This window comes from Aegilops tauschii, chromosome 2 (assembly GCF_002575655.3).
Source record: "Aegilops tauschii subsp. strangulata cultivar AL8/78 chromosome 2, Aet v6.0, whole genome shotgun sequence".
Classification (NCBI taxonomy): domain Eukaryota; kingdom Viridiplantae; phylum Streptophyta; class Magnoliopsida; order Poales; family Poaceae; genus Aegilops; species Aegilops tauschii.
Genome location: NC_053036.3, coordinates 510473517 through 510761874, shown reverse-complemented (window position 1 = coordinate 510761874; position 288358 = coordinate 510473517). Strand labels below are relative to the sequence as shown.

The window sequence follows — 288358 nt, the reverse complement described above, 5'->3', positions numbered from 1 at the left end:
GAGATTTCTGCTGATCCTCAAATAGATATGGGTACTCTTCCTTAAGAAAATCTTCCCTTTCCCATGTAGCTTCATCCTCAGTGTGGTTGCTCCACTGAACTCTGAAAAACTTTGTCGTTTTCTGACGGGTCCTTCGTTCAGACACTTCCAGTATCTTTACTGGTCGCTCTCTGTAGGAGAGATCTGTTTGCACATCAATGCTCTCGTGAGATACATGCTTCTCCGGGTTACTCACACATTTTCTTAATTGGGAGACGTGGAATACTTCATGGACGTCTGACAGCTCCTTGGGTAAGTCTAGTTTGTAGGCCACTGTGCCTCTTCGTGCCTTTACACAAAATGGTCCGATAAATCTCGGGGCTAGCTTTCCCTTAATCTTGAACCGTTGCAGGCTCCTCATAGGAGACACTCGTAGGTATACGGAATTACCGGGTTCAAAGCTGACCTCACGATATTTTTGATCGTAGTAGCTCTTTTGTCGGCTCTGCGCTGTCTTCAGTCTGTCCCTGATCTGCTTAACTTTCTCCTCGGCCTCTTTAAGCATGTCTGGGCCGAAGATACGGTTGTCACCTGTTTCTGACCAATTCAGTGGGGTACGGCACCTCCGTCCGTACAATGCTTCAAAGGGTGCCATTTGCAAGCTGGCTTGGTAACTGTTGTTGTAAGCAAACTCGGCATACGGTAAACTCTCTTCCCAACTGGATCCATAGGTGAGCACACAGGCTCTCAGCATATCCTCCAGGATTTGGTTTACATGTTCCGTTTGTCCATCAGTCTGAGGGTGGTACGCTGTACTGAAAGCTAGCTGCGTGCCCAGAGCTTGTTGCAGGTGATCCCAAAATTTGGAGACAAACTGTGTGCCTCGGTCGGATATTATAGTCTTTGGGACTCCATGTAAACAAACTATACGGGAGAGATAAAGTTTGGCCAGTCTTTGTGTGGAGTAGGTAGTCTTCACGGGAATGAAATGAGCAACCTTGGTTAGTCGGTCTGTGATGACCCATATGGTGTCATTTCCGCGTTGTGATCGAGGTAATCCGACAATGAAGTCCATTCCTATTTCATCCCATTTCCACTCCGGTATCCTGTTTGGTTGGAGTAGCCCTGCTGGCTTTTGATGCTCGACCTTGATGCGCTGACATGAATCGCAACAAGCAATAAATGTGGCTATATCTCTTTTCATACCGTGCCACCAAAATCTTTCCTGAATGTCCTTGTACATTTTGGTTCCTCCAGGGTGGATCGAGTATGGAGCGGTGTGGCTTTCGGTTAAGATTTGTTGCTTGAGCTCCTCAATGTTAGGTACGCAAAGTTTGTCTCTGTACCATAATATTCCTTCACTGTCTGTGACGAACTCAGAAGCCTTACCAAGGTTCATTTTCTTCTTTATTCCTTCGATGCTGGGATGTCCCTGTTGAGCCTTCTTAATTTGTTCCACTAGGGTGGGTTGTATCTCCAGATTTGTTATGGTGCCCTCAGAGACTAACACCATGTTGAGCCTAGCGAACTCTTGCTGAAACTCGGGCCTCAAGTTTTGCGGACCGTCGCTGTCCGGGCTGGGGTTTCGACTAAGGGCATCAGCCACTACATTTGCTTTCCCTGGATGGTACTGAATGCCGACATCATAGTCCTTGACCAATTCCAACCAGCGTCGTTGGCGTAAGTTTAGCTCCGGTTGAGTGAAAATATACTTGAGGCTCTTATGGTCCGTATATATTTCACAGCGATTTCCCAACAGAAAGTGTCTCCACTCCTTGAGTGCGTGTATGACTGCTGCTAGCTCCAAGTCATGTGTTGGGTAATTTTCCTCATGTTTTCGCAGCTGCCTGGAGGCATACGCGACAACTTTGCCATCCTGCATTAGTACACATCCGAGGCCTTTTCGGGACACGTCACAATATACTTCAAAACTCCTGTGTATGTCTGGCACAGTTAAGACCGGTGTGGTTGTCAGCTTCTTCTTAAGTTCTTGGAAGCTTTTCTCGCATGCTTCCGTCCATACAAATTTCTTATCCTTCTTGAGCAACAGTGTTATTGGCTTTGCCACAGTGGAGAATCCTTCAATAAATCTTCTGTAATATCCGGCCATTCCCAGGAAACTCCGCACATCTGTAACGTTGGCGGGTGGCTTCCAGTCAAGTATGGCTTTGACTTTTTCTGGGTCTACGGCCACGCCTTCTTGGTTCAATATATGGCCTAGGAAACTAACTTGCCTTAGCCAAAATTCGCACTTGCTAAATTTGGCGTACAACTGATGTTTCCTTAATTCTCCCAAAACAATTCTGAGATGCTCAGCATGCTCTTCTGGTGTCCTTGAGTAGACCAGAATATCGTCAATGAATACCACAACAAATTTGTCCATGAATTTTATAAACACTTTGTTCATGAGGTGGACGAAATATGCGGGGGCGTTCGTTAATCCAAAAGGCATCACTGTGAACTCATATAACCCATATCTGGAAGTGAATGCGGTCTTGGGGATATCCTCTGTCCGTACTTTCAATTGGTGATATCCCGATCTCAAATCAATTTTTGAGAACACCTTGGCTTGTGCGAGCTGGTCAAACAAATCATTTATCCGTGGCATCGGATATTTGTTTTCGATGGTGACCATATTGAGAGCTCGATAGTCTATACACAGTCTCAGTGTCCCATCCTTTTTCTTGGCGAACAACACTGGCGAACCCCATGGTGAGGAGCTGGCTCGAATAAATCCTTTGTCCAATAATTCCTTTATCTGCTTCTTCAACTCCACCAATTCTGAGGGTGCCATTCTATAAGGCTTCTTATAGATGGGAGCAGTGCCAGGTGCTAGTTCGATGCTGAATTCTATCTCTCGGTCTGGTGGCATGCCTGGTAGTTCTTCAGGAAACACGTCAGGAAACTCACATACCACTGGAACATTTCTCAGTTCTGAAATGTCCACTTTGTTTAGTTTTGGTTGCCGTGACCGTGGCCTTTCTTGAGCGGTAACCTTTATTGTTTTGCCATGATGGTGAGTGAGAATCATGGTCCGATTGAAACAGTCGATGAATCCTTTGTTGGTGGTTAACCAGTCCATCCCTAAAATGACATCCAGTCCTTTATTCTCCAACACGATGAGATTTGCTTGGAACTGTAGTCCTTCAAACTCAATGACCACTCCTTGGCAGTAACTCTGCGCGATTTGCTTATTTCCGAGGGACTTGATGATCATAGATTTTTCCAAGGGAAGTATCGGAAAACCATGTTGCAAAACAAAACTCTTCGAAATGAACGAATGGGAAGCTCCAGAATCAAACAAAACCGTGGCAGGTACTGTGTTGACAGGGAACGTACCGAGCACGATGTCTGGGGCATTCTGCGCTTCTTCCCTAGTCACATGGTTCAGGTGACCCTTCCTGTGGTTGTTGTTGGGATTGAAATTGTTGCGCTTGGGTGCTGGATTGTTCCCACCATTGTTTGGCTTGGGGGCCGCATTCCTTGGCTTTGGGCATTGTTTAGCATAGTGCCCTTCTTCACCGCAAGCATAGCAGGTGACCCCTGGATGGTACGTGAACTCTTTGTCCCTGGCATGAAACTGCCTGACGGGCCTTGGATCAGTAGTCGTGGATCTCCTTGCTTCTGTCCTTGGAACCTCAGTCTTGCTTCGGTTGTTGCGAGCAAGCGTCGTCTTGTCCCTCTTTCGCTTACGGATATCTTCCAGACTACGGCGCTCATTCTCCAAGGTAATGGCCTTGTCCACCAGAGTTTGAAAATCCGGAAAGGTGTGTACAATCAGTTGGCATCTTAGTGCTGGTGCCAGGCCGTCCAGGAATTTTTCCATCTTCTTGTTTTCTGTCATGTGCTCGTCGTAGGCATAACGAGATAGTTGGGTAAACTGACCATTGTATTCTGTCACTGACATGCCTCGCTACTTCAGGTCATCAAATTCTCTCTTCTTGATTTTTATGATGCTCCTGGGGATGTGTGCCCCACGGAAGCCTTCCTTGAATTCCTCCCAGGTGATGTTGTGTTCACTGGGATGCATGTGTAGGAAGTTTTCCCACCATGCTGCAGCTGCTCCAGTAAGGTGGTGTGGTGCATAAAGCACCTTCTCATGATCTGAACATTGAGAAATAATCAGTTTCCTTTCAATGTCACGGAGCCAATCATCGGCTTCTAGCGGCCTATCGGTGTGAGCAAACGTTGAAGGGCGAGTCTTCTGTAACTCAGATAACTTGGAATGTGGCTGATAGGATTCACGGTGGTTTCCCATATTGATGACGTGTCTCATCATCTCTTGGTGCTGTTGCTGGCTTTGTTCGAAGAGTCGGCATACTTGAGACAGGGCTGCTTCGCTGTCCTGTTGACTGGACTGACCCTGAGTGAAATTGTTGCTAGTCTGTGTCCCATAAACCTCTTCTGGCTAATTGGGCATGGAGCGAGTCCACGGGCGAGACATTTTTCCAGTCTGGGGGTATTATTTAGCAAAAACTCATAAGAAGAACTGTGTGGCAGAAGGAAAATCTTGCAAGGGCAACAATTTAAAAGACCTCAAGGTTTTCAAGAAAAACATAAACGATTTTGCATGGAGAAAAGACTGCTTAACACAAATCTTACACGCGAAATACAAACACATGGTACAACACTCAGGATGTGCGTACACAATCCTGACATGTTATTCAAACTAGCATACTCCTCCGGAAAGCAGCGAATAAACTAATGCAAACTAGCGTACAGAGAAAACACATCATACAAGCAGACATAACGCGCGGCTACTTGGCGCTCTCAGTCGGAGATGGTGACGATGTCCTTTCCCTTGCCGAGGGCAAGACTCAGCGGTCCAGGAGAATCAACCTCCACGTCCTCTCTAGCTGGCTCCTGGCGCGTAGCACTGCGCTGCGGTGATGGTGCGGGGGCGACAGGTGGCAGAGCGGGTGCGGCAGGCGGTCTAGCTCTGACTGGAATAGGAGCGATGACTCGGTCGAACCCCTCAGTTGTAGGCAGACGGCGAGCAGTGGCCAAAACGGCCAGTGCATAAGAGGCTGAAGACGAGACGAATGTCACAGGCGGTGCCGTGTGGAGAAGCTCCTTCCTGCTGGCAGGACCGCCCCGGACTAAGTCCATGCGGGCAGCCACAAGATCGTCTACAAGGTTGTCGAAAGACTCCTCCAGAGCCTTGAGCTACTCAACAACCATCTTGATGGCTTCATCTCGTTCTCCCCGATGGCAGGCGAATGCATAGTGACTGGTGTATGGCACATGGCATGGGAGGTAGCGGTAGCGGCGAGTCTTCATCGTAGGAAGGATGTCCCGCTGACGAGCTATCGCCTCACGGGCAGCCATCTGCATGGCATGCCTTTCCGTAGGCATGGCCCTTCCCACAAAACGGAAGTGGTGAGATGCAGAACGTCCTCCCTTGAATTGCACCACGGCTTGGTGCATAGACACGTCGTCGCTGAGCTTGTGCTGATAAAGCGTGAACTCCGGATGAGTCGCTGGCCCGATCGCGAGCTTGGTGATGGAGACGAGGAGCTTGACAAACCCCTCGGGCACGTTTGTGAACACTCGATTCTCACAGCTACTGCCAGCCATCTACAAAAGTAGGCAAAAATTCTGAGTAGTCATCTCATAAATTTATGATGACCAACAGAAAATAGCTACAATTGCAAAATAATGAAAAAACACAAAAGACGCTAATAACCGATTAGCGATCGCACCTAGTGGCTTCCTACAGTCAGCCTGGCTCTGATACCAAGCTTGTCACGACCGGTTTTTCAATAAAATAATTATTGAGAGACCAATCCCTTTTACGGACCAGTAAAGAAGAATCCCTTCCCACTGGTAGACAATATCTTGGTCACAGAAGAAAAATACCAGGAGTACTGAATATAATACAAGGTTGAGCGGGGACTGCTCAACAATTTATTACATGCACCCCGATAAAACATAACGGCTGATAGGGTGGCATAACTACTAACTCACGATAACGACGATGGTGGAAAAATCACAGCGGAGTGGGTGATATGACTCCTGAAAATTACAGCTCTTCGAGCGTCGGAGTGAGGCTCGAGGAGACTTATTGCGGGTGGCGGAAGCGTATATAATACAAGTGACCAAAATCCAAGATCGCACAGGACTGACTGGGACTCCTCTAGGCGTCGGACGCGCTATCAAACTCTTCATCCAAGAGATCGCCTTCGTCAACATCTGGCCAAATCAACAAGCCAGGTGAGTACTGTGAAAGTACTCGCAAGACAGTTCGGACATAAGATATAACAAATGTAAACATGAAGCATATGTACAGATTAACCAGTGCGTTCAGACATAGAGATAATAAGTACTGGGTGCCAAACGAGGGTCTGAATGACTCCTCGAGAGGAAACTGCACGCATAGTAATACTGGTGCCAAACGAGGGTCTGAAGGACTCCTCGAGAGGAAACTGCAAGAATAATAATACCGGTGCCAAACGAGGGTCTGAATGACTCCTCGAGAGGAAACTGCACGAATAGTAATACTGGTGCCAAACGAGGGTCTGAATGACTCCTCGAGAGGAAACTGCAAGAATAATAATACCGGTGCCAAACGAGTATCTGAATGACTCCTCGAGAGGAAACTGCAAGAACAGTAATGCCGCAGTCGGGCGTCAGGGTGACACCACATAAAGGGCTTATAACAGAAATAAAAGACAAACATGCCACAGTCGGACGTCTGAGCGACATCACAGAAAGGGCTTATATTGTAGCTCAATAATTCAGTAGCTTGAGAACATAAATTATTACAAGTACGAGACAACATAAGGTTAGTCCATCAGGAATAACAATTAAACTGGGTTTACCACAAGAGCTTGTTCACCGGGGATAAATTTCCACGAGGATAGATATGGATATACTGATCAACCTACTTGATCATGGATACGATAACTTAGAAGGATTTGACTCTGCAGAGTTGTACTTAACCACAACCAACGGATTTCAGTAGTCACGGGGACTAGTTCCGTTTACGGTGTTTAGGAAGAAACACGACTAACCAGTACACACCCATTCAACATTCCGAAGCCAGGGATCACCCTCGGCAACGTTCAAGAAAAACCTTGAGACGGGGAGGCTACAACCTCGCGTAGCATGGGATCAAATTTCTATACGCGCGCTCTAAGGGGGTGCCCCCCCTCTCGGTCCCAACCGGAAACACCCATGCCCCCTGACCGGATGACTGGCTTTAATCCTGGGCCAAGGAACCATCATCCCGGCCCCTCTGTTTGGTGTGTACACGGAAAGAGGTTACCGACTTACTAAACCGCATCCTGGCAAAGAAACATGTGGTAGCACGGAAGGGAAAAGAACGATAACGTGACTCTGTCCACGTTAACGTCGGAATTTGTTGGATGACGCAACACTGGTATGCTACAACAGTACCACCTTGCTGCCCTTCATGTCACCACATGATTAGGCCATCTCTCACCAGAGATCATCACAACTTTCGAACATGCGGGTAGTTGCCTCACAAGCGACGAATTACACACTGACACTCATATGCCACGCACAAACTTACACGCAAACATGCAAAACACCTATCATATCAAAGGTTCAAACATGCTTTCCTGGTTCGGAGAAGTCGGAGTCTAGCTCGGCGAAGTTCGCGGCTCCGTCACCTCTCCCGAAACCTACGGCATAGCGAAAACGGGCACTACGTGAAAACCAACGCGTGCATAAGAACTTCACCAAAAAATTTCCAAATAAATCTCATAAAAAACTAGACAAAATCTTAAGACTGTCAGAAAAAGAATCACTCAAAAATCACTTTTTATTTGAAAGTTATAAAGGTTTCTGTCCAGGGACCCATCTGTAATGAAATAGAAAAGTTCCAGGGTTTTAACTGAGAAAACAGAAAACGGTTCGATTAGAAATGCGCAAGCTCAAAGGGAAAACGTATTTGCCCGAAGGCGCCAACAGAAAACGTTTCGCGAGGGGAAACAGAAGAGAGGCTGACAGGGGGGTCCCACATGTCAGGTTTAAACCTCGCCGGCGCCCGAAGGCTGCGGTGGTCGCCGGCGTCAAACCACGGCGAGACAGGGAGATCGGAGTGTACCAAGAGCTTCAGCGTGTCCTTCCACGTCGGTGGGTGGTGGACTCGACCGTCGGAGAGCACCACGTCGACGGCGACACTTTCTCCGGCGGACGGCGGCTCGGGTGATGGTGGAGAACTCCGGTGGGTGCTGCAAACTTCGAATTGAAGCGCGGGTCAGAAGGAGGGATGCACTAGTGGGCTACTGGCAAGAAAAGGGAGACAGAGGTGCACGCACGGGAGCGAATCGAGCTGGATCCCGTGGCGGGTCGCGGCGGCCGGAGTTGAGGAAGGAGACCTCCTCGGGGCTCTTCTAGTGGCTAGGCAGGGTCTTGGTGGAGTGCAGAGGTGGTGTGGGTTCGGTTGAAGCTCGGGGCCTCTATTTATAGACGGATCGAGGGGGTGGCCGTGAACGGAGAATCTCCGGCGAGCAATTACGGTGATGTCGTGGATTGGCAGGGGGTTTAGGCGGTCAGGCAGCAACAGTGGAAGTTACTGGTGTCGTTCCCCTGCTAATCCTGGGTGGTCTTGGCGTAATGGCGCCGGACCACAGTGGGGTGGCCGCACGGGCACGACGGCGGCAGAGAGCGCGCTCCGCGCCTAGCGGTTCACGACGAGAGTGGCAGCGCGTTCTGGGGAGTGGAAGGCCACGCGGCGATCTTCGGTGGCTTGGGCGGCGCTGGGTGGCGCCGTCTGCGCCGCGCCTCTCTCTGGCGGCCGCAAAGCCGCCGCTGGCGTCGGTCACGGGGCGGCGCACCTCTTCCAGCACGTCGCCGACGTCCGCAAGGCTCCAGGCGCTCATGCGGTGCAGAGGACAAGGGGGAGGGGACAGGGAACACGGCGACACAGCGGCACTGGCGAGATCGACGTCGGGTTCTGAAGAAAACGACAGTGGTTCAGCCACTGTTAACTGAACTTGACTGTATTTGATTTTGACAATGCCCTGCAGGTGTTCGACAGAATGATTAGGCAAGCAGAAAAAATTTCCTGGGGTTGGGACTTGGTGAGGTGACCACTCAATGCACCCAGAGGCTGCCTGATTTTATTCAGAATTTTTGGAGAAGGATTTGAATGAATTTCAACAAATTTGACAAATCTGGTCCAAACTTGCAGCAAGTGTAGTTTGAAAAATTTGAACTGAAGACCAGTGGATCTTCATGGATCTTGGTTGAGGGTTCAAAGGACTAGGGAGGGTATTGGTTTGGGGGCAAAAATCAAAACAGAAATGGTAGCTCCTTTGTAAAACTCCAAGGGCTAGAATAGAGGACAGAAATTGTTTTGATAGGACTTAAATGGAAAATAAACATATGGGAAGGTTCAACTTGCTGGATTTGATGCAAATCATGTTACAAAGATGAGGGAAGGTTTAGGAGAGTGGATTTGCACTAAGGCCATGGCAAGAGGGATTTGTTGAAAGTGGTAAAGGATTATTCCAAAAGCCATAGTGCAATTTCAAAGAGATTTTCAAAAGGCATTTTCCCCAAGTGAAAAGCATTTTGGTTTGAGCCTAAGACGGCGTCACCACCAGAGCTTTTCGCAGACGAAGACCGCTTTTGTCAGGATAGCTTGTACTAGCTCTCCCCCTTCAAATTTGCCCACCGTTGTTGGCTCCCTTCCCGCTCGATATTTGGGAAGAGGACCAGGGCCTATATAAGTAGAGCTAGCCACCATAGTAGGGGCATCAAATCATCGCCCACTCAAGTTCAACAAGCACACGAACACCTCAACCTCAGGAGGCTATTCTTCCTTTGTACTGTTCTTCATCAGCCCAAGAGGCAATCCACCACCACCACACTAGAGTAGGGTATTACACCACAACGGTGGCCCGAACCAGTATAAACCTCGTGTCTCTCTATGTTGCGAGTTCGTCGAGTTCATCCGCGAGATCTTTGCGAGCTAGGGCGTAGATCGGTAGGGGGGAAAGACTTCGCGCGCACCCCTGTGTTCGAACCTCAAGGGTTTGCCGGAACCCCACATCCAACATTTGGCGCGCCAGGTAGGGGTGCGCCGTAGCTTCCCTTCCATCAGTTCGTCGCTCCATCGTCTCCATGGCGGACGCTCGCCGCGCTCGAGCTGAGCGTCGGGCTGCCCTCACCGCCCGCGTCGCTCAAACGGCTCCCGTTGGCGGGCCACCTCGTCGTTCTCCGTCTCCCGCCGCCAACGCTGCCACCGGCCCGGCGGGGAACGAGCAGCAGGCATCCTCGCTGCATCATTCGGTGCGGCAGGACGGCCGCACCGCTACTCCGTCACTAACCCCTTCCGGTTCTTCGTCCCACGCGAACCGCGCTCCTCACAGCGAACGAGCTCATGCGTTACCGCCCCGTCGATGACCTCTACGAGGAGTGGCACGATCGCGTCGCCGAGCTCATCTACGCCACAGGGGGCTCTCCGGCGCCGTCCCACTCTCTGCCCCCCCCCCTCAACCAGCCGCGGGCGACGGGGCTCATGGCATGCCTCCACCACCTCAGCCCCAACACGGCGCCTTGGAACCAAGGCGCGCGGCTCCGCGGCATGATCCACCGCGCCCGGCGCCCGCGCGCGAAGAGAGAAGCTGCCATGATATCCCGCGGCCGTGAGAACCTGCACCTGCGCTCCCCGCGCAACCTCGTCAAGACCGCGCGCCGCCCGCATCGGCGCAGTGCGGACCCCGCCAAGATCAAGCTCCACCTCCGAAGCGGGCCCCGGCAACCATGGCTAGCTGCCGTGCCTTCACCCGAGCTACGCAGCGTCGCCTGGCCTCGCAAATTCAAGCCGGATCTACATCCTCGCTACGACGGCACCGCTGACCCCACGGAGTTCCTGCAGCTCTATGAGCTGAGCATCGAAGTGGCCAACGGCGACGAGAAAGTCATGGTGAACTTGTTTCCCATGGCTCTCAAGGATGGAGCCCGCTCCTGGCTCCTGAACCTGCAGCACGGCTCGATCTCTTCCTGGGACGAGATGCGCGACCGCTTCGTCGCCAACTTCCAGGGCTCTCGCGACCGCCCGCCGACCGTGGGTGATCTACGCTGCATCAAGCAACAACCAGCAGAGACCCTCCAGAAGTACATCCAGCGCTTCAACAACACCCGCCTCAAGATCCCCAAGGTCACGAACGAGGCCATCATCTCCGCGTTTTCCGACGGCGTCCGTGACGTCAAGATGAAGGAAGAGCTCACCATCCACGAGGAGCTCTGCACCTCTCAGGAGCTGTTCAACCTGGCGACCAAGTGCGCAAGAGCCGAGGAGGGGCGCCTTTCTCTCCCCGAGCTGCCAGCCGCAGGAGCGGAGGAGAAGAAGGCCAAGGCCAAGGACGTGAAGCGCAAGGAGGCGGTCGTGCTCGCAGTGGAGCCCGACACCAAGCGGGGCAGAGATCATCCCGAGTCATCCAAGAACGGCTGACCGTTCTGCGCCTTCCACAACCTGAACATCCACAACACCAGCGACTGCCAAGAGCTCAGAGCCATACGGGAAGGATGCTACGGTCGACGCCCCGAGTGCAACGACCGGGGCTACGGCCGCGGAGGAGGACGTGGAGGCGGACATTGGGACGGCCATGGCCCGCGCCAGGATTGGCATGACTGGCTTCGTGAGGACCGCTGGCAGAACCAACCTCGCGAGAGTGCCTGGAGGGATCCGCCTCGTGAGGATCGCCCCAGGGCAACACCGGTCTTCCCCCGCTGCCGCCACCAAGGAGGAATGACGATCACCACCAGGACGAGGGGGCTGGGGGCTTCCAGGAGCCACGTGCGATCGCCTGCATCTTGGGCGGTGCCCAGGCCCCGGCCTCTCAGCGCATCTTCAAACAGTTCGCTCGCGAGGTGAACGCGCTGCTCCCCAAGCTCGAAGCCACGCGCCCGCTCAGGTGGTCCCAATGCGCCATCACTTTCAACTCGGCGGATCAGCTCAAGTGCGCAGCCACCGCTGGCACCCTCCCTATGCTGTGCTCCCCAGTCATCAGCAATGTGCAGGTCACCAAGACCCTCATCGACGGCGGCGCAGGGCTCAACGTTCTGTCCGTCGACATGTTCGACAACCTCCAAGTGCCATATGAATAGCTCGAGCCCACCAAGCCTTTCTCAGGTGGGACCGACGGTTCCACCACACCGATAGGGCAGGTCCGCCTGCCTGTCACCTTTGGGGAGCGCAAGAACTACCGCACTTCGACGTCGCGCACATCCGCCTGCCGTACAATGCCATCCTCGGGTATCCAGCCCTGGCCAAGTTCATGGCAGTCACTCATCACCGCTACATCGTTCTCAAGATGCCAGGAAGTGGAGGAATCATCACGGTCTCGTGTGAAGAGAGGGATGCGGTGTGCTCCCTCGAGCGCGCCTTTCAAGCTGCAGCAATCGACGACCCCGACAGCAGAAATGAAGGCCCTCCGGAGGCCATCCCCAAGAAGAAGCAGCCGCGCCGTGCAGGACCTCAGGAGGATGGTGCCTTGGCAGGAGCCTCGTCAGGATCATTGCCCGCTCCAGGGGTGCCTCCCTCCATCGCATAGGAAGGCGTGCCCGGCGCCCTCCTCAGGCAGGGCTCGGGCGCTCTCTTCTGGAGGGCCTCAGACCTTGCCAACCTCATGAGGGAGGCGCTTGGGCACCACTTGGAGGCGTGCTTCGCGGCACATGTCCCTCAGGAGAGCATAGGGCAAGGAGTGCCCACCACCCAGGAGTTCATCACCAAGACCACTCAGGAACTGCAAGATGCAAGGGCCATGCGCCGCGACCGCCGCTCATGAGGCGCAGCTCCGCATCCTGGCTAGGATGTTGGGCTGCGTGTCTGCATCGACATCCCCGGGCTCAACAGGGCCGCATCTCAGGAGCGCTTCTGGCCATCGCGTGTGGGCCGCTGCGAAGGACCACCACACAGCTACGTTCGCATGCCCTTCGTCTTGCGGAGCGTGGCGTCGACCTATCAGCTCAACATGCGGCGAGTCCTGGAGGCTCAGGAGGCCAGGTACCACGCCGTCCTGGAGGAGATGGAGACGGTCTTCAGGGAAAATCCCGAGCCCCCAGAGCCTCCCGAGGCTCAGGGTCCCGGTGGCTCATGAGGGGTCCTTTCTTCAGCGCACGCCTTCAGCTGCACCAACTCTACTTCGTCTACAGAACCAGGTGACATCTTCCAAGCTCGTTTAGCTGGGAGCGCCCCTCGGGCTGCATTATTCCCAGGCCACGTGGGTCCGTCCCTGTGGCATGTATCCCTTTTGCTTATGTCTTTAGCTTACCTTGCTGGGGGCGCCCCTCGGGCTGCATCATGTCCAAGCCGCTCGGGCCGGACCCAGTGGCATGTATCTTCCTGCATTTACCTAAGCTGATCTTCTCTCCATGCTTAGCCTGCCAACTGCTACCACCTGTCTGATCATCGCATCCCCCGGGGCCTTCACACAGGCACGGCGCTGAACCATGGGTCCGTCCCTGTCACGTCGACAAACCTGAGCGGTCGAGCTCTTGCTCACGGCGCGCCCTGCGCACGTCACCTCACCAGGCCCTCAGTGCCTTCATCCCGTCCAGAGCAACCAGCGGAAGGCTCACAGCTGTAGCGGCAAACCGTGTTTCTTCTTGTGCAAGTTCACAGGGATCCCGTGAGAAGGATAGCAGGCGGCACTGCGAGTCTCCTTTTCTCTCGTGCAATTCGCTTACACGTTAAAAGGGGGGCTCCTGAGCATCGCGACTCAGGAGCTCTTACTGGCTCTCCACGGCATCGCGACCTGGCATACCAGCGGCGTCTGAGCTCGCTCGAGGGTCGGGACCTGAGGACGTAGAGCAATAAGGAGAGCATGAGGGGAGGGAACTCGTATGGGCCAGTCTAGCTATGCCATGCAAGTAGGTGCGCCGCCCTGGCGCAACATCAGGAGTCGCCACGAAAACCAACAAGATAGGTCCCGCACTCGGATCGGCTAAATGGTTGGGCCTAATGGTCGCTCACGCCTTGCCGCAACCCCGTTGCGGCCACGTCGACTCCCTTTCTCGCCTCACCATGGCTGCTTGAGCGCTAAGGGCTCCTGAGCATCGCGCCTCAGGGGCTCTTACTAGACCTCGGGCCGCACACCTCCTGGCCTTGACCACGGCACGCGACCTGGCATACCTGCGACGGCTATAGCCTTCCTGGGAACCGGGACCTGTCAGCGTAGAGCAACAAGCTATCGCGAGGAAAGAAAGGGGGGACCGAGCCTTAACGGGACATGCGCTCACCAAGTTTTCATAACAAGGAAGATAAGCACAAAAGACATTACGGATCCTTACATGCCCCCACGGGGTGATTCATGGTTCTTCGCAGGAAGCAAAAGCTTACACTAAGGGGAATCCTATCTACATCCGTCTGTGGCGGACGCCATCATCAACAGTGGGCCACGGGAGGCCGGCGCCAACCCCATCCAGATCAGCGGCGGCGACGGCAGGACGCCCCAGCTCTGCTCCGGGCGCAACGAGAGCTCGGGGGCACATAGCTATCGTCGCTCGTCTCCGGAGTCTCGTAAAGCTCAGGAGAGTTTCTGGACTCCCGGGGGCTGCTCCTGCTAGAGTAGCCGTGAGCGGAGCGTGCATCAGTTTGGCGCTCCTCTCCGGGGCAGCACTCCAGGTGGCGGCCCTCGGTGTCGAAGACCTTGAAGACGAGCGTGGAAGCGCCGTCGTACTTGAAGTGGATCGCGAGGGCGCCCCTCGCGCGGCAGACACGTGCGATCTCCCCCCAGCTACGGGTCATGAAGATCTTGCTGGCGGGAACCGCTTCGATCTCCGCTCTGGTCGCCGGAGCGCTACAGTCGGTGTGCTGCAGCCAGAGCTCAAGAGCCCCCTCGGCGGCATCACGTCGGAGAAGAACCGCGGGAAGCGGTTCCAGGAGCATGGAGGCACCGGCGCCCACAGCACCAACTCGCGCGAGGAGTCCACGACATGGACCCCAGGGGCGGCGGCGCGCGTCGTCGCAGCGCGGCGGCTCCGTACACGGCGTGGGGGCGCTGCTCGTCGCTTCGTCCTCCCGAGCCCTCGGCTCGGGCGTACAAGGGTAGCGGGTACCCCGGAGGAGGCCACTCGCACCAAGGCCTCAACACCACCTGCATCGCCGCTTCATCACGGCGATGAATCGACCTCTTCTTCAGCGGAAGAGGCCCCGGATCATTACGGGGAGCCTTTCCTTTCTCTTTAGTAGAAAACCTTCTGATGGGCGCCATTGTTGTGAGCAGACGAGCAAGGAGGAAGAAGCAACCGAGCGAGGAAGAGATGGGCAGCGGGGGCTCCGCCCCACTCCCCATTTATAGCAAGAGAAGGCCAACCGGCGTCTCCCACGATCGCAGGTAATGATGGTTTTCCTTGCATGTCGCAGGGACTTGTCAAGTCGTGCAGTCGCCGAGGCAGCGTGGGGAAGCGGAGACGCCCACGTCCAATCAACTGCCACGCGTCAACCAAGGCCGCAGGCTTTTGGGGCCCGCGGTGCTCCGAACTTGACCCTTGGCTTCGCCGCGAAGCCAAGCCCGAGCGCACCTTGGGCCCGGGGGCTACTGTCGGCGTTCTGGGAATGGGGGTCCCCAGACTTTCCTGCATGCGGCCCACGGCATGGCTAAGGCAGCAGGCCGTACGACCCATCTTCATCAACAAGGCATCCAAGACCCTCGCGAGGGTCCAAGCTTCGCGAGGCGGACGACGCAAGACGTCCTCTGGAGTAGCCTAACTAGGCAGGCTCGCGAGGAGCGGAGATATCAAGGCAGGGCAAAACCTCACGAGGCCCTCGTGACGTGAGCCATGACGGACGGCACCAGGCGGGCGCCAACGCGCGCAGCGTCTTTATTTCCTCTTTGGTGCTAAGGAGGCCAGCGCAGTCGAAGAGTACCGAGGCATTAGGAAAAGGTTGCTATATTGGTGCAACGAGGCCAAGACCAGAAGCACGACAAGACGGAGGTCATCGTGGAGCCCAAGCTGGCGTCACCACCAGAGCTTTTCGCAGGCGAAGACCGCTTTTGTCAGGATAGCTTGTACTAGCTGTCCCCCTTCAAATTTGCCCGCCGTTGTTGGCTCCCTTCCCGCTCGATATTTGGGAAGAGGACCACGGCCTATATAAGTAGAGCTAGCCACCATAGTAGGGGCATCGAATCCTCGCCCGCTCAAGTTCGACAAGCACAAGAACACCTCAACCTCAGGAGGCTGTTCTTCCTTTGTATTGTTCTTTATCAGCCCAAGAGGCAATTCACCACCACCACACTGGAGTATGGTATTACACCACAACGGTGGCCCAAACCAGTATAAACCTCGTGTCTCTCTGTCTTGCGAGTTCGTCGAGTTCGTCCGCGAGATCTTTGCGGCGTAGATTGGTAGGGGGGAAAGACTTCGCGCGCACCCCAGTGTTCGAACCTCAAGGGTTCGCCGGAAGCCCACATCCGACACTTACCTATCGAGACTAGCCTTTGAGTATTGCCGGCAACGTGACTTGTGCACATTAGTGATCATATACCCATAGCATACATACCATATCATCGTGGTGCATATCTTGGTATCATCTCTTGTGTCACAAAGTTGTCATCGCATACACAATTGCTATCTTGCTTCGTCAAGCATTGCATGAGAAAAGAGCTCAAACAACAAAGAGACAAACAACCTTTTAAGCAAAAGGGAAAGATAAGCAAAGAGCTTATAAGCAAGAACCATAGCATCATACAACATTAAGATTGTAATACTCGATCATCTTGGATCATATCATCGAAATACCATACACATAGCATACTTGGGATAGAAGTCGTTGCACTTTTGCTTAGTAGGTTGTGCACATGTTCGTATCTGCCTATTGTGCAATCGTGCTAGCGTCTCTCTAGTGTTGTGCAACAAGAGCATCTTCGTGGCTTCCACATTTTGGCTCACCCTTGGTTGCACGACCCCATTTATCTAATTGCGTGTGTGTTTCCGTGTACGTTATTTTTGCTATTGGTCTACTTGTTGCATTTGCAAATTTGTGAATCTTTTCCAACATTATTGAGTCTCACTAACAATTGCATCAAATTTTGTGCCACCATCCTAACCAAGCTCAACCATAAGATTTTACTTGTATAGGTGTGAGCAACCGACAAGAATTGGTACCAATTGTGCTATTTCCTTGTTACACATTGGAGTGATCTTTGATCCATCTTCAACATCGGCCAAGGTACATTTGGTATTGGTTCTTCACTTTCTCCCACTCACATATATTTGTTTGGAATGATGGATAGACCAAGTACTTCTACCAACCCACTCTTCTTGGAGCAAGACGACGACATGTCATCCTACGTCACCAAGAGCCACCTCTTTGGTGCACAACGAGCTTTGCATCAAGAGCAACAAGCAATGAGCGACCGCATCGACAACCTCGCCACCGACTTGCGACTCTCCGAGCAACATACAAGAGTCTACTTTGACAACAAGCTCGGTGAACACAAACAAGAGAATGATGCAAGAATGGACGAGATTCGTGCTTTGTTGGTCAACCTCTCTTCTACCACTTCGTCCTACTCAAGATGGAGCCGCTCGAGTCGACACTCCAATGACACTATCTCCGGCTCAAGTACCCCGACATCGAACACTCTTCGTCGTGCCGCGCGTCAAGATCGTCAAGCAAACCGCAATCCTCTACACAACACCGACTCTCAAGAGCATCGACACCGTCAAACCCAAGCTGCATTCATGCAAGCACAAGAACGGCAACGCCAACGACAACAAGGACAAGAGGAGCGTGCGCGACAACATCAAGATGCACAAGACGCCGAGGCACAACGTCAAGAACAACAACTACGTGAAGCTCAAGCACTTGAGGCCCAACGTGCCCTTCACGAATCAAGTCGAGCTGTAGCCAACCGAGGACGTCAAGCTCATGAACATCAAGAAGCACTTCGCGATGAAGTTCACGAAAGGATTTTTCAAGCACGTGTGCATCGTCAAGTTCCTCGTCAAGATCGACAAGCGCCTCCTCAAGCGAGACCAGAACATCAAGTCCATCGAGAGGATGAAGACAATGGAAATCTTCCAGGACAAGAGCAACATGAGGTCGAGAACCCTCCTCGCCAAGTGCAACATGAGATTCTCAATCCTCACCGACATGGGCGTCATCATCCCTAACCCCAACACAATGAAGAGCAACGATACGACAAGCTAAAGTTCACCATGCCCAAGTTCACCGGAAGCAATGACCCCGAAGAGTACATCTCATGGGCATTGAAGGTTGACAAAATCTTCCGCTTGCACAACTACGAAGAAGAACAGAAGATAGCGATGGCATCCCTTGAATTCCAAGACTACGTCCTCATTTGGTGGGAACAAGTCATTGAGCACTAAGAGGCAAGAGGTGAACCACCCATCACTACTTGGGCACAAATGAAGGATGTCATGAGAGAACGATTCGTGCCTACCTACTACAACCGCGACCTCTTCAAGAAACTCCAACTCCTCAAGCAAGGAACCAAGAGCGTTAAAGAGTACTACAAGGAAATGGGGATTGCCATGATACGAGCCAATGTCACGGAAGATGATGAGAAAACTATGCCACGTTTCTTGAATGGACTCAATCACCCTATCAAGAAGATTGCCGACTTCTAACCATACACGAACCTCATCGAGCTAGTGCATCAAGCTACCAAAGCAGAACGTCAAGTGCAAGATGACTTCAAGTATGCCAAGTTCTCATCCAAGTCCTATGCCTTCTCCAATACCCAAGCTTCAACGACTCCAACAACTTCTACTTCAACCAAGCCATCTACAAGCAACGGCGACAAGTCAAGTTACAAGAAAACTTCGACAACCTCAAGTCATCCTCCTACAACAAGCAACTTCAAGCCGAGAGCTTCATCATCATCTACCCCAACCGATGAGACCATCAAGAGAAGTTCCTTCAAATGCTTCACATGCGGCGGCCGAGGCCACAAGTCATTCGAGTGCAGAAACAAGCGCACCATGATCCTCAACAACGACGGAACCTATGACTCAATGAGTGAAGGAGAAATGGAAGCCCTTGAGCAAGTGGCCATGCACCGGCAAGTGAACAACAAATATGAAGATGATCAAGTCGTTTGTGATGAAGATTCAAGTTCCGCTCTCGTTGTCTCGAAGGTTTTGACTCTTCAACATCAACAAGAAGACGACCAAAGATGCCATATCTTCCACACCAATGCCGGCATCAATGGAAGGTCCGTCAAGGTCATCATCGATGGAGGGAGTTGCCATAACTTAGCAAGTGAAGAACTATGCTCCAAGCTCAACTTGGTCAAGATGAAGCACCCGCACCCTTACAAAGTTCAATGGCTAAGCGACAACGGCACCATCCAAGTCGAGCATAGGGTACAAGTCTCTTTCAAGATCGGAGCTTACGAAGACACTTTGGAGTGTGATGTCCTTTCGATGACCGTTTGCCACCTCCTTCTTGGACGGCCATGGCAATTTGACCGAGGTGTCATCCACAACGGACGCACAAACCACTATAGCTTCAAGATGAAAGGAAGGGAGTACGTGCTACGACCCATGTCTCCAAGCCAAGTGATCGCCGACAAGCAAGCCACCCATCGTGGAGAGAATAGTGAGAGAGTGAACCACCAAAAAGAGAGTGAGCGCCACAAGCCAAAATCGACTGCCTCCACGATGAGCGACAAGAAAAACTTAGTTCTATTCGCCACCAAACGTGAGATGAGAGAAGTGTGTGAGAACCCATCAAGTGTCCTACACTATGTCCTTTTGTGCAAGGACGAGGCACCAAAAGCTAACACCTCTCACAATCTACCTTTGGTGCTATCTTCCCTATTGCAGGAATTCCAAGATGTTCCCCCGACGAGCTACCTTCGGGTCTACCTCCACTATGAGGCATCGAGCACCGCATCGACCTCATGAGTCAACCCCGAAGAAACCAAAGAAATACAAAGGCAAGTAAAGCATCTCATAGACCATGGACATGTGCATGAAAGTTTGAGTCCTTGTGCCGTACCGGTCATTCTTGTGCCAAAAAGATACGGTAGCTTTCGCATGTGTTCCGATTGTAGACCTATCAATGCTATCACCGTTTGCTATAGGTACCCCATTCCACGCCTTGACGATATGCTAGATGAACTTAGCGGTGCCACTATCTTTTCCAAAATTGATCTTAAAAGTGTTTACTATCAAATACGCATACAAGAGGGTGATGAATGGAAAACCGCTTTCAAAACAAAGTTTGGTTTGTATGAGTGGTTAGTCATGCCTATGGGTTTATCGAAAGCACCCGGTACTTTCATGCGTCTTATGCATTATGTGTTTCGCCCTTATATTGGTGAATTTGTTGTTGTCTACTTTGACGATATCCTTGTGTTTAGCAAATCTCTCAAAGAACATCTCACCCACCTTCGAACCGTGCTACAAACTCTTCGAAAAGAGCGTCTCTATGCTAATATGGAAAAATGTCTCTTTGGTGTTGATAAGCTTGTTTTCTTGGGTTTTGTAGTATCTTCTAAGGGTGTTCATGTTGATGAATCTAAGATCAACGCTATTAAAACTTGGCCCCAACCAACCAATTTGCAACAAGTGCGTAGTTTCCTTGGTTTAGCTGGTTTCTATCGTAGATTTGTGAAGGATTTTAGCACCATTGCTTCACCTTTACATGCTTTGAGCAAGAAGAATGCACCCCTTGTTTAGGGACCATCTCAAGATAGCGCATTCAATGAGCTTAAGAATTTGCTTACTCATGCTCCCGTGCTTGCATTACCCAACTTTGACAAACCTTTTGAAATTCATTGCGATGCTAGTGGTAATGGCATAGGAGGTGTGTTAACGCAAGAGAAGCGTCCCATAGCATACTTTAGCGAAAAACTTTCCGGAGCACAACTCAATTATCCCATCTATGACAAAGAGCTATATGCTTTAGTGTGAGTTTTGCGTGAATGCGAACATTATCTCCGTCCCCATGAATTTATCATCCATACCGATCATGAAACACTTAATTACCTTAAGGGTCAAACTAAGTTGAACAAGCTCATGCTAAATGGAGTGAATTTATAGTCTTTTCCTTATGTCATCAAGTATATTAAAGGTAAGGAAAATGTTGTGGTGGATGCGCTTTGTCGTATATGCATGCTTGTTACTTAACTTGAATTGAATGTCATTGGCTTTGAGCACATTAAAGACTTATATGCACATGACCCTACTTTTGCTATTCCTTATGCAAAGTGTTTGACGCATCCATCTTGGGAACGATATTACATCAAGGATGGTTATCTTATGAGAGCTAACAAACTTTGCATCCCCGAGTCTTCTCTTCGTTTATTGCTTTTGCAATAATCTCATGGAGGAGACTAATGCGACAAGACACTTGCTACGCTCTCCAAGAACTATTTTTGGCCAAAGATGTTTCGTGACGTCAACCGCTTCACCAACCGATGCTCTACATGTCGCAAAGCTAAGTCTAAAGCTCAATCTCATGGCCTTTACATGCCACTTCCAATTCCATATCAACCATGGGAAGACATTAGCATGGATTTTGCGCTTGGTTTGCCTAGAACTAGAAATGGCAAGGATTCCGCTTTTGTTGTTGTGGACCGATTCTCCAAAATGGCTCATTTCATTCCTTGCTACAAGATAGACGATGCTTCACATGTTGCCAATCTCTTTTGTAGGCAAATCTTGAGACTTCTTGGAGTGCCAAGGACGATTGTCTCGGACCGCAACGTCAAGTTCTTGAGTTACTTTTGGAAGACCTTATGAGCCAAGCTCGGAATCAAGCTACTATTCTCCACGGCATACCATCCACAAACCGACGGCCAAACGAAGGTGACGAACCGTACACTCTCCACTCTACTACGCGTGTTGATAAATAAGAACATCAAGGAGTGGGAGGAGTGCTTACCTATCGCCGAGTACGCCTACAACCATGCAAGACATTCGACTACTGGCAAGTCCCCTTTCGAGGTCGTCTACGGTTTCAACCCGTTGTCCCCATTGGACATTCTTCCTCTACCACTACAAGAGCGCATCAACATGGACGCAAGCGCCCGAGTCAACTACCTCAAGAAGATGCATGAACATACAAGGCACACCATCGAGAGCCAAGTACAACGACTCGCGACCGAGCTCAACGTCAACAAACAACCCATGATATTCAACATTGGAGATCTTGTGTGGCTACTGCTTCGCAAGGACCACTTCCCCAACGAACACAAGTCCAAACTTCTACCACGAGCCAATGGAATCTTCAAGGTGCTAGCACGCTACAACAACAACACTTACAAGATCGACCTCCCGCGCGACAAGTACAACGTGAGCGACGTCTTCAACATCAAGGATCTTTCGCCCTACCATGGTGATGAAGATTTCGATCCGAGGTCAGATCTTTCCCAAGGGAGGGGAGATGATGCGGAGCATCCCACAGTCATCCCCATGGACGCATCTACATCTCCTACGACTCCACTTGGACCAATGACAAGAGCCCGAGCAAAGGCTATCAAAGATAAGGTGAACTCACTCCTTTCCGAACTACCACTTTCTATGCATGAGACATGGCTGCTACCTCAAGCGGAAACACTATGTGTGATCAAGTACTCGGAGGAAAGCCACGGAACGTCTACAAACAACGGACAAGATGGCGAGGACACCAAGCGCGAAGGTCAAGAAGAAGGGCTACCATGGAAGCTACAGGCTCCGGACGACCGGCCCAGCCCGGACGTACGACCCCCCGAGGTCACAACAGCCCAAGGAACTCAGGCCTGCAAACGCTACAGCGACCGGACGACCGTCCAGGACCGGACGTCCGACACCTTCCACGCTCCGGACGACCGAACGCCCCCGGACGACAGACGCTATGCCAACAGAAGGAAATTAGCGGATGTCCGAGGAAGACCGCATGACCGTCGACCGAATGACCAGACACCTACGGACGTCCGAGACCGTGGCAAACAACCTAAATTATGGATTTCCGAAGAACTACGGACGTCTGGACCCCCGCGAGCCTCCGGACGACCGGCGCCTCACGGACGTCCGGACCCTGGCTGCATCCAGTTTCGGGCCGAAGCCCATGTACCCCTCCACTTCGCCCCTCTTTTGCACTAAGAATATAAATAGACCTCTCCCTCCTCCTAGTTAGGGTTAGCAAAGGATTAGATCATGTTTGTGTGAGAGCTTTGCTCATCCACTTGGTTACCTTCTCCTCGGAGAACGCGCCTCCTCGGTGAAGATCCTTCCAAGCGGATTCAAAACCCCCTCTTGGGTGGCCACATCAAGACCTCCTCACGGAGAAGAACTGGTTACCTATGTATCATCCCTTGTTGACTTTGGATCGTGTATCTCCCTTTATGTTCATGGAACTAGCGCATGTGTGATCTATTCTTGTCGGTTGAGTGATTTCTCTCGTGTTTCCCTCGTGATTCCCTTGTGTTTTCCCCCTCATGTTCTTCATGTTCATCGCGGGATCCGCTCCTTTCATGAAAGATCGGCCATATAGGGTTCCACCCTACATCACGTGATTGACATGACCCATCCGTTAGCTTAGCACTATTATCGTTTAGTTTGTTGCTACTGCTTTCTTCATGACTTATACATGTTCCTATGACTATGAGATTATGCAACTCCCGAATACCGGAGGAACACTTAGTGTGCTATCAAACGTCACAAAGTAACTAGGTTATTATAGATGCTCTATAGGTGTCTCCGATGTCGTTTGTTGGGTTGGCATAGATCGAGATTAGGATTTGTCACTCCGTGTTTCGGAGGGGTATCTCTGGGCCCTCTCGGCAATGCACATCACTATAAGCCTTGCAAGCAATGTGACTAATGAGTTAGTTGTGGCATGATGCATTACGGAATGAGTAAAGAGACTTGCTGGTAACGAGATTGAACTAGGTATTGAGATACCGACGATCGAATCTCGGGCAAGTAACATACCGATGACAAAGGGAACAACGTATATTGTTATGCGGTTTGACCGATAAAGATCTTCGTAGAATATGTACGAACCAATATGACCATCCAGGTTCCGCTATTGGTTATTGACCAGAAATGAGTCTAGATCATGTCTACATAGTTCTCGAACCTGTAGGGTCCGCACGCTTAACGTTCGATGACAATCGGTATTATGAGTTTATGTGTTTTGATGTACCGAAGGTTGTTCAGAGTCCCGGATGTGATCACGGACATGACGAGGAGTCTTGAAATGGTCAAGACATAAAGATTGATATATTGGAAGGCTATGTTTGGACACCGGAAAGGTTCCGAGTGGTTTGGGCATTTTTCCGGAGTACTGGGGGGTTACCGGAACCCCCCGGGGAGTTAATGGGCCTTAATTGGCCATGGTGGAAGAGAGGAGGAGGCGGCCAAGGTGGGGGCTGTCGGTGTCAAAACCGGCGGATCTCGGGTAGGGGGTCCCGAACTGTGCCTCTAGGATCGATGGTAAGAGGAGACGGGGGACACGATGTTTACCCAGGTTCGGGCCCTCTCTATGGAGGTAATACCCTACATCTTGCTTGATTAATCTTGATGAATATGAGTATTACAAGAGTTGATCTACCACGAGATCGTAATGGCTAAACCCTAGAAGTCTAGCCTATGTGAATATGGTAATGAGTATATACTATCCGGACTATGCTCTCCGGTTTATATAGACACCGGAGAGATCTAGGGGTACATGGAGTCGGTTACATAAGAAGGAATCTTCACAGCTGGTCGCCTAGCTTGCCTTCCACGCGAAGGAAAGTCCAATCCGGACACGGGTATAGTCTTCGGCCTTCATATCTTCATAGCCCATCAGTCCGGCCCAATGAAATACAGGCCGGACGCCCGAGGACCCCTTAGTCCAGGACTCCCTCAGGCCCCCCCCAAGCCCAATCCGAATTGGGAAGGGGGTCGGCCCCCCTTTCCTTCTCTCGCTCTCCCTCTTCCTTCTTCTCCTACTCCAACTAGGGAAGGGGGAAACCTACTCCTACTGGGAATAGGACTCCCCCCTAGGCGCGCCATAGAGACGGCCTCCCCTCCCCTCCTCCACTCCTTTATATACGGGGGAGGGGCACCCCATAGACACACAAGTTGATTGTTTAGCCGTGTGCGGTGCCCTCCTCCACAGATTTCCACCTCGGTCATATCGTTGTAGTGCTTAGGCGAAGCCCTGTGTGGGTAACTTCATCAACACCGTCATCACGCCGTCGTGCTGACGAAACTCTCCCTCGACATCAGCTGGATCTAGAGTTCGTGGGATGTCACCGAGCTGAACGTGTGCAGATGGCGGATGTGTCGTACGTTCTGTGCTAGGATCGGTCGGATCGTGAAGACGTACGACTACAACAACTGCATTGTCATAACGCTTCCGCTTTCGGTCTATGAGGGTACATAGACAACACTCTCCCCTCTCGTTGATATGCATCACCTAGATAGATCTTGCGTGTTCGTAGGAATTTTTTTGAAATTACTGCGTTCCCTAACAGTCCAATATCCCGTTCATGAAGAAAGATGAACTTGGGTCGGATTCGTATTCATGTAGAAAATAGATTCGAAAATAGATTCTCTCATGGAAAGTTTCCCGGAGTTTGAACGGTCGAATCGAGCTGAAATTTTGAGCGATCGTCAATGTAGGAATTCTGCAGCAGATGAACGGTTGGATCTTACAAACAATGTCTGAGCTAGATGCTGGACTCACCACCCTAAGCTCGTCCAGATGCCCATCAAGATTTGACAGGGCTCTGGTATATCGGAGATCGCCAGAGGTTCCTCCATTGTTACGCGACGAAATTTTTTAGGGTTGTTGTAGACTCAATTATGCATAATTCCAATGAGCAATCGTCAAAGCAACGTTCGAGGAGGCGGTAGCGGCGGATACAAGTTTGTTGTCCCAAAAAATAGCACGGTCGCTCGAGGGCAATGTTGACGTTGAGCCCCCGAGCTCCATGGATGATTCCTCCATGATCTTGATAGAGATCGGAGTTGACATTGATGAAAGGCCCTCGTATGAACATGACAATCTGAGGCAGAGCATAGTTCTCGGTCGAGCCAAGGTGACTAGTCAAGCCGGCGACGAAGATGCCGATGTCGCAGTTGATCTGCACGCGTGCCATCGATCTTTCGATGATCTCACATCGGAACTCTCAATGAAAGCACCTATGCGGTTCTATATCTGGCATATCTCGTAGTAGGGGACCCAAACTATGGATCTTGGATTGATGGTAACACGGACACAGGATTTTACCTAGGTTTGGGCTCTCTCGAAGAGATAATACCCTACGTCCTGCTTTTGATTGTATTCATATGGGGTGTAGTACAGAGTACATGTATCTACCATGAGATTGTTCTAATGAATATGAGTTGATCTATTCACTACCCTGGCCTAAGCTTATATAATACACCGGAGGCCTAGGATTTAGGAGAGTCCTCGTCTTCTACGCCAAGTCTTGTGGAGTCTTCCTTGTATGCGTCATGGACTGCCCGAAGTGGCCCATGAGTGAACCGCCATGGGGGTCCTCGGCTCAAGCCACCTGTTCGGGAGACGATGTGATGAGTAACCCCTAGTCCAGGACACCGTCACGCGCGGCGACAGTGGATCTCCTCCTGGTGGGCGCGGCCGCTCACCGGGACCGGCGGGATAGGCACCCGATCCGCAGAGAGGTGCCAGTTGTTGGGGAGGCGCATGTCGCCCCACCGCAACAGCGTGCGCGTCTCCCAGTACCTTTTGCATACCATCGCCTTCACGTACGACCATTGGCAAGATGGGGCGCCTTCCGATGAGATATGGAATGCGGGCGGTGGAGGTGGAGGTGGAGTGGGGGGAGCGGCGACGCCGGCCGGGCGACGACCCCGCCTTGTGGTCGTGCCTCATCTTGCGACCGGTGAACCAGCGGCCCACCATTGTCGCCGTTGGGGAGGTGGAGGAGTGGTGGGCTAGGGTGCTCTCGGGCTATGAGGAGGCACGCGTCACCGGAGTGGGGAAGTGGAAGTGTGGACTCCCACCGGTTCACGGCTTCCACATTAAAAAGGACGACGGCCGCTCGGCCGGGGTGGCTGCCAAGTGGGGTCACCCGTGCGTGCGCCATAAATGTGGGTAGTGGGTGGTAGGTGGGTGCTCCTTCTTGAGCTTGCGCTGGTTTTTCCCTTGAAGAGGAAAGGGTGATGCAACAAAGTAGATATAAGTATTTCCCTCAGTTAAGAACCAATGTATCAACCCAGTAGGAGGAACAAACATGTCCCCAATAATAATACATATAAAACATCCAAGATGGATAATATAATAGCATGGAACAACCACAAATTGTAGATACGTTGGAGACATATCAAGCATCCCAAGCTTAACTCCTGCTCGTCCTCGAGTAGGTAAATGATAAAAACAAATTTTTTTGATGTAGAATGCTACGTAACATGTTTATCAAGTAAGCTTTTTTATGTGGCATGAATATTCAGATCCATAAGATTCAAAATAAAAGTTTAATATTGACATAAAAACAATAATACTTCAAGCATACTAAAAACCAATCATGTCCTTTCAAAATATCATGGCTAAAGAAAGTTATCCCTGCGAAATCATATAGTCTTGTCATGATCCATCTTCTTAACACAGAGTATTTATCATGCACAACCCCGATGACAAGCCAAGCAATTGGTTCATACTTTTTCACATGCTTAAGCTTTTTCAACTCTCACGCAATACATGAGCATGAGCCGTGGATATAACAGTATGGGTGGAATAGACGGTGGTAGTAGACAAAAAGGAGAAAGAAATTCTCACACCAACTAGGCAAATTAATAGGCTATGGAGATACCCATCAATTGATATCGATGTGAGTGAGTAGGGATTGCCATGCAACGGATGCGCTAGAGCTACAAGTGTATGAAAGCTGAAATGAAAACTAAGATGGTGTGCATCCAACTTGCTTGCTCACGAAGACCTTAGGCATTTGAGGAAGCCCATCAGTGGAATATAAAAGCCAAATTCTATAATGAAAAATTCCCACTAGTCATATATGAGTGACAACCTGTGAGACTCCTATCATGAAGAACATGGTGCTACTTTGAAGCACAAGTGTGAAAAAAGATAGTAACATTATCCCTTCTCTCCTTTTCTCTCATTTTTTCATTTTTTCAGCTTTTTCTTTTGTTGGGCACTTTGGCTTCTTTTTTGTTGGGCTCTTTTGGTCTCTTTTCTTATCACATGGGACAATGTTCTAATAATGAGGACCATCACACTTTTATTTACTTACAACTCAAAACTAGAACAAAGATATGACTCTATATGAATGCCTTCGGCGGTGTACATAAAATAATATGAACGGTGGCGAAGCCACAAATACTATCCAACTACATTATCATGCAAAGCAATATGACAATGATGGTATGTGTCATAATAAAATGGTACGGAGGAAGTTGCATGGCAATATATCTCAAAATGGCTATGGAAATGCCATAATAGGAAGGTATGGTGGCTCTTTTGAGGAAGGGTATAACGAGGGTTTAATGCACTGGAAAGAGTTGCGCGGTACTAGAGTGGCTAGCAAAGGTGGAAGGGTGAGAGTGCGTATAATCCATGGACTCAACATTAGTCATAAAGAACTCACATACTTATTGCAAAAGTTTATTAGTTCTCGAAGTAAAGTACTACTACACATGCTCCTAGGGGGATAGATTGGTAGGAAAAGACCATCGCTCGTCCCCCACAGCCACTCATAAGGAAGACAATCAATAATAAATCATGCTCCGATTTGATCGCACAATGAGAGACCATACTGACGTGGCTTGAAACTATGTCGGTATTTCCCCAACGAGGAAGGGATGATGCAGCACAGCTACGGTAAGTATTTGCCTCGGTTATGAAACCAAGGTATTAATCCAGTAGGAGAACCAAGCAACACTATGTAAACGGTACCTGCAAACAAAGAACAAAAAGTTGCAACCTGACGCGTAGGAGAGGTTGTCTATCTCTCCATGGTAAAAGATAGATTGGTTTGTGTAAGATTGGATGAATAGATCGCTCAAGAACACAAAATGAAAGATGCAAATAAAAAGTGCAGCAAGGTATTTTTGAGTTTTTGGAATAATAGATCTGAAAATAAATGCGGCAAAAGGTAGATCAGAAAGCAATATTATAAAAGATAGACCCGGGGGCCATAGATTTCACTAGTGGCTTCTCTCGAGAAAATAGCACATGGTGGGTAAACAAATTACTATTGGGCAATTGATAGAAGAACAAATAATTATAATGATATCCAAGGAGATGATCAATATATAGGCATCACGTCCAAGATTAGTAGACCGAAACGATTCTGCATCTACTACTATTACTCCACACATCGACCGCTATCCAGCATGCATCTAGTGTATTAAGTTCATGGAGAAATGGAGTAATGCAATAAGAACGATGACATGATGTAGACAAGATCTATTCATGTAGGAATAGACCCCATCGTGTTATCCTTAATAGCAACGATACATATGTGCCTCGCTACCGCTTCTAGCACTGGTGAGGACACTGTAAGATCGAACCCATCACAAAGAACCTCTTCCCATGGCAAGAAAATCGATCTAATTGGCCTAACTAAACCAAAGATTTGAAGAAGAAATACGAGTCTATAAATAATCATGCATATAAGATATCAAAAGAAGACTCAAACAATATTCATGGATATAGATCTTATCATAAACTCGAAGTTCATCGGATCACAACAAACACACCACAAAAAGAGTTACATCAAATAGATCTCCAAGAGACCATTGTATTGAGAATCAAAAGAGAGAGAGAGAGGAAGCCATGTAGCTACTGCCTATGGACCCGTAGGTCTATGGTGGACTACTCACGCATCATCGGAGAGGCACCAATGAGGATGATGAACCCCTCCGTGATGGTGCTAGGTTGGATCTCGTGGTTTTGGAACTTGCGGCAACTGGAATTGTGTTTTATCTGCTCCCCTAGCGGTTTCTGAAATATTTCGGAATTTATAGGGCGAAGAGGCGGTGCAGGAGACCCCCATGGGTCCCACAAACCACCAGGGCGCGCCTAGGCTCCTAGGCGCGCCCTGGTGTCTTGTGGTCCCCACGGGTTCCCCTCTAGTCCTTACATGGCCCACAACAAAATCTCCAAAAAAATCGCTGCGTTTGGACTTCGTTTGATAGGGATATTCTGCGAAGTAAAAAACAAGCAAAAAACAGCAACCGGCACTGGGCACTATGTCAATAGGTTAGTCCCAAAAAATGATATAAAGTTGCTATAAAATGATTGTAAAACATCCAAGAATGATAATATAATAGCATGGAACAATAAAAAAATTATAGGTAAGTTGGAGACGTATCAACATCCTCAAGCTTAATTCCTGCTTGTCCTCGAGTAGGTAAATGATAAAAATAGAATGTTTGATGTGGAATGTTGCCTAACATGTTCATCACAAATTCTTTTCTTTTGTAGCATGGACATTTGGACTTTTAGATGGTTCAAAGCAATAGTCTAGTTTTGACATGAAGACTTCAATACTCAAGCATACCAACAAGCAACCATGTCTTTCAAAATATCAACGCTAAAGAGAGTTATCCCTAGCCTATCATGCTCAATCATTGATCCATTCATGAAACACACTCGAATATTAGCTACATCCAATGCTCAGGTACGATCATAATGATCCCTAGTTGGTGCTTTATAAGAGAAGATGAGACCCAAATAAAAATAAGAATTGCATAAAGTAAATAGATAGACCCTTCGCAGAGGGAAGTAGAGATTTGTAGAGGTGCCACAACTCAAAGCTTAAATTGAGTGATAAAAATATTTTTAGAGGCATGTTTTTCCCGTCAACGAAAACGAGCGAGTAGTTCCCAACACTTTTCATCCTAGATATATCATATATAGGCGGTTCCCAAACATAAAATAAAGTTTATTCCTTTTCCACCATACTTTCACACTCCAGGCTAGCTGTATCCACGGGTACTGTCCATACCATCACTTTCCAATGAATTTATTATTTGAAAACATAAAGTAAAGTTCTTTTTCATTTCAGGACAGGGCATCCCTATTACCGCCACACTCTCGTGCAATGACAAGTGAATAAATACTCATTGAGAATAACACATCTTGCATGGAAAATATTGGCCACCCCCTGCCGCTTCATGAGCGGTACGGGCACACGAAAAGGACATTCATTTTGAAAATTAGAGATGGCACATACAAATTTAGTTAGAAGGGCACGGAAATTACGCATATAGGTAGGTATGGTGGACTCATATGGCAAAACTAGGTTTAAGGATTTTGGATGCACAGGTAGTATTTCTACTTAGTACAAGTGGAGGCTAGCAAAAGATTGAGAAGCAACCAACCAAGAAATCAAAATTTCTCATAAACGAGCACTAAGCATAACTAACACTGAATAATGCACCACAAGTAGGATGTAATTTCATTGCATAACCATTGACTTTTGTGCTGGCATAGGGAATCACAAACCTTAACACCAATATTCTTACTAAAGCATAATTACTAACCAACATGTCTCACATTTTACTATCATCATGTCTCAAAACTATTACAAGGAATCAAGTTTAATTTGTCCAATGATCTTCATGAAAATTATATTATATCCCTCTTGAATATCTATCACTTTGGGACTAATTCATATATTGCAATTGCTTCTAACAAGATCAAACAAATTTAAGTGAAGAACATCAGCATAAAGATTTTCTTCTCTCAAAATAATATAAGTGAAGCATGAGATAATTTCTACAAAAATATTAAAGCACACCGTGCTAAAAAAGAAATAAGTGAAGCACTAGAGCAATTCCATAGCTCAAAAAATTTAAGTGAAGCATAAAGAGCAATTCTAACAAATCATAGTATAATTTTGGCTTTCTCAAATAGGTGTGTCCAGCAAGGATACTTGTGACAAGCTAAAAAGAAAAACAAGCAAAGACTCATATAATACAAGACGTTCCAAGCAAAACTCATGATATGTGATGAATAAAAATATAGCTCCAAGTAAAATACCGATGGTCGTTAGAAGAAACACGGGATGCCTTCTGGGGCATCCCCAAGCTTAGTTGTGTGTTTCTCCTTGAATATTAACTTGGGGTGCCATGGGCATCCCCAAGCTTATTCTTATTCCACTCCTTATTCCTTCATCCATTGTGATCTCACCCAAAACATGAAAACTTCAATCACACAAAACTTAACAAAACCTTCATGAGATCCGTTAGTACAATAAGGAAAATCATCACTTTAAGTACTGTTGCAAACCCATTCATATTTAATTATTGTGTTATACCTACTGTATTCCAAATTTATCATGGCTTATACCCTTCAATAAAATCCATAGATTCATCAAAATAAGCACACAATGCAACGAAAACAAAATCTGTCAAAACAGAACAGTCTGTAGTAATCTGGAGTTTGACCATACTTCTGTAACTCTAAAAATTCTGAAAACTAAGGACAACGTGGGCAATTTGCATATCGATCTTGTGTAAAAAAATCAGAAACTCTCGTCACTTATGTGATTTTTGAAAATTGTTTTACAGGATAGATACATTTCTGTTTTCCAACAAGATGAAATCAACTATCACCCAACATGATCCCAAAGGCTGTACTTGGCACAAACACTAATTAAAACATAAAAAACACAATCATAACTGTAGCATACTTGTGTAAACTCTTGAGAATAGAAAGAAAAAGGCAAGAATGATTTTTATTAATTAGGTTGCCTCCCAACAAACGCTATCGTTTTATGCCCCTAGCTAGGCATAATTCATATATTCAAGTGTTGTCATCTTTAGTTTTATTTTCCATAGAAGTATTTTTGACGTGAGTTTTTTCAAACATAACTTGAAACACATTATCCATGGTAATTTTGGCATTATCAAGTTGTCCGTTTGCATAACCCCTTTGATTGCCGGCTACAATCCAAGAATATTATTGATTAACATCATTAAAGACTTGTTGAATCATATACAAAACAGGGATTTCTTTTTTAAGATTCTCAAAAAAGATTTGATTATTGCCAAGTAAATTGTCTTAGAACATAGTCACTATTGTAGAGAATCTCACCTATCACCGGGTTTTCACCGTTCATGCCATAAAAATCTAAGATCTCCCTAGCTTCCCATACTTTATGATTAAATTCATTCATAAGGACAAGGGTGGCTACCTTTTTAGCTCTAGGATCTTTTATAACATGTAGCTCATAAAACAATCTTTGCAAGGTAGGATGAGTTTGAATAAATCTATGCTCAAGTTTTAGAACTAGTGCTAAAATAGTTTCCACATAAGTTTTTGTTATTTTAAGTATAGGAGCATCATCACAAGTCAGAGATCCCACACAGTTAAAGAAATCTTAGATGGTGCTTGCAGGTGAACAAGCCACACCAACGGCCGTGGACCTCAGGACGACGGCCCCGCCGCAAGCGGGCGGAATGCACTGGGAGCTGCGCGGGGGGAGCCAGGCGTCAGCGCCTCCCCTGCGACGCGTGGAACAGGGTGCCGCCACGACGGCAGCGCACGCAGCGCGAAGGTAGATCCTCCGCCGGGGAAGGCGCCGGCGAGCCCTTCCCCCTGGCGGAGGGCCTGCGATCACTGGGGCACCGTCAGCGTCCTCCTTTCCCCTTGGTCTCGTTCTGGTTTCCGGACGCCCCAACGGTGGTCGGGGAGGCGCAGGGTGGGGCCCTCATCAGGCGCCAGGGACGCCCGTGAAGGTATCCGCTCGTGACACTCTCACATAATAATGAGTTGGGGCTGTACACACCCCGGAGTCCCCTGAGTGCCACCCTCGGGCCTCACGGGGGCTCCCACCCACGTCCAAGAGGAAGCACCATGCTCCGCGCTAGCCGTCGACACTGTCTGTCGGCGTTCTGGGAACGGGGGTCCCCAGACTTGTCTGCCTGCGGCCCACGGTGTGGCTCCACCAGTGGGCCTGTGCGGCCCATTGAGGGAGTCCTGGGCTAAGGGGTCCTCGGGCGTCCGGTCTGTTAGCCATGGGCCGAACTGATGGGCTGTGAAGATACGAAGACCGAAGACTACGCCCGTGTCCGGATAGGACTCTTCTTGGCGTGGAAGGCAAGCTTGGCGACCAAATATGTAGATTCTTTTCCTTTGTAACCAACCGTGTGTAACCCTAGATCTCCCCGGTGTCTATATAAACCGGAGGACTTAGTCCGGAAGGAGAGACTCATTTACCATAGTCATATAGGCTAGACTTCTAGGTTTAGCCATTACGATCTTGTGGTAGATCAACTCTTGTAACACTCATATTCATCAAGATCAATCAAGCAGGAAGTAGGGTATTACCTCCATAGAGAGGGCCCGAACCTGGGTAAACATCGTGTCCCCTGTCTCCTGTTACCATCGACCTTAGACGCATAGTTCGGGACCCCCTACTCGAGATCCGCCGGTTTTGACACCGACACACATCTTCACCAGCAAGCATCCAAGACCCTCGCGAGGGGCCAAGCCTCGCGAGGCGGACGACACAAGACCTCCTCAGGGGCGGCCTCATCAGGCTGGCTCGTGAGGGGCGGAGAGATCAAGGCCAGGGACACCTCGTGAAGTTCCTTTGACGCAATCCATGACGACCACAACCAGGCGGGCGCCCGCGCGCAGTGTCCTTGTTTCCTCTTGGGTGCTAAAGGGGCTAGCGTAGACAAGGAGTCCCGAGGCATCAGGCAAAGGTTTCCATGTCGGTGCAACAAGACCAAGACCAGCAGGACGGTAGGGCGGAGGTCACCGTGGAGCCCGAGACGGTGTCACCACCAGAGCCTTTGGCAGGCAAAGACTACTTTTGTCAGGATAAGCTATACTAGCTGTCCCCCTTCAAACTTGGCCGTTGTGGGATCCCTTCCCGCTCAATATTTGGGAAGAGGACCCGGGCCTCTATAAATAGGACTAACCACCTCCATAGCAGGGGGATCGAAACCTTCACCAGCTCACCAAGCACAAGAACACCTCACCACAGGAGGCTGTTCTTCCCTTGTAACTATTCATCCTCAGCCCGGGAGGCAATCCACCACACCACACTGGTGTAGGGTATTACACCACATTGGTGGCCCGAACCAGTATAAATCTTGTGTCCCTCTGTTCTTTGAGTTTGTCGAGCTAGGCCGTGAGATCCTCGAGCGAGTGAGCCATCGAGGGAGAGAGAGATCTTCGTGCGCACCCCAGTGTTCGAACCTTGAGGGTTTCGCCGGAACCCGTAATCCGACATTTGGCGCGCCAGGTGGGGTGCGCCGATGCTTTCTTTCCATCGATCCACGCTCCATCGTCCCACCAGTTCCATGGCCGACGCTCGCCGGGCTCGCGCTGAACGCCGGGCCGCCCTTGCTGCCCGCGTTGCCCAGACGGCTCCCGTTGGCGGACCTCCCCGTCGTTCGCCGTCACCTGCTGCCAACACCGCCACCGGCCGGGCAGCACCCGAGCAGCAAGCTTCATCGCTGCATCCCTCCGTGAGGCGGGACGGCTGCACCGCCACCCCGTCGTTGACTCCGGCAGGCTCGTCGTCTGACGCTCGTCGCGGGCCCGTGGACGCGCAGTCCGCGCTACTCAGGCGCGTGAGTTCTAGCTCTACCGCCCAGTCGACGACCTCTACAAGGAGTGGCTGGACCGCATCGCCGAGCTCGTTAGTGCCGCTGGGGGCTCTCCTGCGCCGTCATTCTCGCTGCCTCATCCACCCCCGGCCGCGGGCAACGTGGCCCACGGGGCGCCTCCGCCGCCTCCACGTCAAGACGTCGCCCTCGCGCCAAGACACGAGGTCCCACGGCGCGATCCGCCGTGCAGGGTTCCTGCGCATGAAGAAGGAAGTTGCCATGAGGTCCCTCGGCCATAGCAGGGCGCCCCTGCACTGCCCGCACCACCATGTCAAGACCGTGCACCGCTCGTGGCGGCTGTGCACGGATATCAAGACCAGCCTCCGCCTCCGCAGCAAGCTCCAGCAACCACAGCAGGCTATCGCGCCTTCACCCCCAAGCTGCGCAGCGTCATCTGGCCCGGGAAGTTCAAGCCCGACCTGCCGCCGCGTTACGACGGCACACCTGATCCTGCGGAGTTCTTCCAGCTCTACGAGCTAAGCATCGAGGCAGCCAACAGTGAAGAAAAAATCATCGCGAACTGGTTCCCCATGGCTCTCAAGGACGGCGCCCGCTCGTGGCTCCTGAACCTGCCCACGAGATCCATCTCCTCCTAGGGCGAGATGCGCGACCGCTTCATCGCCAACTTTCAGGGCACTCGTGACCGCTGTCGGTGTCAAAACCGGCGGATCTCGGGTACGGGGTCCTGAACTGTGCGTCTGAGGACGATGGTAACAGGAGACAGGGGACACGATGTTTACCCGGGTTCGGGCCCTCTCTATGGAGGTAATACCCTACTTCCTGCTTGATTGATCTTGATGAATATGAGTATTACAAGAGTTGATCTACCACGAGATCGTAATGGCTAAACCCTAGAAGTCTAGCATGTATGACTATGGTCATGAGTCTCTCCCCCTTCGGACTAAGTCCTCCGGTTTAAATAGACACCAGGAGGATCTAGGGTTACACAAGGTCGGTTACAAAGAAAGGAATCTACATATTTGGTCGCAAAGCTTGCCTTCCACGCCAAGGAGAGTCCCAACCGGACACGGGTGCAGTCTTCGGTCTTCGTATCTTCACAGCCCATCAGTCCGGCCCATGGCTAACAAGCCGGACACCCGAGGACCCCTTAGTCTAGGACTCCCTCCGTAGCCCCCGAACCAGTCTTCAATGACAAGGTGTTCGGCTCATAGATTGTCTTCGGCACTGAAAGGCGGGTTCTTCCTCCGTTGACCTTTAAGTAATGTATTCGGCCTCCCATTCAATGTCGCCCTCCTCGGCTTCCGTGGATCAATGACTTCAGCTTCCTCGTGTCGAACGAATGCGGAACGTCAGGGTATTTTTTGCAAATAACACCCCGACCATAAAGAGTGTCTATTTAAGAGATTGGATCTCAGATCCATTCGGCACCACGCGGAGAAAATCCTCAGAGACTGCTAGGAAAGACCATTCTATCATGGCTAGCATTCCCAGCCCCTCCTCCCGTTCCGACCCAGAGAAAGGCGAGTGGAAGAGGTGCTCTGTGTCCCACAGTCAATTGCTGAAGTTGCAAATGCAGGGATTTCTTCCCCTGCGGATCTGGTCCCTGTTCGAGCAGGGCTGGCCTCCTTTAATGGCGGACCCAGGCGGAGGACTTCCCCAATCCATCCGGGGGGAGCGAGTGTGTTTCGTCCCCTATCTGCTAAGGGGTATTGGATTTCCAATCCATCCGTTCCTCCGGGGGCTTTCGGAATACTATGGCCTCCAGTTGCACAAATTCACTCCCGCCTCCGTCCTCCACATTGCGGGCTATGTCGCTTTATGCGAACTATTTCTGGGCGTCGAGGCCCATTTTGAACGGTGGAGAAAGTTGTTTTGCCTTGTCCCACGTAACCACGAGGGGTCAATATTTGAAGTGGGCGGACCCGAAGTGTGGCGCATCGCCAATACCGGATATCTGCCCGGCACACCAAGGAAGGCATCTGAAGAATGGCCTTCTGAATGGTTCTATATTGAGGACGTCGCACTCCCTGACCCAGTTCGAAAGGGTCTTCCCGAATTTTCCAGTGTTTCGCTGAAGAAACGCCACAGGTGGCGTCCCTGAAGTCTTGAAGAGGACGATAGTGCGGAAGTTCGTCAGCTCATGGGGAAGGTAAAGGCGCTCGCCCAGTCCGGATTAACAATGGTTGAGGTAATGGCAACCTCCATAGCGTGAGGGGTTCAGCCACTTCAATATAGAGGGCTCCCAATGTGGCACTACAACGGGGAGGATGACACCTCCCACTGTGGTCGGAAAGGTCCGTATACCCCCGCAGCTCTGGCCAAGATACTGGCCGAGCTGTTCAAAGGGGAGGAGGAGGAATTTCTTCGCATCAAACGCAGAGATGGGTACTCCATGTATAACCCTCCCAGCTGGGTAAGTCCTAACCCCTCTACTTTTACTCATTCCGCTCTCCAAGTCACCTTTAATGAATTCTTAGTCCGTCTGTTTATAACAACACTGGCGAAAGATCACCAAGGGGCTCCACAGCCCCGCCCCATAGCCAGAGAACCACGACCGGGAGCTGGATCCTGGGTTCGAAGAGGACCCGGATATATTCATGGTACTTGCGGAAGGGGTGTTTTACCAGGCAAGTTACGATGGCACAGAAGTGGCCATTATCGCAGATTATCCTGGTCTTCTTCCTGCTTCCCACGTAAGTCATCAGGAGAAACCCCCCTGAAAGAGTTTCCTCGCACTGCCTCACCCACCGCACTGTCTCATGCTCCAAAGGGGAGGCATTCAGCACGTCATGTACCCCGGGGGTGACTCCGAAGAGAGCGGCTCCCGCACCGAGCAAGGCCTCCAGAAGGAGGGCCGATGAAGACACAACCGGGCCTTCGTCAAATAGGTACGGATTTGAAAGTATTCTTTAGTAGTCACATCCAACTGTGATCGTTATGTTTGTCCTATATCAGGAAAAAGGTTCGCCGAACTATGTCCGGGAATTCGGCCAGTCGTACTTCGAACAGCCAGAGTGCGGACCTTGCCAGAGAGACAGGGGCCAAGACGGGAATGACACCAGACAGCCTTCGGCCAAGGGCTCGGAAGATATGTCCGTTACCAACTCGAAAGTAGAGAGCACCATGAATCATCGGCGACGGAGGGCTGTTTTACGGGACCCTGGCTTCTCAAAAGAGGTGTTTGATGCCTTCAGCTCGGCTGACGCATACATCCGAGCTGCTCGAGATGGGCTTGGCAAAGCCATGAAGCAGCATTTAACGGATGTGCGGGTAGGGTTTATTTTGTCCGAAAAGGATAACCACATGCTAGTAGCCCCCGAGACTGAAAGCAGTTGGCACAAGTGATTTAAGGATCGATGTGTAACCAGGTTCTGACGGAGAAGAACAACCTGCTAGATCAAGTGCTGGAGTAGTGTCGGACACAGCTAAATGCTGCTACCGCCGAACTGAAAAAGTCCAAGAAGGCATCTTCTGGTAATGATCCCCTCCATCGATGAATAACAATTATATAGTAGTTGTGCTAATATTGTTGCTTATCTCATAATAGGATCATCAGATCAACTGGAAGAGAAGTTGAAAACCGCTCAAGCGAGAGAGAAAGAGGCAAAAAGACTGCACGCCGTAGACGAGCGTGTCCTGACCTGAGTCAGAGAGGAGAAAAACAAACTCCAGGACTCAAGCACCAAACTGGGCGAAGAACTGAAAGAGAGGAGAAAAACAAACTCCAGGACTCAAGCACCAAACTAGGCGAAGAACTGAAAGATGTGCGGGCCCAGCTAGCCGACTTCGTGAAGGAGAATAAAAAGCTGCGATGCGGCATATTCAGTACGTGGCCGGATTTTACCTTATAATAGTTTGGAGGTAAAAGTAGCTGATATAGCTATGATTGCAGGTATGTTGACGGGACGTCCCAAAGAGGAGGTGTCCGAATCATCAAGTGATCTTCTGCTGGGGATGTCGCAATTGCACGAGCAAGCTCGGCAGGCAATGAGGAGTGTAGCCAAGGCCTTATGGCCATCCGCCTCCCCTCCAGGGAGTATGGAGGAGCTTGTAGAGCTGTTCAAGGGAGCGCAGCGGCGTATCCGACTATGGAAGAGATCAGCCTGCCGAGAGGGTGTGCGAGAGGCCTGGGCCATGGTGAAAACACGGTATACCAAGCCGGATCCAAATCACATGGCCCAGGTCAGACCACTAGGGTCAAATGTGGAAGAAATTCCCGTCAGCTTAGTATATGACCAAGTAACAGTAGCTGCCAAGTATTCCCAGCAGGATTGTAAGTTAGATAGCCTGCTGGACGGCTTAGAGGAGGATGTTTTTAAGTCCTAAGCGACTATGTACTTTCCTTTGCATACGCAACTCTAGCTGGATTATAAAATGATTGTCATGGCAGACCTTTTCGCTTCGACCTCTAGACCCGAAGGTGCGGAGTATTTCCGAATACCAGAGCGGCCGAGTAGACCGGGTATGCATGGAAACCAGGCGTAGGGGTCATAGTTGCTTGAACAGATAATTATCCGGCTAGTTATGTTATATTACATTGAGAGTGTAAGAAACATCTTCTAGAGAGAATAGTTCCGTTAAGGGTTCCTTTCCCTGGGTGTGCATGCATCGATGTGCATGTCCGGACTGTGATGAATACATCACAATGTGTATAGCTTCTGGGGGTTCATGATGGGACGAATGCGAAAACATCTTTAGTTCACCGACCGAATATTCCCTTAAGAACGCTAGCTTTCGGCTTCACCCAGTCTGAGGTACACATCCGGATGACCCGGCAGTAACAATCGCAGAGGTGCTCCCTTTATGCCCTAGCCGAAAAAACAGGAACGTAGGGCATAAGCACAGGAGCCAGGCAACCCAGCTTGGCCAAAACTTAAGTCATATCAATGCATATAATAGCGAAGAAAAGGTACATATGGGGAAAACACACATATGTGATGAGCTTGATGCTCGGAAAATAATAATAGAAAGCTTTTGTCCAAGAAGCCCCCAGGTATAATGGACGTACGTTTTTGAGGATGTGTATGTCACAGGTGCACGGTTTAACCGCACGAAAAGCTTTAAGGCTAAAAGGGAAAAAGCGTAAAGAGAGGAAAACGTAATGGAAACAATAGGGAGAAGGAAACAAACAAAGAGTTCGGTGCTAGGCATAGAATCTTCGTAGTCTGGCGGCGTTCTAGGGGTTCAGCTCTAGGCCATTGTCTGATGCATCACGTAGGTGGTACGCTCCTCCAGTGAGAACTTCGTCAATGATGCAGGGACCCTCCCACTTGGGCTTGAGTTTGTCCTTTTTCTTCTCCGGCAGGCGTAGAACGAGTTCGCCGACGTCATATATTTTGGCCCGCACTTCTCTGCTTTGATAACTGTGAGCCAGCTGTTGATAAAATGCGAAACGGGCTTTTGCGATGTCGCGCTCCTCCTCCGGGGCATCTAGGCTGTCCTGCCGATCGAGCTCGGCCTCTCTCTCTCCGTACATGCGCACTCGAGGAGTCAGGAATAATGTCGCAGGGTAGCACTGCCTCTGCGTCGTACACCATGAAGAAAGGTGTGTATCCGGTAGTGCGATTGGGCGTGGTCCGCAGCCCCCAGAGTACGGAGTCAAACTCCTCAACCCAGTGCTTGTCTGATTCTTTCAAAGACCGCACTAGTCTGGGCTTAATGCCGCTCATAATAAGACCATTCACTCTTTCGACTTGACCATTTGTTTGTGGATGATATACAGAGGCGTAATCGAGCTTGATGCCCAGATTAGCGCACCAGGTTTTCACTTTGTCCGCTGTGAAGTTGGAGCCGTTATCGGTGATGATACTGTGTGGAACACCATAACGGTGTACGACGCCAGATATGAATTCTATCACCGGCCCGGACTTCGGCCGTTTTAACTGGTTTGGCCTCTATCCACTTAGTGAATTTATCCACCATGACCAGCAGATATTTTTTCTTATGGCTTCCTCCTTTAAGGGGTCCAACCATATCCACTCCCCAGACCGCAAAAGGCCAAGTGATGGGGATTGTTTGTAGGGCAGTGGGAGGATATGGCTTTGGTTGGCGAAGAGTTGGCATCCGATGCAACGTTGGACAAGGTCCTGTGTATCTGCTCGGGCCGTCGGCCAGTAGAATCCTGTACGGAAGGCCTTGCTAACAAGGGCCCGAGCTGCGGCGTGGTGCCCGCCGAGACCGGCATGAATCTCAGCCAGGAGCTGCCGCCCCTCCTCCTCGGAGATACACCTTTGAAGGACTCCGGTGGCGCTTTTCTTATAGAGCTCTCCGTCGTGGACCTTGTAGGCCTTCGAACGCCGGACAATGCGGCGGGCCTCATTATGATCCTCATGGAGTTCTTTCCTATTAAGGTAGGCTAGGAAAGGTTCGGTCCATGGGGCGATGACTGCCATAATGAGATGGGCCGACGGTGTTATTTCGGTGGCTGAGCCGCCGATGATATCTGTGTGTTCGGAATCTGGGTTTGTGTTTGGATCCGGACTAGTGTTGCTGCTTTCCCCCTTCCACACCACAGATGGCTTAAAAAGCCTTTCCACAAATATATTAGGTGGGACGAGGTCGCGCTTGGCGCCGATACGAGCAAGAACGTCCGCCGCTTGATTACTTTCTCGGGCCATGTGATGGAACTCAAGCCCCTTGAACCGAGCCGACATTTTTAGGACGGCATTACGATAAGCTGCCATCTTCGGATCTTTGGCATCAAAGTCTCCATTTATTTGAGATATTGCAAGGTTTGAGTCCCCGCGCACTTCCAGGCGATGTATGCCCATGGAGACAGCCATCCGGAGACCATGCAATAAGGCTTCATATTCGGCTGCGTCATTGGAGTCTGTGTATAGTATGTGGAGTATGTACTGAACGACGTCTCTAGTGGGGGACGTTAAAACGACGCCCGCTCCTAGCCCTCTCAGCATTTTGGAGCCATCGAAATACATAACCCAATTGGAATATGTGCCGTACTCTTTAGGGAGTTCGGCCTCTGTCCATTCGGCGATGAAGTTAGCCAGTACTTGGGATTTAATAGCTCATCGTGGTTTGTATGTAATATCAAATGGAAGGAGCTCAATGGCCCATTTGGCAATCCGGTCGGTGGCATCGCGTTTGTTTATTATGTCGTTGAGTGGTACTTCGGAAGCCACCGTGATCGAGCACTCCTGGAAGTAGTGTCGTAGCTTTCAGGATGCCATGAAGACCGCGTATGCTATCTTTTGATACTGGGGGTACCGGGATTTGCATGGTGTAAGGACAGTGGATACGTAGTATACTGGCTTCTGAAGCGGGAATTTGTGTCCGTCCTGTTCTCGTTCAACGACGGGTACGGCGCTCACCACCTGATGTCTTGCCGATATGTATAGTAACATGGGTTCGCCGACGTTTGGCGCGGCCAGGATTGGGTTGCTCGCTAGAAGGGTTTTTATTTCTTCCAGTCCAGCTGTTGCCGCGTCCGTCCACTCGAAGTGATCGGTTCGCCATAGAAGGCGATAGAGTGGCAGTGCTTTTTCTCCCAATCTGGAGATAAAGCGGCTTAAAGCTGACATGCAACCTGCGAGTTTTTGGACTTGTTTAAGGTCTGTTGGTGTAGCCAATTGTGACAGAGCTCGGATTTTGGCTGGATTTGCTTCAATTCGTCTATTGGAAACAATGAAGCCCAGCAGTTTTCCAACGGGGACACTGAAAACACACTTTTCCGAATTGAGCTTAATGTCATATGCGCGGAGGTTGTCGAATGTGAGACGAAAATCGTCTATTAGTGTTCCAACGTGCCTAGTTTTGATGACCACGTCGTCCACATAAGCTTCAACTGTCTTGTCGATCTGTTTCTCCAGGCATGTTTGAATCATGCGTTGATATGTGGCGCTGGCGTTCTTGAGCCCGAAGGGCATGGTGTTGAAGCAGAATGGCCCATATGGGGTAATGAATGCTGTTGCAGCTTGATCGAACTCCTTTGTTTTGATTTGATGGTATCCGGAATATGCGTCGAGAAAACATAGCGAGTCATGTCCTGCGGTAGCGTCAATGATTTGGTCAATGCCGGGGATGGGAAAGGGATCCTTAGGGCAAGCCTTATTGAGGTCTTTGAAATCGACGCACAGGCGCCAGGATTTATCCTTCTTTGGTACCATCATAAGGTTTGCCAGCCAGTCCGGATGTTTTATTTCTCTAATGAATCCGGCCTCGATTAACTTGGCTAGCTCCTCTCCCATGGCTTGGCGTTTGGGCTCGGAAAAGCGCCGCAGTGTTTGTTTGACTGGTTTATATCCCTTTAATATGTTGAGGCTGTGTTCGGCCAGCTTGCGCGGGATTCCTGGCATATCAGAAGGGTGCCAGGCGAATATATCCCAGTTTTCACGAAGAAAATCCCGTAGCGCGGTGTCGACCGTTGCATCTAGTTGCGCCCCAATAGATGCTGTCTTTTTGGGGTCCGTTGGATGAACCTGGAATTTGACTATCTCTTCTGCTGGCTTGAAGGAGGTGGATTTGGGGCATTTCTCTAGGATCACATCGTCCCGGTCCACTGTGGAGCGCAGTGCGGTTAACTCTTCGGCCGCGAGGGCTTCAGATAATGCCTCAAGAGCCAGGGATGCGGTTTTATTTTCGGCGCGGAGTGCTATGTCCGGATCACTGGTGAGAGTGATTATGCCGTTGGGCCCGGGCATCTTAAGCTTCATGTATCCGTAATGGGGTACAGCTTGGAAGCGTGTAAATGCCTCTCGCCCCAAGAGGGCGTGATATCCGCTGTTGAAAGGGGCCACTTGGAAAGTTATTTCTTCGGACCGATAATTCTCCGGCGTGTCGAATACCACGTCAAGTGTGATTTTTCCCACACACCGCGCCTCCCGACTGGGAATGATTCCCCAGAAGGCCGTGCTGCTTTGCTCGATGCGGCTTCTGTCTATTTCCATATTGTGGAGTGTATCCTCATAGATGAGGTTTAGTCCGCTGCCGCCGTCCATGAGGACCTTGGTGAGTCAAAAGCCGTCCACGATGGGACTGAGGACTAATGCGGGTGGTGCTCGGACTGTTCTGTATTTTGGTTCGTCACCGGCATTAAAGGTTATAGCCGTGTCGTTCCAAGGGTTTATCGCGACGATTTGACAGACTTCGGTGAGGTCGCGGAGTGCCCTTTTGCGCTTATTGTTCGAAGCGAATGTCTAGAAGACCGTCAATACTCTAGGGCCGTCGTCTTCTGGAGGGTGCTGCTCTGGGGTGTTTTTGGTGAGGATGTCCTCGCCGCTCTTGGCTACCTGCCGGAGTATCCAACATGCTCTAAGGCTATGGGTTGGTATGGTATCTGGTGTTGTGTGTATTTTGCATGGGCCGTCGAGCCATCCCTCCAGAACGGCTCTGTGCCGCGTAATGGCTTTATATTTCTTGGATATTGGATTGGGCGTGTCACGGGGATGCGCCCTTTTCGCCTGGGCGAGCGGTTGAGTTGGGATCGATGGCTCCCAGCAAGCTGCCTGATCTTTCCAGACGCTTTCCATTGCGTTGTACTTCTGTACGATAGTTGCCAAGTCCGCGAAGTGTAGTATACGTCAGCAATTAATGGCGTTGAGGATTCCTTCGTCCATGCAATTGTTGCAGAACGCAGATATCGCGTCCTCGTCGCGGCAATCTTTAACCTTGTCCTTGACAAGGAGGAATCTGGCCCAGAAGTGGTGGACCGTTTCCTGAGACTGCTGTTGTATGCTCATTAGAACACTTACGTCTGGGTGGGTTGGTGGAATTGAATCCGGACCCTGACCCGATCGATGATCCGGAGTCTCAGGGTTTCCCAGACTTAACAGTCCGGACTCCGGAGTATCTTCAGATTGCTTATGCCCACCGTCCGATTCTATGTTCGGAAGGCTGGTCATATCCTTTCGCTGGTGGGTATCCGGCTCTGCCGGGTCGGCGATCCGAACATAGTCCGTCTTCAGCATAGGGGAAGAGTCGTCGTATTTCTCCTCGACAACCGCTATCTGGTGGGTGACCGGTGGAGATTTAATTTCTCTTTAGTCGGGTTTTAGCCCGATCCGATCATAATCTGTGGCAATTCCCAGGGCGGTGATGCGATCCAGGAGCTCGTTTAAAGACGAGAACTCCGCAAAATCCATCTGCTTGGAGTGTTTGGAGTCGATACGAAGGGGATTTTCAATGGCCCGAGAGGTCATCGTCGGCTTAACGGCCGAACGGGCGGTCATGGTAAAGCCGCCCAACCGGAGGGTTTGGCCTGGGGCCAGTTCTCCTCCGGTGGTGATATTGTCTTTAAGGACGAGGCGAGTCATCAATCCTGTCGTCGACGGCATAGTGGAACTCTCAATGAAAGCATCAATGTCGGTGTGAAAACCGGCGATCTCGGGTAGGGGGTCCCGAACTGTGCGTCTAAGGTCGATGGTAACAGGAGACATGGGACATGATGTTTACCCAGGTTCGGGCCCTCTCTATGGAGGTAATACCCTACTTCCTGCTTGATTGATCTTGATGAATATTAGTATTACAAGAGTTGATCTACCACGAGATCGTAATTGCTAAACCCTAGAAGTCTAGCCTGTATGACTATGGTCATGAGTCTCTCCCCCTTCGGACTAAGTCCTCCAGTTTATATAGACACCGGGAGGATCTAGGGTTACACAAGGTTGGTTACAAAGAAAGGAATCAACATATTCGGTCGCCAAGCTTGCCTTCCACGCCAAGGAGAGTCCCATCCGGACACGGGTGCAGTCTTCGGTCTTCGTATCTTCACAGCCCATCAGTCCGGCCCATGGCTAACAGGCCGGACGCCCGAGGACCCCTTAGTCTAGGACTCCCTCAACCACCCTCCGGCCGCGGGTGAACTACGTCGCATCAAGTAGCAACCCGGAGAAACCCTGCAGAAATACATCCAGCACTTCAACTGCGCCTGCCTCAAGATCCCCAAGGTGATGGACGAGGCCATCATCTCCGCGTTTTCCGACGGCGTCCGCGACGTCAAGATGAAGGAGGAGCTCGCTATCCATGAAGACCTGTGCACGGCTTTGGAGCTGTTCAACCTGGCGACCAAGTGTGCGAGAGCCGAGGAAGGGCGTCTCTCCCTCGTCGAGCTCCCGGCGGCAGAACCAGAAGACAAGAAGGCCAAGGTCAAGGACGTGAAACGCAAGGGCGCAGCGGTGCTCGCGGCCGAGCCGGAGGTGAAGCACGGCCGCGACCACCCAGAGTCGTCCAGGAGCAGCCGTCCGTTCTGCGCCTTCCACAACGTGCACAGCCACAACACCAGCGACTGTCAAGAGCTCAGGGCCATTCGAGATGGATGCTTCAGTCGATACCCCGAGCGCAATGACCGGGGCTACGGCCGAGGTGGAGGACGCTGGGACGACCGCGTCCCGCACTAGGAGTGGCGCGACCAGCCTCGCGAGGACTGCTGGCACGACCAACCTCGCGAGGGCATTTGGAGGGATCAGCCTCGTGAGGACCGCCCTCAGGGCAAGGCTGGCCTTCCTCCTCTACCGCCACCACCAAGAAGGAACGAAGACCAGGACGAGGGGGCTGGGGGCTTCCAAGAGCCTCGCGCCATTGCCTGCATCTTGGGCGGTGCGCAGGCCCCAGCCTCTCAGCGCCTCTTCAAGCAGTTTGCTCGCGAGGTGAACGCGGCCCTCCCCAGGCTCGAAGCCACGCGCCCACTCAGGTGGTCCAAATGCGCCATCACCTTTAGCTCAGCTGACCAGCTCAAGTGCGCGGCAACTGTCGGCGCCCTCCCGATGCTCTGTACGCCCGTCATCAGCAATGTTCAAGTCACGAAGACTCTCATCGACGGCGGCGCAGGACTCAATGTCCTATCCGTCGAGACATTCGACAGTTTCCAAATACCATACGATCAGCTACAGCCTACCAAGCCTTTCTCAGTTGTGACTGACGGCTCCACCACCCCAATCGGGCAGATTCGCCTTCCGGACACCTTCGGCCAACGCAACAACTACCGCACCGAGCTCATCGACTTCGATGTCGCGCACATTCGTCTTCCTTACAACGCCATCCTTGTGTATCCAGCCCTGGCCAAGTTCATGCCGGTAACCCATCATGGATACAATGCCCTCAAGATGCCAGGAAGCGGTGGAATCATCACAGTCCCCTGCGAAGAGAAGGATGTGGTGTGCTCACTTGAGCGCGCTTACCAAGCCGCGGCGGTCGAGGACCCAGACAACAAAGGAATCCAGTACTCTCCTGAGGCCGTCCCAGGAAGAAGAAGCAGCTGCTCCATGCAGGGCCTCAGGAGAGCGGCGTCTCCAGCAGCACCACCTCAGGACCAGCACCCACGGATGGGGCGCCTCCCTCTCGCGCATAGGAAGGCGCGCCTGGCGCCCTCCTCGGGCAAGGCTCTGGGGCTCTCTTCTGGAGGGCCTCAGACCTCGTCAACGTCACGAGGGAGGCGCTTGGGCACCACGTGGAGGCGTGCTTTGCGGCACGATTCCCTTAGGAGGGCACCAGGCAAGGAGTGCCCGGTGCTCAGGAGTTCATCAACAAGACCACTCAGGAGCTGCATGATGCAAGGGCCATGCGCGGCGATCGCCACCCACCTGGCGCGGCCCCCCATCCAGGAGAGGATGGTGGGCTGCGCGTCTCCATCGACATCCCAGGGCTCAACCGGGCTGCATCTCAGGAGCTCTTCTGGCCTTCGCGCGTGGGACGCTGCAAGGGCCCACCTCACAGCTATGTTCGCATGCCGTTTGGCCTGCCGAGCATGGCGGCCGCCTTCCAGCGCAGTCTGCGGAGCATCCTGGCGGCTCAGGAGGCCAGGCACCATGTAGTCCTGGCGGAGATGGAAACGGTCCTCAAGGAACCGCCTGGACCCCCAGGGCCTCCCGAGGCTCAGGGTCCCGAAGGCTCATGAGGGACGACCCCTTCACTATGCATCTTCAGCTGCCCCAACATCTCTTCGACAACTAAACCAGGTGACATTTTCCAAGTTCATTTAGCTGGGAGCGCCCCTCGGGCTGCATCATTCCCAGGCCGCATGGGCCAGTCCCTGCGGCATGTATCCTTTTGCGTCTTTAGCTTACTCTACTGGGAGCGCCCCTCGGGTTGCATCATTCCCAGGCCGCTCGGGTCCGACCCAGTGGCATGTATCATTCCTGCATTTACCTAAGCTACTTCACTTTTCATGCATGATCTATCTATGATTATCACTTGCTTGATTATCACCCACCACCGGAGCTGCTCATGTTGGCACGACGCTTGTGCTCGGGTCCGTCCCTGCAACGTCGACAAATCTGAGTTGTCGAGCTCTGACTCACGGCATGCCGCGCGCACGTCACCTCACCAGGCCCTCAGTGCCCTCACCTTCTTGCGGTGCAACCAGCGATGGACCGGCAATCACAGGGGCAATCTGTGTCCCTCCTCACGCTAACCTGCAGGAACCTCCCGAGGAGAACAATAGGCGGTGCCACGGCCCTGTCTTCTCCCGTGCAATTCGCTTGCGCGTTAAAAGGGGGGCTCCTGACCATCGCGGCTCAGGAGCTCCTACTGGCATCGCGACCTGGCATACCAGCGGCGGGTGAGCTCGCTCGAGGGCTGGGACCTGAGGACGTAGAGCACATAGAAGAGCGGGGAGAAGAGGGAGAGGCTTGTGCGGGCCTAACCTGGCTATGCAACGGCTGTCGATGCGCGAGACATGCGCAGCGCAAGGAATCGAACCAAGATCACCGAGATAAGTCATATATTCGAGTCAAGCCCAGCGCTATTACACAGGATGTTTAGCTTTCGTCGCCTTGTTCCGGCAGCGCAACCCCTCTTTTTCGGCCTCAAGGAACTGTTTGCACGCCAAGGGGGACCTCTCGAGCATCGCGCCTTGGGAGCCCTCACCGGGCCTCGGGCCGCTCACCTCCTGGCCTTGACCACATCGCGACCTGGCATACCAGCGATGGCTGAAGCCTGCCTGGGGACTGGGACCCGCCGGCGTAGAGCGCTAAGTTGCCGCGAGAATGAAAAGGAGGGAGAACGAGGTCGAAGCAAGGCGCGCCGCTGCGGATCTCGCCACCTTCACTAACGCGCTTCCTCTCTGGCAACCTCGCCCCCTTTCGGCCTTTGGGTAGCTTCTTGCACGCTAAAGGGGACCCCCCGAGCATTGCGCCTAGGGGGCTCTCACCGGACCTCGGGCTGCTCACCACCTATCCTTGACCACGGCATCGCGACCTGGCATACCAGCGACGGCTACAGCCTGCCTGGGGACTAGGACCTGTCAGCGTAGAGTGCGAGGCTACCGCGAGGGGCGCAAAGGGTCGACTAGCTCAAGCGGGATACATGACCACAACACTGGACAAAAGGCTATATTGCATTAGGCCAAAAGCGTTACAAGTTCTTTACACACCCCCACGGGGCTCGTCTTGATTCCTCGCAGGGAACAAAAGGGAAAAGAAGCCCTAGCTATGGCCGCCGACGCCATCATCAACAGTGGGCCACCGGAGGCCGGCGCCAACCCCATCCAGATCAACGACGGCGGCGGCTAGACGCTGTGGCCCTGCTCCGAGCACGGCGAGAGCTCGGGGGCACGTAGCTGTCGTCGCTTGTCTCCAGGGTCTCGTAAGGCTCGGGAGAGTCGCTGGACTCCCAAGCGCCGCCACTGCTGCTGGAGGAGCTGCAGGCAGGACCAAGAGCAGGTTTAGCGCTGGCTGCTTCACCACCCTGGCGACCCAAGGGCAGCACTCCAAGCGGCGGCCTTCCTCGTCAAAGACCTTGAAGAACATGGTGGAGGCGCCATCATACTCAAAGTGGATGGCAAGGGCGCCCTCTGAACGGCAGGCTCGGGCAACCTCACCCCAGCTACGGGTCATGAAGATCTTGCTCGGGGAGACGGCTTCAACCTCCGCTCCAGTCGCCGGGGCATCGCAGTCGGCGTGCTGCAGCCAAAGCTCGAGGGGGCCCCTTGGCGGTATCTCGGTGGAGAAGAACTGCGGGAAGCGAATCCAAGTGCGCGGGGGCATCGCCGCCCACATCACGAACTCGCGGGAGGAGTCCATGGTGTGGACTCCTGGGGCGACAATGTGCATCACCGCGGCACGGCGTCCACGGCCGCACCATGGGCGGCGCCGCTCGTCGTCTCTTCCTCCGGAGCACTCTGCGTAGGCGTACAGGGGCAGCGGATACCCGGGAGGTGGCCGCTCGCACCAAGGCCTCGACACCTCTGGCCTCACGACCGCGCCACGGCGATGAGCCAGCCTCTTCTTCGGCGGAAGGGGCCCGGGCTCGTCGAGGGGTGTCTTTCCCTTGTCTGCAGACGAGAACCTCCGAATCGGCGCCATGGGTGTCGCTGCTAAAAATGAAGCAAGGAAGGAGAAGCGAGCGGAACGGGAAGAGATGGGCAACGGGGGCTCCGCCCCTCCCCCCTTTATAGCCAGAGGGAGGCCAACCACCGGCCTCCACGATCGCAGGTAATGATAACCCTTTTTGCATGCAGTAGGGACTCGTCAAGTCGCGCAGTTGTCGAGGTAGCGTGGGGAAGGGGAGACGCCCACGTCCAGTCAATCGCCACGCGTCAAGCAGGCCCGCAGGTTGTTGGGGCTCGCGGCGCTCCGCGCTTGCCCTTTGGCTTCGCCTCGAAGCCAAGCCCGAGCACGCCTTGGGCCCGAGGGCTACTGTCGGCGTTCTGGGAACAGGGGTCCCCAGACTTGCATGCCTGCGGCCCACGGCGTCGCTCCACCAGCGGGCCCGTGCGGCCCATCTTCGCCGGCAAGCACCCAAGACCCTCGCGAGGGGCCAAGCCTCGCGGGGCAGACGACACAAGACCTCCTTAGGGGCGGCCTCATCAGGCTGGCTCGTGAGGGGCAGATAGATCAAGGCCAGGGACACCTCGCGAGGTTCCTGTGATGCAAGCCATGACGACCACAACCAGGTGGGCGCCCGCACGCGCAGTGTCCTTGTTTCCTCTTTGGTGCTAAAGGGGCAAGCGCAGACGAGGAGTCCTGAGGCATCAGGCAAAGGTTTTCATATCGGTGCAACAAGACCAAGACCAGCAGGACGGCAGGGCGGAGGTCACCGTGGAGCCCGAGACGGCGTCACCACCAGAGCCTTTGGCAGGCGAAGATTACTTTTGTCAGGATAAGCTGTACTAGATGTCCCCCTTCAAACTTGGCCGTTGTGGGATCCCTTCCCGCTCAATATTTGGGAAGAGGACCCGGGCCTCTATAAATAGGACTGGCCACCTCCATAGCAGGGGGATCGAAACCTTCACCAGCTCACCAAGCATAAGAACACCTCACCTCAGGAGGCTATTCTTCCCTTGTAACTATTCATCCTCAGCGAGAGAGGCAAGCCACCACACCACACTGGAGTAGGGTATTACACCACATTGGTCGCCCGAACCAGTATAAATCTTGTGTCCCTCTGTTCTTTGAGTTCGTCGAGCTAGGCCGTGAGATCCTCGAGCGAGTGAGCCATCGAGGGAGAGAGAGATCTTCGTGCGCACCCCAGTGTTTGAACCTTGAGGGTTTTGCCGGAACCCGTGATCCGACACTGTCCCCCAATGACTATGCCCACGCCAAGTGGCAGCACTTAGCTCCGCACTGGTGAGAAGACTAGTCTAGGCGCCGGACACGGCTGTTGGTTTTTGCCTTCTTTCTGTACCCCAGCTTGCCCTCTTTTGGAATGATATTTGGAGTTTTGTGCGCTTGTCAAAGAAAAAATGGGGGCAATTTTTCTTGGTTCGCTGTGATTTCTTGCCCTTTGGTTTCTGTTTAAGAGCAAGGCTCATGCCTGTTGCCCCTCTGTGAGCGCCCCGCGAGCGGGGGCTGGGTGTGGTATGCATGCTATGAGCGCACTCGGGCTAGCCCGAGCGGCGCCGAGGCCCCCTCGGGGTCAGCAACGCACCTGCCGCAGGATCACTGCGCGCACACCTTGCCGTGGTCCAGCAATCGGCTCCTCGTCAAGCACTCTCGAACGGTCCAGCAGGCCCCCCGGGAGGCTTAAACCCTTGTGATCCCCTAGAGGGCCCGCCTCAGGAGAAGAGTGCCTCTGCAATGCAAGAACCTGTCCAAGACCGTCAGCACCAAAGATAAGTCACGACAACTACTCTAGTCGAGAGCCTCTTGGCTCATGGCGGCACGCCCTAGGATCTATCTCAAAGGCATATCATCATTTCATACTTTATAAGGGAACAACCCTCCAAAGAGGCTCTCACGCCCCGCAGGGCAAAATCTTTGCATACAGGTCAGGACTGGGGAGGAGACGCTGCCTAGCGGGATGCGCTGCCGGCGGAGTCACCGTCTTCATCATCACCATCCGCGCCGCCCTCTTCGGTCGCAAGCACACCCACGCCGTCTCCAGGGGCAAACTCCGCGATCAGATCATCTACATGGTCATCCACCCAGTTCGCCACATTGCCCTGGATGACCATAGGCACATGGGCTATCGCAGCATTGAAGTCAAAGTTGGTGTCAAGGCTAAGGAGGTGGCTAAAGATGCATGAGAACGTGTAAGGAGGCCCCAGCTCCTCTCTTCGACAAGCTGACGAGCCCTCGTGGCCCGGTCTTCCAATCGGGTCACGACTTGAGTGAAGATGTGGAGGTGGCCAGCGTCATCATCTTCGTGCGGGCGGGAGACGCTCTCTTCGCAGATGGTACCTAAGGCCTGGTTGGACCTGGCCCTGAGGTCCTCAAGCATCTAGGAATGCTCGCGCTGCATTGTCCGACGGTGGCACGCTTTCTTTGTAGCCTTCTCCACAAGAGACGTGACACCCGCAACCTGCTGCTGGAGCGAGGACAGGTCAGCTTGAGCGGAGGCCAAGTCGGCTTGGGCGGAGGCCTGAGCCTCCTTGACGGTCCTGCCCTCGAGCTCGACCTGCAGCTATTGGAACCGGGTCTCCCGGAGCCTCAACTCCAGGAGGTATTCATCAGCAAGAGCCCCGCGGATCTTCGCCATCCTTTGGTCAACCTTCTACTCGACCCTAACCTCCCAGGTGGCAAGGGCGTCCTCGGCCGTGGCTGCCTAGCGTTTCCTCACCTCCAGCCGCTCGAGCTCCAGGTTATGCTCCAAGACCGCGAGCGCCAGCGCGTCCTCACGCTCCTTGATCCCCTTCTCATCGGAGGGGGCCACGTCCGGCGGTGCAGCCAGGGCAACCCTACGCGCTCGGACCTGCCGCTCAAGGGCGGTGTTCGAACCTGGAGCTCCCTCTCCCGCTCCTCGGCCGCCTCACGGCGGCGGTCAGCAGCGCTGGCCTCCTCCATAGCGCGGGCGCAGGCCTCGCGGGAAGCCGCGAGGGACACCGCGGCATCCGCCCGGGCGTGCTCATGCTGCAGATGCCCAAGGTTCATGGCGACCTTCAGCGGATGCCACTCGCGCGCTAGGCAGAGGCCCTCCGCTTCGAGGCGTGCATGGACTTCGAGAAGTTCTCCTCCAAGCCGACCCAGCGCGCTCATGGCTTCCCGGAAAAGGTCATGGCGGACGGAGCTGCGCCCGCGCACAAGCTCCAGCGTGCGGCCGCCCCTCCCTCCACACCAGGGGCTGCTGGGGAGGCGCGGGACGGCTCGCTCGTTTTCGACCTGCGCTCCTTCAACCAATTCCCGGGCCTTGGCGGAGCCGCTACGCAGCTCGACCTCACCACTCTAGGATGACGCCGATGCTAGGGCTACCCAGCCACCAACAAGCATCAACGGAGGAGCCCTTGGCACGCCCCTGCACCAGAGAGAAGGCCGCAGAGGAAGGGCCCTGGAATTACACGCTCATGGCCTTCCAGCGGTGCCTCCGCCTCGCGGGCTGGACCCATGCCCCACGCGGATGCTTGGTGCGAGGGGTCTGGAATAACGAGCGCACCAAGGGCCTCCGGAGGTCGCTCCCTAGGAGGTTTCACCACCGCAACCTAAGAGATCCTGAGGAGCCAGGGTCAGGAAAGGATGTGGCACGCAAAGAATCACGAAGATAAGGTACTTACTCATCCACAGCTATGTATTTCCTCTGCTTCAGGGGTCGGGGGGCATCACCACTGCAGCTCCAGAGCTCTCTCCTCTTGCAAAGTTCCCCAAAGTTTAGACGAGGTGCGCCGAGGGTTGGGGCATGGCCCTTTGTGGTTGGCCCGCGTACCACCACCTGAGGAGCGGCCACATCAAGAGCGCTTGCTGGAGCTTCAGGAGCAGTCGCCTGAGGAGCACTCACCGAAGTTTCAGGAGCAGTTGCCTCAGGAGCATCGGGCGACGCTTGCTCCCCCAGCAGTCTCCTCGGAGCGCTTGGCGGCACCTACCCCCAAGTGGTCGCCTCGAGAGCACTCGGCAGCGCTCCCCCCCCCCCCCCCGCCCCCGCAACCACCTCAGGGGCGCGCGCCGCAGGATCGACAAGTACGGGAGCCACCAAGATGGGATTCTCGTGGGGCCCCACAAGGCCCTGTGGACACAACCCCCACATGTCGAAGCAAGGCATCTACTTCGCGAAGGCCTCACCGTTCGAGCAGTTGTACAAGAGGCACCTGTCTGCTGGGAGCACGGCGGGCGTTGGGTCACCCATCAGAAGTTGAACCACCGCCTGCAGCATCATGGAGGGAAGCGAGGGCACCTGAAGCCTCATGGGGTCTTGGGGGCCGGTAAAGGCCCACATCGGGCGAGAGTGGCGCTGGAGCGGGGCGATGCACCGCCGGATGAACTCCCTCACCACCATCGGTGCAGTCACCCCTACCTCCTTCAGCTTGGCCAATCTGGACCACACGCAGGCAAGCCTTCGGTCGATGAGCTTCGCATGCCCCCAGCCGGAGCTCGGTTTCGCCGGCGCCCGCGGGAGATGGAGTAGGGGGCTACGTGTGGTGGCATCCATGTACACCCACTGCTCCCGGAATCCCGTCACATCCGGGCGAAGCGTGAAGTCGTTGCCAGAGACATGCGTCACCGCTGGCACCTGGAATGACACCCACCCCGAGCATCGCCTGCTGTCGACCAGATTAAGCGAGAACAAATGGCGGAACATGGCTACAGAAGGGGCGACACCCACGATGGCCTCGCATAGGAAGGCGATGGCGACAAGGAGCATGATGGACCCGGGGTCCAGATGCAGCGCGTGGATCTGATAATGCGAAAGAACGGCATTGAAGAAATCAAAGAAAGGGGGGACCAGGCCAGCTAGAAGAGCGTGAAGATGATCGGGGATCTCTGTGGCCGCCATGTCGATCTGGGCCCGCGAGGCGGGCCAGACTATCATCACCCTCCACTTGATCGAATCGGCAGCAAGCGCCTGTCGGATCACGGGTTCCGGCAAAACCCTCAAGGTTCGAACACTGGGGTGCGCACGAAGATCTCCACCTACCGATCCACGTCCTAGCTTCTCTAAGATCTCAAGGGCTAACTCGACGAACTCGCAACACAAGGGACACAAGATTTATACTGGTTTGGGCCACCGTTGTGGTGTAATACCCTACTCCAGTGTGGTGGTGGTGGATTGCCTCTTGGGCTGAGGATGAACAGTACAAAGGAAAGAACAGCCTCCTGAGGCGAGGTGTTCTTGTGCTTGGTGTGTGGCTAAGGATCGGCTCACCATCTTATCCCTACTGTGGTGGCTAGTCCTATTTATAGAGGCCCTGGTCCTCTCCCCAAATATTGAGCGGGAAGGGAGCCAACAACGACCAATTTGAAAGGGGACAGCTAGTACAGCTTATCCTGACAAAAGCAGTCTTCGCCTGCAAAAGGCTCTGGTGGTGACGCCGCCTTGGGCTCGATGGTGACCTCCGTCTTGCCGTCCTACTAGTCGTGGTCTTGTTGCACTGGTATGGAAACCTTTGCTTGACGCCTCGGTACTCTGCGCCTGTGCTTGCTTCCTTAGCACCAAAGAGGAAACAAGGACACTGCGTGCGCTGGCACCCGCCTTGCGCCCGCCTGGTCTTGATCGTCATGGCTCACGTCACGAGAACCTTGCTAGGTTTGCCTTGCCTTGATCTCTCCACCCCTCGCGAGCCAACCTAGTGAGGATGCTCCTGAGGAGGTCTTGTGTCGTCCGCCTCGCGAGGCTTGGCCCCTCGCGAGGCTCTTGAATGCCCGTTGGTGCAGATGGGCCGTACGGCTCCACTCGCAGAGCCACACCGTGGGCCGCAGGCAGGCAAGTCTGGGGACCCCCGTTCCCAGAATGCCGACAGTAGCCCCCGGGCCCAAGGTGCACTCGGGCTTGGCTTCGAGGCGAAGCCAAAGGTCAAGTGCGGAGCACCGCGGGCCCCAATAGCCTGCGGCCTTGGTCGACGCGTGGCGGTTGATTGGATGTGGGCTTCTCCGCTTCCCCACGCTGCTTCGGCAACTGCCCAACTTGACAAGTCCCTACGACATGCAAGGAAAAACCATCATTACTTGTGATCGTGGGGGGCGCTGGTGGGCCTTCTCCTGCTATAAATGGGGAGGGGTGCAGAGCCCCCGTCGCCCATCTCTTCCCATTCCGCTTGCTTCTCCTCCTGTGCTCCATTGCCGGCACCAATGGCTCCCATCTGAAGGTTTTCCGCTACGGAGAAAGGGAAGACTCCCCTCTATGGGCCGGTGCCGCTCCCGCCGAAGAAGAGGCCGGTCCACCACCGCGACGCGGCGACGATGCAGGTAGTGACGAGGCCTTGGTGTGTGCGGCCTCCTCCTGGGTATCCGTTACCCCTGTACGCCCAAGCTGGGGGTTCAGGAGGGAGAGGCGACAAGCGTCGGCGCGCGCCGTGGCCATGGTCGCCGTGCTGCGGTGGCGCGCGTTGCCGCCCCTGGAGTCCACGCCATGGACTCCTCGCACGAGCTCGTGCTGTGGGCGGCGATGCCCCCGAGCACTTGGATCCGCTTCCATTCCTTCTTCTCTGCTGAGATGCCGCCGAGGGGGCCTCTTGAGCTTTGGCTGCAGCATGCCGACTGCGACACGCCGGTGACTGGAGCGGAGGTTGAGACCGTCTCCTCGGGGAAGATCTTCATGACCCGAGGCTGGGGTGAGGTTGCCTGAGTGTGTCGCGTGGAGGGCGCCCTCATGATCCATTTCGTGTATGACGGCGCCTCCACGCTGTTCTTCAAGGTCTTCGACGCAGAAGGCCGCCGTCTTGAATGTTGCCCAGGTGGAGTCATCAGGCTGGTGCTGCGGCTGGGGCAGGGTCTGCTGCCTGCGTCGTCAGCGGCTCCTCTGGAAGCCGCAGCAACACTTGGGAGTCCGGCGATCCTCCCGAGCTCTACGAGACCCCGGAGACGAGTGACGACAGCTACGTGCCCCCCAAGATCTCGCCGAGCCCGGAGCAGGGCTGCAGCGTCTGGCCACCGCCGCCGATCTGGATGAGGTTGGCGCCGGCCTCTGGTGGCCCACTGTTGATGATGGCGTTATCCACAGGGGCGCGTGTACATAGAACTCCCTAGGTTCTTGCCTTTTGTTCCCTGCGAGGAATCAAGAAGTGCCCCGTGGGGTGTGTAAAGGGTTTGTAATGTCTCTTGTCAATAATGTCCTTTTTTGAACTTGCGCGAGCGCGAGCCCTTCTTCAGCTCGGTCTCCCTTTCCGACGTCGCGACGACTTGGTGCTCTGCGCTGACAGGTCCCGGTCCCCAGGCAGGCTGCAGCCGTCGCTGGTATGCCAGGTCGCATGCCGTGGTCAAGGCCAGGAGGTGACCGGCCCGAGGTCCAGTAAGAGTTCCTGAGGCGCGATGCCCAGGAGGTACCCTTTAGCACTCAAGCAACCGTCGAGAGGTAAGAAAGGGGGGTGACATTGCTGTAGCACGGCTGCGGTTAGTTTGGTTCATAATCCTTAGCGGTTTAGCCAACCCGGGCTCGGGACTTATCTTGACGGTCCGGGGTCGATTCCTCATGATGCGCCAGATTCGTGTATAGGCGTCCGAAGCACAGCTAAGCCAGGTCCATGCGAGCCTCCCCCCTTCTCCACACTCTCCTTCGTGCTCTACGTCCTCAGGTCCCGGCCCTCGAGCGAGCTCAGCGGCCGCTCGTATGCCAGGTCATGTGCCGTGGTCAAGGGCAGGGGGTGAGGGCTGGAGAGCCAGTAGGAGCTCCTAAGTCGTGATGCTCAGGAGCCCCCCTTTTAATGCGCAAGCGGATTGCATGGGAGAAGAGGGAGCTCACGGTTCCGCCTGCCGGCATCTCCAGGAGATTCCTGTGAGCCAGCACAAGGAGAGACACAGTTTGCCATTATGGTCGCTGGTCTGCCGCCGGTTGCTCCGCGAAGAGATGAAGGCACTGAGGGCTTGGTGAGGCGACATGCGCGGGGCGTGCCGCGAGTCTAAGCTCGACCGCTCAGATTTGTCGACGTTGCAGGGACGGACCCGAGCACAAGCGTCGTGCCAGCGTGAGTAACCCCCGTGGCAGGTGAGAATCAAGCAGGTGATAGTCATAGGTAGGTTAAGAATGGAAAGCATACTGAGTTAAGTAAATGCAGGGAAGATTCATGCCACTGGGCCAGGCCCGAGCGGCTTGGGGATGATGCAGCCCGAGGGGCGCCCCCAGCAAGGTAGGCTGAAGACATGAAAAGAGATACATGCCACAGGGACGGACCCACGTGGCCTGTGAATGATGCAGCCCGAGGGGCGCTCCCAGCTAAATAAACTTGGAAAATTTCACCTGGTTTTGTTGATGAAGGGATGTTGGGGCGGCTGAAGGTATGCGGCGAAGGGGTCGCTCCTCATGAGCCACCGGGGTCCTCAGCCTCGGGAGGCTCTTGGGGTCCAGTCGGTTCCTTGAGGACCGTCACCATCTTCGTCAGGACGGTGTGGTGCCTGGCCTCCTGAGTCGCCAGGGTGCACCGCAAGTTGCGCTGATAGGCGGACGCCACGCTCGGCAGGCCAAAAGGCATGCGAATGTAGCTGTGCGGTGGGCCCTCACAGCATCCCACGTGCGAAGGCCAGAAGAGCTCCTGAGATGCGGCCCTGTTGAGCCCGGGGACGTCGATGCAGACGCGCAGCCCGGCATCCTCGCCTGGATGGGGGGCTGCGCCTGGTGAACGGCGATTGCCGCGCATGGCCCTCGCATCTTGTAGTTCCTGGGTGGTCTTGGTGATGAACTCCTGAGCGGTGGGCGCTCCCCGTCTTGTATCCTCCTGAGGAAAACGTGCCGCGAAGCACGCCTCCAAGTGGTGCCCGAGCGCCTCCCTCATGATGTTGGCAAGGTCTGAGGCCCTCCAGAAGAGAGCCCCCGAGCCCTGCCCGAGAAGGGCGCCGGGCGTGCTTTCCTATGCGATGGAGGGAGGCGCCCCAGGCACGGGCGCCGATCCAGACGCGGCGCCGCTTGCCTGAGGCCCTGCGCGGAGCACCTGCTTCTTCTTCTTGGGGGTGGCCTCAGGTGGGCACTCGCCCTTGCTGTCGGTGTCATTGATTGCTGCAGCTTGGAAGGCACGCTCGAGGGAGCACACCGCGTCTCTTTCTTCGCACGGGACTGTGATGATTCCGCCGCTTCCTGGCATCTTGAGGACATTGTAGCAGTGATGGGTCACCGCCATGAACTTCGCCAGGGCTGGATACCCGAGGATGGCATTGTATGGCGAATGTGGGCGACGTCAAAGTCGATGAGCTCGGCGCGGTAGTTGTTGCTTTCTCCGAAGTTGACGGGAAGGCAGACCTGCCCGATCGGGGTAGTAGAGCCGTCGGTCACTCCTGAGAAAGGCTTGGCGGGCTGAAGCTGGTCATACGGCACTTGGAGGTTGTCGAACGTGTCGACGGACAGGACATTGACCCCTGCGCTGCCATCGATGAGAGTCTTGGTGACTTGCATGTTGCTGATGACTGGTGAACAAAGCATCGGGACGGTGCCAGCAGTAGCCGCGCACTTGAGCTGATCTGCCGAGCTAAATGTGATGGCCCACTTGGACCATCTGAGCGGGCGCGTGGCCTCGAGCTTGGGGACGTCTGCACTCACTTCACGAGCAAACTTGTAATGCCCCGGATGTAACTTTCCATATTTGTAACTCCAACTCTTACCATTTTCGGCTATGTGTTATGATATTCCCTTCATGGTCGGATTTGTTTTTCGTTTTTGCATTTTGTTCATGCCATGCATCTCATATCATGTCATCATGTGCATCTCATTTGCATACGTGTTCGTCTCTTGCATCCGAGCATTTTCCCCGTTGTCCGTTTTGCAATCCGACACTCCCACGTGCACCGGCACACCCCTCTTGTTTCTTCTCGTGAGCGGGTGTTAAACGTTCTCGGAATGGACCGAGCTTTGTCAAGTGGCCTCGGTATACCACCGGTAGACCACCTGTCAAGTTTCGTTCCATTTGGATGTCGTTTGATGCTCCAACGGTTAACCGGGTAACCGCAAAGTCCTTTTGTGTGTTGCAGCAAACCCCCCTCCAAACAGCCCAATAACCTCTCTAAGTCACCTCCATGCTCTCGGTCGTTCGGTCACGATCGTGTGGGCGAAAACCGTGCCTCATTTGGACTCTCCTAGCTCCCTATGCCTATATAAACACCTCCACCTCCGAAATTCGGGCCCAAACCCTAGCCACGCTCCCTCCGCGCGTCGGACACGTCCGCCCGACGCCGGACGAACCAGCCGCCGCCGCCCGCCGCCAGTCAGGGGCCAACATGTGGCGCCCCCGCCGCCCGTACGCCGCCGGCCCGCGAGGGCCCGCATCCGGCCCCCGCGGCCCGAGCCGCCACCACCCCCGCGCGCGCCTCCTTCCTGAGCGCCGCCCCGCGCCAAGCCCGCCGCCGCGCCGCTCCGCCCGGCGTTGCCGATCCCGCCGGTCGCCGCCGCCGTCCTCGTCCCCGCCGCCTCGCGCCCGCGCCCGTCCCCGGCGACCGCGCCTCGCCCTCCTCTCCATCTCCGGCCGGCGCCCTCCTCCTTCCCCAACTCCGGCGAGATCCGCCGCCCGCCTCGGTTCGCGTGTGCGCCGGATCTGGATCCAGTGAGGTTGACCCCGAACATCCCCCGTCCCGTATATTTCACATTGTGTGCTCATGTTCATTGCATCATATCTCATCGCATACTGCTCCGTTTCGTGCGTGTAATATGTAGAAATGTTCGTCTCGAGATGCTCTTCATTTTGTTCCGGTGTGCCATGCTCATTTAAGTTCATCTTGATGCCCAAATCTCTGGTGCAAGAGTTCTATATGATGTTTACTGCTGTCTGTTAACAGAACTTGGTGTTTTGTTATTTTTGTTGCATTTAATGTGTGCATCTTATGAGTATGAGCTCTACATGTGTTTTGATCTATGCCATGCCATCTTTACAGAGGTGTATGCCATGTATTTTTGTGATCTATGTGGTGACTAGCACAAGCATGCAAACTAGGCTTCGTGATGTTTCTGTTTCCAGGTACTTAGAATTTTGTTGTCTGTTACTGCTGTTATTTTGTTGCTATGTATCCTTGTGGCTACAGTGAGATCCATGCTTCTTCTGTGCATGTTCAGTAAGGATGTTTTGTAGATATAGTTGTGCTCTATCCATCCATGCCCCTGTTTGCAATTATGGATTGCCCTAGCATGTCTGAATCTTGCTCTACTTTTGCTATAAAATATTTCTGGCAGAATGTTAACATGATATTCAATTTTGCCAAGGTTGTTGTAGTTGATCCATACATGCTATGTACTTGCTCTTGCCATGGTTAGCTTCATAAACATGCCATCTTGCCGTAGGTATGATTTTTTTGTCATGCATTGCTTTGTGGTGAGTGAATCAAGCTCACCAACATGCCTTCACAACTCTGTTAATGCCATGCTCTGTTTTTCTGCTAAGTCTGAAACCTGTTAACGAAACTTGCTATGTTTACATGAGTGCCATCATATCTTCTGATCCTTTTTGGCTCATGGTCAGTAAGGGACTTTTGTTCTATGCATTTAGTAGATTGATGCCATACCTTGTTCTGCTATATTAAGTTCCTGTAGCATATTGATTGCTTGCTCTGAACATTGCTACCTGATGCTGTTTCAGCCATGTTCAGTATTTTCACTAAGCCTGTGAAACTGATATCTTTTGCACTTTTGCCATGTTTGTTTGAACCTGTTATGGTGTGATCTAGCCGTAGCACAGTGTTTATCTTTTGTCAAGAATCTCCTGTAGATCACTGACATATATTTTGTTGCTATGTTGGGGTGCTGTAGCATAGCTACTTGTTGCATTCTAAGTGCTATCATGCTGTTAATCGCAGAATCGTGTCATTCTTGTTTTCCTTGTCATTTGCAAACCGTGCATCCGTTTCCGGTGATCTTTATATAGATTTCGACCGAAATCATCTCATATTTCCAGTGGCATACTTGGTTTGCCAATTTACTGCCTTGTTCATCCTTTTTCTTCCGGAGCACGCATACGCATCGCATATCATATCTCGCATATCATGCATGTATTGCATCGTGTTGTTTGTGCATTTCCCGTGATTGATTGTGGTTCCATTGCTTGTGTTCTTGCTGCGGTTAGAGCCGGGAGACGAGTTCGTGAACAAGGAACCTGTTGAGTACGCTTACGAGGATCAAGCTTTCAACAACTCTGGGAACCTTGCAGGCAAGATGACCATACCCTTGAAATCACTTCTCTCTTTGCTTTGCTAGTTGTCCGCTCTATTGCTATGCTGCGCTACCTACTGATGGGGAACGTAGTAATTTCAAAAAAAAATCCTACGCACACACAAGATCATGGTGATGCATAGCAACGAGAGGGGAAAGTGTTGTCCACGTACTCTCGTAGACCGACAGCGGAAGCGTTATCAAAACGCGGTTGATGTAGTCGTACGTCTTCACGATCCGACCGATCAAGTACCGAACGTATGGCACCTCCAAGTTCTACACATGTTCAGCTCGATGACGTCCCTCGAACTCCGATCCAGCCGAGTGTTGAGGTAGAGTTTCGTCAGCACGACGGCGTGGTGACGATGATGATGTTCCACCGACGCAGGGCTTCGCCTAAGCTCCGCAACAGTATTATCGAGGTGTAATATGGTGGAGGGGGGCACCGCACACGGCTAAAATATCGTATATCAAGTGTGTAGAGAGGTACCCCCCTGCCCCCGTATATAAAGGAGCAAGGGGGAGGCCGGCTGCCTATGGGCGCGCCAACCCAACAAGTACCTTTGGAGACACCTGTAGAGCACCTTTATAATCACCCATTTACCTTGTGACGATTGGTAGCACACAAAGTGTTCCTCTGGTAACCGGGAGTTGCATAATCTCATAGTTATTGGAACATGCATAAGTCATGAAGAAAGCAATAGCAACATACTAAACGATCGGGTGCTAAGCTAACGGATTGGGTCATGTCAATCACGTCATTCTCCTAATGAGGTGATCCCGTTAATCAAATGACAACTCATGTCTATGGCTAGGAAACATAACCATCTTTGATTAATGAGCTAGTCAAGTAGAGGCATACTAGTGACACTCTGTTTGTCTATGTATTCACACATGTATTATGTTTCCGGTTAATACAATTCTAGCATGAATAATAAACATTTATCATGATATAAGGAAATAAATAATACTTTATTATTGCCTCTAGGGCATATTTCCTTCAGTCTCCCACTTGCACTAGAGTCAATAATCTAGATTACACAGTAATGATTCTCACACCCATGGAGTCTTGGTGCTGATCATGTTTTGCTCGTGGAAGAGGCTTAGTCAGCGGATCTGCAACATTCAGATCCGTATGTATCTTGCAAATTTCTATGTCTCCCACCTGGACTAAATCTCGGATGGAATTGAACCGTCTTCTGATGTGCTTGGTCCTCTTGTGAAATCTGGATTCCTTTGCTAAGGCAATTGCACCAGTATTGTCACAAAAGATTTTCATTGGTCCCGATGTACTAGGTATGACACCTAGATCGGATATGAACTCCTTCATCCAGACTCCTTCATTTGCTGCTTCCGAAGCAGCTATGTATTCCGCTTCACACGTAGATCCCGCCACGACACTTTGCTTAGAATTGCACCAACTGACAGCTCCACCGTTCAATGTAAATACGTATCCGGTTTGCGATTTCGAATCGTCCGGATCAGTGTGAAAGCTTGCATGAACGTAACCTCTTACGATGAGCTCTTTGTCACCTCCATAAACGAGAAACATATCCTTAGTCCTTTTCAGGTATTTCAGGATGTTCTTGACCGTTGTCCAGTGATCCACTCCTGGATTACTTTGGTACCTCCCTGCTAAACTTATAGCAAGGGACACATCAGGTCTGGTACACAGCATTGCATACATGATAGAGCCTATGGCTGAAGCATAGGGAACATCTTTCATCTTCTCTCTATCTTCTGCAGTGGTCGGGCATTGAGTCTTACTCAATCTCGCACCTTGTAATACAGGCAAGAACCCTTTCTTTGCTTGATCCATTTGAACTTCTTCAAAACTTTGTCAAGGTATGTGCTTTGTGAAAGTCCAATTAAGCGTCTTGATCTATCTCTATAGATCTTTATGCCTAATATATATGTAGCTTCACCGAGGTCTTTCATTGAAAAACTCTTATTCAAGTATCTCTTTATGCTATCCAGAAATTCTATATCATTTCCAATCAGTAATATGTCATCCACATATAATATCAGAAATGCTATCGAGCTCCCACTCACTTTCTTGTAAATACAGGCTTCTCCAAAAGTCTGTATAAAACCAAATTCTTTGATCACACTATCAAAGCGTTTATTCCAACTCCGAGAGGCTTGCACCAGTCCATAAATGGATCGCTGGAGCTTGCACACTTTGTTAGCTCCCTTTGGATTGACAAAACCTTCCGGTTGCATCATATACAACTCTTCTTCCAGAAATCCATTCAGGAATGCAGTTTTGACATCCATTTGCCAAATTTCATAATCATAAAATGTGGCAATTGCTAACATGATTCGGACAGACTTAAGCATCGCTACGGGTGAGAAGGTCTCATCGTAGGCAATCCCTTGAACTTGTCGAAAACCTTTCGCAACAAGTCGAGCTTTATAGACAGTAACATTACCATCAGCGTCAGTCTTCTTCTTGAAGATCCATTTGTTTTCAATGGCTTGCCGACCATCGGGCAAGTCAACCAAAGTCCATACTTTGTTCTCATACATGGATCCCATCTCGGATTTCATGGCTTCAAGCCATTTTGCGGAATCTGGGCTCACCATCGCTTCTTCATAGTTCGTAGGTTCACCATGGACTAGTAACATGACCTCCAGAACAGGATTACCGTACCACTCTGGTGCAGATCTTGATCTAGTTGACCTACGAAGTTCAGTAATAACTTGATCTGAAGTTTCATGATCATTATCATTAACTTCCTCACTAATTGGTGTAGGTGTCGCAGAAACTGATTTCTGCGATGATCTACTTTCCAATAAGGGAGCAGGTATAGTTACCTCATCAAGTTCTACTTTCCTCCCACTCACATCTTTTGAGAGAAACTCCTTCTCTAGAAAGGATTCATTTTTAGCAACGAATATCTTGCCTTCGGATCTGTGATAGAAGGTGTACCCAACAGTCTCCTTTGGGTATCCTATGAAGACACATTTCTCCGATTTAGGTTCGAGCTTATCAGGTTGAAGTTTCTTCACATAAGCATCGCAACCCCAAACTTTAAGATACGACAACTTTGCTTTCTTGCCAAACCATAGTTCAAAAGGTGTCGTCTCAACGGATTTCGATGGTGTCCTATTTAGAGTGAATGCAGCCGTCTCTAAAGCATAACCCCAAAACGATAGCGGTAAATCAGTAAGAGACATCATAGATCGCACCATATCTAATAAAGTACGATTACGACGTTCAGACACACCATTACGCTGTGGTGTTCCGGGTGGCGTGAGTTGCGAAACTATTCCGCATTGTTTCAAATGTAAGCCAAACTCGTAACTCAAATATTCTCCTCCACGATCAGATGAATTTTATTTTCTTGTTACGATGATTTTCAACTTCACTCTGAAATTCTTTGCACTTTTCAAATGTTTCAGACTTATGTTTCATTAAGTAGATATACCCATATCTGCTCAAATCATCTGTGAAGGTGAGAAAATAACGATATCCGCCACGAGCCTCAATATTCATCGAACCACATACATCTGTATGTATGATTTCCAACAAATCTGTTGCTCTCTCCATAGTTCTGGAGAACGGTGTTTTGGTCATCTTGCCCATGAGGCATGGTTCGCAAGTACCAAGTGATTCAAAATCAAGTGATTCCAAAATTCCATCAGTATGGAGTTTCTTCATGCGCTTTACACCGATATGACCCAAACGGCAGTGCCACAAATAAGTTGCACTATCATTATTAACTCTGCATCTTTTGGCTTCGACATTATGAATATGCGTATCACTACTATCGAGATTCATTAAAAATAGACCACTCTTCAAGGGTGCATGACCATAAAAGATATTATTCATATAAATAGAACAACCATTATTCTCTGATTTAAATGAATAACCCTCTCGCATTAAACAAGATCCAGATATAATGTTCATGCTCAACGCTGGCACCAAATAACAATTATTTAGGTCTAAAACTCATCCCGAAGGTAGATGTAGAGGTAGCGTGCCAACGGCGATCACATCGACTTTGGAACCATTTCCCACGCGCATCGTCACCTCATCCTTAGCCAATCTTCTCTTAATCCGTAGCCCCTGTTACGAGTTGCAAATATTAGCAACAGAACCAGTATCAAATACCCAGGTGCTACTGCGAGTATTAGTAAGGTACACATGTATATCACATATACCTTTGTTAACCTTGCCATCCTTCTTATCCGCCAAATACTTGGGGCAGTTCCGCTTCCAGTGACCAGTCTGCTTACAGTAGAAGCACTCAGTTTCAGGCTTAGGTCCAGATTTGGATTTCTTCTCCTGAACAGCAACTTGCTTGCTGTTCTTCTTGAAGTTCCTTTTCTTCTTCCCTTTGCCCTTTTTCTTGAAACTAGTGGTTTTATTGACCATCAACACTTGATGCTCCTTTTTGATTTCTACCTCCGCTGCCTTTAGAATTGCGAAGAGTTCATCACGAAGCTCTTGTAGCTTGGTGGCAGTGATTGAAGAATTCTGTCAATGACGCAATCATCCGGAAGTTGAACTCCCAGTTGAATCAAGTGATTATTATACCCAGACATTCTGAGTATATGCTCACTGACGGAACTATTCTCTTCCATCTTGCAGCTATAGAACTTATTGGAGACTTCATATCTCTCAATCCGGGCATTTGCTTGAAATATTAACTTCAACTCCTGGAACATCTCATATGCTCCATGACGTTCAAAACGTCGTTGAAGGCCCGGTTCTTAGCCGTAAAGCATGGCACACTGAACTATTGAGTAGTCATCAGCTTTGCTCTGCCAGACGTTCATAACTTCTGGCGTAGCTCTTGCAGGAGGCCTGGCACCTAGCGGTGCTTCCAGGACGTAATTCTTCTGTGCAGCAATGAGGATAATCCTCAAGTTACGGACCCAGTCCGTGTAATTGCTACCATCATCTTTCAACTTAGCTTTCTCAAGGAACGCATCAAAATTCAACGGAACAACAGCACGGGCCATTTATCTACAATTAACATAGACAAGCAAGATACTATCAGGTACTAAGTTCATGATAAATTTAAGTTCAATTAATCATATTACTTAAGAACTCCCACTTAGATAGATATCCCTCTAATCATCTAAGTGATTACGTGATCCAAATCAACTAAACCATGTCCGATCATCACGTGAGATGGAGTAGTTTCAATGGTGAACATCACTATGTTGATCATATCTACTATATGATTCACGCTCGACCTTTTGGTTTCTGTGTTCCGAGGCCATATCTGCATATGCTAGGCTCGTCAAGTTTAACCTGAGTATTCCACGTGTGCAACTGTTTTACACCCGTTGTATTTGAACGTAGAGCCTATCACACCCGATCATCACGTGGTGTCTCAGCACGAAGAACTTTCACAACGGTGCATACTCAGGGAGAACACTTTTATCTTGAAATTTTAGTGAGAGATCATCTTATAATGCTACCGTCAATCAAAGCAAGATAAGATGCATAAAGGATTAACATCACATGCAATCAATATAAGTGATATGATATGGCCATCATCATCTTGTGCTTGTGATCTCCATCTCCGAAGCACCGTGCTTGTGATCTCCATCTTCGAAGCACCGTTATGATCACCATCGTTACCGGCACACCGTCTTCGTGATCTCCATCTCCGAAGCACCGTGTTCGTGATCTCCATCTCCGAAGCACCGTCATGATCACCATCATCACCGGCGCGACACCTTGATCTCCATCGTAGTATCGTTGTCGTCTCGCCAACTCATTGCTTTTACGACTATCGCTACCGCTTAGTGATAAAGTAAAACTATTACATGGCGATTGCATCTCATACAATAAAGCGACAACCATATGGCTCCTGCCAGTTGCTGATAACTCGGTTACAAAACATGATCATCTCATACAACAAATTATATCACATCATGTCTTGACCATATCACATCACAACATGCCCTGCAAAAACAAGTTAGACGTCCTCTACTTTGTTGTTGCAAGTTTTACGTGGCTGCTACGGGCCTAGCAAGAACCGTTCTTACCTACGCATCAAAACCACAACGATAGTTTGTCAAGTTGGTGTTGTTTTAACCTTCGCAAGGACCGGGCGCAGCCACACTCGGTTCAACTACAGTGAGAGAGACAGACACCCGTCAGTCACCTTTAAGCAACGAGTGCTTCGAACGGTGAAACCAGTCTCGCGTAAGCATACGCGTAATGTCGGTCTGGGCCGCTTCATCTCACAATACCGCTGAACCAAAGTATGACATGCTGGTAAGCAGTATGACTTATATCGTCCACAACTCACTTGTGTTCTACTCGTGCATAGCATCAACGCATAAAACCAGGCTCGGATACCACTGATGGGGAACGTAGTAATTTCAAAAAAATTCCTACGCACACACAAGATCATGGTGATGCATAGCAACGAGAGGGGAAAGTGTTGTCCACGTACCCTCGTAGACCGACAGCGGAAGCTTTATCACAACGCGGTTGATGTAGTCGTACGTCTTCACGATCCAACCGATCAAGTACCGAACGTACGTCACCTCCAAGTTCTACACACGTTCAGCTCGATGACGTCCCTCGAACTCCGATCCAGCCGAGTGTTGAGGGAGAGTTTCGTCAGCACGACGGCATGGTGACGATGATGATGTTCCACCGACGCAGGGCTTCGCCTAAGCTCCGCAACGGTATTATCGAGGTGAAATATGGTGGAGGGGGGCACCGCACACGGCTAAAATATCGTATATCAAGTGTGTAGAGAGGTGCCCCCCTGCCCCCGTATATAAAGGAGCAAGGGGGAGGCCGGCTGCCTATGGGCGCGCCAAGGAGAGGGGGGGAGTCCTCCTCCTAGTAGGAGTAGGACTCCCCTTTCCTAGTCCTACTAGGAAAAGAAGGGGGGAAGGAAAGAGAGGGAGAGGGAGAGGGAAAGGGGCTGCGCCCCCCTCTCCTAGTCCGACTAGGACTCCTCCTGGAAGGGGGCACGCCACCTCCTGGCTGCTGCCCTCTCTCTCCCCTCAAGGCCCACTAAGGCCCAATACTTCCCCGGGGGGTTCCGGTAACCCTCCGGCACTCCGGTTTAATCCGAAACTTCTCCGGAACACTTCCGGTGTCCGAATATAGTCGTCCAATATATCAATTTTTATGTCTCGACCATTTCGAGACTCCTCGTCATGTCCGTGATCACATCCAGGACTCCAAACAACCTTCGGTACATCAAAACATATAAACTCATAACATAACTGTCATCGTAACTTTAAGCGTGCGGACCCTTCGGGTTCAAGAACTATGTAGACATGACCGAGACACCTCTCCGGTCAATAACCAATAGCGGGACCTGGATGCCCATATTAGCTCCCACATATTCTATGAAGATCTTTATCGGTCAGACCGCATAACAACATACGTTGTTCCCTTTGTCATCGGTATGTTACTTGCCCGAGATTCGATCGTCGGTATCTCGATACCTAGTTCAATCTCGTTACCGGCAAGTCTCTTTACTCGTTCCGTAATACATCATCCTACAACTAACTCATTAGTCACAATGCTTGCAAGGCTTATAATGATGTGCATTACCGAGTGGGCCCAGAGATACCTCTCCGACAATCGGAGTGACAAATCCTAATCTCGAAATACGCCAACCCAACAAGTACCTTTGGAGACACCTGTAGAGCACCTTTATAATCACCCATTTACGTTGTGACGTTTTGTAGCACACAAAGTGTTCCTCCGGTAACAGGGAGTTGCATAATCTCATAGTTATAGGAACATGCATAAGTCATGAAGAAAGCAAGAGCAACATACTAAACGATCGGGTGCTAAGCTAACGGATTGGGTCATGTCAATCACGTCATTCTCCTAATGAGGTGATCCCGTTAATCAAATGACAACTCATGTCTATGGCTAGGAAACATAACCATCTTTGATTAACGAGCTAGTCAAGTAGAGGCATACTAGTGACACTCTGTTTGTCTATGTATTCACACATGTATTATGTTTCCAGTTAATACAATTCTAGCATGAATAATAGACATTTATCATGATATAAGGAAATAAATACTACTTTATTATTGCCTCCAGGGCATTTTTCCTTCACCTACCACTTGCTATATCATGCCTCCCATATTGCCATGTCAAGCCCCTAACCCACCTTTCCTAGCAAACCGTTGTTTGGCTAAGTTACCGCTTTTGCTCAGCCCTCTTATAGCGTTGCTAGTTGCAGGTGAAGTTGAAGTTGGTTCCATGTTGGAACATGGATATTTTGGCATATCACAATATCTCTTATTTAATTAATGCATCTATATATTTGGTAAAGGGTGGAAGGCTCGACCTTATGCCTGGTGTTTTGCTCCACTCTTGCCTCCCTAGTTTCCGTCATACCGATGTTATGTTCCTTGATTTTGCATTCCTTACGCGGTTGGGTGATTTATGGGACCCCCTTGACAGTTCGCTTTGTATAGAACTCCTCCAGCAAGGCCCAACCATGGTTTTACCATTTGACCACCTACCACCTATACTTTTCCCTTGGGTTTTCGCGAGCCCGAGGGTCATCTTTATTTTAGACCCCCCCCTGGGCCAGTGCTCCTTCGAGTGTTGGTCCGAACCGAGCTGCGTGCGGGGCCACCTTGGGGAAACTTGAGGGCTGGTTTTACTCGTAGCTAGTCTCATCCGGTGTTGCCCTGAGAACGAGATATGTGCAGCTCCTATCGAGATTTGTCGCCACATCTGGCGGCTTTGCTGGTCTTGTTTTACCATTGTCGAAATGTCTTGTAAACCAGGATTCCGAGACTGATCGGGTCTTCCCGGGAGAAGGTTTATCCTTCGTTGACCGTGAGAGCTTATAATGGGCTAAGTTGGGACACCCCTGCAGGGTATTATCTTTCGAAAGCCGTGCCCACGGTTATGAGGCAGATGGGAATTTGTTAATGTCCGGTTGTAGAGAACTTGACACTTGACTTAATTAAAATACATCAACTGTGTGTGTAGCCGTGATGGTCTCTTCTAGGCGGAGTCTGGGAAGTGAACATGGTTTGAGTTATGCATGAACGTAAGTAGTTTCAGGATCACTTCTTGATCATTCTAGCTTCGCGACCGTTGTGTTGCTTCTCTTCTCGCTCTCATTTGCGTATGTTAGCCACCATATATGCTTAGTGCCTGTTGCAGCTCCACCTCATTACACCATCCTTTCCTATAAGCTTAAATAGTCTTGATCTTGCGGGTGTGAGATTGCTGAGTCCTCGTGACTCACAGAATTCTACCAAAACAGTTGCAGGTGCCGACGATGCCAGTGCAGATGACGCAACCGAGCTCAAGTGGGAGTTCGACGAGGAACATGGTCGTTACTATGTTTCTTTTCCTGATGATCAGTAGTGGAGCCCAGTTGGGACGATCGGGGATCTAGCTTTTGGGGTTATCTTATTTTCATTTGGATTTTGACTGTAGTCAGTCTATGTGTGGATTTTGGATGATGTATGAATTAATTTATGTATTGTGTGAAGTGGCGATTGTAAGCCAACTCTCGTTATCCCATTCTTGTTCATTACATGGGATTGTGTGAAGATGACCCTTCTTGCGACAAAACCACAATGCGGTTATGCCTCTAAGTCATGCCTCGACACGTGGGAGATATAGCCGCATCATGGGCGTTACAAAACTGTTTGAAGATACGCTGTGAGGCTGGGGCTTGAGCTCCGCCCAAGATGCAGGCGATAGCACGCGGCTCCTGGAAGCCCCCAGCCCCCTCGTCTTGATGGTGGTCGTCATTCCTTCTTGGTGGTGGTGGTAGTAGAGGAAGACCGGCGTTGCCCTGAGGACGATCCTCACGAGGCTGATCCCTCCAGGTGCCCTCGCGAGGCTGATCCTGCCAGCGGTCCTCATGAGGCCGGTCGCGCCATTCCTAGCGTGGGCCACGGTCATCCAAGCGTCCGCCACCACATCCTCCTCCTCGGCCATAGCCCCGGTCGTTGTGCTCGGGGCGTCGACCGAAGCGGCCTTCTCGAATGGCTCTGAGCTCTTGACAGTCGCTAGTGTTGTGGCTATGCAGGTTATGGAAGGCGCAGAACGGTCGGCTGCTCTTGGATGACTCGGGCTGGTCTCTGCCGCGCTTGGTGTCTAGCTCCGCTGCAAGCACGGCTGCTCCCTTGCGCTTCACGTCCTTGGCCTTGGCTTTCTTCTCCTACGGGTCCGCAGCCGGGGGCTCGAGGAGGGAGAGGCGCCCCTCCTCAGCTCTTGCGCACTTTGTCGCCAGGTTGAAAGCTCTAGAGACATGCACAGCTCCTCGTGGATGGCGAGCTCCTCCTTCATCTTGACGTCGCGGATGCCATCAGAGAACGTGGAGATGATGGCCTCGTCCGTCACCTTGGGGATCAAGGCGAACATTGTTGAAGCACTTGATGTTCTTCTGGAGGGTCTCTCCTAGTTGTTGCTTGACGCGGCGCAGGTCACCTGCGGCCGGTGGGCGGTCGTGAGTGCCCTGGAAGTTGGCGATGAAACGGTCTTGCATCTCGTTCCAAGAGGAGATCGAGCCTGGAGGCAGGTTCAGGAGCCAGGAGCGGGCACCATCCGTGAGAGCCATGGGGAACCAGTTCACCATGACTTTCTCGTCACCGTTGGCCGCCTCGATGCTCAGTTCGTAGAGCTGCAGGAACTCCATGGGGTCGGGGGTGCCATCGTAGTGAGGAGCCAGATCCGGCTTGAACTTGCCCGGCCAGGCGACGCTACGCAGCTTAGGGGTGAAGGCGCGGCAGCCTGCTGTGGTCACCGGGACTCTACACTGGTGGGGAACTTGTCCTTGATGGGGTCCGCGCACCGCCACCATGGGCGGCATGCGGTCTTGCCGTGGTGGCGCAGGGAGCGCGGGGGAGTTTTCTCGTGGCCGAGGGACTTCTTGGCAGCTTCTTTCTTCTTGCGCGGGCGCCGGACGCGGCAGGTCGCGCCGTGGGGCCGCGCGCCTTGGAGCCAAGACTCCGTCTTGGGGCAGAGGTGGTGGAGGCGCTCCATGGGCTACGCTGCCCATGGCTGGTGGGGGGCGAGGTAGCGAGAGGGACGGCGCAGGGGAGCCCCCTGCGGCGCTGACAAGCTCGGCGATGCGGTCGAGCCCGTCCTCGTAGAGGTCGTCAATGGGGTGGTAGCGCAGGAGCTCGCGCGCCACGGAAGCGCGACGAGCGTGGGATGACGAACCGGCCGGGGTCAGCGATGGAGTGGCGGTGCGGCCGTCCCGCCGCACCGAGGGGTGCAGCGAGGATACTTGCTGCTCGTTCCCCACCGGGCCGATGGTGGCGTTGGCGGCAGGCGACGGAGAACGACGGGGTGGCCCGCCGGCGGGAGCCGTCTGAGCAACGCGGGCGGCGAGGGCAGCCCGACACTCAGCGCGAGCGCGGCGCGCGTCCGCCATGGAGACGATGAAGCAACGAGATGCAGAGCGACGGAAGGGAAGCTTCGGCGCACCCCTACCTGGCGCGCCAAATGTCGGATCACGGGTTCCGGCAAAACCCTCAAGGTTCGAACACTGGGATGCGCACGAAGATCTCCCCCTACCGATCCACGTCCTAGCTTCTCTAAGATCTCAAGGGCTAACTCGACGAACTCGCAATACAAGGGACACAAGATTTATACTCTTTCGGGCCACCGTTGTGGTGTAATATCCTACGCCGCCTTTGGCTCCATGGTGACCTCCGTCTTGCCGTCCTGCTGGTCTTGGTCTCGTTGCACTGATATGGAAACCTTTGCTTGACGCCTCGATACTCCGCGCCTGCGCTTGCTTCCTTAGCACCAAAGAGGAAACAAGGACACTGCGCGCTGGCACCCGCCTAGCGCCCGCCTGGTCTTGATCGTCATGGCTCACGTCACGAGAACCTCGCGAGGTTTGCCTTGCCTTGATCTCTCCACCCCTCGTGAGCCAAACTGGTGAGGATGCTCCTGAGGAGGTCTTGTGCCGTCTGCCTCGCGAGGCTTGGCCCCTCGCGAGGGTCTTGAGTGCTTGTTGGTGAAGATGGGCTGTACGGGCCCGCTCGCAGAGCCACGCCATGGGCAGCAGGCAGGCAAGTGTTGGGACCCCCGTTCCCAGAACGCCGACAGCGCCGGCCGGACCTTGTCCAATCCCTCCTGGTTGATCACTGTCGATCGACCAAGCGCCGGCTCCAACCCAGGCGGAGATTCTGCGGGCGCACATGCCTTCCCTTTCTTCTTTGCCCTCGCAGCCATGGCGGTAGAAGTGAATGGATGCTGGCGTGGAATCTAGGGGAGAAGGTACGAGCTCGTGGAGAAGGGGAGAAGCGGAGGACAGGCGAGACGGGCAACGATGGCTGAGCCACACTTGCAACGGTCTGCCGTTAAGTCTAGCGGTTGTCGAGGCTGCGTGGGGAGGTGGAGGCGCCCACGTCCCGTCATGCGCCACGTGTCGAGCAGGCACGCAGGCGGTTGGGGCCTGCGGCACTTCGCCCTTGCCCTTTGGCTTCGCCTCAAAGCCAAGTCCGAGCGCGCCTTGGGCCCCGGGGCTACTGTCGGCGTTCTAGGAACCAGGGTACCCAGACTTGCCTGCTTGTGGCCCACGGTGTGGCTCCATCAGCGGCCTGGTACGGCCCACCTTCGGCATCAACAACAGAAGACCCTCGCGAGGCGGACGACGCCAAGGCCTCCGGAAGGAGCGGCCACCTTAGCCCGGCTCCTGAGGAGCAGAGATTTCTATGCTGGCGCCCACCTCATGAGGTTAAGGTGACGCAAGCCATGACGACCAAGGCCAGGCGGGCGCCATCGGGCGCAGTACAGTAGGTTTCCTCTTTGATGCTAAAGAGGCAAGTGCAGACGCGGAGTCCCTAGGAATCAGCCAAAGGTTTCCATTTCCGTGCTACAAGACCAAGACCGTCAGGACGGCAGGACGGAGGTCATCGCCAGGCTCACCACGATGTCACGACCAGAAGCTTTGCAGGTGAAGACCATCTTTCATCAGGATAAGATGTACTAGTTGTCTTCCTTCAAACTTGTCCATTGTGGGATTCCTTCCCGCCTTCATTTTTTGGCGGAAGAGCACCAAGGCCACAATAAATATAGCCTAGCCACCACCAGGAGTGGGGATCGACATCCACCCTTCCTCACCATCTCACAACAACACAAGAACATACCTCCTCAGGTTGTTCTTCCCCTGTACTAGTTCATCCTCAGCCACCTTCAAGCTAATCCACCACAAAGCAGGAGTAGGGTATTACACTGCAAGGTGGCCCGAACCTAGGTAAAATGTTGTGTCCCCTTTCATTCCAGTCCAACGAGCTAGGCCGTGGGATCAACGAGTTGGCAGACTGGGGAGATTGACTTCTTCGCACGCACCCCAGAGTTCGAATCTATCTAGGGTCTGTGGAGCCCCGAATCCGACAAATACCAACTATACCATGCTCAATTAAAATAAACTATGTCCAAACTGCTTTATGTGACTTAGCAGCCGGTGTTAGTGTTATGCCTTTCTCCTTATATGAAAAGACTTGGTTTGAATAAAATCACACCTACTGAAAATTCATTGTAAATGGCTAACAAATCAACTGCCACTTCTATTGGTGTATGTGTGGATGTGCCCGTTGTACTTGCAAATGTTATTATCTTAACAACAGACTTTGCTATACTTGATATGCCCGAGGACGACAACATGCACTACAAAAAAAAAAGACACATCCGTAACGTTTTGGGCCGAACGAAAAAAAATATGTCATGGTTATGACACTTCTATGACGATAATTGTGACAAAATCCAGTATCATCATAGATGTGGTGGGATCCTACTTCTATGACAAAAAATCATGGCAGAAAATGGGCTTTTCGTCTTGGGTGGGCCGGAGACACAGCTGCATGACATTCTTTGGGCTGTCCATGATGGAAAAAAACATGGTAGAAGCGAGGGCGACGAAAATTTTGAGGAGTTCCCGGTTACGGTGGGTGGTCGGGGGCCGAGCGATGCGCGTTTCTCTCGTACACGTACGCGCGTGGGTGTGAGGCGTTGGGCTCTAACTGAACCCGAGCGAGGCATTCGCCTACTAAACCCGAGCGAGTGCACTACAGGCTATGCGTTACTGAACCCGAGCGATCGATCAATCTGGCTGTTGATTGAACCCGATCGAGCAATTCCTTCGCTACTGCTGCTAACTGAAGCCGATCGAACTTGTTGCCTCCTTCCCTTGATGAACAGTGAGCGTTGTTGGGGGGTTGGATGAACAGGACCCCATGGTGTTGCCGCTAGATGAACAGGACCCCGATCGATCGAGCCGGTTGGGGTGGATGAACAGGGCCCCGTGGAGGGCTGGACGAACAGGACGACCCCGTGGAGGGCTGGTTGAGCAGTAGCCGGTGAAGGGCTGGATGAACATAAGCCCGTGGAGGGTGGTTGAACAGGACCCCGTGGAGAGGGTTGGTTGAACAGCAGCCGGTGGAGGAGCGGTGGAGGCTGGATGAACAGGAGCCCGTGGATGAAAAGTGGCTGGTGGAGGCAGGAGGGGAGACGTCGTGGATTAACAGTCGCAGGTGGAGGCTAGAGGAGGTCGATGGTGGATGAACAGTAGCCCGTGCAGGCTGGAGGAGGTCGACGGTGGAGATGAACAGTAGCCCGTTGTCGGCGTCCTGGGAATGGGGGTGCCCAGACTTGCCTGCCTGCAGCCCGTGGTGTGGCTACGTCAACGGCCCGGTACGACCCAGCTTCAGCAGCAGTGACTCAAGACCCTCGCTAGGGGCCAGGCCTCGTGAGGCGGACGACACCAAGACCTCCCCGGGGGCGGCCTCACTAGGCTGGATCCCGAGGAGCAAAGATATCTATGCAAGGTGCACCTCGCGAGGCTCACATGACGTGAGCCATGACGACCAAGGCCAGGCGGGCGCCAGCGGGCGCAGTGTACCAGTTTCCTCTTTGGCGCTAAGGAGGCAAGCGCAGGCGCGGAGTCCTGAGGAATCAAGCGAAGGTTTCCATTTCGGTGCAACAAGACCAAGACCGCCAGGACAGCAGGATGGAGGTCATCGCGAAGCCCACCGCTGCGTCATCACCAGAGCCCTTGGTAGGCGAAGACTACTTTTGTCAGGATAGCTTGTACTAGTTGTCGCCCTTCAAATTTGGCCGTTGTGGGATCCCTTCCCGCCTACATCTGGGAAGAGGACCAAGGCCACTATAAATAGGACTTAGCCACCACCATAGTCCGGGGGGTGGAGAGGGGGCATCGGAGCCATTCCACCCTCACCAGCTCATCAAGCCCGAGAACACCTCACCTCCTGAGGTTGTTCCACCACTGTATTAGTTCATCCTCAGCCCCTTGAGGCAATCTACCACAAAGCTGGAGTAGGGTATTACACCGCAAGGTGTCCCGAACCAGGATAAATCTCTATGTCTCTCGTTCTTTGGGTTCGTCGAGCTAGGCCGTGGGATCGTTGAGCGAGCGAGCTGGGGAGAGAGTGTTCTTCGTGTGCACCCCAAAGTTCGAAACTCTCAAGGGTCTGCGGAACTCGTAATCCGACATTTGGCGCGCCAGGTAGGGGTGCGCCGAAGCCTCTTTTTCCTCGACGGACGCACTGCCGCTCCACCGCTTCCATGGCTGATGCTCGTCGGGCCCGTGCTGAGCGCCAAGCCGCTCTCAATGCTCAAATCGCCCAGACGGCGCCCGTCGGTGGGCCTCCCCGCCGCTCTCCATCACCCGCTGCCAACGCTGCCACCGGCCCGATGGGGCATGAGCACCAAGCTTCATCGCTGCACCCCTCCCTGCGGCATGATGGACGCACCGCCACCCCGTCGCTGACTCCGGCCGGCTCGTCGTCCCACGCTCGCCGCAGACGCGTGGGCTGCGCTGCTCATGGTGCGCGAGCTTGTGCGCTACCGCCCCGTCGACGACTTCTACGAGGACTGGCTGGACCGCATCGCCGAGCTCGTCAGTGCCGTTGGGGGCTCTCCTGCACCATCCCTCTCGCTGCCTCGTCCGCCCCCTACTGCGGGCGACGTAGCCCATGGAGCACCTCCACCACCTCCCCGTCAAGATGTCATCCTCAGACCGAGACGTGCGGCCCCACGGCGTGACCCGCCGCGCAGGGCGCCCACGCGTGAAGAAGAAAGTTGCCAGGAGGTCCAGCGACCGCAAGAGGATGCTCCTGCACTCCCGGCACCACCATGTCAAGACCGCTCGCTGCCTGCGGCGGCGGCGCGTGGATATCAAGACCAAGCTCCACCTCCAGGACGGGCTCCAGTGAGCACCGCGGGCTGCCGCACCTTCACCCCCGAGCTGCGCAGCGTTGTGTGGCCCGGCAAGTTCAAGCCTGACCTGCCTCCACGCTATGATGGCACCCCCGACCCTGCTGAGTTCTTGTAGCTCTACGAGCTGAGCATCGAGGCAGGCAATGGCGATGAAAAGGTCATGGCGAATTGGTTTCCCATGGCTCTCAAGAACGGCGCACGCTCATGGCTCCTGAACCTGCCCGCGGGATCGATCTCCTCCTGGGGTGAGATGCGCGAGTGTTTCGTTGCCAACTTCTAGGGCACTCGCGACCGGTCGCCTGCCGCAGGTGACCTTCGACGCATCAAGGAGCAGCTAGGGGAAACCCAGCAGAAGTACATCCATCGCTTCAACAGCATTCGCCTCAAGATTCCCAAGGTGACGGACGAGGCCATCATCTCAGCATTCTCTGATGGCGGCCGTGATATCAAGATGAAGGAGGAGCTCGCCATACACGAGGACCTGTGCACGGCTCTGGAGATGTTCAACATGGCGACTAAGTGCGCGAGAGCTGAGGAGGGACGCCTCTCCCTCCTCGAGATTCCAGCTGCCGACCCAGAAGACAAGAAGGCCAAGACCAAGGACGTGAAGCGCAAGGGGGCGGCCGTGCTCGCGGCTGAACCAGAGATGAAGCGTGGATGCGACCACCCCGAGTCATCCAAGGGCAGCCGCCCGTTCTGCGCCTTCCACAACGTACACAGCCACAACACCAATGACTGTCAGGAGCTCAGGTCCATCCGCGACGGGTGCCTCGGTCGATGCCCCGAGCGCAACGACTGAGGCTACGACCGGGGAGAAGGTAGAAGTGGAGGACGCTGGGACGACCGCGGCCCCCGCCAGGAGTGGCACGACCAGCCTCGCGAGGACCACTGGCAAGACTAGTCTCGCGAGGGCGCCTGGAGGGACCAGCCTTGGGAGACCGTCCTCAGGGCAAGGCCGGGCTCCCTCCGCTGCCGCCACCACCGAGGAGGAACGACGACCATCACCAGGACAAGGGGGATGGGGGCTTCCAGGAACCTCGCGCCATCGCCTGCATCTTCGGTGGCGCTCAGGCCCCAGCCTCCCAGCGCATCTTCAAGCAATTTGCTCGCGAGGTGAACGGGGCCCTCCCCAGGCTTGAGGCCACCTGCCCGCTCAGGTGGTCCAAGTGCACCATCACCTTCAGCTCGCCGACCAGCTCAAGTGAGCGGCAACCGCCGGTGCCCTGCCAATGCTCTGCTCGCCCATCATCAGCAATGTCCTTGTCACCAAGACCCTCATCGATGGCGGTGCGGGACTCAATGTTCTTTCCATTGAGACGTTCGACCACCTCCAAGTGCCATATGATCAGCTACAGCCCACCAAGCACTTCTCAGGAGTGACCGACGGCTCCACCACCCTGATAGGGCAGATTCGCCTCCCTATCACCTTCGGCCAGCGCGACAACTACCGCACCGAGCTCATCGACTTTGACGTCGCCCACATCCGCCTGCCGTACAATGCCATCCTTGGATATCCGGCCCTGGCCAAGTTCATGGCGGTGACCCACCACGGCTACAACGTCCTCAAGATGCCAGGGAACCGCGACATCATCATGATCGCTTGCGAGGAGAAGGACGCGGTGTGCTTCCTCGAGTGCGCCTACCAAGCTGCAGCAATTGAAGACCCAAACAACGAAGGCGCCATCTACCCTCCTGAGGCAGTCCCCAAGAAGAAGAAGCAGCTGCTCCGCCAAGAGCCTTGGCAGAGTGGTGTCTCCAGCGGCACCACCTCAGGACCTGCGCCCGCGGATGGGGTGCCTCCCTCTCTTGCATAGGAAGGCGCGCCCGGCGCCCTCCTTGGGCTGGGCTCAAGGGCTCTCTTTTGGAGAGCCTCTGACTTAGCCAATGTCACGAGGGAGGCGCTCGGGCACCACATGGAGGCCTGCTTCATCGCACGCTTCCCTCATGAGGGCACAAGGCGGGGAGTGCCTGGTGCTCAGGAGTTCAACACCAAAGCGACCGAGAAGCTGCAAGAGGCACGAGCCGTGCACGGCGACCGCCGCCCATCACCTGGCGCAGCTCCTTGTCCTGGCGAGGACGACGAGCTGTGCGTCTGCGTCAACATCCCAGGGCTCAACAGGGCCGCATCCCAGGAGCACTTCTGGCCTTCGCGCGTTGGTCGGTGCAAGGGTCCACCTCACAGCTATGTTTGCATGCCATTCGGCTTGCGGAACGTAGCTGTTACCTTCCAGCGCCACCTGTGGAGCGTTCTGGCGGCTCAGGAGGCCAGGCATCACGCGGTCCTGGCGGAGATAACCACGGTTCTTCATGAGCCTCCCGAGCCCCCAGAGCCTCCCGAGGCTCAGGACCCAGGCGGCTCGTGAGGAGCGGCTTCTTCAAGACGCGTCTTCGGCTGCTCCGACCTCTCTCCAGCAACAGTGCCAGGTGACTCTTTTCGGTTTATTCAGTTGGGGGCGCCCCTCGGGCTGCATTATCCCCAGCTCGCATGGGCCTGTCCCAGCGACATGTATCCTTTTACGTCTTTAACTTACTCTGTTGGGGGCGCCCCTCGGGCTGCATCATCCCCAGGCCGCATGGGTCCGTCCCTGCGGCATGTATTGCTCTTGCATTTATTTGGACTAGTGTTATCTCCTTCTCCAAGATGGTTTATGATTATCGCCTACTTGCCTATTGCCCTTCGCGGCCTCCTGCTCATCCCACAACGGGGGCTACACCTGCTGGCACGCCACTTGTGCTCGGGTCCGTCCCTGCAACGCTGACAAACCTAAGTGATCGAGCTCTGGCTCGCGGCCCGCCCCGCACACGTCACCTCACCAGATCCTTAGTGCCTTCATCTTCTTGCGGAAATATCAGCGGCACAACAGCAAACACGATTATAAGCCATATCTTCCTCTCGAACTAACCCACAGGAATCTCCGGAGCTTCCCTACGGGTGGCCTCACCAGCTTCCCTCCTTTCGCGTGATTCGCTTGCGCGTTAAAGGGGGGCTCCTGAGCATCGCGCCTCAGGAGCTCCTACTAACTCTCCAGCCCTCACCCCCTGGCCTTGACCAGGGCATCGCGACCTGGCATACCAGCGGCGGCTGAGCTTCGCTCGAGGGTCGGGACCCGAGGACGCAGAGCATTTAGATGAGCAAGGAAGGGGAAGCCGGCGTGAGCCTCACCTAGTAACACCGCCGCTGAAGTGCAAATCAGACGCTGTAAAGGGAATCACCTCGGGCTCAATAAGATAAGTCACATGTTCATGTTAGCGCGACGCCGCAGTTGGGAATTTTCGACTCTCGCAGCCTTGCACCAGCAATGCTGCCTTCCTTTTCAGCCTTTCGGAAGCTACATGCACGCCAAATGAGACCTCTTGAGCATCGCGCCTCAGGAGCTCTTACCGGACCTTGGGCCGCTCACCTCCTGGCCTTGACCACGGCATCGCGACCTGGCATACCAGTGATGACTAAAGCTTGCCTGGGGACTGGGACCTGCCGGCGTAGAGCGCTAAGCTACCGCGAGGATGAAAAGGGGGGATAGTGCCGAAGCAAGACATGCAACCACAACCTTATAGTAGGAATAATAAACATCGGAGCAAAAGCATTACAGGTTCTTTACACACCCCCATCGGGTTCGTCTCGATTCCGCGCAGGGAACAAAAGAAGAAGAAAACCTCAAGGAGCCCTGACTACGGTCGTCGTTGCCTACGCCATCATCAATAGTGGGCCACGAGGGGCCGACGCCAACCCCATCAGGTCATCAACGACGACGGGCGGATGCCGCTGTCGCACTTCGGGCGCGACGAGAGCTCGGTGGCGCGTGTCGTCGCTCGTCTCCGGAGACTCGCTAGGCCCGGGAGAGTCGCTGGACTCCCAGGAGTCGTCGCTGCTGCTAGAGGAGCTAACGGCAGGACCAGGGGTAGTCTCGGCACCTGCTGTCGTGCCCTCTCGGCGGTTTCCTCCAGGCACTAGAAGCTCCCTCAGCGCCCCGAGCATGTGTGTCTTTTGCTCTCGCCTTCTCTTCAAAATCAAGAGTGCTAATGAGATCCGAAACGGAAAACTCATGTCTCTTGTTTTCCAGAGAAGTAGCAAAATTGTTCCACGAAGGTGGAAGCTTGGCAATGTGGTCCCAGCAACAAATTTGTCTGGCAACACACACTTAAAGTACTCAAGTTCCTTAGCGAGTGACTATATCTCATGAGGCTGCTGAACAACAGCGCGCTCATCAGTCATCTTGTAGTCACAGAATTGCTCCATGACGTACAACTCGTTGCCAGCGCCCGAGGCCCCAAACGTGGCCTCGAGCGCAGCCCACATGTCTTTGCCGCTGTCAAACGACATATATGAACACTCAGCAGGGCGGCTTTGAAGAGGGTATCCATGTTCTCAAAAGCTTCCTGCTGTGCAGGATTAAGATCGCCCTCGGGCTTACCCTTAGTGGTGTCATAGCAGTACATGATCTGAAACCAATATACTGCTCTTGTGCGCCACCTTTTATATTGCACCCCCTTAAAGGTAGGCGACTTCAAAAGCGCAGCAAAACCACTCGGAGTAAATTGCCTATAATCAGGTTTTTGGATTGGATTGTTCAATATATGAGCAATTTACTATGAGATTTAATTCGAATCAATAGTAAATAGATCATGACGACAATTGCAAAGATCAAAGTAATGATGCGGACTAAACCAGGAGGACAGAATCACATACTGCAGAGCAAGAGTAGAACCGCAGTGGTTGATGTTGTCACTCATGTCGTTGATGAAGAGGTTACCGAGGTCGGGGAAGAAGGTTGTCGTTGAGGAAGTCGTCGCTGGCAGCAGTCGCAGGAGTGTGCTCCCCAAAAACCTGATCGCCCCTCTCCCGTACATGATCACGAAAGGCATGGTTCGGAGGATTGTTGTCCCTTCTCGTGGTGCATGCCGGAAGGAGGGATGGAGAAGACTTGCGTAGCGGCGCTATGATCTGCAACGGTGCGAAACCATATGATACAGCGGCGGCTAGGGTAGAGCCTGTCAGGTCGGTCGTGCGAGTAAGAGCAAGTATAATACAGTAGTAGGCCTTTGGACGAAACCCCACGTCCAAGTCAATAGTAGCCCCACTATCCAAAAGAATCAGAAACGGCTGAGTAATTAAGGCGTCCGTTAATTATCCGACCAACAAAAATATAGACCACGTGCATAGCTTTTGTCCTTGGACAGGCTCATTCCCGAAGAGCGCGCATGTAGGTTTCCTATTATCATGCTCATGCAAATGCTAGAATTGATCACATTATAAAGTGGTGCAACTCACACTCACCTAGCAGTATGGGACTAAACTTTAGTCCCCCTCACACCACACTTAGAGCATGGTTAATAGTATAGCCAACATCCGGCTATATGAAGTTGACACATCATCTAGAGCCAACCTAATAGCCTGCTAGTACAATAGTTAGTCCCTTTAGTATAATATTATATCATTAATACATGGGGCCTGTTTGGTTTATAGCCTAAGGTTGGCATGACTAACCTTAGTCGTGCCACAACATCTTAGGCATGTGTTTCATTCATTCCCACACTTGTGGCTTCCCATACTTTTCTAGCAACATGGTCCACATGTCATAAGCTCAAACTTTTGCCAAATCTTGCCACTTGTGGTGGTCATTTTGTTAGCCACACTTTTTGTGGCAGCCACACTTTGCCTAAGCTTAGTTGTGGCAAAGTTAGTCATGAACCAAACAGGCCCATGGCCCCACCTTTTGTTTCACAAAGTATGTTGGAGCTCGTGCTACAACCGGCTACAAGTTTACAGCCCGCTTCTCTTTTCTCTCCTCTTCTCTCTCCTTCAACTAAGCACAAATACTATATTTAAATCCTTATAGCCTGCTTATTGTAGTACTTGCTCCTCCACTATGAGTAGTCTGAAATACCGAGCGTGCAGCGGGCCGTGCCCTTGGTCGACATGCCGCTTCAACGGCGGAAGAAGTGAGATGTCGCGTCGCCCTGACTTGCCATCAATGTCGAGCGGCAGGCTCAGCTGGTGCCGGGAGGGAAGCGCGCGCGGGAGGGGGGAGGGGTTTTTGGTGGGCTAGGAAGGTGAGAAGCCAACATGGGATCGGTCCGGACGGGGAAATATCAGGTGCTCCCAGACTCCAACTCATAATACAATAAGTGTGGGCTATGTGGAGGGCGTAGTAAGCAAGCTTCTCGTCGTTCTGCGAGTTGACAGGACACATCAAAGTAGTAGTTTTTTTAAAACGTACATCAAAGTACCAGTGTAGTAGTCTCCAAAAAGGGCCAACCATGTCCATGGCTACCATCCCATCCCGTGCTCCTTCATTGAGTATGTGCACGATTCACGTGTCATTCAAGAAAAAACTGCGTACATTCCATTGAAGAAAAAACATTAAAAACAAACGCGCCACCGCATCATGGTCGAACTTTGATTCGTCCACGCATGGTTCCTGACCCTCCACTAAGTGAACAACTACCAAACGCATCAAATTATCACGTGAGCTGCCTCTTCATCCAGAAATGAGCTCCACCGTGTACCTGCACGCGTGTGTTAGGGAATGAGGCACAGAGTACGTGCGTCCGTGCGTGCAATTTTTCTCTTCGTGCACGTGCTCCTTTTTTGTGGGTGATTCGTGCACGTACTCGGCCTACATTGGTGACCGTTGGTGAGTCTCACTTATCTCTACATCTCAACATGTACATCTACATCTACGTCTACACTACATCTACATCTACCTCAACTATAGTACAGCAAGTTTTAAACATGAGACCAGCCATTTTCTTGCATGACACGACCAGCCGTATCGCTTCTTGCTCCTCGTCTCTCTCAAAGTGCGTCCGGCAGGCGATTTTGCCGTCGATTGAGGTCGGTTCGCTCACACTCGGTCCCACATGTTATAAATCTAGAAAGAATACTCTGACCAGCGGGCCATTGAAAGAAGTATATTTTTCACCCTCAAATGTAAGTTGATGGACAAATAACCCCCCAAGTCAATTTTGGTACGATTTTTACCCTCAAATCTCTAAAACCGGGTATATCACCCCCTTGAGCGATTTTAGTGTTCACATGTTAGAGTTTAGGCAGTTTTGATTATTGACTAGGAAATGACTAATTATTTACACTAATGAAATGGCAACGACGCGGTCGGAAGCCACGGATGTCGTCGGAGATGTACCCAATGGACCCCGACCTTCCCTACGAGGAGAGGAGATCATGCGGGTGCCTTTCAAGCTCAAGGGGTCGTCAGGCTACCTCGTTGGCTCGTCGCCCGCGTACCACTGGTCCTCCCAGAGCCTCTATCATTGTCACGCAGCTCATGGTGGCGCTCATTTGCAGGTGGGCGCTGCTATCTAGGAGACATAGTTGAGTTAATCGAGCCCTACTTGAAAATCAATTGTTTCCTTGGCCTAAGCTCTGCAACTACTAGAAGAAAACTCCTGCAGCGGAGGTCGATGAGAGGCAGCACTGTGCTACCTACATTGGTCGTTTGATTCATAGGATAGAATGCTATAAGGTTTTTTTTCCCGTGTAATCATGTGTTAATTGGCAATCTAGCATCCACCCAACTTTTTTTCACTTCCTTTGTTTTCCCTGTGTCAAACACTCTGTTTTTAGGGGAACACTGTGTTAATGCTATGGGATTCAAGTGGACATGCCACTCCAATCCTTTATTTTCTTCATGAAGAGAGTACTTGCTGCTGCAAGAGCACTGTGTTAATGATGTGCCGCTGCAAGAGCCGCCTATATTAATTAACCATGCTCTAAAAAGGTGGACCAGCTTTGGCTATAATAGTAGTACTAGGTTAGTTGGTGACCTTGTGCTTGGCTCTTCTCCTCTTCCGGAAGTCGAACAATAATGATGGTACTATAGTAGTACTTCTGGCAATCTGATAGCAAATGAACTGCTGCATGTCCACCGCTTGTAAGCAAAAGTTTCTCCTCGTGCTGCGAGCCACCGCGCACGTGTTAGCGAGGGATCTCGTCGTTCTGCGAGTTGACGGGACACGTCAAAGTTATTTAGTACTCTCTCCAAAAAGGGACGCCCATGTCCATGGCTACAATCCCGTGCTCCATCATTCAGTACGTGCACTATTCACATGCCATCGAGGAGGAAATATTGCGTAGTACTAGGTGCCATCGAAGTGCACAACTCACTTACGCACTGCTTATCTCCATTTTCTTGCATGACACGTGCACCTTGATGCTAGATGTCCCGCGTGTTGGCAAAAGGATGAACAAAGCTCATGTAAAAAAAGAGTGGAAGACATAGATTCCCGACGACCGAGAAGGAGCAAGGAACCTCGTGGTGGAGCGTCTGCACTAATAATATTTTATATTATTCAGCGATATAAAATCAACCAATCATCTCCATAGTAGACCGGAAGAGTACGAAACACGGCAGCCCAGTGTAGTTACATCATACTGTACATGGCCAACCCACGCTATCACCATATTTCTTGGCCTCCGTGCGAGACCTAGCTCTAGTAATCAAACAGCCCATATTGCTTCTCGCTCCTCGTCTCTCTCAAAGTGCGGCGGGCTGGCGTTTTTACCATCTATTGAGGTCGGTTAACTCATCACATGTTAGCGACATGCCAAGAGCATTCTAAAATAAATTACTGTACTCTATTGTTATGCCAAGAAGAAGAAGCGCTTTGACCGATGGACCAAACGAGACAGGCGTGCCGTGCCGTGAGTGGGTCCAGCTTCTCGTTTTGAACTTGTGTGGTGTAGTAGTAACACTTGGTTTTGACTATTGATAAGATTTTATATAGGGCCTAATATATTCTTCGAGGATGCCTTTAACTATTGATAAAATTTTATATAATTTGAAAATTATATCATTCGAAGATCCTTTCACGTTCCATTTAAAAAAAAGATCCTTTCACGTACGAATTTGACTATATGCTTTGAGCAACTTGCATGTCCTATATTGCTCCTGTTTGGATACTCTAACTTAGCTAGAGGTTAGACTAACTCATGACTAACCCTGAACAAACTGTAGCCAAAGAGGTGTCTGGATGATAGGGTTAGATTGACAATAAATGTACTTGATGGAGAGAGAAAAGTGATTTTTCAGTGGGCCCAATGAGAACTATCTCCAATTAGCACCTCTTGGGTGGGATAGTTTTTTTGTGGGTTCGGTGCAACTTGCTCCAATTTAACCCTCATGTTTGGATACTTTAGGGCTATTTGAGCCCCAACTAGCTCAAACTAACTCTAACCCATGGATCCAAACAGGGCCAAAGTTAGTCTCGGAAAACGCATTAAGCCCTATATACATGGACAGACGGAGGACATGATACTAGCAAATGCTCACCATTAGTAGTAGTTCATTGGTTGGTTTCGATTTTAGATTCAGTTGCTCTGCTGCTACCGTCCAATATTCGCGTGTGCTTGTTTCTAGAATAAAAAAAGGAGGTACTCCCTCCGTCTAGGTGTGTAAGTCACCTAAGGTGGAGCAGCGTGACCTAGGTGGCTGCGGATTAGAAGAGGCCAAAGAATCAGACCGATAATTCTTCCAATCACCACGCCACTTTTTTACTCCTAAACCAAGTGGAGATTAGCAATGAATCCCTAATTAATAGGGCTACCGTTTCAGCCAACCTATGCAGGCGCATTGACGTGCATGCAAACTAGGGTCAATCCCTCCTCTAGTCAACGTGTTCCTTCTCTGCATGCATAGGTCGCTCATTCTCTCCCGCATTAACTTCCTCCCCCGCCTGGTTCAGCCAAAAAATTTGCTCGCTGATGAACGAGGCAGCGAGGGGAACGAGGACGAAATTTAATGCATTGCGCCTAAGTGTTTTGGGAATATCTGATTTTTGTAAGGTGACTTGCACACCTAGACGGAGGAAGTAGTACTTATTGTGGGAAAGGTGAAGTGATGGTTGCTTCGCCCCAGCAACTTATTACTCTGGGAATATGGGAGTACCAGCGGATTCAACGAATAGAGAAATGATGGTTGCATCGTCCGAGCAACTTACTATGGCAAAGGTGGGGCTCTGTGATTTGACTGCTCACTAGTCATTACTACTGTGGCGCAATGACCGGGGTGAATCTTTCCCTGCAGTTGTGCACTAAATATTGCTGCATGGCAGGTGGAGCCGGATGAAGGATGTCCCACATGTCAACGAAACAAAGTTGAATTGTTTCTGGCATTGCTATCAATCCTTCAGGATTTGTTTATATGTACGCATAATTTTAATGAAATTGTATTGTGATGCTAGGAGGGTTTCAACTTTGGTTCCCGCAGGAAAAAAAGGTTTCAACTTAGGATTCATGTGTCCTCTTGCCTCAAGATTATCTCGTTACAACATTCCATCAAATACAAATGAAACTACCATGGCTGCTAATGCATCTCAATGGTTCGCAGATCAGCGCCAATATTCACATCACAACTGAAGACAAAGTTGTGAGAAGGTGTACAAATAAAGAAAAATATATAATTGACCGATGATGTTCGTAGGCATGGCTCCTTTTCCTAGGCACAGTTTTCATTGGTTGGCAGCTAGTTTCACCCAGCTCTATAGCCAAAAAAGAGGAGTGTGGAGGACATCACAATCCGATCATTTTCTGCAGCTCCTCTAAAATCGAGCTGACCATCCCTGTTTGCAAAGATATCCAGTCAGTGTGTGTAACGCCCACGATGCGGCTATATCTCCCACGTGTCGAGGCACGACTTAGAGGCATAACCGCATAGTGGTTTTGTCGCAAGAAGGGTCATCTTCACACAATCCCATGTAATGAACAAGAATGGGATAAAGAGTTGGCTTACAATCGCCACTTCACACAATACATAAATATCATCATACATCATCCAAACTACAAACATATACACCGACTACGGTCAAAATCCAGATGAAAATAAGACAACCCCAAATGCTAGATCCCCGATCGTCCCAACTGGGCACCACTACTGATCATCAGGAAAAGACACATAGTAACGACCACGTTCCTCGTCGAACTCCCACTTGAGATCGACGCCATCATCTGCACTGGCATCGTCGGCACCGGCAACTGTTTTGGTAGTATCTGTAAGTCATGGGGACTCAGCAATCTCACACCCGCGAGATCAAGACTATTTAAGCTTGTAGAAAAGGATGGTGCAAAGAGGTGGAGCTGTAGCGGCAAAAGCATATATGGTGGCTAACTTGCGCAAATGAGAGCGAGAAGAGAAGCAATGGAACGGACGTCATCTAGCAATGACCAAGAAGTGATCCTGAACACCTACTTACGTCATACATAACACAGACCGTGTTCACTTCCCGGACTCCGCCGAGAAGAGACCATCACGGCTACACACGCGATTGATGTATTTTAATTGGGTCAAGTGACAAGTTATCTACAACCGGACATTAACAAATTCCCATGTGCCTCATAACCGCGGGCACGGCTTTCGAAAGATAATACCCTGCAGGGGTGTCCCAACTTAGCCCATCATAAGCTCTCATGGTCAATGAAGGATAAACCTTCTCCCGGAAAGACCCGATCAGTCTCGGAATCCCGGTTTACAAGACATCTCGACAATGGTAAAACAAGACCAGCAAAGCCCCCGAATGTGCCGACAAATCCCGATAGGAGCTGCACATATCTCGTTCTCAGGGCACAACGGATGAGCCAGACATCGGGTTGGCATAGACCCTGGTTGCCCAGGGGGCGCCGGACATCGCTCGGTTTGGGCCAGCACTCGAAGGAGCACTGGTCCGGGGGTTTAAAATAAAGATGACCCTCGGGCTCGCGAAAACCCGGGGGAAAAGGCTTATGTAGCAAATGGTAAAACCAAGGTTGGGCCTTGCTGGAGGAGTTTTATTCAAGGCGAACTGTCAAGGGGGTCCCATAAATCACCCGACCGCGTAAGGAACGCAAACTCAAGGAACATAATCCCGGTATAACAGTAACTAGGGCGGCAAGAGTGAAACAAAACACCAGGCATAACGCCGAGCCTTCCACCCTTTACCAAATATATATGGATGCATTAATTAAATAAGAGATATTTTGATATCCCAACATATCCATGTTCCGACATGGAACAAACTTCAACTTCACCTGCAACTAGCAACGCTATAAGAGGGGCTGAGCAAAAGCGGTAACATAGCCAAACAACGGTTTGCTAGGAAAGGATGGTTAGGGGCTGGCATGGCTGAAATAGGAGACATGATATAGCAAGTGATAGGTAGCGGAGCATGGCAATAGAGCGAACAACTAGCATAGCAAAGATAGAAGTGATTTCGAGGGGTGGTCATCTTGCCTGCAAGGTTCTCAGAGTTGTCGAAAGCTTGATCCTCGTAAGCGTACTCGACAGGTTCCTCGTTCACGAACTCGTCTCCCGGCTCTACCCAAGACAAGAACACAAACAAACGGAACCACAATCAACAACGAGGAATGCACAAGCAACATGATGCAAAACATGTATGATATGCGAGATATGATATGCGATGCATATGCGTGCTCCGGAAGGAAAAATGATGAACATGGCAGTAACTTGGAAAACCAAGCATGCCACTGGAAAGATGAGGTGATTTCGGTCGAAATCGATATAAAGATCACCGGAATCGGATGCACGGTTTGCAAATGGCAAGCAAAACAAGAATGACACTAAACTGCGATTAACAGCAAGATAGCACTTAAAATACAACAAGTAACAATACTACAGCACCCCAACATAGCAACAAAGCACATGGTAGTAATCTACAGGAGATGCTTGACAAAAGATGAACACTGAGCTACGGCTAGTTCACAACATATCAAGCTCAAACAAGCATGGCAAAAGTGCAAAAGATTACAGGTTCACGGACTTGGTGAAAAACTGGACATGGTAGAAAACAGCATCAGGTAGCAATGTTCAGAGCATGAAATCAACATGCTACAGGCACTTAACATAGCAAAGCAAGGCATGGTAGTATTCTACTAAAAGCACATGAAAAAAGTCCCTTACTGACCATAAGCCAAAAAGGACCAGAAGATATGATGGCAAGCATGTAAACATAGCAAGTTTCGTTATCAGGTTTAAGACTTAGCAGAAAACAGAGCATGGCAGAAATATTAATATGTAGGCCTCTTTGTGAGCTTGATGCTCTCACTACTGAGAACTGCACTGCAAACGAAGCACACCTACAGAAAGATGGCATGTTTATGAAGCTAACCATGGCAAGAACAATTACATAGCATGTATGTATCAACTACAATAAGCTTGGCAAAAATGCAACTCATGTTAAGAATCTGCCAGAAATATTTTATAGCAAAAGTAGAGCAAGATTGAGTCATGCTATGGCACTCCATAATTGCAAACAATTGCAGGAATGGATCAATTACAACTATAGCTACAAAACATCCTTACTGAAAGTTTGACACACGCACACGAAAGAAAACTAGAAGGGTGCACCGGAGGAGATAGGAGCGCCGGATTGGAAAACGGACAACGGGGAAAATGCTCGGATGCATGAGACGAACACGTATGCGAATGCAATGCACATGATGACATGATATGAAAATGCATGACATGACAAAATACAGAACGAAAGACAAAAACCCGACAACAGAGGGAAAAACATATCACATAGCCGAAAATGGCAAGAGTCGGAGTTACAAATATGGCAAGTTACATGCGGGGTGTTACAGTGTGATTACAATAATAGTGGAACTAGATGATGAAACATAATACACACAAATAGAAGCCGATCACCTCTGCAATCTCTCTTTAGGACTAACTACTTGTTGGAGAAGATTAGGCACGGAGTTGGATGAGGAGGATAGCAAAACCAATCTCCCTTTCTGCAGTCCCACGAAAATGTAAAAATGTTACCCGTGTGACATTTTGGCGGAACTGCACAAAACACTCTTAAGAAAAAAAGTGATTTCTGCAGTTCACAAAAAAGTCGCAATAGCAATGAGGTGAAATGGATATCCCTATTTGCAAAAGGAGGTAGAAAGGAAACAATTACTGCCCAATAACAGGAGTTGAAGACACATATGCCGACAAAAAAGAAGCATATTCCATGTAATAAGGGAAAGATAGCAGCATGGTGGTTTATCAAAAATGGTTTGAGGACGAGATTGCAAGATGGAAAGTATGCCGGCCGAGATAAGTTTTAAGCAAACAACTAAAGAAGATCCACATGCAGGATTTTCCACATTCGGCTACGTGGTAAGATGGGCAGTGGAGCAAGGCCGGAGGAAGCTGTACCTGAGAGTCGTCGGGATGTTACTAGGAGGGTGCCAGCGGCCGGGATCTGCCCATACTACGGCAGCGAGCAAGTGGCGAAGGCCCTACCACGTTGCAGCTTGGTTAGAGAGAACGGCGGGTACCGCGAATTGGGACGTGCTGCCTCAATGCCGTCGAACGGAGAAACGATGCACATCCTACCTTTCCGCCGGCGGACGGGATGCGGCCGGATCACTGACCAACGGTGAGAGAGAGACCACCGCCGCCTTGTGTGAGATGGTGTGACGAGAGACAAACCCCGGCAGGCAGGCACCGTTGTATATAGTGGAGCGGATTTTTCCATTTTCCCCACGACAATCGTTTTATATTCTGTACGTGCCATTGAGGAATATAACTTTATTTAGGGGTTGTTTGATTTGTGACTATGGTTGCCACATGTTGCCACACCTAAGGTTAGACAACTTTGACCAACTTAGGAGGGTGTTTGGTTCAAGCCTTACCTTAGGCAATATACTTTTTGCCACACTAGGGCCCCACATGACATACACTTAAAAAGTGTGGCAAGATTCCATTTGGCTTGCCAACTTGTGGCTCTCATTTTGAAGAACTAAGCTTAGGCAAATGTGGCAAGAAATGTGTGGCAAAATGTGCCATTCCTAGGCCTACAACCAAACAGCCCCTTAATACTAACGCGTTAAGTCGAACTTTGTTTCGTCTACGCGTGGTACACCACCCTCCTTTGAGTAAACAACCGCTACATGCGTCTTATCACGTGGGCTGCCTTTTCGTACAGAAACGAACTCCACCGTGTACCCACACGGGTGTGGCTGGGAACGAGACGTGAGTACGTGCGTCCTGCGTGCACCTCTTCTTTAGGTGCAGGTACGTACGTGGCTGGGTGTGAGAGATATGGTTTGTGCGAAACAAAGGCAATGTGTCGATGATATCTCAAACAAAAAAACGTAACATATGCAATGCGTGTGAAACAGAGTCATGGATGTATCATATATAGAGGGAGCGATCCACGAGAAGCGAGTGGAGGGATCATCGGTGTGAGATATTGATAGAATCGAAAACAGGGATAAAGTGTGTGGATGCGCGATCGATAAAGAGTGCCATCGAATTTGTGTTTGCCCACGTCAAAGATACAGGGCGGCGGGCCTATTGGAATTTGAGAGGGCAGAGGTGCAGTTTTTCTCTGTGGCATGGATACCTACCTACAATGTTCGACTATCGGTGTGTGGGGGGGAGGGGGGCAGAGACCTAACTATAGAGAGGTAGATCGACTAGTATATGTGTAGAGAAGGAGAGAGACCTAGCTATGTATTGAGGGAGATCGATCGGCATCCATGCATATGAGTAGCAGAGGAATAAGGTTGGGAGAAAGACAAAGGTAGAGTGTCGGAGGGTTGGTGGTGGAGTGGCTTCACACAAATGGTGGGAGAGGCCTGCTAGACAAACGGAGGGTACGAGTGCAATATCAATAAGAGAGGGCCGAGGATGTATGTCTGTCTATGCACGTGCGTGTGAGAGACGGGTCGGGAGGTATGCAAGGATGATGAGGGGAGACGATATGTTTGTGGTAAGCATACGTAACTACATAGGAAGATCAAGCGTCGTGTGTCCGAGAAAGGGACAGACATAACTAGTGAGTTAAGTCTATCGGTGCGTGGGGAAAAAGAATTATAGTCGACCTAGCTATATGTAGGGAGATCGGTACGTATACATGCATGCATGTGTTAGAAGCAAATAAGGTCCAGAGAGACAGACAGGGGGAGAGGGGTGCGGCTAGGAGGTGGTGCAAGAGGCCTACTATGTCGAGGGGGAGGAGTGTATGAGTATGAGATCGATGAAAAGAAGGGCGGGAGTGTGCACCTGCATGGAACCGTATCGGACATAGGGGGCATGGACGGTGAGACGAGAAGAGGGGAAGTATGTGTTTGTGGTAGGCACACTTGGCTAGAGAGGTATATGTTGGGGAACGTAGTATTTCAAAAAAAAATCTAACGATCACGCAAGATCTATCTAGGAGAAGCATCGCAACGAGCGGGGAGAGTGTGTCCACGTACCCTCATAGACCGAAAGCGGAAGCGTTTAGTAACGCGGTTGATGTAGTCGAACGTCTTCGCGATTCAACCGATCCAAGTACCGAACGCACGGCCCTCTGTGATCTGCACACGTTCAGCTCAGTGACGTCCCTCGAACTCTTGATCCAGTTGAGGCCGAGGGGGAGTTCCGTCAGCACGACGGCGTGGTGACGGTGATGATGAAGTTACCGGCGCAGGGCTTCGCCTAAGCACTACGACGATATGACCGAGGTGTAAAACTGTGGAGGGGGGCACCGCACACGGTTAAAGATCAACTTGTGTGTCTATGGGGTGCCCCCCTCCCCCGTATATAAAGGAGGGAGGGAGGAGGCAGGCCGGCCGGCCCTAGAGGGCGCGCCCAAGGGGGGAGTCCTACTCCAAGTAGGACCCCCCCCCTTCCTAGTCCAAGTAGGAGAAGAAGGGGAAAGAGGAGAGAAGAGAAGGAAGGAGGGGGGCGCCGCCCCCTCCCCTTGTCCTATTTGGACTGGGCAAGGGGAGCGCGCGCCACCTCTGGCCGCCCCCCCCCCTCTTCTCCACTAAGGCCCATTGTGGCCCATTAATCCCCCGGGGGGTTCCAGTAACCCCCTGGTACTCCGAAAAATACCTGATACACATCGGAACCATTCCGGTGTCTGAATATAACCTTACAATATATCAATCTTTATGTCTCAACCATTTCGAGACTCCTTGTCATGTCCGTGATCTCATCCGGGACTCCGAACAACCTTCGGTACATCAAATCACATAAACTCATAATACGAATCGTCATCGAACGTTAAGCGTGCGGACCCTACGGGTTCGAGAACTATGTAGACATGACCAAGACACCTCTCCGGTCAATAACCAATAGCGGAACCTGGATGCTCATATTGGCTCCTACATATTCTACGAAGATCTTTATCGGTCAAACCGCATAACAACATACGTTGTTCCCTTTGTCATTAGTATGTTACTTGCCCGAGATTCGATCGTTGGTATCACCATACCTAGTTCAATCTCGTTACCAGCAAGTCCCTTTACTCGTTCCGTAATGCATCATCGCGCAACTAACTCATTAGTCACATTGCTTGCAAGGCTTATAGTGATGTGCATTACCGAGAGGGCCCAGAGATACCTCTCCGACAATCAGAGTGACAAATCCTAATCTCGATCTATGCCAACTGAACAAATACCATCGGAGACACCTGTAGAGCATCTTTATAATCACCCAGTTACGTTGTGACGTTTGATAGCACACTAAGTGTTCCTCCGGTATTCGGGAGTTGCATAATCTCATAGTCAGAGGAACATGTATAAGTCATGAAGAAAGTAATAACAACAAACTAAACGATCATAGTGCTAAGCTAACGGATGGGTCTTGTCCATCGCATCATTCTCTAATGATGTGATCCCGTTCATCAAATGACAACTCATGTCTATGGCTAGGAAACATAACCATCTTTGATAAACGAGCTAGTCAAGTAGAGGCATGCTAGGGACACTCTGTTTGTCTATGTATTCACACATGTAATAAGCTTCCGGTTAATACAATTCTAGCATGAATAATAAACATTTATTATGATATAAGGAAATATAAATAATAACCTTATTATTGCCTCTAGGGCATATTTCCTTCAGTCTCCCACTTGCACTAGAGTCAGTAATCTATATTACATAGTAATTATTCTAACACCCATGGAGTCTTGGTGCTGATCATGTTTTGCTCGTGAGAGAGGCTTAGTCAATGGGTCTGTAAAATTCAGATCCGTATGTATCTTGCAAATCTCTATGTCCCCTTCCGACACTTGATGACGGATGGAATTGAAGCGTCTTCTGATGTGCTTGGTTTTCTTGTGAAATCTGGATTCCTTTGCCAAGGCAATTGCACCAGTATTGTCACAAAAAAATTCATTGGACCCGATGCACTAGGTATGACACCTAGATCGGATATGAACTCCTTCATCCAGACTCCTTCATTCACTGTTTCCGAAGCAGCTATGTACTCCGCTTCACACATAGATCCCGCCACGACGCTCTGTTTCGAACTGCACCAACTGACAGCTCCACCATTCAATATAAATACGTATCCGGTTTGTGACTTAGAGTCATCCGGATCAGTGTCAAAGCTTGCATCGACGTAACCATTTACGATGAGCTCTTTGTCACCTCCATAAATGAAAAACATATCCTTAGTCCTTTTCAGGTATTTCAGGATGTTCTTGACCGTTGTCCAATGATCCACTCCTGGATTACTTTGGTACCTCCCTACTATACTTATAGCAAGGCACACATCAGGTCTGGTACACAACATTGCATACATGATAGAACCTATGGCTGAGGCATAGGGAATGACTTTCATTTTCTCTCTATCTTCTGTCGTGGTCGGGCATTGAGTCTCTCTCAACTTCACACCTTGTAACACAGGCAAGAACCCTTTCTTTGACTGATCCATTTTGAACTTCTTCAAAATCTTATCAAGGTATGTGCTTTGTGAAAGTCCAATTAAGCGTCTTGATCTATCTCTATAGATCTTGATGCCCAATACGTAAGCAGCTTCACCGAGGTCTTTCATAGAAAAACTCTTATTCAAGTATCCTTTTATGCTATCCAGAAATTCTATATCATTTCCAATCAGCAATATGTCATCCAGATATAATATTAGAAATGCTACAGAGCTCCCACTCACTTTCTTGTAAATACAGGCTTCTCCAAAAGTCTGTATAAAACCATATGCTTTGAACACACTATCAAAACGTTTATTCCAACTCTGAGAGGCTTGCACCGGTCCATAAATGGATCGCTGGAGCTTGCAAACTTTGTTACCACCCTTTGGATCGACAAAACCTTCTGGTTGCATCATATACAACTCTTCTTCTAGAAATCCATTCAAGAATGCAGTTTTGATGTCCATTTGCCAAATTTCATAATCATAAAAATGCGGCAATTGCTAACATGATTCGGACAGACTTAAGCATCGCTACGGGTGAGAAAGTCTCATCATAGTCAACTCCTTGAACTTGTCGAAAACCTTTTGCAACAAATCGAGCTTTGTAGACAGTAACATTACCGTCAGCGTCGGTCTTCTTCTTGAAGATCCATTTATTTTCTATGGCTTACCGATCATCGGGCAAGTTAACCAAAGTCCACACTTTGTTCTCATACATGGATCCCATCTCAGATTACATGGCCTCAAGCCATTTCGCGGAATCTGGGCTCATCATCGCTTCCTCATAGTTCGTAGGTTCGTCATGGTCAAGTAACATGACGTCCAGAACAGGATTATTACCGTACCACTCTAGTGCAGATCTTACTCTGGTTGACCTACGAGGTTCGGTAGTAACTTGATCAGAAGCTTCATGATCATGATCATTAGCTTCTCACTAATTGGTGTAGGAATCACTGGAACTGATTTATGTGATGAACTACTTGCCAATAAGGGAGTAGGTACAATTACCTCATCAAGTTCTACTTTCCTCCCACTCACTTCTTTCGAGAGAAACTCCTTCTCTAGAAAGGATCCATTCTTAGCAACGAATATTTTGCCTTCAGATCTGTGATAGAAGGTGTACCCAACAGTGTCCTTTGGGTATCCTATGAAGACACATTTCTCCGATTTGGGTTCGAGCTTATTAGGTTGAAGCTTTTTCACATAAGCATCGCAGCCCCAAACTTTAAGAAACGACAACTTGGGTTTCTTGCCAAACCACAATTCATATGGTGTCGTCTCAACGGATTTAGATGGTGCCCTATTTAACGTGAATGCAGTTGTCTCTAAAGCATGACCCCAAAATGATAGCGGTAAATCTGTAAGAGACATCACAGATCGCACCATATCTAATAAAGTGCGGTTACGACGTTCGGACACACCATTACTGAAAGATCGTGGATGTCGCCTAGAGGGGGTGAATAGGCGCTTTAAAATATTACGGTTTAGGCTGGAACAAATGCGGAATAAAAATAGCGGTTAATTTGTCAAGCACAAAACCTACAACAACTAGGCTCACCTATGTGCACCAACAACTTATGCTAAGCAAGATAAACTACTAGGTGATAGCAAGATATATGACAAGAAACAATATGGCTATCACAAAGTAAAGTGCATAAGTAAAGAGCTCGGGTAAGAGATAACCGAGGCACGCGGAGACGACGATGTATCCCGAAGTTCACACCCTTGCGGATCCTAATCTCCGTTTGGAGCGGTGTGGAGGCACAATGCTCCCCAAGAAGCCACTAGGGCCACCGTAATCTCCTCACGCCCTCGCACAATGCAAGATGCCGTGATTCCACTAAGGGACGCTTGAGGGCGGTCACCGAACCCGTACAAACGGCAACCCTTGGGTGCGGTCACCGAACCCGTACACTATGGCAACCCTTGGGGGCGGTCACCGGTACCCGTCAAATTGCTTGGGGCGATCTCCACAACCTAATTGGAGACCCCGACGCTTTCCCGGAGCTTTACACCACAATGATTGAGCTCCGAACACCACCAACCGTCTAGGGCGCCCAAGCACCCAAGAGGAACAAGCTCAAGGGTACCAAGCACCCAAGAGTAATAAGCTTCTCAACTTGTAACTTCCATGTATCACCATGGAAAACTCAAACCGATGCACCAAATGCAATGGCAAGGCCACACGGAGTGCCCAAGTCCTTCTCTCTCAAATCCCACTGAAGCAACTAATGCTAGGGAGGAAAATGAGAAGAAGAACACCAAGATCTAGATCCAAGGGGTTCCCCTCACATAGAGGAGAAAGTGATTGGTGGAAATGTGGATCTAGATCTCCTCTCTCTTTTCCCTCAAAAACTAGCAAGAATCCATGGAGGGATTGAGAGTTAGCAAGCTCGAAGAAGATCAACAATGGGGGAAGAACACGAGCTCAAAGGATTGGGTTCATTGGGGAAGACGACCCCCTTTTATAGGAGGGGGAAAATCCAACCGTTATGCTCACGGCCCGCATAGAACGGTACTACCGCTAGGATGGCAGAAGCCCAATGAAACAACACTGCAAAGGGGCAACATGGCGGTAGTACTGCAGGAGCGGTACTACCGCCTGCCCTTACGGTACTACTGCACGACCACGGATGAAAAAAATAACGGCCGCGCCTACAACCGCTGGAGCTAGCTACGAGAAAAAGTCGGCACGGTACTACCGCTCACAGGGAGCGGTACTACCGCACAAGGGCGGATGTAAAAAATTACATCTGCGCCTACTACCGCACGCAACAGCGCTAGGACACGAGGCAGCGGTACTACCGCGTAGGGCGCGGAAATAAAAAATTACTTCCGCGCCTACTTCCGTGCGCGCCAGCGTTCTGGGCTAGAGGCAGCGGTACTACCGCTCACCAGGAGCGGTACTACCGCTAGCCCCTGCGGTACTACCGCTCCCTTGAGCAGTACTACCGCACGCCACAGAGGCTTTAGCACTTGGATGCCTTCAAAACGCAGCTAGAGACAATAGACGGATCCAATAAAACCAGAACTACCATAACTTCTGCAAATGAGCTCCGAATTGAGCAAACTCAAGCTTGTTGGATACAAGACAAGGAGTAGCATCAAAACAGCGAAGGTATGCCTAACAAATAGAGGAGTGAAACCTCCAACAGAGAAGAACCGGTGTAACCTCCAACATCGAAAACATCATAGAAGATGCATGTGAACTCCGTTTTCGATGAACTCGAGCTTGTCATCAAGCTGACCATAAGCTCTAAGACTCACAAAGAGAACCAAATAAGATCCAAGAAAGGTGATGCAAGGATGCAATGGTTTGAGCTCTCTATGAATGATACGATCAAGCTACTCATCGAGAGCCCCCCTTGATAGTACGGCAATCGATCCTATAACCCGGTCTCCCAACTACCACCATGAGACCGGTAAAATAGAAAACCTATCAAGGGAAAACCTTTGCCTTGCACATGGTCCACTTGAGCCAGATGATGACGATCTTGACTCCCTCAAGTTTGACTACCTTTCTTGATTGCGTTGGCTCGATGAAGACTAGATGATTGCTCCCCCGTAGTCCACTATGGGTGAGCCACTCTTCGGCACATCTTCACAAGTACATTGTCACCACAATGGACGGCAAGCTTCAAGCACTTGATCTTTTCATGATGCATCACTTGAACTTGCACACCGCAACCTAACCCCACAAATAACTCTCACGAAGACCACGGGTTAGTACACAAAGCGTAATTGACAATGCTTACCATACCATGGGATCACTTGATCCCTCTTGGTACATCTTCTACGCTTTGTGTGTTGATCAACTTGATTCACTATTTGACTTAGTCTTGATCAACCTCTCACAAGACCAATCTTTAGGTAATTCCTTGAATAGCACCTTGGTCGACACAAACTCTCCTTGAAACCAACACATGTACTCCAAGAAAAGCCAATGGACAAAACCTTCAAATATAACTCAAGGCAACCATTAGTCCATAGAGATTGTCATCAATTAACAAAACCAAACATGGGGGCACCACATGTTCTTTCAATTACGCTGTGGTGTTCCGGGTAGCGTGAGTTGCGAAACTATTCCGCATTGTTTCAAATGAAGACCAAACTCATAACTCAAATATTCACCTCCACGATCAGATTGTAGAAACTTTATTTTCTTGTTACGATGATTTTCCACTTCACTCTGAAATTCTTTGAACTTTTCAAATGTTTCAGACTTATGTTTTGTCGGAGTAATTAGCCACAGGTAGCCTCATCAGCTCCCCATGGCGTTTCAAGACATCGGGGCCGGCTGCACCCCTCAAGAATCAAAGACCAAAGAGCCGCCTCCTCGCAGCCGGCTGGTCCAAGCGGCCGGCTACCAGAAGACGGCCTCAAAGTGGACCGACTCCTAGCAGGCGGCCTCCAGAGAGGTCGGCTCCTAGCAGGCGGCCCTAGGCATCCTCGAAGTCTACACCCACATAAATACGATGAGACGGGGCATGGCTACAGCACGCCCTGCCACCCCCGAATCCATGGCCAAGCGTGGCCACAGTGCGTCGTACCAGATGGAGATCTCTCGCCCGGCGCGGCACTGTTACCACGCTGACATCACCCCTGTCAGAGGGAGCCATACTCCCATGACAGGCTGTCGGTACGGCCCGCAGGCGGCGGGCCATACCTATCAGCAAGGAGCTAGAAGGCTGCGAGCCCTGACCAGTCGGCTTGAGGAGAGGCCGGCCCCTGACCAGGCGGCCCTCCTCTCCTTGGAGTTTGTGCGCCATTAAAATAGAAGAGACGGGGAGTGGCTACAGTGAACGCCCGCCAGGCGGTGGTACTATCGCCACTCCTCCCCGACAAAGCATGCGTCATTAGCAGCACGGCTACAGTGCTGAGCAGCCGGCATGACCCGCAAGCGGCGGGTGCGGCCTGTCGGCCAAGTACGAGACAGCCAACAGGGCCCACCAGGCGGTGGGCCCCAGCGGTCGGCGGAGAATCCGGCGACCGTCGACACTGACAGTCGGGTCCTACACCCGGCCATATTACCGTTGTACCCCTGGGGGTAGGCCTATATAAACCCCCCAGGACACCCATGCAAAGGGTTCAGACCCTAGTTCATCCACACACAGATATAGAGAGAGGAAGCTAGGGCTAGCCTTGTTCTTCTTCCCCCTCTAGAGAAACAGCTCAACGAGCAAGCGTGTAGCCACCATTGTTGCTTGAGTGATCATGCGGGGACCCCGCAGAGCAGGAGTAGGGGTGTTATCTCCTAGGAGATCCCCGAACCTGGGTAAGATTCGCCAGCATGCATGTTTGCGCCTCATCCCGTTTCCTGGCACCAGCGACGTATTATTAGCCCCCTCCATGATAAGCCATCCTTTGGCATATGTCGCACAACACCCCCGGTATTTGGCGCCCACCATGGGGCTAGGTGCACCATCGTCCGGAGATCTGTTCTGGACGGGAACCCTCTTCCTCGCCAGCGAGCGCAGCCAGCCCAGCACGCCCGATGGCGTTAGCGCCGACGCGCTGTGTGGCGCAAAGCTTGCCTGCGCAGCGGCTGGCCTCGCTAACCTTGTTGGCGAAATCCGCCTCTCCGACGAGTCCGCACCAAGCGCGGGCACAGCCAGCTCTAAGAGCTACCTCGTCGATCTCCTTGGCAAGCTCCACATCGCCAACGAGCCGGCCTCCGACCTGGAGTCGATTAGCTCCACCGACCCGATGCTTGTCGACTCTGACACGGCATCGCTCGACGCCTTCCGCACCAACGTGGTGGTCATCGATGACCCTCTCCCTCGCGCCGATAGCAGCGGCAGCACCGTCACGGAGGTGCTCGTCATCAGCCACGATGGAGCCTCCGGTGGCGGCGCCCATGACCCGATCGAGGCGGCACTACGAGACTTGTCTACACCCATCGCAGAAGATGCTGACGCCGAGACGCTGGAAGCCCGCCGCGTCTTGCTTGTCGAAAGCGCCAAGAAGTTGGCCACCATGAGACGCCTCTCAGAGGCCTACCAGCGCGAGTTCGACCGCGCTATTGGTGGCACGCCGGATGCCGGTGGGCCTAGCCGCGTTGGCACGGTCCGGCAGCATGGCGCTGCCATCGCCAGCATGTTCGGGGCAGACCGCCCTGTCTATGCCACGCCCACGGAGAACATATGAGCTGCCCAGGCGGCAGCAGACGAGCTGGATCGCCTTGAGGGTGACGAGTGTTGCTACATGAGGAGCGCGTTCAGCAGCTCATTGACGCGGCTGCCGCGCCGCAAGAAGCCGGCTGCCGCACAGAAGGACCCGGCCAGCGGGTTGAGAACCCGCCCCCTCGCCGAGATCAAGGAGCGACCTCCCGGACGCCAACGGGCGGTGTCCGCGACAGACAAGACAAAGAGCCGGCTGCCAGCCGCAGCCGCACACACCTCACCATCGAGCGCGACCAAGACGGCCGCCCACGAGCAATGGAACGACGAGACGACTGTCCGCCTCCTCCCGCTCGCAGGGAGAGGCGTGCTTCCCCGACGCCTGTAGTGCACCCGACACTCGGCGACCGGCTGGGCCGGCGAGAAGGAGTCGGAGAGAACAACGCACGCCACCGGATCGACCGCCTTGCTCGATCCCAGACGCTAGAAGAAGAAGACGCGTTTCGGCCCCCGCATCCGTGACGAGCCCTTTCCCAAAGCGTTCATGCTTCCACGAGATACGCCAAAGTACAACGGCTCTATGAAGCCGGAAGACTGGCTGGTCGACTACTCCATGGCCGTCAGCATAGCAAATGGCAACAAGCGCGTTGCCATAAAGTACGTTCCGCTCATGCTCCAGGGCATGGCCCGGACATGGCTGAACAGCCTGAAGCCCCGCAGCATCAACAGCTGGGTAGATTTCACTGATGTCTTCGTCCGCAACTTCACCAACACCTACAAGCGGCCACCCAAGCCTCGCCAGCTCTCGCTGTGCGTCCAAGGCCCCAACGAGTCCACCCGTGACTACCTAACGCGGTGGGCTGAACTGCGCAACTCCTGCAAAGGGGTGCACGAGGTCCAAGCAATCAAGTACTTCACCGCCGGGTGCCGAGAGGGCAGCTTACTCAAGCACCGACTCCTCTGCGACGAGCCGGCCATGCTCGACGAGCTGTTGATCATAGCAGACAAGTATGCCACTGCCGACTCTTCCATGAAGTTGGAGCTTCGAGTGGATACCTCTGGGAAGGTGCTCCCTCTGGCTCCTCGAACGCCGGCAGGAGACAATAGTCAGCGCCAGCAGCCAAACGACAACAAGCGCAAAGCCCCCAGTCGGCTTCCACCAGCCGGCAGGTGGCAACCATTGAGGACCAGCAACCTGAAGGACAACCCCTCCCCAAGCGCCAGAAAGGTGGCAAGCCGACTTGGTTACCTTCTTTCTCCTTTCAGTAGACCCTCGATGCCCCTTGCAAATTTCACAGCGGTGCGAAGCCGTCCAACCATACGACTCGGAAGTGCCACTGGCTCGTCCGCATCGCCAAGGGAGAAGGACTGCCCCCTCCGCCTGCTGGCCCGCCAGCTACGCCTCCTCAACAGCCGGCCGCCCGTCCAGCAGTCGGCGCAATGCAAGATGATTATCCTAAAGAGCATGGCCCATACGTTGTCTTCACCAGCATGGCCAATGACAGACACAGCCGGCGTCAGCAGCACCGTGAAGTGAACGCCGTTGCTACGGCAGCCCTAGAGTTCATGCACTGGTCTGAGAGGCCTATCAGCTGGAGCCAAGCTGACCACCCGGAAGTGATGCCTTCTCCAGGTTCCTATGCCCTCGTGTTGGATGCTACCCTTGCAACAGAGAGGCGAGCTACTTGTTTCTCCCGGATCCTAATAGATGGCGGTAGCAGCATCAACATCCTTTACCGCGACACCATGGAGAAGTTGAAAATCAAAGAGAAGCAGCTGCTGCCCAGTCGGACTGTGTTTCATGGCATTGTGCCCGGCTTGTCCTGCTCACCAATCGGCAAAGTCAAGATAGACATCCTCTTCGGAGACAAGGATCATTTCCGCCGAGAAGCGATTTGGTTTGAGGTGGTTGACCTGGAGAGTCCTTACCATGTGCTCCTAGGCCGGCCTGCTCTAGCCAAGTTTATGGAGGTGCCTCATTATGCCTACCTCAAGATGAAGATGCCAGGAACCAAGGGAATTATCACGATCAATGGAGACTATGAGAAATGCTCCGCCTGTGCTGCAGCCAGTAGCCGGCTGGCCGAGTCCCTCGTGATTGCTGCTGAGAAGAAGCTCCTGGACCGGGTGGTGGCCATGGCCGGCAAGCAGCCGGACTTGTCACCAGAACCAAAGAGTCAGAGACTGAGGGCTCCTTCAAGCCGGCCAAAGAAACAAAGAAGATCCCCTTGGAACCTGAGCACTCGGAGAGGCACGCTATCATAGGTGCCAACCTTGACATCAAATAGGAAAGCGAGCTCGTCGATTTCCTCCGTGAGAATCGGGATATCTTTGCATGGTCTCCCAAAGACATGCCGGGTGTTCCGACCGATTTCGCTGAGCACAAGCTACACGTCAGAGCAGACGCTAAACCAGTCAAACAGCCCCTCCGCCGACTGTCGGGGGAGAAGAGAAGAATTGTTGGTGAAGAGACCGCCCGCCTGTTGGCAGCCGGCTTCATTATGCAAGTTTTCTTCCCAGAATGGCTTGCCAACCCAGTCCTTGTACTGAAGAAGAAGAACAACAAGTGGCGCATGTGCATTGATTACACCAGTCTCAACAAAGCCTGCCCCAAGGATCCGTTTGCCTTGCCACGGATCGACCAAGTGATAGACTCCACAGCCGGATGCGAGCTGCTGAGCTTCTTGGATGCCTACTCTGGCTACCATCAGATAAAGTTGAACCCAGCAGACTGCCTGAAGACCGCCTTCATCACACCATTCAGAGCTTTTTGCTACCTGACCATGACATTCAGCTTGAGAAATGCCGGTGCCACGTTCCAGCGTTGCATGCAGAAGTGTCTTCTCAAGCAGCTCGGCAGAAATGCCCACGTCTATGTAGACGATATTGTGGTGAAGACGGAGAAGCGCGGTACCCTCTTGGAAGATCTCAAGGAAACCTTTGAGAATTTGCGCCGGTTTCAAATCAAGCTCACCCCAGAGAAGTGCGTGTTCGGAGTACCAGCCGGCCAACTCCTTGGCTTCCTGGTCTCAGAGCGTGGCATCGAGTGCAACCCTGTGAAGATCAAGGCCATCGAGAGGATGGAGAAGCCCACCCAAGTGAGAGACGTCTAAAAGTTCACCGGCTATTTGGCATCCATCAGCCGCTTCATCAGTCGACTAGGCGAGAAGGCTCTTCCCCTGTACCAGCTCATGAAGAAGACCACTCATTTCGAGTGGAATGACAAGGCGGATGAAGCTTTCCTCCAATTGAAGAAGATGTTGACCACGCCGCCTGTCCTGGCGGCTCCGACTGCTAAAGAGCCCATGTACCTCTACATCGCCGCCACCAGCCGGGTGGTTAGCACTGTCATAGTAGTGGAGCGCCCAGAGGACGGCAAAGCACTGCCGGTCCAGAGGCCTGTGTACTACTTAAGCGAGGTGCTGTCAGCCTCAAAGCAGAACTACCCTCACTACCAGAAGATGTGCTACGGCATGCACTTTGCTGCCAAGAAGCTGAAGCCGTACTTTCAAGAGCACCCAATCACGGTTGTCTACACTGCTCCGCTTGCTGAGATCATCGGAAGCCGAGATGCATCTGGCCGGGTGGCCAAGTGGGCCATCGAGTTGGCCCCCTACACCATCTTCTACCAGCCCCGCACCGCCATCAAGTCCCAAGCACTGGCCGACTTCCTCGTCGACTGGGCCGAGACCCAGTACCTGCGGCCAGCTCCAGACTCCACTCATTGGCGGATGCACTTCGATGGCTCAAAGATGCGGATCAGTTTGGGAGCCGGCATCGTCCTCACCTCTCTCAAAGGTGACAAGCTCAGATATACATTGCAAATCCACTTTGCTGCCTCCAACAACGTGGCCGAGTATGAGGTGCTCGTACATGGGCTCCGGCTAGCCAAAGAACTCGGCATCCGCCGGATCCTGTGCTACAGTGACTCAGACTTGGTGGTCCAACAGTCGTCTGGCGACTGGGATGCCAAGGATGCAAACATGGCGAGCTACCGTTTCCTCGTCCAGCAGCTCAGCGGATACTTTGAAGGGTGTGAGTTCCTTCACGTGCCACGGAACGACAACGAGCAAGCTGATGCCCTGGCACGGATCGGCTCCACCCGTCAAGCAATACCAGCTGGCGTCTCCCTTCAGTGCCTCCGCAAGCCGTCAATCAAGCCTTCTCCAGAATCTGAGTCCATCTTTGTGCCGGCTCCTCCCGAAGCAGTCGGATCCAACTCGGGGGCTGCAGCAGCCGGCCCGGGGACTTCAGCATGCGGCGCGGGGACTACGGCAGTCGCACCCGGCCCGGGGACTTCACAACCCGGCCCGGGGGCTGCTGCAGTCGGCCTAGGGACTTCACCAAGCGGCTCGGGGACTGCAGCAGTCGCACCCGGCCCGGGGGCTGCAGCAGTCGGCCCGGGGACTTCAGCAACGCAGCAAGCGGCAATCGATTCCAACCCGCCGCCTCCCAACCCAACCACCCTCGTACAAGTGGCCGTAGTGGCAGTAGAAGAAATTCAAGCACCTTCATGGGCATTGCCCATCCTCAAGTTTCTGGTAAACAGAGAGCTGCCGACCGATGAGATCTCGGCCCGGCAAGTGCAGCGCCGAGCAGGAGCCTACACAATAGTAAACAGAGAGCTTGTCAGGTGCAGCGTGACTGGAGTCTTCCAGCACTGCGTAGAATCGGAGAAAGGCCAAGCAATCCTCAAAGATATCCACCAAGGCGAGTGCGGCCACCACGCGGCCTCCAAATCACTTGTTGCCAAGGCTTTCCGCCATGGTTTCTTCTGGCCGACAGCATTGGAGGACGCCAAGGAATTGGTCAAGCATTGCAAAGGGTGTCAGAAGTTCAGCTCCCAGCAACATCTACCGGCTTCTGCACTCAAGACCATCCCCCTGGCTTGGCCCTTTGCCGTCTGGGGGTTGGACATGGTGGGACCATTCAAGACAGCACGCGGCTGCATGACCCATCTGCTCGTTGCCGTGGACAAGTTCACCAAGTGGATTGAAGCAAAGCCAATCAAGAAGTTGAATGGTCCGACTGCTGCGACCTTCGTTGCAGACATCACCACCCGGTATGGAGTACCACACAACATCATCATCGACAATGGCACAAACTTTGCCAAGGGAGCCTTGGCCCATTTCTGCAGGACCCAGGGCATCCGACTGGACTTAGCGTCTGTTGCCCATCCGCAGTCAAACAGCCAAGTCGAGCGAGCAAACGGCCTCATCCTCTCCGGCATCAAGCCTCGACTGGTCGAGCCACTGGAGCGGTCGGCCGGCTGTTGGATCGACGAGCTACCGGCCGTCCTCTGGAGCCTCCGCACCACTCCGAACAAATCAACCAGCTTCACTCCATTCTTCCTCGTGTACGGTGCCAAAGCCGTCATCCCAACTGACATTGAGTTTGACTCACCTCGCGTCACCATGTACACGGAGGCGGAGGCGAAAGAGGCGCGAGAAGACGACATTGATCTGCTGGAAGAGGGCCGGCTGTTGGCACTCAGCCGGTCCGCCATCTACCAGCAGAGTCTACGGCGCTACCACAGTCGGAAAGTCAAGCCAAGATCCTTCCAAGAGGGAGACCTTGTGCTCCGGCTGATCCAGCAAACAGCCGGCCAGCAGAAGCTCTCGGCCCCTTGGGAAGGCCCCTTGATCATCAGCAAGGCATTGGGCAATGGCTCCTACTACCTCATCGACGCGCAGAAGCCCAGAGCACGCAAGAAAGACGATTCGGGCAAGGAATCGGAGCGCCCATGGAACGCAAATCTCCTCTGAAGATTTTACAGTTGATTCAGTATGTGCCACGCTACCTTTTGTATTAAGCACTAAGACATAGGAGCCCTCGAGGAGCACTCGGGGGCTACCCTTTTTATCTATATGATAAGTTCTATGCCTATGAATGTGTTATTTCATTATTCTGCCTGGCACCGGGTTCGACCAGTCGGCCCGGGGGCTTGCCGCCTTGTACTATGTAAATGCTACCTGCAGTCGGACAAGTAGTGTGCCGGCACCAAAGCCCTCTCTTGCCACAAGCATCAGCTTGCAGAGCGACTGTCCGGCTGGCAAGAGTTGAAGGCAGGAAACGGTGCCCACACGAAAAATGGCTAAGGACTAAAGCATTTGCATAAGCCGAGTCGGCTCCTCACCTCGCCGACCGGCTGCTGAGCAGCCGGCCGGCCGGTTTCTAACTTAATTTGCTACACTCTACCCACGCCTAAAGTACTTGCCTTCCCAAAAACGGCCAAGTACTTGACCCAGCCACAGACCACAGAGCGGCTGTCCGGCTGGCAAGACAGCAACTAAGGGAAGGCGGCAAAGGAAAAAGCCAAAGGAGTAGAAAAGCAAGACAAGTCAGAAATCGGCAAAGACAATTTACACAGCAAAAGGCCCTCGGCCAGCATTCAACGGAGTTTGAATACACCCCAGCAGGTGGAACTGCGCGAACTTAACAATTTTTGTTCAAGAAGTTACAAAACAGGAAAAGTAAAGATAACCCGGCTGCCTAGGCCAGAGGAGCAGCAGCCGGATCGGAGGGGTCGGCGGAGGTTGAGGCTCCGGGTGGTGGAACAGCCGCCTGGTGGGTCTTGGCCTGGTCAGCATCGGTAGCAGTCGGCTCGCCGGTGTGCTGGCCGTTGGTCGAGACTAGGTCAGGCTGAGGCCGTCCGTCATCGTCACCATCCGGTGCGTCATCTTCGCCGTCCTCATCCTCCTCCTCCTCGCCCTCATCGCTGGAGGCTATCTCCTCCACTGAGTCCTTGCCGCCTTCTGGGTTCAGCCCGAACCAGTTGGGCGGCACCTCGGCACCCGCTTCATCTAGCTCGGGGAGGAAGACGCCGGTGTCCATGTACACGGCAATCGCCGCGGCGCGATGATAGAGCTGGGGCACCACCGCCTCCAACTCCTTGTCGGCTTCAGCACGGAGAGTGGCCAGCTGGTCCAAGTTCAGCCCAGGGTACCACCCCTTAGCGAACTCCAGGGCTCGCCCTACACCTGCCCGGGCGGAAGAGCCTTTCCACGCCTCGATGCGGCCAATGGCCGCCTCCAGCCAGTCGGAGGTTCGGTTGACGGTGCATAGAAAGGGAGTACCCGGCAGAGGGCGGTGACCACCTGGGCTCCGGCGCGCTGAAGACGGTGGAGAGCCCGATGCGCCGGCTAGAGACAAGCTTGGATGGCAAGCAGCTACCCGGCAAGGGTCTATGGGGCGTTGGGCGCGATCGTGGCACCAGCCTGCCTCCGCTCATCACGACGAGCCTCGACGGCTTGGCTGGCGGCGACAGAGTAACCAGGGAAATACTCTACATAAGAAGAAAAAAGAAATATGAAGCCAGAAGTCGGCTCATATGACAAGTCGGGAGGCGGAAGAAAGAGAATGACAACTCATCATCGAGCAGGTCCTCGATTTCGCCGTAGCCGTCTGGCAAGGCCTTCTCCTTCTCGACCCAGTTCGAGCGCTGAGTCTCGAACTCGGCCTGAAGGGCCTCTTCCGCGTCCTTGAGCTTCTGCAGCTCTGCCTTGTGCTTGTCCTCCTGGTCAGCCAGCTGCTTGGCCAATCGGTCTCGCTCTTGCTCCACCTTGAGGCGCTCCTCCTCCTTGGCATGCAGCGCGGTTTGAGCTTCGCCCATTTGCTGCCGCAAGGTGGCATTGGCTCCTGCAGAAGACAAGAGAGAGAAGAGATCAGCAAACCAACAAAGAAAGAAGTAGTTGCCGGAAGATCCGACCCGACTGCGCAGCAGTCGGCCCGAATCTCGGGGGCTACACCCCACGGGTAGCCTCATCAGCTCCCCATGGCGTTTCAAGACATCGGGGTCGGCTGTGCCCCTCAAGAATCAAAGACCAAAAAGCCGCCTTCTCGCAGCCGGCTGGTCCAAGCGGCCGGCTGCCAAAAGACGGCCTCAAAGTGGACCGACTCCTAGCAGGCGGCCTCCAGAGAGGCCGGCTCCTAGCAGGTGGCCCTAGGCATCCTCGAAGTCTACACCCACATAAATACGATGAGACGGGGCGTGGCTACAGCACGCCCTGCCACCCCCGAATCCAGGGCCAAGAGTGGCCACGGTGCGTCGTACCAGACGGAGATCTCCCGCCGAGCGCGGCACTGTTACCACGCTGACATCACCCCTGTCAGAGGGAGCCATACTCCCACGACGGGCTGTCGGTACGGCCCGCAGGCGGCGGGCCCTACCTATCAGCAAGGAGCCATAAGGCGGCGAGCCCTGACCAGTCGGCTTGAGGAGAGGCCGGCCCCTGACCAGGCGGCCCTCCTCTCCTTGGAGTTTGTGCGCCATTAAACCAGAAAAGACGGGGAGTGGCTACAGTCGCCAGGCGGCGGTACTGTAGCCACGCCTCCCCCGACAAAGCATGTGTCATTAGCAACACGGCTACAGTGCTGAGCAGCCGGCATGACCCACAAGCGGCGGGTGCGGCCTATCGGCCAAGTACGAGATAGCCAACAGGGCCCACCAGGCGGCGGGCCCGGGCGGTCGGTGGACAAGCCGGCGACCGTAGACACTGACAGCCGGGTCCGACACCCGGCCTTATTACCTTTGTACCCCTAGGGGGTAGGCCTATGTAAACCCCCCAAGACACCCATGCAAAGGGTTCGGACCCTAGTTCATCGACACACACATATAGAGAGAGGAAGCTAGGGCTAGCCTTGTTCTTCTTCCCCCTCTAGAGAAACAGCTCAAGGAGCAAGCGTGTAGCCACCATTGTTGCTTGAGTGATCATGCGGGGACCCCGCAGAGCAGGAGTAGGGGTGTTATCTCCTAGGAGAGCCCCAAACCTGGGTAAGATTCGTCGGCGTGCATGTTTGCGCCTCATCCCGTTTCCTGGCACCGGCGACGTATTATTAGCCCCCTCCATGATAAGCTATCCTTTGGGATATGTCGCACGACACCCCCAACATGTTTCATCAAGTAGATATACCCATATCTGCTCAAATCATCTGTGAAGGTCAGAAAAAACGATACCCGCCGCGAGCCTCAACACTCATCGGGCCGCATACATCAGTATGTATTATTTCCAACAAGTCTGTTGCTCGCTCCATTGTTCCGGAGAACGGAGTCTTAGTCATCTTGCCCATGAGGCATGGTTCGCAAGCATCAAGTGATTCATAATCAAGTGATTCCAAAAGCCCATTAGCATGGAGTTTCTTCATGCGCTTTACACTAATATGACCTAAACGGCAGTTCCACAAATAAGTTGCACTATCATTATTAAACTTATATCTTTTGGCTTCAACACTATGAATATGTGTATCACTACTATCGAGATTCAATAAAAATAGACCACTCATCAAGGGTGCATGACCATACAAGATATTACTCATATAAATAAAACAACCATTATTCTCTGATGTAAATGAATAACCGTCTCGCATCAAACAAGATCCAGATATAATGTTTATGCTTAACGCTGGCACCAAATGACAATTATTCAGGTCTAAAACTAATCCCGAAGGTAGATGTAGAGGTATTGTACCGACGGCGATCACATCAACTTTGGAACCATTTCCCACGCGCATTGTCACCTCGTCCTTAGTCAATCTTCGCTTAATCTGTAGCCCCTGTTTCGAGTTGCAAATATGACGAGTATCAAATACCCAGCGCTACTACGAGCATTAGTAAGGTACACATCAATAACATGTATATCAAATATACCTTTCACTTTGCCATCTTTCTTATCCGCCAAATACTTGGGGCAGTTCCGCTTCCAGTGACCAGTACCTTTGCAGTAGAAGCACTCAGTCTCAGGCTTAGGTCCAGACTTGGGCTTCTTCACTTGAGCAGCAACTTGCTTGCCGTTCTTCTTGAAGTTCCCCTTCTTCCCTTTGCCCTTTTTCTTGAAACTAGTGGTCTTGTTAACCATCAACACTTGATGCACCTTCTTGATTTCTACCTCCGCAGCCTGTAGCGGGTCTTGCACCTAGGGGTGCTTCTAGGACGTAATTCTTCTGTGCAGCAATGACAATAATCCGCAAGTTACGGACCCAGTCCATGTAGTTGCTACCATCATCTTTCAACTTAGCTTTCTCTAGGAACACATTAAAATTCAACGAAACAGTAGCACGGGCCATTTATCTACAACAACATAGACATGCAAAATACTATCAGGTACTAAGTTCATGATAAATTAAAGTTCAATTAATCATATTACTTAAGAACTCCCACTTAGATAGACATCCCTCTAATCATCTAAGTGATCACGTAATCCATATCAACTAAACCATGTCCGATCATCACGTGAGATGGAGTAGTTTTCAATGGTGAACATCACTATGTTGATCATATCTACTATATGATTCATGCTCGACCTTTCGGTCTCAGTGTTCCGAGGCCATATCTGCATATGCTAGGCTTGCCAAGTTTAACCAGAGTATTCTGCGTGTGCAAAACTGGCTTGCACCCGTTGTATGTGAATGTAGAGCTTATCACACCCGATCATCACGTGGTGTCTCGGCACAACGAACTGTCACAATGGTGCATACTCAGGGAGAACACTTGTACCTTGAAATTTAGTGAGAGATCATCTTATAATGCTACCGCCGAACTAAGCAAAATATGATGCATAAAGGATAAACATCACATGCAATCAATATAAGTGATATGATATGGTCATCATCATCTTGTGCCTTTGATATCCATCTCCAAAGCACTGTCATGATCACCATCGTCACCGGCTTGACACCTTGATCTCCATCGAAGCATCGTTGTTGTCTCGCCAACTATTGCTTCTATGACTATCGCTAACGCTTAGTGATAAAGTAAAGCAATTACAGGGCGATTGCATTTCATACAATAAAGCGACAACCATATGGCTCTTGCCAGTTGCCGATAACTCTTACAAAACATGATCATCTCATACAACAATTTATATATCATCACGTCTTGACCATATCACATCACAGCAAGCCCTGCAAAAAACAAGTTAGACGTCCTCTACTTTGTTGTTGCAAGTTTTACGTGGCTGCTATGGGCTTAGCAAGAATCGTTCTTAGCTACGCATCAAAACCACAACGATTTTTCGTCAAGTGTGATGTTTTAACAATCAACAAGGACCGGGCGTAGTCACACTCGATTCAACTAAAGTTGGAGAAACAGACACCCACTAGCTACCTGTGTGCGAAGCACGGCGGTAGAACCAGTCTCATGAACGCGGTCATGTAATGTCGGTCTGAGCCGCTTCATCCAACAATACCGCCAAATCAAAGTATGACATGCTGGTAAGCAGTATGACTATTATCACCCACAACTCTTTCTGTTCTACTCGTGCATATAACATCTACGCATAGACCTGGCTCTGATACCACTGTTGGGGAATGTAGTATTTCAAAAAAAATTCCTACGATCACGCAAGATCTACATAGGAGAAGCATAGCAACGAGCGGGGAGAGTGTGTCCACGTACCCTCGTAGACCAAAAGTGGAAGCGTCTAGTAACGCGGTTGATGTAGTCAAACGTCTTCGCGATTCAACCGATCCAAGTACCGAATGCACGGCACCTGCGTGATCTGCACATGTTCAGCTCGGTGACGTCCCTCGAACTCTTGATCCAGTTGAGACCGAGGGAGAGTTCACGACATCGTGGTGACGGTGATGATGAAGTTATCGGCGCGGGGCTTTGCCTAAGCACTACGATGATATGACCGAGGTGTAAAACTGTGGAGGGGGCACCGCACACTGTTAAAGATCAACTTGTGTGTCTATGGGGTGCCCCCTCCCCCGTATATAAAGTAGGGAGGGAGGAGGCCGGCTGGCCCTAGAGGGCGCGCCCAAGGGGGGAGTCCTACTCCAAGTAGGAACCCCCCCTTTCCTAGTCCAAGTAGGAGACGAAGGGGAAAGAGGAGAGAAGAGAAGGAAGGAGGGGGGCGCCGCCCCCTCCCCTTGTCCTATTCGTACTGGGCAAGGGGGGCGTGCGCCACCTCTGGCCTGCCCTCTCTCTTCTCCACTAAGGCCCATTGTGGCCCATTAATCCCCCGGGGGGTTCCAGTAACCCCCTGGTACTCCGAAAAATACCTGATACACATCGGAACCATTCCGGTGTCTGAATATAACCTTACAATATATCAATCTTTATGTCTCAACCATTTCGAGACTCCTTGTCATGTCCGTGATCTCATCCGGGACTCCGAACAACCTTCGGTACATCAAATCACATAAACTCATAATACGAATCGTCATCGAACGTTAAGCGTGCGGACCCTACGGGTTCGAGAACTATGTAGACATGACCAAGACACCTCTCCGGTCAATAACCAATAGCGGAACCTGGATGCTCATATTGGCTCCTACATATTCTACGAAGATCTTTATCGGTCAAACCGCATAACAACATACGTTGTTCCCTTTGTCATTAGTATGTTACTTGCCCGAGATTCGATCGTTGGTATCACCATACCTAGTTCAATCTCGTTACCAGCAAGTCCCTTTACTCGTTCCGTAATGCATCATCGCGCAACTAACTCATTAGTCACATTGCTTGCAAGGCTTATAGTGATGTGCATTACCGAGAGGGCCCAGAGATACCTCTCCGACAATCAGAGTGACAAATCCTAATCTCGATCTATGCCAACTCAACAAATACCATCGGAAACACCTGTAGAGCATCTTTATAATCACCCAGTTATGTTGTGAAGTTTGATAGTGTTGGAAATATGCCCTAGAGGCAATAATAAAATGGTTATTATTGTATTTCCTTGTTCATGATGATTATCTATTGTTCATGCTATAATTGTATTAACTGGAAACCGTAATACATGTGTGAATACATAGACCACAACATGTCCCTAGTGAGCCTCTAGTTGACTAGCTCGTTGATCAACAGATAGTCATGGTTTCCTGACTATGGACATTGGATGTCATTGATAACGGGATCACATCATTAGGAGAATGATGTGATGGACAAGACCCAATCCTAAGCATAGCACAAGATCGTGTAGTTCGTTTGCTAGAGCTTTTCCAAATGTCAAGTATCATTTCCTTAGGCCATGAGATTGTGCAACTCCCAGATACCATAGGAGTGCTTTGGGTGTGCCAAATGTCACAACGTAACTGGGTGGCTATAAAGGTGCACTACGGGTATCTCCGAAAGTGTCTGTTGGGTTGGCACGAATCGAGACTGGGATTTGTCACTCCGTATGACGGAGAGGTATCTCTGGGCCCACTCGGTAATGCATTATCATAATGAGCTCAATGTGACCAAGTGTTTGGTCACGGGATCATGCATTACGGAACGAGTAAAGTGACTTGCCGGTAACGAGATTGAACAAGGTATTGGGATACCGATGATCGAATCTCGGGCAAGTAACGTACCGATTGACAAAGGGAATTGTATATGGGATTGATTGAATCCTCGACATCGTGGTTCATCCGATGAGATCATCGTGGAGCATGTGGGAGCCAACATGGGTATCCAGATCCCGCTGTTGGTTATTGACCGGAGAAATGTCTCGGTCATGTCTACATGTCTCCCGAACCCGTAGGGTCTACACACTTAAGGTTCGGTGACGCTAGAGTTGTAGAGATATTAGTATGCGGTTAACCGAAAGTTGTTCGGAGTCCCGGATGAGATTTCGGACGTCACGAGGAGTTCCGGAATGGTCCAGAGGTAAAGATTTATATATGGGAAGTCCTATTTTGGCCACCGGAAAATGTTCGGGATTTTTCGGTATTGTACCGGGAAGGTTCTAGAAGGTTCCGAAGTGGGGCCCATCTGCATGGGGGGACCCACATGAACGTGGGTAGTGGGGGCAAGGCCCCACACCCCTGGTCAAGGCGCACCAAGATCCCACCTTAGAAGGAATAAGATCATATCCCGAAGGGATAAGATCAAGATCCCTAAAAAAGGGGGATAACAATCGGTGGGGAAGGGAAATGATGGCATTTCTTTCCCCCACCTTTGCCAACGCCCCAATGGACTTGGAGGGCAAGAAACCAGCCCCCTCCACCCCTATATATAGTGGGGAGGCGCATGGGAGCAGCACCCCAAGCCCTGGCGCCTCCCTCCCGTGACACCTCTTCCTCCCCGCTTGCGCTTGGCGAAGCCCTGCCGGGATCCCGCTACTTCCACCACCACGCCGTCGTGCTGCTGGATCTCCATCAACTTCTCCTCCCCCTTGCTGGATCAAGAAGGAGGAGACGTCCCCGCTCCGTACGTGTATTGAACGCGGAGGTGCCGTCCGTTCGGCGCTAGGATCATCGGTGATTTGGATCACGACGAGTACGACTCCATCAACCCCGTTCACTTGAACGCTTCCGCTCGCGATCTACAAGGGTATGTAGATGCACTCCTCCCCTCTCGCTGCTAGCATCTCCTAGATTGATCTTGGTGACACGTAGGAAAATTTTGAATTTCTGCTACGTTCCCCACAGTGGCATCATGAGCCAGGTCTATGCGTAGATTCTATGCACGAGTAGAACACAAAGTAGTTGTGGGCGATGATTTGTTCAATTTGCTTACCGTTACTAGTCTTATCTTGATTCGGCGGCATTGTGGGATGAAGCGGCCCGGACCGACCTTACACGTACTCTTACGTGAGACAGGTTCCACCGACTGACATGCACTTGATGCATAAGGTGGCTAGCGGGTGTCTGTCTCACCCACTTTAGTTGGATCGGATTCGATGAAAAGGGTCCTTATGAAGGGTAAATAGAAATTGGCATATCACCGTTGTGGCTTTTGCGTAGGTAAGAAACGTTCTTGCTAGAAACCCATAGCAGCCACGTAAAACATGCAACAACAATTAGAGGACGTCTAACTTGTTTTTGCAGGGTATGCTATGTGATGTGATATGGCCAAAAGGATGTGATGAATTATATATGTGATGTATGAGATTGATCATGTTCTTGTAATAGGAATCGCGACTTGCATGTCGATGAGTATGACAACCGGCAGGAGCCATAGGAGTTGTCTTAATTTATTGTATGACCTGCGTGTCAATGAAAACGCCATGTAATTACTTTACTTTATTGCTAACCATTAGCCATAGTAGTAGAAGTAATAGTTGGCGAGACAACTTCATGAAGACACGATGATGGAGATCATGACGATGGAGATCATGGTGTCATGCCGGTGACGAAGGTGATCATGCCGCGCCTCGAAGATGGAGATCAAAGGCGCAAGATGATATTGGCCATATCATGTCACTTTATGATTTGCATGTGATGTTTGTCATGTTTACATCTTATTTTCTTAGAACGACGGTAGCATAAATAAGATGATCCCTCACTAAAATTTCAAGAGATGTGTTCCCCCTAACTGTGCACCGTTGCGAAGGTTCGTTGTTTCGAAGCACCACGTGATGATCGGGTGTGATAGATTCTAACGTTCACATACAACGGGTGTTGACGAGCCTAGCATGTACAGACATGGCCTCGGAACACAAGCAAAACACTTAGGTTGACTTGACGAGCCTAGCATGTACAGACATGGCCCCGGAACACAAGAGACCGAAAGGTCGAACATGAGTCGTATAGTAGATACGATCAACATGGAGATGTTCACCGATGATGACTAGTCCGTCTCACGTGATGATCGGACACGGCCTAGTCGATTCGGATCATGTATCACTTAGATGACTAGAGGGATGTCTATCTATGTGGGAGTTCATTAAATAATCAGATGAACTTAATTATCATGAACATAGTCAAAAGGTCTTTGCAAATAATGTCGTAGCTTACGCTTTAGTTCTACTAAGATATGTTCCTAGAGAAAATTTAGTTGAAAGTTGATAGTAGCAATTATGCGGACTGGGTCCGTAAACTGAGGATTGTCCTCATTGCTGCACAGAAGACTTATGTCCTTAATGCACCGCTCGGTGTGCTGAACCTCGAGCGTCGTCTGTAGATGTTGTGAAACATCTGACATACACGTTTTGATGACTACGTGATAGTTCAGTGTGTGATGCTAACGGTTTAAAATTGTGGCACCAAAGACGGTTTTGAAACGTCGCAGAACATATGAGATGTTCCAAAGACTGAAATTGGGATTTCAGACTAGTGCCCACGTCAAGAGGTATGAGACCTCTGACAAGTTTCCTAAGCCTGCAAACTAAGGGAGAAAAGCTCAATCGTTGAGCATGTGCTCAGATTGTCTGAGTACTACAATCACTTGAATCGAGTGGGAGTTAATCTTCCAGATGAGATAGTGATGGTTCTCCATAGTCACTGCCTCCAAGCTATTAGAGCTTCGTGATGAAGTATAACAAATCAGGGATAGATATGATGATCCTTGAGCTATTTGTGATGTTTGACACCACGAAAGTAGAAATCAAGTAGGAGCATCAATTGTTGATGGTTAGTAAAACCACCAGTTTCAAGAAGGGCAAGGGAAAGAAGGGATACTTCATGAAACGGCAAATCAGTTGCTGCTCTAGTGAAGAAACCCAAGGTTGAACCCAAACCCGAGACTAAATGCTTCTATAATGAGGGGAACGGTCACTAAAGCAGAACTACCCTAGATACTTGGTAGATGAGAAGCTAGGCAAGGTCGACAGAAGTATATTGGATATACATTATATTAATGTGTACTTTACTAGTACTCCTAGTAGCACCAGGGTATTAGATACCGGTTCGGTTGCTAAGTGTTGGTAACTCGAAATAAAAGGCTACGGAATAAACGGAGACTAGCTAAAGGTGAGATGACGATATGTGTTGGAAGTGTTTCCAAGGTTGATGTGATCAAGCATCGCATGCTCCCTCTACCATCGAGATTGGTGTTAAACCTAAATAATTGTTATTTGGTGTTTGCGTTGAGCATAGACATGATTGGATCATGTTTATAGCAATACGGTTATTCATTAAAGGAGAATAATGGTTACTCTGTCTATTTGAATAATACCTTCAATGGTCTTGCACCTAAAATGAATGGTTTATTGAATCTCGATCGTAGTGATACACATGTTCATGCCAAAAGATATAAGATAGTAATGATAGTACCACATACTTGTGGCACTGCCACTTGAGTCATATTGGTATAAAACGCATGAAGAAGCTCCATGTTGATGGATCTTTGGACTCACTCATTTTTGAAAAGATTGAGACATGCGAACCATGTCTATTAGTATATATGCATGAAGAAAGTCCATGCAGATGGATCATTTGGACTCACTTGATTTTGAATCACTTGAGACATGCAAATCATACCACATGGGCAAGATGACTGAAAGGCCTCGTTTTCAGTAAGATGGAACAAGAGAGCAACTTGTTGGAAGTAATACATTTGATGTGTGCAGTCCAATGAGTGCTGAGGCACGCAGTGGATATCGTTATGTTCTTACTTCACAGATGATTTGAGTAGATGCTGAGAATATTTACTTGATGAAACACAAGTCTGAATTATTGAAAGGTTCAAGTAATTTCAGAGTGAAGTTGAAGATTGTCGTGACAAGAGGATAAAATGTCTGTGATATGATCATAGAGATGAATATCTGAGTTACGAGTTTGGCACACAATTAAGAAATTGTGGAAATTGTTTCACGACTAATACCGCCTGGAACACCATATTGTGATGGTGTGTCCGAACATCATAACTGCACCCTATTGGATATGGTGCATACCATGATGTCTCTTATCGAATTACAACTATTGTTTATGGGTTAGGCATTAGAGACAACCGCATTCACTTTAAATAGGGCACTACGCAATTCCGTTGAGACGACACCGTATGAACTATGGTTTAGAGAAACCTAAGCTGTCGTTTCTTAAAAGTTTGGGGCTGCGACACTTATGTGGAAAAGTTTCAGGCTAATAAGCTCGAACCCAAAGCGGATAAATGCATCTTCTTAGAATACCCAAAACAGTTGGGTATACCTCCTATTTCAGATCTGGAAGCAAAAGTGATTGTTTCTAGAAACGGGTCCTTTCTCGAGGAAAAGTTTCTCTCGAAAGAATTGAGTGGGAGGATGGTGGAGACTTGATGAGGTCATTGAACCGTCACTTCAACTAATGTGTAGCAGGGCACAGGAAGTTGTTCCTGTGGCACCTACACCAATTGAAGTGGAAGCTTATGATAGTGATCATGAAACTTCAGATCAAGTCACTACCAAACCTCATAGGACGACAAGGATGCGTACTACTTCAGAGTGGTACGTAATCCTGTCTTGGAAGTCATGTTGTTGGACAACGATGAACCTATGAGCTGTGGAGAAGCGATGGTGGGCCCGGATTCCGACGAATGGCTCGAGGCCATAAAATCCGAGAGAGGATCCATGTATAAAAACAAAGTGTAGACTTTGGAAGAACTACTTGATGGTCGTAAGGCTGTTGGGTGCAGATGGATTTTAAAAGGAAGACAGACAATGATGGTAAGTGTCACCATTAAGAAAGCTCGACTTGTCGTTAAGATGTTTTCCGGCAAGTTCAAGGAGTTGACTGCGATGAGACTTTCTCACTCGTAGCGATGCTAACAGTCTGTTGGAATTATATTTAGCAGTTACTGCATTATTTATGAAATCTTGCAGATAGGATGTCAAAACATTGTTTCCTCGACGATTTTCTTGAGGAAAGGTTGTATGTGATACAACCAGAAGGTTTTGTCAATCCTGAAAGATGCTAACAAGTATGCAAAGCTCCAGCAATCCTTCTAAGGATTGGAGTAAGCATCTCGGAGTTGGAATGTACGCTTTGATGAGATGATCAAAGATTTTGGGTTTTTACAAAGTTTATGAGAAACTTGTATTTCCAAAGAAGTGAGTGGGAGCACTATAGAATTTTTGATGAGTATATGTTGTTGACATATTGTTGATCGGAAATGATGTAGAATTTCTGGAAAGCATCCAGGGTTATTTGAAAAGTGTTTTTCAATGGAAAACCTGGATTAAGCTACTTGAACATTGAGCATCAAGATCTATAAGGATAGATCAAAACGCTTAATAGTACTTTCAAATGAATGCATACCGTGACAGGGAAGGAGTTCAAAATAGATCAGCAAAGAAGGAGTTCTTGGTTGTGTTACAAGGTGTGAGTATTGAGTGAGACTCAAGACCTGACCACGGCAGAAGAGAGAGAGCAAGGACGAAGGTCGTCCCCTATGCTTTAGACGTAGGCTCTACAGTATGCTATGTTGTGTACCGCACCTGAAGTGTGCCTTGCCATGAATTAGTCAAGGGGTACAAGAGTGATCCAGGAATGGATCACATGACAGCGGTCGAACTTATCCTTAGTATATAGTGGACTAAGGAATTTTCTCGATTATGGAGGTGGTAAAAGAGTTCGTCGTAAAGGGTTACGTCGATGCAAACTTTGACACTAATCCGGATGACTCTGAGTAATAAACCGGATTCGTATAGTAGAGCAGTTATTTGGAATAGCTCCAAGTAGCGCGTGGTAGGTACATCTACAAGATGACATAGAGATTTGTAAAGCACACACGGATCTGAAAGGTTCAGACCCGTTGACTAATAACCTCTCTCACAAGCGAGATATGAACAAACCCCATGGGTGTTGGATTCATTACAATCACATAGTGATGTGAACTAGATTATTGACTCTAGTGCAAGTGGGAGACTGTTGGAAATATGCCCTAGAGGCAATAATAAAATGGTTATTATTGTATTTCCTTGTTCATGATGATTGTCTATTGTTCATGCTATAATTGTATTAACTGGAAACCGTAATACATGTGTGAATACATAGACCACAACATGTCCCTAGTGAGCCTCTAGTTGACTAGCTCGTTGATCAACAGATAGTCATGGTTTCCTGACTATGGACATTGGATGTCATTGATAACGGGATCACATCATTAGGAGAATGATGTAATGGACAAGACCCAATCCTAAGCATAGCACAAGATCGTGTAGTTCGTTTGCTAGAGCTTTTCCAAATGTCAAGTATCATTTCCTTAGACCATCAGATTGTGCAACTCCCGGATACCATAGGAGTGCTTTGGGTGTGCCAAACGTCACAACGTAACTGGGTGGCTATAAAGGTGCACTACGGGTATCTCCGAAAGTGTCTATTGGGTTGGCACGAATCGAGACTGGGATTTGTCACTCCATATGACGGAGAGGTATCTCTGGGCCCACTCGGTAATGCATCATCATAATGAGCTCAATGTGACCAAGTGTTTGGTCATGGGATCATGCATTACGGTATGAGTAAAGTGACTTGCCGGTAACGAGATTGAACGAGGTATTGGGATACCGACGATCGAATCTCGGGCAAGTAACATACCGATTGACAAAGGGAATTGTATACGGGATTGATTGAATCCTCGACATCGTGGTTCATCCGATGAGATCATCATGGAGCATGTGGGAGCCAACATGGGTATCCAGATCCCGCTGTTGGTTATTGACCGGAGAAATGTCTCGGTCATGTCTACATGTCTCCCGAACCCGTAGGGTCTACACACTTAAGGTTCGGTGACGCTAGAGTTGTAGATATATTAGTATGCGGTTAACCGAAAGTTGTTCAGAGTCCCGGATGAGATCCTGGACGTCACGAGGAGTTCCGGAATGGTTCGGAGGTAAAGATTTATATATGAGAAGTCCTATTTTGGCCACCGAAAAATGTTCGGGATTTTTCGGTATTGTACCGGGAAGGTTCTAGAAGGTTCCGAAGTGGGGCCCATCTGCATGGGGGACCCACATGAACGTGGGTAGTGGGGCCAAGGCCCCACACCCCTGGTCAAGGCGCACCAAGATCCCACCTTAGAAGGAATAAGATCATATCCCGAAGGGATAAGATCAAGATCCCTAAAAAGGGGGATAACAATCGGTGGGGAAGGGAAATGATGGGATTTCTTTCCCCCACCTTTGCCAATGCCCCAATGGACTTGGAGGGCAAGAAACCAGCCCCCTCCACCCCTATATATAGTGGGGAGGCGCATGGGAGCAGCACCCCAAGCCCTGGCGCCTCCCTCCCTCGCGTGACACCTCTTCCTCCCCGCTTGCGCTTGGCGAAGCCCTGCCGGGATCCCGCTACTTCCACCACCACGCCGTCGTGCTGCTGGATCTCCATCAACTTCTCCTCCCCCCTTGCTGGATCAAGAAGGAGGAGACGTCCCCGCTCCCTACGTGTGTTGAACGCGGAGGTGCCGTCCGTTCGGCGCTAGGATCATCGGTGATTTGGATCACGACGAGTACGACTCCATCAGCCCCGTTCTCTTGAACGCTTCCGCTCGCGATCTACAAGGGTATGTAGATGCACTCCTCCCCTCTCGCTGCTAGCATCTCCTAGATGGATCTTGGTGACACATAGGAAAAATTTGAATTTCTGCTACGTTCCCCACAGATAGCATACTAAGTTTTCCTCCGGTATTCGGGAGTTGCATAATCTCATAGTCAGAGGAACATGTATAAGTCATGAAGAAAGCAATAGCAACAAACTAAACGATCATAGTGCTAAGCTAACGGATGGGTCTTGTCCATCACATTGTTCTCTAATGATGTAATCCCGTTCATCAAATAACAACACATGTCTATGGCTAGAAAACATAACCATCTTTGATAAACGAGCTAGTCAAGTAGAGGCATACTAGGGACAGTCTGTTTGTCTACGTATTCACACATGTACTAAGTTTCCGGTTAATACAATTCTAGCATGAATAATAAACATTTGTCATGATATAAGGAAATATAAATAACAACTTTATTATTGCCTCTAGGGCATATTTCCTTCAGTATATCGACTGGTGTGTGCCGGAAAGAAGGAGCCGGGGGGCCTACACACACCGCGGGTGAACGACCTAAAGAAAAATAACAAACGTGCGCGATGGAGGGGACGCTGAGGGAGGGTGAGAGGGGGGCGGGCGTGTGCATGCACGATAGAAAGTTAGCGCTAGCTAGCTACAAAGAGAAGAGGATCGTGAAGGTGTAAAAGACGAACAGAGATCATAATTCATTATAAAAAGTGGATACGGATACGTGAAGAAGATATCATAATGTAGAACATTGATTATAATTTGGGCTAATGTGTGGCTTTTGCAGCTCAGGGCTAATTACTTGTCATAATGTAGGGGGCGGGCACTATACTTTGTGTGATAAACACGGTGTACGTATGGAACATGATTTAGATTATGAATATCTAGTTAGTACATCAAATGTACTATTATTTGGAATCAACATCAAGTGTATTCAAAAAATTGAACTTGAGTTCATATAGTACACATAGTTCATATCTACTCTATAGTAATCATGTGGTGTGTTGTTAAGGTAATGCACGAATGATGGTTGAAGTTGGCAACAATCATGATTGTAGATTCTTATTCAAATCGAGAAACGAATTCAAATTTAGTTCGAATTGCAGCGGTAGTATAGACATTTGGAATACACTAAAATGTTGGTATGAGTAGGTTACATGCATTATACAGCCAGCGAAAAATTTTAATTGGACATAACATGGATTCATAGCTTTGAATAGCATTTGTATAGTAAGACGGGACAAGACTCTCTCTTTGTGTGGTGTGAATAGTTTTAGTTTTTTCGTTTTTTCATTGAGGGAAGTGCGAATTGATTTGGTACGTACAACTACAATATTACACGTTAGACTTGTCCCTAAAATTCAACCCGCGCCTTGTTATATCCCGAAAATTCAGATATCGTGCTCCCAAAACTCGCGCCTTCACAACCCGCGCCTTGCTATCCCGAAATTACAACGCGCGCGAAAACTCCCTCCAGCTGCGAAATCCCGACAGGCGAAATCCCCCTTCTAACCCTGAGCCGAAAGGGCCGCTAGTTCAAATCAGTGGGGGTACTTTTGTAACACACCCTACATTTTGAACAAGCGCGTCCCTAAGTCATGGTTCCCCCCTCCCATCGCCTCCTTTTCGCCATTCGAAATCCCAGGCCGCCATAACCTCTCCGTTCCAGCCGCAAAAACCCACCCTCCTCCATCCACCACCTCACCACTGCCCAGCCGGAGCCTCTTCCCCGACGACGTCGTCCACCGCAACAGCTCGACGTCTCTCATCCACCTCCCGGATGAGGATCCGTTGTCCATCTCGTCGTCCCGCCGGTTCAGCCGCCCCGTCCTCCACCTCCAAGGAGCACCACCTTAACCTGCTCCACCGGAACCGCAGCATCCTCACCGACTCCTCGTACGAAGACGAGGCCTACTCGGCGCCACCAAAGAGGTTGTACACTCATCGCATCGCACCTTCTCCTTAACTCGACCTCCCGGCGCCAACGGTGCTCCATCACGCACCCCCATGGCGCAGCTACGTCGAAGCCGGCGCCGCAGGCGACATCTCCACGGCGGCTCTCCCCTAGTGTGAGGCCCCTTCGGCGGCGGCATCCATACCAGCCGGTTCAGCTGCTGCTGCTCCGGCTCTCGCTCGCTCGCGCTGCTGCTCCGGCTCTCGCTCTCGCTGCTGCTGCTCTCCCCCTCGCTCGTGCTGCTGCTCTGCTCTGATTTAGCTACACTTCAGTCGACTGAACCGGCTTTTGGGTCAGTTAATTTTTAGGGGGTGGGGGGCTCGCCGGACTTAAGGAAGAACCACCCGCAGCGGGAAGGGGGGCTCGCCAGAGAGGTACCCAACTATCTATCTTAGGGTTCAGGGTGGGGCGGCGGTCGCCGACGGTGGGGGGCACGGTGGTGGGGCGGTGGCGTGGGGATCGCCGGAGAAAAAGCTCGATGCGGGGGGGCCTAGAGGGCTGGCCGGGGCGGCGGCCGACCAGCGGTGGGGAGTTGTTTCGGGGCAGCGAGGCGGCGCGGGAGCGCCGCCGGCCGCGAGCGGCGGGGCCGGCGGTTCGGCTGGTGGTGGCTGGCGGCTCAGGGGGTGCAGGTTGAAGATGAACTGCAGGCCCTCCCTAAACTACATGTGAAGTGCCTCTCTGCTACCATTGCGTTCAGTTTCAACAGTAACATTCAGATTCCACAGTAAATTTCAGTTTCAACAGTTATGTTCAGAGTCAACAGTTTTTACCTCATCTGTTGTAGTCAGGTGGTTTTTGGTGATGTAAATTTTTCATCTATCACTTTTTGGTAATGTATTTTACACCATCTATTGGAGATGCTATTAGAATCCCACTTGAGATTAACAATGTATGTCTTGTGCTGCTTCAGCCTCGACGTCTTACGGCTCACCGGAGCTGCACCAACGACGGAACAACCCATCACAACAGAGCAGTGCCCTCGACGCCGTCTACAGATTCCTCAGATCTTCCTCCACACCTCCGACAGCCACCTCTGCCTCAACTTCTTCAGCGACCAACCCAATGATGTTGAGGTCGACACGGCCATGGCAAAGAGGTTGTACACTTGTCGCATCACTTATTACTCTACATTCATGTCGATCCATTAGGGCTATTTTGGTCAACGGAAAAACATAGCAATAGGAAATTTTCCTATGGCACTCTACTATTCAATTATTCATGCATTTTGTTGAAAGGAATGGAGCAAAACATCCACCTAGACCTACTTTTCAAAATCCTATGCATGAAAACAAGACCAAGTGCATTAGTGGCAGAATAACATTCTAACTATACACGCTTTCATATGGCTTCACTTTATTTTGGCCATGTTTCTTTGCATTCCTCTGCTCTTCCAATTCCTGTGAACCAAACACCCAAGTTGACAGAAATCCTGTGTTTACAAATGCTCTGTTTACCATGTGCATTCCTATCCTATTTCAGTGTTTTTCCTATCCCTGCGTTTTTAGAATCATGCAAGCCAAATAAGCCCTTACAGAATTACTTTAGTTACAGGTAGGTGTCGAGGTAAAACTTTGTGTGGTTTGTCCTGCTCCTGCCGCGACGTCGTCCACCTCACCTGAGCTGCTCCATCGACAGAAGCATCCACCAAACCAGACATCACGACTCCTGACTGTCTTTCGCCGCCTCAGATCTCCTTCCCTGCCGCCGGCACCCACCGCAACGACATCACCATCATCGACTCAGCACATGAACCTGAGGAGTACACGGGTCCACAAGAGAGGTCGCACTCTTTTGTTTCTGCTTATGTTATGCAGTGCTTAAAATTACCTGCTACTTTATCGTCCTGTTCACCTCTTAGACTCCAAGTCAGGTCCAAATTAATATTCAAACTTGAGTTCTAAATTAGTTGTGGGGCACATATCGAGGCAGCAATGAATAGTATCTCTGTCTAATATCTGGTTCACCTAGGGTATGCCTATGTTGTTCATCTTGGGTGGGAAACAAATAGTAAAGCAATCATCATATGTCTTTTTATTAAATTAAAGCAATCATCACCTGCTATCATTATTTTTGGATCCATCCACTGGTTGTTACCATCACTCTAGATTTCTGCATACTCTCCTTACGTATTCTCACCATATTTTTTTCGTATGCATGTCAGATATTATACACAGTCATGCTGAACATGTAGAGAAAAAGAGAAGAGTTTTGTGTGGCAATACAATGTCATGCAGACATCGCTCCATGGTGGGTTCAATGGCAAACCCTCCCCGCCCCCTCTCCAGATTGTAATCCAGAGGAAGATATCTGTTCTGAGGGGGATTCAGACGCAGCACCAATCCTATTTACACCCAAGGTGTTTGCTCTACCTTGGCATGATGATGCTAGTAATATCATGCATATGTTGCCTTGCAGTGCCTGCTTTCGACATCATATATGTCATCTGCTTAGTTTAGACATGTTCTGTAATGCCACCTGTTTAGTTTCTATATCATATATGGGAATTATGCAGTCTCATGTCTTTTAGCCAGCCATAATATATGTGAAATGTGCAATGTCATCCTGTTTAACCAGGCATCATATATTTGAATGATATCTTGCCCATCATTTTCTTCATTACATTTCTATTTGTCGACAATGTTTGTACATTAAACTACTCTTCTTGTGAATCAGCCATTTGAGTGGGAGATGGAAAAATCTAGAGTGAAAACAAGGCCTTCGGAGCAGACAATGCTACATGTCGAAGCAGATCTCTTGTTGGGTCCCGATAGCTCCTCGGAGATGGATTCGGAGACAGATGACCAGTCCTATTCCCCCACCGAGTTGTATGCTCTAATTTGGCACGGTTATACTGATCATATCATGCATATGGTGTCTTGCATTGCATAGTTTAGACATCATATACACAATATTCAACACCATGTTCTTAGTTCAGACATTATATATGTGAATACCGTCTGCTTAGCATATAAATCACATTGGTGAATTAAATCATGCGATCCTGATTACTTAGATAACATGTATGTGAATTATGTCATGCGATCTTGTTTAGTTATTCATCATATCTTTGAATTATGTTATGCTATGCTATCCAGTTTAGATAGACATCATATATGTGAAATTATGTCATGCTATCCGTTTTAGTTAAACAATATACATGTCAACTATTTCATGCCCTCTTTTTTTACACTATCTATTGCATCTGTCTCTCATACAATGTCTGTACATTCAACTCTGTTTTCTGTTTATCAGCCATTTGAATTGGAGCGGGTGATGCCAGTATCTAGCGGAGTAAAAACACGGTCTTCAAATAAAACAGTGTTATATCTTACGCAGCTAGCTGGTTTGGTTCAACCATTCTGGCTCGTGGTAACGCCTGGTTCGTGCTGGTGCACGGTGCAGTTGTGCACCGTGAGGTAGTGGTGGTGACACTAACCTACAAAATCGCATTTCTAGATGAGGAAGTGGCTATTGGTTCCTCAAAGGAGTTTAATCTTTGGCTATATCTATATTATGATACCGAGGACCGGGGTAATAAAAGCTTCCATTTTCTAAGAAAAGAAAAAGGGAACATAAGCTTGAGCTCATATTCAAAATCCTCCAAAAAATAGTACCAAAAACATACTATATGAATGTGCATACTTTAATAGAATTTTTTTATAGGATTTCAATTCCAAGAGATTCTTCCGAGACACCACCTTTCTCCATACAATTTACTAACGTGTGCCCTCCCTCAAGGTCAGTTTGGGGTTACGTACGCAGGCACGGTTCCCGTCGGAACAAACCCTCTGATATCTCCTCCCCTGTTGCGTCCGTGGGGAGCAAGAGGGTGGTGTCATGCACGGACCTGGCTCAGGGGAGCAGCTGCTGGCAGTTGGGCAACAGATCCCTCTCTCTCCCTCCCATCACTCCCTTGGTATGCCCATGCAGCGATGATGCGCGGGGGCGAGGCAGGGATTCTCTGGAGCACCAACCCTAGAGCAGATAGATGCCTGCTCCCGAGCTGGAATCATCTCAAATATGCATCGCCATAAAGGAAGGGTCCTTGAGCTTATCCAGCTGCTCGATCGACCGATCATCACGGACCGGGACCGGGCCCGGGACCCTTGGCTCGAGCTGGATTCGGTCCTCCCACCCACTCGCGCACTGCCTGGACTAGACACGCAACAAGTTGTAGCAAAAACGACAGTCGGTACAGTGCAGTGCCCGTTTCGATCGCTGTCAAGCCTCTCTAGCCCGCTAGGCTCCGGCCACTTTATCTAACTGTGGCGTGCAATCCGTAACAGTCCCGTTCCCCCCAGCCCGCTGGCTAGGCTAGGGCTAGCCAGCCAACCAATTATCCTCTTTACAGTCAGATCGCAATGGAAAATATAATTGCGCCCGTTGGCCAGTGGCCTGTACCCATGGATCGACGCCGATCCAGACATGTCCCTACCCCGGCCAATAACCCAGGGAAGCCTCTCGAGTCGCCTGCAGAGGCAGATCGAGCGGGCGGGCTTTGGTTTTTCCTTGACCACCGCTCGCGGCGTGACGTGCCGACGACATGGGCACGGTGCTGCGCATGTCGGCATGGTCACCGTGGGCGACCGCGGACGTCGTCCCGTCGGAATCCCATGCTCACTACCACGCTACAACGGATCGATCAGCCGACGGAGTCGTCGTCGCCGGGGAGATCCCTATTCCGACGTAGGAGACACGGTGGATCGGCGCCCCGCTAGCTGTGTGGCACGAGTACGTGGTGACGGTGCAACTTGTTGCGCGAATCGAGCGCCCCGAAAGCAACATGCTTTGACATAATGCATGCCGGTCGAGAGGGCGGTGCTTGTTTTTCCCGGGTCAATGAAAATGGGTGCTCGCCTCAATGGGTCTAGACTTTCAAACCTTGACTCAACAATGAACATGCCACTGCTAGCTAGCTTGCAAACTGCATGACTGCCTGTCCGGAAAAACAACGATTTCTTCTGCGGCCCATGATCATTCGAGAGAGGAAAACCCGGAAATCTGAGCGTTGGTCGTGCATGCATGAGGGTTACGCTGGCTGGCGCTGAACGCCACAGTGCCCACACGCACACATCCAGTGGTACGCATACGCCCGACCCTGCAGTGCAGCACAGCAGGGAGGGCCACTATAGCCATCGAGCCAGCCAGCCAGCCCGGCCGGCCATGTTGTTGGCGACGAGATGCATGGACGGCAGGCTACGTCGCATCATTCACTCTGGGCCTCCCCTTTACCTGCACTGCATAGCACTGTTGCGGAGAGTGCATGCAAATCCCTGCCCTGCATGCTCACCCGGAGCGGAGCCGAGCCCGTCCGATCGACCATGCACACCAGGCAGCGGTGCCTCGCGCGAACGACGGGTCGACACGTATGTCCGCCGCTGGCCCCGCGCACAGGAAGACCAAGCGTGAAGCAAGCCCTGCCGCTGCAACAACCAGCACAACGGATGAGATTGGACCACCGGGCGGGCTGGCCGGTACAGAGGCAGCGGCAGGGCAAATATCCACCGCTCGTGAGCGAAAGACAGGGAGGCGCCCGCCGGGGAGCGTCAGATTCCGGTGCCCCGTGCCAGCGCTCGTCGTCATCATCACGGTGGTGCTGCCTCCAACGACTTCGGCAACGAGCCAGCGTCATCCATCATTGCCGCCAAAAATGCATTCAAGGCGCATTACCAGTTCGGTCAAAACACGGCGGCTGAGATCAGGCCATGCTCCGCTTCAGTGGGCAACAACTAATCCAGGTCCAGCCATGTCCGTGCATTAATCGTCACGTTTCCATATAGGCTCTCTTGGTGTAAGCGCGTTGCAAGCTTGACAGAAGGCAGATTGTGGAGCACGATAACTACAGGCGACCGTGAAATCCTACGTCATGGGATGTACTTTTTCTTCTTAAAAAAACGAGACCAACCCGGGCTAGACTAGCCTCTTGGCATTTTTTTAGGCCAATTCGATCGCGCGACCCCAAACGGACGTCCGTTTTGCCCGGATTCTGTCCGTTTGGGTAGGGCAATGAGGTCGTGTCCGGGCCGTTTCTGGGATACGGTGGCCGTGCGCAACGCGTGGACGCATCCCGGCCGCATCCTGTTCGCGTGCTTTTTTCTTTGCAAGCCCTTAAACTTTTTTTATCATTCATTCTTAGTACATCGGAATACATCACCAAATTTTGACTAGAAAAGCAAGACCAAAGAAAACAAGAATCACAAGAATACATTTTAGAAGATATCCAACTTACATAACTCCTCCTGTAAGTTGGATTAGTGTCTTCTCGATGCATTCATTGTTGATCTGCGGAGGAGCCGCCTCCGTCTTGCGTGTTTCTTTCTTCTTCGAGTCTAAAGAAGTAGAGGTTGCTTCCTCGCATCTAGTCTCGTGTCTAGCCTCTAATCTAGCAACAAGTGCACTTGTCTCATCTACAGCCTCTATGCTAGCTAAAAGTGCACGAACATCTACTAAATTGAGCTATATCAATATATCGATGTACTCTTCTTCCCAATACCAAAACTTGCATCCATTCTACACAACAAATTTTGAAGTTAGCACAACTAGTCAAATCTAGAGCACAAACCGAAGCTAAAAAGAACACATACCCCATCGTTTAAGCACTTGATGAACACCCATCCGGGATGTTCCGGCGTTGTAGACACGCGGCGCACGACCTTCTTTGGGCAGTGGTCGCACTTAATGAGCGGCAACGGTGCGCCGACGAGCTTTTGGGCTAGCACCGAGCCCGGCCGACCGCCATTCATGTATCTGCCGGCGGACCACCGACGGTGTAGATCCAAGCGGCTACAGGAGGAGCCACTACCTGCATGTGGCCTTGCGGCCCTGCCAGGGCCTTCCGGCCCGGTGCCCGGCCAGTCGATGGCACGGGGCGGCCTCCCACAGCCGGGCAAGCTCAAGACCGACCGGATCCGCCTCAAATCCGGCCTGCGGGTGCGCAAATCAGGTGGCCGTCGTTGGGTAGCTCGGGGGCGCTGAGGGGAAGGGGCTGGGCGAGCGCGCGTCCGAGCTGCACAGCTACAATGGCAGCGGCGGCGGCGAGGGAAGAGTGAGGAAGAGTGGAGAAAAATGGAGGCCGTGCGGCCGGAGGGAGGGGGGGCGGATAGAAAAAGGCGCCCCTGTGCCACCGAAGGGGGGGGGGGGCAGGGGAGGACACGCGCAGACGGCCCGCGTGTCCGCGTGCTGTTTGTTTCACCCCAAAAGCGACGCAAACTTGGACCGGGGATGGGTCGAAAGCGGACAGAAAACAGAGAAAAGTCCGTTTGCGCCCGCGCGCTGGGCCGTCTGGTTCGTCCGTTTTATCCCAAACGGACGCCCGTGGACAGGATGGGGTCGCGCGGTGAAGTTGGCCTTATAGAATGAAACTCCGTGAGCACCAAAAACATTCCGTGAGCACCAAACGCACGAGCCGAGATTCGAACTCTGATGGGCTGGCTGCGAACTCCCGCGCCTTACCACGTGCTTTCAGTGAAGACACGAGTTGCGGTGATCATGTAAATTGTGAAAGCCGTGTGCTTTTAGTGGCTAGCTCGCATAGTGAGTACTGCTATGAGCTGCGAGTCCATGACTGTACCAAGAGTTGAAAACTTTGACATCTTAGGCTACTGTTTTGACACTGAAGCTTCAAAGTTCGAACGTCTTGTTGCCGGAGCTTTTCGTTCTCTTCCTTCGTGCTGAGCTGCTTGCAGAGCTGAGCCCTCACGAAAACAGAGACACATGATCGGTGTGGAAAGAAAGTCAAGACCCGTTCCGTTTGCCTTTACCACAGTCCTTAGCCTGATAGTCATATTTACACATTTACAACAACGTAGGATAACTTCGAAGTGAAAAAAGGAGGGTCACAAAAAAGGTACGGTGACAGGTTTTTTTTAAACACAGTACAGATGCAGACACTCATATATACACAAATATACTCATTCTTATAAACACACGCACGCACACCCTATCCCTATGAGCACCTCCAAGAGACTGAGCCACATCATCTTGGTATTGACAAATAGCCACAAACGCCTTCATAGTCGACGGGAACGTCTCCTTTCACTGAACACACATCGTCTCGCACCAATGTAAGTTTGAGACTTGAACTCCAGTAGGCAGGGGATACCACTGTCCTCCCAACCATCCAACCACAGGGTTCCTTGACGTGTAGTAATACTCATGGGGCAAAATAATTACCAAATGCAGACCATATTATATTCACAAGAAAGCGGAACTATTTTTTTTCTTCTGAATACGCTAAGATAGCGTATCATTCTATTGATAGGTAAAAGGGGAGAGGTTTAAAGGGGGGGGGGGCGTCTTTCGTTGCCGTACACACGCATGGCGGCTTCGAAAGCGCGAGAGTCAAGCAGAGAAGGTTGCTCAGCCTTTACAAGGGGTTGGTTTAGATTACATGGATAACTTTGTCTAGCCCTTTGGCGCCGGCTCTAGCCTAAAGCGCGGCTTCTAGCTTGATGTCGTCGATGAGCTTAGTGGAAGAGGGCGTGGCGGCGTCGAAGAGCGCCGCGTTCCGGTGCTTCCAGATAGCCCAGGCCGTGAGGATGGCGAGGGTGTGGAGGCCTTTGCGCAAACATGTCGGAGTGGCACTTGCTGCCATCGTCCACCACTCGAAGAAGTCAAGAGTGCCGTCCGGGGGTTGCACGGTCATGCGGCTCCAAGCCAGGATCTCGTGCCAGATGATGCGAGAGAAGACGCATCCCACAAGCAGGCGGTGAAGGGTTTCGTGCTCTTGGTCGCAAAGCTTGCATGTGGGGTCGTGGGGTAGATTGTGTCGCGCCCGGCGCTCGGCAGTCCAGCAGCGGTCAAGGGAGGCCAGCCAAAGGAAAATCTTGGCATTAGTGGGGGCCCAAGATTTCCAGATGATGCGCCAATGTGGTGAGGTGGTGGCTCCGATGAATTGGGCCCTGTAGGCGGAGTTCGCAGTGTACGTACCATGAGCAGTCCACCTCCAAGAAAGCGGAACTATGCAGACAGTTCATAACAGTACGTCTTTAGCCATTGGAGCGCTACACCCCGCGCTTGGCTGGCGGGAGCCCATCTCAGCTCGCACTCAAAGCCTCGAGAAATCTCACTAACTTGCTTTTGCATACCAGAAAAATAGAAGCCGGTTCCAGTGATGGGCTCATTGCCTAGGTACTCTGCGGCTGCGGGAGCCATATCCCTCATGTAGGTATTGGGCCTGTCTGATTTTTATTTTTTGTTTCGTTCGCTGGCTCCTACATGAGGGAGCGTCTTGGGTCGAAACCCTGTTTCTTTCTCAGTTTTTATTTGTTTTCTTCATTTTTCTCTGGTATTTGTATGATTCTCGGTTTTCTTCTTTTCTTTTTTCCTTTTCCTTTTTTGCACTGGTTTTTCTCCAGTTTACTTGCTTTCTTCTCTTTTTCTTTTTTTCCTTTTTCCCTTTTGTCTTCTTTGTTTCTTTATTTGGTTTTCTTAGTTCTTTTTTTTAACACATGTCTATATATTTTTTTCCGCATTGTAAATTTTTTGTATATGGCAAGAACATTTTTTAATACACATTTAATATCTTTCAAAAACATGATTAATACTCTTCAAATATATGCTTTAATGTCTATTATTTTCATACACATTGCACATTTTAGGTATACATGTAACATAATTTTTATACAGGTTTAACATTTCTCATACACATGATTTTTTTTTCAAATATATGTTTTTGTGTCTATTTTTCGTACACAACATACATTTTCCTTATACATCTAAAGCATTTTTTAATACATACTTAACTTTTTTAATACACATCTAGCATTTTTCAAATACATGATTAATATTTTTTACATATATGTTTTGATCTCTACTGTTTCCATATGCATTGTACATTTTTGGTATACATCTACAATAATTTTATACAGGTTTAAATTTTTCACGTACATCATTAACATTTATTCATATGTTTTGATTTTTAATTTTTTGTACACATCGTACATTTTTGCATAAATGTTTAACATCTTTTTACAATTACAGTGGCATTTTTGTACATTGTATAAGCACCTTTTGAAATTTCATGTACATGTTTTTGAAACAAATGAACATTTTTTAAATGTCCAAAAATTGTTTTGAAACTATCAACTTTTTAAAGTTATGCTAACAAACAAAAAATACTGCATTGACATTTCAAGTTCTTGATTTTAATTTTTCATGAAATAAATAATTGCTCGATTATATGTATTTACAATATATTCTAAAATCTATACAAAAGTGAAAAAACGAAAGAATGATGAAACGTTAAAAAGGAAACTGACCTAATAGTTGGGCCGGCCCACGGGTGCATCCTTGACGCGAGCGTATGATAGGTCTCGCCATAAGAGAGATATAGTCGCGCTCTTCTGCGGCTCCGCGCACCTCCTACACATATATGGGCCAGGCATGACAAGTTTTTCCCGTGTCTCTTTCTTTTTTATTTTTATTTTGTTTTTTCTCGTTCTCTTCTCTTCATTTTTAAATATTATTTTCACCTTTTATTCTTTTTTCTTTCCTTTTTGTCAATTTTTTTTCCTTTTTTCCACTTTATATTTAGCTGTTTCTTGTGTGCAAATACATGAGCACTTTTTCAACATGCATATACCTTTTCTCAACGTCCATGAACATACATTATAACATGCATGAACAACACTTTTCAAACACATGAATATTTCAATTTTTATTATTATAAAACTAAATCTACGAATTTGCATTTTGTGTATGGTTCAAGAAACATTTCTCATGGCAAGCATGCACACTTTAATCAAAAAATGAGAAAATAACACAAACTACATGAAGATCTTTTTCCCAATATTTATGTTCATTTATATTTTGTGTTTCTTTCTTTTTACTTTTCTATTTTGTCTTTCCGTTTAACTCTTTTCATCACCAGCACCCCCCCCCCCCCCCCAACATTGTTTTTCACTTCTGTTCTTGCTCTCTCTCTCTCTCTTTGAGCAAATGTATGAACATTTTTCTGAATTAAATGAACATATCTTTTAACATTCACGAACCACTCTTTCAAATAGACCTCGCAAAAAAAAACTCTTTTCAAATACGTGTACACTATTAGTGAAAGTAAACATGTATGTTTCCATTTGATAATAGTTTTACCTATTGCATGCACTCTTTTTTATTTTATGGGACAAACATGAACACTCCGCAAATAGAGTCCATGTACTCGAGGACTTGTGACAACGTGCATAAGGACTAATTATTTTTCCATAGTTTGCTTGCAAGCATGATAGTACTATACCTTTGCATTGTACTCCCTCCGTTCTTAAATATTTGTCTTTCTAGAGATTTCAACAAATGACTATATACGGAGCAAAATGAATGAATCTACACTCTAAAATATGTCTATATACATCCGTATGTGGTAGTTCATTTGAAATCTCTAAAAAGACAAATATTTAGGAACGGAGGGAGTAATAAATAGTTCTTCATTCACATTGTTCATAATGCTTCTTGTGTTGGGAGAGTGATGATGGAAACTTGCTGTCGGATTCAGGGCTCCGCAAACCCAAGAAAGGTTCGAACTCTTGGATGCGTGCGAAGAACTCGACCTCCCCAGTTTACCAACTCGCCGCTCTCACAGCCTAGCTCAAGGAACGGGAAAGGAAAGAGACACGGCCGTTTACCCAGGTTCGGGCCACCTTGCGGTGTAAGACCCTACTCCTGCTTTGGGGTGAATTGGCCTCGCGATGGGCTGAGGATGAACTAGTACAGAGAAGAACAACCTCAGGAGGTCAGTTCTTGTGTTGGTGTGAGCTAGTGGGAGTTTGGGTTCGGGTTCTGGATCGGATCCCCTCCTATGGTGGTGGCTAAGCTATATTTATAGTGACCTCGGTCCTCTTCCTTCAAAACAAAGGCGGGAAGGGATTCCACATCAGCCAAGTTTGAAGGGAGACAAGTAGTACATCTTATCCCGACGAAAGATGGTCTTCGCCTCCAATGCTTCTGGTCATGACGCCGTGGTGGGCTCGGTGATGACATCCGTCCAGCCGCCCTGGCGGTCTTGGTCTTGTAGCACGGGAACGAAAACCTTTGGCTGATTCCTCGGGACTCCGCGCCTACGCTCGCCTCCTTAGCACCAAAGAGGAAACCTACTGCTCTGCGCCCGCTGAGGGAGTCCCGGATTAGGGGGTCCTCGGACAGCCGGACTATATCCTTTGGCCGGACTGTTGGACTATGAAGATACAAGATTGAAGACTTCGTCCCGTGTCCGGACAGAACTCTCCTTGGCGTGTAAGGCAAGCTTGGCAATACGGATATGTAGATCTCCTCCCTTGTAACCGACTCTGTGTAACCCTAGCCCCCTCCGGTGTCTATAAACCGAAGGGTTTAGTCCGTAGGACAACAACAATCATATCATAGGCTAGCTTCTAGGGTTTAGCCTCTATGATCTCGTGGTAGATCAACTCTTGTAATACTCATATCATCAAGATCAATCAAGCAGGAAGTAGGGTATTACCTCCATCGAGAGGGCCCGAACCTGGGTAAACATTGTGTCCCCCGCCTCCTGTTACCATCCGCCTTAGACGCATAGTTCGGGACCCCCTACCCGAGATCCGCCGGTTTTGACACCAACATTGGTGCTTTCATTGAGAGTTCCACTATGCCGTCATCATAAGGCTGGATGGCTCGCCTCGTTGTCAAGGACAACATCACCTCTGGGGGGGGGGGCCCTGGCTATAGGCCAAACTCTCCGACTAGGCGGTTTCGTCATGACCGCCTGTTCGGCCGCTGCGCCAACGATGACTTCTCGGGTCATCCAAAACAGCCTCCACGTCGGCTCGGGACTCGCCGAGCAGTTGGATCCAATAGAGCTCTATTCCCTGAACGAGCTCTTGGATCGCATCGCCGCCTTGGGAGTCGCTATAGACTATGATCAGATCGGGCTTAAACCCGACCAAAGGGAGATTCACTCCCCGCCGGTCACCCATCAGATAGCGGTGGTGGAGGAGCAATGCGGCGATTCTTCCTCTATCTTGAGGACAAACTATGTCCGGATTCCCTAGCTCTCCGAGCCGGATACCCGTCTACGGGAGGACATCGCCCAAACCCTGAACCTAGAATCAGGTAGCGGGCCAGACCTATTGGGCAACATCCCGGAGCCCGAACTTCCAAGATCGAAAACTCCTCCGCCCCTGGGTCTCAGATCGGGTCAAGGTTCGGACTTAAATCCACCCACCCACCCAGATATAAATGATCTTTCCCACATTAAACAAGAGCCCCAGGAGACAGTACACCACTATTGGGCCAGATTCCTCCTTTTAATGAACAAGGTCAAGGACTGTCGCGAGGAAGACGCAATTTCATTCTTTTGCAATAATTGCACGGACAAGGGAATCCTCAACGCCATAAGTCGCCGTGACATAGCACACTTCGCTGACTTGGCAGCCATAGTACGGAAGTACTGTGCGATGGAAAGCGCCTGGAAAACCCAAACAAAATTTTGGGATCCTCCGGCTCTGACAAGACCCCCAGTCCAAACTAAAAGGGTGCACTCTCATAAGTCGCCCGACCCAATTACAAAGAAGCAAAAGCCCACTACAGGGCGCGGAACCGTATTGGAGGGATGGCTTAATGGGCCATGCAAAATTCACAGTACAACGGATACCATACCAACACACAGCCTTAGAGCATGTTGGGTACTCCGGCAGGTGGCCAAGAGCGGTGAGGATCTCCTCATTAACAATACCGCAGAACACCATACCGTGGAGAACAACAATACAGTATTGACAGTCTTCGAGACCTTTGCCTCAAATAATAGGTGTAAGCGAGCACTCCGCAGCCTTGCTGAAGTCTGCCACGTGGCAGCAATAAACCCATGGAGTGATACGGCTATCACCTTCAATGCCAGTGACGAACCTAAATTCCGAACAGCCCGAGCACCAGCCGCCTTGGTCCTTAGTCTAATTGTGGACGGCTTCCGGCTTACTAAAGTGCTCATGGACGGCGGCGGCGGATTAAACCTCATCTATGAGGAGACTCTTCAAAAAATGGAAATAGACAGAAGCCGCATTGAGCAAAGCAGCACGACCTTCAGAGGAATCATCCCTAGTTGGGAGGCACGATGTGCTGGGAAAATCACACTAGATGTGGTATTCGGCACACCGGAGAAGTATAGGTCCGAAGAAATCACATTCCAAGTGGCCCCGTTCAATAGCGGATACCACGCCCTTCTAGGGCAGGAGGCATTCACGATCTTCCAAGCTATACCCCATTACGGGTACATGAAGCTCAAAATGCCCGGGCCCAATGGAATCATCACTCTAGCTAGTGATCCGGACATAGCACTCCGCGCCGAAAACAAAACAGCCGCACTGGCCCTCGAGGCGTTATCCGAAGCCCTCGCGGCCGAGGAATTAACTGCGCTGCGCTCCATAGTGGACAGGGACGACGTGATACTCGACAAAAGATCCAAGTCCACCTCTTTTAAACCAGCGGATGAAATAGTCAAATTCCAAGTCCACCCAACGGACCCTACAAAAACAGCATCCATCGGGGCACAGTTAAACCCAGCTGTAGACGCCGCACTACGGGAGTTCCTGCGCGAGAATTGGGACATATTCACCTGGCATCCTTCAGACATGCCAGGAATCCCACGCAGGCTGGCCGAGCATAGCCTTAACATTCTAAAGGGATTCAAGCCGGTCAAGCAGACTCTTCGGCGTTTCTCTGAACCTAAGCAACAAGCCATGGGAGAGGAGCTAGCCAAGTTACTGGAGGCTGGATTCATTAGAGAAATAAAACACCCGGACTGGCTAGCAAACCTGGTGATGGTACCAAAGAAGGATAAATCCTGGCGCCTATGCGTCGATTTCAAGGACCTCAACAAGGCTTGCCCCAAGGATCCCTTCCCCCTCCCCCGCATCGATCAAATTATCGACGCTACCGCAGGACACGACTCATTGTGTTTCCTCGACGCATACCCCGGATACCATCAAATCAAGATGGCGGAGTCCGACCAAGCCGCAACGGCATTTATCACCCCATACGGCCCCTTCTGTTTTAACACCATGCCTTTCGGGCTTAAAAATGCCGGTGCAACCTATCAACGCATGATTCAGACATGCCTGGAAACACAGATCCGCAAAACAGTGGAGGCATACGTAGACGATGTGGTCGTTAAAACCAGACACGTCGAATCCTTAATAGACGACTTGAGGCTCACGTTCGACAATCTCCGAACATACGACATCAAGCTCAATCCGAAAAAATGCGTTTTCCGCGTGCCCGCCGGAAAGCTCCTGGGATTCATCGTCTCCAGTAGAGGAATCGAAGCAAATCCGGCTAAAATCCGAGCTCTGTCACAGTTGGCTATCCCAACAGACCTCAAGCAAATTCAGAAACTAACTGGATGCGTGGCGGCCTTAAGCCGCTTTATATCCCGATTAGGAGAAAAGGCACTACCCCTTTATCGCCTTCTTCAGTGCACCGAACACTTCAAGTGGACGGATGCGGCCACGGCCGGATTGGAAGAAATAAAAGCCATCCTGGCCACCAACCCAATCTTGGCCGCGCCAAATGTCGGCGAACCAATGCTGCTGTATATAGCGGCAACACACCAAGTTGTAAGCGCAGTGCTCGTCGTCGAACGAGAGATGGACGGACATAAGTTCCCGCTTCAAAAGCCGGTATACTATGTATCCACTGTCCTCACTCCATGCAAATCACGGTACCCACATTATCAAAAGATAGCATACCTGTCTTCATGGCATCCCGGAAGCTACGACACTACTTTCAAGAATGTTCAATCACGGTGACCTCCGAAGTACCACTCAACGACATAATAAATAACCACGATGCCACGGGCCAGATTGCTAAATGGGCTATCGAGCTCCTCCCGTTCGACATAACATACAAACCACGACGAGCCATTAAGTCGCAAGTACTGGCCGATTTCGTCGCCGAATGGACGGAAGCCAAACTCCCTAAAGAGTACGGCGCGTACTCCAATTGGATCATGCACTTTGACGGTTCAAAGATGCTGGCAGGTCTGGGGGCAGGCGTCGTCCTGACATCCCCCACCGAAGATACAGTCCAGTATGTACTCCAAATATTATACACAGACTCCAACAATGCGGCAAAATATGAGGCCCTGTTACACGGTCTCCGGATGGCAGTCTCCATGGGCATTCAATGCCTGGAGGTGCGTGGGGACTCGAACCTCGCAATATCTCAGATAAATGGAGACTTTGACGCCAAGGATCCAAAAATGGCGGCTTACCGCAACGCCGTCCTCAAAATGTCAGCTCGGTTCGAGGGGCTCGAATTCCACCATGTGGTCCGAGAAAACAATCAAGCGGCGGACATCCTCGCCCGCATCGGTGCTAAGCGCGACCCTGTCCCACCCAATATCTTCTTGGAAAGGCTGTTTAAGCCATCCATGGTATGGGAAGGAGAGACCGGCAACAACAGTCCGGACTTGGCCACAACACCAGATACCAAACACTCTGACGTAATCGGAGGCTCCGCCACCTAAATAACACCCTCCGCCCACGTGATTATGGCTGTCATCGCCCCGTGGACAGAACCCTTCCTGGCCTACCTAACTAGGCAGGAACTACCTGAGGACCCAAACGAGGCACGTTGCATTGTGCGGCGGTCTAAAGCCTACAAGGTCCATGAGGGAGAGCTTTATAAGAAAAGCGCTACCGGAGTCCTTCAAAGGTGCATCTCCGAAGAGGAAGGGCGGAAACTTTTGGCAGAAATTCATGCTGGACTTGGCGGCCACCACGCCGCAGCTCGGGCCCTTGTAAGCAAGGCCTTCCGTACAGGTTTCTACTGGCCGACGGCCCGAGCAGACGCACAGGACCTTGTCCAACGTTGCGTCGGTTGCCAGCTTCTGCAAACCAAAGCCATATGCCGCCTACCGCTCTCCAAACAATCCCCATTACTTGGCCCTTTGCGGTCTGGGGGCTTGATATGGTCGGACCCCTCAAAGGGGGAGGCCATAAGAAAAAATACTTATTGGTCATGGTGGATAAAATCACCAAATGAATAGAAGCCAAACCAGTTAAAACGTCCGAATCCGGACCAGTGATAGACTTCATATCTGGGGTTGTACACCGTTATGGCGTCCCCCACAGCATCATCACCGATAACGGCTCGAACTTTACAGCCGACGAGGTAAAACTTTGGTGCAACAACATGGGCATCAAGCTCGATTATGCTTCTGTCTATCACCCGCAAACTAACGGTCAAGTCGAGCGAGCAAATGGTCTTATCATGAGCGGCATTAAACCCAGATTAGTGCGGTCCTTAAAGGAATCAAACACGCACTGGGTAGAGGAGCTCGACTCTGTACTATGGGGCTGCGGACCACGCCGAATCGCACTACCGGATACACACCGTTTTTTATGGTGTACGGCGCAGAGGCGGTACTGCCCTGCGACATAATTCATGACTCACCTCGAGTGCGCATGTATGAAGAGAAAGAAGCCGAGCTTGATCGATAGGACAGTTTGGATGCCCTAGAGGAGGAGCGTGACGTGGCAAAAGCCCGTTCCGCATTCTATCAGCAACAGGCTCGAAGGTATCAAAGCAGAGAAGTACGGGCCAAAACCTATAACGTTGGCGAACTCGTTCTACGCCTACCGAAGAAGAAAAAGAACAAGCTCAAGCCCAAATGGGCAGGTCCCTTCATTATTGACCAAGTTCTGACCGGTGGAGCGTACCGTCTGTGGGATGCATCGGACAATCGACTCAAACCAAACCCATGGAACGCAGCCAGACTCCGAAGGTTCTACGCCTAGTGCCGGACTCTATGTTCGTCTCCTTACCTCCGTCAATTTTTTACATATCCGTTATCTGTCTTTTATCTCTTTCTTTTTTCCTTTTTCTTCAAGGCCTTAAAAGGCTAAATTGTGTCTTGACTACACAATCTTGACGTGCTAACCGCGCTCATTATACCTGGGGGCTTTTTATACAGAAGCTTAATATAACTATTTTCCGGGCTCTATGCCCCACACATGTGTTACTCTTCCACATGTACCTTTTTTCGCCATTATATGCATCGATATGACTTAAGTTTTGGCCAAGCTGGGTTGCCTGGCTCTTGTGTTTATGCCCTACGTTACCGTTAATTCAGCTAGGGCATAAGGGGAGCACCTCTGCGATTGTTACTGCCGGGTCAGCCGGATGTGTACCTCAGACTGGGTGAAGCCGAAAGCTAGCGTTCTTAAGGGAATACTCGGTCGGTGAACAAAAGATGACTTGTATTTATTTTAATACATGCCCCCAGATGTTTATAGCCTGCGTCTTTTTTCGCAGTTCGGACATGCACATTAGGGCATGCGTACCAAGGGAAAGGAACCCTTAACGGAACTATTCTCCCTAGAAGATGTTTCTTACTATCCATGTAATATAACATAGCTAGTTGGGTACTTGTCTGTTCAAGCACTTATGACCCCTACGCCTGGTTTCCACGCGTACCCCGGTTTTTACATAACTGAGCGGGTATTCGGATACACTCCAGACTATCGGGTCCAGAGGTCGAAGCGAAAAGGTCCGCCATGACAAATGATTTACAATCCGGCTAGGGACAATATATGTCACTTGAAGTACACAGTCACTTAGACTGACTAAATTCTTCTTCTATACCATCCAACAGGCTGTCTAGCCTACAATCCTGTTGGGGATACTTTGCGGCTAATTCTACTTGGTCATACACCAAACTGACGGGGATCTACTTCCCATCAGGCCCCACAGGTCTGACCTCGGCCATGTGGTTAGGGTCAGCCTTGGTATACCGCGTCTTCACCATGGCCCAGGCTTCCCTCGCACCTTGTTGGCAGGCTGATATCTTCCATACTCGGAAGCGCCGCCGCGCTCCCTTGAGCTTCTCTACAAGCTCCCCCATGCCTCCTGGCAGGGAGACGGATGGCCACAAGGCTTGGGCAATGCCCTGCATCACCTGCCGAACTTGTTCGTGCAGTTGTGAGAGCTCTGGCAGAAGATCACCCGTAGACCCGGGCATCTCCTCCTCGGGACGACCCGTTAGCATACCTGCAGATATAACTCTGTTAGCCGGTTTCTTTGCCGAACTCTTTAAAAGTTCGTTCAAGCACTTACTGAAAATGCCGCGTCGAAGCCTCTTATTCTCCTTTACGGAGTCAGCAAGCTGGGCCCGAACATCTTTCAGTTCCACGCCCAGCTGGATATTGGCATCTTGGAGATTGTTTTTCTCCCGCCTAACCTTTTTAAGCACGCGCTCACCAGCCTTTAGCTGTCGTTGGGCATGCGGCTCATTCCCTATCACGACCTCCGGATTCACTCTGGAGTCATCTGCAGAATCTATTGTTAGATTTGCATGCATGCCGCATACTATCTGGTACCTGTCATTCTTTGCAATAGAGACAAGTGTTACCAGAGGGGGCCTTCTCAGACTCCTTCAGCGCGGCAACTGCGGCCCGTAGCTGGGCTTTGCACTCTTCCAGCTCTTGAGACAATTGGGTATTCTTCTCTGTAAGAACCTGCACAAATAATGATCCTTAAATCAGTTGTGTCAACTGTTTCAAGTCACAGGGGCTACTGATATATATATAATTATCAGATTTTTTTACCCGTATATCCTTTACATACTGGTCCGTGGCTCTGGCAAGACCATTTTGAGCAGCTCGAATGTACGCGTCTCCTGAATTGAAGGCATCGAACGCCTCTTGCGAGAAACAAGCGTCACGAAGTACGGCCCAACGACGCCTGTGATTCATGGTGCTCTCCACTTCGGAATTTGTAGCGGATAGCCTATCCACATCCTCTGTAGGAGGAACATCCGGCGTCGTCCCATGTTAGCGTCCGCCTCTATGTCCGGCCCTGGAGCCCGACTGGTGGAGGCGTGATCGGCAACCTCTCCGGATATAGTCCGGCGAGCGTTTTTCCTACTAAGAAACATGGACGTTATTATATTTTAAAAGACGACAACCACGGAGCGGGGTTTTGTTTCATACCTCTGCAACGACGTCTCAGTCCTGACCGCCTACCTTTTAAGCCTACCCGACTTCGGTGCCCCTTGTTGGTAAGTCACTGCGGGTTCGGCATGGCGTCCCAAGGGCCTTCCCTGTAAGACACCATATGTGTGCAATAGTGAAGGAAATATGCCCTAGAGGCAATAATAAAGTTATTATTTATTTGCTTATATCATGATAAATGTTTATTATTCATGCTAGAATTGTATTAACCGGAAACTTGATACATGTGTGAATACATAGACAAACAGAGTGTCACTAGTATGCCTCTACTTGACTAGCTCGTTGATCAAAGATGGTTATGTTTCCTAGCCATAGACATGAGTTGTCATTTGATTAACGGGATCATATCATTAGGAGAATGATGTGATTGACTTGACCCATTCCGTTAGCTTAGCACTCGATCGTTTAGTATGTTGCTATTGCTTTCTTCATGACTTATACATGTTCCTATGACTATGAGATTATGCAACTCCCGTTTACCGGAGGAACGCTTTGTGTGCTACCAAACGTCACAACGTAACTGGGTGATTATAAAGGTGCTCTACAGGTGTCTCCGAAGGTACTTGTTGGGTTGGCGTATTTCGAGATTAGGATTTGTCACTCCGATTGTCGGAGAGGTATCTCTGGGCCCACTCAGTAATGCACATCACTATAAGCCTTGCAAGCATTGTAACTAATGAGTTAGTTGCGGAATGATGTATTACGGAACGAGTAAAGAGACTTGCTGGCAACGAGATTGAACTAGGTATCGAGATACCGACGATTGAATCTCGGGCAAGTAACATACCGATGACAAAGGGAACGACGTATGTTGTTATGCGGTCTGACCGATAAAGATCTTCGTAGAATATGTGGGAGCCAATATGAGCATCCAGGTTCCGCTATTGGTTATTGACCGGAGAGGTGTCTCGGTCATGTCTACATAGTTCTCGAACCCGTAGGGTCCGCACGCTTGACGTTACGATGACGGTTATATTATGAGTTTATGTGTTTTGATGTACCGAAGTAGTTCGGAGTCCCGGATGAGATCGGGGACATGACGAGGAGTCTCGAAATGGCCGAGACATAAAGATCGATATATTGGACGACTATATTCGGACTTCGGAAAGGTTCCGAGTGATTCGGGTATTTTTCGGAGTACCGGAGAGTTACGGGAATTCGTATTGGGCCTTAATGGGCCATACGGGAAAGGAGAGAAAGGCCCCAAAGGGTGGCCGCACCCCTCCCCATGGACTAGTCCGAATTGGACTAGGGAGGGGGGCGCCCCCTTCCTTCTTTCTCCTTCTCCCTTCCCTTCTCCTATTCCAACAAGGAAAGGAGGAGTCCTACTCCCGGTGGGAGTAGGACTCCCCCCTTGGCGCGCCCTACTCCTAGGCCGGCCGCCTCCCCCCTTGCTCCTTTATATACGGGGGCAGGGGGCACCCCATAGACACAACAATTGATCATTGATCTCTTAGCCATGTGCGGTGCCCCCCTCCATCATATTACACCTCGATAATATCGTAGCGGCGCTTAGGCGAAGCCCTGCGTCGGTAGAACATCATCATCGTCAGCACGCCGTCGTGCTGACGAAACTCTCCCTCAACACTCGGCTGGATCGAAGTTCGAGGGACGTCATCGAGCTGAACGTGTGCTGAACTCGGAGGTGACGTACGACTACATCAACCGCGTTGTGTTAACGCTTCCGCTATCGGTCTACGAGGGTACGTGGACAACACTCTCCCCTCTCGTTGCTATGCATCACTATGATCTTGCGTGTGCGTAGGAATTTTTTTGAAATTACTACGTTCCCCAACAGTGGCATCCGAGCCTGGTTTTATGCGTTGATGTTATATGCACGAGTAGAACACAAGTGAGTTGTGGGCGATATAAGTCATACTGCTTACCAGCATGTCATATTTTGGTTCAGCGGTATTGTGAGATGAAGCGGCCCGGACCGACATTACGCGTACGCTTACGCGAGACTGGTTTCACCGTTGCGAGCACTCGTTGCTTAAAGGTGACTGGCGGGTGTCTGTCTCTCTCACTTTAGTTGAACCGAGTGCGGCTACGCCCGGTCCTTGCGAAGGTTAAAACAGCACCAACTTGACAAACTATCGTTGTGGTTTTGATGCGTAGGTAAGAACGGTTCTTGCTAAGCCCGTAGCAGCCACGTAAAACTTACAACAACAAAGTAGAGGACGTCTAACTTGTTTTTGCAGGGCATGTTGTGATGTGATATGGTCAAGACATGATGCTATATTTTATTGTATGAGATGATCATGTTTTGTAACCGAGTTATCGGCAACTGGCAGGAGCCATATGGTTGTCGCTTTATTGTATGAAATGCAATCGCCATGTAATTGTTTTACTTTATCACTAAGCGGTAGCGATAGTCGTAAAAGCAATGGTTGGCGAGACGACAACGATGCTACGATGGAGATCAAGGTGTCGCGCCGGTGACGATGGTGATCATGATGGTGCTTCGGAGATGGAGATCACAAGCACAAGATGATGATGGCCATATCATATCACTTATATTGATTGCATGTGATGTTTATCTTTTATGCATCTTATCTTGCTTTGATTGACGGTAGCATTATAAGATGATCTCTCACTAAAATTTCAAGATAAAGTGTTCTCCCTGAGTATGCACTGTTGCAAAAGTTCTTCGTGCTAAGACACCACGTGATGATCGGGTGTGATAGGTTCTACATTCAAATACAACGGGTGCAAAACAGTTGCACACGCGGAATACTCAGGTTAAGCTTGACGAATTATGTCCTTGATGCACCGCTAGGTGACAGACCTATTGCAGGAGCAGATGCAGACGTTATGAACGTTTGGCTAGCTCAATATGATGACTACTTGATAGTTTAGTGCATCATGCTTAACGGCTTAGAATCGGGACTTCAAAGACGTTTTTGAACGTCATGGACCATATGAGATGTTCCAGGAGTTGAAGTTAATATTTCAAGCAAATACCCGAGTTGAGAGATATGAAGTCTCCAAACAAGTTATATAGCTAAAAGATGGAGGAGAATAGCTCAAGCAGTGAGCATGTGCTCAGATTGTCTGAGTACTACAATCGCTTGAATCAAGTGGGAGTTAATCTTCCAGATAAAATAGTGATTGACAGAATTCTCTAGTCACCATCACCAAGTTAGTAGAACTTCGTGATGAACTATAGTATGCAAGGGATGACGAAAGTAATTCCCGAGCTCTTCGTGATGCTGAAATCGACGAAGGTAGAAATCAAGAAAAACATCAAGTGTTGATGGTTGACGAGACCACTAGTTTCAAGAAAAGGGCAAAGGGAAGAAGGGGAACTTCAAGAAGAACGGCAAGCAAGTTGCTGCTCAAGTGAAGAAGCCTAAGTCTGGTCCTAAGCCTGAGACTAAGTGCTTCTACTGCAAAGGGACTGGTCACTGGAAGCGGAACTACCCCAACTATTTGGTGGATAAGAAGGATGGCAAAGTGAACAAAGGTATATTGGATATACATGTTATTGATGTGTACTTTACTAGTGTTTATAGCAACCCCTCGGTATTTGATACTGGTTCAGTTGCTAAGACTAGTAACTCGAAACGGGAGTTGCAGAATAAAAAGAGACTAGTAAAAGGCGAGGTGACGATTTGTGTTGGAAGTAGTTCCAAGATTGATATGATCATCATCGCACACTCCCTATACTTTCGGGATTAGTGTTGAAACTAAATAAGTGTTATTTGGTGTTTGCGTTGAGCATGAATATGATTTGATCATGTTTGTTGCAATACGGTTATTCATTTAAATTAGAGAATAATTGTTGTTCTGTTTACATGAATAAAACCTTCTATGGTCATACACCCAATAAAATGGTTTTTTGGATCTCGATCGTAGTGATACACATATTCATAATAATGAAGCCAAAAGATGCAAAGTTAATAATGATAGTGCAACTTATTTGTGGCACTGCCATTTAGGTCATATTGGTGTAAAGCGCATGAAGAAACTCCATACTGATGGGATTTTGGAATCACTTGATGCTTGCGAACCGTGCCTCATGGGCAAGATGACTAATACGCCGTTCTCCGGAACTATGGAGAGAGCAACAGATTTGTTGGAAATCATACATACTGATGTATGCGATCCGATGAGTGTTGAGGCTCGTAGCGGGTATCATTATTTTCTGACCTTCACAGATGATTTGAGCAGATATGGGTATATCTACTTAATGAAACATAAGTCTGAAACATTTGAAAAGTTCAAAGAATTTCAGAGTGAAGTTGAAAATCATCGTAACAAGAAAATAAAATTTCTACGATCTGATCGTGGAGGAGAATATTTGAGTTATGAGATTGGTCTTCATTTGAAACAATGCAGAATAGTTTCGCAACTCACGCCACCCAGAACACCACAGTGTAATGGTGTGTCCAAACAACGTAACCGTACTTTATTAGATATGGTGCGATATATGATGTCTCTTACCGATCTACCACTATCGTTTTGGGGTTATGCATTAGAGACAGCTGCATTCACGTTAAATAGGGTACCATCTAAATCCGTTGAGACGGCATCTTATGAACTGCGGTTTGGCAAGAATCCAAAGTTGTCGTTTCTTAAAGTTTGGGGTTGCGATGCTTATGTGAAAAGGTTTCATCCTGATAAGCTCAAACCCAAATTGGAGAAATGTGTCTTCATAGGATACCCAAAGGAGACAGTTGGGTACACCTTCTATCACAGATCCGAAGGCAAGACATTCGTTGCTAAGAATGGATCCTTTCTAGAGAAGGAGTTTCTCTCGAAATAAGTGAGTGGGAGGAAAGTAGAACTTGATGAGGTAACTGTAGCTGCTCCCTTATTGGAAAGTAGTTCATCACAGAAATCTGTTCCTGTGACTCCTACACCAATTAGTGAGGAAGCTAATGATGATGATCATGTAACTTCAGATCAAGTTACTACCGAACCTCGTAGGTCAACCAGAATGAAATCCGCACCAGAGTGGTACGGTAATCCAGTTCTGGAGGTCATGTTACTTGACCATGACGAACCTTCGAACTATGAAGAAGCGATGGTGAGCCCAGATTCCGCAAAATGGCTTGAGGCCATGAATCTGAGATGGGACCATGTATGAGAACAAAGTATGGACTTTGATTGACTTGCCCAATGATCGGCGAGCCATTGAGATTAAATGGATCTTCAAGAGGAAGACGGACGCTGATAGTAGTGTTACTATCTACAAAGCTAGAATTGTCGCAAAAAGGTTTTCGACAAGTTTAAGGTGTTGACTACGATGAGAGCTTCTCACTCGTATCTATGCTTAAGTCTGTCCGAATCATGTTAGCAATTGCCGTATTTTATGAAATCTGGCAAATGGATAAACAAAACTGCATTCCTTAATGGATTTATTAAAGAAGAGTTGTATATGATGCAACCAGAAGGTTTTGTCAATCCTAAAGGTGCTAACAAAATATGCAAGCTCCAGCGATCCATCTATGGACTGGTGCAAGCATCTCGGAGTTGGAATATACACTTTGATAAGTTGATCAAAGGATATAGTTTTATACAGACTTGCGGTGAAGCCTGTATTTACAAGAAAGTGAGTGGGAGCACTACAGCATTTCCGATAAGTATATGTGAATGACATATTGTTGATCGGAAATAATGTAGAATTATTCTGCAAAGCATAAAGGAATGTTTGAAAGGAGTTTTTCAAAGAAAGACCTTTGGTGAAGCTGCTTACATATTGAGCATCAAGATCTATAGAGATAGATCAAGACGCTTGATAAGTTTTTTCAATGAGTACATACCTTAACAAGATTTTGAAGTGGTTCAAAATGGAACAGTCAAAGAAAGAGTTTCTTGCCTGTGTTACAAGGTGTGAAATTGAGTAAGACTCAAAGCCAGACCACGGCAGAAGATAGAAAGAGAATGAAAGTCATTCCCTATGCCTTAGCCATAGGTTCTATAAAATATGTCATGCTGTGTACTAGATCTATTGTATACCCTACACTGATTTTGGCAAGGGAGTACAATAGTGATCTAGGAGTAGATCACTGGACAGCGGTCAAAATTATCCTTATTGGAATAAGGATATGTTTCTCGATTATGGAAGTCACAAAAGGTTCGTCGTAAAGGGTTACGTCGATGCAAGTTTTGACACTAATCTAGATGACTCTAAGTCTCGGTCTAGATATATATTAAAAGTGGGAGCAATTAGCTAGAATAGCTCCGTGCAGAGCATTGTAGACATAGAAATTTGCAAAATACTTACGGATCTGAATGTGACAGACCCATTGACTAAAATTATCTCACAAGCAAAACATGATCACACCTTAGTACTCTTTGGGTGTTAATCACATAGCGATGTGAACTAGATTATTGACTCTAGTAAACCCTTTGGGTGTTGGTCACATGACAATGTGAACTATGGGTGTTAATCACATGGTGATGTGAACTATTGATGTTAAATCACATGGCGATGTGAACTAGATTATTGACTCTAGTGCAAGTGGGAGACTGAAGGAAATATGCCCTAGAGGCAATAATAAAGTTATTATTTATTTCCTTACATCATGATAAATGTTTATTATTCATGCTAGAATTGTATTAACCGGAAACTTGATATATGTGTGAATACATAGACAAACAGAGTGTCACTAGTATGCCTCTACTTGACTAGCTCGTTGATCAAAGATGGTTATGTTTCCTAGCCATAGACATGAGTTGTCATTTGATTAACGGGATCATATCATTAGGAGAATGATGTGATTGACTTGACCCATTCAGTTAGCTTAGCACTCGATCGTTTAGTATGTTGCTATTGCTTTCTTCATGACTTATACATGTTCCTATGACTATGAGATTATGCAACTCCCGTTTATCGGAGGAACGCTTTGTGTGCTACCAAACGTCACAACGTAACTGGGTGATTATAAAGGTGCTCTACAGGTGTCTCCGAAGGTACTTGTTGCGTTGGCGTATTTCGAGATTAGGATTTGTCACTCCGATTGTTGGAGAGGTATCTCTGGGCCCACTCAGTAATGCACATCACTATAAGCCTTGCAAGCATTGTAACTAATGAGTTAGTTGCGGAATGATGTATTACGGAACGAGTAAAGAGACTTGCCGGTAACGAGATTGAACTAGGTATCGAGATACCGACGATCGAATCTCGGGCAAGTAACATACCGATGACAAAGGGAACAACGTATGTTCTTATGCGGTCTGAACGATAAAGATCTTCGTAGAATATGTGGGAGCCAATATGAGCATCCAGGTTCCGCTATTGGTTATTGACCGGAGAGGTGTCTCGGTCATGTCTACATAGTTCTCGAACTCGTAGGGTCCGCACGCTTAACGTTACGATGACGGTTATATTATGAGTTTATGTGTTTTGATGTACTGAAGGAGTTCGGAGTCCCGGATGAGATCGGGGACATGACGAGGAGTCTTGAAATGGCCGAGACGTAAAGATCAATATATTGGACGACTATATTCGGACTTCGGAAAGGTTCCGAGTGATTCGGGTATTTTTCGGAGTACCGGAGAGTTACGGGAATTCGTATTGGGCCTTAATGGGCCATACGGGAAAGGAGAGAAAGGCCCCAAAGGGTGGCCGCACCCCTCCCCATGGACTAGTCCGAATTGGACTAGGGAGGGGGGCGCCCCCTTCCTTCTTTCTCCTTCTCCCTTCCCTTCTCCTATTCCAACAAGGAAAGGAGGAGTCCTACTCCCGGTGGGAGTAGGACTCCCCCCTTGGCGCGCCCTACTCCTAGGCCGGCCGCCTCCCCCCTTGCTCCTTTATATACGGGGGCAGGGGGCACCCCATAGACACAACAATTGATCATTGATCTCTTAGCCGTGTGCGGTGCCCCCCTCCACCATATTACACCTCGATAATATCGTAGCGGTGCTTAGGCGAAGCCCTACGTCGGTAGAACATCATCATCGTCAGCACGCCGTCGTGCTGACGAAACTCTCCCTCAACACTCGGCTGGATCGGAGTTCGAGGGACGTCATCGAGCTGAACGTGTGCTGAACTCGGAGGTGCCGTACGTTCGGTACTTGATCGGTCGGATCGTGAAGACGTACGACTACATCAACCGCATTGTGTTAACGCTTCCGCTATTGGTCTACGAGGGTACGTGGACAACACTCTCCCCTCTCGTTGCTATGCATCACCATGATCTTGCATGTGCGTTGGAAATTTTTTGAAATTACTACATTCCCCAACAAATAGGTGAAGTGCAGAAGAGGGGATCCTTCTCGGAAGTTGGGACTCCGGTTTTACTTACATGTGACGCAGGGAGCAGTCCAGGATAATCGGCTATAATGGCCACCATGGCATCATCGCAGCTCAATTGATAGAACGTCCTGTCAATCAGCTCCACAAATATGTCCGGATCCTCTTCGAGTCCGGGGTCGAGGGCCCGGTCAGGGTCCTCTGGTTGTGGAGGCAGGCTGTGGACCTCCCTCACAGCTTTTCGCAACTCCTGCTATGAAATAGCAAGGTAAATATTTATGACAAAGAATGCGAGAAGGTCTGGAGTAAAAAGTGACGGCTCACCCAGCTTGGAGGGTTGTACATGGAGAATCCATCTCGTGGCTTAATGCGGATGAACTCCTCTTCCTCCCCCTTATATAAATCGGCCAGTATCTTTGCTAGAGCAGCGACGGAGTCCGGCCCCTTACGACCGCAGCGGGTAGCATCGTCTTCTCCATTGAAGTGCCACATGGGATGTCCCCGGTATTGAAGTGGCTGCACCCCCCGCATTATACATATTGACATAACCTCGGTTATTGTCAGTCCTGATTGAGCCAACGTTTTTATCTGGCCCATCAAGTAAAGGACTTCTCCGTTATCTTTCTCCTGGGGGCTCCGAGGGCGCCAGCTGCGGCGTTTCTTCAGGGGAGCGTTGTCAAACTCAGGGAAGCCCATCCGAATAGGGCCCGGAAGGGGGACGTCCTCCACATAAAACCACTCCGAAGGCCAGTCCTCGGATGTCTTCTTCGGAGTACCGGACAGGTATCCGGTCCCGGCGATGCGCCATATTTCGGCTCCGCCCACTTGGTATAGTGACCCCTCCTGTGTACGGGGTACGAGGCAGAATAGCCTCTTCCATAGCTCGAAATGAGCTTCGCAGCCCAGAAACAGCTCGCAAAGGGCGACATAGCCAGCAATGTGTAATATGGAGGCGGGAGTAAAATTATGCAACTGAAGGCCATAGAACTCCAGGAGCCCGCGGAGGAATGGATGAATTGGAAATCCAAGCCCTCTTAATAAGTAAGGGACAAGGCATACCCGCTCCCCCATGGATGGGTTGGGAAAGCTCTCTGCTTGCTCCCCGCCATTATAGGTGGCGAGCCCGGCTCGAACGGGGACCATGTACACTGGAGGGAGAAATCCTTGTGTCTGTAACTCTACTAATTGGCTGTGAGGGACCGAACACTTCTTCCAATTGCCGGGCTTAGGGCTACGGGTGAGAGAGGAGCTGCTGTGACGGCCGGCCATGTTGGAATGGATTTTTTCCGGGTGCGCTCCGATGGATACTCGCTATGGGAGGATGGTGTGATCTGGATCTGAGGATCCCCGTCTCTTTAATAGACGATTTACTCGCATGGCTAGGGTGGCAAATGTAAAAATGCCCCGACTTCTCCCATTCGCTTGACACATGGAAGATAGCCATTATTAGGCGCGGAAGCCAAGGAGTGCAACATTTATGAGAAGCCGGACACTACTCAACAAGTATTCAGAATTTGGAGAAGAACCCGCCTTGCAATGCCGAAGACAATCTGCGCGCGGACTCATCCTCATTGAAGCCTGGTTCGGGGGCTACTGTGGGAGTCCTGGATTAGGGGGTCCTCCGACAGCCGGACTAAATCCTTTGGCCGGACTGTTGGACTATGAAGATACAAGATTGAAGACTTCGTCCCGTGTCTGGATAGAACTCTCCTTGGCGTGTAAGGCAAGCTTGGCAATACGGATATGTAGATCTCCTCCCTTGTAACCGACTCTGTGTAACCCTAGCCCCCTCCGGTGTCTATATAAACCGAAGGGTTTAGTCCGTAGGACAACAACAATCATACCATAGGCTAGCTTCTAGGGTTTAGCCTCTATGATCTCGTGGTAGATCAACTCTTGTAATACTCATATCATCAAGATCAATCAAGCAGGAAGTAGGGTATTACCTCCATCGAGAGGGCCCGAACCTGGGTAAACATTGTGTCCCCCGCCTCCTGTTACCATCCGCCTTAGACGCACAGTTCGGGACCCCCTACCCGAGATCCGCCGGTTTTGACACCGACACCCGCCTGGCCTTGGTCGTCACGGCTTGCGTCATCCGGACCTCATGAGATGGGCAATTGCATAGGAATCTCCGCTCCTCAGGAGCCAGCCTGACGAGGCCGCTCTCTTCGGAGGTCTTGACGCCGTCCACCTCGCGAGGCTTGGCCCCTCGCGAGGGTCTTGTCTTGTCGATGCCGAAGATGGGCCGTACCAGGCCGTTGATGGAGCCACGCCGTGGGCCGCAGGCAGGCAAGTCTGGGTACCCTGGTTCCCAGAATGCCGAAAGTAGCCCCATGGCCCAAGGCGCGCTCGGACTTGGCTTCGAGGCGAAGCCAAAGGGCAAGGGCAAAGCGCCGCGAGCCCCAATCGCCTGCGGACCGGGTCGACGCCTGGCGCTTGATTGGACGTGGGCGCCTGCACTTCCCCACGCTGCCTCGGCAACCGTCCCGGGCTGACAAAAGGCTGGCGCTTGCCGCTGAGGCTTCATTGCCTTCTCTTCGTCTTGCCCCAGATCTCCTTTTCTCCCCACCAAGAGCGCCTCCAAATCCGTTAAATCTTCCCTCCGAGCTCTTCGTTGATGGCGGCCAAGGAGGCGAAGCCCGCCGCTCCGGTCGTGCACTCTGCCTCCTCGCCCGCGCCGGTGCTCAGCACTTCCTCCATCATCGAGGCGGGGCACCTTGCCGCTATGCTCCTGCTGACGGCGAGCAATGACAAGAGGGGAGGGAGATAGTGCTTCGGGCCGGTTCCACCAAGCGTGAGACCTTGGCGGGCACATTCTATCCCTTCTTCCTCCACAGCATCTTCGCGGGGCTCGTCCGGCCTTTATCCAGGTCCTTCCTCGCCGTCCTCGACCATTACCAGATCCGTGCTCTACACCTCCAGCCCAACTCCATCCTCCTTCTGTCAATCTTCACCTTCTACTGCGAGGCGTTCGTGGGCGTGACGCCCTCCGTTGCGCTGCTCCACCACTTCTTCTCCCTCCGGATGCATGACTTGACCCAGTGCCCCGGACGCGTCTCCTTCGTCGCGCCCCACGGTGGCAATGCGCTCATGAGGGCCGGGAAGCTCACTGACCCGCGGGCGGCGCCCATCCTGAGGCTGATGCAGGCGGACGTAGACTCCAGGGCGCTAACGGGGGCCATGATCGTCAGGGAGTTTCTGACGCAGCGCCTGGCCCCGCTCCAAGCACATTCGCGCCCCATGTGGGATCTCAAGGGCGCAGAGGACGACCTCCGGCTGCGCTGGGGGAGCCTGACGAGCGGGGAGCTAGGCAAGGCCGTGCGTACCTTGCTTGAAAAGGATCCAGGCGGCCTCCCGGCAGCCTACCTTCCGTTGTACCGCCGCGACGACGGGGCGGAGGTGGCCGGCGCCATGCCTGCCTTCAACAAGCTGGGCCTCATGCCGCCCAAGCTCCCCAACTCCCCGGTGCCGGTGTCCTCCGGCGAGGGCTACGAGGAGGACTCGGAGGCGACCGTGGAAGAGGTGGGGTAGAATTCTCCTCCATTGCAGAGCGAGCTCCTCCACGATTTCTCCGACGATGACACCAGCGAGTACTTGGTCGAGGGTTCCCCGCGCTCCCCCGGGGTCGCTACGAGGTCCGGGGGAACCCCCCATGCGGAGGCTGAGCCGGGCGACCCTGAAGAAGGTCGAGGCGGCGTCGCTTCCCCGGGGCGACGCCCCTGCCTCGTCGTCTGTCGCCGCCGTTCCAAAGCCAATCGTCGTGCACCCGTCTGATCCTTGTTTTTGCGTTCCATCCCTAATGCCATGCCCACGATATTCTCCTCCTGGTGGCCAGGCTGAAGCCCATGGTGAAGAAGAGGAAGGAGGAGGCCAGGGCCTCCGAGGCCACGCGACCTGCCGTGGCCGTGGCAACCCTGGCGCGGGCGGAAGAGGCCGCCTCGCGTTCACCCATGACGGAACGGGCCCCTCGGAGCTCGGTGGCAAAGCCTCAGGAGGAGACCGCTTCCGTGGCCCAGCAGATTCCGGGGGCGCCCGTCCCTGATGCACCCATGAGGGGTTTGAGGGCACCGGAGCCCCCTGCCGCCCTTGGTGCTGCAGCGGCGCCAGTCCAGGCGCCGGTGCCACCTCCTCTCCGAGCCCTCGCGCTGGCGGACCATGGCTCCTCTGCCATTCCCGGTGCTTTGGAGGAGGCCTACAACACGCTGGACCGGCTCCGGACCGATCTCCAGGGCGCCGACCGGTGCGTGGTGACGGGGCATCTGGGGCTGATCTCGGGGTGGCTCCAGGACGACTTGTCCGTTGGGAAGGCCTGGGGCCAGGCCAAGGCTACTATCGCGGAGGGCAAGAAGGAGGCCGGCGAAGCCAAGGTGGCTCGCGACACGGCGCCGGTCGACACAGTGTCCGCCAAGGCACGCTGCAGCATGGTGGAAGCTGAGCTGAAGGCCCTTCGCGAAGAGCATGCCGCCCGCACCCGTCGGCTTCAGGAGCAGGATGAGGAGCTCAAAGGCCTGGGAGACCGCGCTCGCCGATCGCGACGCCAAGCTGGAGCAGACGGCCCAGGAACAGGCCGCAGAGCGGAGCCGCCTGGGGAAGCTAAAGGAAGAGACAGAGACGGCCCAGGCGTCCCACACCAAGCTTGTCTCCGAGGAGAAGGCCCGGCTACAGGCCAGGGAGAAGACCCTCGCCGCGGCTTGATATGTCTCCAACGTATCTACTTTTTCTCACGCTTTTCCTCTTGTTTTGGACTCTAATTTGCATGATTTGAATGAAATTAACCCCGGACTGAGGCTGTTTTCAGCAGAACTACCATGGTGTTGTTTTTGTGCAGAAGTAAAAGTTCTCGGAATGGAACGAAACTTTGCGAGGATTTTTTTATATCAATAATAAGAATTTCTGGAGCCAAGACCCACTAGAGAGGGGCCCCTGGTTGGGCACAACCCACCAGGGAGTGTCCCCCTCTCCTGGCGTGCCCGGGTGGGTTGTACCCACCTGGTGGCCCCGCTGACGATTCCTCTGATACTATAAAATCACATATTTCCAGAAAAAAATCAGGGAGAAAGAATTATCGCGTTTCACGAAATGGAGCCGCCGCCAAGCCTTGTTCTTCCTCGAGAGGGCAGATCTGGAGTCTGTTTGGGGCTCCGGAGGAGGGGGGTCTTCGTTCTTCGTCATCACCAACCAATCTCCATCGCCAATTCCATGATGCTCCCCACCGGGAGTGAGTAATTCCTTCGTAGGCTCGCTGGTCGGTGAGGAGTTGGATGATATTTATCATGTAATCGAGTTAGTTTTGTTAGGGCCTGATCCCTAGTATCCACTATGTTCTTAGATTGATGTTGCTATGACTTTGCCATGCTTAATGCTTGTCACTTTGGACCCGGGTGCCATGAACTCAGATCTTAACCGTTTATGAATTCATCATTATATTCATGTTTTAGATCCGATCTTGCAAGTTATAGTCACCTACTACATGTTATGATCCGGCAACCCCGAAGTGACAACAACCGGGCCCACTCCCGGTGATGACCGTAGTTTGAGGAGTTCATGTATTCACTATGTGTTAATGCTTTGTTCCGGTTCTCTATTAAAAGGAGGCCTTAATATCCCGTAGTTTCCAATATGGACCCCGCTGCCACGGGAAGATGTCATGTAAGTTCTTTTAATAAAGCACGTATGACTATTTACGGAATACATGCCTACATTATATCGATGAACTGGAGCTAGTGCCGTATCTCCCTAGGTTATAACTGTTACATGATGAATATCATCCAACGAGTCACCAATCCAATGCCTACGAATTTATCCTTATTGATCTTGCTACATTACTACTGCTATCATCACTGTTACACTTGCTACAAATTACTGCTATCACTGTTACTGTTACCGTTGCTGCTGTCACTACTATCAAAACTACCAAACTACTTTGCTACTGATCACTTTGCTGCAGATAATTAATCTCCAGGTGTGGTTGAATTGACAACCCAGCTGCTAATACCTTCAAATATTCTTTGGCTCCCCTTGTGTTGAATCTATAAATTTAGGTTGAATACTCTACCCTCGAAAATTATTGTGATCCCCTATACTTGTGGGTTGTCAAGACCTTTTTTCTGGCGCCGTTGCCAGGGAACATAGCTATATTTGTTGAGTCACTTGGGATTATTATCAATTTATCACTATGAAGAATCTGAAGGATCCTAAGACTAAGATATTTCCCGCAAGGACGAGGGAGGTAAGGAACTGCCATCCAGTTCTGCTTTAGATTCACCTTCTGTTAAGAGTAAACTTGCAACAAGACCACATGCTATCAATTCTAATATATTGCAAGTTATTGATGATGCTACTTCTGCTATGGATAATTCTTATGATGATGCTAGTACCTTGCTTGATAATGATGATGTGCCACTTGGTGATTTTCTTGATGAACAAATTGCTAGAGTTATACAACATGATGTTGAATCTGATGATGAGCTTGAAACTGAAACTCCTGAAACACCTGCTAGAACTAGCCTTGCTAGATATGAATTGCCTAAGGTACCGGAAGGCTATGTTATGAGTGAAGAAGCAACTAGAGATATTCTTGCTTGTAAGGATAGAGATGATCTAGAGAAATTATTATGCAAGTATAAAGAAAAATCTCTGAATGCTAGAATGAAATGTGATCCTAAGTTTGCTACTTCACCTATCTTTATTGATGATAAGGATTATGAATTCTCTGTCGACCCAGAGTTAATTACTTTGGTTGAATCTGATCCTTTCCATGGTTATGAAACTGAAACTGTTGTGGCACATCTTGCTAAGTTGAATGATATAGCCACCACTACTGTAGGATGCTGCTAATGCGACACTACGATCAGAGACCCTTCGAGAAACTTTGTGCGATGCAATAGTCGCAAATGGTGCTGTATGAAAACCATCAGAAATGTATAAAACGTTTGCGATGACGGATGCATCAAACACGGTTCAGGTTTCAGTTGCGTGTGTGATGAAGGGCATACGGTTCAGTTCAATTAACTGTTTGTGATGAGGAGGAACAAAAGAAACGGGCAGCCAGATGAAGGCGTGTGCAATACACAGCATACGGTTCACTTGGATGAACTGTTTGTGATTAGGCAACACAAAAGAAACGGGCAGCCAGATGAAGGTGTGTGCGATATACAGCATACGGTTCACTCGGATGACCTGTTTGTGATTAGGCAACACAAAAGAAATGGTCAGCCAGATCAAGGTGTGTGCGATATACGCATGCGGTTCACTCGGCCCTTGTCGTCAGTGTGTGACCTCTGTGGCAACCGTTCGCTCCCCAGGCCCTCTTCGTGTACCGTGGCAACCGTCCATCGCCTTTTCGCCTTTCCCTCTCGATTTGGAACTACTGTCGCACGCTCTTCCTCCCTCCATTTGCCTTCACCCTTCCTTCTGCCATTGTTCGATCATCTTCTCCATGGAGGGAACAGGCCGGAAACGACCCCGTTATTCTTGCCCCGATCTGAAAGATGACGTGGTGGAGGAACTCATTGATTGGTGCGACGTCATCACCTCGGCTAGCATGACAGGTTCGTTTAAGACCATTCTCGACTCAACTAATAACATCATTACAAGGAACCCAAGGGTCCAGGAGCGGTTTGATCTCCCCTATCTTCTTCACCGTGACCCTGCTGACTGGCGCGGGGACGAGGGAAGCCTCGCCTTGTGCAAGTTGATGCCGCTTGATAATGATACGTATGATATTAAGATGCCATCGTTTGAGGGCAAGGCTTGGGCAGGCGCAAATGGAGATTGGGTTGTTTATATTGGGTACAACTGCGAGTGGGAACTTGTGAATGTGTACACTCGTCACCGGGTTCCACTTCCAAAAATCTCAGACAACTGCCCAGAGGTTGAGTACACCGGTATTCTACGTGAGTTCAAATATGATCATGGTGACTGTCGTCTACGGAAGATAGCAATTTGTCGAGTTCCCAGCCGCTATTGGGATTACTCGAACTATGAAGTTGTTGCTATCTTCGACAAGCTTGTTGCCTTCCTTACTTCCGCGCCTCGATGGATATTGCTCAAAAATCAATTTTTGTACATGGATGAGTACTGTGATGCAATTCAATACAAGGGTCTTGTGTTTGCTGCCACCACTCGTGGCACTGTTTTTGCATGGAATCATCATGCTTTCGGTACGTTTGTCTTCCACCATAATTATAATTGTTTCATCCACATGCATGCGGATTAGCTAGTTTCCCTTTACTAATTAATTAACCTTCTTGTGTTTCCAAGGTCCTGTGAACATTCCACCACCTATAATTGAATTTTTTATAACCAAGGGGGAGATGACGATGCTGATGATCACGAGCATGAGGACGAGCTGGACCCATATACTCAGTGGCGCCTGACAACTTATTTCGATGGATCACCTCTTCTTGTCAGTATACAGGGCACTGTTGATGTTACTAAGGAAGCAGGTGTTGTCTCGCATGGTTGCACTCTCCGGACCTATTCCAACATCCGTTGCAGGGTATTCGGGATGGATACTAGTGTACTAGCGCCAACATCTTCTCCCTGGTTCAGTATTGAAAGTCTTGGAGGAAACTCGCTCTTCCTTGAACAAAACTATCCAATGATGGTGGAAGGCGATCCAGCTGCTGTTGACACAACGTTACTACCATTTATGAGAAGCAACTGTATCTATACCTCGGACATTGCTATGCTTCCCTACCGTCTCAATATGGGTCCTGACATAGGCCGCTTCAGCCTGGATGATCAGTCGTGCGTTGGTCTCGAGATTGACAGTAGCTGGCCCTTCCCAGAGAATCACTTCTGGTTCAAAGCAAGTGTTTCCAACGCCGACGAGTGGTTGAGCTGAAGTTCATTTCATTTCATCGCTTTGTTATTTGTTGTGTCAGAAAAACTTTACTAGAATGTTTTGTTGGAAATGATCTATAATCCAACGTGTATCCTCGTTGTTGTTGTGGGCTGATGACTTCTTGTATGTAATCAATGGTACATTTGCATATGCGTCCATCAACTCATGCCTGCTAGTGGTGTCCATATGAACAGTGCTAGTGATTTTAGTTGCAAAAATTAGATAGTGCAAGTGATTTTTAGCTGCATATTTTGACAAATCGCAGTGTTACAAGGTTGACAAATGGCAATGTTACTAGATAAAAAAATGTCAATCTTTCCAGTTTGGCAAATGGCAACATACCCAAAATGACAGATATGCAAATCCTACCCAATTGTTTGTACGTGGATGCACACAGGTCATGCAAAACAACCGTTTGCGTTGAAGGGATGCAGAAATCCTGCTCGGCACATTTTCCCTTGGCTTCCTGGGGAAGCTGTCGGTTTGCATCCGGGTGTTCTAACTAAAACGTTTGCGATGAGTGTTTTATATTTAAAAACCATTGATGATTTTTCAAAAGAAAATCATTTGATAAGTCTATACATTAAGAGAGAAAAACGCAAGTTCGTTCAAACCATATCTTTCATTCAGTCACACTGCGAATGTATATTCATATGATCGAGGATTCGAGATACAGTATTAAACCCCAAAAAAACCATTTCCAGCGGAGGCGGCGTGCCGTGCCGTCGTTGTCATTGTCGTCCTCCGGGAAGCCGTTGTTGAAGTCTTCAAGGCAGCACAAAATGTTCTTCACTTGTAAATCAAACATCATGTCGTCGCGCAATCGACGGGCGGGGCGTGGGAGGACGGCAACTGGCACCGCTGAGAGGTAGCGGTCGACGGCAGCGTCCCATGCCCCTGAGGGGGGCGCGCGTACGGGCACGGGCGCGGCGGGTGCAGCCAAACGCACGGGGGCCGGCTCCACGGTGGGTGGAGGGGCGCGCACGGGCACGGGCGCTGGTGCTGGCATGTACACGAGCTCGCGGGGGTCCGTGGAGACCTCGCTGACGCCCGCTGCTTCCAGCTCTGCGATAGTGCTCGGCGACCAGCCCATCAATGCTACGGGGATGGTCGATGGCGCGGGCGCGGGGATGGGAGCTGGGACGGGAGCGGGGGCAGCAACCGCCGCAGTCAGCTTATTCTGGGCCATGTCCATGAGGCCCCATTCCTCCTTATTTTCTATCTCCTCTGGCTCGGAGTCGACTTCACCAAACTTGAAGACTAGTGGCAGATGATCGTTCTGCGCCATGGCGTTGGTGGATGGGAGACGAACAGTAAGGCCGCCCGTATTAAATAGCGGCTCGGGCGCCATTAATGGAGAGGAAGGCGGGCGGCCATGGAAGTCAAAGGGCTCGCTTCCTAGTGAGCCTACGCAGCGTACAGCTCGTACGCTTCCCGGTGAGCCTGCGCATTGGAGGACAGCTTGCACGCCTCTCGGTCAGCCTGCGGACCGGACTGCGCTCGCACGGCTCCGTTCAGTCAAGGTCAAGCAGCTGTCCGCACGGCACCTCCTAGGACCATTAAAACCAAGACATGTGGCGTCACGTGAATGGTTAAAAGAACGCACACAGTTTGAATTCTATAAACGTTTGAGATATTAAAGTGGCAGCTATTTTTATTTGCACTGGAGCATGCATGTGCATGTAGTTCAAATTTGAATTATGCACATAAAATGCCTAGAAAACTCAGTTACTGCATAAAAATGTCCAAACGAACCCCGAAAAATCCGAAAAATTGACACAACACTCATGTTGTTCTATGTTGACACGAGAAATTTTTTGAAAGCAATAAGAGGCAATGGATATCATTTCGTCCCCAAAGGTGGGACGTACGTTCCCTACCGAAACCATCAGGCTTGTTGTGAGAAGCTCTGGTTTGTGAGAAGCATATACCCAAACCTGCCCCAAATGGGACAATTTTTTACCACGGCATGTTTATGCCGCTCCATGATAGCATGTCAAGTTTCATGAATTTCAAATGAGTTTTGGATTTACTAGAATTTAAAAACCAGACATCTCAATGTTTTGCCGGCAATAAACGGTGCCCTAGTGTTTGTAATTCATTCCCATTTCTTACATGGGACCTAAGCATGCACCCAAGGACACAGATTTGATTTTTCAACCAATTTATATGCACTGGAGCATGTGCATGTAGTTCAAATTTGAATTATGCACATAAATGCATTGAAAATCAGTTAATGCATAAAAATGTCCAAACGAACCCTGAAAAATCCCAAAAATTGACATAACACTCATGTTGTTCTATGTTGACATGAGAAAAAAATTTGAACGCAATAAGAGGCAATGGATATCGTTTCGTCCCCAAAGATGGGGCGTTTGAAGGAAATATGCCCAAGAGGCAATAATAAAGTTATTGTTTATTTCCTTATTTCATGATAAATGTTTATTATTCATGCTAGAATTGTATTAACCGGAAACTTAGTACATGTGTGAATACATAGACAAACAAAGTGTCACTAGTATGCCTCTACTTGACTAGCTCGTTGAATCAAAGTTGGTTAAGTTTCCTAGCCATAGACATGAGTTGTCATTTGATTAACGGGATCACATCATTAGAGAATGATGTGATTGACTTGACCCATTCTGTTAGCTTAGCATTTGATCGTTTAGTATATTGCTATTGCTTTCTTCATGACTTATACATGTCCTATGACTATGAGATTATGCAACTCCCGAATACCGGAGGAACACTCTGTGTGCTACCAAACGTCACAACGTAACTGGGTGATTATAAAGGTGCTCTACAGGTGTCTCCGATGGTACTTTTTGAGTTGGCATAGATCAAGATTAGGATTTGTCACTCCGATTGTCGGAGAGGTATCTCTGGGCCCTCTCGGTAATGCACATCACTATAAGCCTTGCAAGCAATACAACTAATGAGTTAGTTGCGGGATGATGTATTACGGAACGAGTAAAGAGACTTGCCAGTAACGAGATTGAACTAGGTATTGAGATACCGACGATCGAATCTCGGGCAAGTAAATACCGATGACAAAGGGAACAACGTATGTTGTTATGCGGTTTGACCGATAAAGATCTTCGTAGAATATGTAGGAGCCAACATGAGCATCCAAGTTCCGCTATTGGTTATTGACCGGAGACGTGTCTCGGTCATGTCTACATAGTTCTCGAACCCGTAGGGTCCGCACGCTTAACGTTCTGTGACGATTTGTATTATGAGTTATGTGATTTGATGTACCGAAGGTAGTTCGGAGTCCCGGATGAGATCGGGGACATGACAAGGAGTCTCGAATTGGTCAAGACGTAAAGATCGATATATTGGACGACTATATTCGGACATCGGAAAGGTTCCGAGTGATTCGGGTATTTTTCGGAGTACCGGAGAGTTACGGGAATTCGTATTGGGCCTTAATGGGCCATATGGGAAAGGAGAGAAAGGCCTCAAAGAGTGGCCGCGCCCTCCCCATGGATTGGTCCAAATTGGACTTGGGAGGGGGGGCGCCCCCTTCCTTCCTTCTCCTTCTCCCTTCCCTTTTTCCTATTCCATGTGGGAGGTGGAATCCTACTGGGACTAGGGAGTCCTAGTAGGACTCCACACTTGGGCACGCCCTATGAGGGCCGGCCTCCTCCTCCCTCCATCCTTTATATATGTGGCCAGGGGGCACCCCATAGACACACTAGTTGATCAGTTGATCTTTTAGCCGTGTGAGGTGCACCCCTCCACCATAATCCACCTCGGTCATATCGTAGCGGTGCTTAGGTGAAACCCTGCTTCGATAGCATCATCATCACCGTCATCACGCCGTCATGCTGACGGAACTCTCCCTTGAAGCTCTGCAGGATCGTGAGTTCGAGGGACGTCACCGAGCTGAATGTGTGTGTTGACACCTGATTTTGGCAAGATACAGAGTGAAAGGGTTTTCAGCATGAGAAAGTTTCACATCGTCGAGTGGAACAACTTTGATGTTTAAGCTATCGCCATTCGACCTCATCTCAGTGGCCGAAGCTGTACTCCGAGTGACAAAATTTAGTGTTCTGAGTGCTTTTCGGCCGATTACGCCCTTATTATGACCTCAGATGAAGGAGCACTCTAAAGGAATTGTCTTCGTCTCGTCGAGGCAATTGATTTTCATATATAAATCATCATAATCCGAGTTCATATGCAAAAGTTACAGTCAATACGGTTTAGACAGGCTAGAGACCAAAATATTACGCTTGACACCAGACACATGTTGATGAGTGTCTGATGCAATGCGTGAGCAATTCGGCCCTCAAGACGGCCTTGAATCGAAAAACCTTCAACACAGAAAAGCTTCATCTTGTCGAGCCGATCCATTTTCATATATAATTCGTCTCAATCCGAGGTCGTATGAGGCTTGGAGAGACAAGACAAGATCAGGCTGTGTTTTCAGTCAGAAATCCGAGTGAAAAAGTTTACCATCCGAGTGAAAATTTACCGGTCGAGTGAAAGTTTGCTGACCGGATGAACTTATTATTATCCGAGTCAAATATAGTTATCCGAGTGAAATTTTCCTCCAGGTGAAAATATTCCGAGTGAAAAGATTACCATCGGAACGAAAACTTGCCGATCGAGTAAGATATTGTCTTCCAAGTGGAAATATAGTCATCCGAGTGGAAATATGGTCATCCGAGTGAAATTGTCCTCCAGGTGAAAATATTCCGAGTGAAAAGATTGCCATCGGAACGAAAACTTGCCGATCGAGTAAGATATTGCCTTCCGAGTGGAAATATAGTCATCCGAGTGGAAATATAGTCATCCGAGTGAAAGATTGTCTTCCGAGTGAAAAAGTCCAGTCGGACGATCCGAGCGAAAGTCTCTAATATCCGAGTGGATGAGCTCGAATCCGAGTGAAACTGAACATGTGCCCGAAAGTTTATCAAGATGACCTCGGATGAAGAAGTGTTCAATACAGAAGTTGTGCATATCATCAAGACGGTAAACTTTGGTTTTGGAGTCATCATCATCAGAGATAGTATATGGCCCGCAAATTCACTACGAGACTCGGATAATCCAGTCTACTGCAAGACCGAGTCCAACTGGAAGATAAAGATGACCTCGAAAAGTATTCAAGATGGCCTTATTTTAAAAAGTTATCAACATGAGGGTTGTTCGTATCGTCGAGGCGCACAAGTTTGATATTTGGGCCGTCTTGATCGGAGATCATATGCAAGCTCGGCGGCCCGCACAAGAAGGAAGACAGAAGTTGGGCCAGATTCAGACTGAATCCGAGTTGAAATAAAAGTAGGACTCTAGGACGTGAATTGATGTAATTTCTTGTAAGGAAAGCCTAGATGAATCCTTTACTTGTACGGGAAGTCCAGCCGCCTCTTATATATATTGGGGGTGATGGCCGATTGAACAACACACAATCGAACAAATCAATATACTACTTTTTCATCTATGTTTTATCTCTCCACCGTTTTTCTCTCTCATTCTTCACTGTTCTTCGTGTTTGAGAGCTGCGAATCCTGAGGCTCTAGGGGCGAGCGAATCGACCTAGGGCAGCCCATAGCCGCCGCATTCCCTGACGGGGTCCCTCCCGGGGGTGTGGGGTTTTCGGGTCTGCAAAAGCGCCCGCCGACTGTCTTGCGTATCACGCTGTCGGTCGGGTCTTCTTCGACGTGAGCTGCGGTGCATCACCCCCGGTGTCGAGGGTACACGTGACGTGTTCGTGTGTCAACACACTTTTTAGCGACTCCGCTGGGGAACGAAGATCAATCATCATCATCCACCATGTCCGATCTTCCCAAGCCATCTGAGGTAGACGCCGATAACATCATTGAGCCTAGTCTTGATGAGATATCGGCCGATCATCGCCAAGTCTATGAGGAGTACAATAAGGCGCGCGAGGAGAAGGACTTGCTGGAGTTCCTTGCAAAGTTCAAGAAGGATCGCCAAGGCAACATCACTCCGATTGAAGAAATCAAGTTCCCTCCTCTTCAAGCCGAGCAGGTTAAACCCTCTGTAAGTACTGCCTTTTCTCCTGAGCAGTGGGCTGTGATTGAAAGTCGTATTGCTGATGGTAACAATCTAGTCTATCAAACTTTCATAGAAAATACTAATGCTCAGAAGAATATATCTCAATCGTCTAGTGGTAATGATGGTGTAGCTGCTAGTGTGCAAAACCCTAATCTGGCTTTACCTATTGCATCGGCGCCTCCCGTGCTGATGGCTTATCCTACCCAAACAAATCAGGTTGTGACTGCACCCATCAACCCTATTATGAGCATGCCAAGTTCGGTGGCAACGCCGAACCAAACCCTACCTACAGCTACAACCACTCGACCACTACCAAATTATGGGTCGACATACATGCCACAATTCCTACCTACGGCTAGTAACCCTACTCCTCCTATGCCACTGCCACAAGCTTCATCGTCCACTATGGATGATGGTCTAGCTAATCTTAAAGAGGAGATGGCTAAGATGCTTCGAGAGAATTTTGGAGTTGAGTTACCTCGGAATCGGATTTACCAAAAGCCATACCCCGAGTACTTTGATGCCATCCAGTGCCCTCCAGGATATAAAATTCCAGATTTTGTTAAATTTAATGGAGAAGGCACAAAAACCACATGGGAGCATGTTAGTCAATATTTAGCATAATTGGGTGAGGCAGGCTCATTGAATGAATTGAAAGTGCGTTTATTTCCTTTATCATTAACTAGTACCGCATTTTCATGGTTTTCTTCTTTACCCCATGGTTCCATTCGGGTTTGGTCGCAACTAGAGCAGAAGTTTCATGATCACTTTTATAGCGGCGACAATGAACTCAAGTTGTCACATCTAACATCGGTTAAACAGAAGCATGATGAATCGGTCTCCGATTACGTCAAGAGATTCAGAGAAACAAAAAACCGGTGTTTTAGTTTGGTGATAACCGAGAGGGACTTGGCGGACCTAGTGCTGAGTGGTTTGAGAACTCCCATTAGAGAAAATCTAGAAGGCTATGAGTTCTTAAATATTAACCAAGTCTTACAAAGGGCTTTGGCTCAGGAAAGCCGAAGCAAATACCTCAAAGAAGTGCATAGATACAAAGCTGATCGTCCAAAGATGAATATGGTGGAATATGATAGTGATCACTCGGACGATGAGGGTGATGTTTTTGCTACTGAATTTGTTTGGCTATCTAAGGCCAAACCATTTACTTGCAATGATCTGAAACCGATTCATAAGAATCGTGATGAAGAGATGAAGTTTACTTTTAACATTGCTAAGTGTGATAGAATATTTGATGCTTTGCTGCAGCCTAAGATTATTAGAATATCTCATACTTTACCACCGTTTGAAGAGCTAAAATGGCGTGCTTATTGCAAGTATCATAATTCTTTTTCTCATGCTACTAATGATTGCAATGTTTTTCGACGACAGATACAATCGGCCATTAATGACGGACGATTGAACTTTTCTGAGATGCAAGTTGATAAATAGCCTTTTCCAATGAATACCATGGATTTGGAAGGGAAGAAGCTACTCATTCGGCCGGAGGTAGCCGAATCTGCTAATAAAGCTAATGTCATTGTTGGTGAGCCCAGGAAAGACAAGGAGGACAACAAGGTCTTGGGGAGACAGGTTGTGCTTGGTAAGCAACCCGATGGCAAGGAAGTGATCAAAATCACCATCAAGAATCCTACTCAGGGGGTAACTACAAGTGCAAGAAAATGCTCGTGTGAGATTTGTCAAGCCCAAGAGTCCAGAAGTTGGCAAGTGGAAAAGGAATGAAGTTAAAGTGCAGCGCAAGTGGATCAAACCAACTTTTGATATGTTGTTGTCCAAATATGCCAATCAATCGGCTGGTTCTAGCTCTAACCGACCATCATACTTGAAGCGACCAAGGTCACCATCAGATGATATGTTCAGTCAGTATATGAAACCGAGTGGACCAAAGGCGCTATTTACAGAAGAGCAGAGGCAAACTGTTTGGGACCGACTTGAATACTCATATAATGGCCGACTGAACATCGGTAACTATCGGTCGGCTGGTCAAAACATGCGACCGGATGGAAATTATCCGAGTGTAAGAATGCACCCAGGTGGAAGCTATCCGAGTGAAAAAATGTGGCCAAGTAGATTCCATCCGAGTGAATTCCATCCGAGTGACATCCATCCAAGTGGATTCCATCAGAATAAAAAGGTGCGCCCGAGTGGAAATTTCATGCATCTGGAAAGTCGAAAAGAATGGCGTGTTAAATCACCAAGTGTTGCAGTAGTTGAGTCGGGAAAAGGCAAGGAGAAAATGGATGCCGACTCACTTATCTTGGGCACTGAAACATTTGCCATACAGCAGCCGATTGTGCACAGCAATCCGACTGAGCCGATACTTGCTATCGCGCCAAAGCACTCGGCTAATGACCATGAAGCAAGCACCAGCCAAGTAAAAACGAGAGATCCTAAATACACTCAGCCAAAGTGGTGTCCTCCAGGGCTAACAAAGACACAAAAAAGGAAACTACAGAGGTTAAGGAGTCAAGAGATGGCAGAACAAGAGGCCGAGAAGCAAAGGGATAAGTTGTTCAATGACACTCGGCCTATGGTACCTACAAAACAAGTGTGGAGGCCCAAACAAATACAAGATGGAGTGGCTTCTACACCTATCACAGCAGCACCTACACTACCAAAAGAAGACGACGCAATCATTGCATCGTATATGTTACCTATTGCTTCCTCTTCACTCGGACAAATTTCAGAATCGGTGGATGCACTCGAGGAGGAGGCTAATATGTTGGACTATGAGTCTACGCCGGTTCATGAAGGTATGGATATCAATATGGTGCATTACTTACCTGCTGAGTTTCATGCTGTAGATAAGGAAGGGGAGGTGGCTCAGCTGGATTTTGGCCCTAAAAACGCAATATTCGAGAAGCCAAAAGAACTAGTAACGCATCTGAAACCATTATATCTCAGAGGTCATATCAATGGGTCGCCGCTCACTCGGATGCTTGTTGATGGTTGTGCTGTGGTAAATCTTATGCCCTATTCGGTCTTCAAGAAATTGGGTTTGCCTGATGAAGAATTGATCAAGACGAATATGGTGCTCAACGGATTTGAAGGCAAAGAGAAAACTGAAGCCAAAGATGTAACGTATGTGGAGCTTATAGTCGGAAGCAAAACTTTGGCTACTGCATTCTTTGTCGCTGAGGTGCAAGGTAACTACAACGTTATACTAGGCCGTGATTGGGTTCATGCAAACCAGTGCGTGCCATCCACTATGCACCAGTTTTTGATTCAGTGGGTTGATGATGAAGTGGAAGTCATTCATGCGAATAACTCGGCCTGTGTTGCTTTGGCCGATGCATCGGTGGATTGGCAACATCCCAATGCTACTTGCTTGACGGGATGTGACTTATCAGAATTTGATTTTCTCAGCGCGACCAAGAATGGTTTTGTGCCCTTCTCTTTAAAGCCGACTGAATGCAATCGGCTCCAAGGTATGATATGTTTAAATGGATCCTAATTCCGAGTGGTTACAAAAACGTCTTGTAAAGTATCGGTCCAGTGAGAACGATATGTATGAGTCTATAGAGGAGTTGGATGACATGGATAAACTTGGACAAGGTTTTACATCAGCCGATCCATTAGAAGAGGTAGATATTGGAGATGGTTCAGTCACTAGACCGACATTTATAAACAAAAATTTGAAAGCCGATTGTAAGGCTAAGTTAATCGAGCTATTGAAAGAATATGTTTGTTGCTTTGCATGGGAATATCATGAGATGCCAGGGTTAAGCCGAGAGCTAGTGGAGCATCGGTTGCCTATAAAGGCCGGTTTTAGACCTTATAAACAGTCGGCCAGAAAAAACATCTGACCGGATCAAGGAAGAGATCGGTCGACTACTTGAAGCTAATTTCATTCGACCTTGCAGGTATGCCGAGTGGATTTCTAACATTGTCCCAGTGGAGAAGAAAGGACCCGGCAAGTTGAGGGTGTGCATTGATTTCAGAGATTTGAATAGGGCTACACCCAAAGATGAGTATCCTATGCCAATAGCCGATATGCTTATTAATGATGCTTCTGGACATAAGGTTATTAGCTTTCTAGATGGTAATGCCGGATACAATCGAATTTTTATGGCCGAAGAGGACATGTACAAAACGGCTTTCCGATGTCTTGGTTTCCTTGGTTTATTCGAGTGGACAGTGATGACATTCGGATTAAAAAATGCTGGAGCCACGTATCAAAGGGCTATGAATTTAATTTTTCATGATTTACTCGGTGTCATACTTGAAGTTTATATTGATGATATTGTTGTCAAATCGGATGCTTTTGAATCTCACTTGGCCGATTTGCGTTTAGCTTTCGAAAGAATGAAAAAGTATGGATTGAAGATGAATCCTTTAAAGTGTGCATTCGGCGTATCAGCTGGCAAGTTTTTGGGTTTCATTATTCATGAAGATGGCACAGAGATTGATCCCAAAAAGATAGAGGCCATACATAAAGTGGAGGCTCCAACATGCAAGAGAGATATGCAAAAGTTCCTTGGCAAGGTCAATTATTTGAGAAGGTTCATAGCTAATCTGGCAGGGAAAGTTGATGCATTTACTCCTATCCTTCGGTTAAAGAATGATGCTGATTTCACTTGGGGGGCAAAACAGCAAGAAGCATTTGATATGATCAAGAATTATTTGTGCACTCCTCCGGTGATGAAAGCACCCAAGCATAGGGAACCCTTCAGACTTTACATTGCAGCAGAGGAATGAGTTATTGGTGCTGTTCTAACTCAAGAGACCGAAGGAAAAGAGCATGCCATCACTTATTTGAGCCGCCGCTTATTGGACGCCGAGACAAGGTATACATTTATTGAAAAATTATGTCTATGCTTATATTATGCTTGCACAAAATTGAGACATTATTTAGTACCGAGTGCTTGCATAGTAGCTTGTCAGACCGATGTCATTAAATACATGTTGCATAGACCAATTCTTAGTGGTAGAATTGGCAAGTGGGCTTATGCTTTGATTGAATATGATTTGGCTTATGAATCTCTAAAATCCATGAAAGGCCAAATCGTTGCTAATTTTATTGTTAAACATCGGATTGATGACAAGCGTGATGTTGATGTTAAACCTTGTCTCAATAGTACCATGGAGATTATATTTTGATGGTTCAGTTTGTACCAATGGCCAAGGTGTTGGTATTGTTTACATATCTCCTCATGGTGCTGTTTTTGAAACTTCATGCCGTTTAGAATATTTTTGTACAAACAATCAAGCCGAATATGAAGCATTGTTATTCGGTCTGGAGATGTTACTTGCTATAGGTGTTACACATATTGAGGCTTATGGTGATTCGTTACTAGTGGTGCAGAAAATATCCAAAGTCTTTCAGTGTTTGGACGAATCACTTAATGTTTATCTTGATAAATGTCTAGATATAATCTCTACTTTGGATTGTTTTAGCATTGCACATATATCTAGACATGACAACTGGAAAGCAAATGAGTTGGCACAGCAAGCATCTGGATACCATGTTGATCATGGCATGTTTCATATTTCTCAAAGTCTGATGTCTTGTCTTACCAGTATAGAAGCGGCCGACCCAGAACCCACTGATTCGGTCATTAACAAAAAATCTAGTGCAGGTGACAATCCCGACTGGAGGAAGCCCATTGTTGATTACTTGTGCAATCCGAGTGAAAGGGTGGACAGGGCTGTTCGGCGTATGGCTTTCAAGTATACAATGAGAGATGATGGTCTTTATCGCCGAACAGTCGATGATGTTCTTCTAAAGTGTTTGGATGAGGACCAGGCAAGAGTTGCTATGGGAGAGGTACATGAAGGCATTTGTGGCACTCACCAGTCGGCTCCCAAGATGAAATGGTTATTGCGACGTGCTGGGTTTTATTGGCCGACTATGATTAATGACTGCTTCAGATATTATAAAGGGTGTGAAGCTTGTCAAAAATTTGGTGATATTCAATCGGCTCTTGCTGCTATGTTGCATCCTATTATCAAGCTGTTGCCCTTCAGAGGATGGGGTTTAGACTTTATTGGGCAAATTCATCCATCTTCCTCAAAGGAGCATCGGTTCGTATTGGTGGCAACTGATTATTTCACTAAATGGTCTGAAGCAGTACCTCTCAAGAACATGGCACATACAGAGGTAATTCAATTCATAACTGAGCACATTATTCATAGATTCGGTATTCCTCAAACATTAATAACAGATCAAGGTTCATCTTTCATGTCACACCAAGTCAGAGAGTTTGCCGAATCTTATAACATAAAGTTGCTAAATTCCTCTCCATATTATGCCCAAGCTAATGGACAAGCTGAGTCTAGCAATAAAATTTTAATCAAACTCATCAAGAAAAAGATTGAAGATAATCCAAGGAGATGGCATGAGTTGTTATCTGAAGCTTTGTGGGCACATAGAATTTCAAGGCATGGTGCTACGAAGGTGACCCCATATGAGCTAGTATATGGTCAAGAGGCCGTTTTACCAGTGGAAGTAAATTTCAATGCTTTGAGAATAGCCAAACAAAATGATTAATCGGCAGTAGACTTTTATAACTTGATGATGGACAATATTGATGAGGTTGCCGATAAACGTTTGGTTGCTTTGAAGTCCATAGAGAGAGACAAGTTGAGGGTTGCAAGAGCTTACAATAAGAAAGTTAAGTTGAAGAATTTTCTAGTTGGTGATCTCGTCTGGAAAGTGATTCTGCCGATTGGTTCAAGAGATAGAAAATTCGGGAAGTGGTCTCCAAGTTGGGAAGGTCCTTTTAGGATTACAAGAGTTGTTCTCGGAAATTCATATTTGGTGGAATCAATACAAGGGGCATTGTTACCTCGAGCTCTCAATGGCAAATATTTGAAGAAGTACCACCCGAGTGTGTGGCAGGAAGGCTAAGTAGGCAATGGCCGATATACGATTATCGCCCTTAGCACAAACATGGCCGATACCTAATTATCGCCCTGAGAAAAATAAATGACCGATGGAGTGTTGACATCGTCCTTAGAACGAACACTATGCATATTATTTTTCGGCGTGCAAGCTTTGCCGAAAAACAGGGGGGCATGTGTTGACACCTGATTTTGGCAAGATACAGAGTGAAAGGGTTTTCAGCATGAGAAAGTTTCACATCGTCGAGTGGAACAACTTTGATGTTTAGGCTATCGCCATTCGACCTCATCCAGTGGCCGAAGCTGTACTCCGAGTGACAAAATTTAGTGTTCTGAGTGCTTTTCGGCCGATTACGCCCTTATTATGACCTCAGATGAAGGAGCACTCTGAAGGAATTGTCTTCGTCTCGTCGAGGCAATTGATTTTCATATATAAATCATCTTAATCCGAGTTCATATGAAAAAGTTACAGTCAATACGGTTTGGACAGGCTAGAGACCAAAATATTACGCTTAACACCAGACACATGTTGATGAGTGTCTGATGCAATGCGTGAGCAATTCGGCCCTCAAGACGGCCTTGAATCGAAAAACCTTCAACACAGAAAAGTTTCGTCTCATCGAGCCGATCGATTTGCATATATAATTCGTCTAAATCCGAGGTCGTATGAGGCTTGGAGAGACAAGACAAGATCAGACTGTGTTTTCAGTCGGAAATCCGAGTGAAAAAGTTTACCATCCGAGTGAAAATTTACCGGTCGAGTGAAAGTTTGCTGACCGGATGAACTTATTATTATCCGAGTCAAATATAGTCATCCGAGTGAAATTTTCCTCCAGGTGAAAATATTCCGAGTGAAAAGATTACCATCGGAACGAAAACTTGCCGATCGAGTAAGATATTGTCTTCCAAGTGGAAATATAATCATCCGAGTGGAAATATGGTCATCCGAGTGAAATTGTCCTCCAGGTGAAAATATTCCAAGTGAAAAGTTTGCCATCGGAACGAAAACTTGCCGATCGAGTAAGATATTGCCTTCCGAGTGGAAATATAGTCATCCGAGTGAAAATATAGTCATCCGAGTGAAAGATTGTCTTCCGAGTGAAAAAGTCCAGTCGGACGATCCGAGCTAAAGTCTCTAATATCCGAGTGAAACTGAACATGTGCCCGAAAGTTTATCAAGATGACCTCGGATGAAGAAGTGTTCAATACAGAAGTTGTGCGTATCATCAAGACGGTAAACTTTGGTTTTGGAGTCATCATCATCAGAGATAGTATATGGCCTGCAAATTCACTACGAGACTCGGATAATCCAGTCTACTGCAAGACCGAGTCCGACTGGAAGGTAAAGATGACCTCGAAGAGTATTCAAGGTGGCCTTATTTGAAAAAGTTATCAACATGAGGGTTGTTCATATCGTCGAGGCGCACAAGTTTGATATTTGGGCCGTCTTGATCGGAGATCATATGCAAGCTCGGCGGCCCGCACAAGAAGGAAGACAGAAGTTGGGCCAGATTCAGACTGAATCCGAGTTGAAATAAAACTAGGACTCTAGGACGTGAATTGATGTAATTTCTTGTAAGGAAAGCCTAGATGAATCCTTTACTTGTACGGAAAGTCCAGCCGCCTCTTATATATATTGGGGGTGATGGTCGATTGAACAACACACATCGAACAAATCAATATACTACTTTTTCATCTATGTTTTATCTCTCCATCGTTTTTCTCTCTCATTCTTCGCTGTTCTTCGTGTTTAAGAGCTGCGAATCCCGAGGCTCTAGGGGCGAGCGAATCAACCTAGGGCAGCCCATAGCCGCCGCATTCCCTGACGGGGTCCCTCCCGGGGGTGTGGGGTTTTCGGGTCTGCAAAAGCGCCCGCCGACTGTCTTGCGTATCGCGTTGTCGGTCGGGTCTCCTTCGACGTGAGCTGCGGTGCATCACCCCCGGCGTCGAGGGTACACGTGACGTGTTCGTGTGTCAACAGTGTGCTGAACTCGGAGGTGCCGTGCGTTCGGTACTTGGTTCAGTCGGATCGTGAAGACGTACGACTACATCAACGCGTTGTCATAACGCTTCCACTTTCGGTCTACGAGGGTACGTGGACAACACTCTCCCCTCTCGTTGCTATGCATCACCATGATCTTGCGTGTGCGTTGGAAAATTTTAAAATTACTACGTTCCCCAATAGTGGCATCCGAGTCAGGTTTATGCGTAGATGTTATATGCACGAGTAGAACACAAGTGAGTTGTGGGCGATACAAGTCATACTGCTTACCAGCATGTCATACTTTGGTTCGGCGGTATTGTTGGGTGAAGCGGCCCAAACCGACATTACGCGTACGCTTACGCGAGACTGGTTCTACCGACGTGCTTAGCACACAGGTGGCTGGCGGGTGTCAGTTTCTCCAACTTTAGTTGAACCAAGTGTGGCTACGCCCGGTCCTTGTGAAGGTTAAAACAACACTAACTTGACGAAATATCGTTGTGGTTTTGATGCGTAGGTAAGAACGGTTCTTGCTCAGCCCGTAGCAGCCACGTAAAACTTGCAATAACAAAGTAGAGGACGACTAACTTGTTTTTGCAGGGCATGGTGTGATGTGATATGGTCAAGGCATGATGCTATATTTATTGTATGAGATGATCATGTTTTGTTGAAGTTATCGGCAACTGGCAGAAGCCTTATGGTTGTCTCTTTATTGCATAAGATGCAAGCGCCAAATAATTGCTTTACTTTATCGCTATGCTAGGGGTGTACTTCTTCACACATGTTTCCACCACTTAGCGTCTGCACACGACATGTGCTCGGCAGACTTCAAGCGAAAGCCGACGTGGGTGTAGACCACGACCTGACTAACCACACAAGTCTCTAGTCCAGGTTTATCGCCTATTTGGGTTCCATCCGTGAGGAGATCCGGCCGGAGTTTCGCTCACAGCCCCAAACGATGTGTGCAGGGTTCCCGAGACACCAAACGGGCGCTCGGTACACTGTTCCACGTGCCTACCGCATCACAGCCCACCCCTCGGGTCAGCGCTGCGCACGGCCTCCAGCATACTACAAACCCCAGAAACTACTTGCAACTCCTGGACAGAGGACAAGGGGGGTTAATAAGTCGAGCGGGGTCATATTTCAGGGCCCAACGTGTGTTAGTAGCTGTTCATGGATCACAAACACAGAACTCAGTTCCCGAGGACGGTTTCAATGAGACAACCCACCATGTACTCCTACATGGCCTCTCACCGCTACCTTTACCAAATCGTGTTCACACACTTAGCTCACACACAGTAGGACATGTTCATCACCATTCCAAATCATTCCCGATGAATATGACCTGACTCAACTCTAAGCAGTAGCAGGCATGACAAACAAGCATGAATGAGTAGGCACATCAGGGCTCAAACAACTCCTACTCATGCTAGTGGGTTTCATCTATTTACTGTGGCAATGACAGGTCATGCAAAGGAAAGGGGTTCAGTTACCGTAGCATGTAACAGTTGAATCGTTGTTGTCCTAATGCAGTAAAAGAGAGCAGGAGCGAGAGAGTGGGATTGTATTGGAATGAACAAGGGGGTTTTGCTTGCCTGGCACTTCTAAAGATAGCATTGGGTCTTCATCAGTGTCAACGATCACAGCGTCGGAACAACGTCTACCGAGGGGGAACAACACCGGCAAACAGAGAATAAACACAATCAATGCAATGCACAATATGATGCATGAACATGGCATGTATATGTGATGTTGTTTGTGCTAATGCAAACAGCAACAAGTTCAGTGGAGCTCATTTGAATCAAGGATTCAAATGCAACTCCAAACTTAAGCATTTTAAATGCCCTTTATGTGTTTTCATCTATACAGCAGGTTTAGGTTGGTTTGTCATGCATGAAACTGGTACAGATGGATAGGTTGAATTTTTCTGATAATTTTTCATATATAAATTATTTCATTATGAGCTACGGTTGATTTTATATGATTTTTAGAACTTTATACTATTTTCTGAAATTTCCTGAATTATTTTTAATCCGGAAAAGGATCAGGAGGCTTCTAGAAGTAGCCGGCTGCTCGCTAGCGCTTCCTGGCAGCCTACCTCTTTAGGAAACGCTCTCTCCTGATTAGGAAACTAATATTGTTCTCTGTCGTCCGGTGTAACCATCCCATCGGACGGACAAGCATCCTGGTCGCCCCGGTGCATGCATGTACAGCTAGCCCCGCGTGCTCATCATTTGCTAGAGAGAGAAAATTAATCTTGTAACCATCACGTGTTCCTCCAACACAACTGTCATTTATATTTGCTTTTTTTAAAAGGCATAACTTTCAAACAAGAAATCAAAATTGATATCCGTTTTTGCCGTTAGAGCTCTCACGATGAGCTCTTTGAAACTAGTCCCTCTGTACCGAAATACATGTTGCTGAACTAGCTGGAGTTCAGCTACTCCAGCGACATGTATTTCGACACAGAGGGAGTAGATCTCATGTACGTATATTCCGAGAAACTTTTCATTCATGCAACTTTAGCCTTGTTAGATGCAACTATCTCACAGTCAATGTGCAACTTTCACATACTTGTGGATGTGCAGCTTTCACTGCTAGCACCCAGCCCCAACTGCCCCTAATCCGTGAGATGTGTAACTTCGTCTACTACCAAGCAGTGGAACGTGTAACTTCGGCAGCTGCCTCGGCCAAATGCTTAGCAGTCAATGTGCAACTTCTTTTACTTCCCTAGCCAATGGCCTAGTAGTCGATATGCAACTTTCCCCCGACTTTCCCCCTCACCATGGACGTATAGTTTTCACCATCACATCTACCCCTAGTAGTGAGATGTGCAACTTCGTATGCTGCCCTGCCCAGCCACCTAGTAGCAATGTGCAACTTTTCTCTACCCTCGTGGATATTGTAGTTTTCACCACCCACATATCGCTACCAGTGATAAGTGAAGCTTTGTCTATTGCCTTGGCCAACTGTCTAGCCAACAATGTGCAACTTTGTCTGGTGCCCTGGCCAACTGTCTAGTAGATTATATGCAACTCCGTCTGTTGCAACCGCCAACTACCTAGCAGTATTGTCACGCCCAAGATGCGACCCTATCCTAAAGGAACACGAAGGTCCCACCAAGGATAGAAGCGCATCTTGAAGACGCTTTTGCAAGGTGGATATCATTACATCAACATTACATAATATATTTGGGGATACATACAAGACATACAAAAGCCGCAAGAATACATCAATACATCATACATAAGATCAACACCCGACTACGGATGGAACACAAACAGAAACTCCAACGACATCCACCCTGCTAGCCCAGGCTGCCGACCTGGAACCTATCCCCAGATCGAAGAAGAAGCAGAAGAAGAACTCCAAGACAAGTAAACATCGCTCTCGCGTCATGATCATCGCAAAACCTGTACCTGCAACTGGTGTTGTAGTAATCTGTGAGCCACGAGGACTCAGCAATCCCATTACCATGGGTATCAAGACTAGCAAAGCTTAACGGGAAAGGAAAGGATAAGTGGTGGGGTTGCAGCAGCGACTAAGCATGTATGGTGGCTAACTTACGCGAATGAGAGCGAGAAGAGAAGCAAAGGAACGGTCGTCAACTAGTAATGATCAAGAAGTGATCCTGAACTCCTACTTACGTCAAACATAACCCAGAAACCGTGTTCACTTCCCGGACTCCGCCGCGAAGAGACCATCGCGGCTACACACGCGGTTGATGCGTTTTAATTAAGGTCCAGTGTCAAGTTCTCTACAACCGGATATTAACAAATTCCCATCTGCCACATAACCGCGGGCACGGCTTTCGAAAGATAATACCCTGCAGGGGTGTCCCAACTTAGCCCATTATAAGCTCTCACGGTCAACGAAGGATATTCCTTCTCCCGGGAAGACCCGATCAGTCTCGGAATCCCGGTTACAAGACATTTCGACGATGGTAAAACAAAACCAGCAAAGCCGCCCGGATGTGCCGACAAATCCCGATAGGAGCTGCACATATCTCGTTCTCAGGGCACACCGGATGAGCCAGACGTCGGGTTGGCATAGACCCTGGTTGCCCAGGGGGCGCCGGACATCGCTCGGATTGGACTAACACTTGGAGAAGCACTGGCCCGGGGGGGTAAAATAAGATGACCCTCGAGAGAGCGACTCCCTAGGGAAAAGAAATAGGCTAGGCAAATGGTAAAACCAAGGTTGGGCCTTGCTGGAAGAGTTTTATTCAAGGCGAACTGTCAAAGGGGTCCCGTAAATCACCCAACCGTGTAAGGAACGCAAAATCAAGGAACATAACACCGGTAGGACGGTAACTAGGGCGGCAAGAGTGGAACAAAACACCAGGCATAAGGCCGAGCCTTCCACCCTTTACCAAGTATATAGATGCATTAATAATATAAGAGATATTGTGATATCCCAACATAAACATAATCTAACATGGAGCAATCTTCATCTTCACCTGCAACTAACAACGCTATAAGAGGGGCTGAGCAAAGCGGTAACATAGCCAAACAACGGTTTGTTAGGAAGGGTGACAAGGGTTAGAGGTTCATGGAAATTTGGGAGGCTTGAAGAGCAAAAGAATAGGTAGCGCATCATAGCGATAGAACGGAGCAACTAGCATAGCAATGATAGTAATGAGATCCAAGGTGACGGTCATCTTGCCTGAAATCCCGCTAGGAAGAAGAACGAATCCATGAAGAAGATGAAGCCACGAAGACGAACGAATCCTCACGATCGCAACGACACGGGAACTATCGAGAAGAAGCACACAATAAGGTAAACACACCACACAAGAACAAGGCATGATGCTCAACCAATTATGATGCATTACAAGGCTATGTGAAGCTACTCATGACGAGAGATGATGCATACAAAAACAACACATCAAAGCAAGTTTAAATGAGGCCGGAAACAACACATAACAATTCCGGTAAGTCCTCATATGCAAATTTCGAAATTGGTCCAGAACTGAATAAACCTTAAGTTGAAGTTGTTAAACAGCAAGTTAAAGAGCACCATGATGATCTACACGAAAATCTAGACAAGTTACATATAAAGTTCATTAGATTCGGAGCTACGGCTTAGAAGATATGAGCAAAACAAGTTAAACATGACATTGATGCAAAATGTATACAAACATCAAGCAAACACCTCAAAACAAAGATGCAACATGATAATATGAGACAACATGCAAAACTAACCAAGTTTCATATAGAGCACGCTCAAAACGAAGCAACGGTGCAACACATACACTCCAAACAAGACATAGCAACAATCTGTCCAAAATATAAACTAGGCAACTTGCAAGCACCAAAACAATATGCTACAGCACCTTAACATGAAAACAACTGACATGGACATGAACTACAGGTAAAGCACAACAAAACATGAACACTGAGCTATCTCCAAAAATCACTAGAACAAGCTCAAAAGGACATGGCAAGATTGCAAATAATAACAGGTTCACAGAGAATTACTGGACATGACAGAAACAACATCAGGTAGCAATGTTCAGAGGACGACATCAACATGCTACAGGAACTTAACATGGCAAAACAAGGCATGACATGAATCTACTCAAAGCATAAGACAAAAGTCCCTTACTGACCATAAGCCAAAAAGGACCAGAAGATATGATGGCAACCATGTAAACATAGCAAGTTTCGTTAACAGGTTTCAGACTTAGCAGAAAACAGAGCATGGCAGAAACAATAATATGAAGGCATCTTTGTGAGCTTGATGCACTCACTACAGAGCAATGCATGACAAAACAAGCATACCTACAGCAAGATGGCATGTTTATGAAGCTATCCATGGCAAGAAAAAAAGCATAGAATGTATGGATCAACTACAATAAGCTTGGCAAAATTGAACAACACGCAAACAATCTGCCAGAAATATTTTATAGCAAAAGTAGAGCAAGATTGATTCATGTTATGGCACTCCATAATTGCAAACAAGGGCAGGAATGGATCAATTACAACAATATCTACAAAACATCCTTACTGAATATCTCCAAAATATGCATGGATCTCTCTGTAGCATCAAGTTTACATGGCAACAAAATAACAGCAGACAAGGACTTAGAGAAATCACTAAGTCCCTGAAATCAGAAACATTACGGGGCCTAGTTTGCATGCTTGTTCTAGTCACCACAGAGATCACAAAAATACATGGCATACACCACTGAAAAGATGGCATGGCATACAACAAAACACATGTAGAGCTCATGCCCATAAGATGCACAGATTAAATGATACAAAAATGACAAATCACCAAGTTCTGATAAGAACCAGCAGATAACAGCAACTAGCCCTCTTGCAACAGAGATTTGGGCATCAAGATGGACTCGAATGAACATGGTGCAATGGAATAAAATGTAGAGCATCTCGAGACGAACAATTTGACATATTACACGCGCGAAACGAAACATTATGCATGGAGTTATGATGCAGAGAACATGGGCACATGCTGCAAAAAAAAACAAAAGACAGGAAAAATTCAACCTAACGGGGGGGGGGGGCGAAGTCAACGCGGCCTGGATCGGGCTCGGGGGCTGGTGGTCGCCGGCGCGGACGACGGCGTCGCCGGCGCGGGGCGGGGTCGGAGCGGCCCGGCGACGGGCGGAGGCGGCACCGGCGGGAGCTGCGGCGGCGGAGGGCGCACGGCGGCGCGGCGGAGGGCGGAGCCCGCGGCGGCGGAGCACGTACGCGCCGGCGAGGGCGGCGGCCATGGCGCGGGGTGGCGCGCGGGAGGCGGCGCGGCGACGGCAGGGCGGCGAGCGGGAGGCGGCGGAGGCGAGGCGCGAGGCGGCGGCGAGGCGGCGAGGCGCGGGCGGCGGAGCACGGCACGCACGCGACGGAGGCGACGGGCGGCGGCGCGGGCCTGGGCGGGCCGCGCCTGGGCTCGCGGGCCGCGGCGGCGGGGCGCGGGCGAGACAACGACGGAGGACACGTGGCACGACGCCATTGGTCTGGAGCGGCGGCGGCATCTCGTCCGGTCTGGGACGGACATGTCCGGCGGGCGCGAGGGGAAAACTAGGGTTTCGGACCCGAAAATGGAGGGGGGGACGTTTTTATAGCTAGAAGGAGCTAGGAGAGTCCAAACGAGGTGCGGTTTTCGCCCACGCGATCGTGATCGAACGACCGAGAGCAAGGCGGAGACTTAGAGGGGTTTTGGGGCTGTTTGAAAGGGGGTTTTGCTGCAACACCCAAACGGACTTTGCGGATGCCCGGTTAACCGTTGGAGTACCAAACGACCTCCAAATGGAACGAAACTTGACCGGTGGTCTCTCGGTGGTATACCAAGGCCACTTGGCAAGACTCGGACCATTCCGAGAACGTTCAACACTCGCTCACGAAAAGAAGATAAGAGGGGGCGCCGGGTGACAACGGAGTGCCGGATTGCAAAACGGACAACGGGGAAAATGCTCGGATGCATGAGACGAACACGTATGCAAATGCAATGCATATGATGACATGATATGAAATGCAGATGAATGACATGGCAAAATGCAACACGCAAGCAAATGACATGGCAATGACGACGAATAACTGGAAGACACCTAGCGCATCGGATCCGGGGCGTTACAAGTATATGTGTAACTTCTCCCCTACCCTTGGATGTGCGATTTTCGCCACCTCAACTACCGTTGCCAGTAAGATGTGCAACTTCGTCTATTGTCCCGGCCAACTACCTAGCACCAATGTGCAACTTGGTCTATTGCCCCGGCCAATTGCTTAGAAGTCAATACAACTTTTCCCTTATCCCGTGGATGTGCAGTTTTCACCACTTCCATGTGAGATATGCAACTTCGTCCGCATTCATGGCCAACTAACTAGTAGTCGATGCAACTTTCTTCCTTATGTGTCGACAACCCCACCCCCAACTACCCCCACTAGTAGGATGTGCAACTACGGCGGTTACCTAGGCCAACTTCCTGGCAGCCGATGTGCAACTCTGAAAGCATGGTTATGCAACTTTGCACGGCTCTAGCTCCATCACCAAGAAAAAAGGGAAAAGAGGGGGTGTGGTTGTGTTTTTTCGGCTCCACGGCCGGGTCTCCCCGGCGACCTACTAACCCCAGCCACAATGGATCTAGCATTCAGACCCCGACCACCACCGCGGGAGGGCCGTGGACACCCCCGCCTCAACTACCCCTATGATAGGATGCGCAACTTCGACAGCTCCTCGGCCAACTGCCTGGTAGTCGACGTGCAACTCTGAAAGCATGGTTGTGCAACTTTGCGTGGCTTCCCGACGACCGCATCGCTCCAACTCCATCACCAAGAAAAAAGGAATATGAGGGGCAATGGCGTTGTTGTTCCGACTCCACGGTCGGGGTCTCCTTGGCGACCTACTAACCCCGGCCACAATAGATCTAACAGTCAGACCCCGACCACCACCGCGGGAGGGCCGTGGACACCCCCGCCTCAACTACCCCTATGATAGGATGCGCAACTTCGACAGCTCCTCGGCCAACTGCTTGGTAGTCGACGTGCAACTCTGAAAGCATGGTTGTGCAACTTTGCGTGGCTTCCCGACGACCGCATCGCTCCAACTCCATCACCAAGAAAAAAGGAATATGAGGGGCAATGGCATTGTTGTTCCGACTCCACGGTCGGGGTCTCCTTGGCGACCTACTAACCCCGGCCACAATGGATCTAGCAGTCAGACCCCGACCACCACCGCGGGAGGGCTGTGGACACCCCCGCCTCAACTACCCCTATGATAGGATGCGCAACTTCAACAACTCCTCGGCCAACTGCCTGGTAGTCGACGTGCAACTCCGAAAGCATGGTTGTGCAACTTTGCGTGGCTTCCCGACGACCGCATCGCTCCAACTCCATCACCAAGAAAAAAGGAATATGAGGGGCAATGGCGTTGTTGTTCCGACTCCACGGTCGGGGTCTCCTTGGCGAGCTACTAACCCCGGCCACAATGGATCTAACAGTCAGACCCCTGACCACCACTGCGGGCTGTGGACACCCCGCCCCAACTACCCCTAGCAATAGGATGTGCAGCTTCGACAGTTGTCCGGGCCAACTATCGTGCATTCGATGTGCAACTCTAAAAGCATGGTTGTGCAACTTTGCACGGCTTCCCGACGACCACATCGTTCCAGCTCCATCATCGAGAAAAAAAAGAGAAAAGCAGGGCGGTGGCGGTGTTGTTTCGGCTCCACGGCCGGGGTCTCCCCGGCGACCTACTAACCCCGGCCACAATGTATCTAGTAGTCAAACCCCGACCACCACTGCGGGCGTGCTGTGGACACCACCACCCAACTACCCCTACCAGTAGGATGTGCAACTTCGACAACTGCCTTGGCCAACTGCCTGACAGTCGATGTGCAACTGCGAAAACATGGTTGTGCAACTATGTATGCTTAAGTGTGCAACTATGTATTGCTTCCTACGAAACTTGTAATTCCTCTTTGTTCAACTATATATAACTAAGTGTGCAGACTATTCTGCCTCATGTGAAACTTGTAATACCTCTCTGTGCAACTAAGCATGTAAATTTTAGCATTGCATATTATTCAATACAGAAATAGGTACCCAACGTAATTGAGCTCTACTGAGAGTAGCAGTTCCAACGCAAGCTACCGTAAAGACAAATTCAGTATATACAAGGATATATGGATCAAGTTCCATCAACTACAGATCCATGGAGTTTGAAAGGTAGGATCCTAAATCATACAAACGGTGACAAAAAAATCTTTAGAAGTTCAATTTTTTTACAGCCTTACATCCTTACCAAAACAATCTTGGATATGTTCATCTAAAGAACATTTTCAGTTCAATAGTTTCTTATTTGTCCAGATTTTAGTGAAGTTAAATCAATTGACGGAATAAGAAAAACACTGCCAAAATGGATGACAAAATGTAACTAATCCATGTATCACCACTGGGCTAATTAAGCATCAAAATGAAAACTACTCCAAGCAAACATCCAGCACACGCATATTCTTCTACCATAAGGGCTCAATCGAAATTGGATGCAGAATGATTGGACAAAATACATAAGCAGAAAAAGAACACTACTGTACTAGACATAACTAGCATCTAAAGTTCACGAGTGTTGTGTTAACCATGTCTGAAGAACTCTGAATAACTAGCATCCAGTCTATTATGCACACGGTAGATACAGAAGCATTAGCCAAGTACTCCTAGTAAGCAGAAAGAGATCTCGGAGGATGGTGTTGACCTCAGGTGCTAGTACAGGACGGGGCGGCTGATCTACTTGTACTTGAACCGGCGACGCTTGCCTTCGCCTCCTCCTCCCACCGCCGATTTGCTCGACAGAGAAAAAAATGGAGAAGGGAGCAGCGCGTTGGAGCAGATGCAGGCGAGCAGCGGGTGCGCCTCCCCGTACTAGAAGTGGCGCTCGAGCGCGTCCTCGTCCAGCCTGCCCTTCCGTCGAAACCCAACTTTGTCAGCGCCGGCGGACCACATGGCTACCGCCGCCGGCTGACCAGCAGGTCGCCGTCCGATGTGAGCTCCGTGGTGGCAGAGATGATGAGCGAGCTCCGGTGGTCCTCTTCTCCTCTGGTTCGCCTCCTCGCCCTCAAACTTCTGGCGTCGATGTTGGTCGGCATCGAAGGTTGACAAGAAAATGGGATCTAGATGGGAAGCGGAGGGAGGGAGAGAGATATACGGGAGAGAGGGTGATGTTTTTTTAAGAGAAAAAAGAGTTAGCGAAGGGATGCAGCGGCGACACTTTATACTGACGCGTGCGGTCGCTTGTCGCGGAGCGCGGCCGCTCGATTGCGCCAAATCATGCGCCTGCGCTTTTAAGATTTTAGGAAAGGATTAACTGCGTCAGCATGACGTCCGTGTGACATCAGCAGGTCAACTGAGCTGTTCTGTGTCAAAACTGACCCGTGGGTCCCACTGGTCAGTGACACGGTGCTGGCAAGGGTCACTGACAGGTGGGCCCGGTCAACGTTGTCTAGGCCAAAGTCAAAGCTGACAAGTGGGGTCCGCAGGTTTAGCACTAATCTAAACAGAAAATTAGACTAACCTAAGCAGGCTCGGTGGCCCACATGGCAGTGGCTCTAGGAGGTTAATTAGTGGGCATTAGTAGCTAATCCACCCCACCACGTCATCATCGCCGGAGATCAACCGGCGACGAACACAGCCGACGGCGGAGGATCGCCATGCTCTCGCTACAGGGCACCATTCCACGCGTGGTTTGTGGCTACGAGTTCCTGGGGTTCTCGCGCATCCGATGAGACAAGTGGCATCGCCGGAGATGGCCTGAATCGACGGCGGTGTCCGTTTGCGCGGCGGCCGGAGTTCGGCAAAGACGGGTTCGGCGTTGCAGCTCGCAAACGAACCAACTAACGCTCTAGCTAAGCTCTACGTGCGGCCACGAGCTCGTTGGACGCTGGCGCATGACCAAATGATCACCGGAGTGATGCCGGCGTCGAGCTCGTGCGGTGGTGGGTTTCGGCCTTGACGGAAACAGCGGCTAGAGGACGCGCTGGAGTGGGATAACAGGGGGGTAGAGAGAGAAGCTCACGTCGGGGCTAGCAGAGGCGACGACGAGGTCGGGGAAGCGCTGTGGCCGGCGAATCGACGACGACGGTGACGAAGCAGAGGCGGCGATGGAGACGATGGGGGCAGCGCTCTGCTACTCCTGGTGTTGCGTGCATCGACGAGGCGATGAAGAGCGGGACGGCGGAGCATCTGGACCGGCCGGAGAAGCGAGGGGGAGGCGGTGGATGCGGCGGTGCTCGTCGGCGTTCTTGGGCGCCCACAAACAGAGAGGGCAGAGGGAAGAGAGGCTGCGAGTGAGGGGAAAGAACCAGGGGGCTCGGGCGTCTCCAGGCGCTCGGTCGAGGACAGGGGAGGAAGCAGGAGGTGGCGGGGAGACGTGGCCACGGCCGGCTGAGATGCGGGCACGCAGCAGCTCCTACTGGCAGGAGCTTGAAGATGCTCCTGGCGGTTGGGCTGGGCTGTCTGCTGGCTGGGCCGAAACAGGTAAGTGGGCTGCTGCCAGGTTAGTTTCCTTTCTCTCTCTATTTTCTGTTTTCTATTTTGTTTCTCTGTTTTGAATTTGGTTTGCTAACCAAATGTTTTTTGTAGCTTCTGAGATTTATTGTAGATGCAATATGGATTATTCCAAAGCTCCACAAAATGTTTCAGAATCATTGGAGCAATAAAAACAATTATAGGATTTATTTGCTCCAACTCAAATACAATATGAGTTAATTCAAAAATCCAAAGATGTCCTAGAAAAGTGTGCACCATTTTTGGCAGAGGTTCTAGACCAATTCAAAAATGATGAACATTTATGAAGGGCATTTTGTGTTCATTGAAAATATTTTTTTAACTTGAACCTAGTTGAGTTATTTTGGTGCTAGGGTTTGTTCACCCCCAATTCAAGTTTCAAAAATTTAAACATGATGCATGGGTGCAGTTGCAACTATTTGCAGGCAAAATCTAGGGCTGTGACATCTAACCAAGCTCGTCGGGGAACTCGAGGGCCTCGCCGCCGCAGTGGACACCATGGTGGAAGGGGAGTGTCGTGCGCTCTTCACTGCGGCCGCGATGCGTGTCTTTAGCCACCTCCATCTTCAAGACCCAAGCTTTGACCTTGGTGCGCTGATCGAGCCGGTGGCTCCTAAGGCCCGCGACGCTGCTGCCGAGGCCGTGAAGGGGCAGGTGAAAATCCTGCTGGAGAAGTTCCGCTACGTCGACCCTGAGACTGCAGCGGCTAGGGCCAGTGGAGAAGATGACGACGGCGTTGTCGACGATGGGCTCCAGAAGGTGGGCGACGGCAGCAACCAAGGCTGAAGGTAGCGCTTCCCCCAGGTTTAATCCTGCAACATTTACCGTGCCTCGTGGAGGCGTGAGAACTTATGCTTTGAACTTATGAGACATTATGTTTTGTAATAGTTTGCTAGGACTCCACGCTTTTCTTTCTGTTTGCTTTAGTGTTCTGCATCGGCAGGTGAGGGAGTCCTAGATTAAGGGGTCCTCGGGCGTCCGGACTATGTAACGTGGGTCGGACTGATGGGCCGTGAAGATACAAGATAGAAGACTCTCTACCGTGTCCGGATAGGACTCTCCTTGGCATGGATGGCAAGCTTGGCGTTCGGATATGAAGATTCCTTTCTCTGTAACCGACTTTGTACAACCCTAGTCCCCTCCGGTATCTATATAAACCGGATGATTTAGTCCATAGAGACAATCATAATCATACAGGCTAGACTTCTAGGGTTTTAGCCATTACGATCTCGTGGTAGATCAACTCTTGTAATACTCATCAAGATCAATCAAGCAGGAAGTAGGGTATTACCTCCATAGAGAGGGCCCGAACCTGGGTAAACATCGTGTCCCCTGTCTCCTGTTACCATCGACCTTAGACGCACAGTTCGGGACCCCCTACCCGAGATCCGCCGGTTTTGACACCGACATTGGTGCTTTCATTGAGAGTTCTGCTGTGTCGTCACCAGAAAGCTCGATGGCTCCGTCAATCATCTACAACGATGCTGCCCTGAGGGAGGTCTTTCTCCCCGGCCAGATCTTCGTATTCGGCGGCTTCGCACTGCGGGCCAACTCGCTTGGCCATCTAGAGCAGATCGACAGCTACGCCCCTGGCCATCAGGTCAGGTTTGGAAGCTTGAACTACGTTACTGATATCCGCGGGGACTTGATCTTTGACGGATTCGAGCCCACGGCAGCCGCTCCCTGCCACCACGATGAACATGACCTAAATCTGTCATCGGACCATACCCATGAGATAGCGCCTGTAAGTGCTCCGGCCCTAGATCCGGAGCAGATTGCGCCATCCGAGGACGGGAAGCTCAACCCCGCCACGGAAGCCGCATACTCAGCGGCGTTGGAGCCGCACACAGACCCAACCTCGAGCGGGATCTGCGTCACCGGAACCTCGGATTCGTCTCCGGCCATAGGTTCCGAACCACGTGCACCCGCGTCCGTAGAGCCTGATTAGGCGCCGATCATCGAATTCAGCTCTGCGGACATCTTCCGGCACTCACCTTTAGGTGGTGTGCTAAACTCATTAAAAACCCTCTCCTTAGCAGGGGACTCACAGCCAAATTATATCCAGTTTGAACTGGGGGCTGATGACGGGGAATTTCGCTTCCCACCCACCTCCCACTTAATAGCCACTGTCGAAGATTTAACCGACATGCTCGATTACGGCTCCGAAGACATTGATGGTATGGACGACGATGCCGGAGAAGAACAGGCCCAAAACCCACCGTTTACCGGACGCTGGACGGCCACCTCTTCGTATGACGTATACATGGTGGATACACCCAAAGAGAATAGCGGCGACGACAAGGAAGATCCAGTTGAGGATAAACCTCCTGAGATACAGCCAAAGCGCCGACGTCAGCGGCGCCGCTCTAAATCACGCCGTGGAAAAGACAGCAATACCAGCAAGGAGAAAACAATACTCTGGACGATGCCGAAGACAATGAAGACCCCGTTGAGCCAACCTCCGAACAAGACGAACGGGGCGATGGGCAAGTCAGCCCTGATGAACAGGCCGTAAACGAAGACTCGGAGGACAGTAATTATCTTCCGCTCTCCGAGGATGAGGTGAGCCTCGACAACGAGGATTTCATCGTGCCTGAGGAACCTCTCGAGCAGGAGCGCTTTAAGCGCCAACTAATAGCCACTTCAAGGAGCCTGAAAAAGAAGCAGCAGCAGCTTTAAGCAGATCAAGATCTGCTCAACGATAGATGGACTAATGTCCTAGCAGACGAGGAATACGGCCTCGAGGGCCCAACCAAAAGTTACCCGAAGCGCAAATTGCTACCTCAATTTGATGACGAGACACTGGAGCCCGTACCATCAGCGTGTAATGCGGCCGACCGACCACCATGAGGCTGGGACAAAGCGGCAACTCAAGTCGAACACCAGCCCGCACTACCTTGCCATAAAGGTAGAGATAAAACAGCTCAGAAATATACATATGACCTTCGGCAGGACCTGGACAGTAGAGCAAGACAGACCAGGTCGATCTACGGATCACGGGGGCGTGCCCCGACGCGCGACGACGGCTATCTAGCTGGACGTGACAAGCATAATCACGCCCGGGCTGAAAACCGTAGACGGACTTCATCCGAGCTACGTCGCGACGTGGCCCGATATAGAGGCACCGCACACCCCCTTTGCTTCACTGATGAAGTAATGGAGCATGAATTTCTAGAAGGGATTAAACCCGTGAATATCGAATCATACGATGGAACAACAGATCCCGCGGTATGGATTGAAGATTTTCTTCTCCACATTCACATGGCCCGCGGTGATGATCTTCATGCCATCAAATACCTCCCACTAAAACTCAAGGGACCAGCTCGGCACTGGTTGAACAGCTTGCCTGAAAACTCCATTGGCAGCTGGGAGGACCTGGAAGACGCCTTCTGTGATAACTTCCAAGGTACATACGTCCGACCTCCGGATGCCGATGACCTAAGTCACATAATCCAACAGCCCGGAGAGTCAGCCAGGAAATTCTGGACTAGGTTCTTAACTAAAAAGAACCAGATCGTCGACTGTCAGGATGCCGAAGCCCTAGCGGCCTTTAAACACAGCATCCGCGATGAATGGCTCGCCCGACACCTCGGCCAAGAAAAGCCGAAGTCCATGGCAGCCCTCACGGCACTCTTGACCCGCTTTTGCACGGGCGAAGATAGTTGGCTAGCCCATAGCAATAATAATGCAAGTGAACCTGGCACCTCTGAAGCCAAGAATAGCAACGGCAAGCCCCGGCGCAACAGGCATAAGTGTCAAAACAATGGTGACAATACGGATGACACGGCAGTCAACGCCGGATTCAGTGGCTCCAAGTCCGGCCAGCGGAAGAAGCCATATAAAAGAAATAATCCAGGCTCATCCAACTTGGACCGCATACTCGATCGTCCCATGGCACCCCTGATAAACCACCCAATCATTGCAACAGAGACTGTTGGGTTTTTAAACAGGCCGGCAAGTTAAATGCCGAGAACAAGGAGAAGGGGTCGCAAACCGAAGACGATGACGAGGAGTCCCGTCCGCCGAACACAGGAGGACAGAAGAAGTCCCCCCAAGTCAAAACGGTGAACATGATATACGCTACCCATATCCCCAAGAGGGAGCGCAAATGCGCGCTCAGGGACGTCTACGCGATGGAGCCAGACGCCCCAAAATTTAACCCATGGTCGTCCTGCCCAATCACTTTCGATCGCAGGGACCACCCGACGAGTATCCGTCATGGCGGTTCAGCTGCACTGGTCCTTGACCCAATCATTGATGGATTCCACCTCACGCGAGTCCTCATGGATGGTGGCAGCAGCCTGAACCTGCTCTATCAGGATATAGTACGCAAAATGGGCATCGATCCCTCAAGGATCAAGCCCACAAAAACTACCTTTAAAGGAGTCATACCAGGTGTAGAGGCCCGCTGTACGGGCTCAATCACATTGGAGGTTGTCTTCGGATCCCCGGACAACTTCCGAAGCGAAGAGTTGATCTTCGATATCGTCCCCTTCCGCAGTGGCTATCACACACTGCTCGGACGAACCGCATTTGCTCGATTCAATGCGGTGCCACACTATGCTTATCTCAAGCTCAAGATGCCCGGACCATGTGGTGTCATAACAGTTAATGGAAACACGGAGCGCTCCCTCCGTACTGAGGAGCACACCGCTGCACTAGCAGCAGAAGTACAGAGCGGCCTTTTCAAGCAGAACCTTAATTCGGCGGCCAAGCTCCCGGACACTGTCAAACGAGTCCGGACTACTCTGTAGCAGGACAGTCCAGCTCGTCAAGAGCTCGACTAGCAATTTGGCCTCCGTCCCAGTCCCGTCCAAACGACGGCGTTCGTACCGCACGTACATAACTACGCACTCAAAATACCATGGGCATAGACGGAGGCATAACTAGATTGTGGTCCATAATACGGCTCGACCTCCCCTGAACGCACATACTTTCACATTTTCCCTTTTCATCCTTTTCAGGTTTCTTTTCCACAGGCCCTTCCTAATGGCCTGATCATCGGTCCTTTCGAAGGATAGATACACCAAGATGGCAAGAAGCATTGACGTATAAGGGAACCTCTAGGTGGTCTTTTTGACGATCACTCTACCTGTTTTCAGGACCCACACGCAGCTCTCCCTTGGTCGTGGCATGTTAAATAGCCATGTTGCTTATCGCACTACTTGTACAAATATGCTTTGACGTATTAATCAAACTATAATGGAAACAGTTTGCGGCCCAACTTCTGCGGTACTAGCTTACTACATCATTTTTTCTTGATAACCTTATCAATTGCACCCGTACACTTTGGTACGCCTTAATTCGCCAGGGGCTTCATTGCGCCCCATACTACGGCAACAAAGTCCGAACACTTTTTACAGTACAGTTCGGCACCCCGAATTTTAGCATTATATGCATCGGCTCCAAATCATGTCTTTGGTCAATAGTTGGGTTGCCCGGCTCCTGTGCTTACTACCCTACGTTCCGCTATATCGGCTAGGGTAGTAAAGGGAGAACTACTGTGATTGTGTCCTGCTTCATCCGGATGAGCACCTCAGTAGAGAAAGCCGAAAACTGACTGTCATGATGCGGCGAGAGCTGGTCAGCTATTCGGAGGTTAAAAATCTTTTGCGATTTTTTCCGCATTATGCGATGAAGCGGCCCTCATCCGATCAGGTGTTCACAGCACTCTAGTCCATATTAAATGCTAACTAGGGGCCGCGCCTACATTTTTATTGTCAAACTCCTATGGCTAAGTGAGGGTGATAAAGCCACATAGTCCAATTGCCTGGTTTGTTGCGCTAAACACCTCCTTCAAGGACCAAAAACTTGGATCAAGAGTGTCTAGATTCATCCCGAACACCCCCGAACTACCTACATGGGGGCTAAAGCCGACGACTGGCCAACTCTCAGATTTAATAAAAACGGCCGCACATGAGGTAAAATTTTAAATAATAAACAAGCATTATATTACATAACGGCTTTGTTCCATCATCCAAGTCAAGATAACATGAATGTATTCATTAGAAGATAATGTCTTTTGAACACTGGCCCTCTACTATGCGGGATCCCTTGAGGACATCATCAAAATACCGCTCCGGCATGCGGTGCTCCTTGCCAGCGGGCGGTCCCTCGGTCGCGAGCTTGACGGCGTCCATCTTCGCCCACTGTATCTTGACACGGGCGAAGGCCATTCGCGCACCTTCGATGCAGACCGACCGCTTGATGGCATCAAGCCGAGGGCAGGCATTGACCATCCGCTTCACGAGACCGAAGTAGCTGCTGGGTATGGCTTCGGCGGGCCACAGCCGGATTATCAAATCCTTCATGGCTTGTTCGGCCACCCTATGCAGTTCGACCAGCTGTTTCAGCTGGTCGCTAAAGGGCACCGGATGTTCTGGTGCAAGGTATTGCGACCAGAACAACTTCTCCGTTGAGCTCCCCTCTTCGACTCGGAAGAACTCCGCAGCGTCGGCAACACTGTGCGGTAAATCCGCAAACGCTCATGGAGAACTCCAAATCCGGGTTAGTAAGAGATACCTCTCCTTCACATATTTGCTCTGCATAATGAAGGCCTTACCCACCACGATTTTTCTGGCCTCTTGGATTTCCTGGAGGGCGCCCTGGGCCTCAACCCGGGCATCTTGTGCGCGTTGGCGAGCCTTGGCGAGTTCGGTCTCTTGATCCGCAATATTGCGCTCCAAGGATTCGCACTTCCTCACGGCGTCCTGGAGCTCCTTCTGGACCTCATCAACTCTGGCCTCGTGTTTTTCACGGGCGGCTTGCTCTTTTGCCGCTTTCTTTTTGGCCTCGGCCATCGCCTTCTTGAGGGTCTGCACCTCGGTCGCCGCTCATAACAAACGGCATGGCACTATGATCAGCACAAATTATTCATCCTTTCTGGATCTACAAAGGGTCATTACATACCTTGCTTACCCTCCAGCTACCTTCTTGCTCGGCCGAGCTCCTCCTCGGCACACTCCAGCCTCTGCTTCAGTCCGGAGACTTAGGCAGCATGAGAGGTCCCAGCCAGGAACGACGCATGCTTATTTAACATAGACATGTATGGTTAGTCTCTTGCGGAAATCATTTGATCCTCAGTCCAGCTTTTCTTTCCGAACACCGGACAGAGTATCAGAGGCTACTGTCTATACTATGGCATTCTTTTTATAGAAATTTTATCACATACCTCAAAGCCTGTCAGAAGGCTGGTGCAGGCTTCGGTCAGTCCGCTTTTAACGGACTGAACCCTCCCAACCACCGTACACATAAGTACACGGTGTTCCTCAACAATGGAAGTGCCTTGCAGCGCTTCCACAAGATTATCCGGTGCCTCTGGATGGACAGAGGAGACGGTGGAACAGGCGCACCTCCTTCTTTCGAAGGAACCTGCTTGCCTGATTCCAGAGCCGTATTGGACTCCGGAATGATATCCGGCTGGGGGCCGAACTGGATATGACCCCCATCGCCAGTCTCCAGGGGAACTTGCTCCCCCATGTGTCCAGCGGCCGAGGGGTCACCCTCTCGCGCCACCCTGATGGCCTCCTGAACCTCTCCCTAGCCTGGGAAGGTCCTTCCGGACAGCACCTCAGCGTCGCCCTTGGCCCTGGGAGAGGAAGCCGCCCGCGGTGACTCGCTGTCCATCGCCTTTGAATCCAGCGAATCCCCCGATGAGGATCGCTGGGAGCTGTCGTGGGCCGGACTGCAGCACGTGATTCAACACATTAGAATTACGGGATAAAGGAATCAGACATATAAGTGCGTCAGAGCCTTCGAATACTTACGATTCGGACAGGGGCTTATCCCTGGGCGCCACTCCGAGCTGTTGTCGGTGTCCGGCGCGGTGTCGTCCGCAAGGGAGGTTCTCCCCCTCTTGGACGCTTCGGCCTCCAGACGCGTGGAGGCCGCCCTTTTCTTCCGTCCCCCCTCAGGGGGGAGGATTTCTTCCTCCTCCTCCTCCTCCTCCTCGTCGTCGGTGGCAGGTGATGAATGGGTCTCTGCGTCTTCGGCCGTCACGTCCGAAGTGCCCTTGTGGCAGAGGCCACCTCTGGTCCCCTTGGCCTTCTTCTCCGGTGCCTGGTAGGGCGCCGGAACCAGCATCTTCGTCAGGAGTGGAATTGCTGGTTCTTCGGGCAGTGGAGCCGGACACTTGACCAGCTCCACCTTCTTTGTCCAGCCCTGAAAAAGTAAGATGGGGAAGCTCAGACATTCTCCTTGAGTATATAAGTAAAGGATACACCTTGAAAACACGGAAAAACTTACCGGACTGGCGGGGGGGGGGGGGTCAGGTTGTACCCACGATCTTCGGTCTCCTTCGGCCATGTCTCGTTGGCCTTCAGAGCACATTCCAAATACCTTCATGTGTAATGCCGAAGAAGTGTTGCAGGGTCTAGTGCTTGGCCGGATCGAACTGCCATAAATTGCAGGCCCGGCTTTGGCATGGAAGGATCCGGTGAAAGAGCATCACCTGGATCACATTGACAAGCTTGATGTTCTTGTCGACCATGCTCTTGATGCGCATCTGCAGCGCTGTCAGCTCGTCCGACGAGGCCTAGCCCAGGCTCTTCTCTAGCCAGGAGGTGAGCCGCATCAGGGCCCCGGACCTGAACTCGGGAGCCGCGACCCAGGTGGTGTCGCGGGGCTCTGTGACATAGAACCACTACTATTGCCACCCTTTAACGGTCTCCACGAAAGTACCTTTGGGCCATATTACGTTGGGCATCTTGCTCACCATGGCGCCTCTGCACTCTGCGTGTTGGCCGTCCACCACCTTCGGCTTCATATTGAAGATCTTCAGCCACAATCCAAAGTGGGGTGAGATGCGGAGGAAGGCCTCGCTGAAAGCACAAGTGCTCCCTGGGTGATTTTGGTAATTAATGTCAACATATCTCTTGTTGGACTAATGCTTCTACCTAGTATGTTTCAGATAAGTCCAACAATGGAGTGGCATGGACTAGAGGATGTGGAACCCCTTCAAGATGCTGAGGACAAAGGATTGGCTCAAGATCAAAGCTCAAGACTCTACATTTCTATTTTAGTGGTCCAAGATCACATTGAGTCCATAGGAAAGCCAATACTATTAAGAGGGGATGAGGTGTTGCTTAATGGATTGCTTGCTCAAAGTGCTTAGTGATATGCTCCAAAGCCCTCAACCACTTTCTCATATCCACATATGTCCCAAACCAAATATCCAACTCGGCCCCACCGATTCTTTCTATCCGGAGCCACCGAGTTCAGTTGACATAGCCACTGCCAGAAACCCTAATCAATTCGGTCTCACCGATGGGATCTCGGTCTCACCGAGATGGGCTTGCAAACTCTCTGTTGACCGTTGCAATAATTTCGGTCCCACCGAGATATGCAACCGGCCCCATCGAGTTTGCTTGGCCAACACTCTGTTTTGCTTATTACCGAAATCGATCCCACCGAGTTTGAGTAATTGGTCAAACTGAGTTTTGGATTTACCCTAACCCTAGCACATCGGTCCCACCGAAAATCCTAACGTTCACATTATGAACCAAATTGGTCAGACCGAGTTCTTTGAATCGGTCCCACCGAGTTTGGTGATTTGTGTGTAACGGTTAGATTTCGTGTGGAGGCTATAAATACCCCTCCACCCACTCTTCATTCATGGAGAGAGCCATCAGAACATGCCTACACTTCCAACACAAATTTTCTGAGAGAGAGCCACCTACACTTGTGTTGAGGTCCATATATTTCATTCCAACCACATAAATCTTGATCTCTAGCCTTCCCCAAGTTGCTTTCCACTCAAATTTGCTTTACACCAAATCCAATCCTATGAGAGAGAGTTGAGTGTTGGGGAGACTATCATTTGAAGCACAAGAGCAAGGAGTTCATCATCAACACACCATTTGCTACTTCTTGGAGAGTGGTGTCTCCTAGATTGGCTAGGTGTCACTTGGGAGCCTCCGTCAAGATTGTGGAGTTGAACCAAGGAGTTTGTAAGGGCAAGGAGATCGCCTACTTCATGAAGATCTACCCTAGTGAGGCAATTCCTTCGTGGGCGACGGCCATGGTGGGATAGACAAGGTTGCTTCTTCGTGGACCCTTCATGGGTGGAACCCTCCGTGGACTCGCGCAACCGTTACCCTTCGTGGGTTGAAGTCTCCATCAACGTGGATGTACGATAGCACCACCTATCGGAACCACGGATAAAAAATCTCCGTGTCTCCAAATTGCGTTTGCACACTCCAATCCCTTCTCTTTACTTTCTTGCAACTTGCATGCTTTAATTTCCGCTGCTCATATACTCTTTGTATGCTTGCATGCTTGCTTGATATGTATTGTGAATGTTTAAACTTGTGCTAAAACTCCACATCAACTTAAGAGAAATTAAAAACTGCAACTTTTCCTGATTAGAGTCTATTCACCCCCCTCTAGACACCTCTTCTCGATCCTTTCAATTGGTATCAGAGCTTTGGTCTCCATTGCATTGGTTTAAACACCTTTGGAGGAAGATGGATGTGTCTACTTTGGGGAGTCTTAGACGTAGAGTGCCTATTCTCGATGGAGAGTTTTTCTATGAGTGGAAAAATGAAATGCTTGAGATTTTCAATGAATACCATTTGAACAAGTACATTACTAGCCCTTGTGCACCTCATATGGATCCTTTGCATCCTACACCCGAAGAGGATCTTGACATGATTCGCAATCTTAGAACCATCAGTCTTATCATCAGAGGATTGCCCAAAAATTTGATTGCTAATTTACCTACTCTTGATTGTGCCTATACTATATGGAGATTTCTTGGGGAACGATTTCCAAATTATTCCGAAAAATTTGGACGAAATCCTTCATAAATCTATCGCCTTGAGGAAGATGAATTCTAGTGATCCTACCTTTGGTGATGGTCTATTTGAGCTTACCAATCTCATGCGTGCCAAAGGAGATGTTGGAATCATTAGCAATATCATTTCCGAAGCTATTAGAATTCATAAAGATAACCATAAGAATGATCATTTGTCTAATGAATTACCCTCTCTATTGCGAGTTGATCAATCATAAGATGGTGTTGAACATGGATACTATGATGATGATAGTGACTATGATCTTGATGATGCAATGAGACACTTTGGTCTTATGGCAAATCTTCGCGGCTACATGGCTGGAGGAAGGGAATGGGTCCTTGATAGTGGATGTACTGATCATATGGCCGGAGATAAAGATATGTTCCGTGAGCTTGCTGAAAACGACGGCCCTCGAAAGTATGTCACCTTTGGTGATAACTCAAAGGGTAAGGTAGTTGGCCTCGGTAAGGTGGCCATCTCACATGATAGCTCCATACAAAATGTCATGCTAGTTGAATCTCTTGGGTACAATTTACTTTCAGTATCTAGACTTGTTGATTTCGGTTTCAATGTCCTATTTACTGAGGTAGATTGCCAAGTGTTTCGTAGAGACAATCGTAAAATGGTCTTTACCGGTATACGTAGAGGTGATCTTTACATTGTTGATTTCACTAAAAAGGCTCAACCTAGAACTTTCTTAATTGCTAAGTCTTCTAAAGGCTGGTTGTGGCATAGAAGGCTAGCTCATCTGGGCATGCAAAATCTTGATAAGCTTATTAAAGGTGATCATATCCTTGGAATAAAAGATGTCATATTTGACAAGGATAGACTCTGTAGTGCTTGTCAGACAGGGAAAAAAGTTGGAGGAAGTCATCGCGCGAAGAACATCATGACCACGAGAAGACCACTCGAGCTACTTCACATGGATCTCTTTGGTCCAAATGCCTACAAGAGTCTCGGTGGTAACTCATTTGGTCTAGTCATAGTTGATGATTTTTCAAGATTTACGTGGGTATTCTTTCTTGATGACAAATCGCAGGTCCAAAAGATCTTCAAAAACTTCGCTAGGAAGGCCCAAAATCAATTTGACGTGAAGATCAAGAAGGTTCGGAGCGACAACGGAAAGGAGTTCAAGAACGCAAATGTGGATACCTTTCTTAACGAAGAGGGGATTTCACACGAGTTCTCGGCTACGTACACACCTCAACAAAACGGAGTTGTTGAGAGAAAGAACCGGACTCTTATTGAGATGGAAAGAACGATGCTTGATGAGTACAAGACTCCAAAACACTTTTGGGCGGAAGCGGTTGAGACAGCTTGTCATGCAACAAATCGCTTGTATCTTCACAAGCTACTCGGCAAGACGGCATACGAGCTCCTCACCGGTAACAACCCCCAAGTTGGATACTTTCGAGTATTTGGCTCAAAGTGCTACATTCTTGATAAGTATCGTCGTTCTAAATTTGCTCCTAAATATCATGAAGGTTTTCTCCTTGGTTATGGCTCAAACTCTCACACTTACCGTATCTACAACAATTTCACCCGAAAGGTTGAAGAGACGGTAGATGTGAAGTTTGATGAATCTAACGGCTCGCAAGTAGAGCAATTGCCAATTGATGTAGGAGACAAAGACCCTTCGGAAGCAATCCAAGACTTGTCTATTGGCAAGATTCGTCCAACGGAGGTAAAGGAGAGTACCTCGCCCGTCCAAGTGGAAGCTTCTACCTCAGGACAAGGTGAACCAAGAATTGATACGGAAGCATCCACAAGTGGGACACACCAAGATGAAGAAAACGAGGAAGTGCACCAAGATGAACATCAACAACCTCCTTCTCCACCACGACAAGAGAATGACAACGTCAACAATGAAGAAGGCCAAGAAGAAGAACAAGATGAAGAAGATGTTCCATGCCGAGCCAAGCCAAAGCTCCCACGAGTTCGAGCAAGAATCGCCAAAGATCATCCCGTCGAGCAAATCTACAATGATATCCAAACCGGGAGAATCACTCGCTCTAAAACTCGTTTGGCTAATTTTTGTGAACATTACTCATTCATCTCTAGCATTGAACCTATGAAGGTTGAAGAAGAATTGGAAGATCCGGATTGGATAAACGCTATGCATGAAGAGCTACACAACTTTGAGAGAAACAAAGTATGGACATTGGTCGAGAAGCCCGACAACAACCACAACATCATTGGAACCAAATGGGTGTTTCGCAACAAGCAAGATGAAGATGGTCATGTCGTCCGCAACAAAGCACGCCTAGTCGCCCAAGGCTACACTCAAGTCGAAGGTATGGACTATGGTGAGACATATGCTCCCCGTTGCTAGACTTGAGTCCATTCACATCTTACTTGCTTATGCTAATCACCATGATATCACCTTGTACCAAATGGACATTAAAAGTGCTTTTTCTAAATGGTGAAATTGAGGAGGAAGTTTATGTTAAGCAACCTCCCGGCTTTGTCAATCCTAAGAAACCTAATCATGTTTACAAACTTCACAAAGGCCTTTATGGTCTTAAACAAGCTCCTAGAGCATGGTATAAATGCTTGACCAAGTTCCTTATTGAAAAAGGCTTTGAAATTGGTAAAATTGATTCTACTCTTTTTACTAAAAGGGTTAATGCAGAACTATTTGTGTGCCAAATTTATGTTGATGATATTATATTTGGTTCAACTAACCCTCATTTTAGTGAGAAGTTTGGAAAGCTAATGTCGGAGAAGTTTGAGATGTCTATGATGAGTGAACTCAAATTCTTTCTTAGTTTGCAAATCAAGCAAACTAAGGAAGGTACCTTTGTTTCTCAAACAAAGTACACCAAGGACTTATTCAAGAAGTTCAATATGCAAGAATGCAAAGGTATGTCTACACCCATGCCTACTAGTGGACATCTTGACTTGACTAAGGACGGTGAACCGGTTGATCAAAAAGTTTACCGCTCTATAATTGGTTCATTGTTATATCTGTGTGCCTCCCGTCCTGACATTATGCTAAGTGTGTGCATGATATCAAGCGGCCCCTAAAGAGTGTCATCTTAAAGCTGTGAAAAGTATAGTGAGATACTTAATATACACACCAAATTTTGGCATTTGGTATCCTAAGAGGTCTTCTTTCGATCTTGTTGGTTACTCCGATTCGGACTATGCCGGAGACAAGGTTGATAGAAAGTCCACTTCAGGTGCTTGTCAATTTCTTGGTAGATCTCTTGTGTCTTGGTCCTCCAAGAAACAAAACTCGGTATCCTTATCCACCGCCGAAGCGGAATACATTGCCGCTGGATCATGTTGTGCTCAATTACTTTGGATGACCCAAACTCTTAAATATTATGGGATATATGTGAAACATATTCCATTGCTATGTGACAATGAAAGTTCTATTAAGATTGCTCACAATCCCGTGCAACATTCTCGAACTAAGCATATTGAAGTTCGTCATCGTTTCATTCGAGATCATATTGCCAAAGGGGACATTGATCTTAAGCATGTTTGCACCGATAAGCAACTAGCGGATATATTTACCAAACCGCTTGATGAGAAAGTCTTTTGCCGTTTGAGAGGTGAATTGAACATCATTGATGCTTCAAACCTGGAGTAGGAACTCCATTTGGATACATGCAAGGCATGAGCCTTTGACTAATCCTTGATATTTCTTTCATGATGCTATCTATATGTCTTGGATATTTTTGCACCCTTGCATGCTATCTAACCCTTGTAGGTACGTGGATGAATCTAAATCCATGAGATTGCAACTCACTCACATCTTGAGCAATCTCTACATCATCAAGTCTCTACACAATGGTGGTTGAAGACAAGGAAGCACAACACTCTTCAAACATATCCTTTGACAAATTTCTACATTAAGATTTATGATTGTCATTTTGGATACACAAGTGCCCTTCCTTGCAAAGCTAACCCATGTAGGAAGATGGACTCAAATTCCAAGTGGTGCTCCCAACTCTTGATGAGCTACATCAACCTTGAGCAACCCACACAAGTTCAACTACATGATCAAGATTAACACCACCACCCAGGTATGTTATTCCATCTTAGAGAAGCTTTACTCCAAATCATGGGGCAAAGCAACTCAACAAGATGTGAATACATCAAGATGCTTAAACGAAAAATGGTAACCCCATTTTGAGCTTAAACGATGAGTATGACCAAAGATCAAGTGACCTCACTTGACTCTTATGTCAATATACGCTAACATAGGTGACTTTGTCACCGCCCAATTCTAGATGAAGTTCTCTTGTGTTTCCCCTTTCAAAAAAGAACTTCATCTAGATCTTTTCATTTCTTCTTGTTCTGCATTTTCTGCATCCAATTCTTTGCAAATCTTTTAGCAAATTCCTTGCAAATCCTTGTGAGATCTTAAGTGCCTAGTGAGCTGAGGTGACAAGTGTTTTCTCTGTGATGAACTCGGTCACCCCGGTTTGTTTCTTTCGGTCCAACCGAATTATCTCGGTGCCACCGAAGCACACAACTCGGTGCTACCGATTTCACTACAGGAAAGACATCTTGCCACTTGTTCCTGCATACTTTTTGCTCCAGCTCCACTCAATGACTCTTGTCCTCTACCAGCATCACATTCGACTTGCTTTGTGACTCAAGGACCAAACCTTTTTGTAATAAAAATCCAGAAGAGCCCTTCTTGGAAATTGATGTCAAAGGGGGAGAGAGAGATCACATCAAAGCTTAAAGAGAGATCACATCAAAGGGGGAGAGAATACTCAGGGGGAGAGTGTAAGCAACCCCAGATGCCTGGTGTTCAAGAGGAGAGAAGTCACATGTCTTTAAGAGGGGAAAGACATGTTCATATTTGATTATTTGCATTAGCTCTATTTCTTTTCTTTGCTCTGATTTTCTGTTCCCTATCTTCTCCCAATATCCCATGCAAGATTCAGTGGGATCAAGACATCTAAGGGAAGGAAATCTCTGATTTTATTGTACATCTTTACTTTTGGGGACATGTCTATATCAACAAAGTACTCAGTACTCACTCTCTACATGTCATCCCAGTCTTGGTACACTTGTGATTTCTTTTGTTTGCTTTGGCTAGTAGCTGTATTTGTGTTATCTAACCTTGTTTACCCAGGTTCATTTCTTCCTAAGCCAACTCAAGATCACAAGGTAAGTATATGCATCACAGTCATGTGCATGAGGATTTCTTGCTGTTGTACATATTGCTTGCAAGAAGGACTCATGAGCATGAAGGCACATTTCTCATATTCACATCATTTGCTCTGATGCATATAACCAAGATACATGTAACACATTGCTTACTCTATCATGCTTATGCATTCACATGCTCCTATGTTCCTTATTTACATGAGTGCATACATATAGGGGGAGCCTATGCATGTTACATGTCTTTCCAAAGCTTTACTTGTTGTTCTCTATATCGTTATCTAAAGCTTTGATGTATGTTGTCATCAATTACCAAAAAGGGGGAGATTGAAAGCACAAGTGCTCCCTGGGTGATTTTGGTATTTAATGTCAACATATCTCTTGTTGGACTAATGCTTCTACCTAGTATGTTTCAGATAAGTTCAACAATGGAGTGGCATGGACTAGAGGATGTGGAACCCCTTCAAGATGCTGAGGACAAAGGATTGGCTCAAGATCAAAGCTCAGGACTCTACATTACTATTTTAGTGGTCCAAGATCACATTGAGTCCATAGGAAAGCCAATACTATTAAGAGGGGATGAGGTGTTGCTTAATGGCTTGCTTGCTCAAAGTGCTTAGTGATATGCTCCAAAGCCCTCAACCACTTTCTCATATCCACATATGTCCCAAACCAAATATCCAACTCGGCCCCACCGATTCTTTCTATCCGGAGCCACCGAGTTCAGTTGACATAGCCACTGCCACAAACCCTAATCAATTCGGTCTCACCGATGGGATCTCGGTCTCACCGAGATGGGCTTGCAAACTCTCTGTTGACCGTTGCAGTAATTTCGGTCCCACCGAGATATGCAATCGGCCCCACCAAGTTTGCTTGGCCAACACTCTGTTTCGCTCATTACCCAAATCGGTCCCATCGAGTTTGAGTAATCGGTCAAACCGAGTTTTGGATTTACCCTAACCCTAGCACACCGGTCCCACTGAGTTGATCCAGTCGGTCCCACCGAAAATCCTAACGGTCACATTATGAACCAAATTGGTCTGACCGAGTTCTTTGAATCGGTCCCACCGAGTTTGGTGATTTGTGTGTAACGGTTAGATTTTGTGTGGAGGCTATAAATACCCCTCCACCCACTCTTCGTTCGTGGAGAGAGCCATCAGAACATGCCTACACTTCCAACACACATTTTCTGAGAGAGAACCACCCACACTTGTGTTGAGGTCAAGATATTCCATTCCAACCACATAAATCTTGATCTCTAGCCTTCCCCAAGTTGCTTTCCACTCAAATCTTCTTTCCACCAAATCCAATCCTATGAGAGAGAGTTGAGTGTTGGGGAGACTATCATTTGAAGAACAAGAGCAAGGAGTTCATCATCAACACACCATTTGTTACTTCTTGGAGAGTGGTGTCTCCTAGATTGGCTAGGTGTCACTTGGGAGCCTCCGTCAAGATTGTGGAGTTGAACCAAGGAGTTTGTAAGGGCAAGGAGATCGCCTACTTCGTGAAGATCTACCCTAGTGAGGCAATTCCTTCGTGGGCGACGGCCATGGTGGGATAGACAAGGTTGCTTCTTCGTGGACCCTTCGTGGGTGGAGCCCTCCGTGGACTCGCGCAACCGTTACCCTTCGTGGGTTGAAGTCTCCATCAACGTGGATGTACGATAGCACCACCTATCGGAACCACGGATAAAAAATCTCCGTGTCTCCAAATTGCGTTTGCACACTCCAATCCCTTCTCTTTACATTCTTGCAACTTGCATGCTTTAATTTCCGCTGCTCATATACTCTTTGTATGCTTGCATGCTTGCTTGATATGTATTGTGAATGTTTAAACTTGTGCTAAAACTCCACATCAACTTAAGAGAAATTAAAAACTGCAACTTTTCTTGATTAGAGTCTATTCACCCCCCCTCTAGACATGTCTTCTCGATCCTTTCACTCGCACACGACAATAAATGCCGATATGTTGAGGAAGGAGTTGGGGGCCAGATCATGGAAATCCAGCCCGTAGTAGAACATGAGTCCGCGGACGAATGGGTGGAGTGGAAATCCCAACTCGCGGACAAAGTGGGGGATGAACACTACCCTCTCATGGGGCTCCGGGGTAGGGACGATCTGTCCCTTGGTCAGAAGCCGGTGGGCGATCTTCTTGGCGAAATATCCGACCTCCCGGAGCTTGGTGATGTCCTTCCCCTTGATGGAGGAGACCATCCACTTTCCTTGCGCTCCAGATCCGGACATGGTCGGAGTGCTTTTTTGAGGCGGAAAAGATGAGAACTTGGGCGCTGGAGCTCAAGAATGGGGGGGGGGGCAGAGAGAGAAGGCGTGGGTGAAAGAGGGGGAATCCTTATCTCCTTATAAAGGCAGCGAATATCAAGCGCCTCCCCACTCGCCTATTTCCCAAGGGCCGATACGGCACGGTTGGATTACCCATGCCCGTATTGATGAGAATCCCGCAATAAGGGGACACGATCTCTGCTTTGACAAGACGTTCCAATAAACCGCATCTCAAAATATGGAGCGGGAGGCTAAAAAATAGTTCGAAATAAGGACCGGGCAGGGACATGATGTCACGCTATAAAAGTTGTCAGCAGATTAGACTCGTGAAATATTATACTCTCTACGGTTGTGTGTGGTACTTGTTTTGCAGAGTCGGACACATTCTTTGTGTTCAAAGGCTGTTTTGGAATATTCGGAGAAGGAACCCGCCTTGCAATGCCGAAGACAATCTACGCGCCGGACACATCATCATTGAAGCCTGGTTCAGGGGCTACTAAGGGACTCCTGGATTAAGGGGTCCTCGGGCGTCCGTACTATGTAACGTTGGCCGGACTGATGGGCCATGAAGATACAAGATAGAAGACTCTCTCCCGTGTCCGGATAGGACTCTCCTTGGCGTGGATGGCAAGCTTGGCGTTCGGATATGAAGATTCCTTTCTCTGTAACCGACTTTGTACAACCCTAGTCCCCTCCGGTGTCTATATAAACCGGAGGGTTTAGTCCGTAGAGACAATCATAATCATACAGGCTAGACTTCTAGGGTTTTAGCCATTACGATCTCGTGGTAGATCAACTCTTGTAATACTCATATTCATCAAGATCAATGTCGGAGTAAATGACCACGGGTAGCCTAACCGACTCCCCCTGGCTCTTCAAAAATTATCGGGCCGATCGAGACTTCAAGCACCCAAAGCATAGGGCCGCCTTCCCCTGGCCGGCTATCTCACAGGCCGACTACTGGAAGGCGGCCCGGCCCTAAAACCCTCCCGAAGAAAGCCACAAGAAGGCCGACTCCAAGAAGCCGGCCACAAGAAGACCGACTCCACGATGCCGGCCACAAGAGAGCCGGCTCCCGGCAAGCGGCCAAGATTGCACCCTCAAGGACTGCACCCACATAACGGTGACGAGACGGGGCGTGGCTACAGTAAAGCCTGCCACCCCCGAATCCCGGAGCACGCATGACCACAGTGCGCCGTACGGGTCGGCCATCCCCCGTCCGGCGCGGCACTGTTGCCATGTTGACCATGACGCCACCCACGACAGGCTGTCAGTACGGCCCACGGGCGGCGGGCCCCTTCAGCCAGAGAGACACTCGAAGGCGGCCAAGCCCCCTAGTCGGCCTGGGGTGTAGCCGGCTCCCAATAGCCGGCTACCTCACTCCCTCGAAGTATGTGCATCATTAAGTAGACAAGACGAGGTAAGATACAGTGAGAGCCCGCCAGACGGTGGCACTGTAGCCATGCTTACCTCGGCAAAGCCCTCTTCATCAGGGGCGAGGCTACAGTAACCAGCAGCCGGCAAGATCCCCAGGCGGTGGGGCCGGCCTATCGGCCAAGGGGCCGGCAGCCGGCGGGCTCCAGCGGCCGGCGGAGAAGCCGGCGGATACAGTCACTGACGGCCTGGACCCGCATCTAGCCGGATTACCATTGTACCTCTGGAGGGTAGGCCTATATAAACCCCCCAGGGCACCCATGCAAACGGTTGATCTCTTAGAGTTTTAGACACCACATAGAGAGAAGAGGAGAGCTAGCCTTGCCCTTCTTCTTCCTCTAGCCGAACAGCTCAAGGAGCCACTTGTGGCCACTTGTGTTGATCTAGTGATCACGCGGAGACCCCGCAGAGCAGGACTAGGGGTGTTATCTCCACGGAGAGCCCCGAACCTGGGTAAGATTCCCCGGCGTGCATGTCTTCGCCTTATCCCGTTTCCAGGCACCGGCGATGTCTTACTGGCTCCCACAATGATAAGCCACCCGTTGGCATATGTCGCACCTACCACCCGACATTTGGCGCCCACCATGGGGCCAGGTTCACCGTCGTCCGGAGACTTGTTCTGGACGGGAACCCATTTCCTTCCCAGCGAGCGTAGCCAGCCCAGCACGCCTGATGGCGCTTGCCCCGATGCGCTGCAAGGCGTCGACGACGCCTGCGCGGCGAGCTGCCTCGCCGATCTTCTTGGCAAGGCTCGCATCTCCGACGAGCCTGCGCCCGACGCGGGCACATATTGCCCCGAGAGCCGCCTCGTCAGCCTCCTCGATCAGCTTCACGTCTCCAGCGAGCCTGCGGTGGATTTGGAGTCGGTCGGCTCCACCGACCCGATGCTTGTCGACTCCGACACGGCATCGCTTAACGCCTTCCCCACCAACGTGGTGATCATCGACGACCCTCTTCCTCGAGCCGACAGTGGCGGCAACACTGTCACTGAGGTGCTGGTCATCAGCCATGGCGCCGCCTCAGGAGAGAACGCCCACGACGCCCTACAAGCGGCGCTACACGACCTGTCCGCCCCCATCCCGGTCGACGCCGATGCCGAGACACTGGAGGCACGCCGCCTCGCCCTCATCGCGGAGGGCCAGAAGATAGCATCCATGAGACGCCTCACTGAGGCTCACCAGCGCGAAGTCGACCGCGCCGCCTTTGGTACGCCGCCTCCTGGCGGGCCGAGCCGAGCCGGCATCGTCAAGAAGCGCGGCGCGGCCATCGCCAGCATGCTGGGAGCAGACCGCCCAGTCTACGCCATGCCACTCGAGAACCTGCGTGCCGCTCAGGCGGCCGTAGACGAGCTGAACGGGCTGGGGGCCGACGAGCTCCCCTACATGACTAGACGCATCCAGCAGCTGATCGACGCGGCCGCAGAGCGGCATGAAGCCGGCGCCCGCGCTGAAAGTCCTCCCCCACGCCGAGAGCATGGCGCGACATCCCGGACGCGGACTGCAAGCGGCGCCCGCGTGAGAAAAGACAAGGAGCCGGCTGCTAGCCGCAGTCGGAGTCGGCTCACCATCGAGCGTGACGCAGAAGGCCGCCCCCGAGCTGTGGAACGACGAGGCAATCCGCCTCCTCCCCCGCCTTGTGGGGAGAGATATCCCACCCCGCTGCCTGTTACGCATCCGACTCTCGGCGACCGACTAGGCCACCGCGAAGGAGTCGGCGAGAATGACGCCCGCCACCGGATCGACCGCCTAGCACGATCCCTGGCGCTAGAAGAAGATGATGATGTCGGCCCGCCTTGCTTTGGCCCCCGCATCCGCGACGAGCCCTTCCCCAAAGGGTTCTCACTCCCAAGAGACACGCCAAAATACAACGGCTCCGTGAAGCCGGAAGACTGGTTGATCGATTACTCCACCGCAGTCCGCATAGCGAATGGCAACAGGCGCGTTGCCGTGAAGTACGTCCCGCTCATGCTTCAAGGCACGGCACGCACCTGGTTGAATAGCCTCAAGCCCTACCGCATCAACAGCTGGCTAGACTTCACGGAAGTCTTCCTCCGCAATTTCACTAGCACATACAAGCGGCCTCCCAAGCCCCGCCAGCTTTCCTTGTGCGTCCAAGGGCCCAGCGAATGAACTCGCGACTACCTCACGCGTTGGGCCGAGCTCCGCAACTCCTGCGAAGGGGTGCACGAGGTTCAAGCCATAGAGTACTTCACCGCCGGGTGCCGAGAGGGCACCCTCCTCAAGCACCGGCTCCTCTACGACGAGCCGACTACCCTCGACGAGCTGCTGATCATAGCAGACAAGTACGCCACGGCCGACTCTTCAATGAAGACCGAGCTTCGAGTGGATGCCTCTAGAAAGGTGCTCGCTCCGGCTCCCAAGACGCCGGCCGGTGACTCCAATCGACGCCCGTACCCAAGCGACAACAAGCGCAAGGCCCCTATGCCGCCTTCCACTAGTCGGCAAGTAGCCACAGTCGAAGACGAACAACCTGAAGGGCGGCCCATGCCCAAGAAGCAGAAGGGCGGCAGGCCGGTTTGGCAGCCAACTTTCTCCTACGAGCAAACCCTTGATGCCCCCTGCAAGTTCCACAGTGGCGCGAAGCCGTCCAACCACACGACTCGGAAGTGTCATTGGCTCACGCGAATCTCCAAAGGCGAAGGGCTGGTGCCGCCTCCACCTGCTGGCCAGCCACCTCCAGCCCCTCAGTAGCCGGCTGCTCGACCAGCAGTCGGAGCCATTCAAGAAGAGTTCCCGGACGAGCATGCCGCCTACGTCGTCTTTACAAGCCAAACTGAAGACAGACGCAGTCGGCACCGACAATACCAAGAAGTCAACGCGGTCGCCTCTAACAACCCAGAGTTTATGCATTGGTCTGAGAAGCCTATCAGCTGGAGCCGGGCCGATCACCCAGAGGTGATGCCGTCTCCCGGCTCTTATGCATTGGTGTTGGACGCCACCCTCGCGACAGAAAGGCGAGCTGCCCGTTTCTCCCGAGTACTGATTGACGGTGGGAGCAGCATCAACATACTGTACCGTGACACCATGGAGAAGCTGAACATCAAGACAAAGCAACTCATGCCAAGCCGGACTGTGTTCCATGGCATCGTACCCGGCCTGTCCTGCTCACCAATCGGCAAGATCAAGATAGATGTTCTCTTCGGAGACAAGGATCACTTCCACCGAGAAGCAGTCTGGTTTGAAGTGGTGGATCTAGAGAGCCCTTACCATGCGTTGCTTGGCCGACCTGCCCTGGCCAAGTTCATGGCTGTGCCCCACTATGCCTACCTCAAGATGAAGATGCCTAGTTCAAAGGGGATCATCACCATAGCCGGAGACTACAAGAAATCCTCTGAGTGTGCTGCAGCCAGCAGCCGGCTGGCCGAGTCCCTCGTGATTGCCGAAGAAAAAAAGATGCTGGACCGAGTCGTGGCCATGGCCGGCAAGCAGCCGGCCCTGTCCCCTGACCCCAAGGAATATGATGCTCAAGGCTCCTTCCAGCCGGCCAAGGAAACAAAGAAGATACCTCTGGACCCTGAGAACCCGGAGAGGTTTGCCGTCATTGGAGCAAACCTGGACAGCAAATAGGAAGGCGAGCTCGTCGATTTCCTCCGTGAGAATCGGGACATCTTTGCATGGTCACCAAAGGACATGCCGGGTGTTCCGAAGGATTTCGCCGAGCACAAGCTACACGTCCGAGCAGACGCAAAACCAGTCAAACAAACTCTCCGCCGACTGTCGGAGGAAAAGAGAAGGATTGTAGGAGAAGAGATAGCCCGGCTTTTGGCAGCCGGCTTCATTATGGAGGTGTTTTTTCCAGAATGGCTTGCCAACCCGGTCCTTGTATTGAAGAAAAACAATAAATGGCGCATGTGTATAGATTATACCAGCCTCAACAAAGCCTGCCCCAAAGATCCGTTTGCCTTACCTCGAATCGATCAAGTGATAGACTCCACAGCCGGATGCGAGCTGTTGAGTTTCTTGGATGCTTACTCAGGCTACTATCAGATCAAGTTGAATCCAGCCGACCGCCTGAAGACCGCCTTCATCACACCATTCAGAGCTTTCTGCTACCTGACTATGACATTCGGCTTGAGAAATGCCGGTGCCACTTTTCAGCGTTGCATGCAGAAATGCCTCCTCAAGCAACTCGGCAGAAATGTCCACGTCTATGTAGACGATATTGTGGTGAAGATGGAGAAGCGCGGCACCCTGCTGGAAGACCTCAGAGAAACATTCGACAACTTACGCCGGTTTCAGATCGAGCTCAACCCTGAGAAATGCGTGTTCGGCGTACCAGCCGGCCAGCTTCTAGGCTTCTTGGTCTCCGAACGCGGCATCGAGTGCAACCCAGTGAAGATCAAGGCCATAGAGAGAATGGAGATTCCTACCAAGCTGCGAGACGTCCAAAAGTTTACCGGGTGCCTGGCCTCCCTAAACCGCTTCATCAGCCGGCTAGGAGAGAAGGCTCTCCCCCTGTACCGACTCATGAAAAAGTCCACCCACTTCGAGTGGAACAACCAAGCAGACCAAGCTTTTCACGAGTTGAAGAAGATGCTGACCACGCCACCTGTCTTGGCGGCGCCAACTGAGAAAGAGCCCATGCTCCTTTACATTGCCGCAACTAGCCGAGTGGTCACCACAGTTATTGTGGTCCAACGCCCAGAAGAAGGCCGGGCTCAGTTAGTCCAGAGGCCGGTGTATTATTTGAGCGAAGTACTGTCCACCTCGAAGCAAAACTACCTGCACTACCAGAAGATGTGCTATGGAGTATACTTCGCCGCCAAGAAGCTGAAGCCCTACTTTCAAGAGCACCCCATCACGGTCGTATGTACTGCCCCGCTTGCCGAGATCATAGGCAGCCGGGATGCATCCGGCCGGGTGGCCAAGTGGGCCATTGTGCTGGCTCCTTACACGATCGTCTACCAGCCTCGCACCGCCATCAAGTCCCAAGCATTGGCCGACTTCCTTGTCGATTGGGCCGAAACCCAGTACCTACCGCCGGCTCCCGACTCTACTCATTGGTGGATGCACTTCGATGGATCCAAGATGCGCACCGGCTTGGGAGACGACATCGTCCTCACCTCTCCCAAGGGCGACAAACTCAGATACACATTGCAAATTCATTTTGCCGCCTCCAACAACGTGGCCGAGTACGAGGCGCTCATACATGGGCTTCGGCTAGCGAAAGAGCTCGGCATCCGCTGGATCCTGTGCTATGGCGACTCGGATTTGGTAGTCCAACAATCATCTGGCGACTGGGACGCCAAGGACGCAAACATGGCAAGCTACCGATTCCTCGTTCAGCAAATCAGCGGATACTTTGAAGGATGCGAGTTCCTCCACGTGCCACGGGCCGACAACGAGCAAGCAGATGCCCTGGCACGAATTGGTTCCACCCGACAAGCTATCCCAACCGGCGTCTCTCTCCAACGCCTCCTCAAACCGTCTGTCAAGCCGTCTCCAGAATCAGACTCCATCTTCGTACCGCCTGACCCTGATGCAGTCGGATCCGACTTGGGGAACCCAACAGGCGGCTCGGGGACTGCCGTAGTCGCACCCGGCTCGGGGACTTCAGAACCCGGCCCGGGGACTGTAGCAGTCGGCCCGGGGACTGCAACGACATAACAGGCGGTGGTCGACTCCAACTCTTCACCACCCAACCCACCCACCCTGGTCGCAGTAGCCGTATTGGCAATAGAAGAAGTCATAGCTCCATCATGGGCCCAACCCATCCTCAACTTCCTGGTGAACAGAGAGCTGCCGACTGACGAGATCTCGGCAAGACAAGTTCAACGCCGAGCCGGAGCATACACAATAGTAAACAGAGAACTCTTTAGGCGCAGCGTCACTGGAGTCTTCCAGCGCCGCGTCAAGCCAGAGAAGGGCATAGCAATCCTCAAGGACATCCACCAAGGCGAATGCGGCCACCACGCGGCCTCAAGATAACTTGTCGCCAAAGCTTTCCGCCATGGGTTCTTCTGGCCGACTGCTTTGGAAGACGCCAAGGAATTAGTCAAATACTGCAAAGGGTGCCAAGTCTTCAGCTCCAGGCAACACCTGCCGGCTTCTGCACTCAAGACCATCTCCCTCACCTGACCCTTTGCCGTCTGGGGACTGGACATGGTGGGCCCGTTCAAGACGGCGCGCGGCGGCATGACACATCTGCTTGTCGCCGTGGACAAATTCACCAAGTGGATTGAAGCGAAGCCAATAAAGAAGCTGAACGGGCCGACTGCCGTGACATTCATCGCAGATATCACCACCCGGTATGGCGTACCACATAGCATCATCACTGACAATGGCACGAATTTTGCCAAAGGAGCACTGGCACGTTTCTGTGCGACATAGAGCATCCGACTGGACTTAGCGTCCGTAGCCCACCCGCAGTCAAACGGCCAAGTCAAGCGAGCAAACAGCCTCATCCTCTCCGGCATCAAGACCCGACTGGTCGTACAACTGGAGCGTTCGGCTGGCTGCTAGCTCGACGAGCTGCCGGCCGTCCTCTGGAGTCTGTGTACTACCCCGAACAAGTCAACCGGCTTCACCCCTTTCTTCCTTGTATATGGTGCCGAGGCTGTCATCCCAACTGACATTGAGTTCGACTCACCTCGGGTCACCATGTACACGGAGGCGGATGCCAAGGAATCGCGAGAAGACGGCGTTGACCTGCTGGAAGAGGCCCGGCTATTAGCACTCAGCCGGTCCGCCATCTACCAGCAGGGTTTGCGCCGTTACCACAACCGGAAGGTCAAGCCAAGATCCTTCCAAGAAGGCGATCTTGTGCTCCGGCTGATCCAGCGAACAGCCGGCCAGCACAAGCTCTCGGCCCCTTGGGAAGGCCCCTTCGTCATCAGCAAGGCCCTAGGCAATGACTCCTACTACCTGATCGACGCACAGAAGCCAAAGGCACGCAAGAGAGATGATTTCGGCAAGGAGTCGGAACGACCATGGAACGACAATCTCCTCCGAAGATTTTACAGCTAAATGCAGTATGTACCACGCTACCTTTTGTATTAAGTACAAGACAACGGGCCCCCCGAGGAACACTCGGGGACTACCCTCTTTTATCTACGTATGATGACTGTCATACCTATGAATGTATTACTACATTTGTTTTCCTGTCCGGCACCGGGTTCGATCAGTCGGCCCGGGGACTTGCCGCCTTGAGTTATATTAAAGTTCTACCTACAGTCAGACAAGTAGTGTGCCGACACCCAAGCCCTGTCTTGTTGAAAGTCGCAGCTCGAAGAATCGACTGTCCGACTGGCAAGAGTCAAAGGCAGGAAAGGATGCCCACACGAAAAACGGCTAAGGATTAACGAACTTATATAACACAAGCCGGCCTCCCACCCCGCCAACCGGCTGTCAGAACAGCCGGCTGGCCGGCTTCCGATTCACCTTGCTACAAGCTAAGAAAGCTAGAGTACTTGCCCTCCCAAACGGCCAAGCCCTTCCCCAGCCATAGACTGCAGAGCAGCTGTCCGGCTGGGAAGGCGACGACCAAGGGAGGGCGGCAAAGGAAACAACCAAAAGGATGAAAAGCAAATACAATCGGAAGCCAAGCACATGCATGATTATATTTACACAAAAGGCCTTCGAAAGGCCGGCATTCAACATAGTTTGAATACACCCCCAGTGGGTGGAACTGCGCAAACCTAACAAATATTGTTCAATGAGTAATAAACAGGAAAGCAAAGGTGGTGGATCAGGCCAAAGGTGCAACAGGCGAGCCAGGAAGGTCAGTGGAGACGGCAGTGCTGGCTGGAGGAGTGGCCGGGTGGCAAGTCTCGGCTTGATCATCATCGGCTGCAGGCGGCGCGCTCGCACGTGCCTCGTTGCTGGAGGCACGATCAAGCTGAGGCTGGCCTGTTGCTCCACCGTCTGGCACGGCGTCTTCACCATCCTCTCCCTCCTCCTCTTCGCCCTCGTCACTGGAGTCGATCTCCTCCGCCGAGTCTTCACCATCCGCTGGGTTCAGCCCAAACCACTCCTCCGGCTGAGCAACACCATCATCATTCACCTCATGGGCAAAGGCACTGGTGTCGGTGTAGTCGGCGATCGCCGAGGCGCGCTGGATGATAGCCGGCCGCACCGCCTCCAGGTCCTCCTTGGCCTCCTGCCGCCAGGTGGTCAGCTGGGCCAAATCCAGCCCAGGATACCAAGCTCGGACGAACTCCAGCGCCCGCCTGGCGCCTGACCGAGCTGCAGAAGCCTTCCAGGCCTCGAAGCGGCCAACCGCTACCTCCAGCCAGTCGGCAGTCCGACTGGGGGTACAGGGAAGCACCTCACCAGGCCAGAGGGCGGCCAGCACTTGCGCCCCAATGCGCTAAAGACAGCGGAGTATGCGGTGAGCCAGCTGGAGGCGGGCTTGGATCGCCAGAAGCTGCTCCTCAAGCGACCGGCGAGCATCTGGCGCGATCTCAGCCCCAACCTGCCTTTGCGCGTCGCGGCGGGCCTCGATGACTTGGTTGGCGGCAACGGAGTAACCAGGGAAATACTCTGCGCAAGTAAAAAAAACACAAAGTCAGGAATGGACCAAATGGCAGGCGGCCAGCAAAGGGACGAAGAAGAAGGCGGCCTACCGTCAACCAAATCTTTGATCTGGCCATAGCCGTCGCTCAGCGCTTGCCTTGCCTCAGCCCAGCTCGCCGCCTCGGTTTCGTATTCGGCTTGGAGGGCGGCCTCGATGTCCTGTGCCGCCTTCAGGGCCGCCTTATGGCTCTCCTCCTGGTCGGCCAGCTTCTTGACCAAGCGGTCACGCTCCTGAGCCAAGGCGTTGCACTCGGCTTCCTTGGCGTGAAGGGCGGTATGGGCCCCACCCAACTGCTCCCTCAAGTCGGCATTGGCCTCTGCAGATATGGTAAAGAAAAGAAGAAAAAAGCAATAAGAAAGAAGTCGCCAGGAAAGATCTGGCCCGACTGCTCAGTAGTCGCCCCGAATCTCGGGGACTACACCCAGTGGCTGCGCTGACGCGCCCCCACGTGAGATGAAAGATGAAGCACTTACTCCGGCTCTCGGTCAGATCAATGGTCTTTTGGTTCAGCTCCCGGGCCTGGGAGTTGAAGGTAGCCGCGCGGAGGTTGTGATAGTCCTGCAAATAGGACAGAGGAGCGAATAAGAACAAGATAGCAATCGAAGTCTACTAAGAAGTTCCAAGCCGCCTGCTCAGCAGCCGACTCGGAACTCGGGGACTACACCTAGTGGGTGCGCTGACGCGCCCCCACGGAAGAAATCAAGAACAAGAAACAAAAAAGCAGGAAGACTCACCCGAATGGTCGTCCGCGTCGCGAGGAACTCTTGAGTACACTGCTCCAGCGCGGTGGCTTGGATTGACGCCGGTTCCGGACTTCTTGTGCCGCCACGTTCAGCACGGCCGTCCCACCACTCGGCGTCCACCCCGGCGAGCTGGCGCTGGCCGTCTCCAGATCCTGGGCCGACGAGCTAGAGCCCGCAGCCTTCTGCGGGCTCGGCGCCGATGTCGCCTTCCCTGCGCGCTGGCGCGATGGCGACCGGACCACAAGGTCTGCCCTCGCAGCCGGCTCGCCTCCAGTCGGTTGCACGGGCGGCGCGCTAGGCCGGCTGCCTTGGTCCGCCCCAGTCGGCGATGGCGGTGCCGCCTCCCTCTCCGGGACGATGACGTCGCCCTCCTCCCTCTCCACAATCAGCTGGTCGCCACAGCGCGAAGGGGGACGACAAGCTGTGGATGCCGGTTACGCAGGGCCTCCGCCGCCCTCTCTGCGGCTGCAGCCTCCGCGTGAGCCTTGGCCGCTGCGTTGGCTTGTGCCTCCGCCGACCTCTCCGTCGCCTCCTGCGCCACCGTGGCTGCGGCCGCCCTCAGCTCCTCCGCCTCCCGCTCCTCCCGCGCCTCCCGCGCATTCCGCTCCGTCGCCGCTTGAAGCTCGGCACGGGGGTCCACGCGGCGGGCGCTTCCAGATCCTCCCGCCGCTCCAACCACGGAGGCGGCAGCGGTCCGCTCAAGAGAAAGCGGAGCCCTATTTTTTTTAAGTCAAGAAAAGGACTCAGAAGAATATCAACAAAAAAGAAGAAGGAATACATGAGAGAATTGACACTTACACCGAAACCATTTGTGGCTGCTTCACCACCTTGCAGAAGCGGGCAGCCTTCGTGGCTGCCTCGTCCTGCTTGGTCGCCGCTGCCACGCTTTGGGCTTCTTCGGCCGACTGCCGAATAGGCTCGGCACGGCCCGGCGCTTCTGCACGCCGCCTCGGACAGCCGGCGCGGCAGATGAACCCGCGCCATGATGATCGGACGCCGGCTGGCGGCGCGGGACGACTTCCGCCTCGTCATCATCCGGCCAGTCGTTGAAGCTGGCTCCAAGCCCGGAGCCGCCTGCCTCGCCGCCTTCCCCCACGGTGTCGTCGTCCAGAGCGGCCGCCCCCAAGTCGGGGTTGTCCAAGTCATGCGTCGTCCGGTCGGGGGGATATTGGCGCTCCACCCCCGCTGCCCCGGCTGCCGGTCGAAGGAGGGGGCTCTGTCAAGACAAATCGACTGGTCAGAGTCGGCCAAGAGAAACTTGGTGACAAAAGCAAAGAAGAGAAGAAAAAGAAAGCTTACCATAGGCGGGGGATTGGCACGGGAGTACGACTCCTTGCCAAACTGCCACTCGTCGGTGAGCTTGCAGTTCGCAAGGTAGTTCACCATGTGGGCTACCTCTGCATTAGGCATCTCCTTGGTACACAGCCGACTCGGATTGAGTTGGCCGCTCATTTGACAAATCATATGAGGGCGGCCTTGGAGCGGGAGCACCCGGCGCGCCACGAAGGCGGCCAGCAGGTCGGGCCCGGTCAGGCCCTCCGACTGGACCAATACCCGGAGTCGCGCGACGGTGGCGGCTCCAGCAGGCGACAGTGTTTTGGCCCAATAGGACCATTGGGGCCGCCTCCCAGCTGGCGGGCCGGCTACATAAGCCGGCAAGTTGACGAAGTCGCCTTGCGGAGCGACGTTCTTCACATATAAGTAGGATTGCTGCCAGAGCTTCACTGACTGGATCAGCGTGATGGGAGGAAAAGGGTTGTCGGCTACCGGCCTCCGCATCGCGATGAAGGCGCCGCTCTGAGCCGGCACGCCCCTCATGGCGGTACCGAGCTTGGACTGGAAGAATTCCCCCCAGAGCTCGAGGGTGGGAAGGACGCCGAGGAAGCCCTCGCACAAAGTGACGAAGGCAGACAGCAGCACCACCGTGTTTGGAGTGAGGTGGTGCGGCTAGAGCCGGTAGAACTCGAGGAAGGAACGGAAGAAGCCGCTCGCAGGCAGGCCGAGGCCACGCAGGCAGTGCGAGCGGAAGATTACCCGCTCGCCCTCCTCCGGCGCCGGCGAGATCTCCCTCTCCGGCACAAGACGGACCCGCACATGATCCTTGTCGGGCAACCGCCGCGTCTTGCGGAGGAAGTCGATGTGGTCCTCGTGGACATTGGAGCCGTCCCAGTCTCCGCCGCGCGACATGAGGGCAAGAAGCCGATGAAAAAAGGCGCGGCGACGACAAAAGCACGGCCTCGCGGTGGCGAAGCTGTGGGGTAGTGCGATGACTTGAGGGACGGCGCGGCAGCGAGGGGCTACAGCGATGGAGAGGAGGAAGAAGAAGATGGCGGAGCGAGGGCGAGCGTGCGAGCGCCTGCCGCTCCTCCTCCTCCCCCTATTTATAGCCTCGTGCGGCGAAGCCAAGGAGGCGAGGCGTAGGGGGGGCGTGGGATTAACTGCGCCCACTCCCCCACGTCCCACGATTATTGCGCCCTAACGGCGTGCGGAAACTGCCGTTGGAAGGCGAATGGCCCGTTTTGGGCCACAGAAGATCCACACCTAGGCCGAGGCGTGGAAGTGGCGGGCCTCGGCCTGCGGCGGCGTCCTGTCGCGCGCGTGGGCTGGCAGGCTCTCCCAGCCGGAGGGCGCCACATAGCGCGCGGGCGGCAAGCGGCCGACCCGCAACCTGGTGTGCGCGCCAGCTGGTCCCCGCCTTCAGACTTCAAAGCCTCACCAAGACGGCGCACCTGATCAAAGCCGGCTCCTAGATGCTGGCTCCTCAAGATAGGAAGCTGATTAAGCTTCTCGTCCTCCTTTCAGCCGCGAAGCCCAACCAGCTTCGGGGACTACTGTCGGAGTAAATGACCACGGGTAGCCTAACCGACTCCCCCTGGCTCTTCAAAAATTATCGGGCCGATTGAGCCTTCAAGCACCCAAAGCACAGGGCCGCCTTCCCCTGGCCGGCTATCTCACAGGCCGACTACTGGATGGCGGCCCGGCCCTAAAACCCTCCCAAAGAAAGACACAAGAAGGCCGACTCCAAGAAGCCGGCCACAAGAAGACCGACTCCACCATGCCGGCCACAAGAGGGCCGGCTCCCAGCAAGCGGCCAAGATTGCACCCTCAAGGACTGCACCCACATAACGGTGACGAAACGTGGCATGGCTAAAGTAAAGCCTGCCACCCCTGAATCCCGGAGCACGCACGACCACAGTGCGCCGTACGGGTCGGCCATCCCCCGTCCGGCGCGGCACTGTTGCCATGTTGACCATGACGCCACCCACGACAGGCTGTCAGTACGGCCCGCGGGCGGCGGGCCACTTCAGCCAGAGAGACGCTCGAAGGCGGCCAAGCCCCCAGTCGGCCTGGGGTGTAGCCGGCTACCTCACTCCCTCGAAGTATGTGCATCATTAAGGAGACAAGACGAGGTAAGACTACAATGAGAGCCCGCCAGACGGCGGCACTGTAGCCATGCTTACCTCGGCTAAGCCCTCGCCATCAGGGGCGAGGCTACAGTAACCAGCCACCGGCAAGATCCCTAGGCAGTGGGGCCGGCCTGTCGGCCAAGGGGCCGACAGCCGGCGGGACCCACCAGTCGGCGGGCCCCAGCGGCCGGCGGAGAAGCCTGCGGATACAGACACTGACGGCCTGGACCCGCATCCAGCAAGATTACCATTGTACCCCTGGGGGTAGGCCTATATAAACCCCCCAGGGCACCCATGCAAAGGGTTGATCTCTTAGAGTTTTAGACACCACATAGAGAGAAGAGGAGAGCTAGCCTTGCCCTTCTTCTTCCTCTAGCCGAACAGCTCAAGGAGCCACTTGTGTTGATCTAGTGATCATGCGGAGACCCCACAGAGCAGGACTGGGGGTGTTATCTCCACGGAGAGCCCCGAACCTGGGTAAGATTTGCCGGCGTGCATGTCTTCGCCTTATCCCGTTTCCAGGCACCGGCGATGTCTTACTGGCTCCCACAATGATAAGCCACCCGTTGGCATATGTCGCACCTACCACCCGACAATCAATCAAGCAGGAAGTAGGGTATTACCTCCATAGAGAGGGCCCGAACCTAGGTAAACATCGTGTCCCCTGTCTCCGGTTACCATCGACCTTATACGCATAGTTCGGGACTCCCTACCCGAGATCCGCTGGTTTTGACACCGACAGCAGGGCCCGGCCCTGCGCATACCTCAGCCGCCGTTGGGGCATCCGGATCACCAGGACGAGACAAAGGGGTGAGTGGCTATGTGACCAGTGAGGCCCCTGGGTCGCGATGCTCAGGGGTCCCCCGTGACGTATGAACAACCCTCATGAAGGAAGTGTGAGCATCGATTTTAGCATCCTGCGTCGGCAGGGCCCGGCCCCGCGCATTCCTCAGCCACCGTTGGGGCATCCGGATAACCAGGATGAGACCAAGGGGTGAGGGTCTACGTGACCAGTGAGGCCCCTGAGTCGCGATGCTCAGGGGTCCCCCTTGACATACAAACAACTCTCCATACCTTTCCTCGCCGGGCTTTCGCTCGGGAGGGACGCGAGAAGACCAGGTCCTAGGGACCAGGTGAGGTGGTATACGCTAGGCGTGACCTGAGCGTAGCCCCCATTCCCAGCCCCCTCGCGCGACCCTCCCGAGGGGAAAAGCGGTGCGGTGAGGCTGAGCAGCAGCATCGAGCCTGGTGGCTCTCCTAAGGTTACTGCAGCTGCTAATGTGCCCTCAGTTGTTTATTCACTAGTGCGGAGCATAGTGCTTCCGCTCTTGCATGGGCATAGTCGCTCCTCGACCGTGTCGTCCGCCAGCTCGGAGCATGGGGCTTCCACTGGTACGTGGGTGGGAGCTCCCTCTGAGGGGAGACTCTGGGACGTGTACAGCCCCATCCTGGCACGTGGCTTGCATGAAAAGACTGGAGGAGGTGCGTATGGGCACTCGTGAGCCAGCACGGGACTCACGAGGCCCTACCTCAAGGCGGGTTGCGCCTGAATTTGGTTCGGAACATTTGCGAGGGTCCTGCGAGATGGTCAGGTAGCCTGCACCGGGTGAATCTCCGGAGGATATAACATGAGAAGGCCAAACACCAATGACCCCAGGAGGTGACGTGAATGGGGTCGGCCCACCAGACAGAGCTCAACTGTTGGGTTTGTCGAAGCTGTAGGGACGGACCCGAGCACAGACGCCGTGCCCAGTCTTCTCATGCGCAAATCCTCAAGAAATACAACCGGCGCGCGGCTCCTGCGACAGCGAGGCACCGGGTCACGCGCCCTAACTCATCCGCTCTCGATTAGCTCATGCAAGAACAAGGAACCAAGGACCATGCGAGGTGACGTGCATGGGAGCTGGCCCGCGAGCCAGAGCTAAGCCACGAGGGTTTAGCGATGCTGCAGGGACGGACCCGAGCACAGACGCTGTGCCAGTCCTTAATCATAAGGCGGTCGTGGGCGAGTTTGCAAGGGCGTACAACGTTCATGGCGACGAAGCACGGGACAGGCAGGTGATGACATAAAGCAACTCATGAAAGGTAAGGCCAGTTATGGCATATGCGGAAAACGATACATGTCGCATGGACAGACCCATACGGCTTGGGACAATGCAGCCCGAGGGGCGCCCCCAACTGAACAAACCAAAAAAGGTCACCTGGCACCGTCACCAAAGAAGCGTCAGAGTAGCTTAAGACGCGTGCCGCAGAAGTCGCCCCTCACGAGTTGTCCGGCTCCTGAGCCTCGTGAAGCTCCGGAGGCCCGGGGGGCTCGCGAGGATCCGTCACCTCCTCCGTCTGGACCACCTTGCGCCTGGCCTCGTGAGCCTCCAGGACGGCCCGCATGTGGCTCTGATGTCTACTACGCAACTTTCTTCTTGTAGACACCTGCAGAGTTTTGTAGGACAGTAGCAATTTTCCCTCAAGTGGATGACCTAAGGTTTATCAGTCCGTGAGAGGTGTAGGATGAAGATGGTCTCTCTCAAACAACCCTGCAACCAAATACAAGAAATCTCTTGTGTCCCCAACACACCCAATACAATGGCAAATTGTATAGGTGCACTAGTTCGGCGAAGAGATGGTGATACAAGTGTAATATGGATGATAGAAATATATTTTTTAATCTGAATAAATAAAAACAGCAAGGTAGCAAATAGTAAACGGGCACAAAAACGGTATTGCAATGCTTGAAAACAAGGCCTAGGGTCCGTACTTTCGCTAGTGCAACCTCTCAACAATGCTAACATAGTTGGATCATATGATTATCCCTCAAAATGCAAGAAAGAATCACCCCCGAGTTCCTATTAGCGGAGAACAAAAGATAGAAATTGTTTGTAGGGTATGAAACCACCTCAAAGCTATTCTTTCCGTTCGATCTATTCAAGAATTCGTACTAAAATAACACAAAGCTATTTTTTTCGTTCGATCTATCCTAGAGTTCGTACTAAAATAACACCAAAGCAAATTCATATTCATAATACTCAAACCCACACAAAGAACTACAAAGAGACCCCAAAGTTTCTATCGAAGAAAAGATAATAAAAACATGCATCAACCCCTATGCATAGATTACCCCAATATCACCTCGAGAATCTGCAGGTTGAGTGCCATAACATACATCAAGTGAATCAATATGATACCCCATTGTCACCTCAAGTATTCATACCGCAAGACATACATCATGTGTTCTCATATCTGAATATTCAATCTGACAAGACAAAACTTCAAAGGGTAAAGACTCAATTCATCACAACAAGAGTATAGAGGGGAGAAACATCATATGATCCATTAATGTTAACAAAGCCCATGATATAGATCACGAGAGAGAGAGAGAGATTAAACACATAGCTACTGGTACAAACCCTCATCCCCGAGGGTGGACTACTCCCTCCTCATTGTGGTGGCCGCCGGGATGATGAAGATGGCCACCGGAGATGATTCCCCCCTCCGGCAAGGTGCCAGAAAGGGTCTAGATTGGTTTCTCGAGGAGACTCAGCCTTGCGGCGGCAGAACTTCTGATCTAGGTTAACCCCGAGGGTTTTTGGAATTTTTGGGAATTTATAGGGTAAAGAGGGGGTGCGGGAGGCCACCGAGGTGGGGTGGGTTGTGCCCCCCCTCGGGGCACCCCAGGTGCTTCTTTGTCCCACTGTTGGTCTTCTAGTCCATCAAAAAATCTTCGTGAAGTTTCGTTGCATTTGGACTCTGTTTGGTATTGATTTCCTGCGATGTAAACAACAAGCAAAAAACAGCAATTGGCACTGGGCACTGGTTCAACGGGTTAGTCCCAAAAAATGATATGAAGTTGCTATAAAATGATTGTAAAACATCCAAGAATGATAAAATAACAGCATGAATACTTCATAAATTATAGATACGTTGGAGACGTATCAGCATCCCCAAGCTTAATTCCTACTCATCCTCGAGTAGGTAAATGATAAAAGAAATAATTTATGAAGTGTGAATGCTAGCAAAGTGCACAAGTTTAATCAATGAAAATTTAATTCACTTTTCCTAGCATCATAACATCAATTCTTTCTTATAAAACTTCTCATGTTATAATAGCAACCAATTCACATGTTAAGGTTCAAACAATGAACTCTCTTGAAACTCAACAACCTATGTTCTTAGTCACCAAGAAATTGCAATTAAACTTATTCAACAGAGTTTAAGTAAGAGCTCCACATACTCAACCATCATATAGTCTTCTATGATTGCTAACACTCACCGCATACACATGAGCAAAACGTTTCAACCGGACACATAGAAAAATAGGGCCTTATTGTTTTGCCTCCCAACGTATTCACCTCAAGGGTGATGTCAACAATAATAACTCATGCTACCCATATTCAACTGGACATATGTGCCTAGATCTTTCCTCACCACATGATGCTTGCCAAAAGAGAAAAATAAAAAGGAATAGAGAGAAAAACTTTGACTCTTTTCATAAAAGTAAATACTGAAAATTAAAAGATAGTCCCTTCGCAGAGGGAAGCAGAGGTTGCCATGCGCTTATTTGTTTGTATGCTCAACCCCCTTAATGTAAAAGAACATCACGTTATATTGCCCCTTATGATAGCAACTGTTATTATGCAGTCTGTCGCTTTTATTCTTTGCCATCACAAGTTCGTACAATGCTCAATGTTCTCTTACACTAAATGATCTAACACTTTTAGAAGCAATTTTTATTGCCTTATTGCACCGATGACAACTTACTTGAAGGATCTTGCTCAATCCTTAGGTAGGTATGGTGGACTCTTGAAAATAATATTTGGGTTTAAGGGTTTTTGGATGCACAAGTAGTATCTCTACTTGGTGCGGAATTTTTGGCTAGCAAAGATGGGGGGCAAGCACCACATGTTGAAGGATCTATGACAATATAACTTCTATGTGAATATGAACAAACATAAATCCTTACGTTGTCTTCCTTGTCCAACGTCTACAATTTTGGCATATAATATTTTGATGGGGGCTCACAATCACAAAAGATTTCTAGGATAGTGTATTTGCATGTGAAAGTTCTCTTCCTTATACTAATTATTCGTGAATTGCTTATATGACCAAAATTGTGATTGTCAAGCCTCAAAAGATTTCACTTTCTAAACCCAATGTGAAGTTACCACTAGGCATGATATAATTTCAACTTCATGATATTCAATTCATTCAACAATTTACTCATAGGATATAAGTGAAGCACGAGAGTAATTCCATAGAAGAGAGCTTCATTGACGGGATGTGAATGTCGTTTACTTAGCCTCCTTGGCAACTATTTGAGGGATCTATTTTATTTAAAAATAGATCCAAGTATTTTATTAAAACAGCAAGAAAAAACAAAACAAAATGACATTCTAAGAATAGCACACATCATGTGAAGAAGCAAAAACTTAGGCTCAACCGATACTAACCGATAATTGTTGAAGAAGAAAGGTGGGATGCCTACCGGGGCATCCCCAAGCTTAGATGCTTGGGACTTCTTGAAATATTATCTTGGGATGCCTTGGGCATCCCCAAGCTTGACCTTTTGTGTCTCCTTAATTCCTCTCATATCACGGTTTCCCTAAATCTTAAAAACTTCACCCACACAAAACTCAACAAGAACTCGTGAGATAAGTTAGTATAAACCAATGCAAATTTTTTATCATTATCTACTGTAGAAAATCACTAAAATTATTATTCAACATTGCATACTAAATGCCTCTGCATATTTAATACTCCTATCCTCAAATAGAATCATTAAACAAGCAAACATATGCAAACAATGCAAACATAACAGCAATCTGCCAAAACAGTACAGTCTGTAAAGAATGCAAGAGTATCAATACTTATTCAACTCCAAACATTATGAAATTCTACCACACTCTAGAAAATTTATCAGAGCTTATTATGCAAAATTTTTTAACAGTTTATAACATTCTGACTTTTCTAGGGAATTTTTGCAACAGCGGTAAACTTTTTGTTTTCAAACAGCAACATGTAGACTTGCAAAATAAGCATGGCAAAGGCTATCAATGCCACTTTTATTGAAATAAAAGATGCATAACATTATTATAAATAACAGCAAGCAAATCCTAACAAAATAAATTGACGCTCCAAGCAAAACACATATCATGTGACGAATGGAAACATAGCTCCAAGTGAGGTTACCGATAGTGTTGGAGACAAAAGAGGGGATGCCTTCCGGGCATCCCCAAGCTTAGTTGCTTGGATCTTCCCTGGATATTAACTTGGGGTGCCTTGGTCATCCCCAATCTTAGGGTCTTGTCACTCCTTATTCTCCTCATATCCATATCTCACCCAAAACTTGAAAACTTCAATCACACAAAACTTAACGGAACTTCGTGAGATGGCTTAGTATGATAAAGACAAACCATTCACTTTGGTACTGTCAAGGACAAGATTCATAATTGTTCTCACACAATTACTACTGTAGCATATCATTTCCACAATTTATATTGAGCAATATAATCCATAGAAACTATAAAACAAGCAAACTATGCATTGAAAACAGAATCTATCAAAAACAGAACAGTCTGTAATAATCTGGATAACTACCATACTTCTGCTACTCCAAAAATTATGAGAAAATTAGGAACATGTGAGAAATTTGTATATTAAACTTATGCAAAAAGAATCAACTCAAAATCACTCTTCTGTTAAAAATGAGACTTAGTTTCGTGAGCACAAAAGTTTCTGTCTTTCAGCAGGGTCAAATCAACTATCACCCAGCATGACCCCAAAGGCTTTACTTGGCACTTTATTGAAACAAAAGCTATAAAACATGATTACTACAGTAGCATAATCATGTGAACACACAAAAATAGTAGGTAAAAGTGTTGGGTTGTCTCCCAACAAGCGCTTTTCTTTAATGCCTTTTAAGCTAGGCATGATGATTTCAATGATGCTCGCATAAAAGATAAGAATTGAAACATAAAGAGAGCATCATGAAGGATATGACTAGCACATTTAGGTCTAACCCACTTCCTATGCATAGGGATTTTGCGAGCAAACAACTTATGGGAGCAAGAATCAACTAGCATAGGAAGGCAAAACAAGTGCAACTTCAAAACAATCAACACATAGAGAAGAAACTTGATATTATTGAAATATGTAGGAGCATAAGTTCCTTCCTCATCATAATTTTCAGAAACATCATGAATGGATTCAACAATATAACCATCACATACAAAACTCTTTTCATGATGCACAAGCATAGAAGATTTATCACTCTTTATGGCATACATGTCATCATAATAATCATCATAGGTAGCAACTTCATTGTCATAATCAATTGAAACATCTTCCAAAATAGTGGATGTATCACTAAATAAAGTCATGAATTCTCCAAATCCACTTTCATCAATATTGTAATAAGATTCAACACCCTCCAAAATAGTGGGATCACTACTACCTAGAGTTGACACTCTTCCAAACCCACTTTTATCAATGTAATCATCATAAATAAATTTATGGACCCATACAACTTGGGGGTAATGCAGCCCGAGGGGCGCCCCCAACTGAACAAACCAAAAAAGGTCACCTGGCACCGTCGCTGAAGAAGTGTCAGAGTAGCTTAAGACGCGTGCCGCGGAAGTCGCCCCACACGAGTCGTCCGGCTCCTGAGCCTCGTGAAGCTCCGGAGGCCCGGGGGGCTCGCGAGGATCCATCACCTCCTCCGTCTGGACGACCTTGCGCCTGGCCTCGTGAGCCTCTAGGACGGCCCGCATGTGGCGCTGATGTCTACTATGCAACTTTATTCTTGTAGACACGTGTTGGGCCTCCAAGTGCAGAGTTTTGTAGGACAGTAGCAATTTTCCCTCAAGTGGATGACCTAAGGTTTATCAATCCGTGAGAGGTGTAGGATGAAGATGGTCTCTCTCAAACAACCCTGCAACCAAATACAAGAAATCTCTTGTGTCCCCAACACACCCAATATAATGGCAAATTGTATAGTGCACTAGTTCGGCGAAGAGATGGTGATACAAGTGTAATATGGATGGTAGAAATATATTTTTATAATCTGAATAAATACAAACAGCAAGGTAGCAAATAGTAAACAGGCACAAAAACGGTATTGCAATGCTTGAAAACAAGACCTAGGGTCCGTACTTTCGCTAGTGCAACCTCTCAACAATGCTAACATAGTTGGATCATATGATTGTCCCTCAAAGTGCAATAAAGAATCACTCCCGAGTTCCTATTAGCGGAGAACAAAAGATAGAAATTGTTTGTAGGGTACGAAACCACCTGAAAGCTATTATTTCCATTCGATCTATTCAAGAGTTCGTACTAAAATAACACAAAGCTATTTTTTCCGTTCGATCTATCCTAGAGTTCGTACTAAAATAGCACCAAAGCAAATTCATATTCATAATACTCAATCCACACAAAGAACTACAAAGAGACCCCAAAGTTTCTATCAGAGAAAAGATAATAAAAACGTGCATCAACCCCTATGCATAGATTGCCCCAATATCACCTCGGGAATCCGCAAGTTGTGCGCCATAACATACATCAAGTGAATCAATATGATACCCCATTGTCACCTCAAGTATTCATACCGCAAGACATACATCATGTGTTCTCATATCTGAATAGTCAATCCGACAAGACAAAATTCAAAGGGTAAAGACTCAATTCATCGCAACAAGAGTATAGAGGGGAGAAACATCATATGATCCATCTATGTTAACAAAGCCCATGATATAGATCACAAGAGAGAGAGAGAGAGATTAAACACATAGCTACTGGTACAAACCCTCAGCCCCGAGGGTGGACTAGTCCCTCCTCATCGTGGTGGCCGCCGGGATGATGAAGGTGGCCACCGGAGATGATTCCCCCCTCCAGCAGGGTGCCGGAAAGGGTCTAGATTGGTTTCTCACGGATACAGAGTCTTGCGGCGGCAGAACTTATGATGTAGGTTAACCCCGAGGGTTTTTGGAATTTTTGGGAATTTATAGGGTAAAGAGGGGATGCGGGAGGCCACCGAGGTGGGCACAACCCACCTGGGCATGCCTGGGCCCCCAGGCACGCCCTGGTGGGTTGTGCCCCCCTCGGGGCACCCCCATGTGCTTCTTTGGCCCACTGCTGGTCTTCTGGTCCATAAAAAAATCTCCCTGAAGTTTCATTGCATTTGGACTCCGTTTTGTATTGATTTCCTGCGATGTAAAAAACAAGCAAAAAACATCAACTGGCACTGGGCACTGGGTCAATAGGTTAGTCCCAAAAAATGATATAAAGTTGCTATAAAATGATTGTAAAATATCCAAGAATGATAAAATAACAACATGAATACTTCATAAATTATAGATACGTTGGAGATGTATCAGGCGCTGGTGCGTAGTAGCTGCGTTCGGCAGACCGAAAGGCATGCGAATGTAGCTGTGAGGGGGGCCTTGACACCGGCCAACGCGGGACGGCCATAAGAGCTCCTGAGACGCGGCTGTATTGAGCCCTGGGATGTTGATGCAGACGCGCAGCTCGCTGCCCACGCAAGAGGAGGGAGCTGCGCTGGGTGGAGCGGGGCGACGCTTGCCTTGTACGACTCTCGCCTCTTAAAGCTCCTCGGTCACCTTGGTGATGAACTCCTGAGCACCTGGCGTCTCGCGCCCTGTGCCCTTCTGGCGAAAGCGCGTGTTGAAGTACGCCTCCACATGGTGCCCGAACGGCTCCCTCGTGACGCTGGCCAGATCTGAGGCCCCCAGAGGAGAGCCCCCGAGCCCAACCTAAGAGGGGCGCCGGGCACGCCTTCCTATGTGAGAGGGGAAGGCGCCCCATCAGTGGGCGCGAGGCCTGGGGCATGATCCTTGGACGCCCCATCCTCCTGAGGTCCTCGGCGGAGCGACTGTTCTTCTTCTTGGGGATGACATCATGGGGGAGACGACACCTTCGCCATCTGTGTTCTCGACCACCACGGCCTGATAGGCGCGCTCGAGGGAGCACAGTGCGTCCTTTTCGTCGCAGGCGATCGTGATGATGCCGCCGCTTCCTGGCATCTTGAGGACATTGTATCTGTGGTGAGTCGCGGCCATGAACTTGGCCAGGGCTGGATATCCAAGGATGGTGTTGTACGGGAGGCGAATGTGGGCGACGTCGAAGTCGATGAGCTCAGTGTGATAGTTGTCACGCTTGCCGAAGGTGACAGGGAGGCGAATCTGCCCTATGGGGATGGTGGAGCCATCGGTCACCCCTGAAAAAGGCCTGGTAGGCTGAAGCTGGTTGTACGACACCTGGAGCGTGTCGAACATCTCGACGGAGAGGACATTGAGCCCCGCGCCGCCATCTATGAGTGTCTTGGTGATGAGGACGTTGCTGATGGTGGGCGAGCAGAGCATCGGGAGCGCACCAACAGTGGCCGCGCACTTGAGCTGGTCAGTAGAGTCGAAGGTGATGGCGTACTTGGACCACCTTAGCGGACGCGATGCCTCGATCTTGGGGATGGACGCGTTCAACTCGCAAGCGAACTGCTTGAAGATGCGATGGGAGGCGGGGGCCTGAGCACTGCCTAGGATTCAAGCAATGGCACGAGGCTCTTGGAAGCCTCGGCCCAATTATCTTGGTGGTGGTTGTCATTCCTCCTTGGCGGCGGCGGCAGTGGAGGAAGGCCAGCGTTGTCCTCAGGACGATCCTCACGAGGCTGATCCCTCCAGGGGCCTTCGTGAGGCTGGCCCTGCCAGCGATCCTCACGAGGCTGATCGCGCCAGTCCTGGTGGGGGTCGCGGTTGTCCTAGCATCCCCCACCTCGGCCTCCTCCATAGCGGTAGCCGCGATCGTTACGCTCAGGGCGGCGGCCAAGGCGCCTGTCTCGGATGGCCTTGAGCTCTTGGCAGTCGCTGGTGTTGTGGCCGTGTACATTGTGGAAGACGCAAAATGGGCAGCTGTCCTTGGAATACTCGGGGTGGTCGCAGCCGCGCTTCATCTCAGGTTCGGCCGCGAGCACAGCCGGGCCCTTGCGCTTCACGTCCTTGGCCTTGGCCTTCTTATCTTCAGAATCGGCCTGCGGGAGCTCAAGGAGGGAGAGGCGACCTTCCTCAACCCTCGCGCAGTTGGTTGCCATCTTGAACATCTCCAAAGCCGAGCACAGGTCCTCATGTATGGCGAGCTCTTCCTTCATCTTGACATCCTGGACGCCATTAGTGAATGCCGAAATGATGGCTTCATCCGACACCTTGGGGATCTTGAGGCGAACGTTGGTGAAGCGCTGGATGTATTTGTGCAAGGTCTCCCCTGGCTGCTGCTTGATGCGCCACAAGTCGCCCACAGCAGGGGCACGGTTGCGAGTGCCCTGGAAGTTGGCGATGAAACGCTCTCGCATTTCATCCCAGGAGGAGATCGATCCCGCCGGGAGGTTCAGGAGCCATGAGCGTGCACCATCCTTGAGGGCCATTGGAAACCAGTTTTCCATGACCTTCTCGTTGCTGTTCGCCGCCTCGATGCTCAGCTCGTTGAGCTGGAGGAACTCGGCAGGGTCAGGGGTGCCGTCATAGCGTGGAGGTGATACGTCTCCAACGTATCTATATTTTATGAAGTATTCATACTATTATATTATCCATCTGGGATGTTTAATGGGATTTACTATGCACTTTTATATTATTTTTGGGACTAACCTATTAACCCAGAGCCCAGTGCCAGTTTCTGTTTTTCCCCTTGTTTCAGTGTTTCGCAGAAAAGGAATATCAAATGAAGTCCAAACGGAATGAAACCTTTGGGAGCGTGATTTTTGGAACGAACGTGATCCAGGAGACTTGGAGTTGAAGTCAGGGAAGCTTCGAGGTGGCCACGAGGCAGGGAGGCGCGCCTGCCCCCCTGGGCGTGCCCCCACCCTCGCGGGCCCCTCGTGGCTCCCCTAACCGACTTCTTTTGCCTATATATGTCCATATACCCTAAAAACATTGGGGAACAGAATAGATCGGGAGTTCCGCCACCGCAAGCCTCTGTAGCCACCAAAAACCAATCGGGATCCTGTTCCGGCACCCTGCCGGAGGGGGATCCCTCACCTGTGGCCATCTTCATCATCCCGGCGCTCTCCATGACGAGGAGGGAGTAGCTCACCCTCGGGGCCGAGGGTATGTACCAGTAGCTATGCGTTTGATCTCTCTCTCTCTCTCTCTCTCTCTCTCTCTCTCGTGTTCTTGAGTTGGCACGATCTTGATATATCGTGAGCTTTGCTATTATAGTTGGATCTTATGATGTTTCTCCCCCTCTACTCTCTTATAATGGATTGAGTTTTCCCTTTGAAGTTATCTTATCGGATTGAGTCTTTAAGGATTTGAGAACACTTGATGTATGTCTTGCCGTGCTTATCTGTGGTGACAATGGGATATTCACGCGATCTACTTGATGTATGTTTTGGTGATCAACTTGCGGGTTCCATGAACTTATGCATAGGGGTTGGCACACGTTTTCGTCTTGCCTCTCCGGTAGAAACTTTGGGGCCCTCTTTGAATTTCTTTGTGTTGGTTGAATAGATGAATCTGAGATTGTGTGATGCATATCGTATAATCATACCCACGGATACTTGAGGTGACATTGGAGTATCTAGGTGACATTAGGGTTTTGGTTGATTTGTGTCTTAAGGTGTTATTCTAGTATGAACTCTATGATAGATCGAACGGAAAGAATAGCTTCGTGTTATTTTACTACGGACTCTTGAATAGATAGATCAGAAAGGATAACTTTGAGGTGGTTTCGTACCCTACCATAATCTCTTCATTTGTTCTCCGCTATTAGTGACTGTGGAGTGACTCTTTGTTGCATGTTGAGGGATAGTTATATGATCCAGTTATGTTATTATTGTTGAGAACTTGCACTAGTGAAAGTATGAACCCTAGGCCTTGTTTCCTAGCATTGCAATACCGTTTACGCTCACTTTTACCACTTGTTACCTTGCTGTTTTTATATTTTCAGATTACACAAACGCATATCTACCATCCATATTGTACTTGTATCACCATCTCTTTGCCGAACTAGTGCACCTATACAATTTACCATTGTATTGGGTGTGTTGGGGACACAAGAGACTCTTTGTTATTCGGTTGTAGGGTTGTTTGAGTGAGACCATCTTCATCCTACACCTCCCACGGATTGATAAACCTTAGGTCATCCACTTGAGGGAAATTTGCTACTGTCCTACAAACCTCTGCACTTGGAGGCCCAACAACGTCTACAAGAAGGTTGTGTAGTAGACATCAAGCTCTTTTCTGGCGCCGTTGCCGGGGAGGTGAGTGCTTGAAGGTATATCTTTAGATCTTGCAATCGAATATTTTAGTTTCTTGTTTTATCACTAGTTTATATTATAAAATAAAACTACAAAAAAATGGCATTAAGGGTGCCTCATATGCTTCATCTTTTTATTATCTTTCGTGAAAATGATGGGAAGGAAAATTGTGCTCAAGTACTAGAAGAAGAATTACATAGAATGCTTGGCATAAAATATGTGAATGATGAGCATGATTCCAATGTTGTTAGTATGAATTCTTTGAATACCCATGATGCTAATTATATGCAAAGCCACAAGCTTGGGGATGCTATGTTTGATGAAGATGATATTTTTTGTCCCCCAAGTTTTGATGAGCAAATTTATTATGATGAAAGCATGCCTCCTATTTATGATGATTATTGTGATGACACGTATGCTATAAAGAATAAAGATAACCATGAAACTTGTCATCATGATTTGAATTTTCAATTGGATTATGCTTCACATGATAGTTATTTTGTTGAGTTTGCTCCCACTACTATTGATGAGAATAAATTTGCTTATGTGGAGAGTAGTAAAATTTCTATGCAAGTAGATCATGAAAAGAATGCTTTAGGTGCTGGTTATATAGTTGAATTCATTCATGATGCTACTGAAAATTATTATGAGGGGGTAATATATGCTTGTAAGAATTGCAATAATATCAAGTTTCCTCTCTATGTGCTTAAAGTTTAAAAGTTATACTTGTTTTGCCTTCCTATGCTAGTTGATTATTGTTCCCATAAGTTGTTTGCTCACAAAATCCCTATGCATAGGAAGTGGGTTAGACTTAAACGTGCTAGTCCTATTCTTCATGATGCTCTCTTTATGTTTCAATTCTTATCTTTTAGGTGAGCATCACTGAAATCATCATGGCTAGCTAGGGGCGTTAAACGTTAGCGCTTGTTGGGAGGCAACCCAATTTTATTTTTGTCCTTTGCTTTTGCTCCTAGTTAGTAATAGATAAATCATCTAGCTTCTGTTAAGATGTGGTTTTATGTTTTAATTAGTGTTTGTGCCAAGTAAGACCTATAGGATCTTCTTGGATGATAATTATTTGATCTTGCTGAAAAAGACAGAAACTTTCTGATCACGAAAACAATTGTTAAAAATCACCAGAACGTGATAAAATATTGATTCCAATTGCAGCAGATCAATAATCAAATTATCTAGGTCGGCCTGTTTTGGTAGAATTTGTTGAGTTCCAGAAGTTTGCGTTAGTTACAGATTATTACAGACTGTTCTGTTTTTGACAGATTCTGTTTTTCGTGTGTTGTTTGCTTATTTTGATGAATCTATGGCTTGTAAAATAGTTTATAAACCATAGAGAAGTTGGAATACAGTAGATTTAACACCAATACAAATAAAGAATGAGTTCATTACAGTACCTTGAAGTGGTGTTTTGTTTTCTTTCGCTAACGGAGCTCACGAGATCTTCTGTTAAGTTTTGTGTTGTGAAGTTTTCAAGTTTTGGGTAAAGATTCGATGGACTATGGAATAAGGAGTGCCAAGAGCCTAAGCTTGGGGATGCCCAAGGCACCCGAAGGTAATATTCAAGGACAACCAAGAGCCTAAGCTTGGGGATGCCCCAGATGGCATCCCCTCTTTCGTCTTCGTTCATCGGTAACTTTACTTGGAGCTATATTTTTATTCACCACATGATATGTGTTTTGCTTGGAGAATCATTTTATTTTCTTTAGCTTTGCTTGCTGTTTGAATAAAATAGCAAGATCTGAAATTCTTAAATGAGAGAGAGTCTTCACATAGCTACATAATTATTTAACTACTCATTGCTCTTCACTTATATCTTTTTGGAGTAGTTTGTCATTTACTCGTGTGCTTCACTTATATCCTATGAGTAAATGGTTGAATGATTTGAATGTCATAAACATGAAATTATATATGTTTCATATGCCTTTCCCATGGGGAGTAATGCCTTCACATATAAGAAGTAGAGGTGGTAAATTTATTGAAGGTTAGCAAACATTGTATTGGTCACTTGAACAATTCATGAAAGAATATTGAAGGAAGTGAGATTTCACATATAAATATACTATCTTGGACATCTTCTATGATTGTGAGCCCCATTAATTATTTTCAAACCTGAGCAAATTAGTTAAGGTTGGACAAGGAAGACAACATAATGAGTTATGCTTGGGTATATTTGTATAGAAGTTATATTGTTATGGATCCTCTAACATGTGGTGCTTGCTATTTAGAATCCTTTGCTAGACAAAATATCTGTACTAAGCGGGAATACTGCTTGTGCATCCAAATTCCTTGAACCAAGTTTCTTCCATGAGTATCCACCATATCTACCTATATGCGGTATTTACCTGCCGTTCCAAGTAAATTTGCATGTGCCAAACTCTAAACCTTCAAATAATAATCTGTTTTGTATGCCCGAATCGCTCATGTAGCGACTAGGGGCTGTCAGTATCTTCCATGCTAGGTGGGTTATTATCACGATGAGTGGACTCCGCTCATCATTCACGAGAAAATAGCTGGTAACTCGGATGCCCAGTCCTATGATCAAAAGATCAAAAACAAAATCACAAATAATTTAAACAAACTCCCCCAGGAATGTTGATAGTTGGACGTCACCCGTTGTTTCGGACAAGCTGTGGAGTGTGAATGTTGGTGGAGGGGGAGTAAAACTTTACCTTTCTGCGTGGGAACCGCCTATAATGTATCTAGTATGGAAGATATTGGGAACTCTTGGTCGTTATGTTGACAATGAAAGCATACCTCTCAAAATTATTTTCATCTCTGTTTTAGCTTCGAGCTCTGGCACCTCTGCAAATCCCTACTTCCCTCTGCGAAGGGCATATCTTTTACTTTTATGCAAGAGTCGGTAGTATTCCTTCTCATTCCAACCCACTCTTTAGTTGGCAAGCATCATGCGATGGAAAGATCTAAGCATATATGACCTTCAAATATATTTGATCATGAATTATTATTGTTGACGATTATCTGTATGATAAATAAGTTGGGAGGCGAAACATTAAGCCCCTATCTTTCTCTGTGTTCGATGGATGTTATTTGTTCTAAAAATATGCTTTGAGTGGTAGAAATCATGGAAGACTATATGATAGTTGAGTATGTGGGATTTGCTAAATCAAAGCTCTGACATAGACTCTTCCTGAAAATAAGATGAATTGTAATTGTTTGATGACTAATAACACGGTTTGTTAGTTTTCAAGAAAGTTTACGATCTATACTTTAACATGTGAATAGCTTGTTACTTGATCATGAGAAGCTTTATGATATGAGCTACTGTTATGACATATAATGATGCTAGAAAAGGTGATTGAAATTATCATTGATCAAGCTTGTGCACCTGCTAGCATTCACAGTTCATAAATTATTTCTTTTATCATTTACCTACTCGAGGACGAGCAGGAATTAAGCTTGGGGATGCTGATACGTCTCCAACGTATCTATAATTTATGAAGTATTCATACTATTATATTATCCATCTTGGATGTTTAATGGGCTTTACTATGCACTTTTATATTATTTTTGGGACTAACCTATTAACCCAGAGCCTAGTGCCAGTTTCTATTTTTCCCTTGTTTCAGTGTTTTGCAGAAAAGGAATATCAAACGGAGTCCAAACGGAATGAAACCTTTGGGAGCGTGATTTTTGGAACGAACGTGATCCAAGAGACTTGGAGTTGAAGTCAGGGAAGCTTCGAGGTGGCCACGAGGCAGGGAGGCGCGCCTGCCCCCTTGGGTGCGCCCCACCCTCGTGGCTCCCCTGACCGACTTCTTTCGCCTATATATGTCCATATACCCTAAAAACATTGGGGAACAGAATAGATCGGGAGTTCCGCCGCTGCAAGCCTCTGTAGCCACCAAGAACCAATCGAGACCCTATTCCGGCACCCTGCCGGAGGGGGGATCCCTCACGTGTGGCCATCTTCATCATCCCGGCGCTCTCCATGACGAGGAGGGAGTAGTTCACCCTCGGGGCTGAGGGTATGTACCAGTAGCTATGTGTTTGATCTCTCTCTCTCTATCTCTCTCTCTCGTGTTCTTGAGTTGGCACGATCTTGATGTATCGCGATCTTTGCTATTATAGTTGGATCTTATGATGTTTCTCCCCCTCTACTCTCTTGTAATGGATTGAGTTTTCCCTTTGAAGTTATCTTATCAGATTGAGTCTTTAAGGATTTGAGAACACTTGATGTATGTCTTGCCGTGCTTATCTGTGGTGACAATGGGATATTCACGTGATCTACTTGATGTATGTTTTGGTGATCAACTTGCGGGTTCCATGAACTTATGCATAGGGGTTGGCACACGTTTTCGTCTTGCCTCTCCGGTAGAAACTTTGGGGCACTCTTTGAAGTTCTTTGTGTTGGTTGAATAGATGAATCTGAGATTGTGTGATGCATATCGTATAATCATACCCACGGATACTTGAGGTGACATTGGAGTATCTAGGTGACATTAGGGTTTTGGTTGATTTGTGTCTTAAGGTGTTATTCTAGTACGAACTCTATGATAGATCGAACGGAAAGAATAGCTTCGTGTTATTTTACTACGGACTCTTGAATAGATAGATCAGAAAGGATAACTTTGAGGTGGTTTCGTACCCTACCATAATCTCTTCATTTATTCTCCGCTATTAGTAGCTGTGGAGTGACTCTTTGTTGCATGTTGAGGGATAGTTATATGATCCAGTTATGTTATTATTGTTGAGAACTTGCACTAGTGAAAGTATGAACCCTAGGCCTTGTTTCCTAGCATTGCAATACCGTTTACGCTCACCTTTACCACTTGTTACCTTGCTGTTTTTATATTTTCTGTCACAGCCCTAGAGTCATGACTGTAAATAGTTGCATCAGTGAGCATGCATCATGTTTTTAATTCAAAGGAAAATTGAATTGGGGATGACCAAGCCCTGGCACTAAATCAATTCAACTAGGTTCAAGTTCAAATGTTTTCAATGAACCCAAAATGCCTTTGGAAATGTTCATGATTTTGATAAAGGTGAAAACCTTTGCCAAAAATGATGAGCATATTTCTTGGCCATTTATGGATTTTTGAATTAACTCATATTGTATTTGAATTGGGGCATTTAAATTCTATAAATATTTTAAATGCTCTAATAATTCTGAAAGGTAGTTGAGGGCTGTTGGGAATAATCCAGTATCTGCCCACAATTTATTTCAGGATTTTATAAAGTGGTTTAGTATTTTACTGAATCCAAAAAAACAAAGACAGAAAATAGAAAACAGAAACAGAAAGCAGAGAGAGAGAGTTACCTTGGCCCGTTGCTGTAGCAGCCCAACCCACTGGAGATGCCAGTCATCCCCTACCTCACGCCAGTAGGCAGGGGCGCGTGGCCTCCGCACGCCAGCACGCGCGCGGCCACCTCCTGCTTGCCGCCGCTGCTGCTGGAGGGCGCCAAGAGCGCCACGACACCCCCTGCATCTCCCCCCCCCTCTCTGGTTCCTCCCTCTCCCCCCAGCGCTCGCGTCGCAGCCACCCGAGCGAGCCCGTCGCAGCCGATCCCCACCGTCGTTTCACCGGACCCCGTGCCTTCCCTGCCCCGCCAGCAGCACCAGCAGAACCGCGGTGAGCCGTTGCACCGTTTCCCCATGCCTCGTTGCCTGATTTGCCCCCTAGCCGCATCAACCACCGGAGCCGAGCGCTCCCCGCCGCCGGCCATGTCGCCGCCGCGGTTGCAACACCCGCACGTCACACCAGAGCACGTAGGCGTGCTCAGCGCTTCCTCAGGAAGCTGCAGACCCCACCCGTTCGCCTCGAAACGCGCTGTAGCACCTAAACTGTCAGTGCCCGTACTCCGGCCGCCGCGGAAGTGCCCGCCGCCGTCAACTCCGGCCATCCCAGCCGCTGCTGCGTGCACCACTCGACGCGGACGAGCCTCCCCGTCGCGTAGATGCCTCCGCCGACCATTTGGTCGCCGTAGGGGGAATCCCGAGCCCCTCCGGCGTCTCTGGCCCTGCCGGCGACGAGCCCCGGGTCAACTCCGGCGAGTTTGACCCGGGTTGACCTTGTTTGACTCCCCCCTGAGTCACTAACATGTGGGGCCAACCCCTAACTAATTTCTAGTTTAGGATTAAATTTGTGTTAATTAACCCTGTCAATTAGCTGACCAGATGACATGCGGGCCCCACTGTCAGTTTGACCCGGACCGCCCCGTTGACCAGCTGACGTCACAGTGACGCAGTGCTGACGCAGTTAATAATTTTCTGGATTTAAAATAATTCAGGAACTTCCAGAAAATCCTATAAACTTCTAAAAATCATAGAAAATAATCTATAACTCAGATGGAAAACATTTATATATGAAAAATGATCAGAAAAATCCAATCTATCCATCTGTACCATTTCCATGCATGTTAGAACAACTTATGACTACTGTTTAGGACAATTCAATTAAATGGCATTTAAGAAATCACATATGGAGTTTGAATTTGAATCTTTGATTCAAGCCAACTCCATTTAACTTGCTGCTAGTTGCATTAACACAAACCACAGCATATTGCCATGTCATGATCATGCATCATATTGTGCATTGCATTGATTGTGTTCTTCCTTGTTTGCCGGTGTTTGCCCCCTCTCGATAGATGTGGTTCCGACGATGAGTTCGATGACACCGATGAAGAACTATACTATCTTCAGAAGTGCCAGGCAAGAAAAACCCCCTTGTTCATTCCGATACAATCCCACTCTCTCGCTCCTGCTCTCTTTTACTGCATTAGGACAACAACGATTCATCTATTACTTGCTGCGGTAGCTGAACCCCTTCATCCTCTGCATGACCTGTCATTGCCACAGTAAATAGATGAAACCCACTAGCATGAGTAGGAGTTGTTTGAGCCCTGATGTGCCTACTCATTCATGCTTGTTTGTCATGCCTGCTATTGCTTAGAGTTGTGTCAGGTCTGATTCATCGGGAATGAATTGGAAAGTTGTGAACATGTCCTACTGTGTGAGAGCTAAGTGTGTGAACACGATTTGGTAAAGGTAGCGGTGAGAGGTCATGTAGGAGTACATGGTGGGTTGTCTCATTGAAGCCGTCCTCAGGAACTGAGCTCTGTGTTTGTGATCCATGAACAGTTACTACCACACATTGGAATGCTTAAGTGCCCCTCTCGACTTATTAATCAACTTGATCTCTGTCCAGGAGTTGCAACTAGTTTCTGGTGTTTGTAGGTAGTGTTAGTAGTCTACCAAGTGGCACCCGGTACAGGTGGGCTTGGGACAGACTAGGCACATGTGGCCTGGTGTACCGAGTGGCACCCGGATGGTGGGCTCGGGAACCCTGCACACATCGTTTGGGGCCGTGAGCGACACCCCGGCCGGATCTCCTTGCGGATGGAACCCGAATAGGCGATAAACCTGGACTAGAGACTTGTGTGGTTAGTCAGGTCGTGGCCGACTCCCTCGCCAGGCTTCCGCTTGAAGGTTGCCGAGGTACACGACGTGTACATGGTGGTAAGTGGCGAGAGCGTGTGTGACGAAGTACACCCCTGCAGGGTTAATATGATCTATTCGAATAGCCGTGTTCGCGGTAAAGGACTTCTGGGTTGCCTATAACAGTTCATAGACAAGTGAAAGTGGATACTCTAAAATGCGCAAGATAAGCGTGAGTGCTATGGATGGCGTTCTTGTAGGGAGACGGGAGCGGATCCATAGTGGTGTATTGATATGGTGAATATGTGGACTCGTGTGCGCCACCTCAAAAGAGTTACTTGCAGTCGTAGTTCAGGATAGCCACCGAGTCAAAGCTGGCTTGCTGCAGTTAAACTCCACCACCCCCTTTGTTGATATCGATGCATATGTAGATAGTTCTGATGTAAGTCTTGCTGGGTACAATTGTACTCACGTTTGCCTATTTTATGTTTTGCAGAGAGACGTCAGTCTCGCTAGTAGTTCCGTGTGGACTTCGACGTTTAGCTTGATACCTCAGCTACGATCTTGTGCCCTCGGCAGGATCTGGTAGATAGTCAGGCTTCTCAGCCTTTTCCATTTATAGATGTCTGTACTCAGACATGTTAAGCTTCCGCATGTGCTTTGACTTGTATGCTCTGAATGTTGGGTCATGAGACCCATGTTTGTAATATCTCGCTCTTCGGAGCCTGATGAATAAATACTCTGAGTCGTAGAGTCTTGCTGTGATGCCATGTTGTATTTGCACATATCGAGCATATTGTGTGTATGATTGAAATGCTTGGCATGTGTGGGATCCGACAATCTAGTTGTCTATCCTTAGCAGCCTCTCTTATGGGGAAATGTAGTCTAGTGCCTCCTTGAGCCATAGTAGTCCGCTACAGCCCGGTTCACCGGAGTCCTGCTAGCCCAGCACTACTGCTCTGGACACTTGACTGGTCGACATGTGTTTCATATCGTTCCTGTGTCTGTCCCTTCGGGGAAATGTCACGCGGTGACATCCGGAGTCCTGCCTAGCCTGCTACAGCCCGGGTTCCCGGAGTCCTGTTAGCCCAGTGCTATAGCCCGGATTCGCACGCTGCTGACCGACACGTTCGATGTTGATTCATGTATGCCTGTCCCCATACGTTAGTGCCGCTTTGGGTTCACGACTAGCCATGTCGGCCCGGGTTCTCTGTCATATGGATGCTAGCGACATTGTCATATACGTGAGCCAAAAGGCGCAAACGGTCCCGGGCCATGGTAAGGCGACACCCGTGGGAGTACCGTGCGTGAGGCCGCAAGGTGATATGAGGTGTTACAGGCTAGATCGGTGTGACTTGGAATCGGGGTCCCGACAACTTTGGTATCAGAGCCTGACTGCCTGTAGGATTACCAAGCCAGACTGGTCGAAGTTGAGTCTAGAAATGCTTTAGTTATATAAGGGAATTGATTGTGGAAGGGAACGTAAGGCTCTTTTTACTCCTTTACCTTATGACCTTCTGATCTGAGTCACCCTCTTCTCTTCTACGGGGATTAAGAACTAGGCTTCTCATCTTTTTATCAGGATCACGTGTTACTAATCCGTAGACTCGTAGGATTGTTGGTCTGAAGCCTCAGTTCAGTTTCTACTACTTCCTTATGTTGTCAGTTGAACCAGAACCTTGATATTATGATGTTGTTGAGTGGTTATGCCACCATTTTGCAGGATGTCTCAAATATTTTTGAGCATTTACAGCCGTTATGCTGTCCGAGTCATCCCAGGTTTCTAAATAGTCTGATGCATTTGCAAATCCCTTCTTTCTGTTCCCGATGTTTCTTTGGGCCAGTTTAACCACACTAATCGGTGCGTTGAGGCACTCTATTGTCTCGGTATATATGTTGGAGCTATTATTATGACCCTAGGTGTCTTAGAGGATCACCTAGTAATCTAGCCATGTTTTGTGTTCCTAGTGTGATGATTCTGGCCATTATTCTTGAAAGCATCCCGTGATGCCATTTAGTTAGTAGGCATTCTATTCCTGGGTTCTTGGACCCGAGATTCATCCTACTTACCTCATGTTGATAGTGTTTGCTCGTTCCTTTAGGTTATTAGTAACCTTTGCATTAGTCCTCGAGGTCCGTGGTATTTCCTTCTTCCAATACCATGAACCATCATGGCAGAAGTTCTTTTAACCAAAAGATCACAACCAGGGCACTCTTGAGGAGTACTTCATTCATATTGTGACTCTGCCAGTCCTTCCTCCTCTGCATGGGTTATCCGGAAGAAATATGTTGAATTTGTTCGACATACTAATTCATGCATCCACAACTCAGAAAAACATATGTTCCTTTGGGTTGTCCCTCTTTAGCTGTACTCCGACCTTCATCTATCAATTGATAGTCAAGGGTATGTGTGCGATCGTGTTCATCGATGCCTACTATTCTTGTGGTCTGTCAAGCCATTCTATTCTGGATGGCTAGGAGAAACAAACTCCGGTACCTCGTCCATATCTAGGATTGGGTCAAAGTAGTTGTATTCCGCAGATCAAATTGCCAATCCAGCCTTTGATCTATTCTACCTTGGAATGTCACCCTCTTTCATATCAAGAATGACGTGAGAATTGCACAATCTCTCATGAATTCTTGATGTAGTGATACTTCTCGCCATCATTATTCATCTCTCGGTCTCCGTGTTGGTTGTAACCGGAATGCTGACAAGTGAACTGTGATGTGTGAAATCAATACTCCTAGCAACCCCGTTGCTTGGTAGTTAATGGACAACAATCTCATTCTTAGCGTGTTGGTTATTCAATCATCATCCTGAGATTGATCGTGTTACTAGTCCTTATTTTTGGTGCACTCTTCAATCAATGAGTTAGGAATTTGTCAAACCCTTGCTCAGTTGATCATATCGTCTTGCCCTGAAAAGCAAGATTTTTCTCGAGCTTAGTAACATATCGGTGGTTCGTGATTTTCCGAATATCTTCTCGAAAGTATAACCAGGTCGTCACCTGACCGCTATGTTGAGTTTGTGATCATGTTGGTATTCTTGTAAACCACCCTTTCTCCAAGAATCTGTGTTGGATACCCCTGAGCTAGTTGGTTAAGCCAAACAACAACTTGGAGAGTTGGAAGATAAAAGCTTGCCAGCTTAGTTCATTTTAAGGGATATCTTTTTGTGAGTGTGTTGAAGAAAGATGATATCTTCATTGATTGATCCTCGTGATCAATTGTTGGATCTATTGTCTTGTCCAAACTTTGATTTGAGTGTGGGCTATCCTTAAATCAAATCAGAGCCAACGATATTCGTAATGTTGTCTTACTCGTGGTGGTTTCCTCGAGCATACACCATTATATTCTTTGGGTCTGGCCAATGCTATCACTTGTTCACATAATTATGGAATTCCATCTCCATGGAAACCTGGATGAATTGTTGTTGAGCCCATCAGCAACACTGCTACCTTCTCCATGACTCATGTTGAACATCCAGCTAGTGTTGGAAACTTTTTGAAAGCATTTTCTTCGTGCTAGCTCATGAAGTATATGTTTGGATGAAAGTAGTGACTTCCTCTAATTCACGTGCATATGATGTAAGTTGCCGCCGTGGATTCGAGAAAGTTAGTTTTGCTTCCTTTGGAATCATCCCAAGTCAGTCATGCATATATGCGAAGTGTTCTGTGGCCTGGAGACTTGCAACCTTCATTCTATATGTGTTCCTAGCACACCAAGCCACTGAATGATTTGTACAAGGCTTCGATATCCTCGTTGATGGTTCCCCACCAGAACTCGGTAGTGTTGTATTGTAAGACTACTACATTGTCATGCTTGTCTGGGACAGCGTGTTCACAGGTGTGTAGCAGAACCAGCTCATGTTTTGGAGCTTGCTATCGTAGTTCATCTCCCGAGAATCTCGCAATGTCATCTCGTCGATTTGTGTTGCAAACTTTCTTTTCCGGACATGCTGTCTGAAATATCCTGTTACCAACTAGATCTGAATCTCAGGCAGATATGATGGTTGGAACATCCCCCAATAGCTATAATATTGGTCTTCGTAACCCGGTAAGTGGATGTCGTGGCCAACATACCCAGCCGGAAGACCTATTATTGTAGTAACTTGATTGAGGAAGTTGGCCACCTCCCCATAAGGATTTCGTAGGATTTGCTCCCTAGTTGTTCCTTATGGATTTTTATATTTCCGAAGTCCGACCTTTTACTTGATGTTCTAGATATCAAACCATATATATGAATGGGATATGCTAGTGCATCAAGGAGAACATTAGAAGCGGAGGGCTAAATGTCTCTCGGTCGATCATCCAGATTTGCTTCTTTGGCATTGCTAAGGAAAAATCTGAGAAAGTGATGTCCTCCTTTGCACCTGCATCCTGCATCACCGTCCATCATGGTAGTATGATGTGTTGCCAGGATCCTCAGCACGGATGTTGGTAAAACCCTGATGAATATGGAAATGCTCAAGTTCTTGAAAGCACGCTCAGTCACTAGGTTATATCCCTGGTGTCAACTAGAATGTGCCTTCCATTTGCCGAGTTGTTCTATAACCGCAGTTTCCTTTCCAAATTGAGTGTGCCATTCTTTTGAATTCTTTCAAACGATCATTTGTAAATTGCCTTAGGCTGGTATGAAGAGTTTCAATGATCTCTGAATCAAAAGTAATTCTTTTTGCCACTTAAGGGATATTTCTATGAGCCACCTTCCCTAAGGTGCCCTGTTATGGAATCGTGGCAACTATCTCCTCGCTACTTTGAAACCATGCACCATCCTACCTAAGCGTGGGATTGTTGCCCACCAAATCAAACCTCATCGTTTGTTCATCCATCCCTCTCGATGTGTTTTGTGTCTCAACTCGAGATGTTTCAACATCTCATTCCACGAGTTGATCTTGTATAGCTCGATCTTCGAGAAGATCAATCCTTCTAGAGTTTTCCCTTTCCTCTTGTTGTCTTGTCGGTTGGAGTTCTCAGAGCAAGACATCGAGACGAAGATGGTGATTGAATCAACGTTCTTATGAAGTGCAACTTGGATCGTGAAGATCAGGTTAACTTGTGTCCCTCTGTCTTCTTACCTCACGACTTGAATCTCGGGACGAGATTCTTGTTTAGTGGGGGTGAGTTGTCACAGCCCTAGAGTCATGACTGTAAATAGTTGCATCAGTGAGCATGCATCATGTTTTTAATTCAAAGGAAAATTGAATTGGGGATAACCAAGCCCGGCACTAAATCAATTCAACTAGGTTCAAGTTCAAATGTTCTCAATGAACCCAAAATGCCTTTGGAAATGTTCATGATTTTGATAAAGGTGAAAACCTTTGCCAAAAATGATGAGCATATTTCTTGGCCATTTATGGATTTTTGAATTAACTCATATTGTATTTGAATTGGGGCATTTAAATTCTATAAATATTTTAAATGCTCTAATAATTCTGAAAGGTAGTTGAGGGCTGTTGGGAATAATCCAGTATCTGCCCACAATTTATTTCAGGATTTTATAAAGTGGCTTAGTATTTTACTAAATCCAAAAAAACAAAGACAGAAAATAGAAAACAGAAATAGAAAGCAGAGAGAGAGAGTTACCTTGGCCCGTTGCTGTAGCAGCCCAGCCCACTGGAGATGCCAGTCATCCCCTACCTCACGCCAGTAGGCAGGGGCGCGTGGCCTCCGCACGCCAGCACGCGCGCGGCCACCTCCTGCTTGCCGCCGCTGCTGCTGGAGGGCGCCAAGAGCGCCACGACACCCCCTGCATCTCCCCCCTCTCTGGTTCCTCCCTCCCCCCCAGCGCTCGCGCCGCAGCCACCCGAGCGAGCCCGTCACCGCCGATCCCCACCGTCGTTTCGCCGGACCCCGTGCCTTCCCTGCCCCGCCAGCAGCACCAGTAGAACCGCGGTGAGCCGTTGCACCGTTTTCCCCATGCCTCGTTGCCTGATTTGCCCCCTAGCCGCATCAACCACCGGAGCCGAGCACTCCCCGCCGCCGGCCATGTCGCCGCCGTGGTTGCAACACCTGCACGTCGCGCCAGAGCACGTAGGCGTGCTCAGCGCTTCCTCAGGAAGCCGCAGACCCCACCCGTTCGCCTCGAAACGCGCTGTAGCGCCTAAACTGTCAGTGTCCGTACTCCGGCCGCCGCGGAAGTGCCCGCCGTCGTCAACTCCGGCCATCCCAGCCGCTGCTGCGTGCACCACTCGACGCGGACGAGCCTCCCCGTCGCGTAGATGCCTCCGCCGGCCATTTGGTCGCCGTAGGGGGAATCCCGAGCCCCTCCGCCGTCTCTGGCCCTGCCGGCGACGAGCCCCGGGTCAACTCCGGCGAGTTTGACCCGGGTTGACCTTGTTTGACTCCCCCCTGAGTCACTAACATGTGGGGCCAACCCCTAACTAATTTCTAGTTTAGGATTAAATTAGTGTTAATTAACCATGTCAATTAGCTGACCAGATGACATGCGGGCCCCACTGTCAGTTTGACCCGGACCGCCCCGTTGACCAGCTGACGTCACAGTGACGCAGTTAATAATTTTTTGGATTTAAAATAATTCAGGAACTTCCAGAAAATCCTATAAACTTCTAAAAATCATAGAAAATAATCTATAACTCAGATGGAAAACATTTATATATGAAAAATGATCAGAAAAATCCAATCTATCCATCTGTACCATTTCCATGCATGTTAGAACAACTTATGACTACTGTTTAGGACAATTCAATTAAATGGCATTTAAGAAATCACATATGGAGTTTGAATTTGAATCTTTGATTCAAGCCAACTCCATTTAACTTGCTGCTAGTTGCATTAGCCCAAACCACAGCATATTGCCATGTCATGATCATGCATCATATTGTGCATTGCATTGATTGTGTTCTTCCTTGTTTGCCGGTGTTTGCCCCCTCTCGATAGATGTGGTTCCGACGATGAGTTCGATGACACCAATGAAGAACTATACTATCTTCAGAAGTGCCAGGCAAGCAAAACCCCCTTGTTCATTCCGATACAATCCCACTCTCTCATTCCTGCTCTCTTTTACTGCATTAGGACAACAACAATTCATCTGTTACTTGTTGCGGTAGCTGAACCCCTTTATCCTCTGCATGACCTGTCATTGCCACAGTAAATAGATGAAACCCACTAGCATGACTAGGAGTTGTTTGAGCCCTGATGTGCCTACTCATTCATGCTTGTTTGTCATGCCTGCTATTGCTTAGAGTTGTGTCAGGTCTGATTCATCGGGAATGAATTGGAAAGTTGTGAACATGTCCTACTGTGTGAGAGCTAAGTGTGTGAACACGATTTGGTAAAGGTAGCGGTGAGAGGCCATGTAGGAGTACATGGTGGGTTGTCTCATTGAAGCCGTCCTCAGGAAATGAGCTCTGTGTTTGTGATCCATGAACAGTTACTACCACACATTGGAATGCTTAAGTGCCCCTCTCGACTTATTAATCAACTTGATCTCTGTCCAGGAGTTGCAACTAGTTTCTGGTGTTTGTAGGTAGTGTTAGTAGTCTACCAAGTGGCACCCGGTACAGGTGGGCTTGGGACAGACTAGGCACATGTGGCCTGGTGTACCGAGTGGCACCCGGATGGTGGGCTCGGGAACCCTGCACACATCGTTTGGGGCCGTGAGCGACACCCCGGCCGGATCTCCTTGCGGATGGAACCCGAATAGGCGATAAACCTGGACTAGAGACTTGTGTGGTTAGTCAGGTCGTGGCCGACTCCCTCGCCAGGCTTCCGCTTGAAGGTTGCCGAGGTACACGACGTGTACATGGTGGTAAGTGGTGAGAGCGTGTGTGACGAAGTACACCCCTGCAGGGTTAATATGATCTATTCGAATAGCCGTGTCCGTGGTAAAGGACTTCTGGGTTGCCTATAACAGTTCATAGACAAGTGAAAGTGGATACTCTAAAACGCGCAAGATAAGCGTGAGTGCTATGGATGGCGTTCTCGTAGGGAGACGGGAGCGGATCCATAGTGGTGTATTGATATGGTGAATATGTGGACTCGTGTGCGCCACCTCAAAAGAGTTACTTGCAGTCGTAGTTCAGGATAGCCACCGAGTCAAAGCTGGCTTGCTGCAGTTAAACTCCCCCACCCCCTTTGTTGATACCGATGCATATGTAGATAGTTCTGATGTAAGTCTTGCTGGGTACAATTGTACTCACGTTTGCCTATTTTATGTTTTGCAGAGAGACGTCAGTCTCGCTAGTAGTTCCGTGTGGACTTCGACGTTTAGCTTGATACCTCAGCTACGATCTTGTGCCTTCGGCAGGATCTGGTAGATAGTCAGGCTTCTCAGCCTTTTCCATTTATAGATGTCTGTACTCAGACATGTTAAGCTTCCGCATGTGCTTTGACTTGTATGCTCTGAATGTTGGGTCATGAGACCCATGTTTGTAATATCTCGCTCTTCGGAGCCTGATGAATAAATACTCTGAGTCGTAGAGTCTTGCTGTGATGCCATGTTGTATTTGCACATATCGAGCATATTGTGTGTATGATTGAAATGCTTGGTATGTGTGGGATCCGACAATCTAGTTGTCTATCCTTAGCAGCCTCTCTTATGGGGAAATGTAGTCTAGTGCCTCCTTGAGCCATAGTAGTCCGCTACAGCCCGGTTCACCGGAGTCCTGCTAGCCCAGCACTACTGCTCTGGACACTTGACTGGCCGGCATGTGTTTCATATCGTTCCTGTGTCTGTCCCTTCAGGGAAATGTCACGCGGTGACATCCGGAGTCCTGCCTAGCCTGCTACAGCCCGGGTTCCCGGAGTCCTGTTAGCCCAGTGCTACAGCCCGGATTCGCACGCTGCTGACCGACACGTTCGATGTTGATTCATGTATGCCTGTCCCCATACGTTAGTGCCGCTTTGGGTTCACGACTAGCCATGTCGGCCCGGGTTCTCTGTTATATGGATGCTAGCGACATTGTCATATACGTGAGCCAAAAGGCGCAAACGGTCCCGGGCCATGGTAAGGCGACACCCGTGGGAGTACCGTGCGTGAGGCCGCAAGGTGATATGAGGTGTTACAGGCTAGATCAGTGTGACTTGGAATCGGGGTCCCGACATTTTCAGATTACAAAAACCCATATCTACCATCCTTATTGTACTTGTATCACCATCTCTTCGCCGAACTAGTGCACCTATACAATTTACCATTGTATTGGGTGTGTTGGGGACACAAGAGACTCTTTGTTATTTGGTTGCAGGGTTGTTTGAGAGAGACCATCTTCATCCTACACCTCCCACGGATTGATAAACCTTAGGTCATCCACTTGAGGGAAATTTGCTACTGTCCTACAAACCTCTGTACTTGGAAGCCCAACAAAGTCTACAAGAAGAAGGTTGTGTAGTAGACATCAGGAGGCACGCCCGGCTTGAACTTCCCAGGCCAGACGACGCGGTGCAGCTCCGGGGTGAACGCACAGCAGCCGGCCGCGCTCACAGGAGCCCGCCGCAGAGGAGGAGCCTGGTCTTGGTGCTCGCGTGCCACCGCCTCGGGCAGCATGCGGTCTTGACGCGGTGGTGCTGGGAGCGCACAACCTCTCCTTGAGGCCGCTACACCACTTGGCAGCTTTCTTCATCGCGCGTCGGCGCCCTGTGTGGCAGGTCACGCCGGGGGGCCTCACGCCTTGGCTTGAGGATGGCATCTTGCCTGGGAGGTGGAGGAGGCGCTCCGTGGGTCACGTTGCCTGCAAGAGGCGACAGGGGAGGCAGCGAGCGAGATGGTGCAGGGGCCTCTCCAGCGGCGCTTGCGAGCTCGGCGATGCGGTCCAACCAATCCTCGTAGAGGCCATCGGTCGGGCGATAGCGCAGATGCTCACATGCCATGAGCAACGCAGCCTGCGTGTTCGTCGGCCCACGATGGGCATGGGAAGACGAAGCAGCAACCGAAGTCAGCGATGGAGTGGCGGTGCGTCCATCACGCCGCACAGAAGGCTGCAGCGACAAAGCCTGCTGCTTGTGGGCCACGGGTCCGGTGGCAGTGTTCGCCGCGAGCAATGGGGAATGCCGGGGGGATGCCGTCGGCCGCAGGCGCTGTCTAGGCGACGCGGGTGGCAAGGGCAGCCCGACGGTCAGCACGAACTCGACGAGCGTCAGCCATGAGAACGGTGGAACAGTGGTGAATCGACCGACGGGAGAGAGGCTCCGACGCACCCCTACCTGGCGCGCCAAATGTCGTATTCAGGCTGCGCAAACCCAAGAAAGGTTCGAACTCTGGGGTGCGTGCGAAGAACTCGACCTCCCCAGTTTACCAACTCGCCGCTCTCACAGCTTAGCTCAAGGAACGGGAAAGGAAAGAGACATGGCCGTTTACCCAGGTTCAGGCCACCTTGCGGTGTAAGACCCTACTCCTGGTTTGGGGTGGATTGGCCTCGCCAGGGGCTGAGGATGAACTAGTATAGAGGAAGAACAACCTCAGGAGGTCAGTTCTTGTGTTGGTGTGAGCTAGTGGGGGTTCGGGTTCCGGATCGGATCCCCTCCTATGGTGGTGGCTAAGCTATATTTATAGTGGCCTCGGTCCTCTTCCTCCAAAACGAAGGCGGGAAGGGATCCCACAACAGCCAAGTTTGAAGGGAGACAAGTAGTACATCTTATCCTAATGAAAGGTGGTCTTCGCCTGCAAAGCTTCTGGTCGTGACGCCGTGGTGGGCTCGGTGATGACATCCGTCCTGCCGCCCTGGCGGTCTTGGTCTTGTAGCACGGGAATGGAAACCTTTGGCTGATTCCTCGGGACTCCGTGCCTGCTCTCGCCTCCTTAGCACCAAAGAGGAAACCTGCTGGTCTGCACCCGCTAGGGCCCGCCTGGACTTGGTCGTCACGCCTTGCGTCATCCGGACCTCATGAGATGGGCGCTTGCATAGGAATCTCCGCTCCTCAGGAGCTAGCGTGACGAGGCCACTCTCTTTGGAGGTCTTGACGTCGTCCGCCTCGTGTGGCTTGGCCCCTCACGAGGGTCTTGTCTCGTCGATGCTGAAGATGGGCCATACCAGGCCGTTGATGGAGCCACGCCGTGGGCCGCAGGCAGGCAAGTCTGGGTACCCTGGTTCCCAGAAAGCCGACACTTGCTCTTTCAATAAGACTTCTCACTAAATTAATAATGCTTTGTACATGTCACATAAAGAATTTCGTCAAATTTCTCCTTTGGGCCCCTGACTGGGCTCCACTGAGGGGCCACATACATAGGGACGAGCAACCAAAGTGAACACCCCATGGAATATTACAAAGGAGGAAGCCTGAACCTGCGTGAAGGTAGGCATCCATGTTGTGAAAGACAAGGAGACGGAGAAAACGGAAGGAGGAACCGACCAAGAATGGCTATAAGTATCCCCGAGAGCTGATGGGGAAGCTTCTACTTTGAGGGCAAAGACAACGAATCCTAATCCCTAGCTTAGCTTAGAATAGATTCGAGATATGTCATCTAGATCAACCACCCCAAGATCCAACGACTTAGTAATTGGACATACATACAGTGCTCGTTGATATATTATCCTCTGAAATAATTCAAGACAAGCAGGATTAGGGTTATTAATTGTATCACAACGCCCCAAACCTTGGTAAAATCGCTTCCCCATGTTTATCCAACAACCTAACATTTTCCGTTGTCATACATATCCATGTATCTATTCCGGTACTTTGTGGAACACCGTCGATAGGTGGCACCGACTGTTGGTACCATTGATACGTCCTAAACGTATCTACAATCTTTGTATTGTTCATGCCACATTATCATCATTGATGCAAACATTTTAAATTTCTATTTGGACTAACCTATTAATAAATTGCCGAGAGCCAGATGTCTGTTTTCTAGTGTTATTTATTTCAGGAAAATAAAATACTTGTGCTTACAGGAAAAATCATAAGTTGTTTTAATTTCGAGAAGGACCAAACCAGAGCATTAGAGGAAGCCTAGGGGTTGGAGCGCCCCAACAGGGCAACTGGACCCACCAGTGACCCAATGACTTCCTCTACGGTGCTAGTGGCTTATAGCTAGCACAAAACCCTCAGAAATAGCTTTCATGGAAAAAATTTCGGCCATTGGCAGCTCCCATGATGATGTAGGAGTAGTCCACCCTCGAGGCCAGGGATTTGCAAGCAGTAATTATATGTCATCTATCACTTTCCCGATCAGTAGATTTGCATCCATGGTTGTGATATTGGGCATTGATGATGAGTCGAATTATATGATGTATCTACGATAATGAGTTACTTTATGGAGTGAATCTTGTTTATGTTATACTGAACTTTGAGAATTAATGAGGTCATACAATGAATAATGTCTAGTATAAGTACCGAAACACTTGAGGTGACATTGGGATGTGATACATCTTAGGCATATCTATAATTTTTTTCTATGTTCATGTTACTTTTCAATACAATTATCCCATGTTCTTAGCTAGATGGCATGCTCTATCCCTTGTTCTTCAATACAATTATCGCATGAATTTCCTAACATGATGGTGATCCATCTGATGTAATTAATGGTGTGTTTGTTGCGGTGTAATGAATTGTCACTTTACGATCAGATCCATATGGGATTTATCTTGGATTCTTTTGAGTTCTTTGATGCATGATGTATACACATAAATGCTCTCCGATCTATTAGTTTCACTAGCCATGTCGAGATGAATGATCTCCATGAAGGAGTTCTGTATGTTAGTTGGGTTTAACCTTGTAAGGAATTTATCTCGGTGACAAAAATGAGAAAAAGGCTTGTATGGTGTTAATGCAAGTTTAAAAACTTTATGCACTTCCATTTCATCTCACAATTGCTATCTTTTTGGTATTAAGTGCCCACTCTTAAGACTTGGTGCATAATTCGTTGATACATCCAAATTCCATGGGGTGGGGGACTTTCTCGTGTTCTCCTACATATAGGACGTCTATCTTCCTCAAAATATCCACCATACCATCCTATCATGGCATTTCTACTATTAAAGGGGGCCGAGGTAAAACTAGGGAATAGTTTCCAAGTGATGCTCATCTCAAAGCCTACACATATCCAATCCTTCGAGTGAAGCCTTTGGAAATCTCATACAGTTTAGTCAATTTCTTCAGTGACAGAGAGGAAGATCTTCAATTCTCTGAGGAATTTGTTCTGACTGAGGAGTTAGGAATTCGCCGGTGTGAATTGCCTAAAAGTGAGGAACATGATAGCCCTGAGGAGTTTGAGAGCTCAAATTTCCGACCGTTGCTGTGCTTCACGCCAGCTGTCCCAAATATCTTATCCACATAACGGTCATATCATTAGGGGCATTTATGTCTTATCATGTCGGGCTGCTCCCTGGCTATAAATAGCTGCCCCCTCAACCACTAGCTGGTTGGCTACTCCGAGAGAAACTGGCACTTGTCATTTAGAGCATCCCATCCTCCGAGGACTTTGAGAGAAAATCATCAATGAGGAAAAACCCAAAACCCCAACACCTAAAACCCAAAGAGATTGAGCATCACCGAAGAGATTGTTCCTGTGTGGGACCGACGCTTGTTACCTTTGAAGACTGTGCATCTTGCAGACGGTTAGGCATCATGGTCTAGAGCATCCATGAGGAATTGTGGATCACCGAGTGACCAAGTCTGTGAAGGTTTGGAAGTCACCTTGAAGACTTACCACGAGTGATTGGGCGAGGTCTGTGTGACCTTAGCTCAAGAAGAATACGGTAAGGACTGTGTGTCCTTTGGTTTAAATACCAAGCCACTCCAACCAGACATACAACTGTCACAGCAGTTGGAGCTGGTCTACCAAATCACTGTCTTCACCGAGCTACTGGTTCTATTTCGTCAACCCTTCCATTTCCTCGCTTACTCGTTGATGAAATTGATCGTTACTATTTGAAGACTTTGACTGAAGACTTTCTCAATTTCCTCAATCCTATTTCTTCAGCCATCTTGTCTACTGCCTGCATATCCTATTTACACACTGCCTATGCTCCGTGTATGTTTCCTTTCATCATGATGACTATGCTACTGTCTTGTTATGCATGCACCTGAGTACTTATTCCGCTGCTTGTATTTCGTCACTTAGCAAATTCCTTAAGTAGTATTTCCTCAGTGACGAATTTGTAAAAATTGCCTATTCACCACCCTCTAGTCGATATAACGCACTTTCACCAACTCCGTAAGTACTATCTCACAGGAACAAATTTAGAGAGAAGGAATCTTTTACGAAATGGAGCCGCCGCCACCTCCTGTTCTTCATCGGGAGGGCTGATCTAGAGTCTGTTCGGGGCTCCGGAGGGTGGAATTCATCGTCGTCGTCGTCATCAACCCTTACCCATCAACAATTCCATGATGCTCACCACCGGGAATGAGTAATTACTTCGTAGGCTTGCTGGACGGTGATGGAGTTGGATGAGATTTGTCATGTAATCGAGTCAATTTGTTAGGGCTTGATCCCTAGTATCCACTATGTTCTAAGATTGATGTTGCGATGAATTTGCTAAGTTTATTGCTTGTCAATAGTGTTGGGGAATGTAGCATGCAATTTCAAAAAAATTCCTATGATCACTCATGATCTATCTAGGAGATGCATAGCAACGAGAGGGGGAGAATGTGTCCACGTACCCTCGTAGACCGAAAGCGGAAGCGTTAGTTTAATGCGGTTGATGTAGTCGAATGTCTTCGCGATCCAACCGATCAAGTACGAAACGTACGACACCTCCGAGTTCAGAACACGTTCAGCTCGATGATGTCCCTCAAACTAGAGGGCGAGTTTCGTCAGCACGGCGGAGTGGTGACGGCGATGGTGATGTGATCCGCACAAGGCTTCGACTAAGCACTACGACGCTATGACCGGAGGAGTAAACTGTGGAGGGGGGCACCGCACACGGCTAAGAGAACAATTGATGTGTTATGAGGTGCCCCTTGCCCCTGTATATAAAGGAGGATGGGAGGAGGCCGCCGGCCCTAGGGGGCGCGCCATGGGGGGGCACCGACTAGGACTCCTAGTCCAAGTCGCCCCCTTCCTTCTCCTGGAGGTTGAAAGGGGGAAGGAGAGGGAGAGGGGGAAAGGAAAGGGGGCCGCCCCCACTTCCCCTTGTCCAATTTGGATAGCCCATGGGGGGAGGGGCGCGCGCCACCCCTTGTGGGCTTCCCTCTCTCTCCCCTATGGCCCATGAGGCCCATTACTTTCCCTGGGGTTCCGGTAACCTTCCGGTACTCCGATAAATATCCGAAACACTCCGGAACCATTCCGATGTCCTAATACTATCGTCCAATGTATCAATCTTTACCTCTCGACCATTTCGAGACTCCTCATCATGTTCGTGATCACATCTGGGACTCCGAACAATCTTCGGTCACCAAAACACATAACTCATAATACAAATCGTCATCGAACGTTAAGCATGCGGACCCTACGGGTTCGAGAACTATGTAGACATGATCGAGACACATCTCCGATCAATAACCAACAGCAGAACCTGGATGCTCATATTGGTTCCTACATATTCTACGAAGATCTTTATCGGTCAAACCGCAATGACAACATACGTCATTCCCTTTGTCATCGGTATGTTACTTGCCTGAGATTCGATCGTCGGTATCCTCATACATAGTTCAATCTTGTTACCGGCAAGTCTCTTTACTCGTTCCGTAATGCATCATCCCGCAACTAACTCATTAGTCACGTTGCTTGCAAGGCTTATTGTGTTGTGCATTACCGAGAGGGCCCAGAGATACCTCTCCGATACTCGGAGTGACAAATCCTAATCTCGATCTATGCCAACCCAACAAACACCTTCGGAGATACCTGTAGAGCATCTTTATAATCACCCAGTTATGTTGTGACGTTTGATAGCACACAAGGTATTCCTCCGGTATCCGGGAGTTGCATAATCTCATAGTCGAAGGAATATGTATTTGACATGAAGAAATCAATAGCAATAAAACTGAACGATCATTATGCTAAGCTAACGGTCCGGGAGTTGCATAATCTCATAGTCGAAGGAATATGTATTTGACATGAAGAAAGCAATAGCAATAAAACTGAACGATCATTATGCTAAGCTAACGGATGGGTCTTGTCCATCACATCATTCTCCTAATGATTTGATCCTGTTATCAAATGACAACTCATGTCTATGGTTATGAAACCTTAACCATCTTTGATCAACGAGCTAGTCTAGTAGAGGCTTACTAGGGACATGATGTTTGTTTATGTATTCACACATGTATTAAGGTTTCTGATCAATACAATTCTAGCATGAATAATAAACCTTTTTCATGAATAAGGAAATATAAAATAACAACTTTATTATTGCCTCTAGGGCATATTTCCTTCAAATAGGGCCCGAGTGCCATGATTCTTGATCTGAACCCTTTATGTTTCCATGAATATATTTGGGTTCTTGATCCTATCTGCTAGTTATATGCACTTGTTATTGCTCTGATTCGTAGACCCCAAAGTGACAATAGTTGGGATACTCCCCGGGGATGGTCGTAATTCGAGGAGTTCATATTCACCATGTGTTATTGCTTTGTTCCGGTTCTCTATTAAAAGGATGCCTTAATATCCCTTAGTTTTCTTATGGACCCCACTACCACGGGAGGGTAGGACAAAAGATGCCATGCAAGTTCTAATTATAAGAACGTATGACTATATACAGAATACATGCCTACATTGAATTGATGAATTGGAGCTATTATGTATCGCTCTTGGTTGTGACTGTTATATGATGAATATCATCCAACACAAATATCCATCGCTGATCCAATGCCTATGCTTTTCTCATATTGGTCTTTGCAAAGTTACTATTGATGCTCTTGTTACAATCATCACAAACTTCTTATGTTATTGTTCATGTTACTATTGCTACTGTTACTGCTACTATCAAAACTATCGAACTACTGTGCTACTAAACACTTTGCTGTAGAAAGATTATTTCCCATGTGTGGTTGAATTGACAACTCAACTGCTAAGGCTCATAAATATTCTTTGGCTCCCCTTGTGTCGAATCAACAAATTTGGGTGAAATACTACCTTCAAAGACTGTCGCGATCCCTTATACCTTTAGGTTATCAGGTACCGAAGAGGCTAGCAAAATATGGAAGGGTGGAAGTGCTTGTAGTCCACAAACTGACATTAGTCATAAAGAACTCATATATTTATTGTGAAATTCTAGAAGCCCTCGAGGCAAAGTATTACTCACATGCCCCTAGGGAGGAGGTTGGGAGGAGTTAACCATCATGCGCCCCCGATTCGAACAACACAAAGGGTCTCAATCAAGGATAAATTACACTCCAACTTCCTGGCCATGGCATGACCGACATTTTAATTAGCAGGACATCACGAACCTTAGCATCAATATTTTAAATAACCCATGATTATCAACTAGTAAACCTTCATATTATAACCTCAATATCATTAATCAAACACGTCATATTTAGTGATCTACATGCAAGTCTTTATTTTACCACAGTTATATACCTATTATTTTTGGATCAAACATATAGCTCATGCAAATTACCACTTCCTATTTAACTCTCAAAAATATATAGGTGAAGCAAGAAAGTGCAAATAATTTCTATAAAATATTTCTCGCCATGCTCAATAGATATAAGTGAAGACCATGAGCAATTGCGTCAACTCAAAAGATATAAGTGAAGAACACAGAGCATTCTATAAATTCGAGATGAATCTGTGTCTCTCCTAAAAGGTGCAATCAGGAAACTATGATTGTAGAAATAAGAAAAAAATCTAACAAAAGCCAAAGATGCTCCAAGCAAAACACATATCATGTGATGAATAAAAATATAGCTCCAAGTGATATTACCGATAGATAAGAGGGGATGCCTTCCGGGGCATCCCCAAGCTTAGATGTTTGGATCTTCCTTGAATATTACCTTGGGGTGCCTTGGGCATCCCCAAACTTAGGATCTTGCCACTCCTTATCTTCTTCCATCGTCATCTCACCCAAAACTTTAAAACTTCGACCAGGCAAAACTCAACAAAACCTCGTGAGATGCATTAGTATAATAAAAATAAATCATTAACTTAGTTACAGTCATAAATAGATTCATAATTGTTCTTACATAATACCTACTATATTTTATCATCTCTATAGCTTATACCCCTGATACAATCCATAGAAACATCAAAATAAGCACAATATGCAATCAAAACAAAATCTGTCTAAAACAGAATAGTATGTAATGATGGAATTTTTAGTCATACTTATGTAATTCCAAAAATAAAAAAGGAGAACATAGACAATTTGTGTAGAAATGTGTAAAACTTTCAACAATTGTTCACGTTCCAGTTCAGAGAAATAATTCACGCACTGGACGCCAACTTTCTGTTTTTGCACAGAACCAAATAACAAACATCATCATTAACCTAAACGCTTTACTTGGCACAAAAATCAAATAAAAGATACAAACATAATTACTAAAGTAGAAATATTCATGTTTACACACAAAATCCAAAGTAGAAATAAATATAACTAATGAGTTGCCTCCCAACAAGCGCTTTTGTTTAATGCCCCTAACTAGGCATAATGCATAGTATCACATTGTCATCTTTCAAAGCAACGCCATAAGTGGCTCTCATTATAGATTCATAAGGATGTTTAATTCTCTTTCTAGGGAAATGTTCCATACCTTTTCTTAATGGAATTTGGAACCTTATATTAGCTTCCCTCATGTCAATTATCGCACCAATGGTTCTTAGAAACGGACTCCCAAGTATAATTGGACAAGATGGATTGCATTCAATATCAAGAATAATAAAGTCTATGGGTACATAATTTCTATTAGCAATCACAAGCACATCATTTACTATACCCATAGGCCTTTTAATGGTGGAATCCGCTAAATATAAATTTAAGGAATGTTCACTCATCTTGGTGAAACTGAGAACATCATACAATACTTTAGGCATAGTTGAAACACTAGAACCAAGATCACACAAAGCTGTGCAATCATAAAAAATTATCTTCTCTTCAACAATAGGTTCCCATTCATCATGCATCTTTCTAGGAATGGAAACTTCTAACTCAAGTTTTTCTTCATGAGTTTTGATAAGAGTTTGTACGATATGCTTAGGAATAGCTTTATTTTGTTCATAAGCTTTGGGTGAAGCACTCATGGATTGAAGCAAGGAAATGCATTCAGTAAGAGAACAGTTATATAATTAAAATCCTTGTAATCCAATAGAATGGGAGCACCACTATCTAAATTTTATACCTTTTCAATCCTACTTTTTTTTTCTTCAGTTTTAGCATCAATATCATCACCCTTCGAACTATTGGGACGACCTCTAATTAAAGTGGACTTATCTTAAGTTCCATCATCATCAAGTTTAATATTAGTAAACAAAGATTAAATTGATGACACACCAATAGTTTTAACATCTTCATCATTTAGCTCTTAGCCTATAAATCCGTTCTCTACTTTGGCCAATGGTGACTTGGATGACTTTTAAAGATTCGAGCATTTCATCCTTGCTTTGTGGCAAAATTTTAATTTAATAATATCCACATCATGCATAAGGCTATCCATGTTTCTAGACATATCATCAACTTTCCTCAAATTTTTTTCAACCATAGTTTTGAAAACCTTTTGAGAAATAATAAATTCTTTAATGGTGTTCTCAAGATTAGAGTGTATCTATTATTATTATATGAATTACCATAATTATTAGAGGGATTAACATGATAGGATGTAGGATTGTTGAAATCCCCCTTATAAGCATTATTATTGAAATTATTCCTTGACATAAAATTCACATCAATAGCATCATTATTTTGTTTAATTAAAGTGGACAAAGAAAGGATCAATTGGAACAATTTTTGTAGCAAGCATAGTCATGAGAGCGTCGATTTTATCATTCAAGGAGGATACTTCCTCGATAGAATTACCTTCTTACCAGTTGGAGCACATCTAGTGTGCCACTGGAAAGAATTTGCCATCATATTATCAAGAAGCTTTATAGCCTCTCCAAGTGTGATTCCCATAAATGTACCACCTGTGGCTGAATATAGAAGGTTTCTTGAAACAAAGTTTAGTCCGACATAAAAAAATTGCACTATCATCCATAAGCTTAATCCATGTGTAGGATAATTTTAATCATTAATTTCATTTTCTATGATGCTTGTGCAACATGTTCTTGCTCATGTTGTTCAAAATTAATAATTTGATTTCTAAGAGATTGATACGTCTCTGTCGTATCTACTTTTCCTCTTGTTTTGGACTCTAATTTGCATGATTTGAATGAAACTAACCTAGACTGACGTTGTTTTCAGCAGAACTACCATGGTGTTGTTTTTGTGCAGAAATAAAAGTTCTCGGATTGGAACGAAACTTTGCAAGGATTTTTTATATAATGAAAGAGAATTGCTGGCAAGAACCACCAGAGGCGGGGGGGGGGGGGGCTGGGTGAGCTCAACCCACCAGGGCGCGCCCCCCTCCTGGTGCGCCAGGTGGGTTGTGCTCACCTGGTGGCCCCGCATACCCTATCTCTGACTCCTTAAATACCTATATTTGGAGAGAAAAATCAGGGAGAAAGAATTATCGTGTTTCGCAGGACGGAGCTGCTGCCACCTCCTGTTCTTCATCGGGAGGCCAGATCTAGAGTCCGTTTGGGGCTCCGGATAGGGGGGTCTTCGAGCTTCGTCATCACCCACCCATCTCCATCACCAGTTCCATGATGCTCCCCACCGGGAGTGAGTAATTCCTTCGTAGGCTCGCTGGTCGGTGAGGAGTTGGATAAGATTCATCATGTAATCTAGTTAGTTTTGTTAGGGCTTGATCACTACACTACAAAAAAAATACATTTCCGTGATGATACGTGTTTGTCACAGTAGGTCACGTTTTCTGTCATGCATGTAGATCCATGACAATTTTATGACAGAATCAAGATAGTCACTACCTGTGCTGTCGTAAAAGTGTTCCATGACATTACCAAAATTATCATCATGGAATTGTCCACTTCCATGGTGATAAATGGCGTGTCATCAAAGTGCTTTCGTCAAGGGTAACCGACACATGGCATCCACCGTAACGGGTCGCCGTTAAGCTATCGGGTCCGGTTTTGGATCCGATAACCCGGTAACAGCCACGACCAATGGCGATTTTCCACGTGTAAAATTATCATTGGCCGAGGGAACCACGTGTGAGCTCTGCATTGGCACAGATGTCACTCATCCAATGGGCGAGATGCGCCTATGATATGTTGACACGTGGACCGGCCGAAAAGTGGCCCATAAATATTAAATGGGCCGGCCCAACTAAAGGCTCACAAGATTTTGCAGATCATAATGGGCTGGCCCAGCTAAAGGCCCACAAGATTTTGTAGACCATAATGGACCGGCCCAGCTAAAGGCCCACAAGATTTTGCAGACCATAATGGGCCGGCCCAGCTAAAAGCCAACAAGATTTTGCAGACCATAATGGGCCGGCCCAGCTAAAGGCCCACAAGATTTTGAAGACACTAGTGGGTCGACCCGTTAACAGGCTGCCATGTTTTGGGCCAAATGCTGGCCCATATTTGATCTGGTCCATTAACAGCCTGCCACGTTCTGGGCCTAATAAGGGCCCATATGAGATCCGACCCGTTAATAGACTACTACGTTCTGGGCCATATTACGGCCCAGATCAGATCCGAACCTTTAAGAGCCTTTGGGCTAAATTATGGCCCATATCAGATTCAGCCCGTCAACTGGACGCTGTGCTTTTGGGCCCACTTGAGGCCCGGTTAGGATTTTTGTTTGCTAAAGGCCCATTTAGTAATACAACCTGATATTAGTTTCGGCCTGTTAAAGGCCTGTTTAACATTTCGGCCTGTTAAAAGCCCATCATATAGTTAGGCCTAACTATGGCCCGCTTTGCATCCGGCCTGCTCACAGCCGATAATCTGGTTGGGCCAAACAAGGACCGAGACAATTTTGGCCTCTTAACGGCCCGTAATGTGATTGGCACAATCATGGGCCGGGGTCTATTTCGGCCTGCTATCGGCCCGTGAGCTGTTTGGCACGTTTCAGGCCCAACCAACGTTTCAGCCTACTAAAAGCCCATTGAATTTCCTTGCGGAAATAGGGCCGGCGGTTTACTCGGACTATTAAAGGCCCGATACTACTAGTGGGCCAGTTTACATTTAGGCCTATTAACGGACCCGGATGACTGGGCCCATGATGCGGCCCATACATTGTGATTTGCATGACGGCCCGATTATGTACCAAAATTTTACGGTTTGGCCGAATTACTTTTCATGGAGCGAAGACAGGATATATGTGTCGGAGTAAATGGCCACGAGTAGCCTAACCGACTCCCCTTGGCTCTTTGAAAAATTATCAGGCCATTCAAGCCTTCAAGCACACAAAGCATAGGGTCGCCTTCCTCCGGCCGGCTATCCCCACGGCCGACTCCCAGAAGGCAACCCAGTCCCAAAAAACCTCCCCCAAGAAAGATACGAGATAGCCGACTCCAGGAAGCCGGCCCCAAGAGGACCGACTCCCAGAAGCCGGCCATGAAGAAGGCCGACTCCCAGAAGCCAGCCAAGACTGCACCCACTAAGACTGTACCCACATAACGGTGATAGGATGGGGCGTGGCCGTAGTATAGCCCACTACCCCCGAATCCCGGAACAGGCATGGCCACAGGGCGCCGTACGGGCCAGCCATCCCCCCGTCCGGCGCGGCACTGTAGCCATGTTGGCCCCGACGTCACCCACGACATGTGCCAGGACGGCCCGCGGGCGGCGGGCCCCTTTGCCAGGGAGACATCTGGAGATGGCCCGGCCTCCTCTAGTCGGCCAGGGATGTGGCCGGCTCCCAACCGCCGGCTACCTCCCTCCCTCGAAGCATGCGCCCTATTAAGGAGACAAGACGAGGTAAGGCTACAGTGAGAGCTCGCCAAGGCGGCGACACTGTAGCCATGCTTACCTCGACGAAGCCCTCGTCATCAGAGGCGAGGCAACAGTAACCAGCCGCCGACAAAGCCCCCATGCGGTGGGGCCGGCGTGCCAGCCAAGAAGCCGGCAGCCGGCGGGACCCACCAGTCGGCGGGCCCCAATGACCGGCGGAGAAGCCGGCAAGCATAGACACTGATGGCTGGGACCCGCGCCTAGCTGGATTACCATTGTACCCCTGGGGTGTAGGCCTATATAAACCCCCCGGGACACCCATGCAAAGGGTTGGTCTCATAGAATTACACACACCACATAGAGAGAAAAGGAGAGCTAGCCTTGCCCTTCTTCTCCCTCTAACCCGACAGCTCAAGGAGCACTTGTAGCTACTTGTCTTGATCTAGTGATCATGCGGAGACCCCGCAGAGCAGGACTAGGGGTGTTATCTCCACGGAGAGCCCCGAACCTGGGTAAGATTCGCCGGCGTGCATGTCTTCGCCTCATCCCGTTTCCAGGCACCGGCGACGTCTTACTGGCTCCCACAATGATAAGCCACCCGTTGGCATATGTCGCACCTACCACCCGACATTTGGCGCCCACCGTGGGGCCAGGTACACCATCGTCCGGAGACCTGTTCTGGACGGGAACCCTTTTCCTCCCCCGCGAGCGCAGCCAGCCCGCTGCACCCGATGGTTCTTGCCCCGACGCGCTGCAAGGCGTTGACGATGTCTGCGCAGCGAGCTGCCTCGCCGATCTTCTTGGCGAGGCTCGCATCTCTGACGAGCCCGCGTCCGACGCAGGCACGGACTACCCCGAGAGCCGCCTCGTCAGCCTCCTCGACCAACTTCACGTCTCCAGCGAGCCTACTGTAGACTTGGAGTCGGTCGGCTCCACCGACTCGATGCTTGTCGACTCCGACACGACATCGCTCGACGCCTACCCCTCCGACGTGGTAGTCTTCGACGACCCTCTCCCTCGAGCCGACAGCGGCAGCAGCGCTGTCACTGAGGTGCTGGTCATCAGCCACGTCGCCAACTCGGGCGAGAATGCCCACGACGCCCTGCAAGCGGCGATGCATGACTTATCCGTCCCCATCCCGGCCGACGCCGACGCCGAAACCCTGGAAGCACGCCGCCTCGCCCTCATCGTGGAGGGCCAGAAGATAGCCTCCATGAGACACCTCACCGAGGCTCACCAACGCGAAGTCGACCGCGCCGCCTTTGGCACGCCGCCTCATGGCGGGCCGAGCCGAGCCGGCCTCGTCAAGAAGCGCGGCGCGGCCATCGCCAGCATGCTGGGGGCAGACCGCCCCGTCTACGCCACCCCGCTTGAGAATCTGCGAGCCGCTCAGGCGGCCGCTGAAGAGCTAAATGGGCTGGGAGCCGATGAGCTCCCCTACATGACAAGGCGAATCCAGCAGCTGATCGACGTGGCCGCAGAACGGCACGAAGCCGGCGCCCGCGCTGAGAGTCCTCCCCCGCGCCGAGAGCACGCCGCGACATCCCGGTCGCCGACTGCGAGCGGCGCCCGCGCAAGGAAAGACAAGGAGCCGGCTGCTAGCCGCAACCGGACTCGGATCACCATCGAGCGCAACGCGGAAGGCCGCCCTCGAGCAGTGGAGCGCCAAGGAAATCCGCCTCCTCCCCCGCCTCGAGGGGAGAGATATCCCAACCCGCCGCCTGTCACGCATCCGACTCTCGGTGGCCGACGAGGCCACCGCGAAGGAGTCGGCGAGAACGACACCCGCCACCGGATCGACCGCCTAGCTCGATCCCTGGCGCTAGAAGAAGAAGACGATGTCGGCCCGCCATGCTTTGGACCCCGCATCCGCGACGAGCCCTTCCCCAAAGGGTTCTCGCTCCCCAGGGACACGCCCAAGTACAACGGCTCTGTGAAGCCGGAAGATTGGCTCATCGACTACTCTACTGCTGTCCGCATAGCAAACGGCAACCGGCGCGTAGCCGTGAAATACGTTCCCCTCATGCTGCAAGGCACGGCACGCACCTGGCTCAACAGCCTCAAGCCCTACAGCGTCAACAGCTGGCTGGACTTCACGGAAGTCTTCGTCCGCAACTTCACCAGCACGTACAAGCGGGCTCCCAAGCCCCGCCAGCTCTCCCTGTGCGTCCAAGGGCCCAACGAGTCGACCCGCGACTACCTCACGCGGTGGGCCGAGCTCCACAACTCCTGCGAGGGGGTGCACGAGGTTCAGGCCATCGAATACTTCACCGCCGGGTGCCAAGAGGGCACCCTCCTCAAGCACCGACTCCTCTGCGACGAACCGGCTACCCTCGATGAGCTGCTGATCATCGCGGACAAGTACGCCATGGCCGACTCCTCGATGAAGACCGAGCTCCGAGTGGACGCCTCTGGGGAGGTGCTCGCTCCGGCTCCCAAGACGCTGGCTGGCGACCCCAATCGGCGCCCCTACCAGAACGACCACAAGCGCAAGGCCCCTATGCCGCCTTCCACCAGTCGGCAGGTGGCCACAGTCGAAGATGAGCAGCCCGAAGAACGGCCCGCTCCCAAGAAGAAGGGCGGCAGGCCGGCTTGGCAGCCGGCCTTCTCCTACGAGCAGACTCTCGATGCCCCCTGCAAGTTCCACAGCGGCGCGAAGCCGTCCAACCACATGACTCGAAAGTGCCACTGGCTCACACGGATCTCCATGGGCGAGGGGCTAGTGCCGCTTCCGCCTCCCGGCCCGCCGCCTCCAGCCCCCCAGCAACCGGCTGCTCGCCCAGCATTCGGAGCCATTCAAGATGAGTTCCCTGAAGAGCACGCCGCCTACGTCGTCTTCATGAGCCAGGTTGAAGACAAGCGCAGCCGACGCCGACAGCACCAAGAGGTCAACGCAGTCATCTTCAGCAATCCCGAGTTCATGCATTGGTCCGAGAAGCCTATCAACTGGAGCCGGGCCGACCACCCAGAGGTGATGCCGTCCCCTGGCTCCTACGCATTAGTATTGGATGTCACCCTCACAACAGAGAGGCGAGCTGCCTGGTTCTCCCGTGTTCTGATTGATGGTGGAAGCAGTATCAATATACTGTACCGCGATACCATGGAGAAGCTGAACCTCAAGGCAAAGCGGCTCATGCCAGGCCGGACCGTGTTCCATGGCATCGTACCCGGCCTGTCCTGTTCCCCGATCGGCAAGATCAAGATGGATGTTCTCTTCGGAGACAAGGATCACTTTCGCCGAGAAGCAATCTGGTTCGAGGTAGTAGATCTAGAGAGCCCTTACCACGCCTTGCTTGGCCGACCTGCTCTGGCCAAGTTCATGGCTGTGCCCCACTACACCTACCTGAAGATGAAGATGTCGAGCTCGAAGGGGAAAATCACTATAGCCGGTGACTACAAGAAGTCCATCGAGTGCGCCGCAGCTAGCAGTCGGCTGGCCGAGTCCCTCGTAGTGGCAGAAGAGAAGAGGATGCTGGAGCGAGTTGTGGCCATGGCCGGCAAGCAGCCGGCCTTGGCTCCCAACCCCAAGGATTATGATGCGCAGGGCTCCTTCCAGCCGGCCAAGGAGACGAAGAAGAAACCTCTGGACCCGGAGAACCCGGAAAGGTTTGCAGTCATTGGTGCAAACCTGGACAGTAAATAGGAAGGCGAGCTCGTCGACTTCCTTCGTGAGAATCGAGACATCTTTGCATGGTCCCCAAAGGACATGCCAGGTGTTCCGAAGGATTTCGCCGAGCACAAATTGCACGTCCGAGCCGACGCGAAGCCGGTCAAGCAGCCCCTAACAAGTGGCGTTGCCAAAGGAGCCGTTGCCAAAGGAGCACTGGCACATTTCTGCGTGACGCAGGGTATCCGACTGGACTTAGCGTCCGTTGCCCACCCGCAGTCAAACGGCCAGGTCGAGCGAGCAAATGGACTCATCCTCTCCGGCATCAAGACCCGACTGGTCGTACCACTTGAGCGATCGGCCGGCTGCTGGCTCGATGAGCTGTCGGCTGTCCTCTGGAGTCTACGTACTACCCCTAACAAGTCAACCGGCTTCACTCCGTTCTTCCTTGTATATGGTGCCGAGGCCGTCGTCCCAACCGACATCGAGTTCGACTCGCCTCGGGTCACCATGTACACGGAGGCGGAGGCCAAGGAAGCGCGAGAAGACGGCGTCGACCTGCTGGAAGAAGGCTGGCTATTAGCACTCAGCCGGTCCGCCATCTACCAGCAGGCTTTGCGCCGTTACCACAACCGCATGGTCAAGCCAAGATCTTTCCAAGAGGGCGACCTTGTGCTTCGGCTGATCCAGCGAACAACCGGCCAGCACAAGCTCTCAGCCCCTTGGGAAGGCCCTTTCGTCATCAGCAAGGCGCTAGGCAACGACTCCTACTACCTGATCGACGCACAAAAACCAAGAGCACGCAAGAGGGATGATTCCGGCAAGGAGTCGGAGCGACCATGGAACGCGAACCTCCTGAAAAGATTTTACAGTTGAAAGCAGTATGTATCATGCTACCTTTTTGTATTAAGTACGAAACAACGGGCCCCCCCGAGGAGCACTCGGGGACTGCCCTCCTTTATCTATGAATGACGAGTGTCATATTCATGAATGTATTATTACATTTGATTTTCTGTCTGGCACCGGGTCCGACTAGTCGGCCCGGGGACTGGCCGCCTTAAGTTATAATAAAGTTCTACCTGTAGTCAGACAAGTAGTGTGCCGGCACCCGAGCCCTCTCTTGTTGAAAGTCGCAGCTCGAAGAACCGACTGTCCGACTAGCAAGAGCCAAAGCCAGAAAGGATGCCCACATGAAAAACGGCTAAGGACTAACGAACTTGTATAACGAAAAGACGGCCTCCAACCACGCTTGCCGGCTGTCAAAACAGCCGGCTGGCTGGCCTCCCAATCACTTCGCTATAATCCAACAAAGCTAGAGTACTAGCCCTCCCAACTGGCCAAGCACTCCTGCAGCCACAGATTGCAGAGCAACTGTCCGACTGGGGAGGCGGCAACCAAGGGAGGGCGGCAAAGGAAACAACAGAAGGATGGAAAGCAAAGAACAAGGGAAAGCCAAACGCATGCATAATCATATTTACACATAAGGCCCCGAACAGGCCGGTAATCAATGTAGTTTGAATACACCCCCAGTGGGTGGAATTGTGCAAACCTAACAAAATACTGTTCCAAGAGTGGTAAAACAGGAAAATAGAGGCAGCAGACTAGACTAAGGGCGCAGTGTGGGAGCCGGGTTGGTCGGTGGAGACGGCGCCACCGGCTGGAGGAGTGGCCGGCTGGCGGGTCTCAGCTTGATCATCGCCGGCTGCAGGCGGTGCACCCGCGCGTGCCTTGTTGCTGGAGGCACGGTCAAGCTGAGGCTGACCGGCCGCTCCACCATCTGGCCCGGCGTCTTCACCCTCCTCCTCCTCCTCCTCGCCCTCATCGCTGGAGTCGATCTCCTCCGCCGAGTCCTCGCCGTCTGCCGGGTTCAGCCCGTACCACTCCTCCGGCTGGGCAACACCGTTGTCGTCCACCTCAGGAGCGAAGGCGCTGGTGTCGGTGTAGTCGGCGATCCCTGAAGCCCGCTGGATGATAGCCGGCCGCGCCGGCTCCAGCTCCGTGTCGGCCTCCTGCCGCCAGGTGGCCAGCTGGTCCAGACTCAGCTCAGGATACCAGGCCTTGGCGAACTCCAGCGCCCGCCTGGCGCCGGACCGAGCCACCGAAGCCTTCCAGGCCTCGAAGCGGCCGACCGCCACCTCCAGCCAGTCGGCAGTCCGACTGGGGGTGCGGGGAATCACTTCACCAGGCCAGAGAGCGGCCAACACCTGCGCCCCAACATGCTGAAGCCGGCGGAGTAGGTGATGAGCCGGCTGGAGGCGGGCCTGGATCACCAAGAGCTGCTCCTCCAGCGACCGGCGAGCGTTTGGTGCGATTTCGGCGCCAGCCTGCCTTTGCGCCTCACGGTGGGCCTCGACGACCTGGTTGGCGGCGGTAGAGTAGCTAGGGAAGTACTCTGCGCAAGGAAGAAAGAGAAAGAAGAGAAAAACACCAAGTCAGAAAACGAGCTAAAACGGCAAGCGGCAGGCAAGGACGAAGAGGAAGGCGGCCTACCGTCAACCAAGTCTTCGATCTGGCCATAACCGTTGATCAGCGTCTGCTTCGCTTCGGCCCAGCTGGCCGCCTCTGTCTCATACTCGGCTTGGAGGGCGGCCTCGCTGTCCTGCACCGCCTTCAGGGCCGCCTTGTGGCTCTCCTCCTGGTCGGCCAACCTCTTGGCCAGGCGGTCGCGCTCCTGTGCCAAGGCGGCAAACTCGGCCTCCTTAGCGCGGAGGGCGGCCTGAGTCCCGCCCAGCTGCTCCCTTAGACCGGCGTTGGCCGCTGCAGGGATGGCAGAAAAGAAAGAAGCAATAAGGAAGAAGTCGTCAAGGAAGATCCGACCCGACTGCTCAGCAGTCGGCCCGAATCTCGGGGACTACACCCAGTGGGTGCGCTGACGCGCCCCCACGTGAGATAAAAGATGAAGCACTCACCCCGGCTCTCAGATAGGTCAGCAGTCTTCTGGGTCAGCTCCCGTGCCTGGGAGTTGAAGGCAGCCGCGCGGAGGTTGTGGTAGTCCTGCAAGTCAGGCAGAGGAGCGAATGAGAAAAAGAATAGCAAAACAAGGCCCACTAGGAAGTTCCAAGCCGCCTGCTCAGCAGCCGACTCGGAACTCGGGGACTACACCCAGTGGGTGCGCTGACGCACCCCCACGGAAGAAACCAAGATCAAAAAAGCAAAGACAAGAAGACTAACCCGAATGGCCGCCCACGTCGCAAGGAACTCGTCATTATATTTCCTCAGCGCCGCAGCCTGGGCTTGAAGCCGATTCCGGACGTCCTGCGCGGCCACGTTCACCACAGCCGTCCCTCCACCCGGCGTCCACCCCGAGCTGGCGCTGGCCGCCTCCATGTCCTGGGCCGACGAGCTGGAGCCCGCGGCCGTCTGCGGCTCCGATGCAGCCTTCCCCGCGCGCTGGCGCGACATCGTCTAGACCACCAGATCAGTCCTCGTGGCGGCTCGCCCCCGGCCGATTGCGCAGGCGGCAAGTTAGGCCGACCGCCTTGGGCCGCCCCAGTCGGCGGGGCCGGTGCTGCCTCCCTCTCTAGGACGACGACGTCATCCTCCCTCTCCAGTCCCGGCTGGTCACCGCCGGCTTCTTCTGGCGGGGGCTCTGGGGCCTCAGGCGCCGCGACGCGCAGAGGGGTGACTAGCAAGGCCCCCTCCGCCATCGCCGCGGCCGCAGCCTCCGCTTGGGCCTTGGCCGCTGCATCGGCGCGCGCCTTCGCCGCCTCCTCCTCCTGCGCCGCCTTGGCGGCGACCGCCCTCAACTCCTCCGCCTCCCGCTCCTCCCGCGCCTCCCGCGCATTTCGCTCCATCGCCGCCTGAAGCTCAGCATGGGGGTCTACGCGGCGAGTGGTGCTCCTGGATCCTCCCGGCGATCCAACGACGGAGGCGGCAGCAACCCGCTCAAGCGACAGTGGAGCCCTGATTTTTTGAGAAAGGATAAGGATTCAGGAACTACTAGAGAAAAGAAGAAAGAATACACGAAGGAGTATACACTTACGCTGACACCGTCTGCGGCTGCTTCACCGCCTTGCGAAAGCGGGCCGCCTTCGCGGCCGCCTCTTCCCGCCTAGTCGCCACTGCCCCGCCCTTGGGCTTCTTCGGCCGACTACCGAACAAGCCTGACGCGGCACAACGCTTCTGCCCGTCGCCCCGAGCAGGCGGCGCGGCAGAGGAACCCGCGCCGTGGCCAGACGCCGGCTGGGGCGTGGGACGACTTCCGCCTCGTCGTCATCCGGCCAGTCGTCGAAGCTGACTCCAAGCCCGGAGCCGCCTGGCTCGCCACCACCCGCCTCGGTGTTGTCATCCATCGCGGCCGCCCCCAAGTCGAGGTCCTCCAGGTCGTGCTCCGTCCGGCCGGGGAGGAATCGGAGCTCCGCCCCCGACCCGCCTGCAGGCCGAAGGAGAGGGCTCTGTCGAGACATGCCGACTATTCAGAGTCGGCCAAAAGGGACTCGGCGACAAAATTACGAGAAAAGAGGGAAAAAGAGAACATACCGTGGGCGGTGGATGTGCTCGGGAATATGGCTCCTTGCCAAACTGCCATTCTGCGGAGAGCTTGCAGTTCGCAAGGTAATTCACCATATGGGCCACCTCGTCGTGCGGCATGTCCTTGTTGCACATCCGACTCGGATCGAGCTGGCCGCTCATCTAACAGATCAGGTGAGGGCTGCTCTGAAGCGGAAGCACCCGGCGCGTGACGAAGGCGGCCAGCAAGTCGGGCCCAGTCAGGCCCTCCGACTGGATCATCACCCGCAGTCGGGCAACGGCCGCGGCTCCAGCCGGCGTCAGCGTCACGGCCCGATAGGACCACTGGGGCCGCCTACCCGCCGGCGGGCCGGCTACATAAGCCGACAAATTGACGTAGTCGCCTTGCGGGGCGACGTTCTTCACGTAGAAGTATGACTTCTGCCATAGCTTCACCTACTGGATTAGCGTGATGACGGGGAAGGGGTTGTCGGCTGCCACCCTACGCATCGTGATGAAGGCGCCACTCTGAGCCGGCACGCCCTGCATACGCGTGCCCAGCTTGGACTGGAAGAACTCCCCCCAGAGCTCGAGGGTGGGGAGAACGCCAAGATAGCCTTCGCATAAGGTGACGAAGGCGGACAGCAGCACCACCGTGTTTGGGGTGAGGTGGTGCGGCTGGAGTTGATAGAATTCAAGAAAGGAACGGAAGAAAGCGCTCGCTGGCAAGCCGATGCCGTGCAAGAAATGCGAGCGGAAGACCACTCGCTCGCCTTCCTCCGGCTCCGGCGTGATCTCCTTCTCAGGCGCGAGACGGACCCGCACCTTATCCGTGCCGGGCAGCCGCCGCGTCTTGCAGAGGAACTCGACGTGGTCCTCGTGGACGTTGGAGCCGTCCCAGTCCCCGCCGTACTGCATCACGGCGTGAGGCCGGCAAGAATGAGCGCGGCGGCGGGGAAAAGAATGGTGGGACGGCGCGGCGGCGAGACGCTGCAGTGAGGGAAAGCAGGAGGAAGAAGATGGTGGAGAGGAGAGGAGCGTGCGAGCGTCTGCCGCTTCCCCTCTTCCCCCTACTTATAGCCTCGTGCGGCGAAGCCGAGGAGGCGAGGTGTGGGGTGGGACGTGGGATTAACTGCACCCACTCCCCCACGTCCCGCGATTACTGCGCCCTAAAGACATGCCGAAACCGCAGCAGGAAGACGTGCGGACGGCTTTGGGCCAAAGAAAATCCGCGCCTAGGCCTGGGCGTGGGAGTGGCGGGCCCCTGACCTGCGGCGACGTCTTGTCGCGCGCGTGGGCTGGCAGGCCCTTTTCAGCCAAGGGATGCCATGTGGTTCGTAGGCGGCGAGCGGCCGGCCCGTAGCCCGGCGCGCGCGCCAACAGACTCCCGCCCTCCGACTTTGAAAATTTTCGCCAAGACGGCGCGCCCAACCGAAGCCGGCTCCCAGCTACCGGCTCGTCATCATAGGAAGCTGCCCGAGCTTCTCGACCTCCACTCAACCTCGAAGCCCGATCAGCTTCGGGGACTACTGTCGGAGTAAATGGCCACGGGTAGCCTAACCGACTCCCCTTGGCTCTTTGAAAAATTATCAGGCCATTCAAGCCTTCAAGCACACAAAGCATAGGGCCGCCTTCCTCCGGCCGGCTATCCCCAGGGCCGACTCCCAGAAGGCAACCCAGTCCCAGAAAACCTCCCCCAAGAAAGATACGAGATAGCCGACTCCAGGAAGCCGACCCCAAGAGGACCGACTCCCAGAAGCCGGCCATGAAGAAGGCCGACTCCCAGAAGCCGGCCAAGACTGCACCCACTAAGACTGTACCCACATAACGGTGATAGGATGGGGCGTGGCCGCAGTACAGCCCACTACCCCCGAATCCCGGAACAGGCATGGCCACAGGGCGCCGTACGGGCCAGCCATCCCCCCGTCCGGCGCGGCACTGTAGCCATGTTGGCCCCACGTCACCCACGACATGTGCCAGGACGGCCCGCGGGCGGCGGGCCCCTTTGCCAGGGAGACATCTGGAGATGGCCCGGCCTCCTCTAGTCAGCCAGGGATGTGGCCGGCTCCCAACCGCCGGCTACCTCCCTCCCTCGAAGCATGCGCCCTATTAAGGAGACAAGACGAGGTAAGGCTACAGTGAGAGCTCGCCAAGGCGGCGACACTGTAGCCATGCTTACCTCGACAAAGCCCTCGTCATCAGAGGCGAGGCAACAGTAACCAGCCGCCGATAAAGCCCCCATGCGGTGGGGCCGGCGTGCCGGCCAAGAAGCCGGCAGCCGGCGGGACCCACCAGTCGGCGGGCCCCAATGACCGGCGGAGAAGCCGGCAAGCATAGACACTGATGGCTGGGACCCGCGCCTAGCCGGATTACCATTGTACCCCTGGGGTGTAGGCCTATATAAACCCCCCGGGACACCCATGCAAAGGGTTGGTCTCATAGAATTACACACACCACATAGAGAGAAAAGGAGAGCTAGCCTTGCCCTTCTTCTCCCTCTAACCTGACAGCTCAAGGAGCACTTGTAGCTACTTGTCTTGATCTAGTGATCATGCGGAGACCCCGCAGAGCAGGACTAGGGGTGTTATCTCCACGGAGAGCCCCGAACCTGGGTAAGATTCGCCGGCGTGCATGTCTTCGCCTCATCCCGTTTCCAGGCACCGGCGACGTCTTACTGGCTCCCACAATGATAAGCCACCCGTTGGCATATGTCGCACCTACCACCCGACAATATGTATAGTAAAATAACTGCAGCATCGTGAATAAGAAAAAACCTAGACTATACAATAAAGAAATTACGACATATTACATCCACTGGGCATCAAAGTTCGCCACTATGATAATAAAGCATAAGCAGACAACATATTACATACACTCGGCATCAAAGATCGCCACCAGTGCAAATAAACACGCCGACAAAATAATATACAAAACCGACAGCACTCCAATAGAGTGCAAGAAAGGTTAGCCCTGCTTGGGAGCTGTAGCGCAAGCAGCTGAGCAAGCTGATGAGACTGCGCTTGTTTGACGCTTATATCCTCCTCACTCTAAAAGAGAAACAAGCAGACAGATGATAGGTTTTGCACATATTAGTATCAGTGCTGACAATTCATCACATTTCTTATTGGCGAATAAAATGACACAGTTTAAAATAGCATTAACACAATATGGTATTGTTCAGGTTAAGACATGGCAAGAAATGACATTGTGAAGGAGTTGGCAGCTTCACGACACCACTGGATTACAGATCAAGAACTCATAAGTATCAATGGTTAGTGTGCTTTCAATTTATCCCATTTCAGATTGGCAAATAAAGAGACGGTTTAAATAATAGTAGAATGATATGACATTGTTCATAGTTAAGACATTGTAGAATATGACATTGTGTTGTAGTGGGTAGGTTCACCACACCACTGGATTATGGATCAAGAATAGAAGCATACATGCAGTGCAAAAGAAGATCACTTGCTCTGTATAGTTTAATTTACATGGTATGAAGAAGGAACTTGGTTCTAGAACTGAAAACTTAAATTGAGAAGGACAAACTTTTGTTTAGGAACTACATAATAAACTTTAAACATGCAATTAGATGCAAACACCAAAAATAAACAGTTGTTGCAGTCATGCCTAACCAAATATACACAACAAAGTTTGAAGGCTTGAGAAGGACAAACTTACATTAGTGGTGAAGAGCGGCTCTATAAAGCCCTTGTCCATGCTGATGGGGGGCAATTCAACAAGTTTACCACAGAATCTTCTCCATAAGCATTGCCTTTATTCTAAATTTTGTTAAGAGTAAATATAGATGTGATAATATAACAAAAAATGGAGAATATTTAAGATAAGATGAAGAGTGATGCTAGATAACCAAGTAGCTATAAATGTAAGTACATGGATACATGCAAAAGGTACAACTAAGAGCAATGCAGAGCTAAACTTCTTCAGTGCGATTGGTGTTATCCAACCTTATGGTAAGACTAAATATAGATCTGATGTGTAGAAATTGGAGGGCAAAGGAAAATAAGCTGCAGAGTGATGGTACATGAACAACTAGCTATCAATATAAGTACACTGATAAATGACATCAGGTACTTACAAGAATAATTCAGAGCTAAACATTTTCATTGGCATTGGATATATTCTACACTAATGTAACCATTCATACAGATCAGATAATATGGAGCGAACAATTGATAAGCAAGCTATCATGCATACTGCTATCACATAATGGACCAGGTATGAATGCAAGTACAGTGATACAGGACAAAAGGTACTAACAAGAGCAAAGCAGCGAGCAGCACATTTGTGATATCCTATCGTCCTTTTCAAACCGGAATTCTTCTTCGAGGAGATTTCCTACAAAAGAGATCCGTAAGGCACATGCGGAAAAGTAGAAGTTCAAATTGTCATTTAATATCATAGACAGTACCTCATCCTGGGAACAAGACCAGTGCATAACAAGGTTTTTCCATTCAATGTCTTCCAAATTTAGCACAGGAGACTTCACTGGAATTCGTTTATAGACTTGACATCAAAGTGTGATTTCCTCAGGTAACACCGATACTGCTGCAATGCTTCCTTGAAAAGCGCAAGCAATCTTTGCTTGTCATGACTATCCAGATTGACCATCGCCTACTTACTACAACGTAATGTAAATCATTGATGTGTTCAATCAGCAGAAAACAGGAAAATAATCACCATAAATAAAAGCACTTACACGTAAGTGGGACAGGAAGATGTGAAAATGGTGTTGGTCTTCACTATAATCTTCCCATGATGAGTAAACTAAGCAGATGGCGGTGCAACAAAGTATTAGAAATGCAAGATACCTTATGAAAGATACGCGAATCAATAAAACCTTGCCAAATTAGAACAGGCACCTTGATGGGTGAACAGGACAGGATAGGCCATCTGCCTTCGACTCCTCGAGGTCAGAGTTGTCATTAGGATCATATTCTGACCAAGAATCTGCAGGTGGGGAGCGTATGAGTTTCATTGCATCCAGAATGGCACTCAATGCCTTGGTGCCAATTTTGTAAGTCGTTGCAGTGTTCCACAATATTCTTCTGATGCGCGGATGCTGATATTCACTGTGATTACGTATAATATCTGAGAAGCATGAAAACATAAATAGTAGTGAGATTATCTTTGTAATCTAGAGGATATTCTAATATAGGGGCTCCCTGTAAACCCTTGTGTGCTATCATTGGATTCTGATGAGAGAGCCCATGTGTGCTGTAATATGGTGCGTGCATTAATATAATCTGGCATAAGTACACAAAAAATAGGCTCCAGAAGTAAGGATAGTTGGCAGATGATAGGTTCATAATATATACTGTATAGAGAGTTTATTGCCAAACCATGATAACAGGAGCACACAGCAACTAGGCAGATCGTAGTGTACATAAAAGGGGTACACCATAACCAGCATATATAAATCAGGAAAGTGGAACTAGCTGGAAAATACGGTGTTGTATTGCCACTACTAATTGAAAGCCTATCAATCACGTACAGGCCAGCTCTATCAGCTGTTGACTGCAGATGTCCCTGCTCCCCTTCCTGACAAGGAACATACTGTACATACTAAATACAAAATAACAAAAAGGAACATGTTAAAGAACATAAGAGGAAGCAAATTCTTGAGGTTCCGATTCTTTGCGTACAATGTTGGTTGCCCACTCATGATGAATCGTAGTGCCCAAAGAAATGCAATTCCATGTTGTCTCTCTATATGTGGCCACATTCATTTGGAAAATCAAGTGGGAGCATTAGCTAACCAATTAAATGTATGTCTGTTAACTAATATCAGTATCATATCACAATTCGTATTTGAAGAAGAAAGCTTTGGACTTATGATTGGTGTGTTGTTTAGCTTCAAGAGTGGACTGCTGCTAGTGCGACACAAAGCAGCTACACAGATCATAGTGTAGATATAACGGGGAAACCGTGTTGAAAGTGCAACAAATCCCTAGGTGGTTTTGGTAATTCCTAACAACATATAGCTCATTGAACAAATACTCTTTCAAGATGATCATTTCAGAAAGTTCAATGATTGGCATGGCATGGACTAGGAATGTGGACCCCTCAAAATGCTAAGGACACATATTGGCTAAAGCTCAAGACTCTACATTTTCATTTTAGTGATCCATGATCACATTGAGTCCATAGGAAAAGCCAATACTATTAAAAGGGGATGAGGTGTTGCTTAATGGCTTGCTTGCTCAAAATGCTTAGTGATATGCTCCAAAAGCCCTCAACTACATTGGTCTGACCGAGTTTGAGTATTCGGTTTCACCGAGTTTGGTAAATTGTGTGTAACAGTTAGACTTTGTGTGGAGGCTATATATACCCCTCCACCCTTCCTCCATTCGTGGAGAGAGAGCCATCAGAACCTGCCTACACTTCCATCATTCATTTTCTGAGAGAAAACCACCTACTCATCTGTTGAGACCAAGATATTCCAATCCAACCACAAGAATCTTGATCTCTAGCCTTCCCCAAGTTTCTTTCCACTCAAATCATCTTTCCACCAAATCCAAATCCGTGAGAGAGAGTTGAGTGTTGGGGAGACTATCATTTGAAGCACAAGAGCAAGGATTTCATCATCAACGCACCATCTATTACCTTTTGGAGAGTGGTGTCTCCTAGATTGGCTAGGTGTCACTTGGGAGCCTCCGTCAAGATTGTGGAGTTGAAACCAAGGAGTTTGTAAGGGCAAGGAGATCGCCTACTTTGTGAAGATCACCCTAGTGAGGCAATTCCTTCATGGGAAATGGCCATGGTGGGATAGACAATGTTGCTTCTTCGCGGACCCTTCGTGGACTCGTGCAACCGTTACCCTTCGTGGGTTGAAGTCTCCATCAACATGGATGTACGATAGCACCACCCATCGGAACCACGGGAAAAATATTCGTGTATACATTGCATTTGCTCCCTCCAAACTCCTCCCCTTTACCTTCATATGCAATGAGTTACATTCTGCTGCTATACTCTTAGAATTGGATGTGTAGGTTGATTGCTTGACTTGTACTAAGTTGCTAAAATCTGCCAAGACTTAAAATTGGGAAAAGGCTAGATTTTTATTTGGTCAAGTAGTCTAATCACCCCCTCTAGACATACTTTCTATCCTACAAGTGGTATCAGAGCTTTGGTCTCCATTTGCCTTGATTTCCATAGCTTTGGTGATCATAGCCTTGGTTTCACAACCTAGGAGAGTATGGCGTCTAGCGAGGGAAATTACCACCATAGAGGTCCTTATTTTGATGGTACAAATTTTGCTAGTTGGAAGCATAAGATGAAAAATGCATATTCTTGGAGATAACCCCATCGTTTGGGCTATTGTGTGTATTGGCTTGCAAGATGAATTCTTTGATGGGAGAGAACCGAATCGTGAAGCTACCACGGAAGAATTGAAGATGCTGCAATACAATGCTCAAGCTTTCGATATCCTCTTCAACGGATTGTGCCCCGAAGAATTCAACAAAATCAGCCGTCTTGAGAATGCAAAGGAAATTTGGGATACTTTGATTGATATGCACGAAGGTACCGAATCCGTCAGGGAATCCAAATTGGATGTGCTTCAAAGTCAGCTTGACAAGTTCAAAATGAAGGATGGTGAAGGTGTCGCTGAAATGTACTCTAGGCTTGCTCTCATCACAAATGAGATTGCCAGCTTAGGAAGTGAAGAGATGACCGATTGATTCATCATCAAGAAGACCCTAAGAGCCTTGGATGGAAAATATGATACCGTGTGCACATTGATCCAAATGATGCCCAATTACAAAGATCTCAAGCCAACGGAAGTCATTGGTAGAATTGTTGCTCATGAGATGTCACTCAAGGATAAAGAAGAGCTTCACAACAACTCAAGTGGTGCTTACAAAGCCTCATGTCATGCTCCTACATCATCAAGTGAGAAATAAGCCTTCAATGAAGAATTGAGCCTAATGGTGAAGAAATTCAACAAGTTCTACAAGAGTAGAAGCAAATAAAGAAGTTCCAAGTCAAGGTCCTACAATGACAAAAGATCTTCTAGTCGTGAGAGAAATTGCTACAATTGTGGAAGACCTGGACACTACTCCAATGAGTGTATGGCCCCCTACAAAAGAAGAGAAGACTCACCTAAAAGGAGAAGTAGAAGAGAAGAATCACCTCCAAGAGAGAGAAGGGGTACAGATGATCGTTATGAACGAAGAACCTCTCATAGAAGCAAGGATTCGGAAAGGAAGGACAAGTCATCAAGGTGCTACACAAAACGAAGAAATCAAGCTCATGTTGGTGAATGGGTTTCCGGCTCCGACTCCGACCATCACCCCGAGAGAAGTTATTACTCCGACTCCAAATATACTCAAGATGAAGGTGTTGCCGGTCTAGCACTGATGTCAACCAACTCCTATGACATATTTGACTCACCAAATGAAGGAATTGGAAGATGCTTCATGGCTAAAGGCCCAAAGGTATCACACCCTGAGTATGTTGATTTCAATAGTGATGAAGATGATTTGCTAGGTGATGACGATTTACTTGTTGACAACTCTAGTGATGAAAACTATGATGAACTTGCTATTAATCATGTTAATCAAAGATAAAATGAATGACGATGATAGGAAGGAGTTGAGCGTCTAACTAAAGAACTAAACACTCTTAAGTTAGCTCATGAAGCTACCTTGGAAGATTATCGAGAGCTTTTAAAGACTCATGAGAAGCTACGCTTTGAAAAGCTTAACCTTGAGCAAGAGCATGGGTTCTTAAAAGCAATCAATGATGATCTTTGTAAGAAAAGTTCTTGTTACATTGCCAAGCGTTTACTCTTGTCTACTTATATGCCACAAGTAAAATCTAGCAAAAAGAACAAGAAAGATTCTTCTTCTAGTAGTAACAATAATCATGTTAAATCCAATGTTGTTGCTTCTAGTAGTTCTCTTGATTCCACTAATGATTCTCTTAGCCAAGTTACACTTAAGCAAGAAAATAGCTTATTGAAGGGAATTATAGAGAAAGGTGTTTACAAGAGCCTTGCCGGAAGTAAGCAATTTGAGGAAATTGTACGCAAGCAAGGAAGGCACTGGAAGAATCAAGGTGTTGGTTTTGAACGAAAGTTCAATGCCAATGGAGTTGAGTGGGAAGAAGATCAATACCCCAAGACGAAGTTTGTTCCTCAACAAGAGAAGTATGATCCTACTTCCTTCAAGGGGACACAAGCTGAAGATGATCTTCCACCACAAGACCACAAGCAAAAAGGCAAGGACAAGCTTCAAGAGGAGATTGATGCATTTGAGGAAGCTCCCAAGGCCTTGGTCAAGTGGGTTCCCAAGACTACATCAAGCTCTACTTCATCAAGTACTACTACAACCCCAAGGATTCCCATCAAGATGATGTGGATCCCGAAGAAGAAGAACTAGAGAGTTCTTGAGGGTGACTCCGCCAACATACTTCACTCATATCATTTTGGTGAGAACAAGTGCAAACAACTTCCACATCTTGCACTAGTTCAAAGAGTCACAAACCCTCTTGTTGGTAAGACAAGGGACAAGGTAATCTAACGCTTTCATGGACATCATCTTGTGTGAACTTCACTCTATGTCTATGGGTATCCTTGTTTGTTCCTTGTGGGACTAACCCGTGTAGGTATTGAAAGTGCAACTCACTCCAATGGATTGCTCCGAATGATCTACATCAACATTGAGCATCCACATCTTCAACATCTACATGAAGTCATCATCGACAAAACCCAAGGTTAGTTCATCCCTCTTAGGGGGGATATCACATCTAGGGGGATCTTTACTCTAAGAATTGAGCTAAAGCAACTCTAATGGTGTGAACGCAACAATGCTGTATGTAAAATTGGTAACCCCACTTGCGCTTAAACGATGAGTATAACCTATGATCAAATGTTCTCATTTGACTCCTAAGTCAATATACTCATATATAGGTGACCTAGTCATCGCCAATTGCTTGATAGATTCTAGAGTGTTTGTGCATGCTTTATCACATATTTCATTTGCCATTTTATTGTGTGAGCATGTTGATTGCATATTTTTCCCATTCAAGGACATCCATTTGTTGCATTGATTGTTTGGCTCTTCTTCTTTTGCCAAATGGATGGACAAGAATGCCTAAGAACTCCCTCTAGCTATCTATGCTTTTCTCATCTCAAACTCTATTCATGCTACATCACAAAGTTTGATCAAGTCAGATTCAAACCCTCAGGGTGAGGAGCACTCGGAGTCACCAACTCGTCATAGACTTAAACTTCCAAAACCTCTCTATGCATTTAGGTCTAACCGATTCATCCTTTTTGGTCATACCGAGTTCACTGAGTTGATCTAGGTTTTCAATCTCGGTGCAACCGATTAGAACCATTCGGTCACACCGAGTTGCAGTAACCGCTTGCGATTCTGCATCTCAGTGCCACTAAGTTGTTCCACTCGGTCACACCGACAGGGTCAGGATATATATACCGATGGGGCAAATTTTGGAAATTTCTCCGAAACCTATTTGCCCGCGCGTATCCTGCTCTACCGACTCAAGTCTCTGGATCGTCCTCTCGTCACCAGTGACCCCCTGCCGCTGGTCTCCGTCGCCATCAACGGAAATCTTCACCACCGTTGCCGCCGTAGCGAGCTCATCGCCAAATTAGGGTATGAGTTCGAATCTTTGTGCAATTCTTACCTCTGATTCTTAGCACAAAGACAATGCCATGTTTCTTACCACGTATGAGATCCTCCTATCCAGCATAAACTTCCTTTAGATTAGATTCGAAAATTTAGGGTTAGGTTTCCGCCGAACTCATCTCGGACTGACCGAGTTGTGGAAATCGGTCTCACCGATTTGGCCTAGGCCTTTGCACTTGTAACTTTCGGTCTGATCAAAACTTACAAATTGGTGTGACCGAATTCAACTCTCAGTGAAACCCTAGCTATCTCGGAGTCACCGAACTGTGTCTCGGTCTGACCAATTTCACTAGTTTAGACTCCAAAGTTGCTTCGGTGTCACCGAGTTTAACAAATCGGTAGCTCCGAAATGCTTTCTGTGAAAAACTAAAACTAAGTTTTTGACTCATTTGTTTTGCAAAATCTCTGCACTTTGTGATGCTCATCCACTCTATCTCATATATAACTATTCACAAGGTTAGTTGTCAGCTTGCAGTGTCAAAATGTCTGATCAGAGTGATAGCCAGAACAAGTTTGAGGAGCAAGTGAATCTGAGTGATGGCACTACTCCCTCTGGCAGTTATGATGAAGGCAACAGAAGTACTCCTAGCAACCTGCCTAAGGCTGCTACTAGGCATGGGAGGAAGAGAAATTATGATTCTGAAGATGAAGACTATGTGGCTGCCGAGGAGGAGGTCAACTCCAAGAAGAAGGTTGTCAAGAAGGAATTTGGCACAGTTGCCTCTAGAAAGCCAGGTCTGAACAAGAAGGCTCCTGCAAAGAGAGTGCCCATGTCTAAGGCTAGAGCCTCAACTCTTGAAACTTCCAAGTCAACTGTTGGAGAGGCTGCTAGTGAGGGCAAGAAGAAGAAGGAAAGAAAGAGAGGGAGATGGTGCAAGAAAGTTGATCCCTTGGCAGAATTTGAGAAGCACTCCTCTTATGAGGAAGAAGAGGAAGCTGAGGATGCTGCATCAGCACCTAAAGCTCAAAAGCTGATGGGGGATGCCATCAAGTCTGGGGATGCTTCATCTAAGCCCAATACTGCCCCCAAAGCTTCTGCTGCAGCCCCCAAGACTGCACCAAAGAGGAGCACCAGGAACATACCAACTGTTAAGAAGAACAAGGCCTAGTGCCTGAGATTGAAGAAGAAGAAGAAGATGAGGAAGCCCAAGTGCTCAGGAAACTAAAGCCCAAGATCCCTGACCATGATGACAATCATCCAGTGGCAGAAAACATGAGAATCAGAAAGGATGCAGGTCTCATATTATGGAGAGAATCAGATCCATATGCCGTGAGGAGAAGGACTGCTATGGACTATAGATTTCACACCAAGGAGAAGCAGGACTTCTATGAGACTATTCTGTTAGATAAGAAGACCATAGTGTGTGACATGAAGTGGGTTGACTGGAAATACATCGACAACAATGAAGACCACTTCCCAGGAGTGCATGAGAGCTTTAGACTAAATGGAGTAGACACTTTTGTGGGTCAGAAACTGACCAAGTGGAATGATGAGCTCATTATGCAATTCTATTCTACAACTCATTTCTATCCTGATGGAAGGATTGTATGGATGTCTGAAGGTACAAGGTACCAATCAACAGTTGCTGAGTGGGCCAAGCTGATCAATGGCCCTGCGGAGCTTGAGGATGACATAGATGTCTATGCCAAGAGGAAGAAAGATCACAACTCCATGGCCAACATGTACAAGGAGATTCCTGACAAGCCTTGGAGACTCACAAGCTAGGCTCTGTATATTATATCTTGTTAGGTCTGCCCACTATTAACACCATCTTGAGGCACACCTTGTTGCCCAAATCAAGAGATCACAGCATGATCAGAGGCCATTCCATTAATTTGCTTCAGTTGTTTGATGTGCCCCAGAAGTTTAAGGTACTGAGTTTGATTGTTGAGACAATCAAGAGGACAACTGCAGACCAGAAAAGATCTTGTGGGTATGCTCCACACATCCAGATGCTCATCAACTCCAAGATGGGCACAGACACATACTTGTTGGATAAAGAACATCTTCCCTTGAGGCCTGAATCTGAGGACAATACAGTTGTCATGGATGATGAAGGTCCCACATCAGTAGAGGCTCAGGAGAAGTGGGAGAAAGCAAAAGCTGAGAAGGCAGCAAAGATGCCTAGTGCTGAAGAGGCTTCACAAGTCTTCCTCAAGTCAAAGCAAGATCAACTTGGATATCTTATTCAAGCCACCTTGAGGATTGAGAAAGGATTGGCCACCCTGACTCAGAACTAAGAGAGCCTGGAGAGGATCATTGAAACAAAGTTCTATGATCTTGACTTGAAGGTGACAGAGATGCAGACAGCTGTTGAGCAGCTCTAGGAAGATGCTGAAGAGAAGAAAGGGGAAGCTACCACAGATGCCTTTCAGAGAGTGCCTAGGGCACAGAGATCTGCAGCAGTGCCTGTGACAGACACAAGAGCTACTACGTCAGGACCTGCAACCACAACATCAGTAGCCCCTCCAGTTGCCACTCCAGCAGCTCCAACAACTTCTATAGATGCATCCGTCCTTGGAGTCCTCTCAACGCCACCTCCCGAAGCTCAAGCCTAGAGAGAGCATAGCACTATGCATTTTCGAGCTTTTTGGTAACTTGTTGCCAAAGGGGGAGAAAGTGTATAGATCATAGGCTTCGAGAGAGACAGAGAGAGAGAGCTTGCTTCTTTTTGCTATCTCATTTCCTACTTGTTTGATACTTATTTGTGTGCTTGCTTGGATGATACTCTATGCTTATGTGTGTGAGATACTTGTGTGGTCATGTGTTTGATCATATCATACTTTAATGCTTGTGCTTGAATGATGATATTATTTATCTCTCTTGTATGATCATTCACTTTGCCTTGGTGATGAGTGCATATTTTACTTTCTATCATTTTGAGTGCTCCACCAAGATGTATGTGACATGGAAGAGTAACCCATGATCCTAATCGATTGTGCATTTGCATTCAAAAGCAAATTTTAAATAATGCACAAATTTAGGGGGAGCTCTTGCTTATCACATACTTCTCAAAGCGATGATATATTTCATTCTATTATCATTTGTCAAAATCTATATGTTGTCATCAATTACCAAAAGGGGGAGATTAAAAGTGCAACAAATCCCTGGGTGGTTTTGGTAATTCCT

At 49.8% G+C, this 288358-nt stretch overlaps 1 protein-coding gene and 1 long non-coding RNA gene across 2 annotated transcripts; one reads left to right on the top strand and one right to left on the bottom strand.

Annotated features, from left to right (window-relative positions):
- Positions 1–181866: 181866 nt before the first annotated feature.
- LOC141041746 (uncharacterized) lies at positions 181867–190565 on the bottom strand. The gene is made up of 3 exons (XR_012203181.1): positions 188914–190565; positions 183370–183458; positions 181867–182129 (listed from the first exon to the last, which is right to left on the bottom strand). It is a non-coding gene; the product is annotated as an uncharacterized lncRNA (long non-coding RNA).
- Positions 190566–285710: 95145 nt separating this feature from the next.
- LOC109741298 (uncharacterized) lies at positions 285711–286337 on the top strand. The gene has a single exon (XM_020300373.1). It carries the CDS (start codon positions 285711–285713, stop codon positions 286335–286337), a length of 627 nt encoding a protein of 208 aa, XP_020155962.1.
- The last annotated feature ends 2021 nt before the right edge of the window (positions 286338–288358 follow it).

What these genes read in the sequence shown, in the direction of transcription:
- LOC109741298 (XM_020300373.1), top strand. Translation starts at nt 285,711, where the DNA reads ATGTCTGATCAGAGTGATAGCCAGAACAAGTTTGAGGAGCAAGTGAAT.